The sequence below is a fragment of the Homo sapiens genome, chromosome 10, assembly GCF_000001405.40.
Source record: "Homo sapiens chromosome 10, GRCh38.p14 Primary Assembly".
Taxonomy (NCBI): domain Eukaryota; kingdom Metazoa; phylum Chordata; class Mammalia; order Primates; family Hominidae; genus Homo; species Homo sapiens.
This window is the reverse complement of record NC_000010.11, coordinates 33117044-33405401: the sequence shown is the minus strand read 5'-3', so window position 1 is coordinate 33405401 and position 288358 is coordinate 33117044. Positions and strand designations below refer to the sequence as shown.

Here is a 288358-nt window from a genome sequence, read left to right as displayed (position 1 = left end):
TTTACCTCCTGAGACTTTGATGCTGGGCACATATTCTATTTATCTGAATTTTAAAATGCTACCATCCTGTGTGAGAAAAGATAAGTTAGCGTTCTTTTTTTGTTCTATCTGTGGAGCTGTTCTTTGTTTTACTAGTAATGCGTATGCTAGAGAACAATTTGAATGAAATCTGTTCTGAGTATCTGAAGGACATATGCAGATTGGAATTCATTCTTTAAGTGAATTTTCCTAAGTCTGGGAAGATCTCGCCATCCTAGCTATACATATCCATGCTTTAGCCTTTGCGTGCTATAGTAGGCTGAATGTAAAGTCCCACAAAGATGTCCATGTCCTAATTCCTGAGACCTGTCAATGTCACCTTACATGGTAAAAGGGATTTGCAGATGTGATGAAGTCAAGGATCTTGAGATGGAGATATTATCCTGGATTATGTGGGTGGGCTTAATGCCATCACAAGAATCCTTCTAAAAGGCAGGCAAAGGGAGACCTGTCTACAGAGGAGGAGAAGGTGATATGATGCTGGAGCAACACACTATGAAGATGTGTGAAGGCACCACAAGCTAAGGAATACAGGTAGCCTCTAGAAACGGAAAAAGGCAAGGGCAAATTCTTCCCCCAGAGCCTACAGAAAGAAACAGCTCTGCAGACACCTTGATTTAGCCCAGTGAAAGTGGACTTCTGACTCCCAGAACTGTAAGAGCATAGATTGTGCTGTCTTAAGCCTCTGGATCTATGGCAATTTGTTACGGCAGCAATAAGAAGCTAATACACATGCCATGTAGTGTAAATATCCAGCTCACTTATAAAAGGACAGCAGATCTGAGAAGCTCTCCTTTAAACCGGGCCTTGAAGGCTGAGGGGTTCAACAGCCCAGGCAATGTTTGACTCCCCTTTACAATATTCATGGCAGTGATCTCCAGGTGGAGGGAGAATTATCCACCCAGCACACGGTCCATTTCACCTCTGAAAGCTCCATCAGGGGAAAACATATTACAGAATAGTTTTCCCCAAGTGAACCTGAATGCAATGGAAAGAGAGAGTCAGGCAGATAGGTTTGAAACCTAAAGGCACCTGAGGATGCGCATCTATACAATGAGGTTAAAAGCATGCACCTCTCAGGGTTGTTGAAAGGATTCGATTATCTCAGTATAATATGACAGCACGTATTAGTCACTCACCGAATGATAGGCACAATAATTTTTATTGTGAACCAAGTCAGTTTTTCCTATAGTTTCCCTCAATTGGACAATGCATACTTTACAACCATACAGAAAAAATCTAATCCTGTCTGTTACGTATAAAACCCTTCAAATATTTAGAAACAGCAGTGTCACCTGTGAGACTTCATCTGTTCCAGCTACATCTTCCCAGATACCTCAGCCAGCGCTCATAAGTCATGGTGTAAAGCTCTTGCATTATTTTCCAATCTCAAACTCTATCCCACCCCGAGTGTAGAAATCAGATGCATGGATGAGGATAGGATTCATCTGAGGGATTCGCGGCAGCTGTGAAAAGGAGGACAAGACATCAGCACTCATATTCTCCAACTTCCCCACCTCACTGCTGTGCTCCAGGTGCGAGGCATGGACCCATCGGTGGAAACATGCCCTGTGATAACATCTGTCCACTGGCATTTCAAAGATGGTCTGTCTGTAGCCCTGTACCCAGAAAATGGACTGGGCTCAGGAGGAGCAATTTGATAGTAAAAAAAAAATATATATATATATATATATATATTACACACACACACACACACACACACATACATATATATATAGGCCAGGCATAGTGGCTCATACGTGTAATCCCAGCACTTTGGGAGGTTTGAGACCAGCCTGAGCAACACAGCGAGACCCCATCCCTCCAAAAAATAGAGAAATTAGCTGAGTATGACTAATTAGCCTGTAGTCCCAGCTACTCAGGAGGCTGAGGCAGGAGGATTGCTTGAGCCCAGGAATTTGAGGCTGCAGTGAGCTATGATTGTGCCACTATACTCCAGCCTAGGTGATAGGGTGAGACAGGGTTAAGTAATTCAAGCCCCCTAAATAAATAAATAAATAAATAAACACACATACTTTTAATAAGCTCCCAAAATAAATAAATAAATAAACATACATACATTTACAAACAGTCTCTGAAATGCAATGCAGTGGCCTCCCCAGTCTTCCCTTCTAGGAAAGCAAGTGGATGGTGGAATGTGGCAAAAGTTGCCCCTCATTCTGCCTTTCTCATTATGTCATTGCCCTGCATCCAACCCATCAATAACATCTTCAGTTGGCTCAGGCCCACCTCTGCAGCCCTCACCTCCTGCCCCCTGCCACAAACCACTGTTAGCTTTGCAAGAGCCACTTGCACTCTCTCGCACCTGCACCTGTCTTGCATAATCTGCCCCCTCACTATGTCTGCTGAGCACATTCCTATTTCACCATCAAAACCCATCTCAGAATTCACCGCATTCAGAAGCGCTTCCTTCACCCCTCCCACCCCATTACCACCACCGGGATGAAGCAGACCTCCTCTGCACTGGAGTAATACCATGTACTTGCTGCCATCATAAGCCTTACTTGTGTCCTATTGTAGTTGATGGTTATTAATCTCTCTCCCATGTGAGTTTTTACGAGCAGGGATTTTTCATTCCTGTATTGCAGACGTAGTGCAGAGCTAGACTGTGGAAGACACTCAATGAATACATGCTGAATGAAAAGAGAGATACTCCCGAGTTTTTCAGCATTAGATGTGCCTTTACCTAGCCTCTCTCGAACAGAGCATCTGTCATTATGCCACCAAGAGGGCTTCTCACACATGCATCCCACATGGTGTTCATGAGTGCTCAGCGCAGGATGTTAGGAGACTAGCCTGCTCCAGGTGCTGGACCCATTCCAGGACAGCTTCACTAGTGAACAAATGCCCACATAGACCCAGCAACCCTAGAGCTTCCAAAGCCAGAAATGACTGACCTGGGAGAAACAACCCAGAAAAATCCTTTGAGCTCTCTATACCAGCTTGTAGCTCACAAGCTAGAATTCAGCCTCTGATTGATGCTGGGGGCTTGAATTACTTAACCCTGTCTCCCCTTTAATCAATTAATCACTTACAAAGAAGGTGAAATAATACAAATGATTATTTATTTATTGCTTTGATTCCCTTCTTCAAGCATTCTCTAGACTAGTCCATATTTCAGTGCGTGTCAGCTCTCTTAAATCATTTCTTTTGACACAAGCTGATTTCTGAATTTGGTATTTATTGCAACCCACTTCATGCATTGCTCTGTGGGGTATTTTTTACTATAGCATTTTAAAATATGTGTTTATTCTTCCACAAGACTTGTTACTAATTTGCAATGTATATAATGTATATTTATTTGATTATTTTTGTTTAAAAAAATAAGTAGGCAAAGCATGGTGGCTCACACCTGTAATCCCAGCACTTTGGGAGGCTGAGGCAGGTGGATTACTGGAGGTCAGGAGTTCGAGACCACCCTGGCCAGCATGGAGAAACCCCGTATCTACTAAAAATACAAAAATTAGCCAGGTGTGGTGGTGCATGCTGGTAATCTCAGCTACTTGGGAGGCTGAGGTGGGATGATTGCTTGAACCAGGGAGGCAGAAGTTGCAGTGAGCCAAGATCACACCACTGCACTCCTGCCTGGGCAACAGAGCGTGACCCCCCAAAAAAAGTAGCAAAGCCTTATACAATTCTTTAGGTTATAGGTTATATCCTGTGCTTGGAAGGAAACCAGTGCAAAGGGGGAAAGGGAGGTTACTATAAGTTAGCATGGAAAAGCAGAAAAAAAATTATCGTATAATTTCTAGCAAGAGTCCAGTAATTCTTCCTGTTTCCCTAAATTAACTAATTACTAAGGCTTGATTGTATTGTTGTTTAACATTTTGTAGAAATGCTGAATCAGCAGTTATGATTTATTAGCGAGGGATACAATAAATGCCTGCCTCTTGAACTCATTAAATAAAAAACACAATTAGCAAATCTAGGACATGTTTAACAGAAAACACCAGAGGAGATCAGCAGTACCAGGAGCTGAAAGCTGCTCTTTTTTTTTCTGAGTGAGAAGGTTTTGCTGGTTACAAATCAAACACAGACAACTGTACAACTATACTATTGTGGTCCCTACCTGCCATGCTACCTAAGCGCTTGGCCAACTGTTTCTTTTAGAGATGTACAAACAACAAACTTTAGTGGGGCTTAACACTAAGCTTTTTTGCATAAGCACAGGACGTGTAAGATCAGCTTAAGCAAATCATTCCTCTTTAGCCCCTGTAAGGTATCACAAGAGACTAGGAAATAATCAGTGACTTTGAGAAAAAAACTATTGGGCAGGACCAATTCTATTTGCTTTCCTGATAAAATGATTTATCACGCAGAGTATGAGTACGCTATCTAAAAATGTATTGGAGATTTAATAAGACTTTTCATTCTCTTCCATAGAAAAATCTCTTAAATACAAGGTAAGATTTAGGTTACTTTATAGGAAGATGAATAAACAAGAGACTAGGAATGAAAAACTGCTAGAATATAACAACCAAATTAGAAAATGGGCAAAAGACATACACAGGCACTTCACTCAAGAGGATATATAAATGGCAAATAAGTACATAAAAAGTACACCCCACATCTTTAGTCATTAAAGAAATGCAAATTAAAGCCACATTAGATATCACTACACACCTATTTGAATGGCAGAAATTAAAAATATCAAATGCTGACAAGGATGCTGAGAAACTGGATACCTCCTACATTGCCAATGGGAATATAAAATGGCACAGCCAATCTGGAAAAGTGTAGGCTGGTTTGTTATAAAACTAAACACATGCTCATCCCAAGATCCAGCAATTATGCTCCTGGATATTTATTCCAGAGAAATCAAGAGTTCTGTCCACAAAATAACCTGTGTATAAATGTTTGTTGCTGCTTTATTCCTAACAGCTAAAACCTGGGAATGGCCCAGATGTTTCTGAGTGGGTGAATGGTGAAATAGACTGTGGTACATCTATACTGTGAATTACCACTCAGCAAGAAAAAGGAGCTTTAAACCACAGATACACACAACTTGGTTGGATTTCAAGGGAGTTATTCAAAAAAAGGAGAGCCAATATCAAAAGGTTATAAGCTGCATGATTTTATTTATAAGACATTTTTGAAAAAAACAAATTATAGAAATGAAGAACATGTAGTAGTTAGTTGCCAGGGACTAGGGAGTGGGAAGGGAAGGGAAATGGCTGTGGCTATCAAAGGTAGCCTAATGTGTCCTTGTGATGGACCTGTTCTATATCTTGACTGTAGTGATGGTCACACAAGTCTACACATAAGAAAATATGGCACAGAATTAAATACACATATGCATAAATATGTGCATGTAAAAGTGGAGAAATCAGAATAAGATTGGCAGAGTGGGATGGGCATGAATCTATAATCCCAGTACTTTGGGAGGCCAGGACGGGAGGATCACTTGAACTCAGCAGTTTGAGACCATCCTGGGCAATGTGGTGAAACCCCGTTTCTAACAAGAAATACAAAAGTTAGCAGGCATGGTTGTGCATGTCTGTGGTCCCTACCTGGGAGACTGAGGCAGGAGGATAGCTTGAGCCTGGGAGGTTGAGGCTGCAGTAAGCTGACATTGCACTACTGCACTCTAGCCTTGGCAACAGAGCGAGACCCTGTCTCTCTCTCTCTCTCTCCTCTCTCTCTCTCTTTCTTTCTGTGTGTATATATATATTATATATACATATATCACAAGTAAGAAATTGATATTGATACACTCTGATTATATATATATCAAAAGTAAGAAATTGATATTGCTACACTCTGCATATATAAATATATAATATATAATATATAAATACATATGCAGAGTGTAGCAATATCAATTTCTCTTTCTATAAATATATCTATTTATATAGTATATATTTATTTATATATACATATGCTGAGTGTATCAATATCAATTTCTTACTTGTAATATTTTAGTATAGTTATATGAGATGTTAACATGAGGCAGAACCAAATAAAAGGTAAACAGGATCTCTCTGTATTATTTCTTACAACTACAATTATTTCAAAATAAAAAGTTTAAAAACTTTAACTTTACAACAACACTTGTAGGCTATTGATTTAAGGGACTGAGAAAAAAGTGGGGTAAGGGAGGATTCACTCTCTTTCTGTCAGACTGTTTTTGAGCTGTGTCGTTGGTCTCCTGCACTTAGACTGGAATTTACACCCTCAGCTTTTCTGGTTCTCAGGCCTTCAGAGTAGAACTGGAATTGTACCACCAGCTCTTCTGAGTCTCCAGCTGGCAGACAGCAGGTGACGGGACTTCTTAGCCTCCATGGTCATGTGAGTCAATTTCTTATAATAAATCTCTCTTTCTGTGTGTGTGTGCGTGTATGTGTGTGCATGCATGTGCTTGTGTATACTCAGCTGGCCTTGTGATTTGCTTTGGCAAATAGAATAGGGCAGAAGCGAGCATGTTGGTTCTGACTCTAGGCCTTGAGAGGCCTCATGTGCTTCCACTTCCTCTCTTGGGGCTCTGCGCAGCCACTACGTGAAGGAGCCAGGCTGGCCTATGGAGGCCAAGAGACCACATGAAGGAGAGCCCAGCTCTCCTTGTGAGGCCATGACAGATAAGCCCACAGTGAGTCAACACCCAAGAGAGGTCAGAATAATTCAATCTGATGTGAAGTTAACATCAGATACATAGTTGAGCCAATCACACCCAGAAGGACCACCCAACTGACCTGTAGGCTCATGAAAAAAAACTAAATGATTATTATTGCATGCCACTGAAGTTTGTTTTTTAATAAACAACATGATTTTGGTAATAAAGAATGATCCTGATCCTGAAATTGGTACCAGAAATGGAATGCTGACATAACCAAGATTGAAAATGTGCAGCATTGATTTTAGAACCAGTCAGAGGGTGGAGGATGGAGAGGCCATAAGCACATTATCAGCAAAGGCTGGAGAAATGGTGAGGAAATTGTTTTTAAAGCTAAAAAAATGGCAACCTGCTTTATGTAACGGCAAAAGGACTTGTAAAACTGTTGGCCCTGCACATTATGCTAACTGACAGAAGCTAGTCACAAAAGCCCATAGATTGTAAATCTTCATTTATATGAAATGGTCAGAATAGGCTAATCAATAGAAACAGAAATTAGATAAATATTTGTCAGAGGCCCAAGGAAGGGAGTAGTGTGGAGTGACTACCAATGGGTACAGAATTCGTTTTTGGAAAAACAAAAATTTTATGAAGTTAGATAGTGGTGATGGTTGGACAACCACTGAATTGTACAATTTAAACAGTGAATTTTATAGTATATGAAATATTTCTCAATAATGCTGTTATTTCAAAGATAATTCTCACCTGCAGCAAGATATATAGATATTTCAATACAGAGATAGAGATATAAGATAGGAAGATAAAAATATGCCTAACAAATGTTTGCATTTGGCTAAGGAGATTCCAGGCAAAATGTTGAAAGTGTTAGCTGGTTGCTTCTTGCTGCATATGACAACGAACACCAAGGAAAGATGAGATAAAGAAAGAACTGGCCAATTTGTAAATAGAATGACTTGCTGGATTAGAAAATATAACAGTTACTCATTTGTAGTCTCTTCAGCCAGCAGAAGATTCTCAAAGTAAAATATAGACTAAGACATAGATCAAATCAAGGGTGTGGCTGTATGATCTCTTGTTGAGGCCTCAAAAATAATTAAAGTAGACCATCTGGTCTGGACCAAAGACTTCTAGAATATTAATGTCATAATTTCACAAAAACCTAGTCTCAATGTAGCAGTAGGTAAATCTAGAGAGCCAGGTCAAGAAAACAATTGTGGTGTTGGCTTCTGCCCCATTGAAGTGGGTAAAATAATCAGATTAGTAAGAAACCCACTACATTGTTTAGGAAATTGTACAGGAAAAACATGTGGCCAGCTTGGACTAAAAGGGGCTGAAATTGTTCAAAATGTACAAAGGGCTTTGGGCTTCCCACTTTCAATAGGCATAAGTAAGTTAAGACAGACATTTATCTGCTAACATGGGCTATTTATTTAAATGTAGCCAAGAAGAGTGATGAGAAAAGAAAACCATCTCAGGGGGCACAACTAGGAAACCACAAGGTGGAAGAAGAAATTTGTAGAAAAATAGACCAAAGAACCACTTCCAAGGATCAGAAGCAAGGTTTAATTAGGGAACCAACACTCCCTTTTTCCCACTCCCACAGTTGGGGGATCTGGTGACATTTACCCAGTGGGATTTCAGAATTGCTATGGACCAGTTACTGCTAGTGTCTCCTATTCCTCCTCATTTTTAATGGGAGTATTTACCACACTTGTCCTGTGCCTTGTGTCATCATTATATGTTGGGTCTTTCTGAACAAGTACTAACTTGACTCTATATTTCACAGGCCCCAGATCAAGACGCATCACATCCAAGGAACCATGTGCAGAATTGATATGGAGTTTGATGCCATGATTGAATGAGAGTTTGAGGGTCTTGGGAGGGTGCGAGCATATTTTGCATGTAGAAGGGATGTGAATAATTAAGACCAGAGGACAGACTGAGACAAATTAATTACACCTGTTGAACCTGTGCCCACATCCTTTGCAATGTGACTTTGTTGCTCTTCCCTTGGATTTGGTTGAATTTGCTAATTGCTTTTACCAATATCATATGGAGGGAGTAATGCTATGCCAGTTCTGTGCTTAGGACTTGAGACCTTTCACACTTCTACTTTCTCTTGGAATCCTGCCTCCTCTATGAGAACAAAGTTGACAAGTATGCTAGAGTATGAGAGACAAATGACTTAGTTGTCACTGTCACCCCATAGCTATGACCGTAGAAATCCACTAACCCTGAAAGCAGAGCCACCTAGCCAACCTGTAGCTAACTGCAGACATATACTGGAGCACAACCAAGACCAGACGAACCACACAGCTAAGCCCAGGCTAAATTGCCAGCCTGAAGAATTGTGAACTAAATAAATGTTTGTTGTTTTAAGCTACCGAGTTAAGGGTGGTTTCTTATGTAGCAATAGTTATCTGATATAATAGCTAGCAGAAACTGAGCACTTAATATTAGGCATTGTTTTATGCATTTTGCAGGTATTAGCTCATATATTCCTTATAACAATCCTATAAAGTTGATGTTATTGTCATTGCTGTTTTACAGAGAATGAAACAAAGAGAAGTGAATTGATTTGCTAAGGTCACCAACTAGCTAGTAGTAGAGCCAAGATTCAAAAGCAGACATTCTGGATCTAGAGTCCAAGCTTTTAAACAATATAATGATTGCTTTGAGCAAGAAGCTTAAGGACAAAGACTGGTTTATTTACCTTTGTTTTCCCAATGCTTGGCATCAAATAGGAGCTCAAGAAATATTGAATTTTCCATTTGTATCAAAATGCATGGGCATGTCCTCAATTTCTGTATGTTACTAACCACCAGGAGCTACTACCTGCAGAATAAAATTCAAATCCTTTAACATCTATCTACAATGTAGCCAACAATGTAACTCCCACTACTATTTCTCATACATACCTTGGCAATTCTCTCAGCCGTGTCCTCTGGTCATAATGTTCATGTATTCAGAAAACATTGATTAAGTAATTACAATGAGGTAGGTAGTGGGTCTGGTGTTTTTTATGGATCAGAGAGGGCTCAGTTCTTACGATTGTATGAAGTAAGTATTATACCCCGATTTTTAAATGTGCACAAGTATATTATTACTTAGGATACAAGTGCAGTTATATAGAGGGAGCCAAAATGCCAGTGACTTAAATTTAAAAAAAAAAGTATTTCTCTCATTTAATAGTCCAAATACAGGCAAGGTTGGAAGCCCCACAAGGTAGCAGATTCAGGCAATTTCTGTCTTTTTTCTACATTAGCCTCAACCCACCACTTCTGTTGCCTGGTCCAAGATTGCTGAATCAGTTCCAGCCATCCATGTGGGTTCTGGCCATCAGGAAGGGGAAACATAAAGGAAGAACAGAAACTTGCCCATATCCCTTTATTTCATCTCCCATAAGCCAGAACTTTGTCACATGCCCACATCTATCATCAAGGGAGGCTGGGAATTATCATCTTAGCAGAGCAGTCATGTGCCTAGTTTAAAGAATGTGTGTTTCCAAGGTCAGGAGATAGAGACCATCCTGGCCAACATGGTAAAACCCCGTCTCTACTAAAAATACAAACATTAGCTCAGTGTGGTGGTGCGCACCAGTAATCCCAGCTACTTGGGAGGCTGAGGCAGGAGAATCACTTGAACCCCAGAGGCAGAGATTGCAGTGAGCTGAGATCATGTCACTGCACTCCAGCCTGGCAACAGAGCAAGACTCTGTCAAAAAAAAAAAAAAAAAAAAAAAGAATGTGTATTTGACTGATCATGGTGGCTCATACCTGTAATCCTAGCACTTTGGGAGGCTGAGGTGGGAAGATCACTTGAGCTCAGGCATTCAAGACCAGCCTGGGCAACATAGCAAGACTCCATCTCTACAAAAAATTAACCAGGTATGATAGCTCCCATATGAATATCCTACTTACCTACTCATTTCACAGCTCAGAAAAATGGCATTTAGCAAGATTAGGTAGCTTGCCCAACACCATGCAACTAGCAAGAGTCCAAATTGAGATTTGAATCTGGACCCTGCTTCTAAAGCCCTTCTGCTCTGTCCATCCTAGACAACTCAGCCACAGAGTCATGATTTGCATACAGCCCTCCCATGCACACAGTCAGCCACTTAATTATGCCACTGAAACAATACCTTTGGGAATTATAAATAAGAATTATTTTCTTGTCCTCATTCTCCAGGATTTTCTGGGCTATTTGACTCCATTGACATCCTTTTTAAGATTCACTCTTCTCTTAGCCTTATGCAAGAGTTTCCTCTCTGCAGATCCTCCTCTTCCCCCTGGAAGCCCCTTTCTCTCTGTCCTTTAAAGGCAGGTACCCTGTGAGCCTATTCTCTGATCTCTGCTCACCCCTCCTTGTTCCTTCTCTCTTAAAGACCTCATCTACTTCTTGGAAGCTCCTTTCTGGGCAAATTTCTGCAGCATCTTTGTCTTGGTCCCTACCTTTCCCTCAAGTTCCCTGGGGTGTATTCACCTGCCTATCAGACACTTCGTCCAAGTAACTTCTCCCAACGCAGACTTGTTATGTCCAAAATGAAACATCGTATCTTTGCCCCTCCTCCAACCCTACCTACAAAGCTAAAATTGTAACAGAAATAAAACGACTTCTGCTTCGTTTCGTTTTTATATTAGAGTGTCGTCTTTTTCTGTATCACCCAAGTCCCAAATGCAATAATTGTCTTTGCTTTATTTTTCTTTCCAGTCCACAGACTTCCCTTCCTTGCTTTTATGGTTCCGTTCTTTCCCACTCCATTGCTACCCCTGCGTCACACCCAGACGCCCGTGCCAGGGCATTGACATTTCCCAGGTCTCTCTGCTGCCCCAAAGGCCAGCTTGACAGCATGCAGCCACTACAGTCACAGGTGACCTCAAACTCAGGCATTTGGGGTTTAATGCTTTGTGATCACTGCCTTGGAATCCTGAACAATTTTACCTTGACCTTGTGCTTTGTGACTGAAGTCTGGTGGGACACTGGAGCATGCACTGGGACTTGGAGCCTCAGCTCACATGCAACCCTGCCTCCCTGCAGCTTTCTGTCTCCTCTCATGGGTTGCTGGACCCCTGTGCTTGGTTTTCTGCATTCCACTGACCTCCTCTTCCTTGCTTCTGCAGCAATAGCCACTGCCCTCCTCTCTCAGCGGGGGTAGGCACAGGCTTCGGGAAGGACACGTGCCCTACGGAGTCTCAGGGCTTCTGCCATCCCTGACCTGGGCTGCCTGTATCACAGAGCCCTGGACAGGCAACTTGGCAGGGGTAAGCCTTTTACTAGACCCAATCCAAGTACCCAGCACATCCAAGTGCAACACCCTTGAGGTCACTCATCTGCCATGGGTTGCAGCAGCACACCTTGGGGAGGGAAGATGCCTGGCTCAACTTCCCCATGGTCGGCCAGGACAAAGCACACTGGACTAGGGCAGGGTGGGGTCCCCAGGTACCCATGGGAGACTGCACTTTTCCTGCAAGCGTCTTGTGCCCAAGGAAATTGACATTAAATAGGGAAACAAAACAAAACCAACAACAAAGTGATAGGTGGAGAGAGACTGCAGAAGAAAAAAGATATTGACTTTCTATTTTAGGAACTTAATGGAAATTTTTTCCCTCCTTTTTGAAGAAGGGACCCTGTTTTTCATGTTTCACTGGGTCCTGTAAATTATTCCTAAAACACCCCTTCATTCTAGCAACTCCCTTTCACTTACTACGTAACCTAGCAAAATGTAAAAATGCTAGTCCATTAGCCCTGCAAGTAAGTTACTCACTGCTCCAGACACCTGAACCTCTCTAACGCCATCTCTCCCAATCTCTTTTCTTCATCCTTCCTGCCTACCTATGCTGCTTCGAGCTCCTGCGGGAAATGCCAGCCCACATCCCCAGCCCTATCTGATTCTACCTACCTGAATCCTGCTTTGCCTTCAGGGCTTAGTTCAATTCACCTCCATGAAGTCTCCTTGACTTCCCAGGTGATAATGTCTCTCTTCTGAATTTCTGTCTCACTCCCGCACATTTGGAGATTTTATGTGTCTGTTTCTAGTTATCTCTTATACATTTGGTTTTTTATCCTTTTAAGGGGATTTTCAACATCTTAAGGGAAGTGCCTGGGTCTTGGAGATCTCTGAATTCTCTAAATGTCAAGCAGAATGTCTTGCACAGAGCATATAGTGAATAGTTGTTGATTGTTAGAATTCATCCGAAGGCATGGGGAATAGATGGTCTAGGTGAGGCAAACAGTATTCAAAGGCATGGAGGTGAGAATGAGGATGAGGAAGAGGGGAGAGTCAAAGGGAGGAAATAGAAGCTCAGAGAGGTGATTTCTTGGCAAGAGCTGGGGGTTCTGGTGGAGAAATGGCAAATTTTTTTTTTTTTAAATCACATTTCAGCGTCTCTAACAGCCATGTCAGAACGGTTCTTGAATCCTCAGCACAATTTTGCATTTCCACTCCAGCAGCCTCAGGTGCTGTTTTCATACATTGATCTTCCTAATTGTATCTCCCTGCTCCTTTGAAAATGCAATTTGCAAATCCAGCCCATGCCTTCGGAGTCCAAGTCCTACCGACTGCCTGTTACTGACAGAGACAGGAGGCTATGAGGACCCTCTCCTTCCTCCTGCCTTGCTGATATTTGCTGCAAGATCTGTCTCTTGGGAAGGGCCTTTGTAGCACTGTTTTATAATAATATTTTGGATAAAATATTCAGTTTCCTCTTTGTGATTCTAGTCAGACAGAGAAGATCTGAGCTCAGTGTGCGAGAAACAGCAAAGGATCTGTCATTTTCCTTAAAACTGTTCTTGGCCAGAGCCCTTGTCTAATTTGTATAATGCATTGCTCCACGATGTTACAAAACACCATGCTGGTCTACAAGGCTAATTTATGGAAATTACAAGCATGGATGGATTGGATTCTTTTTTATATTACAAAATGGCTTGACGGTTTGAATTTTTGTCATCTTTTTAAGTCTCTGAGGGATGAGTGAGCCCAGAAACTTCCTAACATTCCTGTACATCAGAATCTTGCTAATCTTTTGGTGGTCTGTGAGTCCAAAGGCAGAAAGCCTTTGAAAATGCCTCCTGCATTCCGTTCCACATTGCATTTCAAAGCTCCTCTTTGATGATTTTATTTTGGTGAGACCTTCTGAATACTGCTTGCAAGTTGGCTATTTTGCTCACCTTGCTTGATATTTTCCTAACATCTCAATAGCACTTTCAGCCAAAAGTATCCTCAACTTGTACATCAATGAAATCCTTAATAAAAAAAGTACATTAAAATCAACCTTCGGGGTCCAACTTAAATCACTCAAAACACATTTACACTGTAAAAAATTTTAATTGAAAGGATTTTCTTTTTTCCTAAAATATATGTAGCCAACTGATCTTGAGGTTTAAATACATTCAACACCACCAAATCCAAGGTTACCTCTGTAACGAAACAAAGAGTTACTGATTTGCTTAGCTTTGATGATAAATTCCACTTTCTCTGGATACAATATAAATTACTAAGGATTTGTCTATTAGGAAGGAAGGATACTGCAGTGGGTTTGTTTTGATTTAATATCTAAGTAACTGATACTTGAGATAATGTTTAAATGCATCCTAGATACTCCTTTTATTTCAAGAAAGGTAGCCTCTCATCAGTTTTTGTCCAAATCAAGAAGATTACTAAATAATAAAAGTACATTTTTGTCCTTTTAATAAATTCCTTCTCCAATCTTAGAAATCATAAAAACAAGAAACAAAATCAAAAGTGTTTCTTAAAATCATCTATTACGGTCATCATCGTCTTAAAAACTTCAACCAAATCCTTTCCTGAAATCTTCCTGTAATTAATGTGTGGAATATCTCCTTTTTATTCATTCATTCATACAACAGATATTTTCTCTAAGAATTCTCATTTCTCCATTCCAATTTTGGCTTTGCAAGCAAGCCTGTTATTTATTTCTGGGACCGATCGATGTGTCTCAATTTAATCCTCAAATAATTATATTCAAACACCCAAAGAACATAAATGTAGCAGCCTAACTATTTAACTCAAATTTGAAATCACTAGTTATTCATGTTAATGGTTGTAATGAGTTTTTAAAGCATACATTATCATTATTTAACACGCCAGAAAGGGGGTTCAGCATTTCTCTTCATCACTAAATTTCAAAAATTGCTGAGATTAAAATCACACCAGACTTTTTTGGTTGACCTGTGGGTGTTACAGGGCAGTTTTCTGCCTGTTTACCACCTTTCTCTTTTAATAATATCTCATGTAGAGTAAACAGCACCAGAGAAGGAAATGAACTGTGCATTTTTTCCATTTTTCTCCTACCTTGCCCATGCATTTATGCAGGTTTAATTGGCAAGATAATAAACGTGATGATTTTCTGGGAGGAGAGCTCGTGACGGTGTAAATATGACTCTCCAGTGTCTTCACACACACTGGAGGCACCATTCTAGCTCCCCAATCTCACACCCTTGTGAAGTTGCCCCCAGCTGTTCATGCTGGAAAAACCAAGGCTATCCATGAGTTTACTCTGCAGTGAGTCAGCTCAATTCAGACAATGGAAGATTGGAAGGAAGGACTTCATATTTGGCTTTTGTGCTCCTCCCTCGAAAGAAAGCAAATAGTAGCCCTGTCTCCAGATTCTGTGCCTGTCCCACAATCCTGTCTCCCTTTTTCTGCCTCATCCAGGTCACTGCCAAGCCCAAGCTCTCAGAACGCAAAGTAGAGGTGCCATGAACACAGGGGGTTGGCTCAGACCAGCAGTGGAGCAGAGCACTCACTCCACAAGGGCTTGGAACCCTAACATTGCTTTTCCCACTGCCTCTTGGGTTCCCAGCCAGGGTTCCTGCATCCTGGCCTGGTAGGGCCAAATCGCTGATTTTCTTTTTTTGACTTTTCTTTATTTATTTTGAGACAGAGTCTGGCTCTGTCACCCAGGCTGGAGTGCAGTGATGCAATCTCGAACTCCTGGGCTCAAGTCATCCTCCTGCCTCAGCCTCCTGAGTAGCTGGGACTACAGATGCATGTCACCCCACACCTGGCCAATTTTTTTTTGTATAGATGGGGTCCCAAACTCCTGAGCTCAAGCAATCCTCCTGCCTCAGCCTCCAAAAGCCATAGGATTACAGGCGTGATCCATTGTGCAGGGCCTGATTTTCTTCTGTTGCCTGGCACCTGTCCCATCTCCTGCTTCAGGAAGCTCTCTCACTTCCTTTCCATGAAGAAGCCCAGAAGAGGCTACTGGAGGTTCACCCTAATTCAGCATCTTCTCCCAAACTGCTGCAGTGCAGTGTGGTAACTACACCCATGGCTCTGCAAAGAATTTCCTTGCCAGGTGTAGCAGTGTTAACTTTCATTTGCAGACAATCATAATGGAAGGCTGTTTGGTAAAGTGGCATTTGCGAGGACTATCTAGCTATGACATCTCAGCTTTCTGGCCATGTGGGTGTCCCCCTCTCTCTGACTCCAGCCCAACAAGCCAAAAAGAACAATCTTCCTATTACCAATTCTTCCATCAAAGCTGACTGGATTAACAGCCGACTGGACAAATATTCAGGCTTTGGCCATAATAGGCTTTCCCTCTGACTTAAGTTGTCTTCTAAAACATGTTACCTAGGTTGAACATTATAAATGAGATTTCTACTCATTCAGAATGAGCTGCCCTGCCTGCCTGGCCACCAAGGATTCAGTCAGAGGTTCTCTCCATCAACGTCAGAAGGTCTTGGAGATGTTCTTTGGCTGTTTCCAATGTCATTCCAAACAGCACTCCTTCGGCACTGTAATAGAGACCAGATTTGGTATTCAACGGCACAAAGACTTCCTTTTCTTTCTTGCCAACTTGAGGCATCTCTATAGCTGCAAAGGACAAGAAGATTCAGTAACTGCCAAGACTAAGTGAATGAATCCCCAAAAGCCGTAGTAAAAATTATGAAGGAAATAACAGGCCAAGAACATCCAGTGCAGAAACAATGGTCATTTTAAATCTAAATGTCACAGCTTTTATGTTACAAAAGAAACAAGCAAATTAATAGAGACATGAGCCCCAAAGAAATTAGTTTGGAATTTAGAAAGAAAGTGTGACAAATAAACTTAAAGATTTTAATGAAAATTGACATTTTTATCTAAAGCACAGTCTTGCATTTCATCAAACTTCTCCTTAGAAGATCATAAAATGCTCCATTATGAATATAGTGGAAACTTGATGAACTATTGTTCTTGGCTTGTTTGCAAGAAAGCAATAAAGTTGCCTTTTCTTGGCTGTTATCTAGATTGTTGTCATTATCCGTGACATTGCATGAACCTGTATTATCTTTAATTTTGTTTTTGCAAACTGATAGTCATAAAAAAATCTCCTCTTTTCCACTTAGTGAATTACTTTATTTTCAATCTTTCCTTGGATATGATCTAAGCTCTGGGGGAAAAGGCACTGAGAAACTCTTAGAAGCTTGACAAGGACCAGGGGTGGAAGTCAGTGAGAGAGGCATGAAAAAACCCTGGTCATAAATATACAGAAAGCATGTTTTGCAATTGTGTGATCACCTTTATCGCTCAAAATCTGCCGTAATATAAATGCTAGTTATGAATGATAGAATTCCAAATTGGTGGACAGTTGAGTGGGCACTTCTCTTTCTCTGGTCACCCAGCCATGCCTAGGAAACTGAAGAAGCCCACATACTCAACTATTGGATCCAACTGATGTTTGATGGCTGGGCTGTCATATGAAGAGAAGGGTTTCAGCCAGAGTGGCTAAATTGGCTCTCATTAAGACAGCAAAGCTGAGCATGATGGTTCATTCCCGGATTTCCAGCACTTTGGGAGGGCCAGGCAGGAGACTTGCTTGAGGCCAGGAGCTCGAGACCAGCCTGGGCAATGTAGTGAGACCCATCTCTACAAAACTAAATAAAATCAGCTGAGTGCGGTAGCACATGCCTGTAGTCCCAGCTACTCGGGAGGCTGAGGCGAGAGGATCACTTAAGCCTAAGAGATGGAGACTGTAGTGAGCTATGATCATGCCACTGCACTCCACCCTGGGTGACAGAGAGAGATCCTGTTTTAAATAATTTAAAATTTAGATTAGAAAAATAAATAAAAGAAAGCCAGGTGCGGTGGCTCACGCCTGTAATCCCAGCACTTTGTGAGGCTGAGGTGGGCGGATCACGAGGTCAGGAGATCGAGACCATCCTGGCTAACACGGTGAAACCTTGTCTCTACTAAAAATACAAAACATTAGCCAGGCTTGGTGGTGGGCACGTGTAGTCCCAGCTACTCGGGAGGCTGAGGCAGGAGAATGGTGTGAATTCGGGAGGTGGAGCTTGCAGTGAGCCGAGATCACGCCACTGCACTCCAGCCTGGGTGACAGAGCAAGACTCCGTCTCAAAAAAAAAAAAAAAGAAAAGAAAGAAAAAGAAAAAGAAATAAAAGAAAAAAGAAAAAGTTGGTAATGTAGGGAATGAAACCAACCACTCAGTGTTTTAATACTGGCCTCAGAGTGGCAAGGCCAGGCCAGCCACCCCAGAGCCTTGCCTCACTGCCTGCTGCTTGGGGGATGTCAGTCTCAGAATTAGGTGGAGCTCATAGTGGCAACAAAAGAAGTTAACAAAAACATGTCAAGAATTCTCATCTCTTGCAAGATTAGATGATAGCTGCAAAGCAAGCAAAAGGGGAAAGCTTCAAGTTTGTCAGCCAAAAGCATGCTGATGGAGTAGGAATGTGGAAAGCTTAACAAAGATAAGGCAAGAAAAAAAAAAAAAAAAAAAGACCAGGGTGGTGTTGCCTAACAAGGAAAGAGACAGGAACAAGAATGTGGGAAAATATACTAACGCACGTATTGAGTGGCCTGAGCCCTCCAGGCCCCTCCAGGTTGAAGAGCACTGTTCCCCCATCCCATCCCATCTTCCCTCTGCCTGTCAGGAACCTTAGTTGAGACTTTAAAACATCTACAATAAAACCGAGAGACCCACAGTGGAAAAGTTCCACCTGCAAACAAGACCCCCACCCCTTCATGCCAAGAAAGGGAGTGGTAGGAACCTAGAAATTAAGATGAGGCTGGGCACAGTGGATTACGCCTGTAATCCCAGCACTTTGGGAGGCCGAGACGGGAGGATCACCTGAGGTCAGGAGTTCGAGAGAACCCTGGCCAACATGGCGAAACCCCGTCTCTACTAAAAATACAAAAATTAGCTGGGTGTGGTGGCGGGCACTTGTAATCCCAGCTACTCAGGAGGCTGAGGCAGGAGAATCACTTAAACCAGGGAGGCGGAGGTTGCAGTGAGCTGAGATCGCACCACTGCGCTCCAGCCTGGGCAACAAGAGTGAAACTCCGTCTAAAAATAAAATAAAATAAAAATGAAAAAAGAAAGAAATTGAGATGAGAACTGAGAGTGGGGAGGGGATTTTATCTGAAATAGACCCTAGAGTGAAGATGGAAGTATCCCACAAATTATGCAATTTAGGTCTCATTTTACAAATCAAGAGAGAAGGGGTTTTGTTCAAGATCACAGAGTTACTGGTGGACTCCGAGTCTTCCGACTCCTTCTATGACATGGCATTAGCTCTCCGGGACTGAGATGCCTAAGGAATAATGAGGCTAATGGAATTAGATAACCCATAACCCGATTTCTCATTTCTCAATGAGATCAGGAAAGGAAATATGAAGTTAGGATGTGCGTGACAAGAAGACAGGGCAGTTTGGAGGAGACCAAAGGTAGACAGAGATTTGTGCTGATATCTGTCAGGGAAGTGACTTCTGTCCAGGCTCTGGAAGTCTGCGGAGGTGAGCAGGAAGAGCTGAGCATTCCAGGCAGGTGTGCAGGGGAGGACTCAAAGATCAACAACAGGAGGCAAGACCAACCTGTTTAAAAATGGGGCAAAGAAATGGGCTATGGACTCATCCTAGGTCAAAGACTCTTGCCTCTCCAGTTTTATAAGGTTCCTGCTGTGTAGAAACACAAAAGACTGCCTAAATTGCGGTTCACCCCAGAGAGAGACTGCCTCACAGGCACTGATAATGCTGTTCACAACAAATACTGGGTTTAGGCTTCTATGAATGAGGCTTTGAAAAGTCTAGGAGACTTCACCAGAATCACCAGTTAAACTAGGTTTAACTACTGAAAAGAATGGATGTATGTTATTAGTTGGGTTTCTGGATACAAAACAAAGCTAATTAGAGCTACTTTTCATCCAAAAAAAGGGCAAAAAGGAAATTCACTATGAGTATACAAGCTCCCTTATGGAACCCTCAGCTTTCAGCAAGGGATGGCAACTGCCAGAAGTCTCCACTTGCTCTGTCCGCTCTGGTCTGGAGACGGCTTTATTCCTCTCTCTCTGCCTTCTGGCTGTCTCTGCCCAGCCCTCCACACTGGGCAGGAGGCAGTCACTCCCAGGGTCCCCAAATCCGCAGGTCACAGAGCAGCTGTAAGCAGATTCCAAATGGCAGGTCCTCAGGCCTAGCACCAAATACCTGGAAAAAAGCAGGTGCTCCGTCCAGCTAGGATCTGGGGTCTAACTCTGGCCTAGATGACTATCTCCAGGGAATGTTGTGCTGCAGTGAGACGGAGATGCGGGTTGTGCAAACAGTTTTCAGAAGAGAGGCGGTGGTAGAGCCCTAGGGCATCTACTGTATATTCATTTATGGAATTGAAGGCTTCTGGAACTTAAGATGGACCTTGGAGAGCCTCCAAGCCAAATCAGCCATTTTGTAAAGAATGAATCTGAGGCTCCAAGAAGGGAAATGCTGGCCTGAGCTTATAAAACTTGTAAATTTCAGAGCAAGGATTATTTGGAAGTCTTCCTGTTCCACCATTCATTCGTTCACCTCAAAATGACCTATGACTTGTCACCTTGCTGAAAATATGACTGAGTTCCAACCAGACAGGATCTGCACCTTCTTGGAGTGTACAGATGTGGGGGAAAGATCCTACAAATACATATAAAATTATAACCTTGATTAATGCCAAGAAAGCCAATTCCCACTTTGTTGTTTAGTGTCATCAGGCAGGTCAAATGAGTAGGTCCCAGCACTGGGCACTAAGAAAAAAGAGAAATTGCATCTAAAATAAACATTGACATTTTCTAATTTTGTCCATCAACACAACTTATGTAGATACAGTATGCCATTTTAGTTTGAAAACATCCACAACTGTGGTACAGTCCTCAAAGTATGTGATTGTTCACTAGCTAACAGCATTTTATCAATACATATGATATGGTTTGGCTATGTCCTCACCCAAATCTCATCTTGAATTGTAGCTCCCATAATTCCCACGTGTTGTGGGAGGGACCCAGTGGGAGATAATTGAATCATGGGGGTGGTTTCCCCCATACTGTTTTCACAATGGTGAATAAGTCTCATGAGATCCGATAGTTTCATAAAGGGAAACCCCTTTCACTTGGCTCTCATTTCTCTCTCTTGCCTGCTGCCACGTAAATTGCATTTTGCCTTCTGCCATGATTGTGAGGCCTTTCTAGCCACATGGAACTGTGAGTCCATTAAACCTCTTTTTCCTTATAAATTACCCAGTCTTGGGTATGTCTTTATCAGCAGCATAAAAATGAACTAATACAACATACATCTTTATTTTGTTTAATTGGCATTGGCTGAACATTTGAAAACAGTGGAGATACAATGTCAATTCAAAACATACTGACTTTTTCAAAGATTTTCACAGTGCAACCATCCTTGCGACTTCTTTTTCAGACATTTGTGATTCCTCAACCAAGATGTTGTCATCAAAAATGTAAAAGCCTATGAAAAATTAAAATGACTTTGGTTTGGCTAAGGCCTTCAGCTGGAAAAATATCATCACATGTCTTCACTTCTCTTGCATGTATGGAATTGTATATTTTGGAGATCTTTCTTTTCTTCTTTTTGACTAAAACTATGTCAATTTCAAAGGCTCCAGCTGCCTTTCTTCTGAAGGAAGTACTCCTGATTTTTGTGTGTCATTGTTCTCTTCTGTTATAATGTGGCTCCTTCTCTAAACCAGAGGCATTCCTCATCTTTTCTTCCATTCCATGAAACACAAACTAAACTGGAAAAAAAAAGTCCAAAATAGCATCCTCCTATTTTGGCAGTTTTATATGATTATAACATGCTAGAAATGTCACTATAATTATAGCAACAAATTATTTCAACAATCCTCACAAGTGATGCTATTTATAGACAATCAGAAATGTATATAGAGGATGAATCCACCCTAGCAGAAAAACCTGCTAATGGTTGTCTTGAGCCTGGGGCTGGGGCCACCTGGCACTGCGTGATTAAATGCGAAAACAAGGGTTTCCATGAGTCTTCATTCAAACACAGAACATGAGAAATGAAATAAATAAAGAAGGACATTTAAATGATTATAGCTTGGCATTTACTCTGCATTCCTAATGTGTTAGATACTATGTATAAAAAATTACAATCACGGCTTAACTGTCTTTCAAGATTTACAAGTGATTGTCATATCAGAGAGAGCAGCAGGTTCAGAAGAGGTGACTGTTAGGAGAGCAATGTTTAGGTCAGGGGAATAAATTAGGATATGTACATATCCCTTATCTGTGATCATTTGTAGACTATTAAGGCTGGGAAAATTACCATTAGTTGTTACATACCATGCTCACTTTCTTCATTTCATCTTGAGCAGAGGAAAAAGAGTTGGCTGGAATTGCTTGTTTGTTATTGGTTTTTCCATTTTTATTTTTAGCCTCTTTCTTTTTATGGTTTTTATATAGTTTTGCCTAACAAAGCTGTAAATTCAGGGATGAAATAAATTTCACAGTGACTCTTTAACCTCCACTGCTAGGATGCATTTGCAGAAACTTCAATTTAGCTCAGAGAATTCGGCTTGGGATGGATAGGGCTCAGAAAGGAGGGAAAATCATTTAACCAAAAGTAATCCCTCAGTAAATCAATTTGCTCCAAATTTCATCTATATTTTTTGCATACTGGTTAATGCTGCTGTCTCCCTGGGTCACTGAGTAGAGCTGACATCACTGTCATTCTGAGGGTAATGGGTCAGTAGTTTACCATCTCTGCCCAGGAGCCTGACCATGCCACTCTGGGACGCCTCCCAAGGATGTGTGAGCACCAGCTGCAGTAGCTGATAATGACAACCCTATGTTTGACTTTTTTTCGCTTACAAAAAAATATGTCCTAATTTCTTAACCTCTTTGTGAATGTCTGCCTTTGTGTCATTAAATGTTTACCTGCCATATTTTAGATTCAATCAAAAATTGCTTTTTTCCCCATCTGTGTTTTTCTGGTGTGCACTATTGCCTTGAGTCTGTAAGGCTACATTTGTCACTACTTGGCTGTCATTACACTGTGGGAGCATGCATACAGAGTGACACTTAAAGCAGGGCACAAAACTGACCTTCTAGCGGCCATTGCCTGCCATCCAGAAAGTGATCTGGGGACACACCTCATGGAGAAACGGCAAGGGTACAAAGGTTCCTCAAAGGCAGTAAACAAAGATTTCAGGAGTTCATTGCTGGTTGCTTCTGATCCATGTGAAGAATCAACCTAGAGAGGAAAAATAATAACAACAATTTAAAAAATCCCCAATAACATGTGTGCAGCAGGGACTGCAGCCGTGGCTCCATTTGGAATGAATAAACATGTGTTAATCGTTAGACTTTGAAACTGATCCCAGAGTATGTTGCATTATAGCTACAGACTTGCAAAATGAAGCATTGCACAGACAATAGCTATGCATGCCTAGGATGGCAACAAAGCCACCCCTCAGTGCAGAGCTCAGGATGGGCTGGGGAGGACAATGTGATGTCATGGGTCACATTTAAGAAAAAAAAAGGAGATGAATTTTCTTCCGAGGCAGCAAGATGTTCTCTGGCACGCAACCTACCGGCTTTGTAAAAGAGCTCCAGATGGATGCTGAGAATAAGATACTAAACACAGCAACAACATGCGAGTTGGACAGCTACCTGACAGCATGGGAAGAAGCCTGCAGAAAGGGTCCCTTCATTAAGCTAATAATACACCTGCTTATGTGGTTAACTGAAGCCAAGGGCTGGGGATAATTCTACAAAAAGAAAAAAAAAATTAGCTGCCATGGTAACCTGGACAACGACAGATCTTCTGGATGTGACAAGATTCCAGTCTGAATTACACAAAGTCACCATAAGCCCAGAAAGCAAAGTGGATTTAATTAGTTGGTTAAGTCTGCGGCACAGGAAGGAAGGCAACACTTGTCCTTTATTCTCTCTCCAAACTAACAACGCGTCACTAGCATGAGCGATCCTCGAAAAGGAGAATTTTTAGCTAAGCACATGATTGCAAAGTGATGCTTCACATGGGAAATCCCCAAATTTAAATTCCCTCAAAATTCCCCATCCAAATTAGCTGGGACCACTTGAAGGATGCATAGAGAAGAGGCTTCATTATATGTCACATCTGAACATCGAGGCTTCAGATGTTCCTCCCCACAGCCACAGAGGTCAAAATTGACACTTTCTAATTTTAGCAGTCAAGAGAACTTTAGCACGAGAACCTTCTTCGTCTTATTAATAAAAACATATTTGGTAAGTACACACGGCATTGTATTGAGTATTAAATAAAGCAAATTTTAACAGAGCAAATTCCCATAGACCAGGAATTTACTACCCAAGATAATATCCATGTGATCATAGACAGATATGGGGAAGCATATTAAAGGCACTGAAAACTTCTGAAATGAAAGGATTTATAGGGCTGTTGAGCATTGATTTTTTTCTATAATCCTCATTTTCGTGGACTCGACTGTGTTTTTTACTATTATCAACAGCTACTTTTTTATATTTTTCTGTAACCCCCATCTTTGACCACTCTTGGTCTCATTCCTAACTCCCCTTCACTGAGTCCTCTTCCTTTTCCTCTCTAAGGTTAGTGCAGGCATCTAAGCTCATCTTTCTCTAATTTACCATTTGATGTTCACATGTTTCCCAAAGACTTCTCATGTATTTAAAAATTGAATTCTTCTCTATTCATTCATTTCCCTAGCTTTATATCAATATTACCACCTTTCTTCTGGGGCTTCCAAGCTTGCAACTTCAGATTTGCTTTATCTCTGTGTGCCATTTCTAATCAGTCACTAAGTCTTTTTGGTTCTTCCTTCAGCTTTTCCTCCAACCCCACCCACCTATTTCATACCTGTCAATAACAAGGGGATTATAGCTCTGTCAACAGATCACAGTCTCTCGGGTCTTTATGCCTTGGAATACATGCTTTATTCAACATCACTGGGTAATAAGCAATTGAAACACAAAATAGTTGACAATAAGGGATATTGATTATCAAGACTCAGATAAACTTCATGGACCTCAAGACGGGAAGCAAAATCCAGCTCGCAAGAGTAGAGCTGAGAAAAGTGTCAGAAAGCAAGATGGCGTTTCTCCTTACCCAGGGGAGCCTTTCTTCTCTCGCTTTGCTTGGAAGCCCACGCTTTGTTTATTCATTAGCATGCAGATGACCACCAGGCATCAAGATCTCCCAGCTCCACTTCCGGTCACCACTGCTATGGCAACATGCCTGGATCTTTTGGTTCAAATTCTCCAGGGAAACAGTAGACAGGACCAACTCACCTGTTTAACCAAGACTACACATGCGCATGGCTGCTGGAGCACTGATCAGGGATGGCTGTGTAGCAGGGACCAGAGGCCCTCCTCAAGACTATCAGCTCAGGAAGTAGGAGAGTAAACATGGCTGCTGTTTTAAGAGCCTGTGAGTGGACATGGACTTTAAGGGGCCCCAGAGAAGACAGGGAATGCAACAATTCTTGTCGAAAGTGCTGTTTCCCAGAACACCCTTTCCCCACCCATCCACTCAGGACGTTCCTCCTACACATTCTTTGAAACTCAGAAAAGGTCATTCTTTTTATTCCACGTTTCACTCATTTTGCCCAGTGCTCCCAATGAAAACAATCACACCCTGTCTGTGCTGTCCCTCTTTCTTGAGGTCGTACCCATGACTGCATATAAATCACTAAACTGTAATTATTTATTTCCATGATAGTGTCTCCTACTGGACTGACAGTCCCCTAAGTTTAGGTTTTAAACTTTACTCATTTCAGTATTCTCAACATTAAACACAGTGTCTGGTAGTAAGTGCTTAACAAATGTTTTGTTGACTGAATTGCTTTTAATATGTTAATTGATTAATTAATATTTATGAGTGATGTCTCCCGAGTCTGCCCCTTGCTTTAGGGAATTAATTGTATGTAATTGAAAGGGCAGAAGTTGGAGTTAGAAGCAATGGATTAGAAGCATCCATAGAAATATGTATGAGTCTTTAAAAAAATAGTCCTTCGTGAAAAAAAAGTAAAGGAGGAAGATACATAATTAATATCACTTACATAAATTAACAATATATGCACACAAAATAATAATACTCATTTTTCAAGAACACATATAAAATAACAAATACACATCAAACACACTGAATTTTTTGGCTGTGAAAAGAGAGGAATGAAAACAGGGCATAGGAATTTTTTTAAAAGGATAAAAATAAATAAATAAAACTTCCAAAGGGGCCCTGCACACATCAAAGATGATAATGTGTCTTGAACTGAGGAAAATAATTAACTCAACCATCTGCTTTTGACCTAAAAATAAAGAATAAAGAAGGGGATGTACTTTAACATTATAAAGGTTTAGTTTTATACCCCAGCTCTTACTTGCTAGTGAATTGAGACTGGGAAAGTTACTTAAATCTCATCGTGCCTTAGTTTGCGTGTTTATAAAATTGAGATATTATTATCAACCTAATTGGGTTGTCTTAAAATTAAATTGGAAATAATACATAGAGCACACATCACATAGGAACACAAGAAATGTTCATATAAATGGATTCTTTCCAGGCGGATCACCTGAGGTCAGGAGTCCAAGACCAGCCTGGCCAACATGTTGAAACCCTGTCTCTACTAAAAAATACAAAAATTAGCTGGGTGTGGTGGTGGGCACCTGTAATCCCAGCTACTCGGGAGGCTGCGGCCAGAGAATCACTTGAACCTGGGAGGTGGAGGTTGCAGTAAGCCTAGATCGTGACACTGCACTCCAGCCTGGGTGACAGAGTGAGACTCCATCTCAAAAAAATAATAATAAATAAAATAAATAAATGGATTCCTTCACAGACCCCTTGCCTACATTTACCTATAGATCCTTCCAGTTCAAATATACTCACTAAATCCATCTTTCAAAGACACTGTGCCTTGCTCAAAGCCTTTCTATTGTTTCCTGCTTCCTGTGTTATGTATATTCCAATTTATTGGGAATTGAGTAGAGGTGGTGGTGACAAAGTAGGAGTTTAAGAAATGATGTGTTAAATCTTGTTATCTGTGAATTTGATCCAGTGGGGGCAGAGAGATGGCATAGGACGGGGAAGGACAGCCCCATACTGTAGGGTTAGACGATGGAGCTGGCTCCTGGAACACATTTCCTGCTTCTGTAATATGAGGAACGGCCTCAGCTGTCACCTGATGATCCACTGTTCAATGCTTAGTGATTCCAGGCCTTACCAACTTCCTTTCATAAACCTTTAGCTCTAGATATACCAATTTTGTTTTCATCTTCTCAGTAGGAGCCTTGAGATTTCCAAGTCTATGAAGATATTCTACATTTGGAATCTCGTGTCTTCTTGTCTCCTATTTTAATATTATTCATTCTTCAGGGACCAGCTAAAACCTCAACTTCTGAATAAACTTCCCTAGAGCACCCTGAGTTTTGTGTAATTTCTCCTTTCAAGATGGTCACACTGGCTGGGCACGGTGGCTTATGCCTGTAATCCTAGCATAAGGCATGGAGGATTCCTTGAGGACAGGAGTTGGAGACCAGCCTGAGCAACACAGCAAGATCCTGTCTCTGCTAACAATTAAAAAAAAAAAAAGCCGGGCGTGGTGGTGCATAACTGTGGTAGCAGTTACTCAGGAGATTGAGGTAGGAGGATCACTTGAGCCCAGGAGGTCAAGGCTGCAGTGAGTGGAGATCGCACCACTGCACTCCAGCCTAGGTAACAGAGTGAGATCCTTTCAAAAAAAAAAAAAAAAAAAGATGGTCACACTTATTTGTCATTGTCATTATATACCACCTTCTCATAAGACTGAGTCATCTACGCAATCTGAATTCTATCCATATGGAGTGTAGAATGCTTTATCTTTATGGTATTTTTCATTGTACCTGGACAGTGACATATATAGTAAACTCTCAAAAAATACTATTTAATGAAGAAGGTGGTTCAATAGTTTAAAATAATGTCATGTTCCGATGAGTTAATTGAGGACAAAAACTGCAACTTATTCAATCAGTCAAGAAAGCGTGGGTAGAGGAAATAACTATCATAACTATGAGTCAGCAAATCTGTGAGTCAAATTTGTTCTTTTGAATTTTTAGTTTCCCTCTGTCTTTTTCCTCATCCATAGAGGTTTATGTGTATATTACTTTGGGATAAGTCACAACCACAATATCGGCTTCAGTTTTGCCATTTGCGAAATGAAAGTGCTTGACTACAACTTTCTTCCATTGGAATCTTACATGGAAATTCAATCAATAACACATAGAAATGTAGCTGCTGCAATTGAAGTTGGGGAGGAGATAGGATCCCCATCTTCTCATCTGTGCCTCATTCTCCAGTCCCTTTGAAGCTGAGCTTGAAACCCCAGGATGAAATAGCCCCAAAGGCTCTCAGATGTCAGTTGCTGACTCTGTTCATGCAGGAAACTGAACACCCTCTTGCTTCTTTTGCACTACCTGTCCATTAGGCTGGCTTTCAGGGTGGCACAAATTACCTAGCAGGCCATTCAAAAAAGTAGGCACATCACTATCCTCCCATGTTTCTATAAAGATCAAATAAAATAACATAGGTCAAAGTGTTTACCTACAGTGAGTCTTACCAGAAAGGCATAATGGCATTATTCATATTCAGCTGTTAATTATTATATTACTACTTTGTGACACCATTTAGAGACAGTATCTTAGTTTCATGAAAGATGAGGAAACAGAGGCTCAAAGAAGTTAAATAAGTATCTCAAATCAGGCCAATCCGTAGTAACAGAACACAACAAATTGCAGACATTTGTTTTTACTCCAAAGTCCACGATGTTTTCAAAATACTGTGTGGCCTCAAGCTGACTTGGAAAAGACTGCCTTTGATAGAAGATGACTCTTGAGAAATACTCTTAAAGTAAACTTATAGGCCCTGCATCATGCTAACCTTGACTGACATCCCTGAAGAGCTTAGGGTAAATCCTGTTTGATTCTCAGAACAACCCTGAAACACAGGTGATGTTGAGGGTGATGGGATGAGAGCCTGTCCATGAGCTTGGGCTGCAATAAAATATGTCAGAGAGGAGCAAAGACCAAGCAGTGGGATTTACTGGTAGCCAGGGGTTACTGCTCCTGGTGTGGGTAAGCTCTATTCTGGGGCTATTTCTCTGGTTCCTGATCATCTTTCACTCTTGGTGACGGTTTGACACATTTCCATGCTTGGTTTCTAGGCACTCCCTTTTTAGAGATCTCAGACTAACACCTCTCATGGTACAGATAAGACCCACTCACAACACACGTCCACATATTTACTGACTACTTTCTGGTATTAAAGATGTACACTTGTTTTTTATTGTCAGCTCAGGGGCCATCAGTCGTGATGGTGGGCCGATGATGCCACCTACACTACTGAGATAAAGTAACTTATCTAAGATCATGCAGACAGTGACAAATTCAGTGTCCAAACCCCAAATCCGTGGCATGGTTTTTGGATGAAGCATGAAGAACTGGGCTGCGTGTTACTATATTGCCATCTGATCCCATTAGTGGCATATGGGTTGTGTAAAATTCAGTATTTTCTTCCCCAGGAAGCTATTTGATTCTCATATAACCAAACACTGAAAACATTATGTTTCATGTCCTCACAATGTGTACTGTGATGGAAATGGAGCATGAGAGCTTGTTCTGTTTTAAGAAATTTCTCCATGAGGGGTGGAAGTGAGCAGGAGTTACCTTTTCCAGGTTGAGCATCCCAAATCCAAAACTCTGAAATCCACAATGCTTCTAAATTCAAAACTTTTTGAGCATAGACATGCTACTTAAAGGAAATGCTTATTGGAGCATTTTTTATTTCAAATTTTCAAATTTGGGGTGCTACATATATCCAAATATTCCAAAATCCCTAAAAATCCAAGACTGAAACACTTCTGGTCCCAAGATTTTGGATAAGGGATACTCAACCTGTATTCGTCTTTTTGACCCTTCTGTTTCTTTTCTTTTGCAAGTTCTTTTTAAACAATCATGACCAAGAAATTAGCTTTTTTTTTTTTAATTTTATTTTTCTTCTCTCCTCTGTGTCCATAGCTCCCTGTGGACTCCTAAGTACATCCATTCAAAGAAAAGAACGCCAGAGACTTAGAGAGGGCTGGCTTTGGGGAAGGCCTTCAAAACACGCCTTCTCATAGGTGCCCAGAGATTCATTAACCTTGCTTCTAAAAACTGCTGGGACTAGAATTTAAACCCAGAGCAGAAAGTCCAAAACCTTTGATTACAATTTCTGGCCTACTTCCAGTAAATCTGGGTCTTCCATCTAAGGTTTCATTCTTGGCCTCAACACTTCACAGAAAGATACGTTTTAATATAATTCACAAAAGCCAGCTATATTTGATAAATTATTAATAAAAATTAAATTAACTTCAACAAAATTTGAACCCAATATCATTAGGTGATTTCCATTTAGAATTTCTATTAATTACTCTGATTTAGTCTAAAATAAATACAAAATATACTTAACAATTCAACACATTTTAAATCTTGCATTTTAATTTCATAGGAGAAACAGGGAATGAAGAAAGAAATAAAATTATTACAATTCGAAATATACAAAACTGTTCAACCCTCGTTTGTTTTATTTGAAAAAAGAAAAGAAAAAAAACCTTGGTTTTCAATTTATTCAAATCAGTGTAGGCACTGCAAATAAAATTTTAGAATGTAGACAGAAGGTCTGTGAAGCATAAATTATAGGTGTTTTCCCAACTGGTTTGTGTGACGGATTTGCTAGATCATAAAAGTTTAATTCACTAGAACTTGGTTCTTCTGAAAAATAAACTAACTGGGCTTGAAAAATCGCATTCATTCATTTAAGGAATTTATATTGCTGTCCACAACACTTGGCAACATGGAAGACAGAGAGAGAGACAGAGAACAATTTCTGACATTAACAGGTACATAGCCTAGAAAGTTGGTTGCAATTACTTGAAGAAAAGGAAGAAAAGTACAGAAACATACATTTGCTATGCTGGAAATCTCAGGAAATCTCGTTTTGGTAAACATGGATTACATGTTGAATTCCCTTGCCCCATTTTGGTTGTCTGTAGCTTGCTTATAAAAAAAAAAAATTGTCCAGTGTTTAAGCATGAGTGAACATACAATGATGAATAACCCATAATCCTTGTCCTCAAGGAATTGCTGATCTTATAATCACTGATAACTAAGTGGTTTTTAATAAGAAGGGAAATCTCCTCTCCCCCAAAACAAGAATAGATAGTTTTGAATAAAATAATTAGAGAGACAAAAGAACCAAATAGTTGGAATTTGTAGAAAGGGGATTATGTTAAGATTGACAACTGACTTTTCAGTGACAAGCTCAACATAGAAGAAAAACAGACTTCAGGGAGCAAATTTGAATTTCTGGGCCAAAAACCGGTTGTGGTTTGGGAAGATAATGCAGACCCAAAGAAATCTGTGAGAATGGCCTCTCTATCTACACAAAGCTGGATACTTGTCTACACTGGATACTTAAATGTTTCTTTTTCCTTTTTGTTATTTATTTATTTATTTATTTATTTTTTGAGATGGAGTCTTGCTCTATTACCCAGGCTGGAGTGCAGTGGTACCATCTTAGCTCACTGCAGTGTTTGCCTCTCAGGTTCAAGTGATTCTCCTGGCTCAGCCTTCCAAGCAGCTGCGACTACAGGTGTGAACCACCACGCCCAGCTACTTTTTGTATTTTTAGTAGACATAGGGTTTCACCATGTAGGACAGGCTGGTCTTGAACTCCTGACCTCAAGTGATCTGCCCGCCTCAGCCTCCCAAAGTGCTGTGAGTCATTGCGCCCAGCCTGTTAGGGAGGAATTGGGACTGCCTTCTACCTATAGTAAGTGGTGACCCCTGGCCCAAAAAAGAGTTTCAAAGGTGGAAGATTGAATGTCAGAAGCAGAAACTGCAGGATGCACACCCTGCACACCCCGCACACCTCCTCCTGCCTCCCACTTCAAGTCCCATGACCTTCGCCCTACCTCTCAGCACCAAAAGCAGCAAAGCTAGGCCACCAGAAGGGCTACATCATCATCAACAGTAATTTAGACCCTTAGCAACAACCAATTTAGACCTTAATGACTCTCATTCTGCACTTTTTCACTCTGCAGAATATAGATAAAATAACAAGCACATCAGAAATGAGGTAAGTGAGAAACTGAAATTGTAAACTTGGACTTGAAGTCTGTACTTCAGTGCAACTTTTAAACTTCAGTCTTAGAGATTGTCTGTTCATAATATGAAACTAAGACTCAAGTAAACCTTTTAAAAATCTGGATCAGCCTGTAATCCCAGCACTTTGGGAGGCCAAGGCGGGCAGATCATGAGGTCAGGAAATCAAGACCATCCCGGCCAACATGGTGAAACCTCGTTTCCATTAAGATACAAAAATTAGCCAGGCATGGTGGTGTGTGCCTGTAATCCCAGCTACTTGGGAGGCTGAGGCAGAATTGCTTGAACACGGGAGACAGTGGTTGCAGTGAGCTGAGATCGTGCCACTACACTCCAGCCTGAGCAACAGAGCAAGACTCTGTCTCAAAAAAAAAAAAAGAAAAAAATCTGGATTAAAAAAAACCTTTTTTTGTGTTCAGTAGAATTGGCAGATTTGAAACAGAATCTATGACAGTATCTACCTGAAAACCCTTGAATTACTTGAAAAAAGAATCTCACAGAACCACGGAAACTCAAGTTGGCGAGAACTTGGAGAGTAATCTCCAAAACCAAGGAATAGATTTTCCGGGGAATTCTCTACTTGGAAGTACCTAAGGTATTGGCAATTCTGTACTGGAAGCTACTAGGGTTTGGATGTTTGTCTCCTCCAAAACTGATGTTGAAACTTAATCCCCAATGTGTCAGTATTGAGAGGTGGGGCCTTCAAGAGATGATTGGATCATGAGGGCTCTTCCCTCTTGAATGGATTAATCCAGTCGTGGATTCACGGTTATCATGGGAGGGGAACTGGTGGCTTTATAGGAAGAGGAAGAGAGACCTGAGCTAGCCCATCAACACGCTTAGCCCCCTTGCCATGCTATACCTTGAGCTGACGTGGACCCTACCATGAAGAAGGCTCTCACCAGATGCAGCTCCTCAACCCTGGACTCTTGGCCTCCATAACTGTAAGAAATACCTTCCTTTTCTTGTAAATTACCGACTTTCAGGTATTCTGTTATAAGCTACAGAAAATGGGCTAACACAGAGACTAAGGACTACTTATCCTTCAATATTCCTCCCACATCATCCTTGACAAAGTCTGCCTATGTGAGAAGCTATGCTACTCACATTTCTGAAACTAATTGGTAAATAAGACTATATGCTTGCCTCCAAAAACAGGACAAAGTAATTTTGACAACTACAACAAAATAATTTGAACTAGGAAACACATAAGGGAATCTTGCCATTCAAAGCAGTAAAACGAGGCCAGGTATGGTGGCTCATGCCTGTAATTCCAGCACTTTGGGAGGCTGAGGCGGGTGGATCACCTGAGGTCAGGAGTTTGAGACCAGCCTGGCCAACATGGCAAAACTCCATCTCTACTAGAAATACAAAAGTTAGCCAGGCATGGTGGCAGGTGTCTATAATCCCAGCTACTCAGGAGTCTGAGGCAAGAGAATCTCTTGAACCTGGGGGAGCAGAGGTTCCAGTAAGCCGAGATTGTGCCACTTCATTCCTGGCTGGGCAAAACAGTGAAACTCCATCTCAAAAATAAATAAATAAATAAAATCAGCAGTAAAAAGAGTTAGGGAAAGGAAGACTTCTCATTCCCGCAATTTTTTTCTCAAAAACTCGAACTTCTAGAAGGACCTGTTCATTTTTTCATTTTTCAAAGTCCTTTTCCATTGATGCCCTCATCTCCTTAGATAAAGCCAAACATGGAATTATTTTTAAGTCATAACTTTTAAAGAGAAATAAAATTTGAAGGGTAGTATACACAAAAATCCATCCTGCATTTCATAAATTATAAACCTGAGGCATAAGGAACTTAATGACTTGCTGAAGGTCGTATAGTGAATATATCAAAAAACCAGGGCCCTATCTTCTAGGAAGATTAGAGTCAGATAAGCGTTGACTCTAGGGACAAAACAATAATGAGGTAATGTTTATAAAGCACTTAGCTACAAACCTGGAATATAGTAAACACCTAATAAAGGTCATCATAATATGTTTCTGTCTTCAGCAATCTCTGGATGATAAGTATGATGAAGGAAATAGGTGGGGAAGGACGTGCTGAGTAATGAAGAACTGCTAATTTCATACAAGGGGAATCCTATTTAAATTCGTAGTAACCATACCTCCTGCCCCCTTGACATAGACTCCTTTTAGCCTGGCTCTTTGATTTAAGATAAATTTCAGCCTATTTCTTTTGCCTTCTCTACCTCTCTGAACACTAAATTTTGAGTGCCCATTAACATTAAAAATACCAGCCTGATACACATCAATTTGGATTGGAAAATAAAGAAAGCTTAAAAACAACAACCAAAAATACCAGCAGTGTACTCAATAAAGTGGGAAATGAATGACAGGACTACAAAAATTTACTTCAACAGACTTCAGAGAATGTAACTTAATTTTTGTCAAATGCAAAAGGCATATTTTCAAGCTTCAACAAGGAAACCTAAATATTCAAAATGCCTAAACTTTGTTGAAGATTCATTCAACAAATGCTCACAGATCTTTCATTTGTCTGGGTAGACCTCTTGATGGTAAAATCTATCCAAACTAGCTATGGTCCTTCTATGATTTGGATCTGGTTTGTATGACTCAGCCAAGTCTCAAGTTGAAATATGATCCCCAGTGTTGGAGGTAGGGCCTGGTGAGAGGTGTTTGGACCCTGGGGTAGATCTATTCATGGCCAAGGCTAAGGGGTGCCAGCATGTGCAGATCATATGGGCAACAGAGGAAACAAGAGAGGGGAGGGAGGTGCCCTGCTCTTTTTAACAACCAGTTCACATGCTGGTTCCCCTTCCCCTTCCGCCATGAGTGGAAGCAGCCTGAAACCCTTACCAGATGCACATGCTGGCTCCATGCTTCTTACACAGCTTGTAGAACGGTTAGCAAAATAAACCTCTATTCTTTATAAATTATGCAGCCTTAGGTATTCCTTTATAACAACACAAAAGGACTAAGACAGGTCCCTGCAACTGTATTTTCAAAGAAGCAATTCCACCAAACCTAAAATGGCTTGACTGTGTTCCCACCCAAATCTCATCTTGAATTGTAGTTCCCATAATTCCCAAATGTCGTCTTGAATTGTAGCTCCCATAATTCCCAAATGTCATGGGTGGGACCAGGTGGAGGTAACTGAATCATGAGGGCAGTTTCCCCCATGCTGTTTTCATGATAATGAGCAAGTCTCACAAGATCTGATGGTTTTATAAGCATCTGGCATTTCTCCTGCTGGCACTCATTTTCTCTCTATTCCCGCCCTGTGAAGGGGTGCCTTCACCGTAATTGTAAGTTCCCTGAGGCTCTCCAGCTATGTGGAACTGTGAGTAAATTAAACTCTTTTCTTTATAAACTACCCAGTCTCAGGTATTTATTCAAAACAGGGTGAGAACAGACTAATACAAAACCCTTCTGCCGGTGCCTCATTCCTCTATCTTATTCTCTTGAGTGTTTATCGAATGTGATCCTCCCTCCACAAAAAAATTAGAGTCAGAGTATCTAAATAACTTTCTCCGAAATCTTAAAGCATTTGACATTTATCAGCAAACTAATTTCACCTGTAGGATGAAACTAATAAAGTGCAGTACCTCCCCCCTCCCGGCCCCGCCCCTGCTTTCACCATGTGAACTGCCTGCCACCACTTCGCCTTCTGCCATGAATAAAAGTTTCTTGAGGCCTCCCCAGAAGCAGATGCTGGCACCATGCTTCCTGTACAGTCTGCAGAACCATAAGTCAATTAAGCCTGTTTTCTTATAAATTATCCAGTCCCAGTATTCCTTTAAAGCAATGCAAAAATGGCCTAATAAATGTCTTTTTTTTTTTTTTTTGAGATGGAGTCCCACTCTGTTGCCCAGACTGGAGTGCAATAGTGCTATCTCAGCTCACTGCAAGCTCCGCCTCCCAGGTTCATGCCATTCTCCTGCCTCAGCCTCCCGAGTGGCTGAGACTACAGGCGCCCACCACTGTGCCTGGCTAATTTTTTGTAATTTTAGTAGAGACGCGGTTTCACCGTGTTAGCCAGGATGGTCTCGATCTCCTGACCTCATGATCTGCCCACCTCAGCCTCCCAAAGTGCTGGGATTACAGAAAGTGTTTTTTAAAAAAAGAAATTCCTTCATTTTCCCAGATCCCAATTTCTTTGTCTATAAAATGATGGGATTATGTCAGTTGCTGGATTTTCAGCTTTAGAATTTTGTGAGGCAATGTCATTGATTTCATTTTCTAAATATGTCCGCTATCTTCTATGTTGCATTCTACCCTGACCCAGCCAATGCGATCTCTCTCGTAATAGAAACACCACTCACCAAGGTGGTCAGACAATAACCTAGAAGGCATCCTTCATGCCTTTCTCTCATAACCCACATTCAATCCATTTTAAGTACCGTGAGCCCTGATTTCAAAACATATGCTGAGTTTGTCTCTTTCTCACCATCTGCGCTGTTATAATTGCATTCCAAGCCACCTCACTCTCTCTTTTCTCCTAACTTCTTTTCCTGCTTCCACTTTTGCTCTTATAAGGTTTATTCTCTACACAGAAGCCAGAGTGATCCTTTTAAAACATAAATCAAATTCTTCCCTTTTCTACAACGAGCATGTGCAGGTTTCCTTCCATCTTAGAACACCTTGTGAAGTCCTTACCGTGGTCTGCAAGAGCCTACAAGGTTCCACCACTATGATAACATTCTCCCTTGGCTTACTGCCCTCCAGCCACACTGGCTCCCTGTTGTTCCCACTCAGGGCATTTGCACATGCTAACCCTCTGGCTGGAACACTCTCTTGGTACCTCCACTTGACCCCCTACCCTACTTCACAGGTCTCTGTTTCAATGTTCTCTCCTCAAAGAGAGTCATCTTGATCTCCTTATCTAAAATAACTGCCCCATCACTCTCCGTTGATTCCCTCATTCTTTAGTTTGCTTCCTGCCTCTTATTACCAATGTGTTAGATTGTTTCTCTACTGGTCGGTAATGAATCATGCATTCTCATATCCATGCCCCTAGCTTTGTGACTTTCTCTGGCCTGTGGGGCATTAGCAAACATGACACACACAGAAACTCAATAAGCACTTGCTCTTTGGTACTTGTTCCCATGGAACCCTAAGACCACCCAGAGACAAAACATGATGTGGTCAGAAGGGCCTGGCCACCCAGTGCGCCCAGCCAAGCCCAGCCAAGCCCAGCCACCAGCTGACCTTCCGGTTCAAAGGAGCCACAAGTGTGAGTCCAGGTGAGGGCAGCAAATGACCCACCCTCTTGCCCACAAAATAGTGGGAAATCATGAACAACTCTTGCTTTAAGATACTTAGTTTGAGGGGTTTTTTCAACAAACTAAAATATAACCAATGCAGCTCTCATGGCTTATTATGTTTTCTTATTGTTATATTATTATTCTTATTCCATTGAAATGTAAACTCCATGAGTAAAGGGGCTTGGTTTGTCATTATTGTTAATTCCACCACATAGAACAACTCATTGAGTATATATTCAATGGTGTTGAGGATACTCTTAATAAATATGTATCAACTTAATGACTGTATGGATGAATGAATGAGCAATTTCATAGTTTACAGACAAATATGCTACTTAGCCAAAGCAAACTTTCTCAGGACCATTCTGTATTTTTAGGTTATAAGAAGAGGCATAAAGGTGGCATTTCAGGTTGTTTCTCATAATTCACCCTGTTTGAAAATGGAAGTTTTCCTCCCAAAATCATTTGAAACCTGTAATTTAAACCTCCCAACCTCAGTCCTGATATTTGCACTACACTCTGCTGTCCATCAGTGACTCCTGTAGGAGAAGTCACTTCAAAGTGTGTGGCTGTCAATAGCTGGTTAACACCAAAGTGCAACAAGCACTTTGCCAGAAAACTCTTCACCATTCATCCTAAGTGATGGAGAAGTACCAGAGAGAATAGGAAAGGTATCTGACAAGATGAACCTAACCTGAACAAGTGCAGGGCAATTTGAAATGTCTTACAATGTTTCTGTTCCTTTACACAGTAGGTGCCCATGGCCCAAACCACTGCAGTGCCTACCCCATCTTTCTGTTAAATCTGAATCCCTGTGAGCTTGTGATGCATGAGCTGAATGTTTGGCTGACTACTTTATTGATTTTTAAATGTACCCATCGCTGAGCCTTCAGATCCATGTACAAAGAACGATACACCTTTTAAGTAACAGTTATTTTCTGGAGGGTATAATTATAGTTATAAAACTGCCATTCCTCCCACCATGTTAGAAAAAATGTCTCCCTGCTCACCAGCAGCCTCTGGCCCTGATGAATGAAGAAGGACCTGTACATGAGGAAGCTCAATAAATTCTATGGGTGACAGAGGAATGCAGAGCAAGAGGCCAGATCTAACATCCCGTCCCCTGCATGGTACACTGGCTCTGCTTCTTCCCAGTCAGACCAAGACTGGGAAACCAAATTGACAAATGAGGCACCAAAAAATAAAACCTTAAATGGAGCCACAAAGCCAGTTGAATATAAGCAGACATTAGACTGCAGAGATCAAGTTGTCTAGGGCCATTAGCCTTAGGGACAGCCTGGTGTCACAGAAGGCAGACAGACCTATGAACTGGGTGCTGGCCTGCTTGGGACTGTATCCCACTGGTTTCATAGCCTGGAGTCTCTTCAGCTGTCTGGAATGCAGTGTTTTTATCTGCAAAATGAGAAAATTGTACTAGATGAGCTCTAAGGCCCTTTTAGGCTTAGAATGTTATGGACCTAAATCAGCAATATCAAAAACATGCTGTTTTACCCTATCTCAAGAGGTGAGCCATGAAATCAGTATTTTTAGCAATTGCTAAGCGTAAATTAATAACCCTACAAAGCAAATTGTTTTTATAAAACTGCCTCCTTGATGTTGCATTATATTTGTCTCTAAAGCAAACAATATGAATTGATTTATTCTGCAAGTATGTATTGAATGCTACTGTTAGAGAAGCAGCAAGTTCATATGCCCACTGTGCAGTAAGAGACCAATACAATGAGACAGCAGGACTTGCAGCAGAGAAAGAGTTCAATGATCACAAGGCAGCAGAGTGAGGAGATGGGAGGAGCCCCTTCAAAACCATCTCCCCTAGGAATTCTGGGCTGGAGTTTTTAAGGGAGACATGGAGGGTGAGGGGCTGGAAAATTGGGGTTGTTCATTTTTCAGGGTAAGGGGGATGAAATCATCAGGATGTGGAAACTGTATTCTTTGGTGAATCACCTCCTGTGGGGTTCTTCAGACCAGCTGAGTCACTAGTAGTTTTATTGGTATGCAGGAACTGAGAGAATATCTCAAAGGGAAAACAATTCTTTGTAATGTTCAAGTTATCTGTAGATCAGTAAAGGGGAACTTTTATCTTGTAACAGGGTCTACATGATTCTGAGGCAACAGGCAGCAAACCACTATGAGGAAGCAGGCTGACCTCATGACTAATGCAGAGTGTGCTTCAAGCTTGGCTTATTTTTATTTCTCCCCCTTCCTTCTCCCCTGATTAACTCTACAGTTTATACACTTTATAGTTTTCATCAGGGGAGAAGGAAGGGGGATGGTTTCACTACTGTATGTTGGATTGTCTAGCACAGAGGACAAGATAGATGAGGACTCTGCCCCCAATACCCCATGGAAGGCTGTGGACATGTTATAAAGGATCTTCCATTCCAGGCCAAAGAGTCTGGATCTGAATCTATAGGGAATGAGTTCCTGAAGACTTTAAAGGAAGGAGTTACAGGTCACTGTGGTTCAAAGTGGGATTATTCTGGCAGCAGAGCTTCTGAAAGGGGAAGGAGCAGGAGTTAGAGAGGCCAACAAGAAGGCTGCTCTCATACTGTGAGTAAAAAATGATGGGGCCTCTCTGCTTCTGCTACTGACGTCTAACTGTTGTAACAAATAGACCCAACCATGTCATAGCTCAACACAAGAGGCATTGCTCTGGGCAGTCACTCAGGACTGTGGGGTAGCTGTCCTCTGGCATGTTCACTCAGAGACCCAGGCTCTGCCATGTGCAGTTCCACCTCCCACAGGGCCTTGTAACTGGCAACATTCAGCCAGTAGAAGATGAAATGGCAGGAAGAATGTGAATGGCAGGTTCCTAGGGGCCAAGCCTGCAAGGGGCATGTGCCATTTTATTTATCTTTCCATTGGCATGGCCAGGTAGATACCAGGGAGCCTTAGAAAACCATGTCCTCTCTCAAGTGCCCAGGATGACAAGGACAATGGATTGTGGATAACTTTTGGAAGTTTCTTCTATAAGACATGAGCAAAGAGAAACTGGCTGGAAGGATGAAGATGCGGGGATGAAATGAGGAGATCCTTTCTGCAGTATGATCACAGGATATGGTGACAATTTGGAAGGAAGCTAGAAAATGAAAGGGAGAGGCTTGGTGATGACCCAGAAGTTTCTAGCTTGGAAAATTGAAATGAAAAATATTGCAAATAAGATGTAATCTTTTTAGGAGGGCAATATGGTGTTATCCATCAAAATTTCAAATGGAGCATACCTTTCACACAAACATTCTACTTTAAGAACTTATCCTACGGAAAAATTAACACAATCTATATGCAAAGACATTCACTGAGTATTACTTGAATTAGCCAAAAAAAGGAAAATTATGTAAATGTCCACAAAGAGGATGAGTTAAAATAAATTATAGGCATATAAGTATGCAACTATTAAAAATAGCAAGATTAATCTATATGTATTGATATAAAAAGATGTCTGAATTGCACTGTCACATTTAAAAAGCAAGTTGCAGAATGACATATACAACTGTGTTTTGGGATAAAAATATATGTATGTATATTCATTGAAGAAAAACTCTAAGAATATACCAAAACCATTAGTGTTTATTTTGAGAGTGGTATATTGTTTAAATGTATTTTTTCTACAGACTGCCTGTTTACACTTGCATAATAAAAAACATATATAATTTTGGTTTTCAAAGTTATTATTATCATTTTATAGATTAGATAAAGCCATGCATGCATAGGCTTAAAGGAAGGAGCAGGAGGTGAGTTCCGGGTATGTATGTGTGCACGTGTGGATATGTGTGCTGTTGTTTTTGTTGTTCCTCCAAAGCACTTTGTAACATCAGCAGTTTTCTTATTTTAGAATAGAGAAAACAGAGGCTCAAAGAAACTAATGGCTTCCTGAAGATCACACACATCTGAAGGATCTTTACTCAGGCTTTATGTAAAAGATTGTCAAGCCCTTCTCTGCCGGGGCTCTATTCTACACAAGCCCCCAGCAGGCAGACATGAGTGGTGGCCTGATGGGCCCACAGGGGTGAGCAGAGAGAGCAGACAGACAAAGGCAATGAGCAAAATAACATGGGATATGCCTTTTATTGGAAGAACAAGTGAAATGCCAACTAAAATAACCCTTTTGTCTATTTTCACCTTGCCCAATTCCTCCTATTTCTCTTTCCTCTTCTTGCTCCTTCCCTCTTTTTGGATTCTGCCACTTTTCTTTTCTTTCCTCTCTCTACTAAAAAGAAAAAAAAACTGAGGTGAGGAGACAGGGGAGGAAAAAGGGAGATACAAATCTTTCCATTGTTTTCTGTATTGTCCAAATGTAGCCATAGGGCTTTTCGTTTGTTTGCATTGTATATGTTTTTATTTTAGTTTGTAATCATAGGCACTTGAAAGACACGGGCAGTGCAATTTGGGGTATTTGGTATTCTGCCTTCTACAGGGAAACAGTCCTATCCATAAACCTCTATTATTAACCTCTTGATCATAGGTACCATTGAAGAAATAAGTGGCAATTGTTGATTTGCTAAAATTATACTTTGATCTTAGCAATTAAGTTCTGTGTGTCTATCCTTTCTTAATCGATCTAGTCATCTTGGTCAAATGAGTTCCATGAAACAAATAACAAGGGCATACATTTAGTTTTAAATTCTTTGTGTTGTTTTTGATGAATCATAAATGAATGTATAGTAAAGATTATAAAAGAGATTTTATCTGTAAGGTATTTCATAGTGAACCTAACCATCACACATACTTGTATGAGCTCACAGAAGCCTATTTCCACATAATAAGACACTCCATAATCTACACTTGAAATCTGATGGTTAGCTTTACAGTCACTACATACAGAGAGACAGAGAAAGAGAGAGAGAGAAACTTGGCTTGGCAAATATCACTAATAGCCAATACTGTTGCAACTTCATCTCTATTGCTTTACTCTTAAAAATGATAAGCAGAAGAGGGGTTCTTGCATTTAATGTAACAATGCAATTGTTATTGTACAGATAATCCTAAAATGCAGATGGTGATATCTAAATAAAGTTAGTAACAGTTACTGAAAATAGTTTGTTATATTCTTTTTTAATAAATGAAAATAATAAGCTTCACCATGCAGATTTGCTTTGAATATAACAATTCAGACAACTTCAAAGTTATTGCAGTGTATTCAGATGACAACAAAAGGTGTAATATTTTTATTTGTAATAAAAATTCACATAAGACGCTTTTCAAAAAATACAATTGTGTGTGAATGTCTTAAATTGTTATCATTTCTAGAAATCTTCTTCAGCTTTCTCTGCTCTCAAGAAAACCAAATAAATTAGATGAGACTGAGCATTAATTGGTTGCCAAGATTCATTTTTGTCAAAATCATTTTGGAGTTGTAGATGTTCATAAGAAGACTAATTGCAAAGTGGTTTAAATTATTTTTATTACAATTTAATTGTTCCAAACAATTTTCCCTTAGGATTATTTTTTCGAAGTCATTTGTTTCACTTTATCAAATGACCTTTTAAGAAGTTCTATAATCTGCATACGTTGTCAAGACAAAATAGAAAATATGCAGATACACCGGCACTGCCAGTTTCTTTTCTTCTCTTCTTTCTTCTCTCTTCTCTCTTTCTTTCTGAAAGCCATGTATCTTCTTATTAAAATAATTCAAACAAGAAAGACACATATAAGTAAAAATCAAAAAGCCCTGCCTAAATTTAATCAGCCTAATTTAGCTTTTGTGAAAAGTGAAAATATTTTAAAATAGTATACTCAATATTTGATATGAAAAAGAATATGAAAACATTCAAACAGATGCTGTTTATAATATTGTATTAGTCCATTCTCACATCACTGTAAAGAAATACCCGAGATGGGGTAATTTATAAAGAAAAGAGGTTTAATTAGCTCATGGTTCTGCAGACTGTGCAAGAAGCACAGCAGCTTCTGCTTTTGGGGAGGCCTCAGGAAGCTTACAATCATGGCGGATGGTGAAGGGGAAGCAGGCATGTCTTACGTGGCTGGAGCAGGAAGCCTAGAGAAAAGGGAGGTGCTACACACATTTAAACAACCAGGTCACATGAAAACTCACTCATTATCATGAGAAGAGCACTGAGGGGATGGTGCTGACCCATTCATAATTAACCAGCACCATGATCCAATCACCCCCCACCAGGCCCCACCTCCAAAATTGGGGATTACAATTCAACATGAGATTTGGTAGGGACACAGATCCAAACCATATCAAATATTAATATATCATCTAGAATATATAATAAAAATATAATACGAATATATCTATATCTTTGTTTCTTTTTCACAAATCTGAATTTTCAATTAAGTGTTGCATTTTGTCTTTAAAGTTTTTTGTATGGGAATCTTTGAAAACCCTAAAAGTTGTTTCTTTCCAGGAGTACAATCTTGTACATTTTCCTTTCTGTGTGCTGACCGATACCAAAGTGTGTCAGTCATCAAAATACATACAGATACATACAACCTAGTATATTTGCATTTGCCTAATATGAAAGTTACATTATTTGACATCTGAGTCCACAAGATAGAGAGGAAGCTTGGAGACTGACAGTCTGACTGATGGTCCCCTTTCTATTCATACATTGAGCAAGTTTCCATGGGGTCGATATGAAGATTTGGACTGTCTGCCCTTCCAGTCTTGCGACGACACAAGAAAAGTAATAAAGGTGGAAAACAGAATGGGATTCATCTACAAATGATCAAACAAACACAACATTATTTAACGGCTAAAAGCTGGGTGTATTTAATATGTAATTTACTCTCAATAATAATGTCAGTCTCATCTATATGTACTTATCTATATGATGGTACTTGGAGATGGGGCATTTGGGAGGTAATCAGGTCACAGGGTGCAGGCTGCATGATGGGATTAGTGACCTTATAAGAAGAGATAAGAAAGAGCTTGCTTTCTCTCTCTTCTCCCTCTACCGGGTAAAGTACACAATGAGAAGATGGCAGTCTGCAAACCAGGAAGAGGGTCTTCAACAAGAACCCCAACCATGCTGCCACCCTGATCTCACAGTTCCAGCCTCCAGAACTGTGAAAAATAAGTATTTGTTGTTTAAGCTACCCTGCCTATGGAATTTATTGTATCAACACAAGCTGACTAAGACACATGCATTAATATGTGGCCATGGGGTGAATATGGAAAAAACCAAGAAGTGGAAACATACACAGATTAAAGAGTTTTGTTATGGATTGAATTGTGTACCCCTCAAATTCACATGTTGATGCTCTAACCCATGATGCGACTTTATTTGGAGACAGGGCCTTTAGGGAGATAATTAAGGTTAAATGATGCCGGGCCCAGTGGCTCACACCTGTTATCCCAGCACTTTGGGAGGCCAAGGCAAGCAGATCACCTAAGGTCAGGAGGTCCAGACCAGCCTGGCCAATATGATGAAACACCATCTCTACTAAAAACACAAAAATTAGCCAGGTATGGTGATGCACACCCACAATCCCAGCTACTAAGTAGGTTGAGGCAGGAGAATTGCTTGAACCTGGAAGGTGGAAGTGGCAGTGAGCCGAGATTGTGCCACTGCACTCCAGCCTGGGCGAGAGAGAGACTCCGACTCAAAAAAAAAAAAAGAAGATTAAATGAGGTCTTAAGGGTGGGGCCCTAACATATCCTTATAAGAAGAGGAAAGGACATTGGCTATCTCTCTCATCTGGACCCTCACATGTGAGGCCATGTGAGGACTCAGCAAGAAGGCTTCAGTCTACAAGACAGCAAGTGAGGCCTTGCTAGACACAAACCCTTAATCTTAGCCTTCTAGTCCTCAGAATGGAGAGAAAATAAATGTATGTTATTTCAGCCACCCAGCCTATGATATTTTGTTACAGTTGCCTGAGTAAACCCATTTTAATACGGGTTTAAAATGTGTGTTCATCCATTTGCTAATGAAAGGTGAATGGAAAAGGAAAGATGGAAGATATAGGAGAGGTGCAATAACTGGTGGAACAACGTACCAGAGGAGACTTGAGGTGATGGTATCCAGAACACAGGCAACTTTCACTGAATAGAGCAATTGTTCCAGAATTTTCTAGATAGGGACTTTGAGAACTTCATGAGCATTCTGACTTCTGGCACGTACAGTATTTTAAGAAACGTTTCAAAGTTGTACCCGTTCCCCTTTAGCTCAGAGGAAATGATCCCTCTTCCAAAAGTAAGCCCTACCTATGCCTAGGGTTTCAAAACTTCCCACAACCTGGAGATCTCTTGGACTGGTTTCTTCCTCACCTTTCTGCAGTAACTCTCCTTGACCTCTATCTCCTGATATGGTTTCACTGTGTCCCCACCCAAATCTCATCTTGAACTGTAGCTCCATAATTCCCACATGCTGTGGGAGGGACCTGGTAGAAGATAATTGAATCATGGGGGCAGGTCTTTCCCATGCTGTTCTCGTGATAGTGAATAAGTCTCAAGAGATCTGATGGTTTTATAAAGGGGAGTTCCCCTGCACAAGCTCTCTTCTCTTGTCTGCCACCATACAAGACATGCCTTTCACCTTCTGCCACGATTGAGAGGCCTCCCCAGCCATGTGGAACTGTGAGTCCATTAAACCTCTTTTTCCTTATAAATTACCCAGTCACAGGTATGTCTTTATCAGCAGCGTGAAAACAGACTGATACACTCCCCCATTACCCAGATCCAGGTACCCAGTGCACTAGTCCAGCATTTTCCTCTCTCTGTGACTCATGAACCCTTTTCATAATAATTCACCAACAATTTCCTTTAAAATTTTCCATGGTATGAAGCAAAGTAATTTTAAGTTGAAAAGGGTTTTAAATTTCTTTAGATCAGTGCATTATTTAAGACCATATTACAAAATTCATTTAATAAAAATTTCTATAATATCTGTTCCATGTGTTAAAAATCATAGCTTTTTCCCATTTATTATATGACACATACTGTTTGATTTACTTTAATTATGTAAGAAAAAAGGATGGTTGAGTTATAAATTTTAAAATGACACTGTATGTGATTTAATATACTATTGTATATTAAAAATGTAGATTAAAATTTAATTACATGTTACATCATCAAGATATGACTACTTTAGTAGCTGATATTTAGAATGTCTGCATTTTGTAATGTAAAAATCAATTGGCTCATTTTTATAATTGTTAAGTTCTAAAGATGATATGAAAGAAATTTTTAGGCTATTTACAAGCACTTTCCAAATAACACATTTTTATTAGACGAAAGCCAAACTAGATATGATTATTACTATATTTTTCTCTTTTTTCTGTTTATTTTTTAAGCATTTGAGACATCTTGATAAGCTTTATAAGAATTTTGCCATCTGACTTGTGGATCTGACTTGTGAAAATTATCTTGAGCTAAATTTGCAGAAATATTACTATCATTTGCTTCTCAACAGCTTATATTCTAACACTAGTTTTCCTTACATTGTGTTTTTAAAAATTCCACCTTTTCAGCCCCAATATGTAGCTGAAAAAAAATCAATTAAAAACTCCAGGAGTCTGAGACCAGCCTGGCTAACATGGTGAGATCCCGCCTCTATAGAATAAGGAAAAAAGTTAGCCAGGCATGGTGGCTCTCACCGGTAGTCCCAGCTATAGAGAAAGCTGAGGTGGGAGGATTGCTTGAGCCCAGGGGCCCATGGCTGCAGTGAGCCATGATCATGCCACTGCACTCCAACCTGAGTGACAGAGTGAAACCCTGTCTCAAAAAACCAAACCAAACCACAACAACAACAATAACAAAACAACAACAAAAAGCCACCCAAATTCTATGAAGGTTGAAACCAGTGGTATTCCACCAAGTCACAACAGCACTGACTCTGACCCCACACACGATTGCCCTTGCCTATTGGGTGAGGGGCGGTGGTGGGGGGGTTGACTCTTGACTTGCTCTGTCATTGTCACCACATGAATCCCTCTGCAACTCTCTGGAGGTTCGTGGGTCCCCAGTGAGAACACAGTGCCCTAGCCCAGTGGTTCTCAAACTTCGGTGAGCAACAGAATCAACCAGAGGATTGTTAAGACACAGATTACTAGGATTTTATGATTCAGTAAATCTGGTCAGGGGTCCAAAGATTTTCATCTCTAACAATCATCAGGCCAGATGCTGATGCTGCTGGGCCCATGACCATGCTTTGAGAACCACTGCTCCACCATCAGACGGTTCATGCTCTCCATTCATTTTCCTGGCTTCTTGCCTTTACTTGTGTCCTTCCTGGAATGCCTCCTACCTCTCCATTTCCTGAATTGTACCTGCTGAAATCTTACCGGCCCTTCAAGGCAAAATTCATTGCCACTTCCTCAGGCTGTTTTCTGTTCTCTCTAGAGTGCCCCTTCTTTCCTCTAGGAGACAGCTAGGCAGGTCACGGTTTGGTGTGTACACATTGTACACAAGCTATGGGGTAGGCTCTGTATTAGTCCATTTTCTCGCTGCTCATAGAGACATACCAAAGTCTGGATAATTTATAAAGAAAAAGAGGTTTAATGGACTCACAGTTCCATGTGGCTTGGGAGGCCTCACAATCATGGCAGAAGGCAAGGAAGAAAAAGTCACATCACTGGGCACGGTGGCTCATGCCTGTAATCCCAGCACTTTGGGAGCCTGAGGCAGGCGGATTGCCTGAGCTCAGGAGTTCGAGACCAGCCTGGGCAACATGGTGAAACCCTGGCTCTACTAAAAATACAAAAAAAAATTAGCCAGATGTGATGGTGCGCACCTATAATCCCAGCTACTCGGGAGGCTGAGGCATGAGAATCACTTGAACTGGGGATCAGTGAGCCGAGATTGTGCCACTGCACTTCAGCCTGGGTGACACAGTAAGACTCTGTCAAAAAAAAACAAACAAACCCTCACTTCTTACATGATGACAGGGAAGACAGAATGAGAACCAAGTGAAAGAGGTTTCCCCTTATAAAACCATCAGATCTCATGAGACTTATTCTCTACCATGAGAACAGTATGGAGGAAACTGCCCCGATGATTCAATTATATCCCACCAGGTCCCTCCCACAACACGTGGAAATTATGGGAGCTACAATTCAAGATGAGATTTGGGTGGGGACATAGCCAAACCGTATCAGGCTCCTAGGAAAATGCCCAGGGCACAAAGATGTGTAACTACACCATTTGAGCAGACCTCATTTATGTATCTCACTCTTATTCACTGAGTTAAAAACTCCTTGATTGTGAAAACGATGTTTTATTAATTTTGATATCCCCTAGCCTAGCGTACATCTAGGCATTTAATAATATTACTTCTAACTTTAATTGGCTCATGAAAAATATTATTTATGTATTCAACAAATACTTGTTGGATGTGCCATGATGAATGAGACAGATGCAATCCCAGAGCTCATAAGAGTAATGACAATCATGATGATTTATTGAGTGTTTATTATCTGCCAGGCACTATATTAGATGCTTTATGTTTATTAACTCATTTAAACCTCAAAACAAATCTACATGGTGGGTACCATAATTACCTTAATTTTACATCAAGAAAGCCTAAATAAGGTCATACAGCTATGTAAGAAAAAGGAATTAGGGTTTAGAACCTGGGCAATCTGGCCCCAGCGCCATTTACCATGACATTATAGCTGATGAAACATTCTAGCGAGGAAGATGGCATTAAAGGTGAATGAATTAAATACCATCCTGATATGTACTGTGAATGAGCAGTACAGGATGCTATGATGTTATGTGGCAGAAGGGGAAAATCCAGATGTTTTGAGGTGGTCAGGATGGGTTTTCTTGAGAAAATGATTCCTTAGCTCAGACTTGAAGGATGGGCATGAGTTAAGAAGACAAAAGGGAGCAGGTAAAGTGGTATTACCAGTCAAGGAAAAAGCATGTGCTTCGTTGAAATGGGCTGTGAATCATGTAAGGAACTGAACGAATGCTTACATATTCTGGTGCAGCTAAAGAGAAACGTCAGAGCCAGCCCATTCAGAGAATTAGACTCCTGTTAAGGATTCAAAAATTAACCCTCGGCCAGGTGCAGTGGCTCATGCCTGTAATCCCAGTACTTTGGGAGGCCAAGGCGGGTGGATCACGAGGTCAAGAAATCGAGACCATCCTGGCTAACATGGTGAAACCTGTCTCTACTAAAAATACAAAAATTAGCTGGGCTTGGTGGCACACGCCTGTAGAGCCAGCTACTCGGGAGGCTGAAGCAGAAGAATCACTTGACCCCAGGAGCAGGAGGCTGCAGTGAGCCAAGGTCACGCCACTGCACTCCAGCCTGGCGACAGAGTGAGACTCCGTCTCAGAAAATAAAAATAAAAATAAAAATTCACCTTAAGAGCAATGAGAAGTCACAGCAGTCATCTAAGTAAGGCAGCTGTGTTACCAAGTGTCAGGTTAGAAGGGAATAAGTACAAATGTGGGGAGATGGCTGAGGGGCTACTACTACTACAGTCCAGACAAGTGAGGAAGGTGGCTTCTATTAGGGTGTTGGCAGTAGGAAAAGAGAGGAATGGAGAAAAATAAAACTTGTTGACTAACTGAGTGAGCACTGAGGGAGAAGTGCCAACAAGAACTCTAATTGCTGTCACACAGAGGGATGTGACAGAGAGTGACTGCAGGGGTGACTTAATTTGAAACTTGAGTGCCAAAGGGGAATGAGTCTTGTAGAGATCTACGAGGGGGGAGGTAAGAGGAAGTTCCAAAGCCCTGAAGTGGCAATGCGCTTGGCTGGTATAAAGAAGAGGAAGAAGGCAGCATGGCTGGGAGGTAGTGGGAGAGAGGATGCCAAGGAGGGCAGGAAAGGGAGATGGGGAGATGGGGTTTGGATCATGAGAGCCCTGTGAGCCAACACAAAGAGTTCAAAATTATCCTAAGTTAAATGGGACATAGAAATACATGTGCAAGATTAAATACAGTATTTGTTGTTATGTAGAGTCAATTATAAAAAATCAAGAGAGTACAGAAGAAGACGTGCAGGAAGGTACCATAACAGTTCAGGTGGGAGATACTGGTGGCTTAAACTAGGAAAACAGAGAGAAAGGAATAAACTCAGGGTGTATTTTACACGTGGCAAAGGTGAGACCTGTTGCTGGATTACATGTGGCAGTTAAGGGAAGGAGGGAGTTAGATTCTGCCTTGAGTGACTTGATGGCTGTGCTCACTAAGATGGACGGTACTAGAGGGGGAACAGTTTAGGTGGTGAGTGTCAAGAGTTCTGTGTTTGGCGTGCTAAGTTTGAAGTGCCTACTAGTCTTTCAAGTGGAGAGTTACACTGGCAATTAGATAGATGAATCCACACTGGCAATTAGATATATGAATCCCGAGCTCAAGCCCAAGGCTGGGGGTGTACTTTTGGAACCTTACTTAAAAAGCCATGGAAAAGAATAAGATCACCTAGTGAAATAAGGAGTAGAAAGGGGTATAGCACTGAGCTTTGGGATACCCCAGCTAATAGAGGTTGGACAGGCAGCAAACGATGTGAGAAGAAGGTCAGGAAGAAAAAACATCAGGAGATTGTGTTGTCACAGAAGCCAAGAGAAGAAAATGGTTCTAAAAGACAGAGGTCAAATGCGGGACAAATGAAAGGCTTGGATGAGGCCAGAGAAGTGACCACTGCCAATGACCACCTGCAGGTCTCTGGGGACCTTAACAAGACTAACATCAGTGAAAAGATGGCAGTGATCACCTGATGGAACTGGGTAAGGAGAGAAAGTGGAGGGAGTGATGCTAACTTATGTCCTAAGTTGTATCGTGATAAAAACCAGAGAAGAGCACAAGAGCTGGAGGGGATACAGAGAATACTACAGCATGTTTATTTGTTTTAGAGACAGGGTCTCACTCTGTCACCCAGGCTGGAGTGCAGTGGAACCATCACAGCTCACGGCAGCCTTGAACTCCTGGGCTCAAGAAATCCTTTCTCCTCAGCCTTCTGTGTAGCTGAGACTACAGGTGTGCACCACTATGCCCAGCTAACGTTGTTTTATTTTGTTTTTAAAGATGAGCTATGTTGCCCAGGCTGGTCGCAAACTCCAGGCCTCCGGGAATCCTCCTGCCTCAGCCTTCTGAAGTGCTGAAATTACAGGTATGACTCACTGCACCTGGCCACTACTGCTTATTGGGTGCAGATAAAAAGGAGTCAGTGAATAAACTGATGATGTGGGAAGGAAAGAGAGAGAGAGAAAGAATAAATGTAGGACTGAAGTTCTTGAGAAAGGCAGAGGAGGTGCCAAAAGTGGAGGGGCTGGCTTAGCTAGGACCAGGGATATTTTGTCTATCAAAATAGGAGAGAAGGAATACTATATGGGTACAGATGCAATTAAGTTGGTTGATTTGGTGAAAGAAAGAGTAGTTAATTCATTTTCACTTTCTGCTTATATTTTTTCAATGACGTATGAGTTGAAAAAGCGGGGCAAGATAGAACAGTCAATAGAGACGTTTGAAAAGGTCATAAGAAGGTGTGACATTGTCACATAAGCATGCAACAACCTGGGAAATAAAGTAGGGCTGCACTACAACAGTGTCCAGTTCAGTTGTGGTTATGAATTTAAATGAGACCAGTCAGCACAATTATGTGATTCTTCCCCCTAACAATGTTCAGCTGCTTCGGCGACAGCACGGAATAGACGGATCATTGGTGGAAACAGGGATGGAGATACGCCAGGAGTGTGCAATGAAGAATAAGAGGGGTAAGCAAATGAAAGAAGCGATTGTAATGATGGGTGGAGAATAAGGAGGGAAGAAAGTGTGGACAATCAAGATCTTTAGATTTGAGATCTTGATAATGTACAAGAATTGCTGCTGTGGCATACTAGAGTATATGATTGGGGGAATATGATAGGGTATAAAGAGAGAGGGATGTTGAAAACCAAGATTCTGATTTTGATTTTGCTGGATTTTTGTTTCTCTTGCATTATAGGTCATAATCAGTTATTCAAAATCCCTTTGACCAGGCACTTTCACCATTCAGAAATTTTCCAATGTCACAAAAAAATAGGATATGCATGCCCTATGTTACATAACCCCTGTGAGATTCAAGGCAGCATCCTCTAATCAAACACATGAATATTTCTGTAGCAACACCATGGATTTTCACACTAACTGGGATAAGGAAAGACTATTCACAGGCTTGCAATAAGTAAGGTCAAGTCATCTTGCCAAGGAAGTTTAGATCTGGTCAGGTTTGGTCTCCAAATGAGTGGTCAATAAATAAATAAATGCAGATGTCAGTTCTATTTGAATTTTTCAGTTCTATTTGAATTTTAAGATCGCAGATAAGAGATTGTGAGCACAATAACCCTCTGTGCCCTGAGGCATTTGATTTTTTAAATATTTCTCTTCTTTCTCCTAGGAGAGTTCACACATTTCCATAGGAAGAGAGCCACACCGCACAAACAACAGGTGTAATTCTAAGGTGCTGTTTCTCCGAATGCCACACATGTTTACCACTGCTCATCTCAAGGAATCAAAACCCAGTTTCAACTTTTATACAAAACCCATGAAAGACTTAACCTTCTATAAAAATATGTGAACAAAAGTAGACTCCCTTCTGGGAGGATTGGGAGGGATGGAGGAAATTATCCCAGAGAGTGCCGGCTCGGGAGTCGCTCTGAGGTCAGCCCCAATCCTTTGGTTTACATTTGTAGGGAGGATCCACCCAACAGCTGTGCTTTAGTCATCTTTAGAGATACTCTCTCCCACCCCCTACCCTAAAAAACACAGAGTTGAATGTGCTGAGAAGTATACATTATGCTGCATTGTGTGACTGTGTAATTACTGTCCTATACATGCTGGACCAGAGATTGACTGAAGACTGGAGAATTAAACAAAGTTGTGACTAATTCTGGATCAAATCCAATAGGCAGATGAATAGGGCAATCCTGATATTTTGCCAAAGCCAGGGCTGTAGATAACTGCAGTGGGCAGGAGGTAAGTGAAAGAATTAGTTGAGTGAAAGTTTTGATTAGGAGGTTGATGAGTCTGACACATTTGTTTAGAATGGTGTCTTAGGCTAGATTCTTTTATTAAAAAAAAAAAGCAAAACAACAACAAACTTTCTCTGTTCTTAAGTTTTAGCATTGTTTCCAAGGAATTAATGAAAGGTACTATACTTAAATTTTTTTAAAAAAATTTACCAATATGAATATTTTTTCCTTTAAGAGAATTTTTTCTAGCCTGAGATTCCTGAACCACCAGAGAGCCATAGAGTTTGCAATGGTGGTCCACTTAGAATTTAATTTTTCCAAAAGCTTAAGAGAACCATGTATTTGATTATGATAAGGCTAAGTAAGCTAATTAATATTGCAAGTATATCCCTGACAAAGTGCATTCCAGGTGGGAGAAAGAGAGTGAGCAAAGGTAGAAAGGTAGAAATCTGCAGATATCCAGAGAGTTCAGTCCAACTGGACAGAGCATCAAGGTAGAAGCAATGGGATTGAAGAACAGAAACGAATATCAAGGCTCTTAAGTGCCAGGCTGAAAAATTGGAATGTAGTTAGTTGGTTTGCAAAAACAATGCTCTTGAAGGGTTTTTGAATGAGAAAATGGCATTATCATATTTATACAGCTTTTTTCCATAGAAGTCAAACCACTTCATGTACTTCGGTGTCATTAAATATGTCTATGGCTTTAGGGTAACATCAAGTAAATTTGAGTCCTCATTCTAGTTTTCATTGACTTCCAAGACCTGGAATTTATAAATTAGACTCTGCCTGTGCCTCAAACTATCTGAACTTAATTTTACTCATATATAAGTGGGGATAATAATACTAATCTTATAAAGTCCCTGCAAAGATCAAATGAGAGAATTTATAAACCACATTGAGTAGGATATGGCACCAAATGGATGTTCATTAGAAATCAGTTCTCCTCCCAGACCCTCCATGTCTTCTAATAATTAGGATGATAACATCAGAAAGAAAATACACCCCCATGTGAACCTTTTCATTATTTCTTTTTTTAAAATTATTTCTTTATTCAGCTGAACAAATTTTATATGGCCACTTGCTAGGCCCTAGGATACAAAGATGAATAAGATAAAGCTCTTCTTCTAGAGTGTTCTACAGTCCCATAAAGGAAGCAGAAGCTACATCAATAACCAAAATGCCAACTGAGAAGGAGAATTAACAAAATGCTGGGGAGCAGAGAGAGGATAGGGGACAAATCCTGGCCAGGGGATCTAGGAAGTCTTCACAGAAGAGAAGATATTTCAGCTGGGCTTTGAAAAATGAGGAGGTTGGTGTGTAAGCAACTTAGAAGGATAAATGTGAGAGTTCCTAAAGCAAGAGTGTGGCCAGGGTAGGCTGGAACAGTAAGACTCCAGGAGGAATATCAGACCAGGTTATTAAGGAATATATTTATCCCACTATGAGTGGAACAAAAGCATGATACTGTACACACGTGTACACATGTGCATGCATGCACACACATGCACACCCATGCACACTATCCCAGCAAAGAATTAAACTGAATATCTGCCAAAGAAATTAATATGAAACACTAGGACTTCACCAATATCCATGGATTTGAGAAAGAACAACACACAGGACAGAATGACGGTAACATAGTCTTGGGTCAATTCAAGCATTTCACACAATTGGAAGCTAAAGTCCAGAACAAACTCAAGCTTCTGAAAAACACAATCAGTAAAATAGACTTAAGGCCTCCATTGTCTAACTCAGGTGGCCTCCTGAAACCTGAAAAATTTTCCTGAAACATTTTTGCAAGCTTGGGATGCAGTGTTAGTAGTATACTATTTAGAACATAATAATTGGCCCACTTTTTTTTACTATTCATACCATATTTGTAGTAAGGGTGGCATTAAAAACCAACAAGGAGGACCTAGTCAGTTATAAATCATATTCTGTGACCGTAGTGGAATAGTTCTATCATTAATCACACAGATGAAGAGGTTTTACCTTTAAAAAAAAAAGCGGGTAGCTGGAGCAGGGAAAACAGAACATTAAAAGTTGAGTCAAATATTTGTATGACAGTTGTACAAATACCATTTAATGTGATGTGGACTTACCCTCTATCAGGGGCTATTCTGAAAATTCAACACCTAACTCTCCCAACCCTATGAGGAAGATACTAGTATTTTTCCCCACTTTATGATACGAAATTGAAAGGCAAAAACATTAAGTAACTTGCCTGAGGCCACACTATTAATGATTGGTAAAGCCAAAATTTCTATCCAGGCTGACAATTTCTACGGTCATTTAACTTCTATAGACCTGTCATGCATTAAAGCCTTTAGAATTTAGAAGTGGATAGAATTTATTTGCAATTAAAATTTCCCAGTGATGAACTGATAGGATCAAATGGCAGGATGTCAAGAGTGCATATTTACAACAGTCAGAAAGTTAGGTCTTCAAGACCTGTTCCAAATTCAGAAGTTTTGATGGTGGTTTTTGTGTACATATAGGTATCTATTCTTTCCAAATGAAGTGCAAGATTCTTGGGGGTATGAATAATGTCTAATAGTTTTCCATATTCTTTTTTCCATACTGTTCCATGTACACAGTAAGCAAAAATACTTGTTGGCTGATTTTGAAATCCTTTCCACTGGCTAGCCTTTTAGAAGAGGGTTGATTATCCCTCTTCTGTGATACTGAGCATGAAGGCAACAGAACAGATTTGTGACTTCTAAAGCTCCCTTCCAGGGCTGTGATTTGGTAGGGGACAAAAATAGACAGGAAAAAGCACCAACATCCTTATGTCCTTCTGTGGCACAGTTGGAGAGTGCTATGCCAGAGTTTCTGATTTTAAAGGTTGTTTGAGAAAAAAAAAAAAGATAAAATGAAGTTCTGAGCAATTCTCAAAATCACTTATTGATCATGTCACCCAGCTCTTCTAAATTCCAACCTGCATATATAAGAAATATCAAATTGGTGTTGGGAAAAAGAGCTAGGTTTTCTGACGGTCTCAAGGATATATCAGCAATAACAGCAAGCAGTCTAAATAGTTCCAGACTTACGACATTCAAAGACAAGAGGACCAATCATCAAGATTTTACAAAACAATTGTCAGCAATAGAAACACATCAGAAAAATTACACTAGAATTGTGGCTAATATTTGTAAATATTTCTCTAGATTGTTACAAAGATTTTGAAATGATCATTTTGCCTCTAGACAGTGGCAATTTGATATTATAAATAGCACAATATAATAGTTTTGAAGCAAAAACTACAGGGGTCACTTTGCAATTGACCTTATACTTGGATGCATTATTGTTCTATTTTTTAAGGCTAAATGAAAGTGCAAAAATTATTATTGAGTCACGAAAGGAAAAGTGTAGGATATTGATAATAACCTTCCAAATCTACTCTTGACAATTTAAAAATAGCACATTGTACATAGCCATTTTCACCTAATAGCTAAAACATTAAAACATGATTTGAGAAACAACAGATGCATGCACTTGTTGCAATTATTTTGTAAAATCTTTAAGATTGGTCCTCTTGCCTTATCTTTGAATGTTGTAGTCTGCAAATATTTAGACAGCTTGCTGTTATCTCTAACGTATCCTTGAGGCCAACGGGAAGGCTAGCTCTTTATACCAAAACCACTTTGATATTTCTTTCTTTTTTTCGAGACGGAGTCTTGCTCTATTGCCAGGCTGGAGTGCAGTGGCGCGATCTTGGCTTACTGTAATCTCCGCCTCCCGGGTTCAAGCAATTCCCCTGCCTCAGCCTCCCAAGTAGCTGGGACTACATGTGTGCACCACCACGCTTGGCTAATTTTTTGTATTTTCAGTAAAGATGGGGTTTCACCATATCAGCCAGGATGGTCTCAATCTCCTGACCTTGTGATCCGCCCACCTCGGCAATTTGATATTTCTTATGCATCCAGATTGGAATTTAGGAGAACTGGTGACAAGATCAATAAGGTGCAAGCACATGGAGACTTTGAAAGCATCAAATAATGATACTCTAGTAGTGAAATATGGTTGGTTTTCAAGTCATAATTTTACCTTCATTAATAAGATGAGCTCCAACTCCCAAATAAGCTGTGTACAAATAAGAAGCAATTGCTGTCCACCTTTACCCCTCAACGCCATCCTGGTCCCATGAAGGACACCCAACTCTCTATGAGCCTCTTCTTCAAATTGATGTGCTCAGCTCTTATGGCACCTCCTGACAGGAGCCTCATGCATGGTCAGGACCTGAATCCATTCACCACTTTCAATTCCTGCTACTTAGAATATGGCCCCTCATAATCCCGTGAGAGCAGCCCAGCTGCCAAAGCCTGGCTTTTTCTAGCCTGCTTCTATCACTACCCTCTTGATTTACCTTTCTTGCCCCTCTTAAAAATAACCAGGGCCAGTGTCACAAGAGACCTCACAACTCAGAGCTGCCAATGATGAAAGTTCAGCTATGTGGGAGTTTAAAATGGCTTGGTGGACTGTCTTGTGGCCCATCTTTTATGACATTTTTCCTGTGGGGAACCAGGCAGAATTCTAACTAATTTAAAAACTGGTATCTACAGCAGAATTCATTCCTAGGCTAGGGACCACATATAATAATAATCACCCCAAATAAGCAGCAGGAGCTGAAATTACATAACTGAAAATATTCCACCAGAGAAAGAAGAGGAGCTAAATTATTGGGGATGTATATTTAATACAGTTGCAGCTGTAGAAGGAGAAAGTCTACTGGCCAAAAAAATAAAAAAGACCTTTAAGTGAAACTGCTGACTAATAATCCTGTCATGGGAACCTCTATAAAATGCTTACATTGAAGTCTAACAGATCGCAGAATTCTCCAGTGCTTTAGGGAATCGAGTTGTTGAAAGCATCCTATCTTTTGTATTTAGAAGGTCCTCTCTCTGTTTTAGGCTAAAAAGTGTGTCAACACAACATGTTGACAATAAGCCAAAAAAAGAAAAGAAAAGTAAGCAAACAGATTAAAAAAATCACTCTCATAGTTCTTCTTTTAAAGGAATAGCACTAGAAAACAAAACAAAAAATATCAAGGCCAGAGCACAGGACTAATCTAGCTGGATCTGAAAGGGACATATTAAAGGTCACCATTGTGTAGGGCACACGAACTCAACACCAAGAGGATTTGGGAGGCATTCGGCTTTGACTTAATACTGTAAAAGTGTTTGTGCTTAATTATGGGAGTCCTTGGGGGCCCTTCCTTGCCCCCTTCCCATGTGGGGTGTCGTCAGTAATGGAAATCACCTGGTTGTGAGATTAACAAAGACAACACTCGAGATGCCAACCAGGCGCCACCGTTGTTCTAACAAATGACAACCGAGCCTCTATTTCAGGGCAGCAGGATGTCACTCTGGGGGATTTTTCCATCAGCCAAAGTGCACCTACCTGGACCTTTGTAGATGCGACCTTCAATTAAGGCAACGATTTCCTCATTACCCATTTTCCACAGGCTTATTTTACAGAGATGCTCCCAGGGAGCACGAAATGGGAAAACTCAGAAGGAATAAGAAAAGGGATTTTAAAACCAGGATAGTCATTATAGCCTCAGGGGGAAAGGAAGAATGTTTGGGAGCCTTTATGAAACTTTATTTTATTTATATTGTTTTTCAAGTACATCTTTTACTAAGGGATGTGATTGTCAAAACGGCAACAAATATACACTTTGTTTGATGGATGAAGAAGTTCCTCTCCAACTTCCCCCTCCTGCTTTGGGCCAGCGTGGAGCTGAAGAATATTTTTATGTTAGCAACAAAACCTACCTCCTGGACTTCATAATATTGAGCATGTTTGCTGGAGCCACAGCTTAATCAGTATGAGCCTATCCAATACCTCTATGAAAAACCAAAAACTGCCCAGAAACCTTCTCTATCAAAAGCATGGTACACTGTAGGTAGAGCTTCCAACCTCACAAGCAAGTCAGCAATTAAGCTCAGAATTGATCTGAAAAAGACTCTGAAAAATAATATACCGCTGGTCCAGAAGCTAGAGACGACATAAAAGAAAATCCACAGCAAAAATGTGGCATCATTTGTCTTCCACTTGACCTAGCACCAGTGGTGCTCCGCTCCTGCTCCTAGAACTGGGGGAATGATGGAGCAGGAACCCAGGCTAGGCGTATCTGTTCCCATTTGCAAGAGTATCCAGAGAGGCAGAAAATTTCCAGTAGCAAAATAGCACGAAATCGGAGAAACATAAAAAGGAACAGCCACATTTTGACTCATATTTTCTTGATAAGCCTTTTTCCTTAAATTTTTAATTTAGCTAACTCTCAAAGATCTTCCATGAAGTAAACACTCTTGTTCTCAGCTGAACAGGAATATTGACTTGCCTTGTGTTTTAGAGCAATCAGGCAGAGAAGAGTTTTGGTGAGGGGTGTCTGTGTTTGCGTTGTGCTGTTTCCTTGCTTTGTTTTCTTTGTGGTTTGATCATCCCCTGCCACTCCTCTGATAGAACTTCATTTTATTATCATATTTCTTATTGCAAGCTGACAATATGTACAGGTAGACATAGGACATGGTATCCATGTCCACTTCAGAGATTCATGGCCCATGTTAGGAACACAAACAATTCAGAAAGAAAATATACCAAGAGCGTTTCAAATATCAGCTGTGCAAAGGAGTCAATGTCAGCATAGGAGTCAATGTCAGCATAAGTCACGTCATGTGCCATCCTAGTACAGCACTCCACACTTTCAAGGCCTCCAGTAGTATTGGGTAATGACAAGCCTGCACTAATGTTTTATCAAAGCTGCTGAAAAAAACAGTAGAATGATTCAATTTGGCAACTGATAAGGTCCTGATACATCACTTAATTCAATACTTGTCTCTTACAGATGGAAACACTGGAAACCGAGCTGCATGAAGCATGTAGTGAGTTCTATAGTTTTATGTTGCTCTGGCATCGGTCCTGAATCTAGGCTTGACTTTCTCATACGGGGAGCAGGGCTTAGTCATCTTTGACATAGTCTTCTGCTCTCTGCTTCCTCCCAGTAACTCAAGGTGGTTGACAACCACTTGCTGGTGACCACCTCCCTAAGGGAGAGCTGGATACAACCTACTTGACTGGCCCCACTGACTGCCCCAACAACTCCCCCACCAACATAGAACACACAGATATGCTGCAGTGACCCCCTCTCAGTTGCAGTCTCCACAGAGCTCACCCACCGATTAGAACTTCCCATGGGAAGCCTACTTGGGTAATGCCCTAGACCCTAGTAAGGGCTTTGGCCCACAGGTCCCCCCTACAACTCTCTCTCTTGCTCCCCACTCCCTGGTTGCATGTGTGTGTCTCAGACAGTTCCCCACTTCCAGCTGGCCCTATGAGTCCTGCTCCCTTCCTCTCTGGGACCTGTGAGTAATACACATCCTCTGCTGTTTCATGTGCTTTGTTGAGTTGCCTCCTTTGTGTCTCCCCTGCCTGACATACCTGAACCCAACCTCCTTCTGGGGTCTCCTAGAGAGGAAACCGATCCAGGCTTTCCTAGAGAGTAGCTATCTTGGTAGGAATAAACTGAACACAGATCAAACAAGAGCCACAAGGGTGTCTGCTCGTAGAAACGGATCCCTGTGAGAGAAACACCTGCTCACAGGTGGTCACTTAGACATTAGGCCTTCCCCCAGGATGAAGAAGTATCCCAAGAAAGTCACACTGTAGACAACCTTGCCCACTTCCTCCACAGCCCCTTCAGGGCAGGGGTTGAGTTTGTAGACGCTCTCCGGAGAGAGACCTTGGGAACAAATTAGTGGAAAATATGACAAAGTGCTGTGTTCAGAATTTCTCTGAGAGTTGTGGAGAGCGGAGACTGGACTCCCAGTGCAGTGCTCTGAAATTAAGCTGTGCTTTTTGCTTTCATAGGTGAGACTCTCCCTGACAGTGCTCCCATCCCCATTTAAGTGTGTATTTAAAAATTTTTTTTAAAGGTAACATTTTGTAAAAGAATAAACTGGCACCACAGACGTGTGTGGGCCTGTTCCAGATACATCTCAATATAGTCAAGTAATTCTTTTGTTCCAAGACTCTTAACATACCTCGAAAAAAACACACCACACAAGATATGCTCTGCAGAAGAACAGTCTGTTCCAAGCTTTTCCATTTATGATGCTATTGCTGTTATACTGCACACTTTTCACACCTGTAGTCCACCAGTCGTAGCCCCTTAAAAATGTTGCATTTGTTGAGGAAAACTTCATATTTTAAAGGTGCTTCTCAAGCACTGTCTTCATGGCAATCTCCCCAGAGTAAATATAATCTCATTTCCTTTACAAAGGCAGCTTTAAATGTCTGAACACAGCAGTACACTCCAACTCCAAGTATGCATAGGTTCCTTACATCCTTATGAAGATATTTTGGAAGGTTCCTTGCCTCCAAAAACCTTCCTCACCTGGCTAACAGTGGTGCCTGCAATCTCACCATTCTATGAGTTAAGTATTGTGTTCTGCCACTGCTCTATTTCTTTGGAAGTCCTTGTGAGAGGACAGGGAAGAGCGAATTAAATTAGGGACATACACCCAAAAGGAGATGGAGTTAAAAATGAACTCCTCTTGGCCGTATACAGCGGTTCATGCCTGTAATCCTAGCACTCTGGGAGGCTGAGGCAGGCGGGTCACTTGAGGTCAGGAGTTCGAAACCAGCCTGGCCAACATGGTGAGACCCCCATCTCTACTAAAAATACAAAAATTAGCTGGGCATGGTGGTGGGAACCTGTAATCCCAGCTACTCGGGAGGCTGAGGCATGAGAATCACTTGAACTCGGGAGGTGGAGGTTGCAGTGACTTGAGATTGCACCACTCCACTCCAGCTTGGGGACAGACTGAGACTCTGTCTCAAAAAACAAACAAAAGCTCTTCCTGCTTTATAATTTTACTGACAGCTGGCCCTGCATACAGTACTGGCCTCAGATTTTGAAGTAAAATCTATAGATTCATGCTGTCTGCCACAGCTGGATATTCAAATAAAAAACTGAAAGCAAAGCAAAATAAAACAAACACGACACTAACACCAACCAAAACAAAAACTAAGAACATGTACAGCTGACCCTTGAACAACACAGGTTAGAACTCTGCAAGTTCACTTCTTTACAGATTTTCTTCTGCCTCTGCCACTCCTGAGACAGCAAGACCAACCCCTCCTCTTCCTCCTCCTTCCTCAATCTACTCCTTATGCAGATGATGAGGATGAAGACCTTTACGATAATCCACTTCCACTTCACGAATAGTAGACGTACTTTCTCCTCCTTCTGATTTTCTTAATAACATTTTCTTTTCTCTAGCTTACTTCATTGTAAGAACACAGCATATAATACATGTACACGATATGGGTTAGTTGACTATGTTATTGGGAAGGCTTCTGACCAACAGTGAGCTATTACTAGCTAAGTTTTAGGGGAGTCAAAAATTATATGTGAATTTTCAACTGTGCAGGGGAGGGGTCGGGACCCCTAGCCCCCATATTGTTCAAGAGTCAACTGTACTATCACTTGAAAACAACTAACTATAACCAAGAGAATGGGCTGCCGAGTGGTGGGCACCTGTTTCCGCTGACTGCCTGGCGTCCTTTTCCCTTTATTTGTATCACAGAATCCAGAGACTCCCTTTTCCTCTTGGAGATGGCCTGTCTGCATTCTGTCTACCATGTGTTCTCATGCCCACAGCCAGGGTGGGCTTAAGAGTAACCCGTCTCCCTTGACAACTAACTGGCCCAGGGATGGGTACATCATCCAACTGGAGTGAATCAGAATTTTATTAATGATAATTACATACTCTGAGGGAGAAAGCACCCTCTGCCTGAACACTTTCTCAGTGATCATGACCTTGAAGGGCCCCTTAACTACGGAGCTGTCATTACTATCTTTGACACTGCCTGGGGAGTTCTTGCTTGAGAAAGAAGCCAGCTCAGATGAAAACACAGAAGACACCCTGCTGATTGGCATCCACTGAACCGTTGGTTCCAGCTATGCCTGAAGCCAAGTTCACTCCAAAGTTTCCCTGTTATGACCACTAATCTCCTTTTTCATTAAGCTCATCTAGGTTGTGTTTCTTGATATGCAACTGAAAAACCAGGATCACCACTCACTCATGTACCCGGGACCTGAAGAGATGCTTCCTCTTTTACGTGACATGCAAGTTGTTGTCTTTTATCTACATAATAAAAGATATGCACTTGACATAATCAGAACTAGTGTCAAATATGTAGATGTCAGAGTTGATCTATCTAAGACAGATAACTGTTTTGAAACCCAAAGAACACATTTTCAAACCAAGGTCCAGAGAATTTTAAAAATCAATGAGACAGAAGTTTGCTTTGGCAGACAACTTTAAATTTGAATGTTTGAGTACATTTGAATGTGAGTCAAATCTGAGTATGTTTAGCTACATCCAGTCCACGCCCCAACATCCCAACATAATTACTAACTCTGTGAAATCACAAAGGGGTTTAAAAATTCAGAAAAAGAACTACAGTAAAGAAACATGCCAGGCTAGATACAATAGCACAGTATGAATTTAAAGAAGCCATTTGACCTTATAAAACACAAACTAATTTTCAAAAGGATACACTAATTGTGTATGATTTAGCCTTATTTTATTATAAAGTTTTACTTTCACTTTCTTTAAGATACAGACTCAATTTCAAAACATCCATTTCCCATGTTTTATTCTGTCACTGAATTGCTGCAGAGTTTTGCCAAATTTGAACTCTCAATGTGCCTCATTTCGGCTACCTGTGGCTTGTTAGGGAGAGAAGCAAGAGAATGGCAATACCCAAGTTCCACTTTGAACTTTGTGAATGCAAATTATACTAATTAGAGAGTCTCAATGTGTGCTTGCTTTATTGCTTTACATTTTGAGTACAAACTGATATGTTTTGTTGTATCACCTGTCACTTTATAATTTTGCTGTTTCAACTTTTACATTTCTATTTTTTCCAGTTTCTTCAACTAAAACTTACAAGGGAAACATCAAAAAGAGAAAGTGCAGGAGTATCTTTTAGCAAATATTTTCCCTTGCTGTCTACATTGCTATTTATCGTCCCTGCTGGGGTGTTTATAGCATTCGAGCAGGAGGAAAATGTGCCTGCCAAAAGGTAACCTGTTGTACTAACAGGCTGAAGACTTCTTAAAATATAAAAGTTCCAGAAAGGCCTGTTCTGTTCTGCATGACTTCCTCATGTCATATAAGCTTTAGTGTGGATTAAAGCAAGTCCATCAAGGCTGTGCATTCTGTAGCTGAAAATCAACCAAAAAGGTATTAATGTATCACCCCTTACATAGAAGTTAAGATTCTTTGGCAGTCTGATGCTTTAACAAAATAAATTGAAGGAAAAAGGCTTTTTTTGAAAACAACGCCCTCTGATAACCTACCCAATACATTTGACTGAAATATCAAGGCAGGAAATTGTATAACAATTCAAAAAACATCACATATATATCTGAAAAATGTGTGCAATATTGATGTTGAGTCTAGACTTCGCAAAACTAAAGAAACATCTTGGTTGTATTTCACTTGAATTATCCAAATAAGCCAGTCTGTGGAGGTCTGGTACAGGACATAAATGATAACTTTAAATTCTTCTTTGGCTATCTCTAGGAGGATAAAGCACAAAGGGCAGGGAGGAAGTGAAGACATTATTACAAAGAATTATTTGGTTGGGGGGAAACTTTTCCTACCCATCAATAGACACATTCCTTAATGTGCTGTAAATAATGGTTGGAAAATTTTCTTTTTAAAAAAGAACATTTATAGAACACCTACTTTGAGTCACTAAAGCTGAAAGAATACCATTCATATTATATTACTACTTCCTTGTGAGTTAAGCAGATTTTTTTGAGTTTCATGAAAAACTAGCCAATTTTTCTAGGAGAATGCCTTCCATAGAAAATGTGCTCCCAGCTCAAATTTTTAACTTACGAAATTATCAAAACAATAACATGATAACAACAGCTTCTCTGGTCAGCTTAGTCGTCCCCGTCAATTTTTTTCTGCTCTCCAGGCACTTTCGGCTCCTCTCCTCCACTGTCATTCTTACTCAAAGGTACGACTTACTTCACAGAGAAAACCAGAGTAGAGAGAAATTGCCCCCCACACCCACCCACTGAAATGACAAACCTTCTTGTAATCACACCCATCAGCTCCTCTTTCCCCACTGCTATAACAGAGGAGCTGTCCCTCTTCCAACTTACGGTAAATCTGTCCATCTGGGCTGTAGATTGTATCCCTTCCTGCCTTCCCAGGCAATCAACACCCGGATTATCTTTTCAGTAGTTTAATCTCAACATATCCCCCAATACTGGATTCTATCCATTGGCATTCAAGAATGTTCACAAGTACCCTATCTTAAAAGCAAACATAAAATAAAATAAAAAGTCAACCTCCCTCCACATCTCCTCCTTCCAGAGCTATCGTCTGTCTCCTCCCCTTTAGTAGAAACTTCCAGAGAGAATTTTATCTTTATGTGTTCTCTCTCTTTCTTTACCTTCTATTGACTCTTCAGCCCATTGCAATCTGACCTCTAGTCCTGTTCCTCCATCGCTCCACTGAATGACTCTTGGAAGAGTCAATTCTCAGTAACCATGATACCACTAAGTCCAATTGCATTCCAGTCCTCATCCGAGTGGAACTCTTGATGGTGTTCCACTCTTGTCCAGAGCTTCCTTTTAGAAATTCCCCCTCTCCTTGACTTTTATGACAATAGGCTCTCCTGGTTTTCCACCTACCACCCAGCTGCTCATTCTCAAGGTATTTTGTTAGCTCACTGTGACAATCCAGGCTTTAAAGGGTCCTTAACTTCCTATCCTGGGTCTCCTGAAATTTCCTCAGCAATTTTATCCATTCCTTCCACTTTGATTGCCATCATCTACATGTCAGTGACTCACAAACTTAAAATCTCCAATCCAAACATCTCCTCTGAATTCCTAACTCATTTGATTGCCTCAAAGACACCAGAAACTGTACCTAACCCCAATCAAATTCATGATCTTCCTTCCAAATTAGCCTTTTGCTAGTGTCCCTTTGCTTACATGAAGGCAATCGCACCCATCAGTGATGAGGGCCTGAATCTTTGGTAACACCCTCTCCTTCATTGGCTTATCCACCACCATCTGTCCAGTTGGACTTTCTCAATACATCTGGAAAGCATCCTTTTCCAATCTCCACCGCCAGATCCTTGTTGAAGTTCTCCTTTAGATTCTACTATGGTTACTTCAAAACTGGTCTCTTCATTTCTTCCCTTGCTCCGCCCATAACCCATTCTACAGGCAACTGCCAGAGTCATCTAATAAAAATGCAAAATGAAATTACATCCTTTGAGAATAAATTCAACAATTCTTAACTGTTGTGGCCATTGTTTGATATTTTTAAAAATTATTTTTTATTGATTTAAAATTTTAGCTATTTACATAAAACTATGATTAAATATTAAGAGGCAGCCAGTTTTCTATTCTGGTTGTTCAAATTATATTTTAAAGATTGCCCTATTTAAAACAGTCCTTTCAAATTTTGAATATGTTCTCTCTAATGATGTCTCTATTGATTTGAAGAGTGTTTCTGTTGGTTATAATTATTTTAATTTTCCCAATTTAAAAGTAATCCAATGAAGGCAAAATCATTTAATATTATTATCTCAGAAAAATAATACAGTTTTCAAATATGGCTGTAACCTCTACTCTAGCAAATGTTTTGAATCTAGTGTGATTCAAAATTTAGCATTATCTTTCTTCATCTTGTTGGTTAGTAAATATACTGTATCACAAAAACTTCACATTGTAACTTTGTGTTAACGTTTTAGTTGGTAGTCGTTTCTCCAATATTTGAGGAATTTTCAAGGTAACTTTTAAAAGGCTAAAAAGGTAGAATCAGAAAGTGAAGATTCATTTGTTTATTTCCTTCCTTCTCTGTCAGTACAAATCAAGGAGATGGCCAAAAATGAGGCCCAGATGACACCTCTTGCATGACACAGTCACTTGACAGAATAACCACTAATAGGCTTATTTTAAACATTAGTTAATTAAAATTCCAACTTTTAATGTTTTTCCAGTTTCACTTCATCTATTCATACATCTCAAAACTAGGTTAGCTCCTACTAAAAATATGGAGCTTGTATTGCTTTTCTGAAATTTATGGGTTTGATGTTTTCAAAAAACTTGACTAGATATGATGCAGTTTGAACTACCAACCCGAATCTCCATATTGCATGAATCTGAAGTACTTTGAGGGAGTTAGTGGCTCAAATGGCCTTCTGGGAGCAATCGATTTCATCTATTTCTGACAAAGGGATGAGAGCTTGATGAAAGGAATCGAGCAGTTACCATCCAGTCTACTCTTACTGATGGGCCACGGTTCCAATCCGACTCAGGGAGCCCCAGCTGAAGGCCTTATTTCTGCAGCACCTCCTAAGTGGGAGTCCAGGAAACTGGGCTTTGCCCACTCACAGCCTCTGCAGGGCGTTCTGGGGGTGCGGTAGAGGACTCTTCCCTTCCCTGGAACTGGGTCCTACCAAGTCCAGGGATTTGTTCTATCAGGAAGAATAATGTGTTCAAGAGACCAAAATAAAATCAACCCGGGAACACTGCCAAATTCTTCCTCTGCCTATCACTTATTCTCGTATAGAGCCGGCCTGTCTCCACGCTGGGGAATTGCAAAAATCTAAAACTGACCCCTCTCACCACTTAGTGGAATCCAACAGCAAAGGAAAAAGGTTGTTAGCAAGGACAATTTGCTCTGTACCAACCCACTGGCCGGCAATTCTCAATCAGTGCGGTAGGGCTCCATTACCCAGCACTGTGAGTGGAAACTAAGGAGTCTAGAAAAACCTTAGATCAGCTAAGAGCAGAGAAATCAGAGGCAGAACTTAAATATGACATTTCCTTCTGAGTCCATAGTGCATCCCTTATTCACTGGTTGGAGAAAGCTGGCAAAAGCGCTCAGCTGGAGGCAGGCGTTTTCTGTGCGTTGAGGCGCCGGAGGAGCCATTCCCTTCGGGAAAGACAAGGTCGGGGTGGGGGCAGTCGCTCCGGAGTGCACGATCCGGTGGCTTTATTTGCTGGCCTGGCGGGTCTAGGCTGGAAAATGCACACTCAGCAGGGAAAGGGGAAGAGAGATTGGCGGCAGTTTTCTAAAAACAACACAGCTCAAGTCTCCCTCGTGTGCCCCCTCGCTCACCCCGCCGAGGCTCAGAGCTATCCAAACGGGCGCTCCGGAGCGAGCGCGGAGGTCGGGTCCCCCCAGGACGCAGGCGGGCCTCCGAGACTCCAGGCCGCCCCGGCCGCCGCTCCCTCCCGGTTCCCCTTCCCTGTCAACCTGCCAGGTCCTGAGAGGCGCCTCTCCCTCCGAGCCTGGACCGAGGTCGCTCCGGGTCACCCTAAATCTGATGATGCCGCTCGCCCGGCGCAGCCGGGGGCTGGGACTGGCGGGGCTGCACCTGGGGAGGCGGCGACCGCGCGCGGGTAGTAGCCGAGAGCCCAGGCTGCCTCTGCGGCGCTCACTCCCCCGGGGTCTGCGCTGGGCGCGGTCGGCGCCCCCGCCTCGCCTCCCGCCTGCCCGCCTGCCCGGGCGCAGGGCTGCCCATGGCTTCGACAGTGCTCCTTCCGCTCAACTTAGGCATTTAACTCCCAGCCCTTCGGTGCCCACTTCCCACCCCGCGCCTCCCAGGGGTCCGACAGCTGAGAAGAAGGAGGAAACTGGCAGAGGAAAGAGGCGCTCGGGGGGGCCGAGTTTCCAACTTGGCGACTGGGAATCCCGAGGCGCGTGGGGAGGAGAAGACAGGCTTGACCCGGGGCAAGAGAGTGGCGAGTGCGGGCTCCGTGGGTGCACCTCCCACTGGCCCGGGAACGGCCTGCACCCCGAGGGGCGCACGTCACTGCTCCCAGCCCGAGTCGCGAGCGCGCAGTCCTGGCCTGGGGCCCGCGCGCCTTGGGCTTTCTCCCTGCCCGCCCCTTTTTCTTCCGCCAAAACCTTTGACCAGAGTCTCCTTGCCAGCATTCCTACCTCCCTTTGGCCAGCTATTTGTGCCAGGTAGGAATCAGGCTGTACTTTGGCTGTGTGTGTAGACGCCAATCCCCAGGAGGCGTGTGACCTTTTCACCTTACCCACAAACTCCCTGGGAGGTGCCCCGTGGGCACTGACCCTTCTCCGGGGCCTGATCGGTGACCGCAACCTGTTTCTTCCCAGAAATGTCCTTGCTTTTCGCATCTACAAACGCTTCCTGCAGCACTTCTCGGAAAACCCTCGGGGACGGGCCTGGGGGGCATCCAGCGGGCTGGGGGCACGAGCCGCTGTGGGAAGTGGGGGTGGCAGGAGCTCCAGGGCCGGCGTGCACGTTGTCTGTGGCCGGGAGCGGACACTGAGAGGGCGCAGCGAAGAGCACCCCTCCCCCGCCACTCTTTCCCTCCCTCGGGATGCACAGAGAAACGGGGGCCGCCCGACCCCTGATTTCCACACCCCTCCCTAGCACCTGGGCTCCCAGACAAGGTTGGGCGGGGTCGGGCGGCGATTGCCCCCCTGCTTGGAAGGCGCAGCACCTCCCACCCTCCGGTGTTCCCTCTGCCCCAGAGGAACGGGCACCAAATCTCGGGAAACAATGAAGCCTCCGCGGCGCGCAGAGGGCACCCAGCCGCGCGCCCTGATGCGGGCCAGGGAGGCCGCGTGGGGCTGCAGCCCGGCCTCGCCCGCCCAGGCGGTCTGTCTTCGCTTCACACCACAGCGACACTGCTGCCCCTCGCCCGGCTTCGCGGTGCGGCTCCCACTCCAGCCCGGCTTTCCCCTCCTCGCCCTCCAGCTCTGGGCAGGGGCGTCCAGGGGTGCCCCGCTGCTCCCCGCCACAGGTCTCAGGATGGCGCGATGAGGAGTGGCAGGGGGTGACCCTGCGTTCCTCGCCGCCGAGGGCGCGGGCCCCGGGATTTGAAGTTGCGAGAAGCAGCCGCCACCTCCCGGGCGCTCCGCACTGCGCGGCGGCGGGATCTGCGCCTGCAGGAGCTGCCCAGCTCTCCCTCTAGGGGTGCAGAGCGAGCACGCGAGGTGGGCTGGCCAGACCCTGCGGCTGGCACTGACCTCCGCGCCCCTTCCTCCGACGCCCGCACCCACGCGACCGGGGCGCAGACTCCCAGCGCCTTCCTTCCCGCGGAGATCCCTGCAGGGTCTCTGGGAAAGACAGACAGACGGACGGGGAGAGCACTCGGAGGGAAAGTTGTTCCTCCCAGTCTCCTGTCAGGCAATTACAGGCGAGCCCAAGCGGGGAGAGGGGCGGGAGGAAGCGAGGGAAGGGCTCCGGAGTGGGGGGAGGCCGCAGGAGGGGAGGCGGGGGTGCAGTTGGTGAAACTCCTCTGTCTCCCGCTCATCTTTTCATTGCTCGTTCCCCTCCTTCCCGCAGACACCCGGACCTCCCCTGGGCGCCAGCTCCGCGGCTCCAACGGGTCCAGAAACAAGCCGGATTTTTTTTTTTTCTTCCTGGAAATTGGCTTTGGTGTGTGTTGCCCTACCTCCCTCCTCCCCCTCCCACCCACAGCCCCCCCCCGGCCTTTTTTTTTTTTTTTTTTTTTTTTGAGACATGGCCCGGGCAGTGGCTCCTGGAAGAGGAACAAGTGTGGGAAAAGGGAGAGGAAGCCGGAGCTAAATGACAGGATGCAGGCGACTTGAGACACAAAAAGAGAAGCGTTCCTCTCGGATCCAGGCATTGCCTCGCTGCTTTCTTTTCTCCAAGACGGGCTGAGGATTGTACAGCTCTAGGCGGAGTTGGGGCTCTTCGGATCGCTTAGATTCTCCTCTTTGCTGCATTTCCCCCCACGTCCTCGTTCTCCCGCGTCTGCCTGCGGACCCGGAGAAGGGAGAATGGAGAGGGGGCTGCCGCTCCTCTGCGCCGTGCTCGCCCTCGTCCTCGCCCCGGCCGGCGCTTTTCGCAACGGTAAGTGACAGGCAGAGGCGCGGGTGACAGCGGCGCCCCGGCTCCCAGCTGCCCGCCCCGGACCGGGGCTCAGGCGGGGCTTCCCGGGATCAGCCGGGAACAACCGACTCCCGGGCGAAGGAAACTTTTATCTGGGAGGAGAGAAGAAGAAATGAGATCAGGCGGTTTAGAGCAGGAGGATTTCAGGTCTTTGGGCTCCCTCCTGACGTTGATCCTTGGGCTGTGGGGCTTTTCCTTACCTCTGTTACAAGACAGAGCTGTCTACCTTCCCAGATCAGCATGCCAATTATCTTAATAATGTTTCCTCCCAAAGGCAATTAGAAGAGACTCCCTTTCAAAAATCTGATGGCTGTTGAAAGTTAATGAACACTTTACCAGGAGATCTTACTTCCTGGTTCCTTTGCTGCTCCCCTAAGCCGTTTCCTCTGGTGGGTGACGGCCAGAGATATCGGTTTGTGGGTTGATGAAACTCCCTCCCCCGCCTTTGTACACCTTCCGTAATCTGTCTGGAGTATGACTGAAAGTTACATAGTATCAATACAGGAATCTGACATATACAGTGTAAGGCACCAGGATATCTGAAAATCCCTAAGCTAGTTGCAGCTTCCACTTAGCTTTTAAAATCACTCACTGTTAAGTAAATGAAAAACTATACTGGGGTCTAAACAGTACCATGTAACCTAAATAATGTGTTTTAAAATGGGATCTGGTTGTAGGCATGTTTGACTTCACACTGTAAAGTAAGTGCAGGCAAGGGTATGCAATTATCTTTACAGTAAGTCGTCAGCAATTGTTATTAACTAATGATCAAATATTTACTTTTGTCTGGCTTAGATTTCAATCACAGTAATTAGAAGAAAAGAACATCCACTACTTACTGTGGTATATTGTTTTAATAAGAGACCGCAAGTGGAGGGCCTCATACCAACAGGAATTTAAATCACATCTTTATGATGGAAGTTAATCTCTCTAATATGCTTTTTCAAGGTTTTGTGATTTTAGCAATGGATTTCCCTCAGCAGCTACCAAGCAGTATTTTAAGAGATGCTTAAAGCAAAACACATGCAAAAAAAAAAATTATGAACATGGAATTCAGCTTATTAATGAGCCCAAGTTGATGGCATTTTTCTATAATCTGGCAGGAAAGCAAGACACAAAAAATTATGAATGTAGAATTCAATTTATTAATGAACCTGAGCTGGTAGCATCTTTCTATACTCTGGCAGGGAATGAAATAGCATTCTCGTCCAACTGAAAGAGCTCAAATGGTTGGACTAGAAATTATAGTAACCCTGTCCTCCACAACTCTTGAGACTAAATCCATAGTGGGGGTGTTCACAAGATAGATTTGAAGCTCAATGCAAAGAGCTATCAGACTTTAGGTTGTGAACTACACAAATATATATGCAGTACACACACACACACACACACTTCTTAGTTTTCTTAGCAGAAATCTGGGGAATGCTGAAAATCTGGCTTTAGTTGTTGAGCTTTACCAGCAAAAGCCATGTCGCTATGCTTGAAGTGACCAGAGCCAGAAAATGCCTCTGTAACTCAGCAGACCTCTCAAAGCCATGTCCACCTCCTCTGAGTAACCAGTGTCTGCTAAATTAATTCATTAACCTTATTTAGGACTAATGGTCCAGAGTCATTAGAAACTGCTCTTTCTTAATCAACTGCTAGAGAGATTGAACAGAGCCAGGGAGTCTAGCAGTCCACATTATCTTATTACACTGTCACTTTCTCAGAAGTCACAGATTAAAGAGCTCTGGTGTGGTACCAAGTCCACCTAAATGTCTTCTGAAGTGACTCTGTCGAGTGACTAGAACCAGTGCTGTTTTATTTCACTCCTGTAACAGATGCCAGACACTACCATGATGTTTGTCCAGAGCTAGAGGAAACTTAATGAGACGAGGTCACTTTCCAAGTTTTCTGCACATTCAAAATAATGCAAGAGTCTCAGCAGAATCACATAACAGAGTCCAACATGATCATTAGCTGAGATTTTGAACTCCAGTTGCAACATCATTTCTTCCTGGCAAAGCTTACACTTTTACAAGCCAGTGCAAAGGAAACCAGCATAAGACTACCCCCAGTCTAAGGAACAAAGTCAGAAGCACCTAGCGATTGAGAAAAACAATATAACTTATATTGTCTTCTTTTTTTAATTTATGGGAAATGATTTCTGTAATGCATGTAGCTTTATGCATTTTTGATGTGCACTTCATCTTTCATTTCCATTTGACCTGGTTTTCCTGTAATAAAATTCTGTAGATTTATAAATTCATGCTGAGAGCAAAGAATGCCATTCTCTTTCCACAGGGAATCTATTAGATGCAGTGTTAAAATCTACATCTACCATTACTGAAAATTTGTGATTGATAGGCTTATATATTTCACTGTTTTCATACCGTTTCTCTTATATAGTTTATGCACCGAATTTTTATTGCTCAAAATTAAGCATCAATAAATGTGGCAGCATTTCAGGCTGAGGTGCTCCAGTATGAAATCCATCATAAAATGTGACAATGAGAATCTATGCTGAACAATATAGGCAGCCCAGAGACTGGTTTACTTGGTTTATTTGGCTTCACTTGAGCATTTTTGAAATGAAGGCTCAAAACTACTTAGCTCACCTTTCCCAGAATGTGAGAATGTGGGTTACCATATGTGATACCCAGACCTGTGTGGTGGGTTATTTTTCACCCAACATTTAGGTAATTAGAATTAATGCCATGTGGCTATTTACTTTTCCTTCTGCCCCGTTGCTTTGATCCGATCTCCAAGCTTGAACAACTTTACTTGGAGAAGTAAAGCAGAATTATTTCTGCTTCACCAAATATACTTTGTTCTCTGTTGATTTGGATCTCAAGAGCAGAGATAACTCAAAATCACTTAGATTTATGGGCAGATAAAACAACAACAACAAAAGGTTTGGCTTTAAGCCAATCAAAGACAATCCCCACTGATCAATGACATAGACCAGGCTTATCATCAAAAAACAACACAAGGGGTCGAACAGCATCTTTCAGTCACTTTCCACTTAGAACTTGCTACTTAATGTGATTACACTTCTTGGGGGATAATTAAGTCTAGCAGAAGCTCCCAGGGGACCATGTTAACATCAATTGAGGGGATTTAATGTTTTTAATGCTAGAAGACCTTTTCCTTAGGAAGAAACTTCGGGGCTGGGGGGAAGAGTCCTCTCAGATCTCAGTTGGCTTTCTGCCTGAGTCAACCTTCCTGAGATCAAAGAGTGTTTTTTCCTGGAGTGTTGCACTCAGAGCCACACGAAGGACTTACGGGGACCTTTTAGAGTTCCCCTTAAAAAGTTAAGGAATGTTTAATAACCAGTAATTTACATATAAAGCTAGATTACCTAACAGGTTGTCAGGAAAGATCTGCTAAAATCTTACTTTCATTGCAGATAAATGTGGCGATACTATAAAAATTGAAAGCCCCGGGTACCTTACATCTCCTGGTTATCCTCATTCTTATCACCCAAGTGAAAAATGCGAATGGCTGATTCAGGCTCCGGACCCATACCAGAGAATTATGATCAACTTCAACCCTCACTTCGATTTGGAGGACAGAGACTGCAAGTAAGTGGGAATGTTTTTGAACAGGGCACCACAGCACCATCTAGTGGTCACGCCTGTCTACGGGGGGGAAGTCGGTGTGTACAATGTAGATTATAAATGGATCCAGGAGGGATTCCAATCTCAGCCAGATTATATGTCAATGGTATGGAAATTGAAGTACGTTAAGTGATTTCTGAGTTCCCCAAACCAGGAAGATTATAGTTAAATGTGTAAGCTCTTATACTCCTTCCTGTTAGCACTTTTGGTTTGGGAACTCTTGTTAAGAAATGTATACAGTATGTATGTTTCTTTTTTCTTTCTTTTTTTTTTTTTCCTGGAGAGGGGAAGAACTAGAAACTCAAAAATCTCACTTGTATTTTTACGAAATACAGTGGATCACTAATATACATCGCATCCACAGATAGTGTGATTGGAGATCTCACTATTTGAGATATATTGAACTGTGGCACATCTTATGATTTAAGAACTGCATTCATCTTACTAAGTAAGTTTGACATGGAAAAAGCAAATTGAATAAAATAAGGCCTACAGGATAAGCCAGATGAGGGGTTTTGTAAATGGTGGATTACTGATTAAAATACTTTTATGGAAAATGCTAGAAAATAATTGTTAAGACACGATGAATACAATGGGAACTCAAATACACATCAGTGTTTCATCCACCTGCTTAGTCTTGCTATCTCTTTCTATTGTTAAGTTTCTAAACATCAACTTATGCCCAATTTCGTTATTATGAAGACATTCTCACTATAGAGACAGTCGAAATTATATTTCCTCACTTTATGTGAAAGAACTGGTATGTGGATATTGCTTTCCACAGTATCGAAAGTATGTTTTTACCTTGCACGTAGCAGTCCACTCAGATACATGTTTGCTCGTCTCTCTTAACACCCAACAGACCCCCTGTCTCTGTCTTGTCCACATTATCCCATTCTGACCCACTGAAAGTGGTGTAGTCTCCAGAGACTTGAACCTGAATATCCATCTTTTAAGTTTGTACATATATAAATAGTTTTATCAAAGAAAAATAATCGATTTAAATCTCAATTCTAAAGTGTTTCTCAGGGACTGAGAGGTTTTCACAAGTTTTAAAGTGGGTCAGTTTGGTGTAACCGTATATGATATCTACAGACTACTGCTACCGCTGGACCTAAATATTATTTTGCAAGTATATTCATTGTTAAAGACAGTCTATTTGAACACACATTTCTTTTGGGAAAGAACAGAGTAATATCAAAATCTTCCTACCTGTAGGAAGTGCTCGACAACCTGTTGAGTTGGTTTAGTAAACTAGCTTTTCATGGTCAGAGAGATGAGGTCATTTGGTTCATTCAACATTTTAGTATCTAGAGAATTAGCATAAATCCACAGGCTGATGACCAGTTTCCAAATAATCAGTGTATACTACAGTGCAACAAAATTACACCAATTCCAATTTATCTTTGCTTTGTGATTCAGAAGTGCCTCAGGGCATTATATTGACTTTTTAATTGTGTATGGAAGTTACCATTAATAGTGTTCCAGTGACTGCTTGGAAACAAAGAGTTCATTGTATTGATTTATTTATTTTTGCTAATATTCTTTATGGTGGTTTTTACAGTGTCAATCACCTAGACAATCTGGAGACTTGTTTTCTTTTATATTTGATTTACTTCATTAGTAGTAGCAGTAGTTATTAGTATTTGCTTTTTGACCATGTTTAAACTGCTATAGGAGAAACTCTGGTAAAACATACTCAAGTAATAACATTATTCCAAAAAATAAAGTGCTGTTAGAATTCAATAAACTGACGTTTACTAATTTCTAATCTGGAAATCATGACCATCAATACGTGTAATATAATACTTAAAGAATTCAGAATAATCACTAGTTATTGGCAGTGATGTGGTGGTAAATGTTTAACAGCTGGCTCTTTGGAGAAGACGAGTCAAGTCCTCATTTGTATGTAGCACATGCCAATTTCTGTGGTGTAAATACTCTCATCATAGCCAATTTCAAACTAACCATGTGATGTCACTGTGCCCAGACTAGCAAAGAAATGTGCACAGTTGGTTCTTATGAGCTGGTGGGCGCCAGATCCAGCACACAACTGGAGTAGAAATTTAAGAAGGGAAGCCAGTTGAATCACTTAATATATGTAAAGGGCTTACAATTCTATTTGCACATACATTTCTTCTGGGAAAGAACAGAGTAATATAAAAATCTTCCTACCTGTAGAAAGCGCTCAACAACCTGTTGAGTTGGTGTAGTAAACTAGCTTTTCATGGTCAGGGAAATAAGGTCATCTGGTTCATTCAACATTTTGGTGCCTAGAGAATTAGCATAAATCCATAGGCTGATGATCAGTTTCCAAATAATCAGCGTATACTAATTATTACAACAGCATCTCACAGTATTACAATGGTGTCTAGCTCACAGTAAACCTTAAATAATGATTTGTCATATCATGGTGTCAGGTGGGGTATAATGGGATTAAAGGAGCACCTTTTTGGTTAGTTTTCTTTTTAAAAAGTACATTAAAAGATGATTGTAATTCACAGAAAATGACAGTTTTAGTGATATCAGCAAAGTATTTGAGAAACTGACATGGCCAAGAAGATGTTACATAACAATCTTAATAATGGTGACTTTGTTTGTTTTTTTAATGCTACAGAGTAAGGTGATTTCTTAATTGTCCCAACTGAGGCTTTGCTCTCTGTGAAGGTGTCATCTCCTGGCCAAAGCTGAAAGGCTGTTATATTTAGCCTGATGAAGTCAATGGAGATTAGATCCATGGAAAATATCTTCCTGCTGTGTTTTGAAGTGTTGCATTGTGAGCTTTTTATCAATGAGAAACTCCAGAAAGATATAGGAAGACCAGCATAAGGCATTCCTTTCACTATCTTTCTAAGCTGATTCATATGAATGACTAGTGCTCAGTGTTGAAGGGTGCATTTGAGATTCTACAAATGTGGCAAAATACTTACCTCCTTTTGTGAAGGCTTTGAGAAGAATCCACAGATTTAAATTTTACAGGGGATTGGAATGCCCTAGGGGGAAAAAAAAAACCTGGGAACACCAGAAATTATTTGAAGAACAAATTCATAGACTTCAAAGTTTAGATTAGATTCCTACAAACATAGTTTTGTTATTAGGGTTTTTTTGTACTTTATATCAGGCTATTTACAAAAATGGATTGGAGGTGGCACAAAACTAGGCACAGTTAAAACCACATTCTGAAAGCTGGTGAGCTTTTAGTTATCACTCTTGTTAAGAACAAACTATTCATCTTATTTAAGACATTTAATATTTTTCCTTGTTCCAGCTTCATTATATGTCTGTTGGCAGTAAAAAACATTTGCTATGCTGATGTCATAGGGTTACTAGTAGGATCAAGTAGTAGATAGGAAAGCCTTTTTAAAAGGTAAAAGTGACCCTCAAAATAAGTTATCATTATTATGATATCTTTAACAAGTTGGTGATTTTTAGAACATTTGGAAATATGAAACTAAACATACGTCAAAACTAAATCTATTGACCCAGTAATGAGATGATTTGCACATGATACACCCTGCATTTTCTCTTGAAATGGTCAGTATTTGTATAGTCAACTTCCACCCTGAGAAAGCTTAAGAAATCGATGCCTTAGCACATTTGCTTATTGTGAAACATCTTTGAAACCCAAGTAAACAGTTTTCTTTTGTAGAGTATAGGGATGGTTAAGTCATTAGACCAGCTACATAGTCCTGGTAGAAAAAAAAAAATTTTTTATTTAGATTTTTATTGTTTTATGTATAATTAGGTAAAAAACATCATTTCATAATCTTAACAATACAGTATACAGTCACAACTTCTCATGTGAATAGCACCAAGACTGACCCAGTTCATGAGTTAATTCTGGATCATACTTTGCAAAATGGTGAAGTTTTTGCAGTGGCTGTCAAAGGTGGATACTTCGTTAGGAAAATTAAATGTGTAAGTTGTGCCTCCATAGTTTTAACATGCAACATTCTGTGTCTATGCCAGCACTGAATGAGGTTTCATTACAAATAAGCATCAGAACCATAATACTATAACCCCTTAATTCTTTTATTGAACAAGATGTGGTGTAAATCAGTCGATCAACAGACCAGTGGAGCGTCTGTCTGCAGGGCTAACACAGAACTAGGATTTTTTCCCAGCTATATATATGCATGATTTTATTATTAGATTGAGAGGATTCTAGAGAATGCTCTGACCGAAGAAGGTGTTGAGGGAGAGGAAGGAATGTTGATTTCTTTTTTGCCAGCAAAATCCTGCACACTTGTGAAGTGTCAAAGCATAATTAAAAATAGAAAAGAAATAAAGAAGTGACCAGTGGAGAGTTTTCGGAAACACATGTTCATTGCACATTGAAAATGGTTTTCAGTATGTACATCGAACTAGTTAGATCTTACTCCACTAAAGTTTTCTTCAGTGGTAAGGCAGACATCTTGAATCTCATAAAAGTTTATATCTGTATAATAAACAAGAATGTCATTGATATGGTAGTTAGAATTTATGAAACTTCTCCAGTTTCCCAGCAATGCACACAATCAGCATGATAATTTATAATGGTTTGTGACAAATACTGCTGAGCAAAGAGGTGTATGGTTACATTCAGATCAGATGTCACCATCCGGGGAGCAATAAAAATTTCACAGACATTGGGTTAAAAACATTAAGGAAATGAATGCAAAGCTCTAACAAAAGTCTAAAAAGGTGGTAGCATTGGGGGACTCAAACCCAGTAGTGCTTTTCCTACTGACAAGAAGAAAATCTTACTTACCGACTTCAGTGTCTGATTTGACAGTGCTGTTTCATATCATGGCACAGTTGCTTTTTTCAACTATGATTTAGATTTGTAATCTCTCCTCTGTGTAACCAACAATAGGCATGTTTTTCCTAACTCAGTGCGTTCAAAGGAAGATCGCATACTTGTAACTTCGTAAGAAGTTTAATCATAGTGAAATTATAAGCAAATAGAGATGATATTCGTTTCAGAATTTTGTTGGGATAATTCAGATATTGTTCCTTTAATGCTAGTTTTTAAATTACCTAAATTATTAAAAACTTTGAAACAGTGCTAATGTCTTTTATTTTCAGAGAATATAAACTTATGGAATGAAAAATAATCTGCCCTTGGTTTCTCAAATCTGATTATTCCCGCACATTTACATTTATTCCTGCACATTTACACTTATTGGCATTTTTTGGAGTGTAAGTTCCATTTTCTGTTTTCCTGAGTAATATGAGTAATATTTTCTGTTTTAATCTTTCTTTATTATTACTAGCATGGATTTTTTAGGATTAATTTGGATTTTTAAAAAATGTTACATTAAAATACTATTTATCTTAATCACTGAGTTTTTGGCTTTTTGTATCCAAGGGAAGTACCTCACTCTAGTCTTGTATTTTAGAGCATCACTTAGACTAAAACAAAATCCTTGTTTTATGGAAAACTGAGTTTTTTAAGCCAAACTACATCTCTATTTTCCATATGAAATAGAGAAGAATATATACCTTTAGTAAAGTATAATATATATTTAGAAAAATACACAACCCAAGTATAAGATTTGATAAAATTTTGCAAGGTGGATACATCCACAAAACCAATCTAGAGGCCAACATTTCCAGCTTCCTAGAAGCCCTCTGATGTCAGTTTTAGTCACCAACCTTTGCCCTCAAGGGCAACTGCTGTCCTAACTTCTGTGACTTCATTTTTATACATTTCAAAATCAGGTAAAACTCAACTAGAGTCTTAGAAGTCTGTATGTACAGGCCAGGCACGGTGGCTCACTCGCAAACATTGGGAGCCAGAGGCAGGCATCACTTGAAGTCAGGAGTTCGACTGAAACCAGCCTGGCCAACATGGTGAAACCCCGTCTCTACTAAAAATACAAAAATTAGCCAGGCAAGGTGGTGCACGCCTGTAGTCCCAGCTACTCGGGAGGCTGAGGCAAGAGAATGGCTTGAACCTGGGAAGCGGAGGTTGCAGTGAGCCAAGATCCGCACCATTGCACTCCAGCCTGGGCAACAGGAGCAAAACTCCGTCTCAAAAAAAAGAAGCCTGTGGGTACTATCCTTGAACATAGACAGTGAAAGTCTTTGGAGTGGATATAGAAAAAATAGGTACTATTTCTAATCAAAAAGCAGAATCCTACTGATGCATTTTCTAATTTTTTTCAGTGGCTACTGATGGAAATATCTTGTCTTTGTTTCAAACTTTTCAATCTGGAGCCTGCTTTATTATGCAGATTTTATGTGCAAGCAAATTCAGAAACATTCTCCTTTGCCGTATTTTTCTTCATCTTTTTATTTCTGGTTTTGATCTCTGGTGACTTCTCAATGTGAGAGGCACCACCACCAAGCTCAATTCAATTAAAAAACTATTGGTGGAAGAATGAACCCTCCTCAGAAGAACTGCTGGCCAAAGTTGTTACTACCACTTGCAGCATCCTTGGTTATTACTCAGGCAGATAATTATCTGCTTTCTTCCTTTTGATTTTTTTCCCCATTAGCACCAAATTTAATTTGAACAGAGCCTCGTGTGTTTAATAAAATTAATTTTCTTTATTATCCCTTAGTATAAGCAATCACATTTGATCATAATGAATTTTGAGTATTACGAGGTTGTTTTGTGTTAGGCATTTCTGTAATTTAAAGGAAGCAACTTTTGCGAGCTAAAGGAGAAGGTTGGTTGAAATCTTATCAGACTGAATCAACATGTGCATGGCATTTCCAACGAGATTTCACTTTAGGGAGCAGGCACTTAACTGATCCAAGTGAGACATATGCCTTCAGCGGGCATGCACATTCTCAGCTCCTTTCTTTCCAGCATAAAACTTGATACTTGCATGCCTGCTGACATGGCTCCACAGAAGCGCACACACAAACACATATGTGTGTGTAAAGGAAGCTAAAAAATAAACGTAACTAATTGCAGTGGTAGTATTCATCTAGACTGATCATTAAGCCTAAAGAACAACAAGAAACAAAAATTCATTTGGATCAGGTTCCAAATGCCTCTTGCCTGGGTGTTTGTCATCCATCCTGATTGTAAGAGTCAGTGGCTTGGCAGTTCGTTGCACCTTGAGAGGAGGGTTCTCCTGCTCTTCTCTGGTTGATTGGCCTGTATCTGGTATCTAGGGCAGTTAGTAGTGTCTTATGGTTGAAACAATTCATAGATAGCTTAGGAAGTGAAGCACATTCATTCAGAGCTCTACTAAGTTCTGCAGAGGAGCAGAGGAAGAAAAAAAAACAAACAGAATATTTTGGCTTCCGTCTACTCAATTCCTTTATAGAGTTCAAGTTCATGGAGAACTTTTGCCTTATAACGTGGTCTTCCTCCTCATCAAGCCCAGGTCTTTATTGCTAGATCTTCTTTGGTCAACATGTTGTTTTTTTCTTCTTTAACTTAAATAATCATAGAGTGTTTGGGAAGGAATAATTATGACTGGTTTTTTTTTGAAAAACATATTTATTTATTTATTTAAAACACAGAAGGATGGGGGGGCTTCTCACTATGTTGCCCAGGCTGGTCTCGAACTCCTGAGGTAAGCCATTCTCTGTCTCAGCTTCCCAAAGTAATGAGATTACAGGCCTGAGCCACCATGTCCAACCTATGCCGGGCTCTTGCTGTTGAGTCTTCAATATGTGCCCATTATGGGGATGAGCACTCACTTTTCTCTCATCCTCATTTGACAGCTGAGATCCCTGAAGCTGGGAAAAGTCATATGAACAGAACCCAAATAAATAGTTGCTGCGTCACAAATCTTTCTGTCTTTGTGATCAAAGTCACACATGGATGTGCTTTTTGAATGAGGAAATTCTCATGAAACGTTACCAGCTTATTTTTTCTTCAAGCAACTCTTTTATTAACAAGTTCTCAGGAAAGTTTAAGTATAAACCAACTAATTCTGAGGAAGGACTTAATTTTTGAACTTTAAGTTCAGATTAAATAAGCACTTGTGAAAACTGTGCATAGAAACTTTCAACCAATTGGTGGTTTTCCACTCAATTGAAACTTGGCCAGAGTGGTGGCTCAGGTCTGTAATCCCAGCACTTTGGGAGACGGAGGTGAGAGGATTGCTTGAGGCCAGGAGTTCAAGGCTAGCCTGAGCAACATAGCAAGACCCTCTCTCTACAAAAAATAAAAAATTAGTGAATTGTGGTGGTGCACACCTGTAATCCCAGTGCTTTTGGGGGCCAAGGCAGGAAGATCGCTTAGGCCAGGAGTTTGGAGTTTGAGGTGACAGTGAGCTATAATCTTGCCACTGCACTCCAGCTTCGGCAATAGAGCGAGACTCTATCCTTCAGTTTTTAAAAAAACAAATAAATAAATAAAAACTTGCCTTAACTTAGGAATGGAAATCCTGGGGAGTAAATATCTAAATTCTAGTGCTTTTTGTTGATGGAGTTTAAAAGCACAAAGCGCATATAAATACAATGTTTATTTAAAGCCTGACAACCAGGCCACACATGGGTTTGATCTGTTCAATTGGTAAAAGGGCATATTAGATACCACTGTGTCCAGTGCTTGTTCTCAGGCCCAGAGGTGAGAAGGCCACATTCCCTTCCAAGCGCTGGTCATCTACTTAATCTCAGGTAAATAGCAGGGAAGTGTTCTTCTCCCACAGCGCCCTCATTCATACAGTTTCGATCCTTGCATTTGCCACGGTGGCTCTGTAAGGGTTAAAGGGAGACTGCTCAGGCACTGGGTTCCTAGGAGAAATGGAAGAGTTTTCTGAGAAGAAACAGATGCTCCAGTGTATTTCGTTTTATCTGGGTGGATACTTTGTACAAGCAGCCAGCCAGGTTGGAGGTGATGGCCTGCTGCTTCTATGATAGACTGCTATGTCACGGAGAGAGCTTCCAGTCCCGGGCTGAAAGAGGATGCTAACTGTCTCTCAATTCAAGTTCTCATATTTCTCCAGAATAGCCGAAGATAGCAAAGGCCAGTCAATATAGTCACGATTCCAAGTCCTTGTCTGACTCTCTTAACTGTTGGACGCTACCAGCAGGGCAGCTATTATGCAAGATACAAGCAACCCAGGAAGTGGCATGGAAAGAATTAAGACGGGGTCAAAATCATAATCTTACATAGATCACTTCAAAATATTTAAAGGCATACATTCTTACATTTAAAGAAAAAAGGAACACACTCTTGACTTAAAGATTAAAAAACAGACACAAGTCTCTACAAACCTGGAGGAGCTAAGGCTGACTTGGTCTGATAAGAGATTAGGCTGTTTTAGATGTGGTAACCCCTGGCTAACTAAGATCACTGTTTTATCTTTTAAAAAAAATCTCAGTTCATAGTTGTCTGTCCTTTTTATTCTCCAATAAAGTGAAAAAGTGGGCATTTGTTTGTTAACACATTTGGTCACAGAAAAGATGGTAAAAATAAAATAAAATGTAAATTTCTAGCCAGGCGCGGTGGCTCACCTATAATCCCAGCATTTTGCGAGGCCAAGGCAAGCGGATCAGTGAGGTCAGGAGTTCGAGACCAGCCTGGCCAATATGGTGAAACCCGGTCTCTACTAAAAATGCAAAAATTAGCCAGATGTGGTGGCACGCACCTGTAATCCCAGCTACTCAGGAGGCTGAGGCAGGAGAATCGCTTGAACCCGGGAAGCAGAAATTGCAGTGAGCCAAGATCAGGCCATTGCACTCTAGCCGGGACATCACAGCGAGACTCTGTCTCAAAAATAAATAAATAAAATGTAAATTTCTAGATCAACTCTTTTGGAAAGATGGCAGCCAGTCAAGTTGACAAATTCCAGTTAATGTGACAGTCTGACTGCAGCACTCTATTTTGCCTTCCAGCACCCATCTCCGTAGAGTCCTCATTCTAACTGTACAGGTGTTCATCTCTCGTTTGGGTGGCAGACCCCAGCAAGACAAAAACCATGTCTTACTTACATTTCTACCTTTCGCTGTCCCACAGAATGCTTTGCACATGTAAACACTAGTTTAAACAGCTGACACTTGTATTGAACTCAAAATGAGGTATATGAAGAGTTGAGGTGAAAAACCGCAATGTGTCCCTGAGAAGCGTCTGTGACCCACAGTAGGTCATATGGAGAAGAGATCAGCAAAAATTCAGCAAAGAGAGAGTGAAAGGGGCAATTTCAATAACTGCTGAAGTGGGTGGTTTGTCTGGATGACAACCTTTCAGAAAGCACTTAAGACAGCCACTCCCTGGGTGTTGGAGTGGGTGCCTGCATGTCCACATTCAGAGAATCTGGCCACATCCGCTCCTCCTCACTCCCTCTAGCTTAATCAGAGGCACCTGATTTTGAATTTTGGGGCCTCTGGTTCCCAGCAGCACAGTTAAGGGCTACGGATTGTCTGGAGAGAGACTGGGTCCCGGTGCAGGCTTTTTTTTTTTTTTTTAAAGACGGAGTATTGCTCCATCGCCAGGCTGGAGTGCAGTGGCGCAAAGTCGGCTCACTGCAACCTCAGCCTCCTGGGTTCCAGCGATTTTCCTGCCTCAGCCTCCCAAGTAGCTGGGACTACAGGCACACGCCACCACGCCCAGCTAATTTTTTGTATTTTAGTAGAGATGGGGTTTCCCCATGTTGGTCAGGCTGGTCTCAAACTCCTGACCTCAGGTGATCCGCCCATCTCGGCCTCCCAAAGTGCTGGGATTACAGGCGTGAGCCACCACGCCCGGCCCCGGAGCAGGCTTTTACGCATGCCCCGCGCGCCCCCTTGTGTCCGGAATTTATTCCTTCCGGTGGGTTCGCGGTCTAGCTGACCAAGAACGGAACTGGGGACTTTCGCAGTGAGAGTTACAGCTCTTAAAGATGGCACCGACCCAGGCCGGGCGCGGTGGCTCAGGCCTGCAATCCCAGCACTTTGGGAGGCGGAGGCAGGTGAATCACGAGGTCAGGAAATCGAGACCATCCTGGCTAACATGGTGAAACCCCGTCTCCACTAAAAATACAAAAAATTAGCCAGGCATGGTGGCTGGCACCTGTAGTCCCAGCTACTTGGGAGGCTGAGCCAGGAAAGTGGCATGAACCCGCGAGGCAGAGCTTGCAATAAGCCGAGATCGTGCCAATGCACTCCAGCCTGGGCAACAGAAGGAGACACTGTCTCAAAAAAAAAAAAAAAAGAAAGAAAGAAAGAAAGAAAAAAAAAAGATGGCACCACCGCAAAGAGTGAGCACCAGCAAGATTTATTGTGAGGAGGGAAAGAACAAAGCTTCCACAGCCTGGAAGGGGACCTGAGCAGAGATTAGGGGGCCAGTTTTTATTCCCTTGTTTGTCCCCACCCATGTCCTGTTCATTGGTCCATTTTACAAACCTCTAGCTAGCTACAGAGCGCTGATTGGTGCATTTTTACAGAGCACTGATTGGTGCATTTTACAAACCTCTTGTAGAAAAGGTGTCTAAGTCCTCTGGGCGCGGTGACTCACACCTGTAATCCCAGCACTTTGGGAGGCTGAGGCGGGCGGATCACGAGGTCAGGAGATAAAGACCATCCTGACTAACACAGTGAAACCCCCGTCTCTACTAAAAATACAAAAAAATTAGCCTGGCATGGTGGCGGGCGCCTGTAGTCCCAGCTACTGGGGAGGCTGAGGCAGGAGAATGGCGTGAACCCGGGAAGCAGAGCTTGCAGTGAGCTGATATCGTGCCACTGCACTCCAGCCTGGGCGACAGAGCGAGACTCCGTCTCAAAAAAAAAAAAAAAAAAAAGAAAGAAAAGAAAAGTTCTCTAAGTCCCCACTCGACCCCGGAAGTCCAGTTGGCTTCACCTCTCACCCTCTTCCATGATCAGTTACACTGGGAACAGGCTGCCAAGCCTGACGCAGATGTTTGGAACATATTTCAGCCCTGGCTCTATTAGAGTTCCTTATATTACCAAAGCTGTGCTAGCACCTTCCTCAATGCTATTAGGTTGGCGCAAAAGTTATCGTGGTTTTGGCCACCAAAACCACGATAACTTTTGCGCCAACCTAATACAAAGGGCAGCCCATAATTTTATTTTTCAATGACGATTGGCACTAAGCTAAGGAAACAGTGAGGGATTTTGTTTGTTTGTGTGTTTACTACTGATTGGAATTGTCATTTCTTTTTTCCTTAGGAAACAGCTTTGCATTCTTCTTCCCGTTTCTCCCCATGCCAATTTCTTTGCTCGTGTCTGGGGACACTACTGAGTAACTATTAGAATACATAGGTTCAGTCCTTCCAGACATCACCATTTCCCTCTTCAGCTGTTCTAGCAAACTGATGTGTCTGTTAGTTCATTCACGCAAGCTGGGGATTTTGGATTGTCAGGGGATCCTGTTAGCAGCTCCCTGTGAAAAAGAGTTCTGGTGAATTAGGGATGTGCGTTATAATTGCACCTCTGCCATTCATTCTTGTCTGTGAGACAGGAGATGGGTCATATGGGCTGGGTCCCGATATGTGAATGGCTCATTATGGCACCATTAACATCGTGGATTTGACAGTGTTAACCAGTACAGCCCAGGAAGATGTGACAGTGACCAGGTTGCCTACATCAGAGTCTGCCTGAGTAATGCCACCTAGACACAGCTTTAATTCCGAAACAAAAGTGCTTTCCTTCCTCTACCTATCTCAGCAACACAGTGTTGATGAGCTAATGTAGATGGAAGTGTCTTATGAATACAAGAGACACATACATATTTATAAATAATAAGACCTAGGTATTACTATAACAGGAAGTGCATCCGCAGGTTTGGTTCCTTAAATAAGTTCAGACTGTAAACAGTAACGTCTGCATCCTTAGGAGGAGACACTTATAAATATTTCAAAAGCACCAAGGCACTGCACATACACACAACAGAGATAGTATCTATGCTCAGTGTGCATTCAGCCAATAAGAATTTCTGAGTGTTCTAGTAAGTTGACCAGTTAAGTTTGTTATAATGGCAGCCTTCTGAAGATCTAGATGGATGGAGTTTCTGGAAAACCTCATAGAAGATGCTATTTCAGTGTCACGAACTTGATGATAATAGCATCAATGACTTAAAAAAATTATTCTTTCATGTGTGCTTGAGGAATTGTAAATATGTTTAGTGCATTCAGACCATAAGCCAACCCATACATAAATAGCAGTATTCAAGCCAATAGCTTTGTGGTTATTACACAGGGTTGCCAGTCCTTGACAATCCATTCAACAAAATAGTGTCATTATGTTCCTTTCCAAGAAAGAGAAAATGATATGGATTTTGTAGCATAAATCCATAGCGAAAGGCAGCTGGGAAATAAATGTTTTTAAACTGATGGTCCATTCACATCATTTCCCCTCTATTTCTAGTATCCCCTGTCCTTTGACCTTGCCATCTCCTTCCTGCATTTCTGGTTATGACAGATTTTCCAGTAGTAGGGAGGGGAGTTGGTTCTTAGTGGCAACACCAAAGAGCATGTTTGCAGGAAAGAGCTTGGGATCATGGCAGAGAAGAGGTTACTATTCTAGCTCCTTATCCCCACCTCACCCTCATGAATGGCCTTATGTGATACACACTATATCTGCAACTCTTCAAAAGCACTCTCAACGCTTCTTCATTTCAAATGGCTACAGATGTGGCTGGGAGACCCAATAGAAGGGATTGGCTTTCTTTTTTGTGGGACTGTTATGGGCCTCTATGGGTCAAATGAATTCTGTAGGATCTACCTCTTTGTGAGTAGCAAAATCCTTCTTGGACCTTGTTACCTTGCAAGCAAACATTTCATATATCTCTGTCTCTCACACTCTGTCTCACACTCTCTCTCTCTTTCTTATTACTGTCAAGGTATTGAAAGTGGTGACTGCAGTTCAGAACTCCACTTTCTTACTTAGCTGTCTTCAGCATGACAGCATAACTTCAGCGTAACATTCCCTCCAGTGGACTGAAAATGTTTGCTCAAATCAAATACCCCAGTGGCTCTTCTAATGCTTCAAAACATTGGCCATTTCTTGGCCCTGATTTCTCCAACTTTTGTGCAATCTTATACATAATTGGCAACTCCCCAGTGTTGGGGCCTTCTTCTCTCCTGCATCTCATGGTGCTGTGCCATCTTGGTTTTCTCCCCACTTCTCTGACCTCTTCTCTTTTTTGCCTCTATTTCTCCTCCAACACTGAAATGTAGGCATTGGCCAAGGTTTTGCCTTTGCCCTGAATTTTTCCTCTGAATAAGCTTTTTGATCTTAGCCACTAGGCTCAGATAATACCTAGCTTCCTGAATCTGACGTGAGCGTTGGCCTCAAACTTACAAATTCTTTCTGGAGGATGTTGACCACCTGGAGAACTGACCATTTCCTAAAATTAAAAACAAAAACAAACTTTGCAGCTTCCTATGCAAATGACTTCTCTTCTGCCTTGTCTCTGTTTTACTGATTCCTTCATTTCCTACTTACCCAAATTTGAAACTCTGGAATGTCTCCTGATTCCTATTTGTCCCCCAAATCTAGTCAGTTTAAAGGCCTCTCAATTATCTATCTACGATGTCTCTCCTATCTCTTCTGTTACATTTCTGCAGCTATTTGCCAAATGCAAACACTGTTTAACCTATCCCTGGAGCGATTGCATCAGCCTCCAGAAGAGGTTTTCCTCCTTCTTGCCCTCTGCTCAGAAGCATTTAGAGTTCCCCGTTTCCTCCCTGCCTCGGTCTGTGCTTCTTGGCTTTCCCTAAGGAAGTAACCATTTTTAACTAGAATAAGTAGGGGAGCCACAGGAGGCCAAATAAGGAGATAAGGGCAGATAAGGCCTTCTCTCTGGCCTTATCCCCTGTGGCTCCCTTATCTATTCTAGCCAAAAATGGTCACTTTCTAGTTCTTGAAGCTCACTCCTCCTTTTCCCAGCCCCATGCCTGTGCATAGGATGTTTCCTTCACAGGTGTGGTGGGGGTAAATGCCCTTTACACACCTGAGACTCCATGTCAAAATGTTACTTATCATCCTAGTTCTACCTGAAATGATGCTTCCTTCATGAAGCCATTTTTGATAACCAGCCACCAAGTAAATGCGGTCTTTCTTTCTCCGTCCTCTGACACTTCTCAGAACCGTTTTTATACTTCATTCATGTTCCTTATGCTATTCTGTATTGTGTTGTAATCATTAATATTATTCCACTATTCTCCCAAGATCATACAGTAGTTACAGAGACTAGTATTGTTTTTCTACTGCTCAGAGCCGAGTTTAGTGTTTTGCATATAGTAGGTGCTGTATTTGCCAAATTGAATTGGCCAATGGACATCCAGTGAGTCTTCTCCAATTGGCCAATTGACAACCAATGAGTCTTCTCCAGTTAGCCAATGGACATCCAATTAGACTTCTCCAGTGTGTTCCTCCAGCACAGGAAGACCAAGTCAGCTCTCTGGACAAAGGCTTAACTTAATCATACTGTAAAATGCTCACTTATTCTTCTCATTTACATGGTAAACCCTTCATTTTCCTGGGTAGTGAGTCAGACTTACATATTCCCCCTAAAAACCTCTATTTTTAAAAGCTTGAATTTTTACATTTGAGTAGCTCTAGCTACATCTCAAAAAATCTGCAGAGATAGTGCTTGGCTGAAAGTTTTTCTTTCTGTCTTACAGTCGTCTCCATAATCTGTTTTGGAGTTGAACGCATAAAATGTATTAATGTTGTAGGCATACGTCCTGATTGCTGAGTGTTTTCTGACATCCCCACAACTCTTGGGACTTTGTGTCACAATTCTGTAAACTTGGTCTATTGTATATTCACATCTGGGCTCAGGTCCAAACCACCTTTACATAAATTAAACACAAATAATTTAGAGCCTGCTTCCGTTCCAGCTGGCAACCCCAGTAAATGCACATGTTAACTTCACAGCAGGCTTGCCAGGGAAGAGGCAGAAAGTGAATTTCTTCATTAGAGAAGTTAACATGGGATGCGTTCCTTGAAGAATGGTGTAAATATGTCAGTCCATACCACCAGAAAAATAACAAGCCTCCTGTCCTAGACAAAGATGCTACTTGGAGGAACTAGCCCAGGCCTGCTTGTTTCTGGAGGGGGCAATGAGAGGATTCCACTGCTGCCTGGGCTCTCCCCTCTCCCTCCATACCAGTGTTTCCTAAGTGTTTCTTAAGGCGTGTGGCACAATGTGTTCATGCCAGCCCAAGAGGAAGAGGCAAAGTAGTAGATGTATGATGACACCTACAACAGGCAAACCCAGCCTCCACAGCTGGTTTTATCTTTCTTACTAGCTCTTCAATGTTACTCTCTTACACTTAGTTTTCCGCAATATTTCCAAATGTTTCTGTTATCTGTCTATTTTAGAAACAAACAGAAAGCACTCCCTCCTTCTCACCTCTCTAGTTTGTCTGCAACCATAGAAAAGAATGATTTACATGACGCTGGACACAGTGGCTCATGCCTGTAATCCCAATACTTTGGGAGACCAAGATGGGAGGATGGCGTGAGGCCAGGAGTTTGAGAACAGCCTGGGCAATACCGTCTCTATAAAAACTTTTAAAAAATTAGCCAAGCATGGTGCCATGCGCCCGTAGTCTTAGTTACTCGGGAGGCTGTGGAGGAAGGATCACGGTAACCCCAGGAGTTCAAGGCTGCAGTGAGCCATGATCACACCACTGCACTCTAGCCTGGGCCACAGTGCAACAGTCTACCTCTGAAAATAGAGAGAGAGAGAGGAGGGAGGGAGGGAGGGAGGGAGGAATAGAAAGAAAGAAAGAGAGAGAGAAAGAGAGAGAGAGAAGGAAGGAAGGAAAACGAAAGGAGGGAGGGAGGGAAAGAGAGAAAGGAGGGAGAGAGGGAGGGAAGGAAGGAAGGAAGGAAGGAACTTACGTAATAAACTAATAAACGTTTGCATTTCCATTTCCATGGGATGAAAGACAAAAGACTGTCTGGGGCAGAGGCAGAAGCTTCTCTTGATTGTGCCCTCAGCTTTGTCTCCTTGGTGCCCGTCCTGTGTGGACCATGTCCGTAGCTCTCTCAAGAAATTTGCTCAGTTAACGGTGCGGTCTTCATGTGTGATGCCCGCAGGTACTCATTGTGATCCTGAGTTCTAGGAATCACTTGAGCTCTAATTAGCTGTGAGCTCAAGTATTGAGACTTTCTGGGCCTTTGTCTCTTCATCTGTGAAATGAGAGGAATGAAGCTCTTCTCTTTAAGCACTTTTGTCTCTAAAGTAACAGGATTCTAATTCTCCAGAAAAAATCCTCCTGCCATAGAGCATATTACAAAGATGTCTTTTTTTTTTAACTTTTAATTTTTGGGTATGTAGCAGATGTATACATTACTGGGGTACATGAGCTATTTTGATACAGGCCTACAATGTGTAATAATCAGAGATGTCTTTTCTGACAGCTGAGGCTGGTCCTGATCCCTGGGGCTTTCTTTGGTCTTTGCAAGACCCTCCCTACTTTTTGCTTTCTTCTTCCCTAGATCCAAGCTGCTGTTCCAGCCCAGCCCAGACCCTCCTTGACTTTTGCAACACAGCCTTCTCTTCCTTCCTACTCATATTTCACTGAGACACATGTTTTATGTCAGTTTTCAACCCCTAAGTGGTATCAGACGTTTTAGACCTTGTTTTGGCAAAATTTATTCTAAGGAATTGCCTACTTTTTCACCTAGACCTTAGTCTTACCCATGAACAGATGCATTTTATCTAATCAGTTATTTAGAAGAACTGAGAATGTGGTCTTCTGAAATACACATGTATTGTTCTGCTGTTGTTGAATATAACATTCACAGTCAGTAGAAATTCCATACATGAGTGATTGGTTTGGTCTTCAAACTACAGGAGCCGCAAACCAAGTTTGAGGTGTGCTTTAAGTGCAATTGATAACCTGAGTATTAACCCAAACTCGGATTTGATCACTAACACAAAAGTAGCTTTTACCTGATCTTTTTATTCAACATAGCTCATTAACATTAGCTTGTAAAGAAGAGAAATTACTTTGAAAAAAAAACCACAAAGGAATGACAACAGCGATTTTGTTAATGAATCCCACCTCACTCTTTGTGTCTCAAAGGCAGCGTAAGCAAAGTAATAAGCTATGTATCTATTTGGAAAACAGTCTCAAATTAAGGAGCTTATTCAGATGCCATTGTAAAAATAATTTTCTGAAATTGTGGTCTATCAACAGGAGATAAGATGGCACTTTGTTGTTGCCTGCAGAGGCCCATTAGAAATATTCTATTTCAGAAGCAAATCACACTGTAAATACCACGTTCAGATTCATTTATTCCTACAATAGCATTTTTGCAAAGGTGCAATTTCATAATTTGACTTAGCACTGATAGTCCATCATCATTTCGAAGCTCTTTGTAACCACTGGTTAATTCACACATCCTTGGGAAATGGTTTAGTTGTACCAGACCCATTTTTAAAGGAAATGCCCAAAATGTATAATGATAAAGTAGCTTTTCAAAGGCTAAACAAGGACACAGATGTGTTTTAAACTTGTTTTCTTTCTGAATGTGTCCTTAGCACATCTGACTAGAAAATTCTGAGCAATTTAAACATAGATGTGTTTGTCACCAATAAAGACTAAAGAGCCCTATTAATGATTCAATTACAGACAGGAAACTTGATTTAAAAAATAATTAAAATAATAAATGCAATTCCTTCAAGATGCAAATGTAAACAGGACCTAAAATGAGTGAATATATTAATTGCACTTTTCTCCTCCATTTGGTCCTCCTGAGCCATATTTTTGTTAAAGCAAGTGCTCAACAGAGGACTAACTTCTAAAGTTATTCAGCTAATTCCCAGCATTCATTGGAAAATGTCTAGTATTTCTAAACACTGTTATGAGAAAAAAAGGATTTGAACTGTCAACTCCCATTATTTTTGTCATTACACCTTTCCTGAGACTGGCCTTGCGACTTAAACTGTTCCTGTTTCTTATCAATGTTGTTTTAGGGTTTGGTTTATATGTGGAATATTATACAAGTCCTGAGATTGATGTTGAACATGAGGTCATGGTTAAACATTCATCACAACATGTGCTTAAAAATATATATAAGTGGTAATAAATTCAGAACTTACAAACTCAGAAATTGAGGGAGATTCAGGCACTTTCCCAAGCATTGTTTCTTGGGACACCAGAATTCTTCTTCTGAAAACTTCATTTGTTGCTTACTACCACATTCATTCATTCATTCAATAAATATTTATTGACCAACCAGTATGTGCCGATCACTGTGACAGCTGATAGCGATAGTGATAGAGACAGTGATAGATCAGTGAACAAAACAGGCATCATTCTCTGCCCTTGTGATATTTATTCTCTAGAAAGACACTGACAAGTAGAAGAGACCTGCTACTCAGGGGCTGTTCTCCGAGTGGCCTCCATGCCTTTCCAGCTTGCAGAACCTCATTATCTTCATCTGCAGCCCCCAAGGCAGGCCCACCTGGGACCTAGATCATGCTCTAAACAAGACGCATATAAAAAACATCTGGCAGAGGCAATTGTTGGCTGAGGATCAGGTTTGTTCCTGGTTGCTGGTGCTCTCTACTTGTAACCCTCTGCTGGGGTCCTAGACCCTCTGAGATTCAGCCATCAGCTGGAATACTCTTGTTTCCCAAGGTCACTCAATCCCCCGACCCTGGACACTTGACTAGCATATGCGTATTCTCCATGTTAGACACCCTCTGCTAGCTCTAACTTAGATGTTTGTCTTCTTTGCCTATAATTCTAGGTCCCAATCAACCCCTTTACACTCACCAGCCTGCTGTGCCTCATACTCTGGAATGACAGGCCTTATCTCTTCAAAGGGGACTGAACCAAGTCAGCTCTGACTTTTTGGAATTGGTTTATGGTCTTGGCGTCATTTTACTGACTCTTCAAGTGGCACAAATTGAACAGAAACAATAAATAGAAACTGTAGGTCGTCTTTTCTTCCCCACATCCCAAGCCGGGGTCTAAAAATAATAATTATCCAATAAATGTTAAAAACTAAATACATTAGTAGAATGCTTTGTCTTTCCATTTCACGCTTATTTCTTCCCACGAAAGAACCCCAGCCACTCTCTGAAGGTGACTGGCGGCAGTAAAATTAGAAAGAAAGGTACGTCCTGAAGGAAACATGGAAAGGACTCCACCAGTGATAGAATTTGAGAGGAGATGGAGGCCAGGATGTTAATGATGATACAAATGTTTCCATCTTTGGGTCCGAAAGAACAGTGGTACTAGTAACACTAAGAGTAAATAAAGCAGCTGGGCGCGGTGGCTCACTCCTGTAATCCTAGCACTTTGGGAGGCCAAGTCGAGTGAATCACTTGAGGTCAGGAGTTCAAAATCAGCCTGGCCATCATGGTAAAACCCCGTCTCTACTAAAAATGCAAAAATTAGCTAGGCGTGGTGGTGCACACCTGTAATCCCAGCTACTCGGGAGGCTGAGGCAGGAGAATCGCTTGAACCTGGGAGGCGGAGGTTGCAGTGAGCCGAGATGGTGCCATTGCACACTAGCCTGGGCGACAGAGCAAGACTCTGTCTCGAAAAAAAAAAAAAAAAAAAGGCCGGGCGCAGTGGCTCACGCCTGTAATCCCAGCACTTTCGGAGGCCGAGGCGGGCAGATCATGAGGTCAGGAGATCAAGACCATCCTGGTTAACACGGTGAAACCCCGTCTCTACTAAAAATACAAAAAAAATTAGCCGGGCGTGGTGGCGGGCGTCTGTAGTCCCAGATACTCAGGAGGCTGAGGCAGGAGAATGGCGTGAACCCGGGAGGCGGAGGTTGCAGTGAGCGGAGATCGCGCCACTGCACTCCAGCCTGGGCGACAGAGCGAGACTCCGTCTCAAAAAAAAAAAAAAAGGCAAATACAGCAAGAGAGTAGGTCCTATTTCGAACATTTTGAGAGGCTTTTAAACATTGCAGGTAGAGATGTGCAAAAAAGAACTTGAGAAACGGGAAACTGGGCAAAGCTGGACATAGAAATGTGGGAATCACTTGTTGGCTAAAGCTGTAGAAATTGACTTTTCGTAGAAGGGCAAGGAGAAAAAGAAAAGAAATAAATGTCTCGAGAAAAAGCCCCCTTGATGGGATGGATTAAGGTTAGAGGGTGTTCCAAGGACAATGGGAAGGCGTTATGAGAGAGGTACCAGTTACAACAGTGTCTTGCTACAGAAAGCTGCTGATGTGAGCATTTCAAAAACGGAAGCATTGTTCACAGTGTCAGGTGCTAGAAAGAAATACAGGAAATTGTGGACATGGGCGATACAGTAACTAGGCTCACCAGGACCCTTGAGGCAGCAGCTTCACCCAGCCCTTGGGGCAGTACATCCTAACACAGACATTCAGCATTGAATGCATATGAAGAGACACCGCGCATTTCTTTGGATTTGAAAGAAATACACGCAGAACATTCTAAGACATTCGAAGCAAGATGATCAAGATCTACGGTGATAAAAATGTATTTCACCATGTAGTCTTAAGAGGAAGGGTGGAATTAACTTGGAAAACTTATGTAGCCCTCTCACAGAGGGCAAATATGTTTGATATCACTTAATACTTCTGACTGATTAGTAGTGGCCATCTGTAGTACATTTGAGAAACTTCTTAGAAAGAAATGGCTTAATAGGTTGCAGTGTTCAGTGTGGGCAAGAGGAAAAAGTGGCAGCACAAGTGCCCCAAAACTGCCATCTCTGCTCCATCTATGAAAAGATAATGTGATTCATAAAAATAATATTTTAGAAAATATTTAATTTTTATTACATTAAAAAGTGGACTGTTTTGGAAATAGGTTAATACTCATTTTTAAATGGGTACTAACTTTATTTGGGGCTAACATTTCTATAAATTAAGAAGAACTTTATTTGGGACTAACATTTTCATAAATTAAACAAAAAGGCATGTATATTTATTTTTCTTGAGCACAAAATTATCTGAAATGAATTTTAAAATATATATTTTTGGCATATATTCTTTCTGCTTATTTTCTTTGCATTTAGAAATATGCATTTTTTAAAAAAATTGAGGCCAGGCATGGTGGCTCACACCTGTAATCCCAGCACTTTGGGAGGCCAAGTCAGGCAGATCATTTGAGGTCAGGAGTTCAAGACCAGCCAGGCCAACATAGTGACACCCCATCTCTACTAAAAGTACAAAAAAATTAGCTGGACATAGTGATGCATGCCCATAATCCCAGCTACTCCAGAGGCTGAGGCAGGAGACTCACTTGAACCCGGGAGGCAGAGGCTGCAGTGAGCCGAGATCGCGCCACTAAACTCCAGCGTGGGCGACAGAGTGAGACTCCATCTCAAAAAAAAAGAATAATGAGATTATTTTCTATAGACAGCTTTTATCCTACCATTTTCTCTTGAAATTACATGTAAAACATTATATTAGGCTCTTAAATATATATATTATATACATATATATGTATATATATAAAACTTTTGTTTTATATATAAACCTGTACGTGTACAGGTTTGTTATATTGGTAAATTGCATGTCACAAGGGTTTAGTGTACAGATTATTTTGTCACTCGGGTAATAAGCACAGTACACAATAGGTAGTTTTTTGATCCTTTCCCTCCTCCCACCCTCCATCCTCAAGTAGACCCTGCTATCTGTTGTTCTTTGCGCCCATATGTATTCAATGTTTAGCTCCCACTTATAAATGAGAACATGCACTATTTTATTTTCTGTTCGTGCACTAGTTCATTTAGGATGATGGCCTCCAGCTGCGTCCATGTTCCTGAAAAGGACATGATCTCATTCTTTTTTATGGCTGCGTAGTATTCCGTGGTGTACATGCACCACATTTTCTTTATTCAGTCTGCCATTGATGGGCTTGTAGATTGATTCCATGTATTTGCTATTGCTAATAGTGCTATAAAGAACATATGTGTGCATGTGTCTTTATGGTAGAATGATTTATATTCCTTTGGGTATATACCCAGTAATGAGATTACTGGGTCAAATGGTAATTCTTTAAATATTTTTAAAAACAAGCATTTGGTAAATCACATCTTTCTAAAATAATTTTTATCTAAATGGCCTAGAATATTTAGGACATTTTCAATTTTTCAAGATTATAAATAATTATAAATTATGATGGAATGAACATCTGTATGCATAAATCTTGATGTATGCTTAGGGATTTCTTTAGAAGAGATTTCTAGAAGTGTGGTTGCTGAACTAAAGAATAAAACCAGTATTAAGACTCTTGATATATACTCCAATTTGCTTTAGAAGATAATTCATGGAGGTAGGGGAGGTTGGGGAGGTTTACTTTAAAACTATATCTATGTTTTCAAAGAAATTGATTTTTTTTTATGGCACAAATTGATATTTTAAATCAGGAATTGGCACACTTTCTGAAAACGGCCAGATAGGAAATATTTTAGGCTTTGCATGCAAGACAGCCTCAATCTCAACTGTTCAGCTCGTCCGTCATACTGTGAAAGTAGCCATAGACAATAGGCAAATGAATGAGCATGGTTGTGTTCCAATAAAACTTTATTTACAAAAACAAGCAGTCAGATAGGTTTGATCTACAGGCCATAGTTTGCTGACCTCTGTCTTAATTGAGAGTCCTGTTGTTTTGTGAAAATATTTGAATTGTGACTGTCAAGAATTGGGAGGCATGCTTTGCAAAATTCCCTTTATGAAGATTTGAGCCTATGGGATCATGAATCCTAGTTATAGTCTTGGGAAGGGAGTAAATCTGCTTTTGTTGCAAAGCGATTTGGAAACTAAGCAAGGAAGCTATGAATCAGCCTGTCATTTCAACATATGCAGAGTATGGAAAAGTCCATAAAGTTAGGCTTCTGTTTGCCTCTGTCAGGCAGCTGTAGCTCTGCCCTGAGTCTTTTCTTTGTGTACTTTCTTGAGAAATTCAGTCCAACTCCCACAAAAGTAATCACAACCATGTTTGCAAGTTAATTTCACACAATATTGATTCAATCAAAGTCTCTATCACTCATTAATTCCAGCATTTCTACACAATTCCTAGGAAAACAAAGCTTGAAGCTGCAAGGAAAGAGTCATCTGAGAAATAACTTTGTTCTCATGAAACCTACCCCATTGGGAATATTTTTCCCAGATGTTAGGCATACAGTTGCTTTTCCTTAGGTGACCCTTTATTGAGCAGCTAAAAGACATCATTGACTACCTTTAACAAAAGTGTAAATAACAAAGGAAATCAACCATAATTTCTGAAATAATATGTCTTAATTAGCAGTTATCTGTCAAGGAAATTGTAAACTGACCACAGGGATAAGATATGTTTTACCATATTAAGTCGTTGCCTGGCCTGTCTTAATCTCTTGTTGCTTCTGAAGGTGCTTTGAATTCAGAATCTTTATGTCAAAATAGAGGATGAAGGAAGCTGCTTTCAGTGATTCTCAGATCTTACATAGATGCAGGAGCGTGCACACACACACACACACACACACACACACACCCTTCTGACCCGCAGAATGCAAAAGCAGCTGCCTTCGTAAACACTACATCAGAGTCCGGCAGTGGTTTAACACTCATTGTCCTGCCTCTTTTATTTAAGCCAGAGAAACAATGTCAGCTGGATGCAGACAGCTCTCTGCCATGAACAGAAGTGTTTTTGCAGGCTAGCCCAAGCAAGTCACAAAGAGTTGGGGGGAAAAATGGATTTAGCCTTTGCAAATTAATATAAACAATCACTTCCCTACATGTATGACAGCTGGAGTGAAAATTTTGGTTAGAAATATTTTTTACTGGCCTGGCACGGTGGCACGCCTGTAATCCCAGCACTTTGGGAGGCTGAGGCAGGCAGATCACGAGGTGAGGAGTTCGAGACCAGCCTGGCCAACATGGTGAAACCCCATCTCTACTAAAAATACAAAAATTAGCCGGGCGTGGTGGTATGTGCCTGTAGTCCCAGCTACTCGGGAGGCTGAGGCAGAAGAATCTCTTGAACCCAGGAGGCGGAAGTTGCAGTGAGCTGAGATCATGCCATTGCACTCCAGCCTGGGCAACACAGTGAGACTCTATCTCAAAGAAAAAAGAAAAAAAGAACAGATTTTTTTTTTTTTTTACAAAGAGATCCCAAAATTGTGTTCCCGTTATCATAGACTTTTAGTCATGGTATATGATTTTTTAAACCTATAGAATTTTACCCATGTACTGTTTGGCAGCTAACGGAGAATCTGACCTCTCTAGTTGATGGGTAGAGAAAGTGGAGTTTAGGCAGGAAGTGACTTGCCCAGTGAGTGGGTCCACAGTGAGAACTTGGTTCCCAGGATTCCCGAGACAACGATCCCCTCACTGAACACACTTGTCTTCAGCCATATTGCTTTCCCTACTTCTTACTTTTCCAGGTAATGCATAATCACGATCTGGTGTTTGGGAGTGCATGCACCCATTTTGCAGCTAGACCTTCAGGGGTTTATAACTTATGCTGTGTCATCCTTAAGGGCAGAACAGGGACCAATGGGTAGAAATTATAGCCCTAATATACCATGAAAAGGTTTCCAACATGCATCAATTATTATTTTCCTAGGATGTCCACATTATATCTTGAGCTATTTTGACTTGAAAGGTGCACAAAAATTTTTTAAATCATTTTTGTAGATTATATATGTTTGTAAAGTGCCATCCAGCACATTGGAATAGTTATTCACCTAAATATATGATAGCAGATCTTCAGCACTGAGTTACCAATGAGATCACACTAAATCATTGATTCACATTCTCCTCCCCATGTGCTATGGAGTAGTTTATTGTACTACCACAAAGTGCTCATGCCTAGGCTGGCAGAACACACCATCATGGAGCACAATGCTCTACAGCAAGTCATTCTTCAATTTCAAAGAATCGATTGGACTGTTTACATTACTTTAAGTCAATCTGGTTGCATGGATGCTTCTGCTTTTTGAATGTCATTGCTTAGACTCAAGACATATGGGTTTCTACGCTATTTCTACTCGTGTGACAGACTGCCTCGAAAAGCAGCGAGCTCCCCTTCCACCAGAAGCTTTCAAGGGGTGGCCAGATGCCATCTGTGAGGAGTGCCATGCATTTCTGTAAAGCCTCAGACCTAGACTGAATTGGATCCACAAATAAATGGGGAGGAGTCGACTGTTGAATGCCAACCATGTGGTCTTTTGTTTAGATGGGGTCATTCTCATTTCATCCCCCAGAGAACATAAGGAAAGACACAGCTTATTGCAAAGCTCTGTTTGAGTTGAATAATGTCATTGGAATGGCTGCTAGGGGACCATCATCATACACTGGGGTTCTGGTGCCCTAGTGCTAAAGAGTGGGAAGACCAGTGAGGTCATAATTGGTAATAAGTAAATAAATAGGCTTTCCTTTTTGAAAACCCTTGAAAGAGGGGTCTATGAGAAGGGTCTTATAGAACAGGACAGGGTTGACTGACAGAGAACTCACAGAAAGCAAAACTCTCCGAGGTTTCCTTTTGGTAGTATTGGTTTTCCTCCCCATTGTCTTCTTAGCTTTCTCAATTTTTTGCTGTGGTGAAATAGTCCATCTGGGGGAGGGAATTTCATTCAAAGAAAGAAAAGTCAATCAGTGAAAGAAGACGGAATGGAGACCAGAAATAGAAAGAATTTTAATGAGAACATGTCTTGGGTCAACTCCTAACCTAATTACCATGATGTCTTTCCGTTATTTTCAACTATTTGGCCTGGGTGTGTGTGTTAACCAAATGACATTGAGTTATTTCCCAGAACAGCTAAGTGCCACACAGGAAATACTTGCTGCTTCATGTGATTTGGTTGAATCCCCAATTTATAGCTTGAAGGAAAAACAGATTCTCAAGATTTGGGAAAAAATCAGAACCTACATTTCTTATTTCTCATTGTCATGACAATATTATTTGATGTTAATCAGAGAAAACACTGGAGCTTATATCAGTGTATATCATATGCCAGTATCATAGTGAGTACTACACGGGTATAGAAAGATGGACAATGACTTGTTTATTGTCCTTGAAGGGGTCACGGTCAAGTGGGGAGTCAGGACTTGCAAACAGATATGTTATATCTTAAGAAGGTGAATGCTATAACTAAAATGTAAATAAAATGTTTTCTAAGTTGGTTCTCAGTCTGTTTGCTAAATGTGCAAAAGCACATTTAACATTTACTTTCTTATCATTAACCACCAACCTCTGACTTCGAGACACTGAAACAGACAGAACAGCCATCTGCAAGTTCTGGCTTCATCATTTTGTTTCCTTATTACAATGAAGTAAGGCCCAGGTCATTGTCAATTAGAAATGAAATAAAGTAGAGTTTAAATACGAAACTGTTTACCGATGCTCGTACCTAAAAAGTATGGAAGGAAGGGGCGAAGAACTACGCTATAATCCCCTGGGATTGAAAAGTTTATAATCTATTTCAAAAGATGAAGTTTATCCAAATAATGAGATAGTAAATGGAAGAAGATAATTTATTAAGTGCCCTCTGAGTGGTGCAGAGAAATCTACGATAAGAATTCAAAGCATCCTTTCTTCTTGTCAGGTAATTAACAAAGAAGGATGTGTTCCAAGATAAGATGCATTCAGGAAAGAAGGTCTTTCGAAAATGTTTGTTTGTTTGTTTTGGTACACTTTGATCTACTCACCCAGTTTAGAAAGAAGGTAGAGGAAAAGCTTTGTTCTCTCCCTCACTTCACTCTTCCATGGCAAGGTTCAGAGACAGGTGTGATTAACTAGAAATAAATGCAAAATTCTTGAGTGACTCTTGAGGGACAGCTTTTTGCCTGAACTGGTTAGCTCATAATGAAATCACGGGGGAAAGATTCGCTGCCTTGGACAAAGATGTACCCAACTTTGAAATTATGAGCTGTGACTCTAAAGTTGACCCTAAAAACAGACCTAAGCAGTCCTTTTACATGGAATGATGTCTCCAACTAGGAAGTCATTGACTATCCTCCCATTTCTCAAAAACAGGCCACTTACCAACCATGGGGATAAAACTAAACTTTTTTGGTGGAAGTCATTATTCTTATTTCCAACCTCTGAGACCCTCAAGGTTGCTGGGGCTCTTCATGCAGTCCTTCTGTCCCTCTTTCATATTCTGAACTGATGTTTGCTTCGCTCACCCTCCCTGGCTGCTAACCAGGAGGGGACCCCTGCCAGGGCCATTGCTCAGAGGAATCTTTGTGTTTCTCCAAGCCCTACCTCCTCATTAACAGCAGAGCAGCTGCAACTTACTTCTCCTGCAACTTCATGGAGTCCTGGCAAATTGCCTGTCACCTCTGCCATAGATACCTAGTAATGTACCCTCCAACAGAGGATCTCATCTGGAAAATAAGAGTGGCTGGCAATTTAGGGGAAGTTCTTATCCAATAGCCATCTTTTGATCAAGGAGGAGCCCACAACCTCAGAGGAAATCTTTCCTGTTTACAGACTTCTGGGGCTTTGAAAGCCCTGGTAGGCTGTGGGCCAGCCATCCTTAGCTTTTACGCAAAGGGGCCAAACAGGATGAGACCAGGATGGAAACTGCATATCATAGGAACCCAGAAGGGCAGGAAGTAACAACATAAGAAGGAATTCTTGATTAAAAGCACAGTTAGAAGGTTGGTGTTGGGTGGGGTAGGGGATAATGACATTAAAATGCGTCTAGTTTGTATGTGTGTTTGTTATAATAAAGCCATTAGCCCATCTCCTTCAGTTGCGTTTCCGTTGTTACATTATTCTTCACTTTGGAGAAATTGGAAATTTTTTTTTATTATACAGAGACTCTGTACTAAGTAGTCTATTTGGAGGAAAATCAAAACTCCTTTCTCTCTCTCTCTGTCTCTTGCTCTCTTTTTCTTTCTTTTTATAAATTCTCTATGTGAAATAGAACCTAGGAAAGACCTTGTTATCCTTTGCAGAATTCATTATTCTAGAACTAATTATTGGGATATTGAAAATAAGCAATGTTTATAAAGGGTAAAGTTGCTATCCATATGTTCTTTCTACACTTATTCCCCAAGAATGACACAGATGTTTGTGAACTTTTTAAAAAACGAATCGCTCAAAAAGTGGCATTATTATGAAAGGAACAATTTTTCTCCAAAAACTTTTTTTTCTTGGTGTTGTTTGCTGTTGAAATCCTGCTTGTGGAGTAGGGATGTCCAAAAAACACCCCTTTAATTTTTTAATTCCTCTCCTGACACCACCACAGGGCATATGAGTGGCTGAGAGTCACGCGCACTGGCCCCATGTCCACACAACACAGTGGACCGTGATCGTCTTTTTCCAGACAGAAGTCAGTAGTAACATGTTTTATCATTGTACTCCTATGCCAACCAGAGAATAAATTGTCGTTACCAGATGGTTCAGTGTTGCAGAAAATGTGTTCCTACAGAATTCTGCATCAGCCTCCTTGACTTCCACCCTGCAGGTGATATTTATGGACTGTTTACAAGTTGCTCACATATGGCATTCTAAAGAGGTTTGTAACTTTTATACGCTGTCATCCAGTTTATTTATTTTATGAAAATTCCACTCCAAAGGTCACCCTTGTTCCACCTACCTCCCTAACTTCAGGCCAAAGAGAAAATCCTGAATGTAATCTCAGGACAGAGGAGCCAAGCGAACAGGCTGTCAAGCCCTCGACATTCAGTTCTCCCCATGCACCAAACTCTGCTCCTCTGGACTGCAGGCATAACCCAAATGAGGACAGCACCGAGCCTCTCTCCTATTTGAATAATACAACATTTGTGTTGTTTTGTGTGGCAACGTCCTGATTTGGACTTTGTTCGGCTCCCATGGAGGAGAGAATGGGGCAGCAACCCCATGGAAAGGGGTGCAGCCAGTATGAACCCCAAAAATCTGAGACAGGTCTCAGTTAATTTAGAAAGTTTATTTCGCCAATGTTGAGGATGCATGCCCATGACACAGGTCCTGATGACATGTGCCCAAGGTGGTCAGGGCACAGCTTGCTTTAATACATTTTAGGGAGACATGAGACATCAATCAACATATGTAAGATGAACATTGGTTCAGTCTGGAAAGGGCAGGAGAACTCGAAGTAAAGGCGGGACAACTCAAAGCAGGGGAGGGGCTTCCAGGTCAAAGGTAGATAAGAGACAAATGGTTGCATTCTTTTGAGTTTCTGACTAGCCTCTCCAAAGGAGGCAATCAAATAAGCATTTATCTCTGTGAGCAGAGGGGTGACTTTGAATACAATGGGAGGCAGGTTTGCCCTGAGCAGTTCCCAGCTTCACCTTTCCCTTTAGCTTAGTGATTTGGGCGCCCCAAGATTTATTTTCCTTTCCCACCAGCATTGGGGGTTGAGATGTGCACACACTCAGGAACCACTGCAGCATCCTCCTGTCAGATAATCCTGCCTGATTCTGTCCAGGCCGGGCGGGAGGAACTCGAACTCTTTGGAAATCCTCTCCTGGCCGCTGTCCAAAGTGGAGCCTTAGAGCTCCCACCTGATGCAGTGACAGATTTGTACCTGAGTTCTTTCTGACACAGATGCACTTTGTTGATGGACATTTGCATCCTTCACTATGTTTCTCCTTCCAGGTGGACACTCTTGAAGTGTGTAGAAATTTTATTGCTGTTAGAAGACCAATGAAAATAGGAGAGAAGGAACTTTCTTGTCCCCTTGAAAGCTCGTTGGTGATTGGAAACACTTTGACACCAAGGTTAGAAGAAAACTCTAGGCCTAAATGTACACAGGGTGTCCCCGTGATAGCAAAGAAAAGAGAAGGAGCAGGTTGTACAGGAATACAGGGGACTGTGAAGATGCTAGACATTGTGAAAGTCAAGCAAAGTGTTCATCTTGATTTGGTAGGAAATGGGAGTTAGCAGGCAGTTCAGAGTGTGAACTTTTTCGAGTGGCTTTCTAAGTCAATTTTTTACAGCCGTCTCTTTAGAGAAGTAGAGAGCAGTCAATAACCAAGAGTTCAGATGGAGTTCAGGGTCCCCCTAAAGTCCCCAGCTTCTATCAAGGCAGCGAGGATCTCTCCAGGATTCTCAAGCAAGCATCGTCATCAGAATCAATTACCTGTAGCAATTGGTTTATTTTTTTTAGAGACGGGGTCTCTCTCTGTCATGCAGTCTGGAGAGCAGTGATGCAATCATAGCTCACTGCAGCCTCAAACTCCTGGGCTCAAGGGAGCCTCCTGCTTCAGACTCTTCAGTAGCTGGGACCACAAGTGCGTGCCACTAAAACCAGCCGATTTTTAAATTTTATTTGTTTGTAGAGACTGGGGTCTCACTATGTTGCCCAGGCTGGTCTTGACCTCCTGGCCGCAAGCAATCCTCCCACCTCAGCCTCTCAAAGTGCTGGCATTACAGGTGTGAGCCACCACGCCCTGTCACCTGTAACAAATTTTTTCAAAAAATACCTAGAAGTGGGCCTGCCTCAGACATCTTGATCTGAAATCCTGGGATGGTTGTCAGGCAAGGATCAGAGGCAATTCTGGGGAGTACAACAGATTGAAGGGCCTGTTTCAGCAGCTGGTGTCTGACCCAAAAGCTGGTATGTTGTGCTCAGCCTGCAGTGCTGATGGACTCCTGCTTGGAAGAGCTATGAATACAAAGAAGATAGGTAGTTCTAAGGATTGGGGCAGGGTCAGGGGGGCAGGGACTGCTTTGTAGGGTGGGGTGCAGGTTTGGCTCATTTTCTAGAAAAGGCGTAGCATCGTTTTCAGATCAGTAACTTTGGGTCAGACAGAGCCAGGGTTAGACACTTCCTCTGTGACCTTGAGCAATGTAACCTCATCATGCCTCATTTATCTCAGTGACCAAGTGGGGCTAAAAATAGTGCCTACCTTGTGGGGTCCTTAAAGTATAAAACAAACCAAGCTTATGCAGCAAAGTACCTAGTGAAGTTCCCAGCACAAATAAGTGCTCAATGCATGGTAGGTAGAAGTAGTAATAGCAGTAGTGGTGGTGGTGAGAGTATTTTGATTAGTGGGAAGAATATGAAACTTTTATTCTGACAACATTCTAGCCTAGGCCTGGAATATGACAGCTAGAATTCGTGTGGTGTCTACGGTGTGCCTGGTGGTATGCGTGTAAATATAATCTTTAATCGCCACAAGTACACTGCAAGATACTATCTTTCTCATCTTACAAAGGAGGAAACTAAGTATAAAAAGATGAAAAGATCTGCCTAAGAATACATAACTTGAAATGGCAGAACAAGGGCTTAGAGGCAGCTGCCTCTGATGCCAAAACCAACATGCAGCCAAGGACGATGCCTGGCCAGATACAGAATTATGAGACCTCCTGCTCCCCAGCCAGCAAGGAGGAGATTTGCGGAGTTCTTGTCTTCATAACGGATGCTACTGGGGTTCTTTCCAGGGTAGTAAGTGAAAAGCAGTTGGAGATCTTGGGAATTCAGGCACTCTATATGGTTAGAACATTAAATGGGCCCATCGTCTTCCAGGCTGAAAATTCATGAGGTGTTTCTCAGTGTAAAGAGTGGCCGTGAAGAATAGCCCAGCGCCAGAACAGGAGGGTGAGAGCTGTCTGTGTGTACAGCCCATTCTTCCGATCCATGAGATGAGACTCTCTACGCCCTGGCAGTAAACCCCAGTGAAGCAGAGATGACAGAGGTCTACCTGATTACCCAGCAGGGAGTCACTAGTCACCCAGTGTAGAAATAAGTTTAATGTCACTTTCACACACTGTTCCTGGGACGAGTGTTGAAAATATATGCTTTCTTGCAAGTTCCTTTTCAACAACTGAAAAAATATTTCCAGAGGATCCCAAGATCTCAAAAACTTGCTTGGCTCCATACAAACATGTGTATTTTCGTGCCTGCCAAAATGAGCAAGATTAACAGGATAACTGAATTTTGACTGTGAACTGAAGTTGATGAGTATAGTATCAACAGGAAAATGTGGCACTAGTTTTCAGAAGATAATATGATTCCAGGGGATTTTTTTTTTCTTAGAATAGCATCCTAGAATCTGGTTTTCATAGGGCAGGAGACCATACCCCCATCTAACTGTAGGATCCCAGAAAATCATCAAGGGGTGACAGCCTCTGTTCCTTCCTCTCCTCCTTCTCCCTCTGCCGTCAGGACAGAGGGTAGTAAATCCTGCCTTTAAACCTCAAAGTGTTTGAAGGAAAAGTAGGTTTCTTGGAACAAGATGTACTTTTTTTTTTTTTTTTTTTTTGAGACAAAGTCTCGCTCTGTCTCCCAGACTGGAGTGCAGTGGCACAGTCTCAGCTCACTGCAACCTCTGCCTCCTGGGTTCAAGCAATTCTCCTGCCTCAGCCTTCCAAGTAGACTGGGACTACAGGCACATGCCACCAAACCCAGCTAATTTTTGTATTTTTAGTAGGGACAGGGTTTCACCATGTTGGCCAGGCTGGTCTTGGACTCCTGACTTCAGGTGATCCACCCACCTTGGCTTCCCAAATTGCTGGGATGAGAGGCGTGAGCCACCGCTCCCAGCCATGTACTTTAGCCACGTAAGATATAAGGTAGGAAATACAATTTTCAGAGGCCCCAGTAATGTTCCAGAATCGTTATATTCCATCCAAATCTAAAGAAACTGACAAATTCATTGCAAATGGCTTTTAAGAACATCCTTGGAGAAAAACTACCAACTCATAGGTTCCAAATGCAATATTTATCCCTCAGAAGTGTGCTGCTTCCTGCAATAAGGCACACAACCCCAACCCACAGCCTTGACTAAATTTACCATAACTTAAGTGGCATCAGGTAGAGAGATGTTCAGTGCTTGCTTTGCATTACAGCTTATGTTGGCTTCCAATTTGTGATTTATAATCAATTCTTAGGATATTTAAAGAGCTCAATGAAAGGTTTTTCTTTGTTTAAATTGGTTTTTTATTCTTTTTTTTTTCTTTTGGCACGATCTTGGCTGACTGCAAACTCCGCCTCCTGGGTTCAAGTGATTCTCCTGCTTAAGCCTCTCAAGTAGCTGGGACTACAGGCATGCACCACCATGCTCGGCTAATTTTTGTATTTTTAGTAGAGGCGGGGTTTCGCCATGTTGGCCATACTGGTCTTGAACTCCTGGCCTCAGATGATCCATCTGCCTCAGCCTCCCAAATTGCTGGGATTACAGGCATGAGCAACCACGCCCAGCCTAAATTGGATTATTAAGACTGAAATGCTAGCCTTGATGTCTGGGCTCTGCTGGCCCAGTGCCTTCCCAGGGACTCACTGACTCTTGCCTAAACCAATCTAGGGGTGAAGCCTTGGAACACAAAGCTGCCAAATTACCTTTTCCCATCCCCTCTGAAGCTTGGAGGTCAGAAGGGACCCCTCATGCCTCCAGCTGAGCAGTTACTGCTGGGGATCAACCCTCCCCAGGGCCCCGTCTGTATCCAGACCTCCTGCAAGGGTCCAAAAACATCTTGTCCTTCTTCTCTTCAAAGAATAGGTCTGTTCTGAGGATTCCAGATGGCTCTGGGCTGGCTTGGGTGTAAGGAGCAGGATTAAGATGAAAAGAGTACTTTTTCCTAAAACCACTTAAAGTAACTAAAAGAAAAGGAGACCAGAAGGCTCCAGAACAAACTTACTAGGGAGGCAACCTGGCTTCAAACAGGCCTTCCTGTCTGGCCGTGGGTTCCTGTCCTCACTGAAAGGCCCGAGGATGGAGCTGAAAGAAAACACAGTATTTCCCCAACTTAAGGAATGTATGACCCTCTTTTAAAGGGAAACATTTCCAAGGATCTTTGGTGTTGAAGATCACTCTTTTATTCTAATCTTATTATATACCTACAAAAAATTCACTCACACATTTTTTTACCCTTAGTATTCCCATACAACAAATGAGTCCAAGCAACTTTACACACTAATCCCAACATAACTACAAAACCCAAACACTCAGATGACAACATTAATTTGGTGTGATGACTGATGGCATTTTGTAGAAGCAAAATTCCTGTTATTGGGTAATATACTAGTAGAACGTACTTGCACTTTAGGCTTTGCTTGTTATTAACTTAATTTCCTTGAGTTTTAGCATAATAGGCAGCCCTTTTAGCCATCATTATTGCCTTTGCTGTTTATTTTTATGTATTTGCTTTTTATCTTTTAATTTGTTTTATCTACTAACAGGCCAAATGATCTAATGGTGTACCCCCAAAATATAATACAGGGAGAAAAATCTTTTGTTTTTTTGAGACTGGGTTTCACTTTATTGCCCACACTGAGTGCAGTGATATGATCATGGCTCACTGCAGCCTCAACCTCCTGGGCTCAAGTGATCCTCACACCTCAGCCTCCCAAGTAGCTGGGACTACAGGTGTGCACCACCATGCCTGACTAACTTAAAAATTGTTTTGTAGAGACAGGATCTGGCTCTTTTGCCCAGGCTGGTCTGGAACTCCTGTACTCAAGCAGTCCTCCCACCTCAGCCTCCCAAAATGCTGAGATTACAGGCGTGAGCCACTGCACCTGGTCTGGGAAGAAAATCTTCTAATGGAAAGTTCTTCACTGCCTATTTATGTCTAGACTGACCACGAATGAACTGTTGCTTATCAATTGTCCACAGACTTGAACATGCTGCCAAAGGCCAGGATGCGGGGTCTTTCGAGTTCAGATCCATGTTACTCCTGTGTTCCCAAGTGATGGCTCACCTCTCCCACCACTGTTTTATTTTTGAACAACTGGAAAACCTTGGCTATATAGGGATTCATGCTTTCCTATCACCGCACTTGGCAGTCATTCAATCATCAACACAAACATATGTGTTGCTACAAAAAGACATGGCAGTACTCCTTATATGGTACCTGTCTAGGTGCTCCACAATGGGTATAACTGCCATTTTTAGAAGATAATCACAAAAATGAAAATCTAAGATTTTTAAATTATTTGATAACTGTGGGGCACTTGAAGAATGCTTTGCTTGAGACCCATTGCCCAAAGTTGATGTAGTATATAGGTGGCATCAGGACAAGTCAGAGACCCTGGGCTATGATGAAACCCAAACACAGCATAACTGTTTTTGAATCATGATGTGTTTGTTGTTAATCAAAAGGGCCTTAGAGATCTTCTAGGGTAATCCCCTTAGGTTGCAGATGAGGAAACGAAGGCCCAGAGAGGTGAAGTTCTGTCCCAGGTTCCCTTACGCCTGGTGAACCCTTCAGGGTTTCACAAAAATGGCATTTTCCTTCTTATCTTCCTCATTAACTTTGAGATACTTACTCTTCTGGTCCCCTTGGCTCTCTTAGCACAGTTATTAGGACATAGATTTTTTTTTTTTTTTTTTGAGACGGAGTTTCACTCTTGTTGTCCAGGCTGAACTGCAGTGGCGGATGTCAACTCACCACAATCTCTGCCTCCCGGGTTCGAGTGATTCTCCTGCCTCAGCCTCCCGAGTAGCTGGGATTACAGGCGTGTGCCACCAATGACCGGCTAATTTTGTATTTTTAGTAGAGATGAGGTTTCTCCATGTTGGTCAGGCTGGTCTCGAACTCCCGACCTCAGGAGATCCGCCCTCTTCGGCCTCCCAAAGTGCTGGGATTACAGGCGTGAGCCACTGTGCCTGGCCAGGACATAGATTTTGATAAAGCATTGCTCTGCAAAGACATCAACTCCATGAAGAACAGTGATGCACATTTGCAGGAAGCTAAATGCCAGGTCACACTCTGGCTATATTCTCACATTCTAAGAACTCATCCCCAAATCCCACACTCACTGAAGCGTTTGAGATATGTAGGACCCCCACCATGACATAAAACTGCACATGCACTTGAAAATTACTAAGCGATCAGCATGTTATTTGGAAGGAATCACACTGATTTTGACTCGAGGTTGCAAAGCCCACAGATTCTACTTAGATCCATTTGCTCACACACCAGCATTGTTCAATAGTAATGTAAAATGAAGAGTGTATTTTAGTTGGTATTTGCGACCTCTTTGGGTTGTCCTGAGGTTAATTCTGAAGAAAGCACATTATCCGTGCTATGACTGTGACAGACAAAAGAATTCACGTTGAGTATGGATGAGTGAAATCCATTCATTCACATGGATATTCAGAAATTGATAAAATCCATCGTGTGGTAATAGTGCCACATCTTTCTTATGCAAATCAGCTAAGTTTTAAAGAATTTTATTGGGTTTTGAGCACGTGTGTGTGTGCATGCACGCGAGCACGTTTTTAGCAGATGGCAGGCATTCTTCCTTCAAAAATAACGAACATGTTTTCTGTTTTCTCTCCCCTCTTTGCTGAATGCTGAGTGAGTGTGTTTTAATAGAAAAAGCAGAGAATCCAGAATCCAGTGCTGACTTTGCTGTGGACGGTTGGTCGTGTGACCTTTAGCAGCCCACATAACTTACGGGGGGCTCTGTTTCCTTATCGGTAGCATTTAGGGGTCAGAGAAGATGCCCTCCAAATTCTCCTCTGTAATTCCGGTCCGTGACAGTTTTCCTTGTTTCTGGCACAATGAAATTAATTGTATGTGACTGAATTCATGAAAAGAGAGTTACCATCCCCATTATAAAGATGCAACAGTCCAAACAGGTTGTAAAATTCTAAGGAGGCCCCTGTTTCTGTTTTCCTCTGCACTGGCTGCCAAGATATGTACTAAAGAAGTTAAAGTTTGTCAGGCCAAAAATATTCCAGGGAAGGAAAAGCCTGGGAAAAAAGCTCCTGTCTGGACCATTGTGTTCAAGTTAATATTTTATAAATGTTTCTTACCTCATCTGAAAAAATAAGGAATTTAAGTATTCCAGATAAAAGTAGATTTTATTATTTTAGTATTCATGATCTCAAACTGAAACAAGACAAATCGGAAGCCTGTCTTCTAAAATTTTCTTGAAGGTAGGGGTTATGGACTACAGAAATGAGGTCATAGGGAAGCTGTGGAATTACTTTCATTGGCGGGCTTTTTTTTTTTTTGAGATGGAGTCTCACTCTGTTGCCCAGGCCAGAGTGCAATGGCACGATCTCGGCTCACTGCAACCTCTGCCTCCCGAGTTCAGGCAATTCTCCAGGCTCAGCCCTGAGTAGGTGAGATTACAGGTGTGTGCCACCACACCCAGCTAATTTTTGTATTTTTAGTAGAGACAGGGTTTCACCATGTTGGCCAGGCTGGTCTCGAACTTCTGACCTCAGGTAACCCACCCACCTCGGCCTCCCAAAGTGCTGGGATTACAGGCATGAGCCACCGTCGTTGGCAGGTTTTACAAACAGGACAGATACAAATCTGCTTATCTGCTGGAACTGGATTAGGTTGGACAAATGAACTCTTCAGGGCCTTTCAAGCCCTACGTTAAGATTGCCACCAAAATTCTCGGATGCCCTCTTTCACCTGCTGGGCTTCAGTGTCAAGGTCAGCATGTGGTCTATACATAGACAACTTACTTTCCTCTCTACTTATATTTGGAATTAAACATGAACCAAGACCATCAGAACACTTCAAAATGCATATATATTTTTTTGAATGAAGATTTTAAAAACCACTTTGTTTATGTAAAAAAATATGCTGGAAAGATAAGAGGGCCTACAATCAAGAGTTTGATATTGTAGAATTTTGCTTTCCAAGAACAATTGGGAAAGAAGTAAATTAGCAGAGAGGATTTGCATTCTTAATCGATACAAGTGGGAAAACCTGTTTGAGAAGTTTATGGAAAAGTTTAAGATGAGAGTCAGAAGACATGGGTTTTCTGACTTCACAACTAAATCTGTGGGCTGGGCACCGTGACTCATGCCTGTAATCCCAGCACTTTGAGAGGCTGAGGTGGGTGGATCACTTGAGCCAGAGAGTTCAAAACCAGTATGGACAACATGGCAAAACCCTGTCTCTACAAAATATTAGCCACGTGTGATGGCATGCACCTGTAGTCGTAGCTACTCTGGAGGCTAAGATGGGAGGATCACCTGAGCCCAGGATGTCGAGGCTACAGTGAGCCGAGATTGCACCACTGCACTCCAGCCTGGGTGACAGATTGAGGCCCTGCCTCAAAAAACAAAATGAAAAACAAAACAAAACAGACAAAAAAACCTAACTGTGATCTTGGCCAACCCAATCTCTTAGAGCCTTAGCTTCCATATTTGAAAATAAGGATATATTGAAACAGACAATTTTCTAGTTTATTTTCAGGTCTATGACTCTTCTAAATTTTCCTTCATTTAATTGATTCTCTGCTTCCAAAAAACACTTCGCAATCTGTGTTTTAAATGTTCATTTACAAACAAGTTTCCAATCCCTTTGAGTTTACGTCTAGAATTCATGCCAACACCATATCTATCAAAAATTGTATATTTGCATCTGTTTGATATGCTCCTACTAATTTCTTACTGAAGTCCAGGTTTCCACAACACATTTCTGTTTAGTACTGGTCTGTGGTTGCTGTTGTTCATAGTTGTCTGGAAAAGTCTTGTCTCCAAATTACAGTGGCTTTCTTTTTCTTGCCCTGAAGCAGCAAATGATGGGAGAAATATGTGTTTGTTTCTGTTCTTCAGAGTCAGAGCTGCTTCAGGCATAAAATTCTTAGCCCTCTAGTTTAATTCAAATGCAATGAGTCACAAAGTAAATGTGAACTCCGGGCTGTGTATTGTGGGGATTGGGCAAGTTAAATTAATTTTTAGAGCCAGATTGCGTTACTTAAACCTAGGATCCTAATTTGCGCTGACAAAAACCATCAAATCAGCCTGCAGAGGTGCCTGAAACTTACTGCCCAGATAATAGCTGACAATTTGAACTTGGTAGTTTTATGGATTGGTTTGTATCTAAAAAGCAGGCAGCTTTTAAAAGCCCTGAATAAAGGTTGCTTTCTGTGGACACCTACGGCGTGACTATTTATAAAAGCACCCAATGATTTTTCCCCTCCTAAAAGTGCTATTGGCAGAATGAGGCTTGGTATTTAATCCACAACCCGCTATGCACTGCCCCCTACAGTGGCAAAGAACACGCAGGGCTGGAAGAAAGAGATCAAGGAAGCATTAAAAATGTCAGGCCACGAGACCATGTTTAAATTATTAGGTGAGATGCCGTCTTGCATTTAACAATGGCCCCACGCACCTTGAGGCCCAACTTCCTCTCTCCTTGGATGTTTTGACGGGTTATTGCAATCTTTTCTGAAATTGAATTTCAGTTTGCTTCAATAGCATTTCCCAGTAAATAGGAGTGACTCTGGTATCTCGTTTGTGAATCTTGATGTAATAATCGGAGGTAATTGAAGCGTGCACAAACCACAGAGACTTATGACATGTTTTTAAACAAGGATTGACTGATACGAAACTAATTGAACAAAAGCTGGAAATCAGATTCCTCCAAGAAACCTTGCACAGAATACAGGGTCTTTCATAATGGCACTGAGTTTGACTTTAAAAGTGGCGTGTTCAAGTTTCCTTATTTTCCTGAAGGAGTTTAGGAGTAAGTTACTGACAGGCAAGGTTGTGACCCAATGACCAGAGTTAATCATCTGGCGACTGGAATTAATCTTTTGTCTGTCCTGTGGTTTGGATTAACCAGGGTCGGTCATCCCCTCATGCCTTGGTGGCCCCTATGAATTAAAAAAAAAAAAAAAAAAACCTCTTGGTAACAAAGACACACAAAATGAGCTTCAAAGGACAGCATTTTGTCCTCTGAAGGACAAACTAAACTAGCACAGATTTGGAAACTTTTTATTTTGTAAATTAATCTTCTGTAGACAGATAAGATTGTAATATTTTATATTTATGCTCAAGCATACACAAATATATGCACATATAGACGTATCACATATAGGCATTCTATACATCCTCAGGTTGCAAAGTGGCTGCAGGACTTATATTCCATTTCAATGGAAGTTAGATACTAAAAGGGAGAAATAAAAGAACAAAACCTGTAATTTACATATCCAAGCTATGCAAGAGACCAAGATTATTAAAGCAGGGCGCACAATGCTCCTCAGCCCCTGGATTTAAAGTGGGGGTGAAAAGCATTTATAGATAAGAATTTGAAATTCAAATGAAGGAACAAGTAGTCTGTCTAAAATGCTGGCCTCCGCAGATACTGACCTTCCGTACAAAAGGTAGCGGATTTTTATTTTCAGGCACTAAAGAAAAGAGAATGAATTGTGTGTCGTGCACTCAGATTAGTGATAACGATAAAACGTAGCAAACCTTTTGATGCTTGGTGCCTAATTGAAGGAAATAGAGGAGAGTGGTAAAGTAAGGAGTGAACATAGCCAGGAGAATAATTAACAGCTTCATCAGGCAAAACTTACCATTCGTATGTGTATCTAACACACGCTAATGTCAGTTGGATTGAGACTTGATGTGGAGCAAATTTCTTTAAAAGATAATGAATTGCCGCTCTTCGAGGAACAATTTGAAATGCGTCAATGTCACCCTTATTTATAACACCACTAGGGAATGGCAGGAAAGTTGAGATCTAAACATTTTATTTCTCTAAACAGGAGTCATGATGACGTGGACCTCATTAGAGTTATCACTCCACCTGTGGAAACTAAAACAGATAAGATTGATATAAGCACCTAGGGATTTATAGACGTAATACCTATTATCACTAATAGGCGTTAGGTAACGAAATCCCAGAAGGTCTTGGTGAGACTAAGCCCCCTAAGTATTTGGCATGCCCTTCTGAAGAGATGTTGTTGTCATTATGGCTATTTTTATAAGGTTTAATGTAATTGGAACAAAAGCAGTACACCCCGCCATGCTTTGAGTTTTCCCAGAAGTGATTTATGTGATTTGTAGAAAAAAATGTCTGAAAGTTTAAGGTGTTCTCTTCCAGAGCTAGTTCCTAAACGATTTAGAAGATTCTGTTTAAGTGTTGTTAAAAGTATGAATATAAAATAGTTTGACTACCTGGGCTATGCGGTGGTTGTTTTAGTTTCTCTTGCAGGTTCATTTTCTCAGTAGCATGAACTTAATCCCAGGGAAACAATACTGTTTTTGATTCTCAGAAAAATTTAGGGTAAGTAGGAAGATATTTCCTACCTAAAAGTATACATTTTATCAGGGAAGTAAATAAGGCACACAAGACCCCCCTAAAAACAGTTGTAGTGCAACATTTGGCAAACTTTTATTCCTTGGCTCCTACTCCCTAATTAAGGGTTTTATACATTCAAGGAGAGGAACATTTACAGGTTATTGAGTAAAAGAAAAGCTTCACAGAATAAATGAACCTTGGGTGGGCTTTGAAAGAGTGAGATTTGAATCAGCAGCAATAAGAAAAAAGAAACATCTAGAAAGGGATGCCAGAAAAATTCTCTAGTTATCTTTAGATAAGCGACATCAGGCTCTTGCCTTTGTCCTTCAAAAGAACTAACATGCCAGGTGAGGTGGTGTGCCTGTAGTCCCAGCTACTCAGGAGGCTGAGGTGAGAGGATCACTTGAGCCTAGGCGTTCTGGGCTGTAGTGCACTGTGCTGATGAGATGTCCACATTAAGTTCAGCATCGATAATGGTGACCTCCTTGGAACAGGGGACCAACAGCTTGCCTAACGAGGGGTGAACCAGCCCAGGTTGGAAACAAAGCAGCTCAAAACTCCCATGGTGATCAGTAGTGGGATTGTGCCTATGAATAGCCACTGCACTCCAGCCAAGGCAACACAGTGAGACTCCATCTCTAAGAAATGAAAAAAGAACTAACACTATCCCAAGAATAGTAACTGGTAGGGACTTGGGGCAGAAACATACCCACAGGATTAGCCAAGGCATGCCTCTTTCTATTTGAGCTTTAAAAATGAAAATCATGTGGCCAATACCTGGACATACATTTGACCTCCAAATCAACCGTTCTAATTTTCATTTTACCCTGACATTTATCTACTAGGATATATATTTTATTTTTTAGGACTGTCATCAAAGTTCACTTTAACCAAATTTAGATACCATTCTTTACCAAGTTTGGGTTAGGGTTAGAAGGAAAGGCACCGTGTTGTTTGCAACCCAGAAAAGCTCGGGCTCACACTCTATCTTGAGACAGCTCTGACGTTGTGAATGGGCTAAGCATGCTCGAGAGACCATGGCAGACAAGCTGCTATGGAAATGTCCTCAAATGATCTTCAGCAGACACAGCTTCCATTTCTCTTACCTTCTCCACAGCACCCATGCTATTGATTGATATCCTAGTCACAGGCAGCAAGGTCCGGACCCAAGGATGAGGCATTGACTCTGTCTATGCCATTCCTTCCACTCCAGACACCTCTATGGGCCTCTGGGTGAAGAATGCAGGAGTTAATTCAGTAGACTCACTAGTCAGGCTAAAGAATTGCCTGTGAAACCCATGGTCTTATCAAGTCAACTAGCTATCTCAATAGTGATGGGGATATAGCTGCAGTAAAGATATTCTCATGTGTAACAGGACACCACCTGTTCATTCTTTCTCTCCAAGCTTCTAAAATAATGACAAGCATAAAACCTCTTTCAGCTTTTCAGAAAAATGGGCTATGTAAATATAAGCTATTACTACTTTTTCCACCAAAAATTATGTATGTCGTACATGCTAAGAATCCTTTCCTGTTTAATTGCAGAGCATCATGAGAGTAGAAATCAGAGCTTCTGCTAGTAGTCTTCTACCATTTGTATGGAAAATTGCCATGGAAGAAATCAATATTATTACTGTTCAAATATTTGCACAGCCTGTGTTTAACGTGCCTGTCACACATTAATGAGAAAGTATTTTTGAAGACATTGTATTTAAAGAAGAAAACTTAGAAAAACATCAAGTTGAAGTTATTATTTTTAATGACTGCCAAATTCAATGTTACTTCTGCTCCAGTAGTATTTGAGCTGTTAACCTGTGTTTTTGAGTGTATGTTCGTTGGTGAATAATTAGGGAGGAATTCCTTAGTAAGTAATTGATATAAAGACCATTTGACTTTGAAATTTACAAAAGCCTATTTTAAATTTAAAATTTATGAAAGTTATGTGTGTGTTTAATTAGTGAAAATGGGTATTTTGCCTATGTCTGGGAAGGGGGATTATTGCAATCTCAGTCATTAAGAAAGGTCTCCTGAATCAATGACATTTTTACAGTGCAGCAATAATCTTATTATATTACACACACGCAAAAATGTTAAATGGACTATAAGATTTGGCATGAAATTGCCTAGTTGCTTGGGTGGGGGGGCGGAGAGAAAATTCAGCATAGCAACTAAACAGCTATAAAAATAGTCATGTTCTCTGTCCAGAATTTGGAGTTCTTGGCTGGCATGCCCAGTTTGTAAAAGAAAAGTCAGCAGAATAAGTTAAGTTTGTTCTGTGGCATCAGAAAGCCAACCCTCAAAATAGATGTGGAAAATGCTTGTGTTAAATGGTCATCCAGGCATTTCTTTGGCTCTCTGGTGCTTGGGGCCATCTATGGGAGACCTGGATCAGCCCTTCATTCTGCCCTGGACCTCTCTCCATTTCCTGGATCCTTGCTCCAAAGAATGATGGGATTATCTTCATTCTCATCACAAGACTCTACCTCTAGATTGCATGGTCCCAGATTAGCAGGAAGGGCAGATGTAGGAGGAGGATGTAGGAATGGAGGGAAAAGCAAGGCATTCAAGGGATAAGAACACAGAGGGGAAGTCTAGTCATCCATCCTTCCCTCTGTGACACAGGCTTCCCACACGTTTTGCAGAGCCTGTGAAATACTTACATGCATACTTGCCATCCCTGTCTTGCTAAAGTAATAACATCTCAACAACCTTTATGCAATTAGAGAAGCCGTTTCTTTGCTTATCTGTGTTTGGGCCTGTTTCTTAGGTGTCAGTCTAATAAATGAGTTCTTTAAATTTTTGTCTTCTCATAATACCATAAAATTAGAAACTCATCATAGGGAAGTGAAATCACGGTGCAGATAACTGTAAGGCTGTCATGCAGAAGAGGAATTAAATGCAGTCTTAGGATCAATGGGTGGGAATGACATTAAATACTGAAGAAACAATAGTTGACGGAACAGATTGGAGGCAAAGTAAGGAAGACTTGGAATACTCACCCGGGGGTCAAAGATGGGATGAGCTTCCTGTCTGGATTCGGAATTTCCCCTTCTTGTAGGTTTTCTTTGTTGTTGTTGTTTGTTTTGTTTTGTTTTGTTTTGTTTTGTTTTTGAGATGGAGTCTCGCTCCCTCCCCCAGGCTGGAGTGCAGTGGCTCAATCTTGGCTCCCTGCAGCCTCAGCCTCCCGGGTTCAAGCAGTTCTCCTGCCTCAGCCTCCAGAGTAGAGTAGCTGGGATTTCAGGCATGCACCACCATGGCTGGTAATTTTGTATTTTTAGTAGATACGCGGTTTCACCATGTTGGCCAGTCTGGTCTCAAACTCCTGACCTCAGGTGATCCTCTCACCTCAGCTCCCAAAGTGCTGGGATTACAACACTGCACCCAGCCCCCTTCCTGTAGGGTTTTGAGCAAGGATGAGAAATCCTGTGGTAGGAATCTTAAATTAGAAGTGGATCCTAATGATCACGAAAAAATTTCTCATCATCACCTAGAAAATGAGATGTCATGATTTGTCTTTCATCAGAATATTGTGGTAAGTTCTAATTCTTCTATTATAACTGGATCTGAAATATTGTTCCACTCCATTGAGTGTTCTGGGCTCCAGTTTTTCCATCTATAAAATGCAACCTTGGTCTATTATATCTTCCCACTGTAAAATATTGCTTAGTTCTATTCATGGCGGTCACCTTAACTCTAAGTAGTAAAACCAGGGCATTCTTGATTCCTGCTCTCAGGGAGACAAACTAGAGGAAAACAAGCTAAGTGCATTTGTCAGCCTTGGTTGAGCTCTTTTTACTAAGTATAGGCACAGTCTTAGGTATCAGCATCGTACTTGTTTAGCCAGAAACAGTTGCTAAAACAGTCTTTCAAAGCACTGAGTCAAATTAAATCCTTAATGTTGAAGGCAGAATAGGAGAAAGAACTAGATTGCCAAATTTATCTCTGTCTTCTCAAATGTATGTTTTCATCTACAAAGTTGATTCTCTCCCTGAATTTTTTTATTGCTTCTGATCTGTGCTTGTGCAAAGTAAATGACTTTTCAAAATAGCACATAGCAAGCCCTTCATGACGGCACTGATTCCATAGGTATTATGTCATAAAAGGGTCATGTGATCAATGAGATTGGCGTATGTTGGGTTTAACCAAGTTAATTCAGGGTTTCATAACTCTCAGAGCCTTTAATTTACTGATATAAATTGTGAATATTCATGAAAAGAACATTATTTGCAGCATTTCCCTAATTACTATCAAAAAAAATTTCTCTTGAAGCATTTTATAAGACTAATAAGAAAAAGGGAGTAAACACAATAGATTAGAAAGTGATGAAAACAATAATATGATCTAGGGAATTTGCCGTAAAGGGAAAAAAAAGAATTAATGAAATATCTGAAATATGGGGTATTTTTAAACATGACAATTTCAGGAACCTGTAATGTTTTTAATAAGTTTCAACTGGAAGGATTTCCAAAAGGCCTGTTTTATTGTACATTTTTAAATGAGCACTTATATGCCCCCAAATAATTCAAGAACTAAAATGCTGAAAAGTAAGCTTGTTCCTATCTCTTCCTGTGACTTTATCTACACTATCAATCCTCTTAATAAATTTTATGCATAAAGGGCAGTCAACTGCAGCTGTCTACATTAAATGTATTCAAAGACATTAAGCTGCTTAAATATAATAAAAAGCTAAGTTATTTTACATATTCTGGTTTTTAGTAAAAACAAATCCCCTTTTTGCTGGAATAATAATCTGTCAAAGAAGGTAAAGAACAACATTCTCTCTCCCTTTGCCTACCTGTCTTGTTGTCACAGCTGAGACTTAAGTATTATCAGGGGGAATTTTTTATACCTTTCTCTAGCTTCTATTGTGTTAAGAGAAGAGTACATTTGGACATGTTTGCTTTATGCCACGTTTTACTTTAGTGAACTTGACCCTATTCCATTTTTTCCTGTTAGGATTGCCATAAGGTTATCTTGGGATTGAGGAGCACTTTAGATGGTAGGATGGGGGTTGTATGTTCCCCTTGTTTAGTTTGAAATGTGTTCAACCACAGAGCCCATTTCAGCAAGCTGCACCTTTGTGTGGTCATATGGTTAAACTTAGCTGAGATGGTGCTCCTGCTCTTAGGTAATGTTTATGGCCATTGCTTTCCTTTCTTCTAAACACACAATTACTCCTTAAGGTCCATATAAATCATGAGGTTACCTAGATCATTACAATCCTTTCTTCTCTCCATGAGTTTGTTCCTAATATAGAGATAGTTAAAGGTTTGCTGTACACCAATTCATTAGTCTATAAGGCAAATCAGTGAAAAGAAACAAAATCATGTAAAACTACTGGCTAGACAATAAACAATGATTCTCTGAATCTTTTATTTTCACATGTTGTCAGATACAAAAAAGCTCTAGTTGATATCTGAAGTATTATTGTACATCCAGAGATATATTTCTCATTATATAAATTATTCACTGCATTACAGATTGATTTTGGGCATATAGAGGATATTTGGCAGAATAGTAAGACTACTAGAAGTTCAGTAGTATGGAGCTGATACACCCACCTTCTGACTTAATAGAATTTCAAAAAATGAAAAAAAGAAAACGGACAAGTACTCTAAGCATGAATGTATCAGAATCTAAAAATGATTTATAGCAAACAGTATGCTACTTTCAATAAACACTAGAGATTACAGAAGAGGAAACTCTCTAATACATGATCTGTTTTTCTCATGTACATTTCATTCTAGCATCATAAATATTATTAGGTACATCTCTAAAAGATTCATATTTCTTGGTTGCGGTTATCTTAGCAGTTTGTACTTCAAGGAAACTGGAAGGGTCTGTTGAACAAAATTGTGCAATTTTTACTTAGGTTAGTGCCCACTGCCCATCTTCTTCAAGTTCAGGTGCGGTGGCTCACGCCTGTAATCCCAGCACTTTGGGAGGCTGAGACAGGTGGATCATGAGGTCAGGAGTTCAAGATCAGCCTGGCCAACATAGTGAAACCCTGTCTCTACTGAAAATACAAAACTCAGCTGGGTGTGGTGGTGGGCACCTGTGGTCCCAGCTACTCAGGAGGCTGAGGCAGGAGAATTGCTTTAACCCAAGAGATAGAGGTCGCAGTGAGCCAAGATCGTGCCACTGCATTCCACCCTGGGTGACAGAGCAAGACTCTGCCTTCAAAAAAAAAAAAGAAAAGTTCAGCTCAACCTTTCTTTTAATGTTAGTGCCACTAAAAGGAAGAAGCATTTAACTGGTGTCAGTAGACCCATTTTTCTTCAACTATTTTTTGCTTTTTTTAGGAAAAGATGACGGTCATTTTAAGGTAAAGGACTTCCCTGCTCCAGAATAAATAATCTCCCTTAGTTGATGCTGAAAAGGTTCTATGGTAGTTACTGGGGGGTGAAAAAACTTTAAAAAATAAGAATTTGCCAACTTTAATTCCTGTAGCTTTGATTAGCAAACTACCTAGATCCCCACTGAATAATTACTAATTAATCAGGAGGATTTTAAAAATATCTTTAAATTAGCACATTAGGTCCTATAATATAAAACAGAATTATTGCTTCATTTCTTGTTTCCAAAGAATTAAAAAGAAAATTTGAGGATCATGATTTTGTGATGCAGTAAGCCGGACGCACTGCCTTTCCAGAACTGGAAATTGCACCCTAGTGCCTCCACCATACCAATTAAGGGGGCTTTTTGAGCAAATTCAGTGCTGCACGCTAATAGCACTAATCCAACTGCACTTCATTAAATCGGTTGGGTACATCAATGGAAACACTTAACGGATTTCATGATTTAAAAAAAAAAAACATACTATGGTATATATAAATTGCTTTATTTAACTCCATTACTGACAATGGTTTTAATTGATTGAGCTTTGAGAGCAATGCTAGAGCAAAACTGACTGTCATTCCAAACAGTATTTTTCAGAATATCAGGCTATGGTCATATTCTGAGAGTTGGTTATCTTCTAAGTGATACAGAGTCCCCTGGGAGATAACAATAGCTAAATTTCCTGGACTACCTACACTATAGCCTGTTTTGACCCAATAGTATACACTGTGGAAAACAAAGCTCTTCTCCATTTGGTTCTCTATGTATTTGTCTCTCTCCTTCTCTCCATATCCCAACCTCACTTGGAAAGGGACCATCGAACACCTACAAGCGTCATGACATGTATGATTTCGTTTATTTCTCCCTGGGATTCTGCAAGGTAATCATCATTTTATCCATTTTACAGACGAGCCACTGAGACTCACAGAAGTCAGTTAGTGACCTATCCAGGGCACAAGTCAGTGGCAGTGTGAGGACAGATTGACTGAGATCACAGTCATCCAGTTTTGGCTGACTTCACTGCCAGATGTCAGGTAGATGTCACCTCCTTTCCTCATTGTCCCCTGTGACACTTTGTGAGGTGTCAAAGATGGTGATCCTTCTTAATGGAGGAGCCGCCTTTTGGATCAAAGGTGCAGGAGTGGCTCCTGAGCCTGGGAACAAAGAACAGAATCCATTTCTTATGGCCTCAACCTTCTCTCTGCATGACTGTGATAAAAAAAAAGTCAGTTCACTTAAAAAAAATTACTTTGGAGGCTGGGAGTGGTGGCTCACGCCTGTAATCTCAGCACTTTGGGAGGCCGAGATGGGTGGATTGCTTGAAGCCAAGAGTACAAGACCAGCCTGGCCAATGTGGTGAAGCCCTGTCTCTACTAAAAGTACAAAAATTAGCTGGGTGTGGTGGTGCTTGCCTGTAATCCCAGCTACTTGGGAGGCTGAGGCAGGAGAATCGCTTGAACCTTGTAGGCAGAGGTTGCAGTAAGCCAAGATTGTGCCACTGCACTCCAGCCTGGGTGACAAAGTGAGACTTGGTCTCAAAAAAAAAAAAATTTGGAAGGCTGCAGGGAGTGGAGCAGAGAGAGGAGAATATTCTTTATTTCTTTTTCTTTTCTTGTCTTTTTTTTTTTTCTTTTGAGACAAGGTCTCACTTTGTCACCCAGGCTGAAGTTCAGTGGTGCCATCTCGGTTCAACCTCCCAGGTTCAAGTGATCCTCCTGCCTCAGCCCCGCAAGTAGCTAGGACTACAGGCGTGTGCCACCATGCCCAACTAATTTTTGTATTTTTGGTAGAGACGGGCTTTCACCACATTGCTCAGGCTGGTCTCAAACTCCTGAACTCAAGCAGTCTGCCCACCTCGACATCCCAAAGTGCTGGGATTACAGGTGTGAGCCACAGCGCCTGTTGGAGAATATTCTTTATAGGGAAAAAACCTTCAAAGTAAGGATATAAGGACTTAAAGCAATAAGAAGGAAGTAAATATGTACAAAATGCCTCCTTTATCACTTCTTGATGGCTGGACTTGCTATATAAACTCTTCTAGAGACAATCCATGAAAGTAATTGTATTTTTTTTTCCCTGAAGAACAGTGGAAAGTTGGCAAGGAGTAAAAATTTTCTATGAAATAGGGAGGTGAACAAGTTATAAATGATGTTAATATCTTCCAGATGGCACAGTTTTACATGGGAATTGAGTTTATTGTAATTAAAGGCATGTGAATTTTCTACAAATACTGAACTTTGCAAGTCTGACACTAGAAGATTCCATCACTTCTGGAACACAGTTGTTTTAAGGGAGGCGTTCCTTCCCTTCCGTTTAAAATGAATCCTTGGGTTTTATAATCTGAGCTAAATCAGAGAAATATTTTCCCATGTGAAGGGTGGTTTTTTAAAAAACAAAATCTTCCTGGACAATAAATCTTAATTATGAAATGAAACTCCTCAGAAACAAGAAATTTAGATTCCAAATATTTTTCCATTAACATTGTATATTTTGATCAATATTTAACACCATATGTCTTGAATTCTTAGATACATTTATTTTTGAGTTAAGCTGTTATCACTTTTCTGTCTCTAGACGTGTGTTGGGCAATCTTGGAGCTTCTGGTTTTGCTTCAATCAGGAGAGTGTGGCTCAATCCATTATCCTGCTTTCCTATTCATTGTGAACAATGCCTATAGGCTCAGAGCTCCCAAACCGACAGTCACTATGATGAGAGGACATTGAAATAGCCTCTGCCATCACTTGCTTCCCAGTCCTGCCCTTGGCTTTACCCTGGACCCGACTACCCTTTGCTGTATCAGAAGATGGAGCAGATGATCCCTCCTCCCTTCAGTACCTATCACAGCTTTCAATCTCCACGTGTCCTAGCAGAGCGTGGTCTTAGTGGTAGGCAGAATTCCAAGAGGGTCCCCAAGATCCGCAGCCCCTCATATCCACACACTGTCTCCCAGTTATTCAATCAAACACGAATCTAGGAGCCGCTGCAAAAGGCTTTGGCAGATTTAATTAAGGTACCAAATCATGAGTCAACCTCAAGAAAGGGAGATTATCCTGGGTGAGATGACTTCATCTGGTGAAGGGACTGAGCTTTTCCAGAAGCCTGTGGAAATGTGGGAAGAATGTGATGCTAGGGAGATTATCAATTGCTGGCTCTGAAGATGGAGAGGATCTGGGAGCACCCCCAGCTGGCAGCCAGAAAGAGGGCAGAGGCTTCAGCCCTGCAGCTGCAAGAACCTGAACTCTGCCAGTGGTGTGAGCTTCCAGGAGGATCCCCAGCTTCGGATGAGACTGCAGCCCAGCCAACACCTCGATTTCTGCCCCGTGATGCCCTGAGCAGAGAATCCAGCAAGGTCATCCCAGACTTCTGACCTGTAGACCTGTGAGCTAAGAACTGTGTGTTGTTTCAAGTCACTAAGTTGGTGATAATTTGTTACTTTGCAATAGGAAACCAGCAGTACACTATCTGCTAGACATACATTGCCTTGGTTTCTCCCCTTCCAAGTCGGCCTTGACTAACCATCACCCATGACAGCTCTCATATTCCCATGCACAATCAATTATTATTCCTTTGCATTACTACAGTGAAAGCCATTTTGGATCTCTTTTAATGTTTCTTACAAATTTTTTCTTTGATATTTTGTTTTTTCTTCATTTTCATAATACCTTGTTTCCTGGGACTATAAACTCTCGTACCTGACCTGATTACCTATCTCATCAATTAATCATCAGTTTTCTTAGTGACAATAAAATTATTGATAGTCTTTATTATGACCCCTGAGACATTACAAAAGCTTAAAGGTTACATTTTTAATGTGTGAGATTAGCTTTGTGAGCTCTACTGTACTTTGATTATTCGAGAACTGGTCATCTCAGTATGATATATATAGAAAACTTTCCTAAACTGAATCAGAGTAAGATGTTAGGTGGACTATATGCGATTATAATTTCTTGCAGGAGAATGTCCTAGAAGCCTTTAGACAAGCTCAAGGGTAACACTATGTGGGATTTTGAGGAAGACAACGACATAAGAAAAGACAAATGTTTCTGAAAACATTTTTATTTTTTTTTCTGCAAGAGAGGTGAGGACTTGGTGTCCCATTTACAGTCAGTGAAGTTGGTTGCAGGAGAGAGGGTTTAGCTTAAGTACATCCAGCAGCCACTGATGGATGTCACATTGCTGCTCTGGTCTCCTTAGCACCACGTTCTTCCCAGCTCTGTGGCTTGTGTCCAAGCAGTCCAGGAGATAATCCCTGAAATTTGGAACTTGTGCTTATTTTGGAGCTATGCAGACAGCAAAAACCTTGAGTCCTCCCATGTAGTAATACATGGAATCTGAGTTTGGGTGATAAGATTGGCGAAGGAGTTCAATGGTGGGGAAATGGAAAGGCTACCAAATAATCACTCTCCTACCCAAATGAATGGGATTACTAATAAGTCGTAAGTGCTTGCCCCAACAGAAAAAAAAAATCACCTTACACCCTGACAGTGTCGACAACGTATTACTTGATGCAAATATGCATAAACACATCGCAAAGTATAGAAGTAGTAATGCTATGGTTTAGAAGTTAGATTTGTGGGGTGTATTGAAAGGACTACAAGAAGTAAGAAAAACGGAGTTTTAGGAAGTGTCACAAAAAGTAAAAATAAGCCCTGGATCAAAGACATATGTCTCACAATCCTGCTTATAATACACAGAGAGCAAATTGGAAGACAGATACATAAATGAATGAATGAATGAGTGAATAAATAAATATGTGTGAAAAATATATATAGGAAAAATATTTTTAAAAAAGAAAGAATACTTTATAAACTTAAAAACAAACTTCAAAGGAAACTAGGACAATATAATAAAGCAATATTCTTTATTATTATTCTTTATTTAATATTCCATAGCATGCAATTTTATATTTTATACACATTTAGAATGACTTTCATAGAAATTTGGCATTTGACCACATACTAAGAGCTGGGAGGACAGCAGCCAGGTTGTGGCCCAGCCTCTCTATTTCTTATAGAAAGGTCTAGGGATTCTCTGGCAACGCCCTGAGGCTCAGGCCCCATAGCTCCTCGGAAGCTGGGCATTGCCACTCAGGCTGGTGGCAGCGCTGGTGGCAGCGCTGGTGGTGGTCAGGCCTTCCTTGGGGCTGCCCGTGATCAGGCCCACAGTGCTGGTGTGAGAAAGGAAACAAAATTAGAGCTACCGTGCAGCCCCCTCCAGGAGCCAACCTTGTTTCATCTCAGTCTTGCAGGCTGGGCTTTGTTTCCAGTAGTCATGAGGTCCCCGAGCAGGAGGACCAGGACAGCTCTGGCAGGAAGCCCATTCAGTGGGACTCACCAGACACCAAGACGGCTGTCTGTGTCTGTCTCTCTCTGTCACATACACTCACACATGCACTGATTATATCATAAGCATTTTTCACTGATTATATCATAAGCATTTTTCCTGTTATTTAAAAACTTTTATTGAGCAATTTTTTTTCTTTTTTTTTTTTTTAATTTTAGAGACAGGGTCTTGATCTGTTACCCAGGCTGGAGTGCAGTGGCACAATCACAGCTCACTGCAGCCTCAAACTCCTGGGCTTAAGTGATCCTCCCACCTCAGCATCCCAAGTAGCTGGGACTACAGCACAAGCCACCATACCCTGCTAATGTTTTTAAAAAAATTTTGTAGAGAGGGGGTTAGGGGTTCTTGCTTTGTGGTCCAAGCTGGTCTTGAATTATGGGACATATGTCTTTGATCCAGGGCTTATTTTGTCTTATTTCTTGTAGTCCTTTCAATAAATCTTTGTCCACACCAAGATGCTCTAAGCACACAGAAAAATCAGTGAGGTATTAGTTGATGAGATGATTGTCTAGCAACAATAACCAGTGGAAAAATGAATCACCGATAGTTAATGGCTAATCCTAAAGTAAGGACACACCCATCCCCCCACAAAAAATATGAAAGGGAGTAACAAGTGCAGATATCAGAATCAAGCTTGCCCCGAAGTAGGCAATATTAAAAGCATAAAAAGTGTCTCATTCCTGGGTCTCTTATGCTGTGCTCTCCCAGCTCAGGGCTCTTTCTAGGATATCGCCTGCTACCTGCCTTCCTGGGATCATTGTAAAGACTAAATTAGATCATACATGTGAGAACATGCTGACATGGAAATTCCTGTGCAATGTCAAGAATTCTTGCCAGCCTTTCAGAAAATGGATCAAATCCAATTCACTTTAACTTTCTGGTCCTAAAAATAAATATCACACAGAGCATCTCATTGATCCAGTGGGTGGGGGAAGAAAAAAAAAGCAAAGCCCGTCTTTGATTCACTTCCAAGATAGTGTTGTTGTTGTTGTTGTTTTATCAACAAATGGAAAATAAGGCAAACAGGTATTGATTTGTTTATTTATATATAGGTAGTTAGTGCTTTTCAAAATAACTTTTACCTGATTATAAAGGACTACTTGTCCATTGTAAAAATTTTGAAAAATACAGAAATGAATAAGGAACATAATGTCACTACCCAGAGATAACCAATTAATGGCTTGGCCTAGTTAGTTCCGTCTAGATTTTTTCTGCATATGAATAAGAGTTGAGAATACACTGTATATAGGGTTTTATATTCTGATTTTTCACTGATTATATCATAAGCATTTTTCCTGTTATTTAAGAAACTTTTGTTGAGTTTTTTTTGTTTTGTTTTGTTTTTAATTTTAGAGACAGAGTCTTGCCCTGTTGACCAGGCTGGAGTGCAGTAACACAATCACAGCTCACTGCAGTCTCAGACTCCTGGGCTCAAGTGATCCTCCCACCTCAGCCTCCCAAGTAGGTGGGACTACAGCCATGAGCCACCATACCTTGCTAATTAAAAAAAAAAAAAATTGTAGAGAAGGTGTTGGGGGTTCTTGCTTTGTTGCTCAGGCTCGTCTCAAACTCCTGGCCTCAGGCAATCCTTTTGCCTCAGCCTCCCAAAGCACTGGAATTACAGGTGTGAGCCTCCACGCCTGGCCTGAACATGGTTTTTTTTTTTGGTTGGTGTTGTTTTCGTTTGTTTGTTTGAGACAAAGTCTCGCTCTGTTGCCCAGGCTAGTGTGCAGTGGCGCCATCTCGGCTCACTGCAGCCTCCACCTCCCAGGTTCAAGTGATTCTCCTGCCTCAGCCTCCCGAGTAGCTGGCACTACAAGTGCATGCCACCATGCCCGGCTAATTTTTTGTATTTTTAGTAGAGACGGGGTTTTACCATGTTAGCCAGGATGGTCTCGATCTCCTGACCTCGTGATCCACCCACCTCCGCCTTCTAAAGTGCTGGGATTACAGGCATGAGCTGAACACACTTTTTAGTGGCTGAATAATATTCCATGGTATTTGACATTATTTTGGGTTGTTCGCTTAGAACAGATTTCTAAAAAATGCTTTTGTTAAATAAGAGGCTATGACTCTTTTAAGACTTTTCATACATCATGATTAGAACATTGCAAGCCAGAACTATTAGGGGACGACTCTAGTGTAAAAACACTCAGAAACATAGATGCAGACTAATTGGCTCCTCCTAGCTCCACCATTGTATATTTTTATTTCCAAATCCTGTTTCTAATACTCTGGAAGAAAAATCTGTTCTCTTTTGTGGGATACGTAAGTTAATTCTTGGACGGCAGCACAGCGATCGTTTACAGGTTGTTCAGTTTGAATAGCTATTAATGCTCGTGCAAAATAAACCAAAGAGCCACAGAAACACATTTTTGCTGGTGAAAATTGTGTTCGCCAACATCATTTCTCACTCCAGCTTATGATGTCAGGCATCATATTTCTCCATTATTAATGTACTATGCCAGTGGGGGGAGGTCCTCTTGGAAGGAGATTAAAAAGACACCACCACCTCAAATCCCCCTTCCTAATAATGTGAGAATGTCCGGAAGCCTGGGGGGTTGGTGCAGTAGCTCACAGTGTCAGACAACACCCTGTGGAGGATTAGCTTCCTTTCCATTAACCATCTCCACTGTAGAGAGTCAGGGGTCACTTGTACTCACCAGAGAAAACCTGACTTAGGCAAAGTCACTATTCATCTGTTCAGCACCACATACCTATAAAGCCTCAGAAACCGCTATTCAGTGACTGAATACATTTCTCACCTTCCCATCACTTTCCCCTTACTTGGCCATTTTCCTAAACCCATAATTCAAACTTTCCCAAAGAAAAAAAATAATCTCTAGGTAATGCTCTTAAGAATTCTTAGAAAGAAATCTTTATTCTTTGAGCACTCTTCTGGGAAACCTAACCTGTGATTACTGTTAGGACTCAAAATGTTTCACCACCTGCATCTACGTAGATAGGATGAGGAGTCTGGGGAAATAATGGAGCCAATAGGCTTTTAGCTTGAGGAGCGTGGATTCTAAAGCCAGGGACACTCATGAAAACAACCACCTGGCGGATTACACCCTAACGTTGAAACTGTGGCAAAGTACCTTTTAATTGCAAAAGGGTTTAGGCAGAGATTTATCTTTGAGTTCCTTGGCAATAAATGTTTACCCACTTTACCACTGTTACTATAGAATGGGGAAGGTTTAAGGTAGAAAATTTAAGAAAAATAATGGGAAGATGCCTAAATGAGGAGGGAGGGGTTGGTCCTTCTCTGAATATTTAAAAAATCCACAACATGTTTACATTCCGAGGGTGGTAAGTGGGGAGGGTGAGGTCTGGGGAGGGACCTTCCCCAGATGGGAGCCCCGTCTGTATGTGAGCAGAGAGAAAAAGACCCTGCATAGAACGGTGGTGCCCTTTGGACCCATTCATAGCCTCCTTGTGAACTGGAGCTTTCTTTTTCCAGAGCAGGGACCCAGACAGACAGAGGGGTCAACTCTCTGACCCCTCCTCTAGCTTTTATGAATTAAATTCCTCAGACGTAATTCCCAGCTCTCATCCAGCGGCTGGAACACAGGGAGTGAATGAGAGCCAAACAGGTGCCTTCATTCTCACCTTTGCCGGGCTGCTGTGCTGTCGTGACTGGGGATCTCGACATCCCGAGCAATGCCGTGTTTGCCACACTGGCAACAGTAACAGAGCAATCTGCAGCCGGCTTCGGGATCGAAATTTGCAAACTCAGGATCCTGGGCTTCAGGCCAATGCAGGCTGGGTGCGTTGCAGTGGTGACACGTTTAGTCTCTAGGGAGGGATGCTGGCACACCAGCTGCATTCCTGGCAGCACGCTTGCCAGTGCGAAACTTAACGAGTGGAGCTGGTATCAACTCCAGAGGGAGACTCAAGCTGCTTCCTTAACTTCTTTGGCAATACTCCCCTCTGCAACTTGTGCGCAGTACACCCTCCTGAATATTTACAGGAGCTGCTATTTGCGATACTATTTGGGGCCCTGTTGGATAGTACTTTGAAGGGAAGTGCTAAAACGATAGCAGCCTTCCAGTTTACAAATGTAACTATAGTATTCCTGAATAATTCAATTTCCTAAAATTGGCACTTAACTGTGCAATGACTTATTTCTTGCTGGGAAGGGATTCTAATCCCACCCCCCACCCCCCACTCACCACCCCACACATACTTTTAAAAATAGCTTCTACTTTTGCCAAGAGGAGCGCCTAGTATTTACTATTGGAGGATATGTGAATTAAAATACCAGCTTCTTTCCCTGTTGCAATCCACCGGCACTATATTAGCTGAGTTCTCTGCTACCTGAGAGGAACGTATCCTCAACAGAAATGCCTTAGTTTTTCAGAATGCCTCACCCACCTCTCTTATTTGTGCTTGGAAGGCAACGTGAGCTAGAATTTGGCCACTTAGTATTCAGACCATGTCAGGATTCAAGTAAAAAGCCTATATTGCAGAGCTGGATGCACCGTCGCCAGGCCAAACACAGTCAACAGTTCAAATCACAGTTAAATTATAAGAAAGCGTGGGGCGAAACATGCAAACCTGCCTTGTCAATGAAGCAGTAGAGATAAAAGGAATTACTCCATAAATGCTAGCTTGTGGGGCTTTAATGAATACAGAGATGGTGTTCTTTCCAGCTACATCCCATTGATTATAAAGGCTAGTTAGGATTTTAAACATAATGCTTTCTTCTTCCTCCTCCTCCTCCTCCTTTTCCTCCTTGCCTCCCCTCCTCCTCCTCTTTCTCCTCCTCCTCCTTCACTTTTGTCTTCTTTTAACATGCAAAGCATTTCCCAAAGTATGGAGAAATGAACAATACCTCTGTGTATTTCCACAGTTTTGCAAAGGGACGGTGGTGTTAGCAGGCCAAGTATCTACTACTGGAAGCATCATATGTAGCAGAGGAAATGCAGTTAATACAATAATTCACATATGTTAATGCTTAGTTCCATCAATGTCAGCTTTATTTTCTTCTTGATATACACAAAGCTGGCACACAGTTTTAACTGATGAGGTAATGTCATTTTTAATTTAGAGAGCCTTAAGCTGTCCACTTTTACTAGTGATAGCATCGTTGCAGTTGTCTCCTGAGACTTTATGTAAACATAAGTCATGCGTCCCGGGCAGTTTGAGAAGAGATTGTTAAAGATGACATTGGGCATCATGAAGATTTCCCCCACTTTGATCTCTTTTAAATTGCCAGATACAGTTTATGTTACTGCCATATTTTAGCCATTCCTGAAATTAATATATCCCAGGACTTTTGAACCAAGTTAAGTACAGAAATAAAACAAAGGTTGGAAATGAATGCCTTGTAATGTTTTCATGTCATTTCAAGAAGAAAAATGGAAGATGAATCAGATTCTCTTGCTCCTAGGTGACTTGGTAAATAAAAAGAGAAGAAAGAGCAAGCTCCTAAGAAATACATAACACCAAATAGACAAAAGCTTTCTTATTTTCCTAGGGGACACTAGTGTATTGGTGATGGCTTTGTACATTTTAAAGATAAATAAGATCCAACTATCTCTTATCTTTGTGTTAACTTTTTAGTAATATTTTATTGTCACTTTCCTTACGATTTGTATCCTTAGTGTCATTATTAAGCCTGAATTTTAAATCTCATCACTTTTGTGGTATCAAGCGTTTCTTTCTCAAACAACGAGATTTCTTTAAAGACTCAAACAATGATATTCCTTTAAATATTCAGACTAGTGGGTATAAACAAAGTTATTTTCCATTTTTAACTAAACTTTTTCTTGGGAGAAATTATGCTCTAGAATCCAAGTGTCATTTGGGGGAAGATAATCTGTGTTTTAACTATTGGATGTGGCTACTGAGAGACTATTTTCAAAGAAGTCTGGAGTTTGGTGGAATGCAGTTAAATAGTAAAGAATCTGTTTATTATTCTGTGGCCATATGTTTAGAGGGTCGCTCACAGAAATCAAAGTATTGTTCATAGAGAGCTCCAGCCAAGGAGACATTTTGAATTCATAAAAGAACTTCACAGTTTGAAAAGAATGCATAGCATTATGTATTGACACCCCACCACCATAGACAAAGGAACACAATTTAATAATAGAGGATTGTGCTCATGAGATTTTTCTTTTTCTTTTTAATTGGTTACTTTAACTGACATTGTCTGCAAGTATAATGGACACCATTATTCTTAATAGTTGTGTGTTGCCAGATGTATACAGACATGATGTAGTCCATTTTAATTATTTCATTTTGCTAGACTTTTTTTTCCCTCCATTTAATGCAGTGATGAATGCAGATAGAACTTTTTTTTCTTCCTGGCACACTATGCTGGATGATGCTGGTGTCTAAATTATTGAAATTAAAAGGGCATTTCTCACCAACCTAATGTTTTCTTCCATGTTTGTGTATTAGGTATGACTACGTGGAAGTCTTCGATGGAGAAAATGAAAATGGACATTTTAGGGGAAAGTTCTGTGGAAAGATAGCCCCTCCTCCTGTTGTGTCTTCAGGGCCATTTCTTTTTATCAAATTTGTCTCTGACTACGAAACACATGGTGCAGGATTTTCCATACGTTATGAAATTTTCAAGAGAGGTGAGTGAACAGCTTACGGTAGAACAAGAATGACTAAGAGTTCATTTAGGCCGAGTGTGGTGGCTCACCCCTGTAATCTCAGCACTTTGGGAGGCCGAGGCAGGTGGATCACTTGAGCTCAGGAATTCAAGACCAGCCTGGCCAACATGGTGAAACCCAGTCTCCACTAAAAATACAAAAATTAGCCAGGCATGATGGCATATGCCAGTAATCCCAGCTACTCAGGAGGCTAAGGCGGGAGAATCACTTGAACCTGGGAGGTGGAGGTTGCAGTGAGCCGAGCACAGGCCATTGCACTCTGGCCTGGGCAACAGAGCGAGACTCTGTCTCAAAAAAAAAAAAAAAATTTATTTAACATTGTTTGATTTCACGAAAGACAAAGTGAAAAGGAAGTCAGAAGTAATGCTTTTATCCTTTTGTAAAACATATATCCTCATTATAAAAATGTAGGGAAGTACTTTAAATAAAGGTAAATTACCCATTGTATGGAGGAAGTGTATTTAAAATTGAAAAAAAAAATGTATTTCAGCAATCAAAATTGTACCCATCTGAAGTGTTGGCCAGTGTTATAAGGCAGCAGTCTCCAACCTTTTTGGCATCAGGGACCAGCTTCATGGAAGAAAATTTTTCTACTGACAGGGTTTGGGGGATGGTTTCAGAATAATTCAAGTGCATTACATTTATTGTGCACTTTATTCCTATCATCATTACTTTGTAATATATAATGAAATAATTATACAACTCACCATAAGGTAGAATCAGTGGGAGCCCTTAGCTTGTTTTTCTGCAACCAGACGGTCCCATATACAGGTGATGGGAGACAGTGACAGATCCTCAGGCATTAGATTCTCGTATAAGGAGTGCGCAACCTGGATTTCTTGCACACACAGTTCACAATAGGGTTTGCGCTCCTATGAGAATCTAGTGCTGCTGCTGATCTGACAGGAGGAGGAGTTCAGGTGGTAGTGCCAGTGATGGGGAGTGGCTGTAAATACAGACAACACTTTGCTCGCCTGCCACTCGCCTCCTGCTGTGTGGCTAAGTTCCTAACAGACCACAAACTGGTACCAGTCTGCAGTCCGAGGGTTGGGGACCTCAGTTATAAGGTATACACTCCATTAGCTTTTTAAAAAGCATTTATTCTTATCTGTCTTCTTCAAAAATAAGTTTGATCTATCCTTGAAGTCTGATTTCTTTCATTAAAAATGCATTAGCCAGCCATGGTGGCGCATGCATGTGATCAGTTCCAGCTACTTAGGAGGTTGAGGTGGGAGGGCTGCCTGAGCCCAGGAGTTGGAGGCTGCAGTTGAGCCTTGATCGTGCCGCTGCACTCCAGTCTGGGTGACAGAGCAAGACCCTGTCTCTAAATATAAATGTAAAAATAATTTAAAAGTAATAAACAAATTAACAAACATGTAACTTTATCTGGTTGCCACTGTTTTTAGCAACTGCCTATAAATTCCTTTTGTGTGTGAAATTCAGCCTTCCTATTATTTACATTTTTAAGTTGGCATTAATGTATAGAAAACCAATCCAGGGAAAGAGGATCAAGATTTGAATGTATTGTCTTGGAATACAGAAGAAAAAGCTTGTTTCGATAGAAAAAAAACTAACTACATCAATTTCAAAAGCCTTCGGTCTTCTGGGTTCATGATAACTGAGAAAAATGTAAAGGGGAGTTGTTGGGGATCCAGGAAACGTTGCGACAACTTCTTTACATTTCAAAGATATTTGGCTCTGACACCACATAAATAGGGAATAGATGGAGAGAACTTTCAGAAATTCATCTAAGCACATAAGTACTTAGAACACCTTTCGTATAGATAATAGTATACATATGATATCAGCATAAACAGAGGATGGATGTACATATTTTTAGTGATGAAAACTGTTTGACTTGTTATAGAAGTCATATTATACGTGTCTGTATATGTACACACACATATGTACACCTGCTTGCTTACCTGTATGTGGCACTATCAAAGACAAAGGTGTCAGAAAAGGGGCTAGGAATAGCCTTTTATTTTCAGTTTTCTTAGAGATCTGAAGACAGTTGAAGGAGAAAAGAGAGATTTGTCACTAACTCATGAAGAATTCTTTGTGTTCCTTCCAAAGGAACTCAGCTCCCTACGTATCTGTTAGTCTCAGATGTAGCAAAGCTTCCTATCCTGCTCTCCAAGCCCATTCTTCAGACTTGAAGTCTTCTTTTGTTCTTTGTCTTCTTGACTTCCCACATCCAATACGGCATCCACTGCTTTTTAATTTTCATCCAAAGGTCTCAAAGACTCTCAGCTTCTTTTCCATGTCACTGCCATTAACCAAATAGGCCCAGTTGTGGCCCTCCCATGTGACTCTATCCTGCTCACAGCTTCTCAAACAGGCAGGAAGCCACTGTCCTCAAAATGTCCACACTGGGTCTCTGTCACCCCACTGGGCAAGATTGAGGTCCTGCTCAAAACAGCATCAACTGCATAAAAATCATTAATATAATTCATTTATGAAAACATATATATATGTATACACACACACACAAAAGCACAGGTCATGAATGTTTTTCCCTCAAAAGCCCTTTAATGATATTATAGAATTCATGGATCATTATTCTTTTGAAGATACAGTACTTCTTTCAGGATGCAGCAATTTCAAGTTTCCTGAAAACACATAAATTACACTAATCATAGTTTAATGCAACCAGAATGGCCTTGAGGTTTCCGGTGTGAGGTCACAGTTCTAAGAGACATTTAGGCCATTCCAGAGTCCCCGGGTTGCATTGCTCCAGGGTCATCTTTGCCTGACAGTCAACAAGGCCAGCCCCGCTTCTTCCTGCCTTCCTGGAGCCATGTTGGACCGCCCTAATTCTCCTCCTAAGAGCCCCTCTTTTCCTTCTACATGTCTCTTCCCAGATGCTGAAACTTTGGGCCACCAGCCCTACATTTATTTCCAATCGCCTAAAGAGATTTCTCTAGGAAACTCAAGCCTCCCCACTGATCTCTGTTCCCATCCTTCCCTTGGTCTTCAGGCCCAGATGCTGGAAGAAGCTGCTGCTGTTTCCTATGGGTCTCAGTGCAAGGGGGACGGGGGACGGGGGTGGGTGCCATTTACTGAGGGCAGACTTGGTCACTTGATATATGTTATGTGATTGAGAGTTTGTGCATTTAATAATAATTCCAAAGAGAGTATCTTGACTGTTATTATTCTCTGTCCTTATTGTCCTTGGCAACTAAATGGTGGCATTCCTTATAGCTATACAAGTTACTCCTGTTCTTACAAGTAAAGAGGAGAGCTCATGTTCACTAACTCCAAATGCCTGTGTGAGTGCCACTTACTCCTAGGCACCCAGGGCTGTTGGCCTCACTCCTGCTCATCTCCTGTGTTGTATTCTCATCTCCTGTGTTCTCAAACTGCTGTAAAGAAATACCTGAGACTGGGTAATTTATAAAGGAAAGAGGTTTAATTGGCTCACAGTTCTGCAAGCTGTATAGGAAGCTGATGTTCACACCTGCTCAGCTTCTGGGTAGGCCTCAGGAAACTGACAATCATGGCAGAAGGCAAAGGGGAAGCACATGTCACAATGGCCGGAGCAGGAGCAAGAGAGAGGGGAGGGGAGGTGCTACACGTTTTTTTGTTTTTTGTGTTTTGTTTTGAGACAGAGTCTCACTCTGTTGCTCAGGCTGGAGTGCAGTGGCACGATCTTGGCTCACTGCAATCTCCGCCTCCCGGGTTCACGCCATTCTCCTGCCTCAGCCTCCCAAGTAGCTGGGACTACAGGCGCCCGCCACTATGCCCGGCTAATTTTTTGTATTTTTAGTAGAGACGGGGTTTCACCGTGTTAGCCAGGATGGTACACGTTTTTAAACAACCAGTTCTCATGAGAACTCACTTACTATTGCAAGGACAAGGCCAAGAGGGGATAGTGCTAAACTATTCATGAGAAATCCACCCCCATGATTCAATCACCTCCCACCAGACCCCACCTCCACCATTGGGGATTACAATTCGACATGAGATTTGGTGGGGACACAGATCCAAACACTATCACGTGTATTCACCATGGACTTTCTTAACCCCTTTTCTGCCATTGTCCTTTTGCGAGAAAGTGCTTCTTCAACTATGGTAAACTGAAACAACAGTGAATAAGGAAAATATTAAAACAAATTTTGGTGTATAGTGGACAAAATATGAAGTTACAGAATCTTTAAATTGGAAGAGATTTTAGTTTTCAAATTCTAAAGTCCAACTCACATTTGTCATGCGCAGAATTTGAGAACCAGAAATGTTGAGAGGCCACCCAAGTTTACACAGCGGGTGAGTGAATCTCAGGACTGGGATTCAGGTCTCCTGGGGCTCCATCCAGTTCTTGTCCATCGCCCCATGGAATGTCCCCATGTTTTGTCGAAATACACAAGAAAACCTGGGATCACTTCCATAGCATGACAAGGGCAAAGTGAAAGCACCAAAATTCACTTGCTTTTGAAAGTATGACCTTAATTCCTGTCATTTTTTTCTCAATAAATCTTAATCTGAACTGAAACATTTTATCTTTTTAAGAAGGAGAAAATATTAGTATCTGCATGAAACCTTGCTGTTTCATGCAGATACTAATAAACCATGGCTTACAAGAATGTAGCCAAAGCGGTTTTTTCCCCAGGGAAGAGTTTGGAGGTCTCCAGGGTAACTGTTTCTACACTGTGGATATAAAATCCTAAAGGGTCCCCAATATCATGTATGTATATATATATTTTTTCTTTGTGGATAAATGACTCAAATTAGCATAGTCGCTGTCATCTCAGAAGCCACCAGAGTAATTTAGAAACTAAGATTATAAACCATACAGCACATGTCATAATCTCTACCTGGAACTGACCTGGCGAATTGCCACGTTACCAACTTTTGAACCAGAATCAAATAGATAAGCATTTGCAGCTCTCATGGTGAAGGGTGAGCCACGTCCAAGAAGGTTTGAGAGGTATTTCAAATAAGTCAGACCTCTGCAGACCAGGTTTACTGGGCCCATCTAAGAATTCTTCTGCATCTGCAATGCCATGGATCCATGGATAGCCGATATGTGCATGAGGAGGAAAGGATTGATTTGTTTTCTCAACAGGCTGCCAGATGCACTCTGTTGGTATTCAGCCTCCTGACCTGAATCACTAAAACTAGAGACCTGCTAGTTAGTTAACTTTAATCTCTATTGATGTCTAATAAGTCGCCTCTAGTTGCCTGGCACTTTGGGAGAATGTTTAGTTAAGAACAATCTCAACAAAGCACCTTATTTAGAATTGAATCCTTGCATGTCATTGCCGGGGCCCCATCACGTCTGCCTTCAAGCCACTGTGAGAAAATGATGCAGGAAAAGAGTTGTTGAACTGAACACCCCCAGATTTGATCCTGAAATTCAAAAGGATAAAGACTTCTCTGATTCACAAGTGTCTTAAGTGTAGCTATTTGAAGATCATAGCAGCAGGTGGTATTCAGGGACTGAGCTGATGTGCTCATGTTGGTAGAGAAGGCAGTTTTGGGTTTTTTTGGTTGTTGTTTGTTTGTTTGTTTGTTTGTTTTTTGAGGCGGAGTCTGGCTGGCTCTGTCACCCAGGCTGGAGTGCAGTGGTGTGATCTCGGCTCACTGCAACCTCTGCCTCCCGGGTTCAAGCAATTCTCCTGTCTCAGCCTCTTGGGTAGCTGGGATTACAGGTGCCCACGACCACGCCCAGCTAATTTTTCTATTTTTAGTAGAGACTGGGGTTTCCCTATGTTGGCCAGGCTGGTCTCGAACTCCTGACCTCAGGTGATCCGCCCACCTCAGCCTCCCAAAGTGCTGGCATTACAGGCATGAGCCATTGTGCACACCCGGCCAAGAAGGGCAGTTTTTGAATTGTGTAGTGAATACCACCCTATGCTGGTTACCATGAATTGAAATTGGAGTCATTCATACAGGCATAAGGTCAACCTGCACTATATGCATGGATGCTCTTGACCAATTTCAATGACAAATCACCATAATTTGTAAAGTCCTGGTGGTACTGAACAGTCATTAAAATTACACATTATAAATATATGCATTACACACACACACACATCTATTAACATGCAATTTTAGAATGGCGTACTATACTGTGTCTGATACTTCGGGGAAGGTTAGGATGTCAGCATTGATATCAGGTGACTTCCGGCATCATGGCCTGTAATCACAGTTTATCGTGCCCTCACTAACAGCCACACTTTACCGGCCCACCTGTGTCAACACCACTCAGAATGAGTCACTCACCCTTGGTACATGTACGAATTACCTTTCACATTTCGTTTGTCAAAGAGGCATAGGTCACATCTGGCAGAGTTACTGAGTCACTGGTGTAGGAATCTGAAACCCAAACTGCCTCCACTGAATTCTCTCCCTCGCCTTTATAAATGTTCTATTTCACCAATAAAGGGCTGTCAGCCTCAAGATTTAAAGGTTTAAGCTTGAAGGGGCCATAATTATTTCTCTAGGGCTCTGTTGAGATTTCTGCAGCTTACTCATTCATTGTTCCCACATGATTTTATATTTGTCATATTTTTCCCTGCAACAGCAGAAGTCTTTAAATTGCTCCATACAAATGGAAAGCTAAGGTTAACACAATAAATCTGAACTTGACTTTCCATACCCATTTTACTAATATGAAAAGGCTGACTAATACATGATTAGAACAGTGGTTATACTGGCGGGCTTTTATTAGAAAGATGTTCTGTCTTTACCCAGGTTATTTCTTGGGGAAGTTGTTTAAGTGGGATTTTCACTTTACTCCTTTTTCTCTTCTACTCATAGGTCCTGAATGTTCCCAGAACTACACAACACCTAGTGGAGTGATAAAGTCCCCCGGATTCCCTGAAAAATATCCCAACAGCCTTGAATGCACTTATATTGTCTTTGTGCCAAAGATGTCAGAGATTATCCTGGAATTTGAAAGCTTTGACCTGGAGCCTGACTCAAATCCTCCAGGGGGGATGTTCTGTCGCTACGACCGGCTAGAAATCTGGGATGGATTCCCTGATGGTAAGAATGACAGGAAGCACCCCAAAAAGGGAAGGTTCTGGAGGAAGGGCACCAGTATTCTTTTACAAGTCTCATGATACATGAATCATTAAAAAAAACCTCAAAAGGACACTGGAAAACAAAGCAAAACTCTCTATATTCAGAGCAGTGATGAAATATTTGAGCTCAAGAAGACCTTAGTAATTATCTAGTCCAATTCCTTCATTTTATAGATAAGAAGCTGAGGCCATGAAAGATTACAAAAGGTTCTTTTAGCTATTTTTGTGATATAATTGAGACAAACACATAGTTTTTCTCTCTAAACTATTTTGCTCATCCACTGACCTGGCTACTCATCATTAATTCACAGATTGTAAGAGGATGGGCTCTTAGTAATTCCATTACATCAAACCACTCATTTTATAAATGCAGAGACCAAGGACCTGAGAGGTTGAGTACTTAATAAAATTTTAAGGCTAAACTATGCATCCGTTATGCTACAAAACAAAAATTTGGAAAAGGAACGAGAATGTTTGGGCATTCCTAATTTAGACAGGTTCCCTGTACATTCTCTACAGATTTTTCATCTTAGGGAATTTGAGTCACCTCAATACATCATTTATAGTCATTGACCTATGCATTCATATACCTAAAAAATATTTCCTGAGCATCTGTCATGTACCAGGCACCATCCTAGCCACAGGGTAAGCAAAACAATGAAAGATGCTGCCCTTTGGAGTTTCTCTTCTGCCAGGTAGAAGGAAACAATAAACAATGCACGTTACAAATAAATGAATTATGTGCATGAAATGTTAGAAGGTGAGAAGTGCTATAAACAAATCTCCCCAAATGAAAGCAAGAAAAAGTACAGCAGAGTCAAGGGATGAGAAGTTGGGAGTGGGGAGGTATAGGTTGAAATTTTAAATAGGGTGGTGAGGTTAGACTTTTTTTTTTTTTTTTTTTGAGACAGAGTTTTGCTCTTGTCACCCAGGCTGGAGTTCAGTGGAGCAATCTCGGCTCACTGCAACCTCCGCCTCCCAGGTTCAAGCAATTCTTCTGCCTCAGCCTCCCGAGTAGCTGGGATTACAGGTGCACACCACCACACTCAGCTAATTTTTGCATTTTTGGTAGAGACGGGTTTTCACCATGTTGGCCAGGCTGGTCTCGAACTCCTGACCTCAAGAGATCCTCCTGCCTCAGCCTCCCAAAGTGCTGAGATTACAGGCATGAGCCTCCATGCCTGGCCGAGGTTAGACCTTATTAAAGAAAATGACATTTGAGCGAAGATTTGAAGGAGGTGGAGGAAATAGCCATATGGACATCTAAATGAAAGTTTTCCATTCCACTCTTGTGAATTAGAAGGTAAATGGCAAAAATACACAGTGAAATTCTGAACAGAGGGGGATAATATCCAATAATTTGTTAACAGCTGCATTGCTTGTCTTGTGTTTAGTCTGGTTTAATATTAAGATTTCTCTAGAGAACACACACTACACAGATCAGAGAGGATGGCTTGGAAGTTCTTCACCATCATGGAGTTAGGAGATGTATAACTATCTGTAAAACAGAGTCAGATACTATTCTCAAAAGAATATTTAAATACATTGTACATGAAGAATAAGTAAAATGTAGACCGGGTGCTGTGGCTCCTACCTGTAATCCCAACACTTTGGGAGGCCAAGGCAGGTGGATCACCTGAGGTCATGAGTTCGAGACCAGACTGGCCAACAGAGTGAAACCCTGTCTCTACGAAAAATACAAAAATTAGCTGGGCATGGTGGTGCAGGCCTATAATTCAGCTACTCAGGAGGCTGAGACAGGAGAATCACTTGAACCTGGGAGGCAGAGGTTGCAGTGAGCCGAGATCATGGCCACTGCACTCCAGCCTGGGGAACAGAGCAAGAATCTGTTTTAAAAAAAAGAATAAGTAAAATGTAAAGGAGATTGCCTTAGTCTTTGAAATGACATTATTATTAGTGTGATTCAATTTAGCTATGTTCCTCAGTAGTAAACAGCATTAGAAAAAAACCAGGTTTAGAGAAGCCTTATATTGCCATTGGAATAAATGGGTGAGTTAACATTAGTTTAATATCTTCTTTGCTCTTTTACCATATAAACAGGGTTATGATAATCTTATCAAAACTCCTTTATTAAATAATGAGATTTGCCCAGAGTTCTGATTGATTTCCAAGTATTCAATCTGATAATTAGGAAAATAGTATTATAATAATATTGTAACAATAGTTGGAACATTTTACAATGGATTTATTTGTTCACAACCCAAATTTGCAGCTTTCCTTTCTAGAACTTTCATTTAAATTGACATCTGAAGAAGAGGTCCAATCAATCAACTTATTTAGAAGACTTTCAGAAAGAAGGCACATTGTTATTAGTGTCAAGGGTTTTTCAAAGTAGTAATTTTCTGGCTCTAGAAAATCACTGAGTTGAATCGAGGAACAATTAACAATAAGAGTTATCAGCCTTGCAATTTACGCATGTTTTAAACTATGGTGCCTTTCACTTGTTCCCAGAGAAAACTGGCTTTGGAATATGAAGATGTGTTTGTATATTTGTTAATATTTACCTGGCCTCATTCAGCCTGCACCTGCATAACAGCTTTCTTTTTTAGGCAAAATAAAACTGCATCTTCCTGGATTTTTTTTTTTTTTTTTTTTTTTTTTGGTCAATGGCACTAGAAACATTTGTGTCATAGTAGTTCAACATACACAGTTCCTCTGCCAACAAGATTGCTTTTAGTCTTTGATATCCTTTCCAAAAACAACAACCAGAAGGCGTGGAAGGCTTTTAACCATCAAGTGATTTTATGTTGCATTTTATCATAAACACTGAATTAAATGACTAGGTAATTGAAAGCTACCCATTGATTCAAATTGACTTTGAAGAAAAGCAGTTTACTCCAGAACTCAAAATTCAAGGCATGCGTGTTGTGAATCACACATCTCCATCTATCACTGTGTTTGAAGCTGTATGGATTCACAAGTAGCAACTCTGAAAAAATTGGTGGAGGTTTACATATGGGCTAAGACCAAAAGTGCAGCATCATTGCCCGGGTACATGCTGGAAGTGTTGGTGCTGGATGATGGGGCCTGAAGTGAATGCTTAGCTCACGTCACATCGGTGCTGATGATGTCAGCTCTCTGCCTCAGCTGGCAAAAGGGGCTGGAACTGCAATTTTACCAACATTCCAAAAATTATCAACCATTTCAGGAATACATTTCATAAAAGCTAGATTGAGTTCTGCTTGTTTTTTATTTACTTTTACATTTAATTAATCTTCTAAAGATTAATTTAGAAGAGATAGATATAAAATGCCAGATTTTTTCTGGGGAAAAGCTACAAAATGTATTTTTGGTATTCCAGATATTCTACACCAAAAAGTGTATTAATTTCAGAAAAATATAGATGGCCTATTTTGTACGTTTGAAATGAATCCCTTTTTCGTTTATTATTCAAAATACTTCATTTTAAAAAGGATACCTTTAGGCCAGGTGTGGTGGCTTACTCCTGTAATCCCATCACTTTGGGAGGCCTAGGTGGGAGGGACTGCTTGAGGCCAGGAGTTCAAGACCATCTTGGGCAACATCGAGAGATGAGACCCTGTCTCTACAAAAAAAAATTTAAAAATTAGCTGGTGGTAGTGGCATGAGCCTAGAGTCCCAGCCCTTCAGGAGACTGAAGTGGGAGGATCACTTGGGCCCAAGAGTTCTAGGTTACAGTGAGCCATGATTGCGCCACCGCACTGCAGCCTGGGCAACAGAGTGAGACACCCATCTCTAAAAAAGAAAAAAAAAAATTTAAGTACCTCTTTATAGTAGATCAGCACTTTTATTTTTTCACATAAAAAGTGGCAAAAAGCCAAATCATCTGATTCTGAGATAAGGTTACAATTATTGGAGAGATTAATGGGAAAATGCAAAGGATGTGGGATCACCATTGCCCGTTGTAGGCATATCTTTAAACAGCACAAATACTATATTCCTTTCACATCTGATACGATATGATCATTATAGCTCTCCTCTCCCTGAAGCTTGGCACATGTTGCTTGCTGAAATTCTGCAATAATTCAATTTTTGAATTATACTTCTGTTTTTGTGACCATTTTCATTCATCTCCTCGGCGCTTCGGTCCACAATAACAGAAATAGGAAATCCAATAGCTGTGTTCATGTAAATACACAAATGAGCACACACACGAGACGGATAAGAGTACTTCATCCACTCTCGCTCAGATCAATATTGCATTAGCTTGCTAGGCTAAGGTCTCGCTGTTGTTCAGGAAAATTCAATACTTCTTTGTATTATAGTCGAAAAAGCCTTTCACTCTCGTATCTTGAGGGCTCCTAAAGAGAGTGGCACGCTGTTGTCCGGGGGCAGTGTTCTAGGGACAGAAGGCAGATTTACCCAGCATGTCTTAAACATTATAAACCAGTGAGTCATGGAGACTCTCTAAATTGCAAGTCTGCATCAGACAAGTTCTCTTCTGTTTTCTCTTTCAAAGAGATTCCCCTTCCGCCCTCCCCAAAGGAATTGGGTGATAGTGGCAGGGAGGATCAGCCGCCTGAGCTTCCACAGGGCAATCACAGCTTTGCTTGCAAGCTTGTATTCTGGGGGAGGTCAGCGGCTGTGGCGATCAGAGGACGACCCCAAGGATTAGGGCTGTAAACATTTGCCCACAAACTAAAGAAAAAACATCATGAAGCCACACTAATGTAATTTAAATGAGGGAAAAAATAGTGAGGAAGTCTGAGTGGACTCTAAGGCTTTTCTTTTAATATTGCAGATCAGAAATGAGATTCCTTTTTAGGAAAGCAAAGACTTAAGTGTATGGTTCTAGCAAGGTATTTTCATGTGTATGTTATGGACAACTTCGTGCTCCAGAGATAAGAAAAAAAAAGTGTTGCATTACTACTAGGGCCACATCCAGAATGAAGAAAATCTATTAAATAGCAAAGAACCACTACCTGTAGAAGAATCAGAAGCCAGGAATAAAGCTGAAGAGAGACAAAAAACAGCAAGAGTTTCATCTTCTGAGATGCTTTCTTCTGCCAACTGAGAAGTCGAATATAACAAAATTTGCTTCCATAATGCAAAGCTATTGTCCGTGACAGCGTGATGCCCTGTAGATAATCTGTATCAGTCCTCCTCACTGGGTCATCCTCCTCATTTTCTTCATGATAAAGCAGTCTATGCACACAAACTGTGTGGTGCCTGGAGGGAGAGTGAGGGGTTGCAACAGAGAGAAAACTCTGAATTCAGTCAACTCCATTATTTTCAACACATCGAAAAATTATCAGGTATTATTCAAAGCAACCCATTGTTGCGCTAACTCAAATAGGTGAACCATTTTGGTTTACTTTAGTTATTTTATTTTGTTTGGGTTTGGGGTTTTTTCTTTTTTCTTTTTTAAAGAGAATTGGCCAAGAGCTGAAAACCTGTCGGCCAAGGATCTGTGCAATCCACGAAACAGTGGCTCCGATTTGCTGCCTACTAGGAACACAGCTGGTACTTGGGCTTCAGGGAGACCAGTTCTTGTGGGGTTCACTTTGGCAACCACACTTGAAGTCTCTCCTGGCCTTCATCAGCCGCATCCTGCATCCAAACTGCACACACTGGCCTTGAAACACCACGTCCCTGTTAAAGGCCCCTCCCTCCAGGGACATGTCTACCTAATGTGCTTCTTTAAACAAAGCAATCATTCTTAGTTGAAACGCACAGAACCATGGATTTCTTGGAGGGGAAAACAGTCCACACCATATTGTCCTTCTAAACCCAAACCATCTGGTATGTTTTTGCCATATGTGCAATGAAAAAACCTAGAGAAAAAAAAAAGGGACTTTTTTATGTGTGGCTTGTCGATGATCAGGACAGGGAAATGGAGAGATTTGCCATCCACGGGGGTTCTGCACTCTTCCCAAGGCAATTTCCAGTTTACTCATTGCCAGGGTTTGCTTAAAGCACTTCAACAAAGGTGTGGCCAGTTTAAGTCAAACAGCAAATTGTTGTTTTTTTTGTGTGTTTTTCTGAGACAGAGTCTCGCTCCGTCATCCAGGCTGGAGTGCAGTGGTGCAATCCTGGCTCACTGCAACCTCCACCTCCTGGGTCTTGCCTCAGCCTCCCCAGTAGCTGGGATTACAGGCACTGCCCACCACGCCTGGCTAATCTTTGTAGTTTTAGTAGAAACGGGGTTTCACCATGTTGGCCAGGCTGGTCTCAAACTCCTGACCTCAAGTGATCCACCCACCTCAGCTTCCCAAAGTGCTGGGATTACAAGAGTGAGCCACCGCACTCAGCCATCAAATAATTTGACTTTAACATAAATTAGTGGGTGTTCCCAATCATTCGCCTCCTCAAGTCCACTTTTTTTCCTGGTGTGCACAATCAAATGGTTGCTTTTGGTGATGTCTTGGCCACTGGAAACAAGTCACCTCTCAGATTTAGGAGAGAAGAAACTAGGACAGAAGTCAGACAGATGCATTTTTATTTCATTTAGATTATAAGTTGCCATTATGTATAAATTATTGGTATATGTAGTCTCCAACTTTTTACATGGTTACAATGATTTGTCTTCACATAAAGCCCTGAGTAGGACATAATCCATTGTCCTTTGTCCAAGCCTGTTATGTTTATCATAATAAGAATCCAGGGCTAAAAGATAGCATGAGGAAGCCAATTGCAGGTCAATCGTGGATCAGACCCCTGGGACTGATCAGACCAGAGGGTTCCCTGGACATCAGCATCCCCAGAATCTCCCCCTAGGGCAAGAGAGGCGAGGACGGGTAACTCAGAAACCTCAGTGACCACAGCTTAGCAGGAATCTTTTGGCGCTGAGCTGTGTATACAGATTTGCCCTGCCAGTGGGTACCAAGGTGCCACTTCAATAGCCTAAATCTCATTCTTTGCAATTGAAGCAAGCATTTTGATTCTGTTCCTGAAAACAATTCTGCTCACTGGGGAATGCGGTTATGCCTGTTACTGCCCTTCTGAGTACACTTTAAAATCTTCTCCGCAAACCCAATCCAATATGTTCACAGCAAACCAATTAACTTAGGGAAGCCTTGCTTTGGGTTAGAAAACACTTCTGGGTTCTACTGGGGCCCATCTTTGTAAATGCTAATTCTTGCATCTGCTGCAGGAGAAAAGACATTTTGACATCGTCTGTATTCCTCCCTTTCCAGTTGGCCCTCACATTGGGCGTTACTGTGGACAGAAAACACCAGGTCGAATCCGATCCTCATCGGGCATTCTCTCCATGGTTTTTTACACCGACAGCGCGATAGCAAAAGAAGGTTTCTCAGCAAACTACAGTGTCTTGCAGAGCAGTGTCTCAGAAGGTCAGTGTTTATTCATTTTGCAAAGCCCTGTGGTAAATACTCAATGTTATTCCTGCTCACACACCTGCGGCCACATGAAGCACTAAAGAAATGTTTTGTGAACTGGGGTGCCAGCTGTCTGTTTTTCTCTTCTAAATGTTTTTTTATGAGTATCAATAGGAAGAACTGTTTGGTGTGCTTTCTTCATAAAATTGTGGGTGAGAAGCCTGCTTGGGAGCCTCTGAAATTATGGGAGAAAGTAGGAAATGGCAAAATAGTGCCTTGAAACAATGAAATGTGACTAGAGCATCTACCTGGCACCCTCAAATGCATACAAGGCTGAGCATCATAAGAGGACAGGCATCTATCCCAGATGATAAGAACAAATCTAAAGTAGTTCACCGACAGAGCAGTCACGAAGTATGGGAAATGCACAGTGGTTTGGTTGTGGAAGATGCTGGGGGAAGCCAGTATGTTTTTTGTATTCTATGAAAAAACTCAGCTAACTCAACCCTTCCTCAAAGTTTTTGTGGTCTCTAGCTCTTTTAAAGGCCCAAGAAAAAAAATCTGAAAGAACAAAGAATAAGGCCAGGACTGGTGGCTCACTCTGTAATCCCAGTGCTTTGGGAGGGCGAGGCAGGAGGATTGCTTGAGGCCAGGAGTTGGAGCCCAGCCTTGGCAATATAATGCGAACCTGACTCTACTAAAAATTGAAAAGTTAGCTGGGCATGGGGGATTGTGCCTGTAGTCCCAGTTACTTGGGAAGCTATGGGAAGATTGCTTGAGCCTCAAAGTTTAAGGCTGCAGTGAGCTATAATCATGCCACTGCACTCCAGCCTGGTTGACAGAGTGAGACCCAGTCTCAAGAACAACAACAAAAAAGAACAAAGAAAAAATTGTTTGTGCAATTATCAGCTCTAGCTGCCAGGCTGTAAAGTAGCACAGGGAGAGGACAGGGGGTGTTTGGAGAGGTATTCTACAGATATGCTCATATCTTCTACACCAGATCTCACTGGAAAATAAAGAGGCCAGTGAAATTTCAAAATCTGATTTGTATTTTATTTAATTGATTTATGTATTTTTGTGCCTGTAAATAATTGTTATATTACAAATAACAAACCTAAGCTTAAAAATATGAAGCCATTGCAAGAAAACCTTGTATGCCCTAAAACCTTATCTGTTATTGATAGAAAATTCAGAAAATGGGGAATTTTGGTTAGTTGAGATTTTCTGGATGGTTGAGAATCTTCCCTTTAATCTCTAAAGCTTTTTTTCACTTGTGTACTTTGGATAAACATTTTCCTAAAACTGAAAGCTCATATTCCCAGTATCATCAAACTGAGGATGTTAGGCCTAAGAGAATATAGATTTTGATGTTTCACTGGCCTTGAAACACCACGTCCCTGCTGAAGGCCCCTCCCTCCAGGGACATGTCCACCTAATGTGCTTCTTTAAACAAAGCAATCATTCTTATGCTCACTGTTGTGAGCATTATGATTTTATGCTCTAAAACTGTGGTGCTTTGGGGCCGTGTGACAGTGCAGTTTACCCCCAATGCATAACTGTGTTTTGATAAACTAATTATGTTAATAGTCATGCAGGCCAGAGGTGGGGCATAAGAACAATGGAAGTCAGGAAGAGGTGGTCTGGGTGCCAATAGTAGAATCTGAAAGACAGGGAGTTAAGTTCTACCATCCATTGAGTATGAATTGTAACTAGACATAGAGTCTTTTTTCAATTCTCTTCGATATTAAAAGAAATAATTTAATACAAAAATTTTATTTTAAATGCAACTTTTTGTGTGTACCCATATGACAGGTAGAGTCACAGATAGTTACAAACACACACACTCAACTGTGAAAATAAATCAGAATTTTCATCATTTCCTGGTAAATTTCAAATAGTCTTTTTGTCAACCTAGGTCCACTTGGGAAAATTATTAATCACTGTATGATCTTCATAATATTTTTAAATATTGCCATGAAAATCCAAGTATCAGTGCTATATTCCAATAAGTCCCTTACTACCATCTTTTTAAAGAATTTTGAATGAAAGAACTCTTTGGTGTATCAAGTTAAAAAAGAAAAATGCATCTTAAATCCCCTATATTTTGATGACTGTGGGCCCTGTTTTTCCCTTCAGATTTCAAATGTATGGAAGCTCTGGGCATGGAATCAGGAGAAATTCATTCTGACCAGATCACAGCTTCTTCCCAGTATAGCACCAACTGGTCTGCAGAGCGCTCCCGCCTGAACTACCCTGAGAATGGGTGGACTCCCGGAGAGGATTCCTACCGAGAGTGGATACAGGTATGCAGCATAAGATCAAGCCTATCTAGGATTGAATAAGTTTTTGACCATCTAGAGAGGTTGTTGAAAGAAAGTGGTACTGTGCCAAATGGCCTCCAATGAGAAGATAGGTTCACGGCCATCAGGTATAAATCACTGCAAGAGAAGATAGGTTCACGGCCATCAGGTATAAATCACTGCAAAATGAGCCCATCGCTACACGATCAGAGAAAAGCAGGCCCAAGATGACATCCCTGAAAACGCATTTATCTTCTCAGATACTTATATACTACTCTTCCGAGAATGTGACTACAAGTGTCTCACTTTGATAACAGCTCCAAGATCTGATTTTTCCCAACTACACACTGTCTGTTAATGGGCTTCCTATTTTGACATGTTTTTATTTCCTGGATGAAATATATGAATCCTGTTTATAGACGTGTATGAAATAATTGTTTCCAATAATAGGTTTCTGTTTGTTCAGGGTAGGAGAAGGGAAGGAAAGGTTGGAGTGTGTTTTTCCATGTAGGTCTATATAGCACACATCCAAGAAGGGGGTTTGGTTGAAGGCACTCTCCATTGACGAGATATCCATGTTTAGGCATGAAATGTACATATTTGTGTCTTCATTAGTGATGCTACCTCTGCTTTCCTCGCTTTGTTCTGGCATTCCCTTCCTGCTGTCACTTACATATCCCCACAGACACCTCGTCTGCCCCACATCCCCACCGCTGACCCCATTTTCCAGCCGTCTAATCTACCCCCTCTCATCGCCGGCACCACTCCTAATGCCCACTTGCCCAACCTTGATATCTGGGTATTCCCACCCAAAGGCCTGATGCTGACAGTCCTGAGTTTTTCACTCACTGTTAAATGAAACATCCATAGCTGGATCTGTGGGTTAAACTGTGGGCAAATTATACAAAAGATTATTTGCTGAAGGATCCAGGCTTCCTTTTCAGGAGAATAGTCAGATCCTGTCTTACGTTTATTGCTAGATATAAAATGACTAATTCCCAGAGAGAGTTTCTAAGCAAGAAAAAAAAAAAAAACCACAAGATGATTAATCCTCTACTTTCCACATCTATTGCTGCTTCAGTCTTTTGAGCACAAATAGCAGATTTTGTTTTACTTTGGAAAGGTCAATATTAGTTTAACATACACTTAAAGTGAAATGGCCTATTACAGGAGACTGAACTCACGCTAACCTCCAACACTGAGAAATATGTAGAGAGTGAGAAAAGATGAGACGTCTACCTTGGGATTGCTGAATCCATCTCTAGATTAAGACAGAAATGAAATGAGTTTGCCAGTGTCAAAATAGTTCTTGGTAACTTGTTTTCCCACATCCCCAAACCAACAGGCAGTTCAGTATGATTGACAGATGTGCCTCTCGGGGGAAGCTTACATTTTGCAGCACTAAGCATGTTTGCATGGTAATGAAACAGGAAAGGTCTCCTTGTGTCCCTCACAGGGCGTGCGATAGGGGTGTGGCTCGCTTCTTCAGTGCCCCGCTGCTGAAACCTCTAGGGGAGCATACAGATGGGCAGGCAGTGGGGCTTCGACCCCACGGCAGTGTCTAAGGCTGAATGTTTACAGCCGCAGCCCCAGTGGGCGCGTGTTACAGGTGCTCTTTTGCTTTGCCGTCTATAGGCGGCTTGTGTTCACCAGCTCAATTAGACCCCCTTCCTTATCACAAGGACAGAGGGATTTCTGTATCCCAGGGTTTCTTGCCTTGGTGTACGGGAAGATTCGGATCACACGTGGTCTTGGAGAATGCGTGCAAGGTTTTATTGCTGGGGGAGCCGGAAGGGAGATGGTTTTCTCCTGGACTCTTCTCCAACAGCTCCGGTCAAACTCCACGTCGTTGTGCTTGTGCCTGTTGGTGTGCTCTTCTACCGGTGGGCTCTCGACGATCAGCCACTTGTGCCTTCTTCCCCCAATGTGTTCCTCACGATATCCAGCCGCTTGTATATCTGCCCGCTAGGGTCTCGGGTTATTAAAGGCCCAGGATGGGGGCGTGGTGGGCCATGGTGGTCTTGGAAAATGCAACATTTAGGCGGGAAAGCAGGAGTACCTGTCTTCACTTTGGTCCGTGGGGGTGGAGCCCTAGCCAGGGACTCTCCTTTCTCTACCCTGCACTTCCCTTCCCCCTTCTGTACCATTTAAAGGGACCGCGCTCTTGCCTTCCCAGCACTCCCGTATCAGTAATGTAGTCCCATTCTTGGTAATGTGGGGAGCTCTCACTAAGGTAGAAATGGTGGTCTTCCAGGAGCTCTGAAACTGCAACTGTAGCAATTCTTCTGCGCAAGGCAATTCTCTTGTCAGTAAAAACACTAAGACTACATGGCCTCTCACAAAGCATTTGTGAACAGAACAGATTTACATCATTCTTTGGAGTTAGACACAATCTGAGATTGCCCCAGAAGAAAAAAAAATCTCAAATCATCCATCTCTTTTTGCCAATGAGAAAACATGATCAGGAGAAGCAAGGTAACTCAAACCCCAAAAACTAGAGGGTTTTCTTCTTGCTTATGCCATGTTCTATGGCTGGGCCAGCTGGGGTCTGCTCTGTATCTTCTCATGCCAGGACCCAGACTTGGGGGACAGCGTCCTCTGAAATGTTGCCTGCCCCAAGGCAGAGTGTATTAGTCTGTTCTCACACCGCTATAAAGAACTACCCAAGACTGGGTTAATTTATAAAGGAAAGAGGTTTAATTGACTCAGTTCTGCATGACTGGGGAGGAAACTTAGAATCATGGCAGAGGGGAAGCAGGAAAGTTAAGATCATGGCAGAAGGGGAAGCAGGCACGTCTTACATGGCGGCAGGTGAAAGAGGCGAGTGAAGGAGGAACTTCCAAACCATCTTATAAAACCATCAGATCTCATGAGAACTCACCCACTATCATGAGAAGAGCACGGGGAAAACCGCCCCCATGATCAAATCACCTCCCACCAGGCCCCTCCCTCAATGCTGGGGATTACAAATCAAGATGAGATTTGGGTGGGGACACAAAGCCTGACCATATCACAGAGGGAGGAAGATTGCAGCTCATCATGATGGTTCTTGGGTCTCCCTGCTGGATAACTTCCACCCACCTTCACTGCCAAAGCATATCACAGAGCCACACTTAACTTCTGAGGGGCAACAGGAAGCTGTGGCCCCACCTGGCTAGAGGGAGGAGAGCTTAAATGATAATTGTCCTACTCATACGACACTAATCCTTTATCAAGTCCAAAGAATGTGGCCCGATCTGTCCTAAGTACTTGAATATTTTTTATCTGATCCTCACTGCAATCCTGGGAAGGAGGTATAATCATCCCCATTTTAAAAACGAGATTGCTGAAGTTCAGAGAAACGAGTAAACACTCAAGGTCACAGTTAGTGACCAGGCTTGGAAACAAGGTCTATCAGACTCTAACACCCACTTGTTTATATTACAGTATGCAGGATTTTAACCATTTATTCCCATTCATATACTTTCAAGCCTATTTTATGAAATGTCCATCACCTCCCTGCTGAATCACGTTGAGATGGGTTGGGTGCTTCCTATTTCTAAGCCTACAATGCAGGGACTTTGCTGCTCCATCCCTCTGAAAGGTGAAAGTCACAAAAGCTTAGCTTCAGGTTCACCTTGAGGTAAAATTACCGTTTTTCGCCTTCCGAGCTCAGCAGGCTCATTTACATGCTTCTTGTGTCTGTGTACAGGGTGGGTGCTGTTATCATCCACTGATCACCTAATTATGAATAATTTCATGTGTTTCCAGCTTTTCTGAAACTCCTTGGAAGTGGTTGGCTTGTTGTTTTCATTAGATAGATGTTTTGTAAATTAACCAACAAGTACAGCATAATTTATACTGAGGGCAAGAGGCACGTACCTCTAATCACAAGAACCTTAGCACACATACATTTCTATTTATATGCACATAAGTATGCAGATGACATTTGTTTTCTTTTTCAGCTTTTTCACATTTTGCATGAAATATGCCCTCACAAAACAAGTTGCTGTAGCAACAACAAGTACACAAATACTTGCATGTGTTAAATTAATAAGGCGATATTGGAAGCTGACTTTCCATCAAGACAGGAACAAGCTTCGGTTCCCATTGTTTTCCCTAGGAAATTACTGAGTGGCATTAAAAAAAAAAACAATGCATCATTAACTGTCGATATGAACGTCCACATTGGAGCTTCCTGTGAGATCCGTTGTCTGCCAGAAAGCTTAAAAACAAGTCAAGGAGCCTGTTAGTGAGAAGGAGCGTGAAGGAAGTCCCAATGTGAAGGTTTGCACACAGCCATATCCTGCTCAAAAAGCCACTTCATATCCTGAGCTACTAAAATTTCCTCATTGTCAGTGGCAGAGTTAATCACACTATGAAATTTGCCTGCCCTGCCTTTTTTTCCAGATTATTCCATTCTTTATTCTGTGTCCCAGAGCTGCTGATCTTATTATTAATTTTACCTTTTTCCTTTCTTTGTTTCTGGTTAATCATTCTAGGATGCAAAATACAGACTCCGTGTATCAGTGGTGCGATCAAAATCTTCCTCTTCAAGCACATCATTAGAACCCAGGCCATTAAGCTCATTGAAACTGAGTTTCTTTTCCTATAAAATAAAAATAACGTAGCCTTCACTCCATTCAGGCTCTCTCAATCTGTGATCTATGAATCTCAGAGAAATGCAGTTTCAGTTTTTCCTTTTCATTTCCGCAAACTAAGTACACAGTGTACTGCATCTTCTAGGGAGACGTTCTCAAAGATCCTGAACGTAGCCATTGACACGCAAAGCAGAATTTAATTCGTTAATTATTTCAATGTTTTATTAATGATAGTGTTCACCACACTGTAAACAGATTTATCCTTCCAGCTTTAATTAAAGCTCTTGGGAGTGCTTTCCTCAAAATAACTGTGACTTTTCTCTGATTAAAATGCCAGGAGACAAAAAAAAAAAAAAAAAAAAAAAACAAGAGACATAATACCTGGGTGGGATATGAACTTTGTTGTTCAAAGAAACAAAAATAGCACCAGGATTACCACACTCCCTAGTGACTTTTGAAATTAAATTACTTGACAAACCAACTCGGGCTGAAACTACTCTTCTCCAAATTTGGGGACTTTTTCTCTTGTGGAAAAAAATTGTGGTACTAGAGTATTTATGCCTTCACTTATTCTGGAGGAGCAGAGAATGGTTGACTTCTAAACCACATCCTGTTTGGGTTGGTAAATCAGCCCTCTTGTGGATTAGTCACACAGAAGGAAACCTAAAGGAAGACAGTCTGTACCTATAAGACCACATCAGCAAACCCTTGAGGCAAGAGCCTCTTCTTTCTCCACTCCATTTTCTAGTGCAGATATTAATTCTCAGGTATGAGAAGAAGGAAAGTTCCAGAAGAGAAGGACTGGAGCCAACCTGCTGAAGAAGCTTGTTTTCATGTTTTCCTTTTGCCTTATATGTATTTCTCAAATAATATTAACGTCTTCCCCATTTTCTCTCTGAAGGACCATTAATGAAAGCCCTTAGTGTGGTAGGGAGATGGGCTGAATGGAATTGAAACACACACAGTCATGTTTAGTCCTTTGAGACAATAGTGTCAAAAGAAAGTAAATGCCCTTCTTCTAAGTTCAACATGAGAAACTGGTCCAATCTAAATGGCCTTTAGGGTTGCTTGAAAGATTTTTAAATTAATTGTGACACATACTCTAACAACGAAATCTTATGTTTCCATAGCGCTCTTCCCTTATAAAAGCACTTTTTTCTTGAGACAGAGTCTCGCTCTGTTGCCCAGGCTGGAGTGCAGTGGCACGATCTTGGCTCGCTGCAACCTCCACCTCCTGGGTTCAAGCGATTCTCCTGCCTCAGCCTCCTGAGTAGCTGGGATTACAGGCGTGTGCCACCAAGCCCAGGTAATTTTTGTATTTTTAGTAGAGATGGCGTGTCATCCCATGTTGGCCAGGCTGGTCTTGAACTCATGGCCTCAAGTGATCTGCTTGCCTCAGCCTCCCAAAGTGCTGGGATTACAGACATGAGCCACCACGCCTGGCCAAAAGCACTTTTTATATACGTCCTATTTTAGTCTTACAAAGTGAGGTCAGTTGACCAGAGATTTTTACCCCCATCTTCACATGAGAAAACTGAGGCCCAGTGGGGTTAAATGGTTCACCAAAGTCCTGACTCCGGAGAAAGATATAACTTGTGAGAAATCACGGTCTTACACAATGGACGTGGATATCCTTCCTCAGACTCAGGAAGCAAGACAGCAGGCACAGAAGGAGAAGTCAAACCGTGGCCAGCGCGTGCATTGCCACTTGCCTCTGGATGTGACACCCAGCCAGGGTGCAGGTGAGGCTTGCAAAGCTCTCTGGCCACTCTGATTATGTTTTTCACTGCATGCTCTTGCGACTGAGGTATGCTGGAGAGATACTCTCATGCCAGCTATTCGGAGAAACATAACTAATCCTGGCATCAGGCCTAATGGGCCACAGACGAGGCTGTCAGACACAGTCAGGTTTGCCACCCTCGGCCCCAGGGTCCTTCCTTCAGTCCTCCAAGGTTTCCCATCCATACACTTCACCAACATCCCATCCAGAGTGGTGAGTTGTTGCTTCTGGCAACTTCCAAAATGGCTCTGTCATGATTCAAAATTTGAATTGCCTGTTACAACTTGCAGAGAATGGACATGAAAAATAACACAATGGCGTAGACCTGATTTCAGGAGCTGTGAAGGGCCTGGACTTCCTTTAAGACCAAATGGAGTGAAATAACTTATGAGCCCTTGGAAATATTTCCTCTGAAAAATGGTAGTATGATATTTATTTATCACATTTCAGGTGGGATGAGTGAGTGCTGACATATTCAATTTGAAGAATTTGTTACTTGAAACCCTTGTTTTATCTTTAAAGTTAGAATCTCCCCACATTGAAAGTAGAAACTGAAGTAATTTACCTTAAAGCTTTAGAATGTCATTTGTTTTAACAAGTTTCATATACAATTTTCTTTTCTCTTAAACTTTCTGGACAGATCTTTTTATTCTCCAGTATTAATGGGTTGAGCGTGGAAGAGGTATCGCCTGTGAAATCATTTTTGATTTTTTTCACCAAATTGCTGGTTTCTCACAGGTTTTGTCCATAGTGTTGTATTCAGAATTGGTTCCATCTGCTAAATTGACTGATCCAGAGCATACATAGGACCAGGTTATCCTGATTGTAAACACTCTGTGCCTATAAACCAGACACTTTAGGGGGTGTATTAACTCATTCAGATCATTAGTAAATTGCCAAAATTACATTAAAATGATACTTTATAAATCTGTAAGTAGAGAACTGACAAAAATAGCTCACTGGGTTACCCAAATGTGGAATGATGCATGTAAAATACAGTGTTGGCAAAACTAGGGAAAATACAGCTGTTCAAATGGATGTGGATTCCCCAGGTGTGCTCTGTGTGTGTGTGTGTGTGTGTGTGTGTTTATTGCAACTAATACTAATATGCTGTTTCAACCAAAACATTCATCTGGAAGGAAGACAATTTGCTTTAAAAAAAATTCCCCAAGGTGAGCTTTTGGTGCTTACCCTGATTCTGCATTGACTTCTATTTCCTCCATAAAATAAATGCTTTACATACTACCCATTAATGAAGCAGAGGTCTGTTACCTATGACTGAGTTTCCACCCAGGAAGTCTGTTCCATAATCTACAGTGTCCTGAGGAACTTTTCCTAATGTTGTCCTGGGACCATGGCTTTTCACATCACAGGGAGTCATTTGAAGGGAATATGTAGGTAGAGATGGATTAAATTCTAAGGTGTTTTTTTTTTTAAGGAGGGTATGATTTGGGGAAAACAGGTGCACACATTAGAGATGATTATTTGGATATTTTTAACTGATTGTTTTGTTTTGTAGAAATTACCAAAAAAAAAAAAAGAAAGAAATTACCAATATGATTTTGACCATTTTGGTCAAGTTGACTAATTAATTCAGCTTAAAAAATCAGTGCAATGATTATACTAATTTCATGTCAACACACCTTAAAGAAAATGTATGATATTTGAAAAAGCCTCTTAGATTTTGATGATGAAGCATCACCAAAAAGACAATTCTTCGAGAACCACCACTGTTCAGGTAGAATTACGCTTACAAATAAATTACCTGTGTAGCATCAACTTTCCATTTTACTTACAGTTTTGGTTTCTTACTGTTTGATGCCAGTGTCTATTTGAAACAAACACTCATAGTTATGGTCTAGAGAAGAATTATTTTTCTTTCAGGGATATCTCAACTTTAAGACTAAAAGGGATACAGGCATCCTTTTGTCTAAATCCCTTATTTTGCATAAATTCAGAGGTTAAGTGATTTGAAAGACCACAGAGGAAGTTAATGACAGAACCTGGACTAGAATCTTAGCATCCCTGCTCCTACTCCATTGTAACAAGATGAAAATGGATTTGAGTCTCTGTTGAGGCTGGTGTCCTGAAGACCAAGCAAGCATGTTTAAACCCCAGCCTATCCCTACTTATTTGCTGACTGGCAAATGACGCCTATGAAATTGAACAATCACTGCAGAAGCTTTAACTTACATGGTTGGACTACATCTAGAGCAGGGTTTCTTGGTCTGAGCAATACTGACATTTTGATTTGCATAATCTTTTTCTTTTGGAGGGATTGACCTGTGCAAGATAGGATGTTGAACAGTGTCCCAGGCCTCTGCTCACTAGAAGCACATAGCATACATACACATGTAAGTCATAAAACCCAAATACTGTCTCCAGACATTGCTAGATATCCTACTTAGGGAACAATCACCCCCACTTGAAAACCGCTGGCGTAAAAGATCCTAAAATTCATTTTTTTCATATAATCAGCCTTTTGAAAGAAAAAAATTCATTGTTGTTTGGCTGGCTTTTATCACTTCTTGACTGCTTGTAGATATTATTTGAACAGAACCGTAGTTCTTTTGTTTTCCAAAAATACAGATGTGTTTGTTTGCCTTATGCAGGAAAATAGCTTCATAAACCTTCCTGCTTATTTATCTTAGGCTTCCCTATTTTTAGCTTTTAAAAGTGAACTGTTTTTAGCTAAATAAATACAGATGTTATTTTAGAAGCCTGTACAATTGGGTCTCAAAATGCACTAATAAGGATGGGATTAAGAAAAGGAAGCACAGGATAAAATTGCAAATTATCATTGACAAGATTTAGGCAAAATAAGACTGAAATTAGCTCTTTGACACATGAACGTTGTATGTCACTGACCTTTGCCTACCTAGTTTTGTTTTTATGTGGTATGTAAATCAGAGAGTTCTTGGGTTATTTTTTTTAATTCAAATATAATCAAGAGTAAAGAATTGTGGTTGAAAAGGCTGTCTATTGGTTAATAACTTATCTTTTCATGGGAAAGATAATATTAAGTTTCCACTTCTGTAACCTAAATAGCAACACATTAAAAGCTATCAATTACCAACCAGTTTCATATCTGTGGACCAATAAGGAGGCAAAGTTGATGGTTTCACATCTGTTTTGGGTGAAAGGCTGTTCCTGTCTGTGGTATTTAAAATTTAAAGAACTTCTGTTATTATACAATTGGGAATCCTCAGGGAGTAAAATGTTAATGAAATCCATAACATGCACAGATTTTATGATAGCAGTTTTAAGAAATTCCTTTGGTGGAGTTTGTTGATTTCTGTCCCAGCGGTAATAATTGCACCTTTTACAGAGTGCATTAATGTTCACATTTAGGAGCAATGGCTACATTTATGTCGCGTGTGAGGTAACACACCAACTCCTAAGCTTTAAATACTTTCATATCGTAATTTGAAAGCACCAGAGCAAAAAAATATGTGTTCTTCAGAACTGGCAGAACCCACACTTTAAAACTCCTCTAGCACATCCACAGCCACCTTCTCCAAAGGTGAGAGAGAGCTGAACCCTGTAAATTCCAAAGCCCTGGTGTGGATGAGGATTTTGTACCCTTGTATAGTTCTCATTTTATGCACCATTTGAAAGCACCACATCAAAATGGCAATTTTGATCCACGTCAGAATAGCAATTTTGGATGCTGATCTGAAACATAGGCAGACGCAAGCATGCATGCACACACACACACACACACACACACACACACAAACCTCTACCCTCCTTCTCCACTCTCCTTCTCCTTCCCTCCCTCCCTCCCTTAGCCATCTAATCTCATTCAATTCTGGATTCAAATAAAGAGAGGAAAGTAGATTAAATTTTAAAATGCTCTATAAATCCCAATAGTAATAAAATACATTATGCTTTTATATTTCCAACTATTGAACAGAGTAAGTGTTTGAGACTAATTGCACATGTTAGGATTGAGGATGATGACATATGCACTTGTGCATGTGACTTGGGCACTTTTTTCCCAGCTCTGTTTACCCCAAGGGGTGAAAAATGCACTTATGTATGGCATTATTCTAATTGCCTTCTTTCAGGAGAATGAGATGTCTCAATTCTACCAAAGTTTTATTCTTCCTACAATTCCAATGCTTTAAACTTCTAACTACATATTTTGGATCTAGAAAAATAAATAAATAAGCTCCTTTATTCTTTTAGCTAGCCTGAGAAGGCTATCAGTGAAATTCTCCAGGGGATGGGTGATCGGACCAGACAGGTGCTTGGGTTGTTTCAAGCATTTAAAATTCTGTGATTCTATTAAAAATAAATTTACTCAATCAGCTAGTGCCCTGAGCTTGCCTAAGATGAACATATAAATATATGGAGTATGGCTGGAATTTGTCTTAAACACTATGATAATTATGTGAGGCAGCACATAGCAAATTTTTTAATTAACAAGATTTTTTTTCTTAGATCAAATAATCGTTCAGGTTGGCTTCATCGGGAAGCTTCTCTGGGGATTTCACATAGAAACTTCACTCGCGGGGCCTTTTTCCTTGGTGCTTTTGTGCTATCTTGTAAGAAAGTGCAGCCCACAGGGGGAGATAAGATGAAGCCCAAACGGTTCATCTTTCATGTCCCTCCAGTCTTTGAAGGAAATATCTGTAAGGCATGGGCTTACCCACCATTACAGACTGTTCACACCTTAAAGTCTTGCCAAAATCTGCTATTTTCTTCCTTCCTTAAGAAGACAAATACCATGTTCCATTCTGAGTAGTTTGTAGGCCATAATACTAACCCAGAAAGAAGAAAAGAAAAGGCAGCACCAGGGATCCAGCTGTATGAAGAAACTCATTATACTTGTCTTATCTGTCTAGCCTTGGTGTGTTTACCTAGGGCTAAAGCTGATGCAGGTAGATCCCATCTCAGAATAAAAGACCAAGACCCAGGTAGACCCAAAGGCAAATGGCTACAGGTGCAAGAAATTTCACAGAGCCTTAAGTTTGAGGATCTGGAAATAAAATACACATTTCCAGTGGGAAACACTCATGATAATGAAAAGAAGTTAGAAAATCATATGAAATGTGAAATACTGAAGAAAAATTTTTTGATATTTCTGGAGGTACACAGAGTTTAGGGGGAGAAGAGAAAAGAATTTTTTGAAGTTTTCCACCTTAAAAAATGGGGTGTAACATGCAGAATTTTACTGGCCAGGTTATTTAAACATACCTTTAAAAATCAAAACTAATCATTGCCAGTCTCAATCAGCAACATTTTATAGCACGTACATTATATTACTTCTTTAGTTTTAATGTAGTTTCTAAATATTGTATATATTTATAAGGATGCTGTTATTTATTTGGAAAGCTCCAATATAAAATGGCAAGAATTCATTTATTTAACAATCATTTACCACGTAAAGAAAAATCAGACAATACTTTTGTTCATTTAACATGATATTTCCTCTAAAATCAACCACTTGTAAATAGGTGAATTCATTTATTGAGCATCTTACATGACCTTCATCTGGACAGCCCTGTGTCTTCTGGGGGGAGTAAAAGGAGGCAGGAAGAGGTGATTTGGGATTCAACCTCTATATGCTGAAATTCAGCTCCGACTATCAACTTCTGTAATACAGTAGTCCAGTTTCCTTAGTGGAAGAATGTTGCTGTTCTTCCAGAAGGGTTTAATACAAACATCTATTTATCTAGTTATCTTTCTTTAAAGTGTCTAGATTTCGAATATTTATGTTTCTCATATAAAATTCATCTGAATTAAAATCTTTGTATCAAAAATAATTCAAACAGATTAAGAATCAATTCATTTCTTTTTCAATACTGGAATGTATTAAAATCATTCAAAGTGATATGTTTTAATCCTTAACTTTGCATCTAAAACTATAATGGCAACGTGAGAGGATTTCCATTGCTCTGAAAACCTCTAAGATTGTATGAAAGGAATGTCTTTTTTTTTTTTAGCCTTTCCAAACATGTGCCTTAGCCCTATTTTTTCTGTCAAAGATGCACCCCACACACACCACCACCACCACCACCACACACATACAACAGCACAGTCCTGTTCACCAAAAAGGCATTTCACCTCTTGTCACCTCCAAGTGTGTGGTTGAAATAGAGGTATCCAACCGTGTTTTAAGAACGGTTCCAGTGAATAGATGAGCCACAGCTGCCACTATGTTAAGGACTTCAGGCAGTGCTAGGGAGGAATAACACGATGTAGTTAGTGTGACATCTGTGTTTGTCCTCCTATGGTTTAAAGTTGTTGTACAGATGCATTTTTTCCATTGGGTGACCCTGGCTGAAATGCATGAGATTAGTATCGATAGATTTTTTTTTCCTGGAACATGAAAAGAATTTGAGTTCTGTCCACTGACTGCATTTGGATAGCAAAGGGAGCACATGTCTTCAGAGCACGGAATAATGCTATGCCTTGCCCCTTTCTCCCAAGAGGAGCACAGAAACCACAGATAACTGGGTAACATTTTTTCCTTCCTCATTTTCATTTTCTACCTCCACACATGGCGTTTCTATTTTGACTGCCTTTCTCCTGCCCTAGGCTGGCCTTTGCTCAGTTCCAAACATCTGCTGTGAATTCTAATTACACAAGATTTTCTTGGAGAGTCATTCTTTGAAAATTCATTTTTGCAAGGCTTTCCCCATCCCCTTAATGTGAGCTTCAAAAACAAATCAGCATATACAGCTCCTGGCTGAATGATAAGCTTCCAACAGGGAAATGCAGTTGACCAAATATTAAATTGAGAAGTTCACTTCATCTGTTCTCAGGAATGATTGGCATTCCTTCAGAGACTAACTGTTTACCCACAATTTCTGACAACCAGCTGTACCTAGGCAGCCTGTTCTTTCTCTTCGTTCTTGTCTCCAGGGTAGCATTCGTTATAACCTTAGGCTGGCAGCCGACTTTAATCTCAGTAATCCCATCAGCTCCTTGCAGGATTTTTAATGCCAAGGAGAGTTTTTTGGACACCTGCACTTCCAAGTTCTCCATCAGCACAGGAAACTCTCATTACCAGGAGAGGCCCACCTAGATCACTGGGAAATACATGGAAAATTGGTGTAAAAAGATGCTGTCAAACTTTATAGGCCAAGAGACTGATTTAGACCATCACCCTCATCTGCAAGTCTTTAGTTTCCAGAAATTCATCCTTGTGTTTGTTTTTGAAACCAAGCTTAAAGGGGAAGGTAGACAAATTAAAGCCATGATTAACTGCAAAACCAATAATCAGCAACGCATTTGTTTGTGCTGGAATAGACAGATGCTGTTTGAGTAAAAGTGTGTGTTTATCTTGAGCCACTTAGAAATCACCCAATCGTGCAGATAAAACTTTATGGGTAGCATAGAATAACAGCTTTTAAAAGAAAAATACACCTTACCTGTACATGCTATTTAATACTTTCCTAGTCTTTTAGGCATGAAAATTTCTTTAAACTGCTGAAAACCTGGAGAGGTGTGTGTGTGTCTGTGTGTGTGTGAATAACTTCACCTTGGAAAGGTGTCAGACATCCTTGCCTCACTGCACAGCCACCTCCAAGACTTCTTCCATGAGGCTTTTTTTGTGAGGCTGCTTCTCAGAGACCATGAGACAAAGAAACGCACAGATTGCAAAAGGCCTGAAGTCTATATTCATTTCCTATCCACAGAAAGCTCCAATTCCAACAACTTATAAAAGATCATATGTTAATTTGGTAAAACCATTTTGATGCGGTCACTCTAGTGATGCAGTCAAATTCTGATGTTGTTCTATTTTCAAAAATACAGGAAGGGTATGGGAGAAGTCTGAGATACCAGGTAGGTAAACATCTGATACATAAACATCCTGTGGACGTCATGCTTGCAAATAACCTTAGCTCTAAAATAAGAAGGTTGAGACGAGGTTTGAGTGAGGTATTTGAGAGCATAATAGATATAGCGAAAAATGTATTTAATCTCTGATGCCTTTGGGGGTAACTCCAGGAAGAGAACCACTATTAAGTTAGGGAGAGGTCATTTGAGAAATAAATAAAAAGGAATACTTCACACAGTGTGGACCTAGCCAGTGAAATTCATCAGTTAGCAGACTCTAGTTTTAAGTGGTGAACTTTTCAAAGGACTAGAAAGTTTATGATTTATTGTAATATTTGCAGTTAGAAATGCTAAGATAAGAGTAGTCACATTCCTAGCTTAAGGGTATAAGTCAGTTGCTCAAACACCTTAACATTGACTTTAATGACAGGCAGTTTGGAGGAAAGGAGTTTCAGATCTTGCCGGCAATGCCAGACTTACATAACATCGAATTTAAATTCAACAAACATTTATTGAGCATCTGTTAAGAATTAGGCACTATATGTGAAAATAGGTGAATCTGAAGTGAAGAAGACCCCCATTTTTTTTTTTTGAGACAGGGTCTTCCTCTGTTGCCCAGGCTGGAGTGCAGTGGCACGATTGCAGCTCACTGCAGCATCGACCTCCTGGGCTCAAGTGATCCTCTCCTCAGCCTCCCAAGTAGCTGGACTACAGGAGCATGCCACTACACCTGGCTAATTTTCTTATATTTTGTAGAGACAGGGTCTCACCAGGTTGCCCAGGCTGATCTTGAACTCCTGAGCTCAAGTGATCCACCTGTTTCAGCCTCCCAAAGTGCTGGGATTATAGGCATGAGCCACCGTGCCTGGCCTAAAGTGAAGGAGACTCTCTCTCTCCTTCAAAGGAATTATAATCTAGGTACTACTGGCAAAACTATGCGCACACATACACACACACACACACACACACACACAGAGGCACCCACTCCAATTACCCAAAAGACTAAGTAAAAAAATATTAGGTCACATTCTCATGGTTAATATGTGTACATATGCATCATCGTGATCTTCATAGTAGCCATGCAGAATGACTAAATGAGGTAAGCATTGGCATTTCTGTTTGAGAGTAGAGGAAACTAAGACTTGAATGGACTAAGTAACTTGCTTAACATTATCCAGGTCACTCCTGCAGGTCAAAGCTACAAAGCTACTTCTGGGGTCTGTGCTTTTTTCCACCATATGCTGCCTGCATCACCCCAGTTTTCTCTCTGTTGTACCAGAATGCATTGATTCATTTTAATGCAATCTGTTCACTCTGTATTGTGATTTACTATTTACTTGACTCTTTCCCTCACTGTCTAGAGGGCAGGAATCTTATCACCTTCACTCCCTTTCACCCAAGCACCTAGCACTTATTTGTGTTATGAATGAATAATAGCCACCCATGAAGTTCTCTCCACACTGGACTGGATATTAGAAACACAACTGCTCATCATTAGAAGATCATGCTCTGAACTCATGAACTTCTCCTTAAATGTTTGAGGCGAGAACAGTGTGATTTCAACAGAAGCGTGAATCTTTAAAGAAAGCATCCACAGTTTCTGTGCCATTTCATTGACAGGTTTTATTTTAAATGTAGACATCCACAGAGGATAGGAGCTGCAGCGTGTGCTGCTAGACTCAAGAGAGAAGTCTCGCTGACTCATGCAGGTTGAGGTTTTGTCTCATTCCCAGGAATGCTTGGACTCCCAGAGGCAGTGAAGCCACACATTTTAGCAGAATTACCTCAGCAGTGTGGTGCATGATCATGAACTTCAAGTTTACCTACAAGGAAGATTTCATTGTCCTTCTGTCACTAGCCAAACACTTCACAGCCTAGACTCCTGGACTACATAAAGGCCCATACAAAAGTGTTTGTGTGCATTTGTGTATGTGTGAGTGTGTGTGTTTGCAGTGGGAGAGGACACTTATCTTTGCTCTCCGAAGGAATTTTGCCATGAGATACCAGATAGAAGGAAAATATTCATCGGGCCGGGCCTGGTGGCTCACACTTGTAATCCCAGCGGGGAGGCCAAGGTGGGCAGATCACTTGAGGTCAGGAGAACTGCCTGGCCAACAGGACACAACCCCATCTCCATTAAAAATACAAAAATTAGCTGGGCATGGTGACACACCCCTGTAGTCCCAGCGACTATAATCACTTGAACTCAAGAGGTGGAGGTTGCAGTGAGCTGAGATCCACCGTTGCACTCCAGCCTGGGCAACAGAGCCAGACTCCATCTCAAAAAAAAAAAAAAAAAAAAAGAAGAAGGAAAATATTCATCATAGCAAATATTTTCAAATGTAAGCAATTGGGTGGGATTTGTGTGTGTGTGTGTGTGTGTGTGTGTGTGCGCGCGCATGTGTGTTTCTTCTGCCGTTAGTTCATCAAAGCTGGCCGCTTCTGCTTCCCCAGCCAAAGTCCAACCCCCTGTCCTATGAGGTCCACTTTGAATGGTTCAAATGACCTGTTTTCCATCAAGCCCTTTCTAGACCCTTCCAGAAGTAATTTTCCCTTCTTCTGAATCCCATAATGCCCCACTTATCACTAGGCTGACACTTTTTACTTTCAGTCTCATAACATCATTACCTCCACATAGGCTTGTGTGCTTCCAGATCCTGGCATACAGTAAATGTGTGTTGGATTTAATGGACGAAATGCTTTTATCTGGATACTTGGCATTCTTCAGTTTCGTGTAATTTCACACTTTTAGTTTGAGTGGCTACGATGTGTGAAGCTCCATGATTGGGCTTTGGGATGCAGCTGTGTGAGCAGACACTCTGGGCTCCATAGTTTATCAGTTGCTAGGCTCCAAGCAGAGGTAATAATTGCTCAGAAAGACCAGGAGTGTGAAAAAAAAAGAAGAAAAAAAAGGTCTTAATTGCGCTACGTCTCAGCTTCATTATCTATAAAACCTGTCTGCGGGACAGTTAAGAAAATGGAAGATGAGGTACAGGAAGTTAGCACTTAGTACAATACCTGACACATAATGGTTGCCCCAGAGAAGTTTTTAATAGTAACAAAAACAATAATCGTCAGCAATACTTTATCAACACAATACAGTCCTACTGAATTATGTGCAGAGATCACCAATTCTGCTACCATGTCTTAAAGTGGCTGAAATCCAAACCAGCCGTTAACTCATTCTTCTATTACTGTTACCCTCTTTGTTTTAGGGCTGACAAATATTAGGAACGGGTGACCTGTATACACACTCTATTTAATCTTACAGGGTATCTAGAGCTGTACCCTTGCAGTCAACCAGATCAGCAGCACTGAACCCAAACGTTTCTCTTGCCTACCTAACCCATGCAATTCCTACCCTCTCGGTCTTCTACTAGACGAATACTTTCCTAGCTTTCATGGATATTACACATAAACAATCAGATGGAATCAAGAGTTATATTAGAAGAGCACAATACCCACCCATGCCCTCTATGTAGTACGTGCTTGCTAACTCTTTATTAAGTAAACCCATCTAGCAAGAGCACATGCGCTGATTCTCCTATGAGGTTCTTGACCGGAAGATTTTCATCCCATGTATACATATTTGAGACTGATTACCATTGTTTTAAAACTGTAGCATACTTATTTTTTCTCTGTTAAGAAATTTCAGTTAGGCAATTTCTATCAGACAGTTTTTAAGTTAAAATCTTAGCCAAATTCCTAGGGATTACATTTGGTCTGTTCTGACAGCGTGTCCTCTTTCCAAATCAAAGGACTAGGCTCAGGTTTTAAATTAAATGTAACTTACAAATAAGCATTCAAAAAATGTTAATTAAAAGTATTAAGTCCCTGAATCTTTTACTGCCTGGAAAGAACTCCTAAGTCTCTTTGCAGGAAGGGGAGGAGGGGACATTAAAATGTCATCTTTTTGACCAAGCTGTTAAAGGTTTCCAAGGTATTCATCTGCAAGTTAACATGCAATTGAAGGAAAATATTTTAAAGGAGAAAAGATTTCACAGGTCGGCGTATGTCTTAAAAATGTAAAACAATCTTTTCTAAAGCATAGAGATGTAATCAGCCATTCTCTTTGACTCTACATAAGAGTTTCAAATTGCATTAGATGTTGATTACTTGTATTTCAGAGTGTATAGAAACCCCAGCACCATTTCATTTTCTCCCTCTTTGTTATCAGAATGTAGTGTGTCCTGGTGTCCAGATTTTTACGGGTTTATCAAGTAAGAGAGGAATGTAAATGGAATATTTGTCTGGTTTTGGTGAATACAATTGTATCTGCTCTAGATAATATGGAAAAGGAAAAAAGCCCTCAGGTTTTGCGTCCAATGCATGAAGACTGTCTTCTCATATTTGTCTTAAATGTGTTTCATAAAATAAGCTGAGCGTTTTCTGGTGGCTTGCCACAGTTCCGTGCGTTGCTCTCAAACAAAGGCCTTTCAGAGCCTGATGCTGTTTCCATCACACTAAGAAAATGCAGAGCAATGGTAGTGACTCCACCTGAAAATGGCATTCTTCACCTTCACATTTGATCTTTATGGTTTCCAGATTGGAGTGATTTGGGTAGCTGGATTCTGGAAAAGTCTCTAGCTGAAATGCTGGAGTGTTAACCTGCTGCATCGAGTCCCTTTTGTTTCTTTTGGACAATGCTACTTGCCAGTTTTAACAACTACAGCAGATTTTACTATTCAAACAGAACCAGATGGGACTCCAGTTCAAAGAACATGTCAGAATTAAATATTTCTTTTTTAATTAGTTGCTCCTGATTTATGCAAAAAGAAAAATTCACATGAGAGTGGGAGAATGTGTTATAAATCCAGATGTGACAGAGCCCATGTAAGCACTATCTCCTTTCATCTGCCAAAAAAGACGGAGGTCAGCCCTTGTGTGGGGCCTTCATTTTTCTTACTCATTTTCTTGTTGTTCTTTTGCTGTGACTGCAGTGGCAGTCAGGGAAGCCAGCCCTTCCACTGCCCCTGTGCTGTTGCAGCCTTATCTCATGTTATTCTAACTGGCTGGATCAAGTCTTCTGGTAGGAAAATTCATCTGTTCATTCACTTGGGACTGTTTTACTATGAGCAAAGGTTTTATTTGTTTCCACCCAGGAAAATGCTCTCCTTTAATTTAACTATGGAAAAAGGCATTAATTCAGGCAATTAAGACTAAAAGAAAATTCGTGAGATTTTTCCTGCCTTGCGCTGTTCTTCTACTTGGGTATTTTTATTCTTTACCCTAATTTTAAAGTGTTCAATTGTTATCCTTTGCTCAAAATGTTTCGTTGCTACCATTTTGTTTTTCGACAGCATGAATAAATTATTTGCAAAGTTTTGTTTTTCAGTGGCCAGTGCTAACTTTAAACTAATAGTCAACACAATCAGAAATCATTTCATATTCCTTATAATTATATAAAATAATGAATCTCCAAAAAGAAAAGCTATTGGATTTAATTATTATTACTGAGAAATTATAAACTATCTTTCTAATCATTATGGTTATAAAATATGAATTGGGGAATAGCATAGGTGTAGCAGCTCATACACGGGCCACCAGTCTTCTCTGGGGTATAAGTCCTGGGTCAAACACTGGTAAGTTATGTGACTCTGAGAAAGGTACATATCACTTTGTTCCTCTGTTTCTTTGTCCATAAAATGTCCCTTGTATGATTGTTGTGAGAATTGAAAGAGACACTGTACATAAATTTAACCCTTCATAAAATGCCTAACACGTAGAGGTTGCACTATGAATTTCCGGTTATTAATGGTAATTTTAGCCTTAGCCATCAGCATTTTTTCTAGGTAATACCACCATAGGGACACAACACAGAAAGAGATAGGGAGCTATGTCACTAACTCTAAAGCGACTGCATTCAGATTCATAACAGTAAGAAGTCCAGGATCCTAAGTTAATGAGCACAATGGTCAGGTACTGTGAGTTAAGCCCACAGAGCCTAGAATAGCATTGATGTTCACAGGCCCAGGCTCTGTAAAAAACATGTGTTTTATCTAAGGAAATGAGACAATTGCTTAAAAATATTTTCTTTAGCTTGTAGTGTCAAGTGATGAATTAAACAGCTCTTTGAGTCATCAGAGATGCCCCAAAGAAAATCCGACAGTCTCCCCCTCAAAAAATATTTTCCTGTTTTTAATCAGACCTCAGCTCTTTGTCCTCTATTTTTTCAGGCCATTGTATTGACCTGCCTTGGGAGTGTTAAAAGCTGGTAAACGCTCCCTTGCCAATGCTAGCTCAATGGGCAGTAATTTATTGAGTAAGACAGATTTTCATTTTAGAAATGAGGCTTTCCACGTTATGACATTACCAATATTGGTTGGTTATGTATTATTATAGAAAGCAGTGATATTCATTTCATGGCTGGAAGGCTGCGTGCTGGTGTTTAACCAGCAGTTTGCAAAGATTTGCTACATGATTTACTACACATGCTGCTTTGTCCTCAAGTGATTCCTGGTAAAATGTGTGCTTCTCCTTGCTTCTCTTTGTCTGGGGAATGTGTTTCCTGTCATTACTAAGACAATACCATGGCCATATGGTGCATGTGGATGGTTCCTGTAGATATCTTACAACAAAGAGTAAGTTGGGAGCATGGTAGAACCCAGTGCCGTGGGGAGGTGGGAGTTCGCCACCCAGGAACTGCAAACATCGCCCCTTCACCCCTAGAAGTGGTGAGGAAAACTGTTTTCCTCTACTCACACAATTTTCCCCACCCAGAAGGAAAGGCTTGGGGTTTCCTCTTCTGTATCTGCTAACAAGATCTTCTCATTGTGAGTGGAGCACAGTGTGAAAGTAAGTTGTGGGTAGACTTTCCACCACCAGTGTTAGAATTTCATATCCATATTGGAAACAGGGTATTGTGTTGGGTCACATTTCTAATCATTATAGTGCCAACGGCGCTATGTATTATAACTTAGAAAGTGGTCACCAGCTGGGCACGGTGGCTCATGCCTGTAATCCCAGCATTTTGGGAGGCCAAGGCGGGCAGATCACTTGAGGTCAGGAGTTCAAGACCAGCCTGGCCAACATGGTGAAACCCCATCTCTACTAAAAAAAAAATACAAAAATTAGCTGGGCGTGAGAGCGGGGGCCTACAATCCCAACTACTCTGAAGGCTGAGGCAGGAGAATTGCTTGAACCTGGGAGGTGGAGGTTGCAGTTAGCTGAGATCTCGCCATTGCACTCTAGCCAGGGGACAGACTGAGACTCTGTCTCAAAAAAAAAAAAAAAAAAAAAAAGGAAAAGAAAAAGAAAGCGGCCACTAGAACTCAAAAGGAGTTTGATAAAGTTCTGTAAAATAGCCTACATGCCATCGATAAATACCAGATGTTTATGTTTGTCACACACACAGAGGGAAATGTTCAACAATTTCAGTGAATGCATTTGATGTTCCATTCCATCCCTGCCCACCGCCATCATCACACCCCCTCACCATCACCCTTAATGTTAAACAGAAGTATATCCAACTCAGATGTGAAATCACATCCATCTTCTAATTAAAAATAAAGCAGCTGTGAAATAATGATATTCTTTCAAAATAAGAAAATGGTGATTAGAGCAGAGCTGATTGGGTTGAGGGAAAGCAGGTTACTTAATTATGGTTATTGTGTGTCTGAATTTTTATGGAAAGAAAGGAAGTATTGTTTAGGACGATGAACCCTCCAAAACATAGAGGGGTGGCATTGTGTAGAAGTACTCTGGGTTGTGTCTTTGTCTTTTCAGCTGCTTGTCTTGGGTCACCAGTCTTGCCTATTAGCATGTGACGTTGATGAGAACTTAGCATGATTCAAAAAGCTAAGCCACCAAGACGATGGGTAGTGTTTGATTTGGAGTGGGTTTTATGACTACTGATCATTTCAACTTCAAAACAACCAGAGCTCATATTCTTTAGAGAGCAATACATTTTTTTTGACAAGTAATGTCAATAGTGGTGAGGGAAACATAATAGGTTGTTTAGTGTCCATGATTTCATTCATTTATTTTTTCCTGCTTATCTCTGCAATTCCTGCTCCTCCTCGTCCCTGGAACAGTCTTTTCCTTTGTGTCCACTCACAAGCTCCTACTGTTTATCCCCCATAGCCATCTTGAGCATAGAAATCAGCTCCCCTCACCTCCAGTTCTCTGTTAAATTGTTTACCTTTTCCTTGATGCTGCATGATACCTGTCTGTACGGTAGTCATGGGTTCGCGTTTTGCACACTCTTACTGCTCTTTATATCCTAACAACTTAATATAGAACTTAGCAGATAAGCAGTATTAAATGCCCGCTGATAATGTTAATCCAGTTGAGTAAGATCCAATACCTAAATATTCACAGCCACTAAAAATTATGATGTAGAAAAAATAGTGGCACTAGAACGTCTATAAAACTCCATTATAAAGCCAGTTATCAGGCATAGAGGTAATATGACCTTATTTTTCAAAGTAAAAACATGCATACAAATATTCACAGGTACTTTGCATGGGAAAAGAAACTCTGCAAGGCTATGATTGGTAATTATTTCCTAATGATGGTCTTAGGGAGACTTAATTTTCTTCTATCATCTTTACTGCATTTTATGAATTTTCAGTAGGCATTTATTAGTTTTTCTGCAGGGAAAAACAGATGCTTTTCAAAGGAAATCCACACAACAATCTAGAAGGAGGTACAGCAAAAACAGAATGATGAATTCAGTGATGGGGACATGAGCTATAAAGGGGTTTAGCCTACTAGGCCAAAAAGAGGAAAAAGTCATTTCCAGTCAAAAAACAGACAGAGGTTGTTTTAGGGCAAAGGAACTTTGTATGTCAAGACATGCAGCTAGAAAAGGCTTATATTCTGTTACAAGCAACGAATATTATAATATGGCTGGGTGATACAGTTGGAAAGAGAGAGGTGTAGCAGGAGGCTAAAAAGGTAGATTGAAGCCAATGTCATGACTAGCAGAGACATCTACACCAGTGAGAAAGGCTTGTAAGGGAAGGAGAAAACTTTTCATCTACTCTTTAAGGTGTTGCAACTGGGGCCTGCAAATTAAACTGACAAAAGACAGATTAACAGGAAAAAAGGCATTAATATTTTAAATTTTACATGCACAGAAGCCTTACAGAAAAGAAATGAAAAACCAAAGAAATAGATTCAGATGCTTATACACCATTTTCACAATGGGTGATAAGTTGTGGATAAGTGACTTGAGAAAAGAAAGAGGGTTTGGGCTTCTAGGGCGGATAAGTTGTAGGAAAGTGACTAGGAGATACATACACACACACACACACACACACACACACACACACACACACATATATGAGAAACTAATGGAAAATAGGAGTTATTTTAGTAAGATGTGTTTATGCAAATTTTATCTCAGTCTCCACTGATAAATGTTGCTGTCTTCATCGTGGTAGAGTAGAGGGGGAGAATTTATGCCCCCTTCCCAAAAGGAAATGTATCTCCTGCTTTTAGGCAGAGAAGGGGAGGGCATAGAATTCTTCTTGCATCTGTTGATTCTCGATTGCCTTCAACTCGAAATAATCTTCATGCCAAAGTGGCAAATTTTGGGGGTGGTGTCTTCCAGAACTCTTCAGATATGAACACCAAGGCATGAAGTCTTTCTAGGTCTCCTGACACAGACACCAGCAGTGTGAGCAGTGATGCTTATTGAGCAGGACTTTATCTGTCTCCCCTCAAACTCTCTCAGGCACTTGAGAGTGGAGGGCAGATCCTTGTTGAGAATTCCCCTAAGGCATTAAGAGAAAGGACTCGTGGAAAGAACTTCCCTGGTCTTAGCAGTGAGGGTTGCACACTAAGTGCTGGAGAGGCTGTATGTTGTTAGAGTTCTGGGTACTATCCGGTTTTAGTTGCAGTGGTTCAAGCCCCAGTCCTAATCACTTTGTGAGGTTGTCATCCATCCTTACTAAACCCACTGGCAATAATCTTAGGGAGAAAAATGAAATGAAATTTCAAGTATCCCTGTGTGGTAAATAAGAGAATCTGCAGAGTTTTAAAGCACAGCAGGAAACTATGCAATTACAAGAGGAGGTTGCCAATGCATTTCATTGCTGTTGAGAAAAAAAAAATCTTTCTTTTTTAATGAGTGATTCATGCATATGCTTTGGGTGCCTTTGTATCTTCCTGTGTTGGATACTAGTTAATTCCAGTCAATTGCTCCTTCCTCTGATGTCAGCTGTTCCTAATACCTAGGAATCTTCTGTTTGATCACCAGTTAACTTCTTTCCTACTTAGTAATTAAATCTTACTCCAAAAACCAAAATTTAAAAAATAGAAAAAGGACAACCAGGGAATGAAGTTCTAGGGTTGTTTCAAATCAGCCCAAGCTGAATACACACTCTTGGGAATTTAATCATTTCCAAACTAAAGAGCCATCTGTAAGTTTGACAGGAAGAGTTTATTTAAATAGCTCTGCTTCATGCTTCCTCGGACTTCAAGATTTTAAGGACCCTTCAGCTTGAAAGTAGCTGTGGCATTGGGCATGACTTTAATGGACAGTCAGAAAAGCACTAAGTGATCTGCGAGCATTTGAAAACAGTTAACATTGTTCAGAGCAACCATTTTTAGAGTCCCCATTAACTTTTAGATTGCGGCATTGTGAAATCAGAGAGTTTCTGCAGCAACTTAAAATCACCTATTTGTCTGGAATATAGTGAGATTTAGGGTTGTCAGATAACATAGATACAGAAAATCCATTTAAATTTGAATTTTATGTAAGCAATGAATCAGTTGTTAGTGTAACTACAGCCCAAATGTTGTATGGAACACACTTATACTAAAAAAAATTTGGTTTTGCCTGACATTCAAATTTAACTGATGTTTTGTACTTTTATTTGCTAAATCTGACAACCTTCAATCACCTCCCCTTTTTGAAATGTGTACATGAGGGAGATAGGAAGTTTAAAACATTCATCAAAGTACCATGGTTCACTTTTGAAAAACAAATGCAAATTTTGGTAAACAAGTGTAGGCACTTGATAAGAATATGTTGGTAAAATACTTATTCATTAAATTAAAATTATAAAATCTATTGTTAGTATTCTAAAATATTAAATTCTATTAAATTCTTGTTCCTTTTTCTCTTAAATCTGGTGAAAGCACACAGAGCCTAGAGTTTATATCTTTAAAACCAGGGAAATGAAATAAAGATTATTTTGCGTTGAATGATAGTCCCATTCTTTCCAGATGAAATCTACCACTACTGCTTTCTGTAACTTCAAATTGGCTTCTATGTGCTGTTTTTCCTGGATGTAGACAACATGTTGATTTAACTACTCCAAGCGCCTTCAGGAAAAAAGCAATTCATGAAAGACAATATGCCTCCATGAGGCAGGCTGTGCATAGAATGGAAATTCTTTAAGTGTTCGTGGCCCATGGGCACTGGAGAATTAATTGAAATATTATATTCTGAAAATTGAGTTGTAATATGGCAACTGGAAAGCAAAATTCAAAAGTTGGGAGGGGGTTGGCTTTTTTTATTTGTTTTGTTTTATTTTATTTTTATTTTATTTTTCGAGTCAGAGTTTCTCTCTGTCAGTCACCCAGGCTGGAGTGCGGTGGCGAGATCTCAGCTCACTGCGGCGTCTGCCTCCAGGGTTCAGGAGATTCTACTGCCTCAGCCTCCCGAGTAGTTGGGATTACAGGCATGTGCCACTATGCCAGGCTTGTCAATGCTAGTAGTTGTAATGTGTAACTATTTTCTGTGTCCTTTAAAAAAATATTTGCCATATATTTGTGGACTTTTTTTTAAGCTTGTGTTTAAAGCTGGGCATACAATTGATGGAGCAAATAATTTTATAGGAATAATCAAATTTATTAAAATAAATTGAAAATATCACTATTATATACAAACTAGTAATGAGTTTTCTTTCAAGATTATTCTTAGTTATTAATGCTGGTAATAAGGAGAGTTAAAGAAAAAAAAACCTACTCTACTGGAAACATCTAACACATTATGAAAGAAGGAATTATAGGAGGTCAGAGTGGAAAAGAGTCTTCCAAGTTATCTAATCCCACTCCTTCATTTTACAAATGAGGGCCCAGAAGCCTAAAGATGATGGCAGAGTCTGGACTAGAACATGGAGTGCTTGCTGCTTAAATCCATTCCTTCCCACTCACATCACAGGGCCCTGGGATGAAAACACAGACCCTCGAGATTTCAGTCACCCTCTGGTCATCACTACTCTGATGCCTTCCAAGAGCCCCACCCCTCAGGATATGAGACAGGCTAGTGAGAGATGAAGGCAAGGCTGTCGTGTTGAGGAGTTTTTCCACTGGAAACTTACCAGGAGAAGGTTGCAAGCCCAAGCAGTTGTTTCCTAGAGACATCAGTCTCCCCCACCTGATGACTTGGAATCCACCTGCCTCTCAAACTGAGCTGCAAGGAGAGAGGCCACAGGAAGATGTGGGGAGGGAAGAAATCTAAAGCTGAAACAGAAATCTTTACCCTCTTCCTCTTTACTCCATCCCAAGTTATAAATCTATGGCCCCTCTCCCAAACCACAACACCCTTAGAGCTTTCAAGTCAGTATCGTTTCAGTCTGCATTTAATGTGGAAGGAGGTAGGATGCCAAAGACAGAGGGGAAATGGGATTATGTTAGACAGGAATTCAAGTCCAGGCCTCTCCATTATCCATTGTGTGAGTTTATCTTGTTTGTCTTGATTCTGTCTTTGCAAGATGACATATATGAATGTGCAGTTTGGAAAGTATGATATTGAATCCAGTTTTCTCTTTTGCACCAGGGATCAAGCAATCCTGGTTGCAACAGTGAGAAAGGTCTTTTCCTGGCCTTCCTAACAATGGGAACCAACTTAGGGCCATGCTGTCTTTTGTGGACAAAAAGAGTCAAACTCTATAAAATATTTGAAGAGATTTATTCTGAGACAAATATGAGTGAGCAGTGGCTTGTGACACAGAACCTCAGGAGGTCCTGAGGACATAAACCCAAGGTGGTCTGGGTACAGCTTGGTTTTATATATTTCAGGGAGACATGAGACATCAATCAGATACATAGAAGATGTACATTGGTTTGGTCCAGAAAGGTGGGACATCTGAAAACAGGGGCTCCCAAGTCATAGGTGGATTCAAAGATTTTCTGATTGGCAATGGTTGAAAGAGTTAAGTTACTGTCTAAAGACTTAGGAATGTCTGGGTTAAGATAACGTACAGGTAAAGACCAGGTAGCAGGCTTCAGAGAGAATATGTTGTAGATGTTTCTTATCAGACTTAAAGAGCTGTTCTATCATTAATTCCAACAGAGATGAGGGTATAATAATGAGGCTTGTCTGACCCTCACACTGTCCTATCATAGCCTGAACTAGTTTTTCAGGTTAGCTTTGGAATGCCCTTGCTGGGACAAGGTGTCCATTTAGATGGTCAGGGGACTTAGAATTTTATTTTTGGTTTACATTGATCATGCCTTTGCCTTTTTTTAAGAAGGAATGGAAGGGAGGAGTCAGGGACTGTGGACACCCGATGGAATGAGGCCCTGTTGATCCCAGGTGGATGAAAACCACAACGTGGAGCCCACAGGAAAAGATGCTTTGGGTTACTGTGCTGCAGGGATGGTGCACTGACCACGCTTGTACTTGTCTTGCAGGTAGACTTGGGCCTTCTGCGCTTTGTCACGGCTGTCGGGACACAGGGCGCCATTTCAAAAGAAACCAAGAAGAAATATTATGTCAAGACTTACAAGATCGACGTTAGCTCCAACGGGGAAGACTGGATCACCATAAAAGAAGGAAACAAACCTGTTGTAAGTTAGGCTGCCACCGTGGCAACCAATTTGGTCTTTTAAATGGATGATCAATTTTTACTTGTTTGTTTGGTAGCTTTCTGTCTGGCCTGGTTTATTTTTGAATTGATTTGAAATGAAAAGTGCAATTAGAGGTTTAAATCTAACCAAGGGGTCTCATGTTCCCAGATCCAGAAGCCGGGAGGAAATTATGTGAATGTTTCCAAAAAAAGTCAATACAGGCCAAATTAAGTGTCAGACTCAAGAATTGCTGTAAGCCCCCCATGGGGACACAGATTCTGCGTGGGATAAACACTGTCCTCTTAGAACCTTAGGAATTTGGGGTTTTGTTGTTTTTCCCCCCTCGATTTCTTCATCCTTTCATAGATTCTTTCTGTCTGTAATCAGCTAGTTTTAGAAAACATCTTTTCATCTATCTACTGTGGCTCACAAACTAATTTACAAGTGCATTTGACTGCTTCTTGTAAGAACGCGTGGAACCAAAGGTATTTCATTGTGTTCCCTCAGATCACACAAATAACACACTACCTCCGTACTGCTTTCAACCAAGGAGGCAGCACAGACCATACCGTGTCCCTCGGCGCTCTGCCCTAGCTCATTTGGAACAGAGATGTTTTTCTCAGCCTGCCTGTTTATTTGAAGTTACACTTGCTCTGATTTTCTAATCAAAAGATTTCGGAGAATTCATACTCACCATCTCCCAGAAATTAAAAGCTTGCCCTGGAGGCTGAGCAAAACACAGGAAATTGATGAGGATAGGAGCAAAGATCCAGGTAGCTTGCAATGATGGGCTTGGGAAGAGGCCAATTAACCTGTCTCTCTTTTGAGCATTCACGTACTTGATTTTCTCCTTGTGGATCTGGAACTGAGAAAAGCCCCCTGGGTGTGAAGTGAGAAAATCTATTAATTCCCTTTGATTAGCAGTGAAACCCCCACTCTCGGACAGGGCAGGCAAGATGGAAGCAGCTACAGATAGACAGCTGTTCTGTAGGAGGAAAATGCTATGGGCAGGCAAGTTCAAGGCCATTGTCTAGTCCTGGAGGACATGGAACCAGTTTGTCTGGGGTACAAGAACCTTCCTAGTCAACGCTCATGGAGATGAAGTGAGTAAATTTTGACCCCAAGTTTCATGACTGATTCTTGTTTGGGAATAAATTTCTGAAGACATACTTTAGGTTCAAGGAAATAAAAAATCACTAACTCTAATGAGGCACCTACCAGCCAAAGAACCCAGAGAGAGCCGGGAGAGCTGACCTTAGACTGTCAGGCCATTTCTTTTTAAAATAAGCGCTACTTCAGGAGGAGAAAACCAAACAACACATGTTCTTACTTATAACTGGGAGCTGAATGATGAGAACACATGGATGCATTGCAGGGAACAACACACACTGGGACTTGTCGGTAGCGGGGTATGTGGGAGGACGGAGAGCATCAGGAAAAATAGCTAATGGATGCTGGGCTTAATACCAAGGTGATGGGATGATCTGTGCAGTAAACCACCTTGGCACACAGTTACCTGTGTAACAAACCTATACATCCTGCACAGGTACCCTGAAACTTAAAGGTTGAAGAAAAAAAAAAAAAAGAACAAAATGGAACCATGAGGTGAAAGGTCTAAGATAATGTTAAGTGATAAACTTAACTGGTATTTCATTATCTTTATACTGGAATGCATGCAGATAAGAGGGATGAAAGAAAATAGCAACATGACCATTTTTTGTTAAGGAAAAAAAAACCATACGGGCTATTTCACCAACATGTTTTCTTCAACTGTTGTCCACTGGTTGTTTGCATGGCCCAGAAGAGGGGGGCTGTCGGAGAGCACCCACAGATTACAGGGGTGTTTGACAGTGCCCCCAGCTTGCCCTGGGAACCCCTGGCACACAGAAGGGCTTCAAGGGGAGAGGCAGAAGGAATAAGGAAGGAGTCGGCAGAGAGCTTGGCATCTGTTCTGAGCACTTTAGCTGAATCTAATGAAATCAGAATCTAATGAAACCAGAACATCCACCTAGAGCCTCATGATTGTTGCCCACCCCACCTTTCTCTGTACTTTAGGGGCTTTCAGCCACTCCCCTCTACCTTCATTCCCACTTTGCTCCAGGAGTGCAGCTTTCGACCACCAACAACTCCAGCAACCCTCTTCATGTTGGAGAGAATGTGTATAAAACATGATTTTCAGCAAACAGAAAACTCCCTCAGTGGGAGGAAAATGCACCTCCCCTCTGCCTGCACCAGGGCACACAACTCTCCTGCCAGACTTCTGGTCTCCCTCGGACAAGGACTCATTGCCCCCATAAGGAGAGCACCATCATTGGCGGCCCTCCTTCCCTGGCAGCTGCCCATTACTCTTTGTCACACAAAAATGCTCCCACACAGATTGATTTCCAGGGAGAGATGCTGATTTAGGGCAGAAATCAAAAGGCCATCACAGGCTGGGATAAATTAGGATATCAGATCGTCTCAAGAGAGAGATCAGGCTAAAAACTGACTTATTTAAACAAAAATAGAGACCAAGTCTTGCTCTGTCACCCATGCTGGAGTGCAGTGGTGCAATCATAACTCACTGCAGCCTTAAATTCCTGGGCTCAAGCCATCCTCCCAGCTAAATCTCCCAAGTAGCTGAGACCACAGGCATGCACCACCACCATACCTGGCTAATTTTTTTTTTTTTTTAATGGAGAGATGGAGTCTCACTATGTTGCCCAGGCTGGTCTCAAACTCCTGGCCTCAAGCAATCCTCCTGCCTTGGCCTCCTAAAGTTTTGGAATTACTGGCATGAGCCACCACACCCAGCCACAACCAACTCTGTAAAGCATTTGACCACCTTTAGTTGTGCAGGCCACTTAAATTCAATAAAGTGAAAACACAAGCCCGACTTTCACAAGCCCTTTCTCCCAGGTGGAAGAGCAGGACTTGGGAAACCATAGACCTTCATGTCCTCACCTGGAAAGATGGGGAGGAAGCTGCATGCCTCGAGTGAGCCCCGTGATGCTCCAGTTATGCAGCCTAAAAGGAGGTGTCTGACCCAGCTGTGCTGAGAAGCATAGTGCTGAATGCACGAGGCACAGGACTGAGAAACATCACCATCCCACGGGCTGTTCCCAACCCAAGGCAGAATTAAAATCCAGGAAAGGGAGGCAGAGTATTCTGTAATGGTAAACTCTCTAGTCCTCAGAGATCTTACTGGAGAATGCTGCTGCAGCCCCCCGCCCAGGCAGAGTGGCCCCCACGAGTCCTTGTGGGAAACATCCATTCATGCCTGGCATGCATTACATTTGCAGTCACATGCCTCATCTTTCTTAGAATAAAATGACTCAATTTAAAACTAAAAGCAGAATCCCAGCACTTTGGGAGACGGAGGCAGGAGGATGACTTGAAGTAAGGAATTCAACACCAGCCTGGCCAACCAACATGGTGAAACCCCATCTCTACCAAAAATACAAAAATTAGCTGGGTGTGGCTGTGGGCACCTGTAATCCTAGCTACTCAGGAGGCTGAGGCAGGAGAATTGCTTGAACCCGGGAGGCGGAGGCCGCAGTGAGCCGAGATCGCATCACTGCACTCCAGCCTGGCTAACAGAGCGAGACTCCATCTTAAATAAATAAATAAATAAATAAATAAATAAATAAATAAATCTTGACGCACAAGCCCTGGAAAAACTGATTTTTAGTTAAAAATAATTTATAACTCAGTTTTGACTTTGACCACTAAAACATAATTTTACCAATAATCAAAAAAGGATTAAAGTCACGCATTAGTGTGAGGGACAAGATCTTCCATCAAGGAATGAAGTCAAAGGGGAGAACGCTATTTGACCTAGTACTGTAGCTGCAAACACGACCTAGAATTTCAAAAAGCCAGGCCCTATAGTTTACTTAAAAAGCATCCCTTCTGGGGATTCTTGGGAAAGTCAAACAGTGAGAGTTCCCATGACACGTCTACAGTATTATTTTGGTCCTCTGGTAAAGTTAATAGTTTCACACTTTTTAGATAATAGCATGCGTTCTTTAATCAATATTATCCATATAATAGTGCTTTTAAAGACTCTAGCCTCTCAGAAAATTGAATCGATGATTAGGACAGTATTCTATATTAGACATCATTCTGATTGCTAATTGAAAAAATTAACATGGCGAGTTATTAACGCCATCTCATCCTTGATCGACAACACTGAAATTGTAAATAATTTTTACAACCATTTGTGAAAACACATTTATGGATTTAAATCCAAAACCTCTGCTAAAGAAAGGCACTTTTTTTCCCCATACAGCTCTTTCAGGGAAACACCAACCCCACAGATGTTGTGGTTGCAGTATTCCCCAAACCACTGATAACTCGATTTGTCCGAATCAAGCCTGCAACTTGGGAAACTGGCATATCTATGAGATTTGAAGTATACGGTTGCAAGATAACAGGTAAGCTGTGGAAGATTGAAGACTGAATCTTCCAAGTCGAAGATTGTCTTGTTTTGATTTATGCAAACCTTTAAATACAGGGTAAATAAGTTTGTAAATGCAATCATTTTTATTTGACAATTAAAAGCATCTACTTTGGATTTAGACAAATCCGAGTTCAAATCCTGCCTTACTACTCACTAGCAGATTTTTTTGGTCAATATACTTACCTTTTAAAGCCTTAGTTATCTCACCTGGGAAATAGTCATAATAATTTATGCCATACAGCCTAGTTGTGATGATGCATTATTAATAGATAATGGATATAAGCACGTAGCACAGCCTGGCATGTGGTAGGTGCTTGTTTACTGGTACCTTTTCCACTAGACTGTAAGCTCCATGAAGGCAAGTATCATGCCGTTCATCTCTGCTTCCTGGATACTGACTACTACTTAGTAGATTTACAATAAGTAACTGTTGCATGAAAGATTCTCCAGCAGTTTTATTTATTTCTTTGTTTCTTTATTTTGAGACAGGGTCTTGCTCTGTCACTCAGGCTGCAGTGCAGTGGCATGATCATAGCTCACTGCACCCTCAACCTTCCAGGTTCAAGTGATCCTCCTACTTCAGCCTCTTGAATACATGTGGGACAACATGAGGGCACCAGTGTAGACAACTAATTGTAACCCCTATGTTGCTTGGGCTGGTCTCGAACTCCTGGACTCAAGCTATCCTCCCACCTCGGCCTCCCAAAGTACTGGGATTACAGGTGTGAGCTACTGCCCCTGGCCAGCTTTATCTTTTTATTTGTTTTTCTTTTTTTTTTTTTTTTTTTTTTTGAGACTGAGCCTTGCTCTGTCACCCAGGTTGGAGTGCAGTGACATGATTTTGGCTCATGGCAACCTCCACCTCCCAGGTTCCAGCGATTCTCCTGCTTCAGCCTCCTGAGTAGCTGGTACTACTACAGGAGTGCACCACCACACCTGGCTAATTTTTTGTATTTTTAGTAGAGATAGGTTTTCACCATGTTGGCCAGGCTGGTCTTGAACTCCTGACCTCAGGTGATCCACATGCCTCAGCCTCCCCAAAGTGCTGGGATTACAGGCGTGAGCCACCGCGCCCAGCCTGTCCATTTGTTTTCTTGCATGACTATGCTATATTCTGCAGTATATAGCAGTCATATTAGAATTCCTTTCCATTTTAGTAAATACATTGCCAAACTTTCATTGAAACAACCACCACCAACAAAAAACCTGTACAATGTGATCTTTATAGTAAGCTTGGAAGTTCAAAGACAGAATCAGTTGACCCACTCACTAAAAAGTAATTAAAAGCAAGCAATGTCTAAAAGTCTTTGAACTACCTTTAATATTATGTTATATATGTATTTGGGGTATTTAATTTTTTATTCCATTTTTCTGTTTATCCTCTTTAGTTTAATTATTTTTAGAGGAGAATGATACCGACTTTGGAAGGAAAAAAAATCACTTTGGCAATATTCCATGAAATTACAAGCAATTTTGAGAAGAGCTAATGAACAGGAAAAACTATACTTGTTTATAGTAGAGTTCAGCTTGGAAAGTAAAAACCAACATCTGATTTTTTAATGAAAAGTTTATTTATTTCCATCCCACAGACAGACTTGTTTATTATTTTAGGACCTAAGATTTAGAAAGTTCAAGGCCTTAGAGGCAGGAATTGGGTGGAGAAGGGTTTGAAAGAAGAAAGGACATTGAAAAGTTAGATATAACCTTGGCTTTATTTTTGATCAGCAGTTAGATGACAGAAAGTTCTAGGTCATTTTCAGAGCATTACAGATTTGTGCTGTTATTCATAAATTTGTAGAAACAAGGCCATTTGAGGTTTGGGTGGAAATTTCTGGCCCATTTCTTCAACCTTATCTCATGTCATTGTATTTAAAAAAAATGAGGTAAACTTCATAAAGACTCCAAACATGTTAGTCAAAATTCTGAATTTCCAGGCTCTTAGAGATTTATGTCACATCCTTTTAGTTGAATACAATTTTTTTTATACCTAAACTGTCCTTTTTAATTTTCACAAGGATTTCCCTGAGAGGTGATGCTAGGAATGTGAGCAAAGAAGGTAAATAATTTGTTCAATTTTTAAAAATAGTTAAATGATCTAGTTATGTAAACTTAGATGTCTAAAATAGCATATCCTAATATTTTCATACATAATTAAGTAGCTATTTTTCAAATAAGGTGCTTCCTTTCAGTTCCTAGTGCTAGTCTCTTAATCATGGTCTCCACTATACTTTTAAATATTTTCTCTCTAGTAAAATGTCTCTAGTCTCCAAATAATTGCCAGAAGCAGGTTTTTGGAGAGGCTAACACGTTACGATAGTCACATGGACAGAAGGCAGGCAGACATATCCAGGCTTGACTGTGGACTGTCCACTTAGTGTATGCATGACGGACCATGGATAAGACATTGAGACTCACTCTGATCTCCGTTTTCTGGTCTGTGAGGATCACCTTAATGCAACTATAATGAGGAGTCAATGAGAGGAAATTTGGAACACCCCTGGCTTAAACTAAGTGCTCACTAAATGGTACCCGTTAGACTAAAATAGTACATGGCACTCAATATATTGAACCTAGCATATGCCCCAGCAAGCAGAGCCTCTAATAAGACAGTAATTTCAAGTTTTTCTTCTTGATTATCAGAAGCAGATAATTTTCATTTTCTTGAAATGAAAATCAAAGGTCCCCTTGAGTAGAGATTAATGAAAGGAGGACTACAGTATTCCTGCTGGACTAGATGGTCCAGGAGAGCAGGGGACCTGTTTGCCTCATTTTCTGTTGTGTCCTGTATGCCTGGAACATAACAAATGCTTGGTGGTTACTTTTGAATGAAGGAAGTGCAGTTTTATGCACGCCTTCTGAGAAACAAGCGGCTGGACCTCAAATTTTCACCCTGCTGAGTAGTCACAATTCAATCTGGATTTTGTTTAAGCCTACCTAATGAAAGGTTACTGCTTGAACACATCACTTGGCTTCCAAAGCCACTAAAGCCCCAAGTTTTACCCTAATTTTTTGATTCAGAAATTATTTTTTAGAAATATAGTAATCCTGGACTGGGCGCAGTGGCTCACTCCTGTAATCCCAGCACTTTGGGAGGCCGAGGCAGGTGGATCACGAGGTCAGGAGATTGAGACCATCCTGGCTAACACAGTGAAACCCCATCTCTACTAAAAATACAAAAAATTACCCAGGTGTGGTGGCATGCACTTGTAGTCCCAGCTACTCAGAAGGCTGAGGCAGGAGAATGGCGTGAACCCAGGAGGCAGAGCTTGCAGTGAGCCGAGATTGTGCCACTGGCCACTGCACTCCAGCCTGGGCAACAGAGCAAGATTCCATCTCAAAAAAAAAAAAAAGAAAGAAAAAAGAAATATAGTAATCCTGGAAAATTCAGAGTTTGTCACCATATAGAGATATAAAGAAAATAAGATTGGAACAAACCATTCTGCTTTATAGGTGATTGATGAAGGGCATTTTCATTATTTTGACAAAGTAGGCTTCATCATTTTGGCAGAGATGGAAATCACGTTGGGCAATGGCTGCTTAACACACTCTGAACTCTGCTATCTTCTGTTATTAACCAGAAGTCTGTTACCCAGCGCTTCAACACATATTCATGTGCTCCTAAGTCAATCAGAATTCACAGTGATGATCTCAGACACCATAATATCCAGAGGTACTTTCTGAGTCATCAAGGAGAGATTAAATTATGCTCATTCAGGGTCTCCCATCGAATGCAGTTATTACTTTCTCATTCGTTGGAAATTGGTTAACTGGATATTTGATTTACCAGTATACCTCAGTTTTTCCATTAAAGCTGAGTACAGAGATTTACTGTAAAATAATATCACTGAAAATAACGACCTCAATCCTCCATTACAAAACTCATTTCTCCCTTCCATCCTGAAGTGGTCTTAAGCTTTCCAAACAAGGCTGCCAAGTGAAATACAAAATGTCCAGTTAAATTTGACGCAGACAAACAAGACATAATTTTTCAGAATAAGTATGTCCCATGCAATATTTGAGACATATGTGTACTAAAAAATTATTCATTATTTCTCTGAATTCTAATTTCACTGGGCATCTTGTTTCTTGTTTTGTTGTTTATTTGCTAAATCTGGCAACACTATTTCCAAAGGGTTTGACCTGCACCGGGCTGACCTGTACCAGCCTGCTATGAAGGGACAGAGTTAAACGCTAGCATCTCATTCAAACCTTGAATTAATTGTTAATGTAATTTTTCTGCAAATTATTGTTAAAAGTGAGTCACATAGTTTTCAGTCAAAGGTAAATCAAGTTGCCTCTTCATTTTTTTTTTTTTAATGAGGCAGCTATATGGAAGGAATAACAGTCTCACTTTGCACCATGGATATGTTGGCTAAATGGGGACAGGGCATCACTAAGTCTATGAATACAGAAACTGTGCCCCAGCCGAGTCTGCATTAGAGAAAGGGCATTAATCTGGTGACGGTTCTGCTCTCCTTACAGTATTCAAGTTAATTATGTTTGCCTCCAAATGGTAACATCTGGTCCCCATTACCAGCTAAACATTGCCTTTCTAAAAGCTTGTTTGGAATCAGGCAGGTATGAACACCGTGGCCAAAAAATGGCACTCTATTTTTAACACTACAGTTTCATAGTCCCTTAGTAAAATTGTTTTTGTAAATCTTTTTTTAATCCCGACTGAGTATATTCTTGGTTTCCAGATCCCAGCCTGGAGCAAATACTGTGGTTAAGTTACAGGAAAGGGCAATTGAGAAAATGACAGCTGCCTTTCATTGTATTAAGTTGATTCATTCAACAAATATTTGTTGAGCAAATACTATGTATAAAACAGGGCATGAAGAGTCATATAAAACAGAAAAATATGACTTAGTTCGTGTCCTCAAAGAAGTTAAAATCTGGGGAGGCAGAAAGCAGCATTCCAAAGAACTAAATGTGCTCATCAGCATTTGAGGGCTGGATATGGTGGCTCAAGCCTGTGACCCCAGCACTTTGGGAGGCCAAAATGGTAAGATCTCTTGACCCCAGTAGTTTGAGAGCAGCCTGGGCAACATAGCGAGACCAAAAAAAAAAAAATTGCCAATCATGGTAGCATCCACATGTAGTCCTAGCTACTCAGGAGACTGAGGTGGGAGGATTGCTTGAGGCCAAGAGTTCAAGGCTGCAGTGAGCCATGATCACACCACTCCACTCCAGCCTGGGTGACAGAGTGAGACCCTGTCTCTAAAAATAAAAATTAAAAAAAAGGCCGGGGTGTAGAGGGGCCAGGCGCCGTGGCTCACACCTGTAATCCCAGCACTTTGGGAGGCCGAGGCAGGCATCACGAGGTCAGGAGATCGAGACCATCCTGGCTAACACTGTGAAACCCCTCTCTACTAAAAATACAAAAAATAAGCCGGGCGTGGTGGCAGGCGCCTGGAGTCCTAGCTACTCGGGAGGCTGAGGCAGGAGAATGGCGTGAACCCGGGAGGTGGAGCTTGCAGTGAGCCAAGATCGCCCCACTGCACTCCAGCCTGGGAGACAGAGCGAGACTCCTTCTCAAAAAAAAAAAAAAAGAAAGAAAGAAAGAAGGGAAATGCAGATAAAATGGTGTGAAGAGGCCCAGAAATGGAAAACTGTGTCCAGTTGCAGAGAACAGAAAAACTGAGTAAACGATGTGGCATTTGAAAACAGGTCAGGATTTTAAGCAGTTCAGATAATGGAAAAGGGTAACATGACAGGGAATTCCTTGTGGAGGGAACAGAAAGAAAGCTCCCAAACTCCCAGAAGTAAGGAAGTTCTTCATGCCAATTGGCACTGGTTAAAGGAGTGAATGGGGAGAGGCCTTGCAAGGACATGACATGGAAGGCCTGCATGCCTGACTGAAAATGACGTGCGTAATTTCTAGACAAGAAGGCACTGAATGTCTGAGTAAAGAAACGACATGATCTGGACCATAGAACTCATGTGGAAAGTATCTGAGTAATGAATTCTTAAGGTTCAGCTGATAATGTGGACTTAGTTTAATTGCATTAGATGTTTGCCTCTCACTTAGGGGTAGTTATATTTTTAGGCTAAATTTTTATTATATAACGCAGAATTGAGTTGCTTCAAAGAAAAATAGGTTATCATTCTTGCACATGTTCTTGATTAGGATGTACAGTTTCTAAAGGAAAATACTTGAAGTGTTGGACATTTTGTCATTAAGCCAGCGTTGAATTCATCAACAACTGATACTCTCCTTGTGCTCAGAAGCTCCTTGGGCTGCTTTAGAAGACATAAAAAGGTCTATGATGCTGTTCATTGCCTTTGAAGATCTTATAATCTAGCTGTGGGTACATGACTAACAATCTTAAAGCCTTAGAGAGCAGTGGAATGCTGAGCTCTGTGCTACTTACATCATATTTCTGAGAAGGGAGAGCTCAGAATAAAAGCTAGAGTAGCTTGAAAAGTTCTCTTCATGAGTCTTAAGCTGGGTTTTGAGCAAAGGCAATGATGAGGATGACGTCTAGACTGTATGAGAAGAGAATTGCTTAACTGAGATGTATTGTCAGTAATAGAAAATCAAATTAGGCAAATGGGATGAAGTCAAAATGAGGGTCTTGAATGCCAGATCGAGTTTTGATATCTTCCTATCAATAATGGAAAACCATGGTACATTTTCAAAAGATATCTCTTTTCTATTGTCGGGGTAAAATATACATAACATAAAATTTACCGCTTTAACAATTTTCAACCACTTTTAACCATTTTAATTTTATCATTGTACATTTTTAAGTGTACAATTCTGTCGCATTAAGTACAGTCACATTGCTGTGCAAGCATCACCACTATTTCCAGAATTTTATAATTGTCTCAGACTGAAACTCTGCACCCATGAAACACTAACTCTCCCAATCTCCATTTCCCCCAAGCCCTGGCAACCACCATTTTGCTTTCTGTCTCTACGAATCTGACTGATCTAGTGATAGGCTACTCCTATCCATGGAATCAGACCATATTTGTCCTTTTTTTGTTGGGCTTCTTTCACTTAGCAGTGGAGATTTTTGAGGATGAGAATGACATGCTTAAAACAACATTTTCTGAAAATTTAAGTAGCAGTTGGTGTAGTGGAGATTCAAAGTGGGGTCTGGGAGGCCAACCAAGAGCTGATGTAGCACCCTGGCCAGAGCGCTCGGATCAGGATAAATCCAGAAGAAAGGAAGGTAGCAACAAGAGTTCTGTTGCTTTCTTGTACTTAATAAAAACAACAGGATTTGGCAGCAAAACGGAAATGACGAGATGACTAGGCAGGAAGTGGATGATTGGTGATGCCACCAATTAAAAGACAGGGTTCAGTGAAAAGATGCAGTATCCAGGGGAAAGGACTGTCTTAGTCTGCTTGTGGTACATTTGAGATGACAGTGAGACATTCATGTGGAAAGTCCCCAATGCAATTAGAAATAGGGGTGGGGAGAACAGTTGTGGGGGATCATGGTCACTATTCTCCCACACTCAATTCAAATGCCACCTCCCCTGGGAGGTCCTCTATTACCTCTGCAGGCTGAGTATGCATTCGTTCTCTTTACCTCTGCATCACTGTCTCTTTACCTTTGTTTTAGCAACCTTCCTGCTATCGGATTGACTTCTATGCATATCTCCAATCCATCATAAACTATGAACTTCTCTTAAGCAGGGCCAGTACTTGATCCAGGGATGAATTCTGGATACCAAAGAGACTGAAATATGAATGTTAAACTTAGAAGATGTCAAAGCGGGGGAAATGTATGTTCTTATTGAAGATTTGCCTTACTGGGATGTGAGTTTAGAGACGGGAATTCTGACAGAGCAGGAGGAAGGTTTGAGGGAGGAAAGATTTACTGTAAAATAATCCAGAGACTGAAAATTGTATATGATTGGGTACAAAATCATGTCTTTATTCCATATGTTGTATTTTATTTCTTAGCATGGAGTCGCCCAGGAAATCATTTTACATTATCTGTTTCATTTCACTTCCCAGATTATCCTTGCTCTGGAATGTTGGGTATGGTGTCTGGACTTATTTCTGACTCCCAGATCACATCATCCAACCAAGGGGACAGAAACTGGATGCCTGAAAACATCCGCCTGGTAACCAGTCGCTCTGGCTGGGCACTTCCACCCGCACCTCATTCCTACATCAATGAGTGGCTCCAAATAGACCTGGGGGAGGAGAAGATCGTGAGGGGCATCATCATTCAGGGTGGGAAGCACCGAGAGAACAAGGTGTTCATGAGGAAGTTCAAGATCGGGTACAGCAACAACGGCTCGGACTGGAAGATGATCATGGATGACAGCAAACGCAAGGCGAAGGTGAGGGCTGGGGACTGGGAGGAGGTCATCCCTTATGTCCTTGACTTCAATCAAGGGCCTCTGGCATTCTCCCGAGGAAGGGCTTCTTATTTCCTTCCAGCCATGACATTAGAGGAGGTGTGTGATGGGGTCAGTAAGACCCTTGATTCTAGGAAGACAGGAATATGGCATGAAAAGTGATGTCTGAGATAACATGCAAAAGAATTGCATTGCTGGTCCCATTCCCTGGCTGTAGGGATGGACAGACAGCTCAACATGCAGACAGGAGACGGGGAAGCCCAAGGCTGACAGCAGCCATCCAGCCAGCGCTCAGAACCCCTTGCAGATACCACTCAGTCGTTTGGGTCTGCCCTCCCCCCATCTCAAACCTACCCCTAGTTTAAGTGCTTTGTTTCTTTTATAAATTTTTATTGTGGGCCAGGCTCAGTGGCTCATGCCTGTAATCCCAGCACTTTGGGATGCCGAGTCGGGCGGATTGTCTGAGCTCAGGAGTTCGAGACCAGACTGGACAGCACGGTGAAACCCCATCTCTACTAAAATACAAAAAATTAACAGGGTGTGGCAGCGTGTGCCTGTAGTCCTAGCTATTCTGGAGGCTGAAGCAGGAGAATTGCTTAAACCCGGGAGGCAGAGGTTGCAGTGAGCTGAGATTGCACCACTGCTCTCTAGCCTGGGTGACAGAGTGAGATTCCGTCTCAAAAAAAAAAAATTAATTGTGATAAAATACATATAATATACAATTTCCCATCTTAACCTTTTTAGTGTGCAGTTCAACAGTGTTAAGTATGTGTATATTGTGCAACCAATCTCTAGAACTTTCTCATCTTGCAAAACTGAAACTCTACACCCATTAAGCAACAACTCCCAGTCCCCCTGCCCCCAGCCTCTGGTGACCACCTCCACTTTCTGTCTGTGTGAATTCAACCATTTTAGGGACCTCATACTGTATTTGTCTTTTTGTGATTGGCTTATGTCACTTAGGATAATGTTTTCAAGGGCCATCAGTGTTATAGCATTGTGTCAGAATTTCCATCCTTCGAAAGGCTGGATAATATTCATTGTGTGTTTATACCACACTTTGTTTATCCATTCAGCCACTGATGGACACTTGAATTGCTGTCACCTTTAGCTATTGTGAATAATGCTTAAGTATATTTCTTTATGCGTTGAAACCTTTTAAGATGCAGTAGGCTCTTGATAATCCAGTGAAAAGAAAAGGAAATCTCAACACAAAAACATTCCATTCCAACATCCACCAAAACCCGTGGTATAATTTTTTTCAACCAACAAATCAACCTCAGTCATTATGTTTTACTTAGAGTGATGGCTAAATTTATTTGCGAACATGCAACAGCAACTTGGAAAGGATACCCTGGAGTGTGCTGGGTGGCCCAGAAGCTGGTTTAGGATTCAAATATGGACCAACCTACAGACAACTAGCAGTTTAAGTTCTGTGTTCAGTGTGGGAATTATATTCAGCGATGGTATTTCTCACACCAATACAATTGGCCTTTTGGTCTTAGCCTTTCCATCCCTGCTTTGGCCAGGACCTACTCCTCTTGTGAAAAACAGATTTTAGCTTATTGAAGGGAATATTACCCTCACTCCCACTCTAAGCAAGTGTGGGAACATGGCTTAATATAGTGACTCAAGCCAGAGGCATTGCAGGCAGCAAAGAAGCCAGGCTGTGCTGCCAGCTCCCACTCCCTCCAGATGTGAAGGCTCCAAGGAAACCTCCGTGTCCCCGACAGGCCACCGGCTACCACTAGAGCAGCGGGCCACTGGCAGGGCTGGGTGCCATCAGAAATATCTGAATCTCTCTCCCATCTCTCCCTTCCTTAACTTGTGGTTTCTAAAATATTTTCAGTGTTATATTTATCTCTCTGTGCAGCTACCTTTTTTCTTGTGTCCCTTTCATTTTCCCCTTTTGTGCCTTGTTTGGGGGGAAGAAAAAGTAAAATAAACATCAGAAACTGGAGTTCCTTCTGAGTGGATCTGTTCTGAGAAGCAGTGAGCTCTGACTGCATCAGAAAGTGTGAATATGCTGCAAATCAACAACTTCCTGCTGCTGGCGACGGCGGCGTGTGCTGGTGTGACATGTTCTTCAACACTAGGGCTCTGAGAGAGAAAGAAAACAAGTCACCATATGCTTTTGATAGGATGCATCACATGCTTCCCCGTCTCTATATAATTCATGCGTCTGCAACCAGATCTAAAGCTATCACTCTTCTGTAGTAAATCCAGCACTGAATTCCATGAGAAGCCAATATACATCTTTCAACTTTCACAAAATACTCAATTCAAGATTGGATGAACGTGTTAGGGTTTATTTCTAAAATATGGTTCTATCCATCATTATCATCTTCCTATGATACTGAAAACTGTAAAAGCTTCTTCGTTGTTTACATACAGCCTAATCTATGATTCCTTAACACACCCTTCCACTGAAATAAAATCTCTAAGACGAAAAAAGAAATGGGTAAAAATCTTCCATTTTAGAGCGGCACATGGTTTTTAATCATATCAAGATTTTAAAAACATGCTATATTTAATTTTACAAGTGAAGGCTACCTCTTAAGATGCCAAGTACCTTTTATGTAAAAGTAAAATGAGCACTCTGTTTTGTGAAATCCACAGCACTTGGATGGATTTAAATTTTCAATGCCCTTTCCTCACTCTCTACCCCAAAAATAGTGGGTAATGGGCAAGCTATATCAGAATCTTTGAATTAACTAGACTTTTTAGCAACAGAGAGAAGGTCGAAACACTCAAAGTCCTCATCTTCTAAAACATAATTAGCAACAGAACACAAAGAATTCATAAGTAAGTTTATTATATCAGTTAGCCTAGTTCCATATGGGTTTTCATTGCTAATATTCTTCCCAGCTCTGCACTGACAGCTTTTATAATGTATTTACATTGTGTTAATTCTTTGCTCAAGTTAAAATGAAGAGATGAGCCTGGGATTCCATAGATATAAATGCTTTTCTCCTATGATCTTTGGAGGTATGTTAACATAGACAGAACTTGCATATGTAGTAATGGTATTTTCATTATAATTAGTATCCTACTGACAATAACTTAATTGGGCCTCACAATAATATGTGTCAGAGTCTCAATTACTGGCAGCAATTGCAGTTCTATAAAAGTGCAGAACCCCGATAGTGAATTTACTCTTGATAAAAAAAAAAAAAGAAATTTTAATTGGAAGAGGCAGGCCTATATTAGCAATGCATTTTTAAACTCCTAGAGGCTTTTCTGAGTTGGAAAAGGCCAATTAATTTACTTCTAGAACTCAGAAACCTGCTGATTCTGTTGCAACCTACCCAATCTGTCTTCACTGACATGCTTCCACTGTTTTGTTTTGACATTTCCACCACCGAACAAGCACATATTAGGCTGGTTTATGATGTCTTGACACAGCTACTGGGCATGGCTCCCACTCCTGACTGGCATGGCCTGGGGCCGGCCAGCCACTCCATCTGATCTACCAGGTCTACTAGCCCAATTTGCATCATATTAAAGACAAATTAATGAAACTAAATGTGTGGCCTTGGGCATAGATGTTTCTTGGACCGTGGTGTTTTCACCTATTAAAATCAGGAGACTGGGCTGTCTCGAAGGCTCACGCCTATAATCCCAGCACTTCAGGAGGCCAAGGCGGGCATATCACCTGAGGTCAGGAGTTTGAGACCAGCCTGGCCAACATGGTGAAACCCCGTTTCTACTGAAAATGCAAAAATCAGCCAGGCATGTTGGTGGGCACCTGCAGGCCCAGCTAGTCTGGAGGCTGAGGCAAGAGAATCGCTTGAACCTAGGAGGTGGAGGTTGCAGTGAGCTGAGATCGCACCACTGCACTCCAGCCTTGGTGACAGAGCAAGACTCCATCTCTAAAAAAATAAATAAATAAATGAGGAGACTGGACTAGATGGTTTGTAAGGGCAGAGGCAGCATCGTGGTGTGGTTAAGGGCGCCAGTTAAGGCCAGCTAGGTTTGAGTCTTGGCCCTGCCACTTGCTGTGTGTATGGCCATGGGGCAAGTGATTTGACTACTCTGTGCCTCAGTTTCCTTGTCTGTAAAAGGACCATAATACAGAATTTACCTCATGGAGAATTTACCTTCATTTGTAAAATTAAATGTAACATGTTTTTAAAATCTCTGAATAGTTAAAAAATATGTGGCCAGGCATGGGGGTTCACGCCTATAATCCCAGCACTTTGGGAGGCCAAGGCAGGCAGATCACTTGAGGTCAGGAGTTCAAGACCAGCCTGGCCAACGTGGTGAAACCCCATCTCTACTAAAAATACAAAAATTAGCCGGACATATTGGTGTGCACCTGCAATCCCAGCTACTCAGGAGGCTGAGACAGGAGAATCACTTGAGCCCAAGAGGCACAGGTTGCAGTGAGTCAAGATCATGCCACTGCACTCCAGCCTGGGTGACAGAGCAAGGCTCTGTCTCAAAAAAAAAAAAAAAAAAAAAAAAAGGCTGCTCTAAAATGGACCATTTTATCAGTTTTCTTTTTCACCTTAGAGATTTTTTTCAGTGGAAAGGTGTGTTAGGAATCATAGATTAGGTTCTATATAAACAATTGAGGAACTTTTATGGTTTTTCAATATCATAGGAAGATGACAAAATGAGTTGTTCTGAGGATTAAATGAGTTAATAGATTTTAAGCAGTTAGAACAATGCCTTACTCTATCAAACATCATGCAATGTTTGATATTTAAAAGGACATTCCTTATGATGAGACAATTTTCTTTTCCTCCTCCCCCTCCGCCTTCTCCCATTTGGAATGGGATTAAGAATGATGCTGGAGAAGAGGATATAAGGAGGCTCATCCATTTCTTGAAAAGGAAAACTGGCCTAGTCATTGCTCCATCTTCTCAGAATTCCACCAAGGATTTTGATCTTCCCGTGCATGTGAAAAGGAAACAAAGCCAGCAGCAGCACTGGCAGTGGGTGGCCAAGCTCCTGAAAACTGTCACAGGGACTTCAAGCTAGGAACACACTTCAAAAGAGGTGCCAACTCATGCCAGGTGCAGTGGCTCACACCTGTAATCCCAGCACTTGGAGAGGCCAATGCAGGAGGATCATTTGCAGCCAGGTGCTTGAGACCAGCCTGGGCAACATCATGAGACCCTGTCTCCACAAAAAATTAGCTCGGCGTGGTGGCGCATGCCTGTAATCCCAGCACTTTGGGAGGCAGAGGCAAGCAGATCACTTGAGACCCTAAGTTCGAGACAAGCCTGGGCAACATGGTGAAACCCCAACTCTGCAAAAAATACAAAAGTTAGCTAGGCATGGTGGCGGGTGCCTGTAGTCCAAGCTACTCAGGAGGCTGAGGTGGGAGGATCACTGAGCCCAGGGAGGGTAAGACTGAAGTGAGGTGCAATCACATCATTGCACTCCACCCTGGGCGACAGAGTGAGACCCCATCTCAAAAAATAATAATAATGAATAAATAAATAAATGCCATCTGTCACTTCTTAGAGAAGCTTTAATTGTTTTTTTCCTTTCTCGTTTATGAAAGAGATGTACCACAAAGTGGTAGAATGAAGCCAATTTCTCTGCCTTATTCAGAGTCCTGAAGGAGGGAAGAAACAGTTGCTAAAAGGGAGCTCTGTTTTTTTTTTTCCTTAATGCCCTGTGTTTTCCATGCTTCACAGTCTTTTGAGGGCAACAACAACTATGATACACCTGAGCTGCGGACTTTTCCAGCTCTCTCCACGCGATTCATCAGGATCTACCCCGAGAGAGCCACTCATGGCGGACTGGGGCTCAGAATGGAGCTGCTGGGCTGTGAAGTGGAAGGTAATTATGATCTCCAGAGTTACTTCTCATGCGTTTTTAAATTTCCTCTTCCATGCATTTATGCCCCTGATGGTGCCTTTGCAAATTGCCTACCCTTTTCCCTTGGGAGGCCCCTTATCTCGGTGCCTGCCCATCAGTGAGACTCAAAGCTCTGACACAGGTCACAAGGCAGCACCTTCACAGTCCTACTTTTGTCTTGGGTTGTTTGCATGACTCTCCTCGGATTATATGAGATTGTCTCTCTTTACTTAAAAAAAAAGATAATTTATAGAGTTGAAATTCATAGAACATAAATTTCACCTCTTGAAGGGGAACAACTCAGTGGCAGTTAGCACATTTACAATTCAGTTGTACCAACTACCCTCTTTCTAGTTCCAAAATATTTCCATCACTCCAAAGTAAAACCCCTTACCCAGAAAGCAGGCAACTTCCCTCAACCCCTGGCAACCACTTTTGCCTTTTAAATATTATTTAGAGGTCTGTGTCTGATCCAGTTTCGGTCCGCAGTGTCGATTATCAGCACATAGAAACAGAAAGCAGCGTTTGACAGACTAAGACATCAAGACATTATTCTGGATGAATATCTTAGGCTGCTGCAGAGAAACAGAACTTTACATGAGACAACGTGTCTGAAAGTAGACTGACATTACTGCCTACACTTAGATTATTATATGACGGTCATATCAAGTACAAATTCAGTCCACGCACTGACCCCATGGCTGCACTCTCTTTGAACATATGATGAATGAAATGAATGTTTTGAGTGGGTTATTGTACCGTTTAATATATTTATGCACTAGAATCCCCATCTGCCTTAGATTTGGGCATAACTGAGTAACCTACACCAGTTTTTCTATCCCCATAGAGGTCTTGCTCCAGCCTAGCTTCAAGAATGACTATTGTAGGCATCCAGATGTTAATCAACCGAGCATATATGCTCACAGTTGTTTTGAAGAATGCTTTTTAATGTCACCTTCCTGCAATTTTAAAATTATTTGTGTCTTGAGCTACCAAATATAATTACATTCCTGAGCACATTAAATACCATAAAACTTTTCTTATGAATGACAGAATCTTGAGCTATCAATCACCATACCCCTGAATAATTCATAGCTACTTTTCAATGTGTTTATTTAAAAGCAGGCCATTTTCTCCTATTCTTCACCGTGTGGTTGTTTCCATATCTGTAGTCATGTCCCAAACCCCTAAATTATCCAGGCACTATCAACACAGACCAAGAATGTCCATGTGCCAGGGCTTTGGCAAAGGATGCCAAGAAAAAGAAGAGATGGGCAGACTCCACTCACTGCAGATGCGTTCGTTCAATTCACGGAGAAATGTGGTCATCTGGAAAAGGAGTCTGCTCCCTGGATGCGAATCTGTAGCCTGGATTCTGGAAGGCGATGCTGATTTAGGAGGTGGAGTGAATGGAGAATTGAAAAGACAGCCTGGTGGCAGTTTTGAAAGCACGCTTGCAAAAATTGTAATGAGAACATGATGACAGTGAAAGAGATCTGACCTAACTGACTCCATCTTGCTTCTAACCTCCAAGCTGTCCTTGTTCATTCCTGGGCATAGGCCAAACTAACTTTAGGAGGAACTTATAGTTTAACTTTGAAACAAAGACAATGACAGCTCTTTCCCAAAACAAACCCCCTTCCTGCCTGGGGACTAGATTGCCTTCGCAAGACTAACAAATTAGCCACAAAATTGGAAATTATGGTTTAGGGGGAAAAAAATGAAATTATGGTTTAGGGGTCATGCAGCTGGAGGCTGCAAGACTCTGAACCTCCCCAAATTGCTTCTGGGAATAATGTCACTGTTGTAAAACCTGAGATCAGTGCTTCAGATATTTTCCAGACCCTGTACTTGATGGATCAGCTGGCACCACCCAGATCGATAAACTGGCTCATCCTGTCTTGTGTCCCTCACCAGAAACTGACTCAGCACAAGAGGACACCTTTGACTCCCTGTGATTTCACCTCAGACCTGACCAATGAGCACCTGCCCCTTTTCAACCCCTGCTCAACAAATTACCCTTCAAAACCTAAACCCCAAGTAATAATAGAACCCCCATCTCCCATACAGTTGTCTCTGCATGAATTAAACTCTTTCTCTATTGCAATTCCCCTGTCTTGATAAATCGGCCTTGTCTAGGCAGCAGGCAATGAGGACTCATTGGGAAGTTAGAGTTTCCACTCTCTAGTGTCATCTCTGTAGTGAGGTAGAAATGATCGGTGAAGGGATTTGCCTACAGATGTTTCCAAGCACTCACAAAAGTGAGGACATTGCCCTGGGCCGTATGTGAAACAAACATCTGGGGAAAGTAATGTCAAAGCTTTTTGATATGATTGGTGAAAAGGAATGCTTTTCTTCTCCCTTCAATCAGTTAACAGGCCCTTATTAAGTATCTACTGTGTGCCTTGTTCTAGGGGAGACACCTAAGGGAATGCAGGAGAAAGATGCAGTCCACTCCAGCCTCCCAGGAGTGTCTGTCCTATTTTGTGCTAGCACTTACATTTAAGAAATAAACAACCACAGGCCGGGTGTGGTGGCTCATGCCTGTAATCCCAGCACTTTGGGAGGCCAAGGCGGGCAGATCACTTGAGCTCAGGAGCTTGAGACCAGCCTGGCCAACATGGTGAAATCCTGTCTCTACTAAAAATACAAAAATTAGCTGGGTGTGTTGGTGGGCGCCTGTAATCCCAGCTACTCGTGAGGCTGAGGCAGGAGAATCTCTTGAATCAGGGAGGCGGAGGTTGCAGTGAGCTGAGATCATGCCATTGTACTCCAGCCTGGGTGACAAGAGTGAAACTCCATCTCAAAAAAAGAAAAAAGAAATAAAGAACCATAGAAGATAATATATTTTCAAATAGTAAAACTGGAACATACATATCATTTGCTTCCTCCTTTTTTTTTCCGTTGAATCTAGTGAATCTAGGGACTACCTCGGGCCATTTACAATGCGGAACTCCCCTTTAGAAACAGCTTGATGAATGCAGAAAAATCAGCAAAATGAATAGAGTTTTAAATACTTAAAGGTAGCACATTATCTGGAGCAAGGAGAGCTTAGGGAAGAAAGACAACTATCTGGCTTGCCAGAGGAGATACTACTGTTTCAGCAAGAGCAATAAATACAGGCCAGAATTCGGGTGTATGTGTTTTGTAAAAAAGTCTGGATTGCAGGCCTGAGTGGCATGTATGTTATTTGCACTTGGTGACTTCTTAGTTATTACTGGTGTGTATCTTTGGGCCGTTGAAGAAGTTGAAACTTGGCTCTGTTTCTCCATGTGCCGTAACTCTGCTTGGTGTTTCAGCACCATTCAGTGTCAAATTTTTACTAAGAAAGCAGCAGTTACTGACACATTCCTACTGGCGAGAAGAGAACAGGCCCCAGCCACCAACATCTTGTATGGTTCTCAGCCATCACGAGAACTATCCATTATCTCAAGTCTTGTAAAGTGAAACGTAATGCCAAAAACTGTAAAATATTAAACAGATTGCAAAAATGAGTAACAGGCTAAAAAAAATATCTGAACGAAATTTAAAGGACTTCAAAAGCAGTCTTTGTTGGGAGGCCGAGGCGGGTGGATCATGAGGTCAGGAGATCGAGACCATCCTGGCTAACAAGGTGAAACCCCGTCTCTACTAAAAATACAAAAAATTAGCCGGGCGCGGTGGCGGGCGCCTGTAGTCCCAGCTACTCGGGAGGCTGAGGCAGGAGAATGGCGTGAACCCGGGAAGCAGAGCTTGCAGTGAGCCGAGATTGCGCCACTGCAGTCCGCAGTCCGGCCTGGGCGACAGAGCGAGACTCCGTCTCAAAAAAAAAAAAAAAAAAAAAAAAAAAAAGCAGTCTTTGATTAATATTGGATACCTTTCAACTGCAAATTCAAAGATATGGGAATACCTGTGAACAGTGGAATGCAGTCCTATGAGAGTTCATGTAAAATGACCCCGGGACATCTGAGACAACTTCTCTCACACACCTGCCCTGGAGAGAGGGCTCACAGTTTGAGAAGCTACTTACAGAGAAATGGAATCACTGTTTTTTTAGTTTTTTTGTTTTTTTTTAAAAAAACACTATTGCACTAAATGTGAACGTTGACTCCCTTTGGGGAAGAATTATAATATAAACTTAGCAAACATAGTCAATACTAAGAATATAAAAGAATTTATGACAAGTGAGTGCTCTAACACCTTGAAAATGAAAGGGAAAACGTTTCAAGCAAAATCTCTGTCTTCAAAGTTCTCAACTCCAGGGTCCTGAATAAATAACCAGTGAGAATTCAAGAGCTTTTCAGAAGAAGGATGTTTATGTAGATAACAATGTATAAAATGCTAAGGCAGACAACTCTACTCGGCAGATACGAATCAAATACCAAAACAAAGCAGCCTCTGCTATTATATATTCTGCAGAATCCAAGTATATCTAGCTCCTGAAAGAGAGGCAAACCATGCCCCTGGTCTTCTTACCGCAGATTAAAGTTTTCTGCATAAGCGTTAGCAGATCCAACAGCCAGAGGCTTGAGAATACATTTCCAAGGTGTGAGATAATAATCCTTGGATCTTGTTTCAGCCCCTACAGCTGGACCGACCACTCCCAACGGGAACTTGGTGGATGAATGTGATGACGACCAGGCCAACTGCCACAGTGGAACAGGTGATGACTTCCAGCTCACAGGTGCAGAAACCATCTTCATCCCATTGCTGTACCATTTCAGTTCATGTCTTAGTTGGGACCAGCTAACGCCTGTGTGTGTGCTTGTAACTCCGCATGGCAGAGAGCTGCCCAGGAATAGAAGCTGCCTTGCCAGAACACGTGCATCTTCATTTCCTCATGTCATCTGGATAGATGAGTTGTTCTTAATAGCCACAACCATTTGTAACAATAATTTGAGCCATTTCGAGAGCCAAAGGCTAGGATTATCTTAATTGAATAAGAATTTCCCCATGGCTAAATGTACTAAACCGATCCTTATTTTCATTATTTTCAGACCCCCCCCCAATAACACGTGCACCACCCCTACGTAACCACACACTTCAGAATGTTTATTTTCATTTTCTAATGAGGACAAGTTTTTTTGAGTGGATCCTTTATCCAACAAATGGATAAAGTTAGGCTTATATTTGAAGTGCGGCTTTTAAGTTGGGATTTGGTAAATCATTGTACATTAACATTTACAAAGGCAGAATTAGCTGCTATTTCACATCACCACCGACCAGCAAATGCATCAGAGATGTTGTGTGCCAAATGTCTCACTAATTAATCTAGAGTATTACTCTCTAATCTCCTAAAACCCTAAAAGCTAGGAAATGACCTTCTCTTCCACTTGGAATGGCAGAGGAAATATTAGGCAAGTGGAGAAATGGGATTATACCATTTGGAAATTGGCCAAGGCACTAGGGTTTTCACCCTGTGGTTGCAAAAGGTATCGTGGGACTTTTACTGCTCCCTGGGTCAAAACGCAGTTTCAATAGCATCTGACTCTCATTTGAGATTAAACATGAGCTTTTGAATGCAGGTCTGCATTTTTACCCAGAAGGGACTCGGAGAGCCCACATAATTAATTTCCATGGGCAAAACTGAAGGCGTTACCATGTAACTTCATAATAAAGCCATGTTATTGGCTAATGCATTCGTACAAAATCTGGAAGGAAGTGTCCTAGAGTACATTTCCAATTATTTCAAAAGCTCTCCTCTGAAGGAGTGAGAGGGCTCTGCACTCTAAGATGGAATAAAGAGTAAAAGAAAGAAAAAAAAATTGAAAATCTGTCCCAGAAATTTAGTACTGTGAACTGAGTTTACATTTAAATCCCACCTCCTAAAGCTGTCTCTCTCCAAATTTCCAGGATAATCATTTACATTCATATGGCCAATAAATGTCACATTGCTATGAGCTTTTGAATGCAAATCTTGTATACAAGCAGCCACAAGCCACAAAACTTAGATTAATTAATGCAGAGACATTTTCTGTGTAACATGTCAAGTTCAAGTTGAAAACTCAACCACTGATATAAAAAACAGAGTACTATTCCATGAACCAAGTCCTCTGGAAGCTTCCCGGGGTTGCCTGTAAACACTCTGCCACAAACCTCAGGCTTTTTACAGACCCCGTCACACATCCATAGTGAAATTTCTCATAAAAAAGGAATGATTGCAGGATCCCAGTGTGCCCTTTCAATTGCCCTCTTGTGGAAGGGGTTCTTTTCTTCATAAACCCTAAAGTGGTCAGTTAATATTGATTAGAAACAAAGCCTCAGATTTACTCCTCATATCAGAACAACCAGCCTTCTCATTTTTGCATTAGTTCATGACTGAATCAATTGAAACTGAAGGCTTTGAATGAAATAGGGCGAGTATGTTAGCCTGGAGCAAATTGTGTATGGCAGCGAGTTACAAACCACAGAAAATGGGTCATTTATAGTGGAAACACTGACAACCTTTCAAAACTATAAGGTTTTGCTTTACCTACAGTGTTTCAATTATTTCTTTGGTAGATAGAAGAAAGTTCATTCTGATTTTTTCTTTTTACATATTAGCATGGTGAAAAAAAGAGTTATTCCCAGATCAGCACGTTTGTCTCAATAATTCTATAAATACTCTCATATACTAAGAACCGCTGAGGATGTTGATAAGGCCTGCCCCACACCTCCATCAAGAAGAAGCCATTTTGGAAGACATTCTCCTGCTTCATATTCATTATTGCAAGAAGGCAGTCTTTTTCTTTTTAAAACATATTTTACTTTACAAAACCATTTGCTATTCTTTTCTGAAAATGGATGTGCTCACATGCCATTGTTTGCAAGAGGCAAAAACCTCACCTAACCCAGACACCTTTTTATATGGAAACTACACATCTCCTATGCTCACAAGCAATTTTGCATCCTTTTTGCTAATTCTGGCATAGGTTTTGCTGTCAGGACTACAAACGTGGATGTTTAGTGTGATGAAACCAAACCAAGAGCGTTATTGCTTTAACCCTAATAGGTAGAACATGGAAATTGGGATCAATGCTGTCTTTAGGGGTTGTCTGTTCCTTAGCACAGGTGGTGTGGATTTAATTTCTTCTCCTGGGGTGACCTACTTGTATCTAGAGGGGAGAAATATTGTAATGAAATGCTCGTTACTTACAAACCACACCAAATTCCAGGTGTACTGTACCAAATGCATGGAAATGAGTAGAATGTGCTCTCCCAGACCTGCTAGCCAAGGTGAAAATGCTTCCCTGAAATTACTCATTTGCAAATGCCTTTGAAGTCATTAGATAATACACTTGGCCTCAAAGGCACCAGGCAGCCAAATTTTACGTTGGAGCTGTGTGTACCCAACCGTGGAATTTGCCTCCCAAACTATAGCAAAACTGATAATGCATATCGGTTTTAAAAAGCGAATTTTCACCTTGAATCTTTCTCCTATAAGACCACTGGGAACAGAACGCTAATGTATCCTGGCCTCCCTCCAATTCTGCCATTATAGATTCACCTTCTTAACCCATAATACATATAATTCCTTCTTCCTAGTGCCTGCCTTATTGAGGCCATGCACACATGTGACCACTCATCCAGCATATTTGCTGGGAGAACTGAGGTACCATGACTTGGTGCTGCAGTTGATTAGCCTAGAAATCTTAAGACCATTCCAAGAGCACGATTTTATGGCCCTCTGATTCATGCTATGGATATGTAACATGATTTCTGATCTGTGGGAGCTGCCAGATAGGCCTGTCCCAAATAAAGATCGTCACAAATCTTTACTGAATGATATTATTGGGAAGTGCACAATTATGGCACCCTGTAACCACCTCCAGAACTTTCCATGGTAGGCATGGGCCCACCCCATTCCCTTACCCTGAATTGGTTCAATACTGTATCTGGACATAACAGGTTACTTCCAACCATAATCTGCATCGTGGATAGACATAAGGAAAAACAGCTTTCTCAACCACCTACGTAATAACAGCAAACCACTGTTTCCCAAACTCAGTGGGTTAAAAGACTCACCTGAAAAGCTTTCAAAAATACAGATTTTGGCTGGGCATGGTGGCTCACACCTGTAACACCAGCACTTTGGGAGGCCAAAGCGAGAAGATCACTTGAGGTCAGAAGTTTGAGACCAGCCTGGGCCAGACAGTGAGATCCCTGTCTCCGCCAAAAAAAAAAAAAAAAAAAAAAAAAAAAAAAATATATATATATATATATATATAGAAAACAGCCAGGCATGGTGGCGCACACCTGTAGTCCTGGCTACTCAGGAGGCTGAAGTGGAAGGATCCCTTGAGCCCAGAAGTTTGAGGCCACAGTGAGCCATGATGGCGCCACTGCACTCCAGCCTGGGTGACAGCAAGACTCTGTCTCAAAAAAATACAGATTTCAAAGCCTCACACCTAGAGACTCCAATTCTCATTTAGGTCTGGAGAGGACAGGTGGATGGGAGACTGCAATTTCAACAAGCATTCTGGTGATTCTTATGGTTGGGCAAGTTTAAGAACACTACTTTAAAACAGAAGTATAATGATGAACAGTGGGAAATGGGTGAGTAAAGAGGTGGAAGAGAGGGTAAAGCTAAGTCTTAATAGATAAGGTTACAGCCTGTCCCCTGACCAGTGAGATGCAGTAGGCCTGCACTAATTGGAAGTTCACAGCACTCAGGGTGTTATTTGTTCAGTCTTCCAATTCCTTGGGACTATGAAATATTTCTCCTGTTCCCCTTTTCCTGCTGCTTCCTGCAGCTTCTCCAAACCACATACAGGGCAGGGTATTTGTCCTTGAGAAAAGTAAACAGCTCCAGTAGCCAAACAGAGGAGGAACCATAGCATCTTACTTTAAACCCTCAGTTTTCTAGTTTTTAAAATAGATTGTGGGGACTAGCCTTGCAACTTCCCTAAAGGCACACACCTGAAACCTTGGAAAACGATTTGAAGCTTAGAGGTTGAGGTCAAGTTTAATACCCAAGTCACCGAGAAGGTGGCTTTGCTTTTTCAGAGGCCTTTGCTTTTCACTGTTGCAATTGTGTGCCATGCGTCGTCTGGGAATCAGTGAGTGCCCGTGGAGTGAAGTCCCAATTTCTGGGTGCCTTCTGGATGCTTTGTAAAGAAAGGTGTTAGGATACGTTGTCTACTTGAAAATTGCAGGCTGGGCACAGTGGCTCATACCTGTAATCCTAGCACTTTGGGAGGCTGAGGTGGATGGATCACTTGGGGTCAGGAGTTTGAGACCAGCCTGGCCAATATGGTGAAACCCTGTCTCTACTAAAAATACAAAAATTACCTGGGCATGGTAGTGCACGCCTGTAATCCCAGCTACTCGGGAGTCTGAGGCAGGAGAATCGCTTGAACCTGGGAGGCGGAGGTTGTAGTGAGCCGAGATTGTGCCACTGCATTCCAGCCTGGGCAACAGAGTGAGACTCCATCTCAAAAAAAAAAAAAAATTTAAAAATTTAAAAAAAAGAAAATTGCTAAGAGATTAGATTTTAAGTGTTCTCACCAAAAAAAAAAAAAAGCCTAAAATAGGTTTATGAAGTAATGCATATGTGAATTAGCTTGATTTAGCCATTCCACTAAGTGTACCAAAACATCACGTTGTATGCCATAAATATATACAACTTCCATTTGTTAATTTAGACAATTATTTTATTTATAAATTTTTAAAAGAAATGCGTTAGGTAAAAAAAAAAAATAATGGTTTATTTGAATTTGATATTGTGGTGAGCAAAATTGAAGGGAAACAATTGCTATCATTGAAATTAAAAGGATTTTTCTATGGAAAATATTTGCCTCTGATAGACATTTGTAAGCATACATTTTTCTCCTGCATATTCGCTACTGTTTTCTTATTTTTGCATGTTCCTGTTTTTGTTTTTCAGGTGGCACCACTGTGCTGGCCACAGAAAAGCCCACGGTCATAGACAGCACCATACAATCAGGTATCAAATAAAATACGAAATGTGACAGATTCCATGTACCTCTCTTCTCTCCGCGGCTGCGCTCCTCGCTTTCAGTTTCTCTGAAAGTCCTAGAAGGAGAGATGCCACACAGCATCTGGTCTCCAAGCATGAGCCATAAATATTGCTTTCCTTTCATCCACATGTATATGCAGCAGGGAGTGAGATTTCCTTCTCCATCAGTAATTGCCAAATGGTGACAATCCCAGCTCTCCACTGAAGGAACGGAGTAACATACTTTGTTTAAACGCAGCACATCTAGGACATGGATTGTGTTTGCAAACTACAGGAGAAGGAAATCTCACAGGCAGCACAGCCCGACTATTTATTTTCATCCCAATCCTGCAAAACCCAGGCAGGCAAAGTTTGTCAGTTTTGCCTGCCATGGAGTTGGCAGTTTTACAACAGTGTTTCCAGTGGGCGTGCCACAAAACGGGGTTCAGGAAACCAGAGTTTATAATTGTGCACAGAGAGAAGCACACCCTTGGGAACAGCACCTCCTCATCCTTTTATTAATAGAAAAGCGTAACGACTTTTAAAGCCCTCGGTTTGCTGTCGATCAGGGGCCAGTCACGGTTAAACGGTGGCCTTCCTCTCACTGGCCTTTGTGTTTTGTTAGTATCCTGTGAAATTCTTCCCGGCAGACGTACATGAAGGGAAACAGTCAGTATAAGCAATCAGAGGTTTTAAATACTTTAAAGTTAATCATTAGACTAAGGTGAACAGGTCAGTTTTCCAGCTTTCTCCCATTTCCTCTATTGAAGCTCACTCAGTCTTGGCTTCTGCAGTCATTTATTAATGGGGCGTGTGGTGTATATCAATGTTTCCTCTATGGTATGACACTACCCAGCTAGGCAGAAAGTAGAAAGGGCCGCCCTAATTAGTATGCTTCCTTAAAGGACGCTGTCACTGTTGACCTGATTAAACTGCAAAACAAACTTCTCTTTGGTCAAACTTAACCCCCAGCTGCCCTGTAGCATGTTCAGGTTGACAAAATTCCTGCTACCACACAGCCCAGACACCCTCTACAAAACCAAGAGATGAAACAGAAGAGTCACTGCCTAAATTCAGAAAATGGTGTCGTCCTACACACATCTTAAGTTGTAAAATGTGGCTTTCAAAGACTGCGCAGGCACCTCCCATAGCTGAAGGTATCTCATGAAAAAAGCCGTGCCTTTCCTTTTCTTTGTACCTTTCCTGAAAGTTCTCAGCCCTCAGGAAGATTTTCTGTGGATGAAGGGTAGTGACCACCAGTTGGTTCTCTATGTCCTTTCTGGGATAGGGAAGAGGGGTGAGGTGAACAAATGAAGTTCTGATCATATAACAAACATTTTAGCTGTTGTTGCAGTTTCTTCTCTTACCAGAGAGGTAATTAAAGCCACTATGAAGTCGCCAGCTAATTTGTTTCATCTCATCTCTCTTCTCCTTGACTATGAAAGGGGGTAGGGATCGTTAAAAAAAATAAAAGTGAACAACAGCTGTGTAGAAAATGGAAAGTTCTATCAGATTCCAAATCTAGGTAATCTTCCCTGAATGTTGAAGGTCAATATTGTCAGAGCAGGAGCGGTTTTGTTAACACATTTGATTTGTGCACAATCTCAAGGTCACTCAAGGGATGGCTTCTCAGAGGGGCCAGTCGGTCCTGTCACAGAGTCTACTGTGGTCAGAGGGCAGGTATGCAAATTGCAAACAGTAGGACCCGTTGCTATCACCATCTGAACAAGTTCAATCCAAACCACGCGGGTCTACTGATCAGGGGTGGTCAGGTCCGGTTTGCATTTCACAGTCAGTGCAGAGTTCTTTTCAAATTGACTTGCTTTCCTGTTTCTCCATTGTCTGAGTCATGAATCTGGACTCCAAGTGCTCTGTTTGTGGGTAATGGGCTGTCTGACCTTCCTGGAAGGACTTCTGTTGATTGTCACCTTCTGGCTAAGTCAATGCCCAGAATATTGCATGGGGACTTGAGCATGCTTCAAGCCAGGGGTCAGGTCTAACTCTGAAGAGTTGACCCAGTGGCCTGAGTCACCTGATACTTTGATCCACACTGTTCTGCAGGCTCCAGATTCTTCAAGCATCATCACAAGCAGCAGTCAATGAGACCTCAAAACCTTCATCATAATTCCATTTTGCTATTATAGACTCAACTCAGAGTCTTACTATTTCATCTTGCTGATTCTCATCAATATAATAAACTCCATGGGCATATAATATTTATATACTTTTATGTAATCAGATGCATAAAAGCTGGTTAATGCTCTGCCAGCAAGTGATGGGATCCTTACATTTTTAATCTAGCTCTCTCTGGCGAGAGCTCTAACCCTCTGAGGCTCCTCCAGCATTCCTGCAGCAGTTCGGAGTATATTCATCACCTACGATTGTATGGGCCTGAGCACCTCTGCTTGTTTAGACTGAAAGACTAGTCTATGAACAAGTGAGTTAAACTGCTCTATAGAAGTTTGGAATACCAGATATAAAAATTAAATCCTTATGCATACATATGGTGCTAATGATCCAACTTCAGGCAAGATGGGTTGGGCAAGCACAGCTGGTACTTGCTCTCAGAGGCTGTAAATTTGTTTTAAGTTCAGAATATTGTTTCCTGCTATTTTTAAGAGTCAAGAAGGGATTTAGCTGGATTACCCCCATTGAATTTAATGAGAGTTGTGTGCCCCGCCAGGGCTTGGGTAATATTTTGAAAACGTAAACGTCAGTAGTCCTATATGTTTGTTTCATTCATTAATTTGCTTTTTTCTCTCCTTTTCTCTCTCCCTTTCTCCTTTCCTCTGTCCTTCTCTCTTTCTTTTCCCTTTCTATAAATGTTTATGGGTGGTTTGTGTGTTTGTCTTTCTAGCCAGGCTGGAAGTTTCCACATTGAACCTCTCACTCCATAACCCTCCCCAACAAAAGGCATTGATCTAAAAACATATCCTTTAAATAACCAAATTGCCACAAGTTACATGATCAAGACAAGAAGATAAAAGAGCAGTAAAATACAAAAACTTAGAGCGGTTCACCTGGTTAAATGTACAGGATGGGGAAGGACATTGGAAGGTAAAGGCAGACTGTCATTCTCTGAAGCGAGAAGTGCCTGAAACATTTTTTCAGGCAAAGCGGTTCCATGTCCTGGTCATTTCAAAAATATCCAAGTTCCTACATTTTATGGTATCATCAGAATATGAAGAGCCAAAAGAATGGATGATGTCATTTTCTGTTCTATAAACAATAAATGTAATGTATTAACAAAGTAAATACAGGCAGAACTGTGTGTGCTGGGGTGGCTTTCTTTATCCTGAATGTGCATGTTTTATAAAGTACATTTAAGGAGAAAAATCAAAACCACACACACATTAACATGTTCCAATATTAACATTTTCTAACATGAGATTATGCAACAGTACATTTCAGGGTCATGGGCGTTGGCATCCAAGGTTGCTCAATCATTCAGTCACCGTTCAGTTGACTGTACTTCATCTACATAATTCAATCTTGCTGCGGAAAAGAGTGGTAAATTTTGGAGAGGGTTTCCCATGCCTTAAGAAGTCCTATTTCATGGCTATGATAGACTAGACATGAAATATATCTCTCCGATGACACTACAGCTGTGAAATATAGCCTGTTTGCACTAAATGAAAGTACTCACATTTTACACATCACATAGCTTACTAGTTTACTTTCCCAAACTGGCTCTGTCTACCCTTTGGGAGGTCACATTATCATTGGGAGAATCCAAACTGCTCCATTTGGACAGTTTTTATGGTGGATTCCTTCCAAAATTTGACATTAGCTCTAGAAAAGGGTTCCTTATAAACTAAAAATGCAAAGTAAATCATTCTTATCTATTCAATAAATCTTCCCATTAAAATTCCTCCTGCCATTGGGGGAGGGGCCATGGAGACAAGGCTCAGAGCAGAAGGCGAGATACTTTGTTAATAAACACAAGCAAGTTAAAGAAGCTCAAAATGAGATAAGGTCTTGGCCTGACCCTAATACAGCATCTAATACCAGACTTCCCTTATTGTTCATAGGGATTCTTTTGAGGCTTATTTTTAAGTTCAACGGTCCAGATGCCCCAGGCGCCTTCCTGTTTGTTTCAATGCTGCCACCTCGTGGACTGCCTAAAGTCAGTGACAAGCCTAAAGGCCCTTCGTCACTGGAGAAAACAGCTGCATCTGCGGGCTTCGTTCTTTATAGGAGGACGAAAGGAGGGGGCAGAAGCCCGAGAATTTCATCTTTAGAATTTTTTTTATTGTTAGCTTATGTTTACCAAAACAACAGTCATACTTGGAATAAGTAGCAATGATTTCATTTTTCCCATACTTAAAAGTTAAGCTCCTTTCAAAAAGAGGCTGTGTAAAATGTCAGGCTGTGGGTTTTAAAAACACCATAGTCCAACAGCACCTTGTAGGGCACACACAAGGCAAGTCATTCCCGTGAATTCATTCACGCTGTCTTTTCAGATTCCTAAGGAAGCCTTTTGAACATTAAAAAAAAGAAAAGAGAAGTAAAAACGGGTAGCTATTGAAATGGGCTTTGGATTTAGATGACCTTACATTGAGGTTTTAAGCCGGGTGAACAATTTATATGTAAATTTAGAAATTAAAAAAGCAGAAATTTATACTTAAATTAATCGACCTTATAGAAGGCATGGAAGAAAAAAAAATAATCCTAAAATGCTTAAGAGATTCTAACCCTGACATTAAAGACCTGAAGCATGAACTGGTGAGGTGGAAATAGAGAAAACCTCCTGGGTGAGGCATTTCGCCAAGTTACTTTCCACTTTTGAGGCTTCATGGGTCAATCTCTAATTAAGATTCTTTTCATTGGTGGGTATCAACTTATATGATTTATCCTCAAGAACAGAATGGCTTTCATATTAAATACTGTGGAAATGGGGAGAGTGCAGCAAATGTAATACACGTGCTTTAGAAAATAGCCTTCCTGGAGATTTTATGTAAACCCAATTTGACAGGCAGTCCATAATCCTTTTAAAGCTGGATTTTTAAAGAAATTACTAAATGTGGTTTTGCAAACATTTTGACATCTCCATGCATCTTTTGGTTTCTTGGTAATCCTGGCTTTCCTGGAATTTTCAAACAGACATAAAGTTGTATAAATCGTGCTTTCCATGAGTGAACCAAGGGCCTTTGTGACCCTAAATGATCAAATTTGCCTTTCTTTGCTTGTCTCTTATTTTTACTTCCCACCCACTGAAGAGTTTCCAACATATGGTTTTAACTGTGAATTTGGCTGGGGCTCTCACAAGACCTTCTGCCACTGGGAACATGACAATCACGTGCAGCTCAAGTGGAGTGTGTTGACCAGCAAGACGGGACCCATTCAGGATCACACAGGTATCACAGAGTTCACTTCGGCTGCATGGCTTTGCAGATTCTCTTTGATTCCGAGGCTGTGTTACTGGGAGGGTTTCTAATGTCTGTGAATTTAGGGCGGGTAGGAATTACTACAGGCGTTCACATGTGCTATTATTTTCTAGAATTAACAATGTCTCTTTCCCTAGTAGCGAGAAGCATAGGGCAAATCATAGTAATGCCCCTTGAAGTTGGCCACTGATTGGCCTCCTTGAAAACAGCAAATTGGGCAAGGATCTATGAATTAGCATTCATCTTATCCTTTTTTTTTTTTTTTTTTTTTTTGAAATGGAGTCTCACACTGTTGCCCGGGCTGGAATGCAGTGGCACTAGCTCCACTCACTGCAACCTCCGCCTCCTGGCTTCACACGATTCTCTTGCCTCAGCCTCCCAAGTACCTGGGATTACAGGCATACACCACCACACCCAGCTAATTTTTTGTATTTTTAGTAGAGACGGGATTTCACCACATTGGCCGGGCTGGTCTCGAACTCCTGACCTTGTGATCCACCCACCTCAGCTTCCCAAAGTGCTGGGATTATAGGTGTGAGGCACCGCAACTAGCCTCATCTTATACTTTTTCTGAACTTCTTATTTTGGGCAATTTCAAACATATTCACAAATGGAAAAGAAATAGTAGAATGAATTCTCTATGTGCACGACCCTGCTTCAACAATTATCAGATCATAGGAAACTTAATTTATGTCTGTCATCCCTGACTCTGAATTATTTTCAAACAAGTCCAAGCATATATTATGTCCCCTCGTTTATTTTACAACTAAAGAAACAATTCACAATGCTTGCTCTCTCCCGACCCTTGAAGGGGAGGTGGGGAAAGACGGTGTGGAATTCTTATTCACTGGGGAAAGATTGAAAGTGTAGTGTATTTCCTTTGAGCAGGTAGAAACCTCACCATGCCCTAGATCACAACCCTCCCACCACCTCCTGCCTTACTTTCTTCCTAAGATTAATTGGTGGGGGAGGAATGGGTTGGGGGACAGAAAAAGCTGGCAGCTTCTCCAGTGAACTCTATTATCTGCCCCCTTCCTGCTACCCACCTAGTCATTTCACTGCCCAACTTGAAGTACAGTATAAAGGACCAGCAGACTGGACGTGGTGGCTCACACCTGTAATCCCAGCACTTTGGGAGGCCAGAACAGGAGAATCAGTTGAGTTAGAGAGTTAGAGACCAGCCTGGGCAACATAGCAAGATACTGACACTACAAAATAAATTTTTTTTTTAAAATCAGCCAGGCATAAGGGCGCACACTTGTAGTCCCAGCTACTCAGAGTCTGTTTTAGGATCCTTTGAGCCTAGGAGTTCAAGGCTGCAGTGACCTATGATCACACCATTGCACTCCAGCCTGGGTGACAGAATTAGAACCTGTCTCTAAAGAGAAAAAAATAAAAATTAAAAATAAAGAAATAACCAGCCATGTCTGGCCCAACACACATGCACACACACACACATACACACACACACATATACACACTCACAACAAACGCCCAATCCATGAACTTCTGCACCCACTCAGAAATACTTACAGAGCACTGCTTGCTCAAGTAGTGGCTTCCCAAAAGGTACCCCAGGGGGGCATTTGCTGATGCTAGGAAATCTCATTAAATTCTCCCCATCTTGGCTCTTTGGGTGAGTGAGTCAGTGGACTGAAGGCTGGGCCAAGGGTACTTCATGCCTTTCCCATTTTGTGGTTCACTTTTCTCCCAGTGAATATAACCATTAAATAGGTTGAATAGGCCTCCTTCCACCACAGCCACCTCCTTGCCTAATGAGAATGACAAGGAAATTGGATAAAATTGGACTCCTTCAAATCTGAGACACTTTCAATTGAATCTTAAGACAGGCAGTTTTAGAAAACTTAAAATACTTTGACTGTAAATGGCACTGTACATATAAATGGCATCAAATTAACTAAATGCAATTAGCCAAAATGAAGGCAGTAATGGTGGAAAAATTGATGCAAAGTGAAGCAAAATGGCTCAGTAGGATCTGACATTCAAAGGAGGTTAAAAGCTATGTTAGCCAGAGACAAAAGCTAAAAGGCTTGCAGAAGTAAAGTGCTAATTGAGAAAATGAAGACAGAGTTCCTGACCCAGAACTGTGATAAAACCCTTGAAAGGGAAAATATCAGTGCTTTATGTGTTAGAGTATCAGAGAAGGAGAGCTTGTCGTAGATTAACAGCTGAGAAGTGCGATTCCTTCAGAAGGGTTTGACTCTTTTGTTCTCTCAGCCACCCAGATTTACTTGGCAGTTGTGCCAGGTCAGCTCCGACTAGAAAGAGCCCCTGCAGTTCTAGAAACACAATCATTTGTGTAGAGAGATGGGTGAGCCCGACATCTGAAAGGCAGGAACTACTTGTTAACGGGAAAAAGATCCAGATGAAAAGAGCCCTTCACGAAGCTCCCGCGCATAGACTGACATTAGAGAGTAGATGGTGCTTTTTTTATAATATTATTTGGTGAAACTTTGCAAGCCAGACATTGGGTTGTTTAAAAAGAAAATGAACACTAGCTAGGTAAAATATCCTGCTGCTTATCGAAAGGCATCCCATTTGCTTGGTTTTCTGCATTTGACCTCAAAGAATGGAACTAGGTACCTCCTTTCAGAGGATTCCTGAAGTCTGGCATCTCTCCCTGGTTCAGTGAACAAGTGGTATTTGAGAAGCTCTGTTACAGGGCAGATGCTGACTTGGGCACTGGAAATACACGTGTAAAGGAAGAGGTCCCTACGCTTGAGGAACTCGCAGTCTGATCATGGTTGGGAAGCAACCACAGTGCAGTTCAGTGAGGGCTTCCAATGGCAGAGGCCAGTGACAATGGACCATGTAAAAGATGACGGAAGAGGGGTCAAGGAAAGCAGCCCTGTCTCAGACACCGGCTGAGCTAGGCTTATTTTACTGGCTCATGTTTGGTGTGCTTTGCACAGGTTTTTGTATGGGAAGCAGTTAGATAGAGGCAGAGTGTGCATGACTTTGGGAACTACCTCCTTGCCTAATGAGATTGACAAGGAAATTGATGAAATTGGATTCCTTCCATTTTCACTGAGTAGAGCAGAAGTTTGTGGATCGGGTGTTTATTGTGAGTGAGTGTGTGTGTGTGTGTGTTTGGCAGGACACTGCTGGTTCTTTATACTATACCTTAAGTTGGTGATGCAGTGACCAGGAGGAAAACAGGATGGGGGTGGATAAAAGGTCCATTGGAGGGGCTGCCAGCGCTCCCTCTTTGTGAAGAAGTGTGGATAGGCTGCAGGCAGTGAGCAGCCTCTGAAGAATTCTAAGCAGAGGAGCAACACGAGCAGTTTTAATTTATATATATATATATATATATATATATTTAAGACAGGGTCTCTGTTGCCTAGGTTGGAGTGCAGTGGTGTGATCTTGGCTCACTGCATCCTCCACCTCCCAGGTTCAAGCGATTCTCCTGTCTCAGCCTCCTAAGTAGCTGTAGTCCCAGCTACTTAGGACTACAGCTATGTAGGAGCTACTACAGATGCCCGCCACCACGCCCGGCTAATTTTTGTATTTTTGGTAGAGACATGGTTTTGTCATGTTGGCCAGGCTGGTCTCGGACTCCTGACCTCAGGTGATTCAGCCACCTCGGCTTCCCAAAGTGCTGGGATTACAGGCGTGGACCACCGCGCCCGGCCACACGAGCATATTTAAAGACCACAGTGTGAGAAGGCAGGGACCATAAGAACTTCCTCAGGCAGAGGATTCTTGAAATCTGGCATCTCTCCTACTGCACTGAACAGGCATCATTTGAGAAGCCCTGTTACATGGCAGGTGCTGTGTTGGGCACTGGAAATACAGGTATGAAGGAGGGGGTCTCTGTGCTTGAGGAACTTACTGTCTAGTTGTGGATGGGAAGTGATTATGGTGCAGTTGAGTGAGGATGTCCTATGGGAGAGCATCCCTCTACCTACGTCCACTTCTCTCCTTCTTTCTAACACCCATTCTCTGACTAGCCTCAATAAACTTTGAGCAATGAGCTCAATAAGTGGGATTAAGACATGGCAGCAGCATTGCCAATTTCAGTCTTTTTTCCGTAAGATTGAGGGGACAGAGGCACGATGGGTGTATTTTTTTCCCATCGTGGTGGATTCATCACAGTGAAATGGCACCATCCCACAGACAAGTAATCACATCTTGATAAATTAGTGGGCAAAACAAATCCTAAGTGTGAATGGATCAGCTCAGTCACAGAGGACACCTGCAAGGTCAGAGAGCGAGAGGGACATTCATCCTGCAGTATCAAACCTACTGCTAGAGCTGCCATTTGTGAACACCCTTCCTTTATGATTCCACCCGTTGGTTTGAAGAAGGGCGGGCTCTCACATAAGCAACCAGGTAAGGAAAGGAAGCTGCCCATGAACACGTCCACATCCACCTGGACACTGTTGACACAGGCAAGCGGAAAGGAGTATGTGCCCACGTGTGCACAGTGAGAAAGCACCTTGCAAACACACAAGTCTCTTGGGCAACAAACACAACCTCTTGCTGCCCACTGAGGCCCGAGCAGCAGATTCACACTTAATCAGGTGAGGTGTTAGAGAAGATGATTTCTATTTGCAGAGCCAACAGTGAAACATGAGCTGTGTTGACCAGGTGGTGGCAGGAGGAAATGTTCCCAGTGGGGGTCATTAAAAGCGAAGCCAAGAGAAAGTCCTCGCAGTTCAGCAAGTGTCTAAGTTGCCAAAATGGCACGTTCTAATGAACCTCAACAAGGCAACCTTGCCTCTCCTTGAGCCAGAAGCCCACATCAAATAGAAGCAGGGCTCACAGTAGAGATTCAAGCTCTCAGGTGTGTTTAAGGAATTCGAAAACCATGAAAACAAACTACGGGAAAAATAATCTGAACTTGAAAAGTATAAAAAAAAAGATTACTACATTATTAGGAAAAACTACAGGTTTATGATTATCAAGCAGTCATAGTGACAGAAATTTCATTAATCAGAAGTCCTGCTGCTCAAATGATAAATAAAAATACATCTCAATGATTTCATTTAATGCATGTGTTCACATGGGTGCCGCAGTGTGATCTTAAAGTTGCATAAAAACAGGGTTTCTTGGGCCCAGCGTGGTGGATCATGCCTGTAATCCCAGCATTTTGGGAGGCCAAGGTGGGAGGATTGCTTGAGGCCAGGAGTTTGAGACTAGCCTGGGCAACATAGCAAGATTCTATCTCTACTTAAAAAAAAAAATTAATCTTTTTAAGAACTAGCTGAGCATGGTGGCATGGGCCCGTAGTCATAGCTACTCAGAATGCTGAGGCAGGATGATCACTTGAACCAAGGAGTTTGAGGCTGCAATGAGCTATGATCACACCACTGCATCCCAACCTGGGCAACAGGAGTGTCTAACATAATAAATAAATAAATAAATAAGGTTTCTCTAAGAGCCAGGAGTTTTCAGTCCAGTCTATGCACAGACTTTGCTTTCAGTTTGCTTGTGATGGTGCAAATGCCAGCTTGAGGCATAGCATGTGTCCATATGAAAATGCATTCCATTATAAGTAGTATCCTAATTAGTGCCACTCAGCCTTCCCCTAATCAAATGTCCATTTTGCAAGAGCTGAGAGCAGGGCCTTAGGTGCCCATGAGGTCCCCAAGTGTGCACACTTATCCCTTTCCACTACGTATTTGGGTTCTTGGTGCTCAGCGCAGGAAGCTTTTGATTAGTGAGACTTGAAAGAAGAGAGATAAAAGTGTGGTAATCCTGGCCACTCTCCCTAACACAGTTCTTTGTCACAGCAGGAGATGGCAACTTCATCTATTCCCAAGCTGACGAAAATCAGAAGGGCAAAGTGGCTCGCCTGGTGAGCCCTGTGGTTTATTCCCAGAACTCTGCCCACTGCATGACCTTCTGGTATCACATGTCTGGGTCCCACGTCGGCACACTCAGGGTCAAACTGCGCTACCAGAAGCCAGAGGAGTACGATCAGCTGGTCTGGATGGCCATTGGACACCAAGGTGACCACTGGAAGGAAGGGCGTGTCTTGCTCCACAAGTCTCTGAAACTTTATCAGGTATGACCTCTTCCCAAGGCTGGGGAGGGCAGTGGCTGCAGGAATGCTGAGATGATATGTTGGAGGCTGTGCAAATGAGACATGGGAATTATTCCGAAATTATTTCCAGTGTTTCCCAACCCTGAGATATTGCTGCAATGATAACCACCTTAATAGCAGATTTCACAGTCTCCTAGATTGCAGGAATAGAACCAATTTGCTGAGAAGGAACACAAAGGGCTTCCGTGTCATCTATTTCTGGGCTTTCACAATGTATCATTCCTTTTGTTTGCTGCTTTCTCCCGTTTTAAAGTTTGTATTATAAGAAGAGAGTGTAAGGAGAAGGTGCATACCATCACCAGGCAGCTAATGTGGATTGATGAGTGAAGTCTGTGTTACGCTGAATCTGATGAATTTAATTTATGTGCCGTAGCTGGAGCTGAACAAGCATTTGTAAACACTGCCATGTGAGATGAGCATTTCAATACTGTGAAAATGATCTTATTTTGTTAGGTGATTTTCGAGGGCGAAATCGGAAAAGGAAACCTTGGTGGGATTGCTGTGGATGACATTAGTATTAATAACCACATTTCACAAGAAGATTGTGCAAGTAAGTATGAGCTGCTGTAGAAACCAATGGAGTGCTTGCCCAGGGCAAGACTCTTGCCAATATGATGGTCTTTGTTTTGCTCATTTCTACCTAGAATTTCGGTGTGGCCTCTCGGCACATCATAGGAAATGCGTATTCTGGTGCAACAGGGCATACAATCAGCCCAATTTACCTGTGTCTGCCCCGTCACCTACCCTAGGTCCTTCATAATGGCTGCTTGATACCTATAAAACTCCACAAATAATGCAGAATCCAAAGATGATAGCTAAGAAGACCCAGCTTACAAGCTATAGATGCCATACCGAAACATTTTGATGAACAGTGGAAAGTCAGACATCTGGATAATTCCAAATATCTGGGTGTATAAACAAAACAGCAGGCCTCTGAAAACTTTGATCAGAATAAGTTTAATTAAGAATGCATTGTTAATGAACCATAGAAGCCATAATTCTTTGCTTTATCACAAGTAGATGTTTCTGACTTTTAAAATATCTGAAATGACTTAAAGGACTTCAATGAGATTCAGAGACTTGGCCTAGTATTTCAGAGTTGGTCTTTATGGGTCTTGTACTAGGTGGATGTAAGACATAGAAAACCAATTCATATTCCCTAGTTCTTGATATATAATTACAAATAGCATTACTAATGGCAGTGTAATAGCACAGTAATTAGTCTTCAGCTCCATTTGCTACATTGAAACTTTTGTTATACATCATTATATAATAGGATGTTAATTATAACAAAATGGGATAAGCCTATTGGGCCAATTTAAGACAAAGGAGGTCTGTTGGCTGTAATGGGGGTTTTGGTCACTTCAGCAACTTACAAAGCTTTTATTATATAATATATTGAATATATATAATCCCTAAAGCGGCAATAATTTGATAGGATCCATCGAAGAAATTGGGCAAAAAGAAAGGAGCAATGAATAAAGGCTTGCTTCTTCATACTATTAAAGGGAATCTGCTTAGTGCTGCACTATTTAGCAAATCTTCACAAGAATGATAAGGCTTAATAGTTTAGTTGCAACTCCTTTACAAATTACCCACATCCATATCTACACTGCTGTAAAAATGTGTATTTCATGTAGTAACACAGTGTCTGTGATTTCTTCACTTCTCCATTCCAAAGTGAGAGTGATGATGGTGATGTTTTGGGATGTGAGAACAAACTCCACAGACTAAAACAAAGAAACGAAATTAAATTCAGTTCAACAAGTTCTAACGAAATTCAATTCGGTTCAACAAGTTCTAACTGACTACATACCATATGCAAAGCAGCATGCGGATGCTCCAGTGAAAGTACATGGCTGAGCCGGGTGCAGTGGCTCACGTCTGTCATCCCAGCACTTTGGGAGGCCGAGGCAGGAGGATCATTTGAGATCAGGAGTTTAGGACCAGCCTGGCCAACATGGCAAAACCCCATCTCTACTAAAAAATACAAAAATTAGCTGGGCGTGGTGGCACGCAGCTGTAGTAATCCCAGCTACTCGGAAGGCTGAGGCAGGAGAATTGCTTGAACCCAGGAGGCGGAAGTTGCAGTGAGCCAAGGTCATACCATTGCACTCCAGCCTAGGCCACAGAGCAAGACCCCATTTCAAAAAAAAGAAAAAAGAAGGAAGGAAGGAAGGGAGAAAAGAAAAGAAAGCACATAGTTGAGACAATTCTATGGGACTTTTTCTTTTCTTGTGATTTGTCCATTTAGCTGTAGTTGCTGCCAGACATTGTAGTGGGAAATTCACAACTACGGCTCCATTAAACCACTTTGTTTATTTGTTTATGCTGCTACCAATAAAAATATGTGTAAGACAATTGTACAATGATTCATCAAATATGCATCCTTGAACATCTGGGTGTGGATGCTATGAGATTATCAACTATTTATTAATCTTTCATTCATTCATACATAGAACAAATATCTATTAAAGCACCTATGATGTGCTAGACACTGTTGTAAATGCTGGAATACAGCAGTGGACAAAGCACTCAAAAATTCCTGCTCTGTACTTAGTACCACAGGAATACTGGAACTCTACTTCTTCAATAGCTATTTTATGTATTTATCTATTTTTGTAATACACAGGGCACAGTCTCTTGCCTCAAAGAGTTGGCATACTATTCGAGAAGCCAAACTAACGCACACTAAATTTAGGAAGCAGTTATCTACAAACTATAGGATGGTCACCATATGTACGAATCTACTTCAGTAGAACCTATATTCACCAGATTTTTTTCCACATTTCAGATGCCAAAACCATGTCTCTTCCCCCTTCTCTTCTTTTTTTTTTTTTTTAAATTTGTTGTTGTTGTTTTTGCTTTTTTGAGACAGGCTCTTGCTTCCGTCACCCAGGGTGGAGTGCAGTGGCACCATCATGGCTCACTGTAAACTCCATCTCCTGGGCACAAGCTCTCCTTCCGCCTCAGCCTCCTAAGCAGCTGGAAAGCTAATTTTTTTATTTTTGTAGAGATGGGATCTCACTATGTTGCCCAGGCTGGTCCTAAACTCCTAGCCTAATGTGGTTCTCCTGCCTTGCCCTCTCAAAGTGCTGGAATTATAGGCACGAGCCAGCATACCCAGCCCACCCTTGTCTCCTAAAACAACAGATTCTGCTAGCAGCAGTGCTACCTGGATTTAGATATGGCACCTTAAAGGCAGTGTTGTGATGTCACATTACCAATTTCCCGGTCATTTAACATTGCCTCTTTATTGATCTGTTTGGTGATTTCTGATTGAACTAAAAAATCCAAAAGGAGCCCAGTAGACACGTGTGTGTGTGTGTGTGTGTGTGTGTGTGCATGTACCTAAAGGTTTGTGTAGTTTGGTGCATTATATTTTGATGGCAGTTCAAATATCTCTTTCAATTTTGTTTGACTTGTCAGAACCAGCAGACCTGGATAAAAAGAACCCAGAAATTAAAATTGATGAAACAGGTAAATTTGTCTTGCTGACCAATTTTTAAAAAATTTTACTATGGCTTTCATTGTGTTTATGAAGAAACTTTGTGGAACTCTAATACACTGGTATGTCAAAAAGTTCAAATAAAAAACATCTATGCCCATGGCCCTGGGTTGGTGCTGTGGATCGGATTGTGCTCACAGAGTACCCACTTCCGAGCTGCCCATAAGACTTGGGGAGCCTCGGTGACGGGTCCTGCTTGTACACCTGGTTGAGCCTGGGAAGTGTGCTCACCCTGGCCCTTCCCTGCCCAGTCTAGAGGTGGAACATAAAGGATAATCAGCTCAAACACACTCAGTTTATCACTACAAAGACAGAAAATTAGTGAAGACTATTTCCATACACAGTTATTTGAAACCAACCGAAATTCTTCTGTTTGTTGATATCCAGCTAGGATCTTTAAGAGACCAGAGCCCAATTTCTGAGATAATCCATTGTGTTTGATTCATCTTTTCCCATCTTCCTCTACTAGAACCTTGGTTTTGTGATGATGATGATGATGATAAGAAGGATTTATTGAAGAGTTAGTATGTTCTGAGCACTTTACTTACCTGATCTTTTTCTTTTCTTTTTTTCTTGAGACAGAGTCTGTCTCTGTCACCCAGGCTTGGAGTGCAGTGGCGTGATCTCAGCTCACTGCAGCCTCCACCTGCCAGGTTCAAGCGATTTTCCTGCCTCAACCTTCCGAGCAGACTACAGGCCCACACCACCACACTCAACTTATTTTTTTGTCTTTTGTAAGGTGGAGTTTCACCATGTTGCCCAGGCTGGTCTTGAATTCCTTAGCTTAAGCAATTCCCTGGCCTCAGCCTCCTAAAGTGCTGGGATTACAGGCGTGAGCCACTGCACCCGTCCTACATACCTTATCTTATTTAATCCTCACAGCAGCTCTAGGGGTTGTATTTGTCCCCATTTTACAGATAGTGAGACTGAAACTTAAGTAGCATAGCTAATTAGGTGGTAGCCTCACACTTTAGCCTGATGAACTATAAATGTGTGTTTTTGCTGAACGCTGCTTTGTGATCAAATGCAAGACCTTTGATCAGAGTTAGGCCTTGCCTGGTATTAGTCTATTCCCAGAAGTTTCCAGATCTCCCAGCCAGCATTGTGGGCTGTTGGACACTTGCTCCACCATCACTCACAGCTGCTGTGTGGATGGTGCTGCACCCTTATCATCAATGCATGTCAGCATCTGTTGCCCTTAGAAATGGGATCCTACTCTATGGCCAGCCGTGGACTTCATAGAGACAAATAAATATTGCACCTTGCTGTTAGTAATATGAACACATTACCAAGTCCACACAGAGATGTAAACTTTATTAGAGGTTGTTTCAAAACAATATTTCATCAAGGGAGAGAGTATTAATATGCCCCAAGGCTTGTTTTCTCTTGGTTAGGGATTTGCATCTCATATTTTTAGTTTTCTTTGATTGGAATCTTTGTTGATCAGAACACCATTAAGTAAACCCCAGGCATATTGTGCGTTAACATTTTCATCCCGTTTCTAGTACCAGGTAATTAGGCTCAAAGCTCCCATGTTAACAATTTCTCCTGTTCCACTCCAAAGAAAACAAGTCCCCAGTGACTGAGCTGCAGAGCAGTGCAACTGTCTCCAGTTAAACTACCAGGGCTGCAAAGATGCTGATTATTAGTAAATGTCTTCTATTTGGCATGACAGACATGGTTTCTCGATTTGAGCCACACTCTGTTTACATGTCAGCAGCAAGCATTCTCTTGTTCTAAAAAATCACTCCTTCTTTACTGAAACTACTGTAGACTTTGGGCAAAATTCGTTTCACTTGAAGATTTTCCATATGGGAGAACAAACACATGCATAAACCATGCCAGATCCTGGAAACAGCACCACGTAGAAGGGCAGCCATGAAGGTTTTTCTTGTGCCTGTTTTGGGGTTAGGTACATGCACTGGGAATGGTAAAATCCCCTTGCTAGACTAATGTGTGACTAAGCATTTTGCAAAACTTAATGATCACCTATCTAGCCAAGGACTGTAAACACAGATTACAATCTAGGACAGATGGGGCTGCATGAAATCTGAGTTAGATGAGCAAGGAACCTCCCAGTTGATCCAGAATGGGTTGTTTCCACGTGCTAAGCAGTCTGTCAGAAGCCCCAGCGCCCACTCCCCTCTACCACCTCCCACACTTCTGTTCCCAACAATGAGTCAGATATGACAGGCAAAACTGGGGTGTGTGATTTGCTCCTGTTTCGTTCCTTTCTATTTTTCTGTCTGCTTTCATCTGGTCTGTTGGCGGTGCTCACGGAGACAATATTGTTTTTTTCCATAGGGAGCACGCCAGGATACGAAGGTGAAGGAGAAGGTGACAAGAACATCTCCAGGAAGCCAGGCAATGTGTTGAAGACCTTAGACCCCATCCTCATCACCATCATAGCCATGAGTGCCCTGGGGGTCCTCCTGGGGGCTGTCTGTGGGGTCGTGCTGTACTGTGCCTGTTGGCATAATGGGATGTCAGAAAGAAACTTGTCTGCCCTGGAGAACTATAACTTTGAACTTGTGGATGGTGTGAAGTTGAAAAAAGACAAACTGAATACACAGAGTACTTATTCGGAGGCATGAAGGCAGACAGAGATGAAAAGACAGTCAAAGGACGGAAGTGGAAGGACGGGAGTGAGCTGGGGAGCTGTTGATCTTTCACTATACAGGCTGGGAAGTGTGTTGATGACCACTGAGCCAGGCTTTTCTCAGGAGCTTCAATGAGTATGGCCGACAGACATGGACAAGGAGCTGTGTTCACCATCGGACTCATGTGCAGTCAGCTTTTTTCCTGTTGGTTTCATTTGAATAATCAGATGCTGGTGTTGAGACCAAGTATGATTGACATAATCATTCATTTCGACCCCTCCTGCCCCTCTCTCTCTCTCTCCTCTCCCCTTTGTGGATTCTTTTTGGAAACTGAGCGAAATCCAAGATGCTGGCACCAAGCGTATTCCGTGTGGCCCTTTGGATGGACATGCTACCTGAAACCCAGTGCCCAGAATATACTAGAATCACCGCATTTCAGTGGACTCCTGAAGTTGTACTTGTGTATAATTGCCCGCGTCGTGCATAGGCAAAGAAGGATTAGGCTGTTTTCTTTTTAAAGTACTGTAGCCTCAGTACTGGTGTAGTGTGTCAGCTCTGTTTACGAAGCAATACTGTCCAGTTTTCTTGCTGTTTTTCCGGTGTTGTACTAAACCTCGTGCTTGTGAACTCCATACAGAAAACGGTGCCATCCCTGAACACGGCTGGCCACTGGGTATACTGCTGACAACCGCAACAACAAAAACACAAATCCTTGGCACTGGCTAGTCTATGTCCTCTCAAGTGCCTTTTTGTTTGTACTGGTTCATTGTGTTACATTAACGACCCACTCTGCTTCTTGCTGGTGAAAGCCCTGCTCTTTAATCAAACTCTGGTGGCCCACTGACTAAGAAGAAAGTTTATTTTCGTGTGAGATGCCAGCCCCTCCGGGCAGGCAAGGGCTCTGAAGATTTGGCAACGTGGCTTAATTGTTCTGCTTTTTCTGTAGTTCAATTTCATGTTTCTTGACCCTTTTGTATAAAGCTACAATATTCTCTCTTATTGTTCTTTCATATGGAATGTATTTTCAAATGTAAACTCTCTTCTCTTTCTCTCTCCTATCTCTCTGTCTTTTTTCTCTCTTAGAATTGGAGGATTTGCCATTGTCCAGGAAAGAAACTTGCAGCTTTAACCTGCTGGGAATGGCAAACGATTTTACTAGACTTTATGTTTAAAAATAAATAAATAAGGGAAATTCCTAACTTTGCCCTCCAAAGTCTAACTTTGGTTTTCTTGTTAACTGGTTAAAGTGACAGTATCTTTTTTCCTTATCTATTCTATTCAAAATGACCTTTGATAGAAATGTTGGCATTTAGTAGAAATAGTGATAAGTTGAGGAAAGAAATAATACAAATTGGCTTTCAAGTGAGACCCAAAGGAAGAACTGGATAAAATCTTCCAAATCCAAAAGCATGAGATTTTTCTATCCAAATATGCAAAAATGACCCAAGAGAACTTTCTTATTTTGCTACTGAGTCACACAAGGGAAGTGGAAGGAAGAACAGTTAATTTAAGAATGAAACTATAAATCCTGATGCCTGGGGGTCAAGTATTTTAAGATAAGAGGGGGAAAAACACATAAAGTCAAACAAATGTTTTAAAAATTCATAACAGCAACCTTGAAAAAATAGACTTAAATGAATGCTTCTAGAAACTTCCAGCGGCTCACAAAGAATAAGCCTGCCTTAGGGCTGGCAACATCTAAGCCTCTAACAGCACAGGGAAGCAAATATCTTACCAGGCAGCCTATGAATTAACCCAAAGAAGCTTTGGTTGGTTTTGGTGGATTTTTATCATGCCATGTTGGACATGAGATTTTTTAGATCTTCCTTCCCACATTGCTAGACGTCTCACTCAAAGACATTTGTTGGGAGTCACATTTGCATCATAGACGAGACAGTCCATTCATCTTAGTTAAATTGGATTGAGAATGCCTTTTGTTTCCAGGAAAATATTGATCACCATGAAAGAAGAATAGTTTTTTGTCCCCAGAGACATTCATTTAGTTGATATAATCCTACCAGAAGGAAAGCACTAAGAAACACTCGTTTGTTGTTTTTAAAGGCAACAGACTTAAAGTTGTCCTCAGCCAAGGAAAAATGATACTGCAACTTTAAAATTTAAAGTATCTTGCACTGATAAATATATTTAAAAATTATATGTTTATAAAGTTATTAATTTGTAAAGGCAGTGTTACAAAATGTTCAGTTTATATTGTTTTAGATTGTTTTGTAATTTTTAAAGGTGTAAAATAACATATTTTTTCTTTATGGAAATCTATAAAACTTTCTGTAGTAAAATGTTTTCATTTTACTGGTATATTATTGCTTCATGTTTTGTACCATCATAAGATTTTGTGCAGATTTTTTTTACAGAAATTATTATTTTCTATGACAATATGACACTTGTAAATTGTTGTTTCAAAATGAACAGCGAAGCCTTAACTTTAAATGACATTTGTATTCTCAGACACTGAGTAGCATAAAAACCACATAGAACTGAACTGTAACTTAAATTCCAAACTATGACTACTACATTCCAAAGAAACAGTTGAATTAAACATTTTCATAAAATATCCCACACCTGATGGCTTTTATTATATTAGCACTGTTCTAGTTAAAGAAGTTGGTGACATGCCACTATCCAATAACTTCCAAGATTTTTAAAAATTCTCTTTTTTAAAATATCCTGATAAGGAGAGAAGATTAAGAAGACATTTTCTGAAAGTAGAATCTCAACTCACATTGGACCCTGTCATGATAAGGAATACGGAATTTGACGTTAGGAATGGGAATGATCCTAAATTGTGTGTCAAATGTTCTATATTTCATTTGGTAAAGTTTCTTTTATCATATTCACTCATAACTTGGTAAGTTTTGTTCTTGCAGAAAATAGTAATGAACCTGACAGTATTTATTCATGCACCCACGCTGCATTTAGGTAATGGGAAAAGTTGGGTATGACATTACAACTGGCTGTTTGGTAATTCTTAGGAGAGTTTTATTCCATCTAGGACCAGAATAATAGGAAAAATAATAACAATAACAAAGACAACAGAAGTGTCAAGTCAAAGGGGCCCTTTTTACAACAAAACTGGCCTAGCTTAATTTCTATTACTCACAGACCAATAAGTCTTTCTCTACCACCGTCCTCTGACTGTAGGAAAACGTATTCCTGGAAGCACAGGAACTCCCTGAGGAGTGGGCTGCTTTGGACAGCCAGGCTCCATTAATCAATATTTCTTCCACTTCCTGCTTTTCTCTGGACACTTATGCCTTTTTGCATTTTCCAAGATTAACCAAGAATAGAAAATTTTCCCTAATGCATGGGTTTTTAGGTCTCTCTACTCACAGAAAAGAGTCAGAGATAGAGAATCACTTTACTAAAGTTACATTTTACCTAAATTCATGGATGTTTCCAGAAAAATATGATGACTTCCAAGGAGTCTATTAGAATGAATCCACACATACTTTCGGAAAAATGCTAAGGGCCATGCACTAATACTATCTCTGTTTCATTGTTTGAGAAGAACTTCAACATGAATGCTGTTCACTCTTTTCCCTAGTTAGAGACTAAGCTAGGCTTTTCGTACTAGGTTTAAGAAGCTAAATCGCTGTATAATACTTCCCAGATTCAGGACTGAAACATTTAACTTAAAACATAAAAATGATTTATTGTTGTGTCTCCTGTCTTCCCTGATAACTTATTAATTGCCACTTGGGCTGAACTGCACTGTATTTTTATGCAAATCAAATCGGCATTCCATAATGTTCCTGCTTCCCAATGGTAATTATAACAGTTTGTGTTGCATTAAAAAACAGTTTTGCCAAGAATTAGCTCTATTTCCCTAATCTATATCCACTAAGGGATCTTAAGCAGAATTTCAACTTGGGGATTGAGAAACCTAGATGAAGGGACTATCACGTTGAGTAGAACTTAGCAGCAAGAAGCATGGAAGACAACAATGAGAACTGACTTTTTCCCCGCAATGTTCCAAAGAAACATTGAAAGATGATTCAGAGGAGAACATCACATTATCATATGCATGTAAGAAAGGTCCTAGGAGCTGATCCTATCATTTTAGGAGAGAAAGAGTATAGGGATTTCTATGGATGGCATTGCACTGCTATTTGTTGAAACACTAGCTGTTTTCACAGCAGCTCTGTGAAAGGTAAGTAAGTTAAGTTTTGTAATTATTCATTCCACTTTATAAATGAGGAATCCAAAGTTCAGAGAGGTTGAGTGATGAGTCCAGGATGTATCTGGTCTCATCTCTCCTCCATTCCACCCACCGTTCCATAGTTCTGCATTAACTTGGGAGAGGTTCACATGGGGCCCGGCTGCCCAAAATGTGTCCCAAGAGGCAGCAATAGCAGCAGCATCACTGGAATCCTGTTAGAAATGCAGAGTCTGGGGCTGTGTCCCAGACCTGCTGAGTCATTTTAATAAGATCCCCAGACCACCTGTCATCACATTCGGATTTAAGAAGTCCCCACGTGGTCTGCTGCCACCTGAGCCAGGTGTGCAAAAGTTTGCATGCTTCAGATGGTGGTGTCTGAACACAAAGCACTTTTCAGAAGCGTCTAAATACAATGCAGCCTGGAATAACAATGGTAAATTTAAAATCTCACTTAACCCAGAAGTGCGCTTTGTGGTCATTCTACCTGATTACTTGTGGGGGGCCTAAAAGTGGGCTTTTCTGATAGAGAAGAGAGCCTGCTGATGTGGTAATTTGCTGGGTTAAAAACTTTAAAAGTGTAGCAGAAGCATAGCAAGTGCTCTTTTCCTTTTCACAGTGCAGTCAGTGGAGAAAGGGGAATGCACACCAATATGTGAATATCCAATTCCTTCTATTCAAAACATGTTGCCTTACATAGCACACACAGCTTAATACCTTCCAAAGATATTAAATTCCTGAATGGTAAAACTAGATGGAACTCTATTTAATCTTTCTTATTAAAGAAAGTATCAGATAATAGAGCTTTGTTGTCAATAGTGGCTCCCAAGAGAGGGTTTTTCTATGCAGAAAAATTGTCTCATCTCCACATCTAAATGGAATTGTCCTGTAATGATGCAGGCGTTCACAAGTGTATAATATTCATAGCCAATAATCTAATTTTATCACTGCCCTGTAAATGGATTTGGAAAGTCGCTTGCTCTGGCAGAATGTTGGACTGGAAATGGACTCACTGTCCTGGAAGGGGCTTCTGAGTCTTGCCTTTGTGAAGCTTGGACAAGACAATGACTCACCCGGATGAGGAGCAGTTCTCTGTTCCTCATAATGCTCCTTTCAGTGATCTGGGCATCTCTGCCCCATCATTTCTGACATGAGCCAATTCCACACCCTTTTCTTAAGGCCCCGTTATCATTTTTTCAGATAGATGATGTTGGCAGTGCTCATGATCTTGATGTCATCCTGCCAGGGAGCCATTCCATCACCTATCAGGATTATCATTGCTCTAATTTTGTCCAACTTCTGAAATTTTTCAATGTTGATTAAATTGCTCCTTGACTATGGATACGTGATATATTCAAAGCAGACTCAATTATTATGCTCTGATCTTTTGCAATTCTGCTGGAATTCAAGCCCTCCAACTATAAGAAACTCATTTTTAGAGTCTTAAACATGATTTCTGTTAGGTCAACTTTTAATTTTATTTATATTTAAGTCACCCAAATTCTCTTTACTTGTAAGAAGAAATACTGTTTCTGTTATGCAAATAACAAATTATCCCTTCTATTTAATTTTACCAACACATTAGAAAGTTAGGTGGCTGGAGAGGTCCATGCAGTGGCAACAGTGTGATCTCTCCCTTGTACCCTAACACGCAGAGTCACTACAGTAGATATTTATGTTCCAACTACTCAGGAAGCACATTGTCAAATCCACTCTGCATAAATTTCTTAACTCCTTAATATCATAACCACTACAATTTCCTAAAGGTTTGCTTTGTACCAGACTTTGCTAGATACCTCAATTAATCCTTCAAGCTACCTTGTGATTTGGGCATATAAAAATAAGTTCAGAGAGGCTAAGAAAAGTAACTAATGTCACACAGCTAGTTGGTAAGGTGCATTTGCAAGATTCAAACCCAGGTCTGTCTAACACAAAGCTTACAATCCTAATAGCTACCCTATGCTGCTTTCTCAGTGTAAAGACATGGTCTTTCAGTTGCTACAGAAATGCTTTGCAGTGTGTTAAACTACGATCTCACTTTACTATTAGGCCTGGTATTAGTCAAGTTAGGTTAGGCTATAAGGTAAGAAATAAACTCCCAAATATTAGTGGATTAATCTATAAAGGTGTATTTGTTGCTCACACAATTTCTACTATGGGTCTGGTGGCTCTGCAGGGCAGCTCTGTTCCATGCAGCGATTCAAGGATCCAGGCTGGTTACCTCTTGCTGCCATACTAACCAGAATATGTGACTTCTAGTCTCTGTGCAAGAGAGAACTAGAAAGATGCTTACTGTCTCAGATGCTTTAGCCTGGAGTTGGCACAGACCCTACCACATTTCAAGGGCTCTGAGAAAAGAGGTGGAGCACTTGTATATTCAGTGAGCTGTTGGCATCTCTGCCACAGCTTTCTTTTTTTTTTAATGAGACAGGGTCTTGCTATGTTGCCCAGCTTGGTCTCAAACTCCTGGGCTTAAGCAATCCCCCCTCCTTGGCCTCCCAAAGTGCTGGGATCGGAGGTATGACCCACTGCACCCAGCCTCTGCCACAACTTTCAAGGGCAAAGCCACACTTCTGCCATAGAAGGGTAGATGAGATAATTCGCTATGCTTGTCACGTAGGGAAGTGAGGTTCTTCTCCGACTGGAAACCAACCATAATTTAGATGGAGCAGTCAAACAAGATGTCAAATGAGATGAGATGGCTCATGTCAAAGATGAGCCTCCTGAGTGTGGGACTGTGAGGGGCATCCTCCATGTGGAAGCAGGTCAGGAGACAGGAAGTGAGGAATCGGCACTAAGAGCCTTTAGAATTACTTAAGCCCTTTGGGTTCAAAGAAAAAGGCTCTTAGGAGGCACCATGTGAAATGAGACAGGCTCTGAGTCCTGGGAACCAATGTTTACATTTCTCATGTGTGCTCGTGTATTTCCACTTGAGTTTCCCTTCATATTTAGTCATTTAGTATTCAGTAACTTCAGTAATATGCAGTGATTTTAAAGTCGCCATGCATCTCAGCTTTCCAAATGAGAGGGGAAAGATTTGTGTTTATATTTGGGCCAAAACCTAAGGAAGGAAGTCAAACAATATGTGGAACCCAATATCCACAATATTTGTGAATATTCCCATCCACAAGACTTCCTGTCTCCACTACCTATTTTATTTCTTTCCCTAGAATTTATCACCTGTTAGTACAATATATACTTTACTGACTTATTTTATTATCTATCTACAGTATTAAAATACAGATTCCATGAGTGCACTGATTGTCATCCATTTAGTTTAGTGCAGTATCTACAACACATGGAATAAACAGTACCTGGTACATGAGAGATGTTAAATCAGTATTTGTTGAATACCGGAACCATGGTTTGAAACCAGCCTAGGTAATATAGCAAGACGCCACTCTACAAAAAATTTTTTTAAGTTAGCCAGGTGTGGTAGTGTGTACCTGTAGTCTTAGCTAATTGGAAGACTGAGGTGGGAGGATCACTTGAGCCCAGGAGTTCAAGGCTGCGTGAGCCATGATTACCCTACAGCACTCCAACCTGGTGACAGAGCAAAACGCTGTCTTAAGGGGAAAAAAAAAGAAAGAAAGAAATGAGACATCAGGAGACTTTTAAAGTTGGGTGCAGGTTTAACCTACCTGGAGATCCTTCTTTTTCAGCAAGATCTTGGAGGATTACAGTCTCCATGTTTTTGGTTTTTGTTTTGTTTTGTTTTGTTTTCTTAAAAGAAATTTCTTGGCCGGGCGCGGTGGCTCACGCCTGTAATCCCAGCACTTTGGGAGGCCGAGGCGGGCGGATCACGAGGTCAGGAGATCGAGACCATCCCGGCTAAAACGGTGAAACCCCGTCTCTACTAAAAATACAAAAAATTAGCCGGGCGTAGTGGCGGGCGCCTGTAGTCCCAGCTACTTGGGAGGCTGAGGCAGGAGAATGGCGTGAACCCGGGAGGCGGAGCTTGCAGTGAGCCGAGATCCCGCCACTGCACTCCAGCCTGGGCGACAGAGCGAGACTCCGTCTCAAAAAAAAAAAAAAAAAAAGAAATTTCTTTCACACCCTGCTTGTTCTGGAATTACTCTGTACCAGGATGACACCTCCTCTACTACTTATCTCTTCTACAGAGACAAGCAGTCCTCCTGCCTAAATTTCTTCTTTTCTTATCTCTATCCATCCTCACCACACAAAACTTATTGAGTGCAAAATCACTCATGGCTTCATGGCAGCTCCTCTCCCAGCAGCTGGGTGAAGACCAACCTTTTGGATATTGTGTTGAACATGGCATGAAAGGTTAGCTCTGTGAGATGCCAGCATTAAGGATAGGTTTTAGAAACACAACCAGGCCACCTGCAGGATCAGTTAGGGAGGCAGACAGCTTCCTGAGTGGCATTATTTCAGGATTACTGAAAGGTCTCCAAACACCTAGCTCTGAGCCCGCCTCTCATTCAAAGACAGATTAAGCATACACTACTACTTTCCCTATTCCCTAGATTTTATTTTATATATAAAAACAATACCTTAAACATAATAAAAGTGTAATGAAGCTTAAAAAATAAATAAGTACAATAGCAGAATGGAAATGAAAAAATACAGGCAGAAAACGAGTAAGATAGACTATGAAACTTTTGAGTTAGTAGCTCAAATAGTAAACTAAAACTATATCCTATACAAGCAAGGAAGAAAATTAAGCAGACAGATCTGAGTGCAGTGGCTTACGCCTGTAATCCCAGCACTTTGGGAGGCCCGGGTGGGCGGATTGCTTGAGTCTAGGAGTTAGAGACCAGCCTAGGCAACATGGTGAGACCCTGTCTTTATTAAAAAAAAAAAAAAAAAAAAAAAAAAAAGCCAGGTGTGGTGGTGTGCACCTCTGCTCCCAGCTACTCGGGAGGCTGAGGCAGAAGAATTGCTTGAACCTGGGAGGCTGAGTTTGCAGTGAGCTGAGACAGAGCGAGACTCCATCTCAATAATAATAATAAGAAGAAAATTAAACAGACAGGGAGATAGAGAATGCTTAAAGATGGGTTACAAATGGTAAAAGAGAAAATATTGAAAAACAGAAATTGGGGGAAAAAAGCCCTGCATCACAAAATTTTCCTCTACTAACTGTGAAAATGAGACTAAAATAGCAAAACCCAGCAAAAATCATCACCTAAAGCAATTGAAACAGGTAATGGCTACAATCAATTTCAATGTACTTTCAAGCCTGAAATCCAAGAAACACAAAACTCTTGAGCCGGCAGGGAAGTGCCACACGGCCTGGCTTCTCACCTGATTCTGTCCCTCTGAGGGACACGTACAGCTGGATCAAAGAAATCCCGAGTCCTCACTGACAGTCAGCACGAAATCTTGAGTTACTCTGACTGAAAGGATGTCCTCATCCTCTTCCTTTCCTGACTGAGGAGAGCTGGAAGACCACTGGGAAAAACTGGTAGGACCTAGGGGGAGGCGGACACCATAAAGCTCTCTCTGAATTAGGGAAGGCTTCTGAAGCCCAGGGGTTTCCTCACCCTGAGAATGAGCTACACCCCACCATTAGGTGAAGGGTAACATGGTGATGCAGAGCTGTCTGGTTCACTGATTTCTTCCTTTAATAATTGTATCCCATGGCCGGGCACGGTGGCTCACGCCTGTAAATCCCAGCACTTTAGGAAGCCAAGGTGAGAGCTCAAGGTTGGGCGAGGAGTTCAAGGCTGCAAGGAGCTATGATCACACCACTGCACTCCAGCCTGGGCGACAGAGTGAGACCTTGTCTCTACAAACAAACAAACAAATAAAATTATATGTATATATATATATATACACACATATATATATGTGTGTATATATATATACACATATATATGTGTGTATATATATATACACATATATATGTGTGTGTGTATATATATACACACATATATGTGTATGTGTACACATACACATATATGTATATATATATACACACACACATATATATGTATATATACACACACATATATGTATATATATACATATAGGATGTGTATATATACACACACATATAGGATGTGTATATATATATATACATCCTAAACTTTCACCTGCACAAATGGCTGCCTAGAACAAAGACAACATTTCCCAACCCCCTAGGTGCTATGTGGCCATGTGATTATATTTTAACCAATCATGTGGGAGAAATGATGCTTGAACTCCCATTCCTGTCTCTAAAAAGTGAGATCATTCCCTTTCCTTCCCCTTTTTCCTTCTGCACTGAATAACTGTGGATATGTCAGTAGGAGCTGAGCGTCATTGTAATGTATAGAAAGTTTAACAGACAACCAGGTAGAGGCATTTGAGATTCCTGACACCACAGAACTGCCTGGTACCACATCTGTGCTGCCAACCTGGGCTGTTTTATGTTCAGTTACAGAGGAGAAATATAAACTTCTCTGTCATTTAAATCATTGTTTTGTCCTTTGTAGCTAAACCAGTATCACATCTAAGAACTGATTAGATATCAAATTTGGGACACTTAACAAAATCTTAGAAGAGAAAACTGAGCCCAGATAGTCTAACAAAGACTGAGCACCAACCACGATGATCTTGTCTCCTTCCTTTCTTGTGTTCTCACACAATAAGTCAGATATGGTGGGATGAGAGTCGAGAATTACCCACTCCCAATCAGAGCAAAGAGAAAGTCCAGGCAGAGTTATTTAAGAGTAAATAAGATTATTAAAAAAGCATCTTGGCACCAGGCAAACAAATAACAGCAAACACAAAAACATCATGAAGAAAACAAATAGCACAATCTAGTAGAAAACATAAATCAAGAAACAGGAATTTACTGATAATTGCTTGATGCTACATATAGAACATGAATATAATAAAAACTTATAATCAGATAATAAAATAACAGGATATGACAAAAATAGGGCTCGCAAACAAGACAAATATGAGGACCAAAATAGCATTATTAGGCCGGGCGCAGTGGCTCATGCCTGTAATCCCAGCACTTTGGGAAGCCGAGGCAGGTAGATCACCTGAGGTCAGGAGTTCAAGACCAGCCTGGCCAACATGGTGAAACCCCGTCTCTACTAAAAATTAAAAAAAAATAAAAAATAAAAAAATTAGCCTGGCATGGTGGTGCACACCTGTAATCCCCGCTACTTGGGAGGCTGAGGCAAGAGAATCGCTTGAACCCAGGAGGCGGAGGTTGCAGTGAGCTGAGATCATGCCATTGCACTCCAGCCTGGGCAACAAGAGTAAAAATCTGTCTCAAAAAAATAAAAAATAGCATTATTATAGATTTAATAAATAACAATCAAAATACTGCTTAAAATAGAATTACTGACTTAAGAGGAGGGATTTTGAGATAATTATGATAATTTCAGATAAAAATATATTACAGCAATTTGATTAACACTATTACAAAGGGAAGGAAAAAAAGCAATCTAACATAAAGATACTTTGTGTCCCTAAGTTAAAGAACTTACCTGAGGAGAGACAATATATTAAGAGTTGTGACACAAGTAAATTGTCTTGAAATAAAGGTGATAGTTAACCTGCTGATTGAAAAGAATATTATGTTTCAGTAAAATGTGACATAGAGTATTCAGCTCTGAGCTATATGCCAGTTAGGCTATTAAGCTCTAAGAACATTGAACCAAAGAATGTTTCAGACATCCAAGCAATAAAAACAAATTACTAAGAAAGAAGGGAAAAAAAAAATCAGTCCATCCTCAGTCTTGCCTAGAGTAACATACAAGACTCCATCCAAAACAGTGGAGTAAAATCTACAAAATTCCAAAGAAAAGAAAGTATGATACCAAGAAAACTCTGCTAATCTAGGATGTTATTCAACAATAAAGGTAATAGGCAGACATTCTTTTTTAAAAATGTCAAGGAGTACAGAATTCTTTAGATGCTATTGAAAGAGCTATTGTCAAATTCAGACGATCCAGATATAAATTGAAAACAAGGAAGGCTGACGATGCAGAAAGGGGCAAAAGGATGACTACTAAGCTATCTATGTGAGAATCAAATTTACACTACAGAATGTGAATGCTATAAATCTGAATAATGTAAAAATACTAGCGTATTTCAAATAAACATGTATTGGTCAGGATGTGAGAAGAATGAGGCCAAGGGAGGTGAGATTGCTGGCATTCTCTTTCCAATGTCCTCTTCTTTAAGAGCAAGAATTCAGTCTATATTATCTTAAAGTGAAACAATTGTTTGTTTTTCTAATAACTCTAAGGTCTGAAAATTTATCCTAATTCCTTTGCTGAGCATGAAGTGGTCTTTTAGTAAGTAATATTACTAACAGTAAAGAAACATTTTTTCAGTTCAACATTTCTTTCATTTTAATTTAGTGTTTTGCTATGAACTTTCAGTAAAATTAAATTGGATAATTTTCATTAAAATTGCGTCTATAAGCCAGGCGCAGTGGTGCTTGCCTGTAATCCCTTCACTTTGGGAGGTGAGGCAGGCAGGTTGCTTGAGCCCAGGAGTTCGAGACCAGCCCGGGCAACATGGCAAAACCCCCAACTCTATAAAACATACAAAAAAGAAAATAGCTAGGCATGGTGGCATGTGCCTGTAGTCCTGACTACCCAGGAGGCTGAGGTGGGAGAATCACCTAAGCCCAGGAGTTCCAGGCTGCAGGGAGCCGCGATCACATCACTGCATTGCAGCCTGGGTGACAGAGTGACATCCTGTCTCAAAAAAATTAAAAAAAGGTATCTATAATAAAATCCCATTGATGTAAATGAAATTATCAAGCCAGGCGTGGTAGCTCATGCCTGTAATCCCAGCACTTTGGGAGACCGAGGCGGGCAGATCACAAGGTCAGGAGTTCAAGACCAGCCTGGCCAACACAGTGAAACCCTGTCTCTAATAAAAATGCAAAAAATTAGCTGGGTGAGGTGGCGAGCCCCTGTAATCCCAGCTACTCAAGAGGCTGAGGCAGGAGAATGGCTTGAACCCAGGAGGCGGAGGTTGCAGTGAGACAAGGTTGTGCCACTGCACTCCAGCCTGGGTGACAGAGCGAGACTCTGTCTCAAAAAATAAATGAGTAAATAACTATCCATCCACTCATCCATTTATCAATATAAATTATACCTTTAAATTACTGCTTTAATAGTAGGAATGTTGATGAATGTTGATTTTTACCTGTCTTTTTCTGTACTTTTAAAAATTTACAGTAACATAAGAAAGAAACTGGTATCAGACTGACAAAAAAAAAAAACAGAAGTGCCAATGCAATTTATTGAAGAGTATTGTGTGCCTGCTTTATTATATATTTTTCCTTTTCCCCTCATTTTAAGCGGGCAGCCAGCTTTGTAATTCCTTGCCTCCAGCATTTTTGCTAGATGACAAGCAGCTGAAGTCAACTTTGTAAAAACATAAATCCATTGAAAAATTAATGTTAAGTATCTCACAGCAAGTGAGGAGAGAAGAATGATTTGGGAGGCAAAGAACGACGGGACTGAAATTCACTGAGAATGAAAATGGAAGGAAGGTCTCTGGGTTCCGTACGTCCCCATGGCAGCACCTAAGAACAGGAGTGAGCTCCACTGATGTACGCCTCCCCATCTGCCTAAAACTCCTCATGCCCTGGGAGTGGAAAAATAAGAGAATTTTAAAACAAAATTCAAAATTATATTTATTACTTTCTAAATAAATCAACTTTATCTTAAAAATAACTAAAATCACTTTCCTACGTTTCATTTCCATGTGTCAGCTATCCTGTTAAGGCATTTGCATTACAAAGAAGGAACTGCATTTGCTGAGCAAAACATTGGCAGGAACAGGTTTATCTCATTATCCTTGTCCCACTCATTACCACTGAAAGAGAGTGTGGCTATTAGAGGACGAAATATCATGCCAGGAAGACACACCGGAAAGGGAGGAGCCCAGGAGCAGGCTGTGATATGTTATCCCAGCCAGAAATCAACTCTGGAGTTAAGGAAACCTGGGTACCTGGAGAAAGTATCAAGAAAAGAAGGAGACTCCACAAAGGGAAAGGAGACATGAAAACCAAAAACAAATTGCCTGTTTACTCACTCCTGAAACAGGTCCCACTAGGAAGATGAGTTTTTTTTTAACCAATAAGTTGTCAATCCACAATCAGATTACACAGCGAGGCAAATGTCGGAATGACCTGGCCGAAAGTAGAGGCTGGGTGAGTTGAGGAATGAATGAGGAGTGAGTGATTGGAAAATGGCACACTCTAGAGAGTATAAGGCACCAGGAAGTGGGGTCTAGATGGTTATATTTGGCTGACCAACACTATGGATCTGTGTCTGTCACAAGAAAGCAACAACTGCTCATAAAACCCAAATGTGAGGAGCACTTGAGGATAGGAGTTTGAGACTAGCCAGGGCAACATGGTGAGACCCTATCTCTGCAAAAAGTTTTTTAATTAGCCAGAGCCAGTTGCAGAGGCTCCCATCTGTAATCCCAGCATTTTGGGAAGCTGAGGCGAGAGAGTCACTTGAGCCTAGGATTGCAAGACTAGTCTGGGCAACATGGCAAAACTGATTCTCTACAAAAAATATGAAAATTAGCTGGGTGTGGTGGCACACACCCATAGTCCCAGCTACTTGGGAGGCTGAGGCAGGAGGATGGCTTGAGCCCAGGAATTCCAGGCTGCAATAAGCTATGATCTCACCACTGCACTCCAGCCTGAGTAACAGAACAAAACCCCATCTCAAAAAAAGGAAAAAGAAAAACAAAAAAACAACACCCAAATGCTAAGAGCCTCAATAACATCTCTGTTTTAGAAACTACCCTCAAAGCAACTCACTCTAGAAAATAAATATTTGCATCAGTAAGTCAGGCTCAAGCCTATCTTTCTCTATTGAGGGTCCAGAAATGTCACACTTACTCTCTCTTGGTATATACCTGACAGCCTCTGGCTGGCTGACCCTTTAGGTTCTCTTGCAAGTCGAAAGAAGGCACCACTCAGTCAACCTCACTCCATGATCTCAGCACCATTGTCAAATCCCTGGCAGCATTTTGGGCTTTCAAGTTCATCTTGATAGTGGCATTATTTGTACCATCACCTGACAATGGTACCCCAGGAAGTCATTCTAGTCTGTAACCCCTGCTTGTAAGCTCCTGCATTTACATGCATTTTGGCTTAAGGGAATATATAACAGGCAAAGCACTTTTCAGTGAAGCACCTTAGAAAAGGAGTTTTCAAAAAGAAATATTCTTATTAGGTCCAATTTTCCCATCATGCTCTGAGTTCCCTTTGAAGTCAGCGGAAGCCCTCCTTGGTGGTGGCACAGCCCGAGCACAGTGATGCATCAATGTGGAATTTGTCTGCTTGTCTCCAGAGCCATTCCTCGGTCCCCGGGGTACAGGAAGATGCAGCAAACATTTTAAAAACACGGATCCACAAATTGACATCTGCAAATGCAAAGTATTCTTGTTACGAAATTGCAAGGTAAAGTGCACCTCCTAATGCACAACAGCCAATTTTTCAGGCTGTGTTACAGTCACTTGAGGCTGTTACTCTGAGCTCCAGGGAACACACTCCACAAAGCACATGTCACGCATTACCATTAAGCCTCTCTAACCCAATCTTGGCAGGAAGCTGAACGGAAACTGTAAGTGAAAAAAAGCTCCAAACACAAAGATCTATTATTTAAATGAACTAGAGTGCTATAGATCATGAAAGACAAGCTATTCCATTTCCCTTCTGAATTAAATGATCTCTAAATGAAGTAAAACAATGCAAAATGTTAATATTTGTATAGTGACACTTCAGCCAATTCAGCCACTTCTCACATCTAGTTAGTCACGGGGCTCTTGAATGATCTGCATTGTACAAACCTTATTTCTAAGTCCATTCACTTCTATTTGAGCAGTGGAGATAAACGTCTTTATTAAACTTTGCATTAACTCTTCATAACTTATGCTAACTTGCAAGCCAACCCACACTATTCTTAATCAGTATATTCATATTCGTATTTCCTCATACAAAAGGAGGATGGAAACCAGAAATATATCAAGATAATTTACTGTGGGCCCATTCTTTGCATTTGTTCTGATCAATAATATTCAAGATATCATTTGTTAGAGCGGAAAGGACAATGGCTTTGGCCTCCGGAGGCCTTGGTATTTATCTAAATCCTCCCTTCTCTCCTTTCTTTCTTCCTTCTTTCCTTCTTTCTTTGTTTCCTTCTATTATTCTTCCATTTCCCTAAATATATTCATTAAGTACCTGTCTGCACAAGGTGTTACGTGATATAAAAAGGGATGTGAGATCTAGATTAGGCCCTCAAGTGATTTGTAGATTTGTGTGGGAAAGATGAGTGACAGGAAGAAGAAGCTATAACATGGGCTTTGAAACTTAGCAGCACTTTGTGTAAATAACCAATTTAATTGTTCATTCTTCATGCAATTTTTTTCAAGTTACTTAATTTTGCTGAGTTTTGGTTAATGCATTGATAAAAATGAAGACAATACCATGGGAACCAAAAACTGGTTGTGAAAACTAAATTGACAAAATGTCTAAAACACTCAGAAAGTTACACAATAATTTCTTTCTTAAAAAATTCTAGACGTGGCTGGGTGCAGCAGGTCATGCCTGTAATCCCAGTGCTTTGGGAGGCCAAGGCAGGCGGGTCACCTGAGGTCAGGAGTTCGAGACCAGCCTGGCCAACATAGTGAAACCCCGTCTCTACTAAAAATACAAAAATTTGCTGGTCGTGGTGGCACATGCCTGTAATCCCAGCTACTCAGGAGGCTGAGGCAAGAGAATCTCTTGAACCCAGGAGGCGGAGGTTGCGGTGAGCCAAGACTGCGCCATTGCCCTCCAGCCTGGGAGACAGAGTGACACTCCGTCTCAAAAAAAAAAAAAAAAAAAAGTCTAGACTTGAAGTCAGAAGAGCTGGGTTCCAGTCATGCACAGTGGCTCACACCTGTAGTCTCAATGATTTAGGATGCCAAAGAAGAAGGATCTCTTGAGGCCAAGAGTTCAAGACCAGCCTGGGGAACATAGTGAGACCTTGTCTCACAAAAATGTAAAAAGATTAGCCAGGTGTGATGGTGTGTGCCTATGGTCCCAGCTACTCAGGAGGAGTTCACGGCTGCAGTGAGCTATGATGGTGCCACTGCACTCAAGCCTGGGCAACAGAGCAAGACCCTGTCTCAAAAAAAAAAAAAACTGGGTACAAATTCTGACTCTGCTACAGGTGCAACATTGGAGCAGTCCTGTAACTTCTGCGGGTCCTAAAACCTCCCTCAAATAAAGGCAGAATTGAATTAGCCTATCATGAACACCTCCTTCTTGCCTAAAAAGTACTGTCATTTATTCCAATGGAGATACAGTGGAGATGTTGGCAGAGGAATTACTTGGGTTGATTAGAAAGATTACATTGGTAGTAGTCTGATAGGGGTGCACGTAGAGTTAGGAGAAAAAGACAAGGATGTCTATTAGGAAAAAGTTTGGAAACTCTGATTGGTGACCATGAGAAATAAAAGAGTAGATGCAGGGACATCTGCAAGTGCAAAGTATTCTTGTTACGAAATCACAAGGTAAAGTCCACCTCCTAACGCACAACAGCCAATTTGTCTGTCTTACAATCACTTGAGGCTGTTATTCTGAGCTCCAGGGAGTACACATGGAGGTAAAACATGAAGACATTAAAAGACAATGGAGGCAAGAAGACTTCAAGAAGATGCTTACTTCTCAGTTTGGTTGGCCAGAAGTATAGCAGCATCAGCCATTCTAAAAAGAACAACAAAAGCAGTAGCTAACTGGGTGCAGTGGCTCACTTCTGTAATTCCAGCCACTCAGGAGGCTGAGGTGGGAGGATCACTTGAGGCCAGGAGTTCGAGGTTAACCTGGCCAACATAGTGAGACTCCGTCTCTAAAAAAATTTTTAAAACAGAAAAGCTAATTTGGGGAAAAAGTAAACGAGGGCAATTTTAGGCATACTGAATGTGGGATAGCAATAAAATATTCTTTCATTTCACTTTTTACTTTTCAAAATGTGAATTGAATCGTCATCCCTCTGCTTTAAAATATTCAGATTTCCCATTGCTTTTAGAATAAAACCTGGTCACCGTACCCTGGTCTAGTGGTCCCCAGTGAGCCACACCTCCTGGTCTCTGTGCCTTGTGTGTTCTCTTTAAACATTGACTCTGGGCTTGGCTAACTGACACTAAGTGGCTGCTTAATAAGCATTTTACACATGGGCACTGTCCTCTGGACAGCAGTCACCATGCTGTAAAGAAGCTCCAGCAAGGCCAGGCGTGGTGGTTCACACCTGTAATCTTAGCACTTTGGAAGGCCAAGGCAGGTGGATCACTTGAGCTCAGGAGTTCAAGAGCAGCCTGGCCAACATAGTGAAACCCTATCTCCACTAAAAATACAAAAATGTGTCAAGTGTGATGGCGCACCCTTGTAATCCCAGCTACTTAGGAGGCTGAGGCAGGAGAATCACTTGAATCTGGGAGGCAGAGGTTGCAGTGAGCTGAGATCGCACCACTGCCCTCCAGCCTGGGCAACAGAGTGAGATTCTGTCTCAAAAAAAAAAGAAGCTCCAGCAAGATGAATGGGCAGTGAGAGGTCATGCAGCCAGGGACCCTAGAAGACAAGAGACCAGCTTGAGCCTTATAGCCCCAAGGGAGATCTCAGATAAAGGAAGCCACATGAGTGATGTCAGCTACCCTACATGGAGCAGAACTAGCCCGTGGGTGCAGTCAACCTATTCAACTGCTAGAAATAATACATCATTCTTGTGTTAATCCACTAAGTTTGGGGATAGTTTGTTACACAGCCATAGGTAACTGAAACCTGTGGTCTATAAGTTCTGCATGATCTGAGGACTTACAGATACTACAGTATACCTACATTAATAAATAATAACAGGGCTCCCTATCTGTTTCATTTCACCTCATGCCGTTTTACGCCGTGCTTGCTGAGGTCCAGATACACTGGTCTTTCAATGCCTTAAAAATGTCAAAAGCGCTGCCTATGCTTTCCTTTCTTAGTTAGCTCTCCCATGTGTCCCATTCACCCAGTTGTCCCTTATTAATTGTCCAGGTTGCAATTTAAATATCCTTTCCTCTTAGAGGTCTTCACTGACCCCTCAACTTAAACTTTGTCCCCTGTTACTCTCTTTAAAAGGCCCTGTTCTTGAGGCTGGGTGCAGTGGCTTACGCCTGTAATCCCAGCACTTTGGGAGGCCGAGGCAGATGGATCACTTGAGGTCAGGAGCTCAAGACCAGCCTGGCCAACATGGTGAAACCCCATCTCTACTAAAAATTCAAAAATTAACTGAGCGTGGTAGTGGGTGCCTGTAATCCCAGCTACTCAGGAGGCTGAGGCAGGAGAATCTCTTGAACCCAGGAGGTGGAGGCTGCAGTAAGTTGAGATCACACCACTGCTCTCCAGCCTGGGCGACAGAGCGAGGAGACTCCATCTCAAAAAAAAAAAAAAAAAAAAGAGGCCCTGTTCTTTTGCCACACTGTACTGATTAAGATATTAATGATATGCTGGTTTAAGTAACTGTTTGCATCTGTCTCCTGCTGAGCTGTGAGAGCGGGGCAGGCAGTGAGAATGTAGGGAATGTGGGTCTCGAGCTCCAGGGGAGGTTGATGTGGAGAAACAGGTCAAGCACGGAGGCATTTCCGGGTGGAACTGACAGACAGGTGTAGTGCTGGTAGCAGATGGGCCAAGAGGCTGGGGTCCGAGAACAGTCAGGAGCAACAGTCAACTTTGAAGGAGCAAGTTGACTAAGAGGCAGGAATGTCCATGAAGTATGACAGCCGCCAGTGAGAAGACCTAGCCTCACAGCTGGGCTAAGAACTAGGAACGCAGTTCCCAGGAAGAAGCTAGAACCGGTGTCAGCCAAATCCCCACTTTTAAAGAATCTCCCCTCCTTGAGGCTCTCATTAGAAGTTCCAAGAGCCCCCCAACACACATACAGTGAAATTCTCTGCATCCTCCACGCCCAAGTCTCTCCTGAGTTTCTCTGGGATGCCTCTCTTTGTGATGTTGCTTCCTCTGAATTCTCCATCTCTCTGGAGCCTCACATCCAGTACCTCATCTCTTCTTACCCCATCACAACTAAACAGGCAACACCGCCCGGATAAAGAACACAACACCTTTTGTTTAATCCCCCTAAGTAGCCATGCACACAGGTCATTGTTTAAAGCAGAGTTTTACTTAAAGTCTTTAAGTAAAAATGGGTGTGCTGTGGAATAGGGCAGTAGGGAGTTGACAGAGGAGTTATTAAAAGCCACATCATTATCAAATAACTGAAAGCAGAACTGCATGATCCATCCCCTCACCTTATGCAGCTATTTCCAACATGGGGGACACCTCCATGGGCTTCTCAAGAAAGCCCCGGCACCACAAGGCACTCCAAGCTACTCCTCTGCTAAGGTGCTTAGAACATTTTCTCTTCTTTCTTGCATTTTCCACCCTTCACTCCTTCCCACTCCAACCCCTGGAGTCCGAGAGCAGGCAGGATATTTATTTAGTATTGATAATATAATTGCTATTTAAGACCTTGCCATGTGCCTGGTACTATTTTAAGCACTTCACATGCATGTATTATTTCATCCTTACAACAAGCCCACTGGCTAGATATAATCATCATTATCACCACTTGCAAAGTATGAAACGGCGGCACAAGGAGGTTAAGGAATATGAAGGAGATGGCCCAGCCAGCATGTGGCGGAGGCAGGATTGAGGAATTGGCAGTATGACTCCAGGTTCATGCTCTCTGCCTCCCCTAACCAGCTATACCAGGGACTCTTACTCTCTCTTTTTCTGACATTCCAGGCCCCAAACTAAAAACTCCTCCCATTTTTTGGTACCCAGCAATTCACCTTTTTTTTAAATGAGTATTTTTATGTATTCATTTATTTGCTTGTTTGTTTCTTTAATTTCTATTGGTTTTGGGGGGAACAGGTGTTTGGTTACATGCGTAAGTTCTTTAGTGGTGATTTCTCATTTTGGTGCACCCGTCACCTGAGCAGTGTACACTGTACCCAATGTGTAGTCTTTTACCCCTCACTCCCCTCCCACCCTCTCCCCCCGAGTCCCCAAAGTCCATTGTATCATTCTTTTTTTTTTTTTTTTGAGGCGGAGTCTCACTCTTTCGCCCAGGCTGGAGTGCAGTGGCGCGATCTCGGCTCACTGCAAGCTCCGCCTCCCGGGTTCACACCATTCTCCTGCCTCAGCCTTCCGAGTAGCTGGGACTACAGGCGCCCGCCACCGCGTCCGGCTAATTTTTTGTATTTTTAGTAGAGACGGGGTTTCACCGTGTTAGCTAGGATGGTCTCGATCTCCTGACTTCGTGATCCACGCGCCTCGGCCTCCCAAAGTGCTGGGATTACAGGCGTGATCACGCCACCGCGCCCGGCCAGTCCATTGTATCATTCTTATGCCTTTGCGTCCTCATAGCTTAGCTCCCACTTACGAGTGAGAACATACTATGCTTGGTTTTCCATTCCTGAGTTACCTCACTCAGAATAATAGTCTCCAATCCCATCCAGTTGCTGCAAATGCCATCATTTCATTCCTCTTTACGGCTGAGTAGTATTCTATGGTATATCTGTTTATATATCTATATCTATCTATCTACCACATTTTCTGTATCCACTCATTGATTGATGGGCATTAATGACTTCTTTTCCTCTGGGTAGATACCCAGTAGTGGGATCAGCTTCTTTTTTTTTTTTTTTTAGTCTTGTCCTAAGGCAAACCCATAGGCTTATTTAAGGCAAAGCAAGATTACAGATCTTTAATATTCTTCATTGATCTCTTCTCTGTGGCTCTTCCTTGGAAGAATCGTTTTGAGCTAATTCTTACTGTCCTACGGCAGGGCAGGCTCCTTCCTAAGCCAAGGTCAAGCAAACACTTACCAAGACGCAAGGAAGAGGTAAAGGTGCCTTGGTGCCCCCTCTCTCCGTAAGTGCAATTAGACAGTTGCCCATTTCAATCTGAATATATACAGCTTGACTAACTGACTCGCAGCCATGCCGTCCATTCATTTCCACTTGAATATGTACCATCCCCTGAAGTTTATTATAAAAAAATTGACCCGTACCAGGTTTTTCACTATCAGAGAAAGAATCAATGCAGTAACCTTGAAATAAAATTTTAAAAAATTATGAATGTCTGTGGCAGTCATTTTTCACCATTTTGTGGCCTTACATTTTTGTGGCTTTTGCTCATTTTAATATGCTGCTTGGGTGCCATGATCCCTTTTTGACAGAGAAAAAACAAAGGTGGTAACCACCTGACCAAGTTCACCCAAATAAACACATAATGGCCAAGGCAGAAATGAAACCTGGCTCCTTGCAGAGAAACCTGACTCCTGAAATTCACTGTCACTTGTTTCAACTCTTTTTTGTACTCAGCCTTGTCTCAAAGACTAATGGTCTCTATTTCTGTGCAGCTCCAGGAGGAGTTGTTAGTGAGACACAGAGTGGAGGGAAGAATAGGATTTCAGAGGGGACAAGAAGGAAAATGCCGGAATCTTGCAATATTAAATCATGGAAATGGAGATGGGAACATATAAGGTCCCGTAATCTTAGAGGTTCACATAGCATTAGCTCTTCAAGAAATAGTATCGGAATATGATGCAATCCCAGTGGGACTGAAAATGTGTCATTTCCTGTTGAGGAGCAATGACTTTTAGGTATTTGGTGCCAATGTGTCTGCATGCTGTTCTAATAGGAAAGAGAACAAGACATTGGTGGGGATCATTGCTGTCAGAGAAGACTCAGGAGTATATGGTCCTTCCTAGCACACTCGAGGGTAGGGTCTCTGGATGATACTACAGAGCATTTTCACCTCCTCTGGTATGAAGATTTTCAGAAAACCAGCTGGTGACCATCTCACTCCATACATAAAGGAAGTGTGGGCAAGATGGTGTAGAGGAAACCCAGCAATGGACTGGACTGATTGAAGAAAAGAATCAGGAAAGAAAAGCCGTTCCTCAAGAGCCTCCTAAGGAATCTTGGTTATTTAAGATATTTCTATAGAGACGATGGTATAGACTAATGTTTATGGGAAGTGCCATATACAACTACATCCCTCTTGAAGAATCTCAGTGTATCTCACCACACTAAAGCCATTTTGATATGCTAAAGTACACTTTAATCCAGAATTCCCCAAATTTACTTACTCATGGAAAAATTTGCATATTCAATACTTTGATAATGTCCCCATTCTAAGAAATGGTTGAATAGCAATAGACTAAGAAACATATTTGTTTGTACAAATGAATATCAGGGCACATTATGGTTAGAAACTTTACCCCAAGATGTAAAGAAGTGATTCTTGAGACATTTGGTCTCATTGAGCAAATAAAGGACCAAAAAAAAAAAAAAAAGCCTTAGAACAGTCTCGATATGCAAGACTGCGATGTGCGATGTACAGGAATCTCTTAGGGAGAAATTCTTGGCCAGAATTTACAACTTGTTCCCTATCCGTTTCTATCAACAAATGCTTCATGCTAATGAGTCTGGCGTTATCACTCATCATCATCTCCATGTTAATCACCGTGATTGCCTCAGTTGTGCGTTTATAACACTAAGTTAAACAATGCAGACAACACTTTCTTCTTCCCTGACTGTGACAGTGTATCATAATTGAGTCATTTCTGCCCCCCTGGTCACCTTGGTATTCTCGGAAGTGCATTCTCTGTATATTAATCCTCTAGTTAAATATTGATAGCAAGCCTCTGCCTTCATATTTACTTTGTTGCTCCATTATTGCTACATACGTGGTGATTATTTGTTTCTGTCTTTTCAGCCTGTTTAATCAGGACTGAGTCAACGTTCTCTATGTTTAACCTTCTTGTCCAATCATTGTTGGAGAGTGTTTTGGAGAATATTCTGAAATCAGCTTGGAAAGAATTCTCTGCACTTGGTGTATGCCCCATCATAACCAGTAGGGGTCAGAAGGGCATTTCTCTCTGGGGTCAGGTGGTTGGTGGTGAGAAAGCAAAGTCCTGGAGGCATTGTCTTGGGTTGAACATCTCTCCTTAAACATTGTCTCCAAAAAGTAGATGAGAGAGAGAGACAGAGAGAGAGAGAGAGAGAGAGAGAGAGAGAAATGTCACAGGGCCAACCTGACAGCTCTTGTGTTTTTAATGGAGTGTTGGCCCTGGAGCTCTCACAGGATATGAATTTGCAACAAAAGTGGCTATCCCAAAAAGGGCTATGGAGTGGCAGAAAATGTGCCTGCCAAAAATAGAGACCTGGGTGCGATCCCTGGTCTTGATGAGTGTCTATTGGAGATTTCTGGGCAAGTAACTGAACTCTTTCCATTTGTGCCAGCTGATCACGGTCTTGTGAGAGCATTAAGTGATACATGAACAGGGAGCATATTTGAAAATACACCATTCTCTGCTACTACAGAAAGATGCACTAAAGCATAGAAATGGAAATATCATCCTTGAAGGCAAGCAAGTCATTCTGCTTTAATGAGAATGGTGTGTGTGGTGGCAGTCTTCAGCTCCAAACTGAAAGCTGTGAACCACCCCCAGAGCAGAAAGACCACCATTGCTTCCCATATGTGTGTATTTTAGGAAGGGGTGATGATTAAGTCTTAGACACCATTTTTGTCACTACCAAAAGAAAAAGACTAAACAGATGTTCTCTGGGCCCTTTCCAAGCCCTGGTTTATTTTGTTCATCAGTGACTTCGGAAGTCTCTTCCCGACCCTTCACTCTTGCAGAAGAGAGGCAAGTAAGAAGTGAATCTTTCAGAAGATGACAATCTGATTTCCAACAATAGTGTCTTGCAGTTTAAAGATTTTAAATAAGTATCATTTGCAAATACATTGTTTAAAGTTTCCCCAGAGATTGCTAGTAAGGCGAATAGCCCTTTGCATTGGTAGAGAAGGAGGACAGAGTCCTAAGTTTTCCAGCGATTTTCAGGTGATCCCTTCCATTCTCCAAGTCCAGGGGAATTTGAGGCTTCTGTGGCATTAGTGATGCCGACAGGCATAAAAACTGAAATCTGAATATCTAAGCTCTGAGTAGTCTGCTTGTTTTGTGTTTGACCCATTATTCAATGGTTGGTGAGTATTTGCCATTCCTCTAAAACTTCGTATTTTGTCACGTTGCCATACTTCTGGAAAATGCCTGGAATACTCCCTCCCCATTCCCTTGGGATTTTCTACTCATTCTTGGAGCTGCAGCTCAAATTTTCCATTCAATGAGATTCTTCTTTGTCCCCGCAAGTGAGAGAGAGAGAGACAGCCACCATCTGTGTCTCCAGAGGGCCTTGTACAGGCGCTATTTATAGCAGCATCATATTATAATTAAATTATGTATTTGTTTTCTGTATTTGTCAGGCTATGGTCAATAAAATAAAGCCCTTTCCAGGTAGTTCAACAGGAGGAATTTAATGCAATAAGCCAGTTACAAAGATGTTGAGAGAGTGAATAAACCAAAGAAGACGTAAGGGGGCATCTCAGATTTTAGTTACACTAGGAAGCTGCTAGCAGTCACAGGGCTAAAAGAACAAAGGTAAAGCATAAGCTGTTACCAGAGCCCAGCAGTCAAGGCTCCCTGGCTAGATCTGGTCCAGTGGAACTAGGATCACTGGAACACCACCTGAAGCAAAGAGAGATGGGGATGATTCTCCCACCATCTACCCAATACCCATCCTCCAATCTCAAGCCAGTGTCCCCACGGCCTTAAACAGAGACCAACGCCTGTTGCTAAGGCTATCTGGGAAATGCAGATTTCAGAGAATGGCCAAGGACTGGATGTGACAGCAAAGAAGCAAGTAACTGCCTCCCATACCCATCTCTCTCAGTAGACACAGAGTTTCATTCTGATTTCTCCAGCACAAGAAAGATACTACACGAGTTTGCTGAGTAAAGTGCTGAACTGAAAGTAAGATCCATTTCCTTTGTATTCTTGTCAAAGGAGCTTATGCCTCTTTAGAAAAATAATACCAACCTTCTTAGCCTAGCCTAAACCATTTTCTTTTTTCCTCCCTTCAGTTACGGTGTTTCCATCTTTGTCTGTTGGCTTTGTACAGTCTACACATTCTCAAACTTCCAGGAGGATGAGAAGCCACTGGTAATCTTGTTTGAAATTTGCATTGAATTTAGTTCTCTGCTCCCAAGGGCCCTGCTCTGTAGGCCAGTCAGGCTAAGAAAGGAGCTGCTTTGCTCTCAGAAACTTTTTAAGTCTTTTCGTTACCAATTTGCCAGCGTGAGCACATAATGAGGTCTTGGAGTAGCAGATAGGGAATTCGTTTCTCAGCCAAGTGGCTGAACTTGTAGCCATCAGATCGTGGACCATTATCTATAATCACTTCACAGATATTCCACAAAGATAATTTTCTTTGTATGATTAAAAAAAAAAAGCCAGGTCTTTCTCAAGGCTTTCATTAAGCCTGGGCCAAAGCAAGATGAGCTCATGTTGATACCTAAGAGGGTGTGTATCTCTTCTCTAAGATGAAACCATGGGGCTTCAGTCCTAGCTGTGAAGCTACCTTCCAAGAAGCAACCAACGGTAACTATATGAATGGGCGTTTACTAGTCTCTGAATCTCTGGGCTGTTTCCCATTCGTCAATTTTTACATGCAGGATCTGTGTTGGTGATGTCTATTTGTCATGACATTCCTCAGAACCTGCTTATACATCAGCTTAGCACCAGATTCCTTGCTCAAGTTCAGGGGGATACAAGATCATAAGCTACTCTGTGGAGAAACAAATCTGGAAAACTCCATGAGAAAAAAAAGTTCTTGTTTGAGAAAGATGGGTAAGTTGGGGACAGTGGTTTGCTGAAGCCAACTTGTGAAGACCCCCAAAAGCTGATTGAGTGCATCTCTTCCCAACTCTGTGTTCAAAATGGCATCATGCTGGTAGCTTGAAATTGACCAGAATGTTGAGTAGTTACACCACAAAGGCTGGCAAACACTGCAACTCGGGGCTTGTTACTATTAAGTCTTCTCAGAAATCTGGTTGCAAAACATGTACCTCTTGAAGGAGAAGAATCCCATCTTTGCCAACCTCTACCCTTTGATAAAGTCCATCAAATAAGGATTACTAAGAACATACTTGTGGCCAAAAAAAAAAAAAAAATAGGTTTGTTAACCAGCTACGACAAGGTTGATGGAACACCACGGGAATTGTGGAGCATCTCATTAAGATGGGGTTGCAGCGGGGCTTGTTATGGGTTTTGGGCTTGTGCAGAATGATTTTTAAGAGGGGCTAGGGAAGATGGAAAGCTCTATATTGGACGCTGCCATGAAGAACAGGCGTTTAGAAACTAGGTATGCAGCAATCATTATTCAGGAGGAAGAAGAGTGAAGTGGGGCTGAGGGAGTCACTGGGAAAGAAGTCGCCATTAGGTAGGAAAGCAATAATTGCTCAAAAGGACAGAGGTTGCCCATCCCTCTGCAGCTGTGGGATGGCCTGGGAGGCACGCTGTAAATTTATGTGGTCTTGGCCAAGTCCCATCACGAACTTTTTTTTTCTTTGTAGATTCTATTGGGAACATCATAGTCTGATAACCAGCAGGTCTAAGACTTGGACTCAGGGTCCTGTTTCCTTGGAAACAGCAAAGTTAAGATAACTGTGGAATGTTGTGTTCAAACTTCTTATCGTCTGGTTTGGAAACCGAGGCTGCTTCCCTATGTCAAAGTGACCCATGAGGCTTGGCCCCTCCACAAGAACGGGCTGCCCTTTCCCATCAAAGCGAACCAAACAGCAAACTTTCTCAGAGCGTGGGATCTTAGAAAACATGGGTTCTCCACAGTTTCACTGAGGTTGGTTAACAAAATCAGTTTTTTCTGGTTCACACCTTCTACTACCCTTCATCCACTCACCATTGCTGACTTCATGCTCACTCGTCTTGCTACTAGATTCACAGGGAACGTGGTTGCATTCTTGCCCAAAGAAAGTACAAATATGATAAAAGATTTCAAAAACCTTTATATCTTTTTCTTATTTTTTATTTTTTAGAGACAGGATCTCATTATGTTGCCCAGGCTGGCCTCGAACTCCTGGGCTCAAGTGATCCTCCAGGCTTAGCTTCCCAAGTAGCTGGAACTAGAGGTGTGCACCACGCTGCCTGGCTCAAGACTTATATTTCTGAAACACCTGTTGTCTCCAGAACTGAACACAGTGCCTGGCACAAAGTAAGTACCTAATAAATGCCTATGGGATAAAATGCCATAGGATGAGAGATATTTGGGAGTGATATAGGACTTCGGCATGTCTCAGCCCACACTGTGTGGATAGCTCACACTGTGTATTTACAGGTCATTTGTTGCAATAATGGTCAAGTTCCTTTTTCAGTAGCAAGTTCTCTCCAATGTCAGGTGGATAGGAAGGCAAATGTGGTATCTGCAGCTGTGTCCTGTAGGTGTGGCCCTTGCTGGGAGTAAACATAAAACATGGTCTTTTTCTACCATTCACATCCCTAAGGCAACATGCCACAAATGACCAGCACTTTCAGCATTGCTTCTCTTAATGTGGTCTCCACACCACCTGCACCAGACTCACCTGAGATGTTTGTTTTTAAAAATGCAAATTCTCCTCTCCACCCCAGATCGACGGAATTGGAAACTTTAACACTGGAAACCAAGGCCTGCAGTTTTCACAATCTTCCCCACGCAATGCTTGTGCATGCTCAAGTTTGAGAACAACTGATCCACATGATGTGACTTTTTTTTTTCCTTATGGTCTCCTCATCTAACAAATCAACAGGAATGTATTGATGCTGGACAGTCATTCACTTGTCCACTCAAGCAACATTGACTGAGTGTCAGGTACAGAGGTAACCGCACTGAAGAAAATACTCAAGGTGCCTACAGTTGCCCAGGAAACCCATCTGTCAAGGTTGTTTGCCCTGAAGAGAGAGAGGTTTTGTTTGACTTTGTTTAGATGAAAAAGATAAAAATGGCATCATGCTTCCTGACCAACAATCAGAGATGTTAATATTTCCAAGCTAAGCTGTTGAACAGGGTTACTTCTCAGAGGATGGGTTTGGTTGGGAGGGGGTAGTGTAATAAACTTGATTGCACCACCCCAATTTTTGTTGTGCCCTCTCTCCCATCCACTCTCCACCTCCGAGGCTCTCAGCGGAGAGCTCAGTGCACAGCCTAGTACCCTAGCCATTGCTTCCTCTCCAGTGGACTCAGCTTCTCTCCTGGCACCTGCCGTGGTGGGAGCTGAAGCACGAAGAACTATAGATCCCATGCCCTGGCCCCACATGACCAGATCCCTTGGAGGGTCTGCTTCTCCCATCCCTCCCAGACTTCAGTGATGTTCAAGGATCTCGCTTGCTCAAAGCCTACAGGCCCTGGGATGCCCGCATGGGGCAAACTGGCCAATAAAGAACAAGACAGGCATCGCTGTCGTTCTTGGGCTCCTCTGCTTTGGGATCCTATGTTTCTTAATGTACTGTCAAATTTAATTATAGACTAAAGACATTTGCTGATGTGTAGGTACTCATATTTTCCATATCTCTGCAGCTGTTGGAGGATATGATCTTGCCAAATGAGAGATTAAACCAAGAAACAAGAAGTCACAGGATCTAGAACACACAGGCTCAAAAATAAAACGATGGCAAAAGGAAGTTGAGCCAGTTCTCTGAATTCCTTCTCTGCTACTACATGACCTCTCTAAGGGCTGAACGAAAGAACAGATGAACTAAAAATGCTTTGAAAAAGTGTTTGATAGCAAACATCCTCACATTGACTGGCCTGCAGAACAGAGCCTTAAAGAACAAATAATCTTACATGAATTTAGTGCCAACTGCAAGAGGATGACCAGCATTTTCTTATCAATCTTTCAGCTAAGCATAGAATTTTAGGCTGGGGCCAGGCACGGTGGCTCACGCCTATAATCCCAGCACTTTGGGAGGCCCAGGTGGGCAGATCACCTGAGGTCACGAGTTCGAGACCAGACTGACCAACATGGAGAAACCCTGTCTCTATTAAAAATACAAAATCAGTCCCAGGCGTGGTATCACGTGCCTGTAATCCCAGCTACTCGGGAGGCTAGGCAGAAGAATCACTTGAACCCAGGAGGTGGAGGTTGTGGTGAGCCGAGATCACACCATTGCTCTCCAACCTGGGCAACAAGAGTGAAACTCCATCTCAAAAATAATAATAATAATAATTTTAGGTTGGAAATCATTTTCCCTTTGCATGTGGAAGGCTTTGGTCCATTGCCTTGTGGCTCATGGTGTTGCTGTTGGAAAATCCAGTACTATTCTTTTTCCTAATCCTTCTTTTAAGGCTGATTTCTGGAATCTTTTAGGTCATTCCATGACCACAGGTTCCATGATGCTACGTCTCTATGTAGGCGTATTTTCAGTCTTTGATATGTTCTCAGCATATTATGGGCTATTTCAATCTAGAAACTTGTGTCCATCAGCTCTGGGAAGTTTTCTTGTATTAATATTTTAATAATTCTGTGCACTCTATTTTCTTATTTCCTGTTTCTGGAATTCCTGTCCATCAGATCTTGGATTTCCTCATTCAATTCTGATTTTCCAGTTTTTCATTTTCTATTTTCCATGTCTGTTTTTTTAAAAAAATCCATTTCCCTCTTCTAACCTTTGTAATAAAATGCTGTAAGAGGAGATATTCTAGTTTTGGGTTTTTTGTTTGTTTGTTTGTCTATGACAGAGTCTCACTCTGTCGCCCAGGCTGGAGTGGAGTGACGCAATCTTGGCTCACTGCAACCTCCATCTCCTGGGTTCAAGGGATTCTCTTGCCTCAGCCTCCCAAGTAGCTGGGATTACAGGTACACACCACCACACCCAGCTAATTTTTTTGTATTTTTAGTAAGACGGGGTTTCACCATGTTGGCCAGGCTGGTCTCAAACTCTTGATCTCAAGTGATCTGCCTGCCTTGGCCTCCCAAAGTGCTGGGATTACAGGAGTGAGCCACCATGCTAGTTTTAATCTCCATAGCTTCATTCGTATTCTCTAATTATTCCTTTTTCTTTTCTTTTTTTAAATTATGGAAAAACACATATCACACAAACTTTGCCGCTTTAAACATTTTTTAAGTGCACGACTTAATGGCATTAAGTACATTCACAATGTTGTACAACCACTTCACAAGCCAGTTCCATAACTTTTTCATCCAATATGAAAACTCTACCCATTAAACAACTTTCCATTCCTCCCTCGCCCCAGTGCCTGTAAATCACCATTCTACTTTCTGTCTCTATGAATTTGACTACTGTAGGTACCTCATATAAGTGGAATCACATGGTATTTATCCTTTTGTGTCTGGTATATTTAGATAAGCATGTTTTTGAGGTTCACCCATGTTGCAACATGTATCAGAATTTCATTCCTTTGTAAGACTGAAAAATATTCCACTGTATGTATATACCATCTTCTATTTATTCATTCATTCATCAATGAACATTTGAGTTGTTTCTAACTTTTGACTATTGTGTATAATGTAGCTATAAACATGGGTGTACAATATCTGCTTAAGTCCCTGCTTTTAATTCTTTTCTTTGTGATTGCTGTGGTTCAGCATTTCCCAAATGATGTTTTGAGGAATTGTGTTTACAAGGGTGTTAATCAAAATATATAAAGAAAGGATTCCATGGCCAAATAAAACAAGGGAATTGTTAGGTCACAAGCAATGTCCGGCAATGGCAATATCTTTTCAACAAGTTGGGTAGCACTCTTCAATAAATGCCTTCCGAGCCAACTTAAAATCCACATAAACTTATTGACATTAATGATATAATTCATCTCATTGTGGCACGTCTCTTATTATTACGAACACACACATATGGGAAACACATACACAGTGTTGGTCCATTTCACATTGCTATAAAAGAATACCTGAAACTGGGCAGTTTATAAGGAAAAGAGGTTTATTTGGCTCACGGTTCTGCAGGCTGTATAAGCATGGCACCAGCATCTGCTCAGCTTCTGGTGAGGCCTCAAGAAGCTTTTACTCATGGCAGAAGGTGAAGGGGGAGCAGGCATGTCACATGGGAAGAAAGGAAGTAAGAGAGAGGGGAGGAGATGCCAGGATCTTTTAAACAACCAGCTCTCGAGTGAACTAACAGAGCCAGGACTCACTCATTAGTTCGGGGAAGGCACCAGGCCATTCATGAGGGATCTGCCCCCACAACAAAGACACCTCCCACCAGGCCCCACCTCCAGCTCTGGGGATCTCATTCCAACACAAGGTTTGGAGGGGACAAACATCCAAACGATCACACACCTATATTAGATTCAGCTTGCATATCTATCCTATTCCTCAGATGTGGTTCTAAATTATTTTAGAGCTAAAATACTAAAAAAAAAAAAAAAAAAAGCCTTCATGTCTATGGAGGAATTCCAAACAACGCTTTGAGAAATGAAAGTCAAGGTAAGCCTAGAACCATCCAAGATAAGTCCTTCAAAAGCGACAGCATACAGTTGAACACAGAAGCCCTGTGTATGAATAATTTTTTAGTCTTTTATTTCTACGGCCCCAACTTATACACTTAAATGAGGCACGTCCTATAGGGTGGCTTCCAACTTCCTGAAAAACAAGGATTCATCATGGCCAAAATGGCCAATGAAGTCTTCTCCCTTGGCAGGCATCAAAACCATCAAGGGTTTGGGCTTCTGTTTTCTTTATTCTTTCTGTTAAGCTCTTCCTATGAAGTTGTCCCACATTTGATGTGTCCTTTGTTCAAATACCACTCATTCCCTGCCAATTTAGAAAAACATGCTTTCGTTCTACTGCTACAGCTGAAAGGAAGGATAAAAGAGGGTCTGGGATTTTTTTTCAAGGGTAGGTGGGGAGAAGTATTTTCCAAAAGCACCCAGCAATTTTCTCCATTCCCAATTTTGACATTTCTTTCATGGTTCATCTCTTTTTTGAAGAAAGACGATTCTTGTATGCCAAAATGCCACTTGTTACAAATGCAGTCGGCATCCCTGAAACACTCATAGGGTAACTTTGTGATCTGCTGAAGTGTCTGGGTGACACAGTGTGCAGCTCAGCTGCCAGGACCCTAAATGAATGCCGATTACAATTAAATGCAAATTAGTTGCAGCAGTACATACATAATTTCTTCAGCTGCCTCCGTATTGCAAGGCACAAATGCCATTCCAGACTGTTATAATTAATTGCCCCCAGATAAGTGTATGAAGAATATCTCCATCATTTCATCTTTCATCGTTGATGATTTATCCATCTGACACAAGGAGCATGAGTTTACCAGTTAGGCAGTTTAATTAGGTTAATTGCTGCACCGCCAGTATACTGTGGAAGTCACTAGACTGTCTGCTGCCTAGCCACCTTGTCTTTATGCATTACAGCATACCCCACGCTGAACTGCAGGTGAAACCAGGCACAGCACCTGCGGCATGGTAACACTGTCCTTCTGGTCGAATTCGCAGTGTCTCTCTAGTGCCCAGCACTGTGCCTGGCACATAGTAAGTGCTCATTAAATTTGTTAACTAAATGGATGAATGAATGTTCTAGAGTGTTACTTTTATCACTGAAATGTTTTACTGCCACAGGAAGTCAGAGAAGCTCTATAAATGAGAGGATCAGAGGACAAGAAAATGGCTGGTGAGGACAGAGCCCATGACAGAGTATCTGTCTGCCTTGCTACATTTCTGCAGCTGTCAAGCTGAGCCTAAGGTCGGCCTGGCCTGGTCCACTTCCATTGGGATGTGTTAAAAGTGGAGAGTGTCGGAACATCAGAACACTGTCTGGGAACCATGTGGTCACACTTTCCCTTCAAACAGAGACTCAAGAGCTCACAGCGTGGTGCTGGTATCTCTGCCAGCACCCTACAAAGTGTCTTTGCAGATGTCTCCATTTGACCAGTGAGCGTTACAATGGACCCATTCATGAAGTGAAAAAGCTCCTTATTGCATGAGTCAGAGGTCACTCGCTACAACCAAAATAGGCTTTCCTGCCATCATTGCCACTCTGAAGTGGCTGCCCAGCTACGGCTATACGGTCTAACTCATCTTGCATCTGGGTGGCCTCATATGACTAGTTCTCACCAAAGGAATTGTGACAGATTCCCTATAGTCGACCACACCAGTAACTCCCACTTCATATTGTTTCATAATATGATGTTGCACTCCTGTAATAAGCCATGGTCTCTATGTTCTCTCCCTTTCAATCTGGGTAAGCTTGTGAGGCTTATCAGGCCAAGTCACAAAAGGTGATACAGCTTCCGTCCAGGCCTGTTGGGACACTCTTGGAACCCAGCCACCAAGGTGTGAGGCAGCCCAGCAGCCACATGAAAAGTCCAAGTGTGGGTGTCCTGGCTATGGCCACAGTTGACGTACACAGAGACACCAGCCTTTGAGGTGAAGGGGAGGGGCTGGTGAGTTGTCCAATACCTCCACCCCTGCCTTTGAGCAATCCTGGGAGACACCAAGTGGAAGAGAAGCAAGCAGTCCCCACCAAGCCCTGCCCAAATTGCAAATTCATGGGGAAAACAGATGTTGTCACTGCTGTAATGCACCAAGTTTGGGGTGATTTGTTACACATCAATAAAGAACTGGAATGGGAATGTGGGTGGAAATGATCTTTGTCACTTCCAGTCCAGGCATTCAGGAACTGGGGATGCCTTCTCCACACCTTCTCCTTCTCCAAGGCCGTCGGACCACAAGATGAAAAGAACCAAGTATCCCAGCCAGGTGCAGTGGCTCACACCTATAACCCCAGCACTTTGGGAGGCCAAGGCAGGCAGATCACGAGGTCAGGAGATGGAGACCATCCTGGCTAACACAGTGAAACCACATCTCTACTAAAAATAAAAAAAATTAGCTGGGCGTGGTGTCACACGCCTGTAGTCCCAGCTATTCAGGAGGCTGAAGCAGGAGAATCACTTGAACCTGGGAGGAGGAGGCCAAGATCACGCCACTGCACTCCAGCCTGGACAACAGAACAAGACTCCATCTCAAAAAAAAAAAAAAAGAGAGAGAGAGAGAGAACCAGGTATCCTGATTGCTACACTGTGGCAAGTCTTGGCTCAACCAAAAATACCTGCATCAAACTGCTCAACAGCTAGAAATAAATTTCTTTTTTTTTTTTTTTGAGACGGAGTCTCGCTCTTTCGCCCAAGCCGGAGCACAGTGGCGCGATCTCAGCTCACTGCAAGCTCCGCCTCCCGGGTTCACACCATTCTCCTGCTTCAGCCTCCTGAGTAGCTAGGACTACAGGCACCCGCCACCGCGCCTGGCTAATTTTTTTTTGTATTTTTATTAGAGACGGGGTTTCACCGTGTTAGCCAGAATGGTCTCGATCTCCTGACCTCGTGATCCGCCTGCCTCAGCCTCCCAAAGTGCTGGGATTACAGGTGTGAGCCACAGCGCCCGGCCTAGAAATAAATTTCTAGTGTGTGAAGCCATTAAAATTTAACAGTTTATATTTTTATAGCATCTAAAATTACCCTAACTAATTCAATTCATTTTTTCTACTCTGTCCCAAACCTTCCACTTTCACCAGTATTTTCTTCTCTGTTCGTTTCCCAATTTTCTGATTAATATTAACCATTGTGTTTCTGTTCAATTAGCCTCACACCAAGAGATGAACAGTGTGTATTCTCAGAAGGACAACACTCACAAACTTTGAACCCCATTGGGTGGTGGTTAGTCTGAGGGTGAAGGAAGAGTAGGAACTCCCCCCAGCCTTTTTTTTTTTGAGACGGAGTTTCACTCTTGTCGCCTAGGCTGGAGTGCAGTGGTGCAGTCTCGGCTCACTGCAACCTCCACCTCCCAAGTTTAAGCAATTCTCCTATCTCAGCCACTCCCCCCAGTAGCTGGGATTACAGGTGCCCACCACAACGCCTGGCTATTTTTTGCACCTTTTAGTAGAGACGGGGTTTACCATGTTGGCCAGGCTGGTCTCGAACTCCTGACCCCAAGTGATCCGCCTGCCTCGGCCTCCCAAAGTGCTGGGATTACAGGCATGAGCCACCGCGCCCGGCCAGAAACTCCGCCTTCTTATCCCTCCTCCTCAACACCTCAGTGACAAGGGCAGCACTCATGAAAGACAAGAGGGAAGGAAGAAACATAAGTCAGCAGCCTGGATCTCTGCGCTTCACTCCAGAGGGGATCTCGTATAGTGAAGCTGGAGCATCATCAAGTGGACTTCTTGGGGTAGATCACGTTGATGTCCTGGCCATTTCGTAACCAATTTAGAGGGAGCAGACAGATATCTGACCCCCAGGGGCTCCAGTACCAGATGAAGGGCTAAGAAAATGAGAGTTTCAGGGGAGCACCTGCTCTTGGCCTCCTGTTTCCCAGTGCCCAGTCCCTTCCCCACAGCCCTGAGGGATCTGGGTCCAGAACTTGTCTCTTGAGCTCTCCATTGATAAGAATCTTCCCATCTCCCTGGTTCTGACGGGCCCCATGCCACCAAACCCTCCCGGCTAATAATGCCACATCTTATAGAGTCATTTCTGACTCCTGAGAACATGAAAGCAGAGCACACGAGCTCATGTTAACACATAAGTATGAGTCACTGCTGCAGGGGGTGGATGATGAACTTCTGTGGGTGGCTTTTCAGCATTTCAGGATTCTGAGAGATCCCTAAAAGGCCTTGCCCTCTGCCTAGTATTAAAATTCACTTTCTAACTGAAAACATACTTGGAAAAAATTGAGACAGTCTTCTGGGGAGCTCAGATTATGTTCATAATGCGCTGGCTGGGGAACCTTGGTGTGAACCGTGGTGTTCCAGGTAGTGATTTTTTGAATGTTCAGCATAAAGTATGAGTGCCCCCAACCCAGTCCTTGACCCATGCATCCCCTAACAGCAAGGAACCTGCCCCATGTCCACCCACAACTTCCTTTCTGATGGTATTACTTATACTCCACTACTTATAGTTGCCTCAAGCTTTCTTTGCTTAATTTTTAATTTTTTTTTTTTTTCCTGCAAGGCTGGATGGCAGCTTCCCAGTGAAAAATTGGGATCCAATTCAAGATGAAAAGACTTTACCAGTAAAGGGAAAAGTACAATAAAAATACCCCCTGGTTCATGTTTAATTTCTGAATTCCAATAAGAACTCATTTTATCAGTGGATTTAAAAATCTCCTGAACTCACAACTCGGGTGCAATCACAAACAAATGCAGGGCTGTGGGGTCTGCTGTGTAGCCAGCCCTGGAGCAGTAGAGAGTGAGTTCATGTGCCATTTCCCCCAAATGGGTTGTGGAAGAATTTTTTGGCTTTTTATGCTTCATCAGAGACCCCAGAGTAGAATTCAGCATTTCACAGTTCATTCCTGAGTTGAACAAGCCCATTTTCTATGGGGAACTCAAGAATGTTAGCAAGTTCCTCATCTTCACATGGTTTTGAGCGTGGTCTAATCCCTTATCTCTTCATGAGCTGTTTGGCTCATGCTGTTTTGATTTCACCGGAACGGCTGAGCCTTCAAGATCCCTGGCTCTGGCCTTGTCTCTTCAATGGGTCCCTTTGGGCCTCTGGGCTTAATGTCTTCAATGGAGATCTTGTGGGATATGGGATAATGTTTCCAAATTTGTTTTCCAGAGCCTCAGCCCCTGGGAGCAGCCTAGCCGGGGTTTTGTCAGTGTCCCCCAGCCCCTCCTTCCTTTCCTCTTTCTCCCCCTCCCATCCCTCTCCCTCCTCCATCAGCAGCTCCCTCCCTGTTGGCTTCATCACTCAAGGCTGATCTGGGAGAAGCCATAAGGGTGTTTGGTGGCTGGGCTCAGCTGGAGAGACTCAGAGGTGCCAAAAGCCAATTTCTAGTTTCCAACCTCTCCATCTTTCACTAGTTCTGAACAGATTTGGGGATTTTAAAGGCTTTCATCAATGCATAAAACCTCTTTTCACTCATCCGTGTCCCTGGAGATCTCCATTAAAGGGACAGCCACTCTCCACCCCATGAAAAGATTCTTTTTTTTTTTTTTTTTTTTTTGAGACAGAGTCTCGCTCTGTCGTCCAGGCTAGAGTGCAATGGCGCTATCTCGGCTCACTGCAACCTCTGCCTCCTGGGTTCAAGCAATCCTCTCACCTCAGCCTCCCGAGTAATTGGAATTACAGGAGGTTGCCACCATGCCTGGCTAATTTTTGTATTTTTTTAGTAGAGATGGGGTTTCACCAGGTTGGCCAGGCTGGTCTCGAACTCCTGACCTCAAGTGATCCGCCTGCCTCAGCATCCCAGATTGCTGGGATTACAGGCGTGAGCCACCATGCCTGGCCAAGACTTTTTTTCTTCTTATTAAGGGAGTCAGGACTGATGGTGCTACTGAGTGCACAGTGGCCTCAAGAAACCCCCAGGACTAGGTGAAACCATTACCCCCGTTGACTTGAAAAATCAGTGGGGATGGGAGGAGCTGTCTTCCAAGGTAGCCCCCCCTCCAGTGCTGGGCCCCTCATCTCCTACAGACCCAGGCTCTGTAACCACTGCTGGATTGCTGAGAAACTAAGAGCATCTGCCTGAGGAAAATAAGCTGAGATCCTTAACAAATCCAGATTCTCCGGCAAATCAGATGAAGAGGAATGTAAATGCAGGGTGAATTGCATTATGCTTTAGGCCAATACCACTCAGGGCCCAGGCACACAAGCTGTGTGATTAGATGAGGCCTTCAAGTTGCAATCAGGCTTCAAATCTGATGTTCCACTCTTCACATATAGGAGCTGATGGAGTCCTAGGGTCACAAAGGAAACAAAAGACAGAGCGTTCTAACGGCATATTTCACAGATGCAAACACTTACACCCAGAGTATAAGACATGCCCAAAGCCACGCTGGACTCATTATGCCCTCGATCCAGGAAGCATTTCTGGAATAGGTGCTGAGAGCCAGGAGGTGAGACCTCCCATAGGCACAGTCCCTGTCTTCAAGGAATTCCCAGTCCAATCAGGGACACGAGCTTGTAAACCTGGCATCTCCTATACCTGGCCCTCAGCCCAGATCTGAGTGAGAACCTCTGGGGCTGGACCTCAGGGCACACTTATTTAGACACTGCAGATGGTCCTGATGTGGGCTCCAGGCTGGGGACTCCTGTAGACACACAGAATGGGATAAGAGAACCAGAAGAAGCAGCTCACCGTACAGAGGGAAGAAGAGAAGAGTGGCGAGAACCCAGGGAGGGAAGTAATGAATGTATGCCTTCATTCCACACTTTTGTTTTGTTTTGTTTGAGACAGAGTCCAGGCCAGGCTAGAGTGCAGTGGTGCAATCTCGGCTCACTGCAATCTCCGCCTCCCTGGTTCAAGGGATTCTCCTGCCTTAGCCTCCCAAATAGCTGGGATTATAGGCACGCACCACCACACCTGGCTAATTTTTGTATTTTTAGTAGAGACGAGGTTTCACCATATTGGCCAGGCTGGTCTCAAACACCCAACCACAGGTGATCCACCCACCTCAGTCTCCCAAAGTGCTGGGATTACAAGCGTGAGCCACCGTTCCCACAGATGCTTATTGAGAGCCTGGAATGCCTCCTGGGTGCTGGGACTATGGCAGTGAGCAAAACAGATTTTAAAATCCCCATTCCTGTGGAGATGATGGGTCTTGATCTCTCCGTATATCTTCACGATTGGTGGAGAAGTAAAGGAAGAGAAGTGCTATGATTCGAATGTCTGTCCTGTCTGAACCCCATGTTGAAATTTGATCCCCAATGTGGCAGAGTTGAGAGGAGGGGCCTTTAAGAGGTAACTGGGTCATGAGGACTCTGCCCTCATCAGTGGATTAATCCATTCATGGATTAATAGGTTGACAGATTAGTAAATTATCATTGGAATGGAGCTGCTGGCTTTACAAGAAGAGGAAAAGGCCGGGGGCAGTGGCTCACACCTGTAATCCCAGCACTTTGGGAGGCTGAGGTGGGCAGATCATGAGGTCAGGAGATCGAGATCTTCCTGGCCAACATGGTGAAACCCCTTCTCTACTAAAATGGAAAAAAAAATTAGCCAGGCATGGTGGCGGGCGCCTATAGTCCCAGCTACTTGGGAGGCTGAGGCAGGGGAATCTCTTGAACCCAGGAGGCGGAGGTTGCAGTGAGCCGAGATTGCACCACTGCACTCCAGCCTGGCGATAGAGCGAGACTCCATCTAAAAAAACAAAAAAAAAGGAAAAGAGACCTGAGTCAGGACACTCAGACTCTCACCATGTGACACCCTGTGCCACCTCAGTCCCCACCAGCTATGACCCATCAATCTTGGACTTCTCAGACTCCCTAAGTGTAAAAAATACTTTTCCTTTCTTTACATATTACCCAGTTTCAGGTATTCTGTTACAAGCAACAGAAAATGGACTAAGACAGGAAAGGGTAACTAAAGGCAAGGAACAGCAGTGGAGTAAAATGAGAGAGGCAGAAGAGGTGGATGGAGAACGGCTTCACCGAGCACGGATGGAGGGGAGATGATGCATGAGGGGGGCATGACGAAGCTGGAGACGGGGGCTTGTGCTGAAGGTGCTGGAGAGAATATTGCCAAGAAGAGGAGGAAGAGCTGAAGGGACAGGGAGTTTAAGATGTGGGCTCCAAAACACGGTGTAGATGATGACAAGTTCCAGGTTGTGACCCTGGGATGCTGCGTTGGAGTGGAGGTCAAGCTCTGGGGGGGGCGGCAGCAGCTTTCAGACTGCGAAAGTCCATGACTTGCCCATCCACTGAAAAGGAAGTAACCGCCCCCTGCACAGCCTTGTTTTTGTGCCTTCTACCTACGTTACCAGCTGTGAAATAAAACTAACCGTTGTTACCACTTCAAGCACTTGGGGTTTGTTTTGTTTCTTTTTGAACTGAAGTAACCATGGGTACCTGGTAACCTTGGATAGATAAGTGTGTATCTGAGTTTCCCTCTGAAAACCAAGCTGTTGATGGATTTCCTTGACAGTGTATTCTTTCCTGTAACTAATATTAAATCTAAAAAAAAATGAAATTGCTGGAAAAGTACCCATTTATGTTATGCTTTATTCCTCTAGTTAACTGATAGGGTGATTTTTTTTTTTTGAAACAGAGTTTCGCTCTTGTTGCCCAGGCTGGAGTACAATGGCGCCATCTCAGCTCATCGCAACCTCTGCCTCACGGGTTCAAGCAATTCTCCTGACTCAGTGTCCTGAATAGCTGGGATTACAGGCATGCGCCACCATGCCCAGCTAATTTTGTATTTTTACTAGAGACTGGGTTTCTCCAGGTTGGTCAGGCTGGTCTCGAACTCCCAACCTCAGATGATTTGCCCATCTCGGCCTCCCAAAGTGCCGGGATTACAGGTGTGAGCCACCACGCCTGGCGGTGATTTTTTTTAATACAGGAATTTCAGGCTTGGTCTGGGGAAAATGTATAAACAAAAATTCCCTGAAATATGCAAGTTTACTATTATGATTTGCCCTGAAAATAATATGCTGATCAACTCTATGCTTTTTTTCATGTATATTTGTTAAATTCTGGTTCTTAATTACAGCTTTGCATCACAAACAATGGTTACGTAAGTGTTTTGTTGTGTTTTGCTTTGCTTTGCCTTATTTTACAAATTTGATTGTGGTTTCTGAAAAGCCTTGAATTATTTCAAGGAGTTATTTATTCGTGTAGATGAATATCTCTATCCAATAGACCTGGAAGCTGATACTAAAACGGCTGACCAAAAGATAGATGCATTTGTGACCCTTGTCTCCCCAGAAACTACTGGAAGGACCAAATTTATGATCACAACAACCTTTGGTGCTGGCCTTTGTGCAATTTCCTTGCTAGGGCTCTGTGGCCTCTCTCATAGCAACCTAGCTAAGGGGAGGGTCCCTATGTGTGTGGGCACCAGCACATAGCGGAATTGAGAGACTTGTGTTTGCATCTTGGGGCTGCCACTTTGTAAGTAGAAAGGCTTTGGTTTCCTCAATTTCACAATGAGATTAGAATATCCTTTTCCTCCCTCACTTCTCCAATAATCTGGATGCTATGCAAAGAGATCAAGTCCCATCACCTCCATCATAACAGGGACTTTTTATTTAAATTTGTGTTGTTCTCTACCATAGTCGCAGCACCCAGGAGAGTGATGGACACGGGAAAGGCTCTCCTAAACAGCTGCTGAATGAATGCATGCATTCATTACTTCACTCTTCTCTCCTTCCCTCTGCATGAGTGAGCGGCTCCTCCTCTTCTCCCACCCATACTGTGGACTTCCAGGACCTCCAATCCTGAGTGAGCATCAGGATGACTCAGGGTTGGGCTGAGGGCCGGGTCGGGGAGGAGCCAGGTTTACAAGCTCATGTCCCTGATTAGACTGGGAATTCCTTGAGGGCAGGGACTGAGTCTCTGGGAGTTCTCACCTCCTGGCTCCCAGCACCTGTTCCGTAAATGCAAAGTGTCGCCCAGAGAAAGTATGCACTCGGCATCTATGGGTCTACTCCTCAGACTGTCTGACTCTGAGACTTGTTAGATCTTGCAGTCCACAGAAGCACTTTACCCAGGTTCCTTCAAAACATCTCCTATCAAGGAGTTTCATCCGGGCTTCTGAGGACCTGGCTTGAGGGAAGGAAGGGGGAATTCCTGACTTCAACATTCCTCACTGCTCTGGACATAAGGGTTCACTTCTGGGGGCACAGGCACGCCCAGCCTCCCCTCTGCTGATGCAGAAAGTGGAGCCGTATTTCACGTTTTGTTCAGGCCCCTCACCCCCAGGGGCCCACAGCCTGGCAATCGATCCCAAAGCCTCTTGCACCGCTCCTCCTAGATGGCCCTAGGACCTCAAGTTTTGAGGGAACAAACATTCTGGTCCAGTACCCTAGAGAACCCGAGTCAATATGGTAGCATGTACGTGAGCCCAACTAATCCTGGGAAACAAAGTTCGTCCCTATGATGAGCATAATTTTCAGAAGGAAGATAGTATATTTTGTAGGAAAGAGCATGGGGTTTGGAGGCCTGGGACTTTGGTTTATGATCTTACAATCTGTCTCCTCTTGCTAGCTTTGTGACCTGTGGTGACTCACTTAGCTTCTCTCACTTATAGATCTGACATCTGCAAAGGAGCATATTAAGCATAGCCACCTCCAGAGTTTTTGTTAGATGAATCAGAGCACAGATCCGTCTCCCTGACTGGTTGCTAATTAATCTGTGTTGCTAATTAACCTTCCCTCCCCTGCAATCCACACCCCAAGCCCTTGGTCATATCACTGCATTGTCCAACAGAAAGGAAGTGTAAGAAATATGGATTCTTCTTTTAAAACCCTGATAAATTACTTAATGGAAGGTGGAGGAGGTTAGGTCTGTTTTGGGTTGAAATGGGTTTTCATGAGTGAGTTGCAGATCACTTAGTCCCCCATCCCTCCCTCAGTTTCCCCTGGAGAGGCTGCACTCCAAGCATATACCTGTCTCCTATCATGTGGAATCCAAGTCAGCTCTTCGTTTCACATCAGCAGGCTTTCTCTTCAAAACAACCCCACTTTGCTACTACATGACCCCCTCTTATACAGAGGAGTTTGCCACAAATTACTCATCAACATGGGTCTGGGCACATAATTGCTTCATCTCCCAGGCTTGGCACATCTGTGTAAATAGTTTTGATTAGTTTCAGTCTCACTTAATAGTAACAGTTGTGTGGGCCAAGGGAGGTTAGGCTTGATCTTAGACTAAACCAATTAGCAGCAAGGCTCCCACTCCCCCGTCTTTCTGCCCCACCCCTGCATCAATGCCTGCATTTGTAGCAGTGAACAATCTCTAAGGTGATTGTGCCAAGTTCTAAGCCGGGACTTTCAAAGACTTGCCTGGGTACTGCCGCCTCTGCACATAAACTTTGAGAGCACTGTCCAGTCTGGACTGAGCCTAGCTACCTCTGCTATAAGTCACCTTTAACGTAAGTTGCTCTTTTGGGGGCTTCCATAGTTTAAATATGTTGAAAGTTGGCCTCTAACGTGAGCTTCACCCAGTAGAGCCAAGTTGCATGGTTTATAAAAAATGTTATTTCAGTTATGTGATATCCTTTAAACACAGAAATGCACTGAAAATGGGCCAGGCATGGTGGCTTATGCCAGTAATCCCAGCACTTTGGGAGGTCAAGGCAGATGGATCACTTGAGATCAGGAGTTTGAGACCAGCCTGACCAACATGATAAAACCCCACCTCTACTAAAAATACAAAAATTAGCTGGGCGTGGTGGCAGGTGCCTGTAATCCCAGCTACTTGAGAGGCTGAGGCAGGAGAATCACTTGAACCTGGGAGGTGGAGGTTGTGGTGAGCCAAGATCATGTCACTGCACTTCAGCCTGGGTGACAGAGTGAGACTCCATATCAAAAAAAAAAAAAAAAAAAAGAAAAGAAAAGAAAAAAGAAACATACCGAATATGTAAAAGCTCCCAATTTTAGCTCAGTGGTTACTTGGCAGATATCAACCCAATGACCACAACCAAGGAGGATTGATTGATTGATTGATTATTTTAGATTCAGGAGGTACATATATTTGTTTGTTACATGGGTATATTACATACCAGTGGGGATTGGGCTTCCAGTGTCCCCAATATACCAGTAGTGAACATTGTACCCAACAGGTAAGTGCTCAACCCTTGTCCTTCTTCCATCCTCTCTGCTTTTGGAGCCCCCAGTGTCTATTATTTCCATCTTTATGATCATTCGTACCCATTGTTTAGTTCCCACTTATAAGTGAGAACACGCGGTATTTGGTTTTCTGTTTTTCAGTTAGTTCACTCAGGATGATGGCCTCCAGCTCCATCCACATTGCCGCAAGAATGGTATATATAAACCATGGAATACTACACAACCATAAAAAGAATGAAATCATTATTTTCATTAGTATTCCATGGTGTATATAGACCACATTTTCTTTATCCAGTCAACCACTGATGGGCACTCAGCTTGGTTCCGTGACTTTGCTATTGTGAATAGTGCTGCAATAAATAGGTATATTATTTATATGGTCTCTTTTCCTTTGGGTAGATACCCACTCATGCACTCATAGGATTGCTGGGTTGAGTAGAAGTTCTATTTTTAGTTCTTTGAAAACTCTCCATACTGTTTATCACAGAGTTGAGCTAATTTACATCCTCACCAACAAAGCGTAAGTGTTCCCTTCTCTCCACATCCATGCCAACATCTGCACAACCAAGGAGGATTTAGCAAGAGGATTTTATTCCTTGCAACTAGTAACAAGAACACCTGGGATAACTCCCAAAGCAGTGCCTCCTCGAGCTGGGGGCTAGGTCCGGTTTTATAAGGATAGGGTAATAAGGTGTGATCTGATTGGATTTCACAATGAAGTGATGTCAAAAGCCACGATCTGACTAGATCCTGCCATGAGGTGATGCCAGGGCTCGATCTGATTGGATCCTGATCCTGCCCTGCAGTGTCCGCTTCTTATTTCAGTCCCCACTCCTCAGTCCAAGCACTTAGGTTCCCCTGTGGTTGCATGCCTTGGCTCATCAGGGCATGCTCATGATCTTCAACCTGGGAGTCCCGGGCAACTGAAAAACAAATCACAACTTTGTTACATAAAAGTTGAACCAGATTGGTCTGGTGCAGCTACAGCACTGGCAATAGTGGAGCCATGGGCTGTGTGTCAGCTGGCAGATGAGCTGGCAGATGATCTGGAAATTAAGGTGGCTGTTTTGCCATCCCGTCTCTTTGAGCTGGTGGAGCCTCTAAGCTGGGACTCTGAGCAGAATCTAGAAATGACTGGTTATCTCCTGTTCACTGATACTCGTCGACTGGAAAATATTACTGGGTACTGAACTGGCACAACTCTGCCTTGAAATGACTCAACCTGCATGAGTGGGGTGAGTCATCGCCCTCTGCCACCTTACAGCACAGGCCCCACGTGTTGGTTTTTATTACCCTGCATAAGGTCCAGGCCTCATTCAAGTAGGACTCCAAGGCTGCCTGTCCTCACTTCCTCCATTAGGAAAGAGGTGACGAAGGTGGATAACAATTTTACCACCTGGGGATGTGGATTTCTGCCTTCTATTCGTCATTCCTGACATAGGTTTGGCAAGTCTGTGGGTGCCTTTGCTCCTTGCTCGCAGCTAGAACTGAGAATCCTAACAGCCAGAGAGGTTATTATTTTTCTTATGTTGTCACTAGATTCCAGCTCTGAAATTGCAGGTAATTATCTCTCAATGACCAGCATGCCATCTTTCTCCTCTCTATTTTACACCCAAGCAGGCAGGATGGTTGCTGTATGGTGCATTTTTATTTAATTAGCTAAAAGGCTTGGATCTGCTTCTGTTACCCATAAATTAATGCCCATTGCAGCATGCCATGTTTATTAGTCATGGTGTGGGATTAGATGTCAAGAACAAGAGCTTCATCTTCATCACTGGGCATTGTCCTGTCCAAAGAAAGCAAATGGTTGAAGAGACCAAAAACAATCTGGAAATCCTGTAAGTAGCATCACATAAGCAAAGCAAAGTAGGCTTTGGCAAAGGGAACACATTCAGTCCCCTGCTAAGAAGAGCCACTGCTGAGCTGAAAGCCCCCATAGCTCTGTTAAAAGTGAGTTAAGGATCTAGAACCAGAAATACCATTTGACCCAGAAATCCTATCACTGGGTATATACCCAAAGGATTATAAATCATTCTACTGTAAAGATACATGCACACTTATGTTTACTGCAGCACTGTTCACAATAACAAAGACTTGGAACCAACCTAAATGTCCATCAATCATAGACTGGATAAATAAAATGTGGCACACATACACCATGGAATAATGGACAGCCATAAAAAAGAATGAGTTCATGTCCTTTGCAGGGACATGGATGAAGCTGGAAAGCATCATTCTCAGCAAACTAACACAGGAACAGAAAACCAAACACCGCATGTTCTCACTCATAAGTGGAAGCTGAACAACGAGAACACATGGACACAGGAAGGGGAACATCACACACTGGGGCCTGTTGGGGGGTGGGAGGCTAGGGGAGGGACAGCATTAGGAGAAATGCCTAATGTAGATGACATTGATGGCTTCAGCAAACCACCATGGCAAGTGTATACCTATGTAACAAACCTGCATGTTCTGCACATGTACCCCAGAACTTAAAGTATTTTTTTAAAAAAGTGAGTTAGGGCACTATAGGAACTGGGCAGGACACACAGCCCAGCCTGGTGGAGTGAACCATGAAGGTGATCCTTGAGTTGAAGCCCAAGATTTAGTAAGAGTTGGCCAGGTGGAGGGTGTGAGCCTACCATTCAGAGGGAGTAGACACATGAACACAGGAGAGAGAAACTGCAGGTGGCGCAGTAGAACTGCAGAGGGGAGAAAGGCACCCTGGGTTCTAGAGGGCAAGGCAGCACTGGATCAGGAAGGTCTTACATGATCTGCATGAAGGATTTTAAGCAGCAGAGCAGCATGATCAGAAGTGCAGTTTCTAAAACTTATGCTGGTGGAAGAGAGGAAGAAGGCAAGAGTGAAAGTAGAGAACCCAGTAAGGAAGCCAGGAAAGAAATGCGGACAGTGGCTGGGCTCTGTGTCTCATGCCTATAATCTCAGCGCTTTGGGAGGTGGAGGCAGGAGGATTGCTTGAGCCCAGGAGTTTGAGACCATCCTGGGCAACATACCAAGACCTCATCTCTACAAAAAATAAAATAAAGAAATAGCTGAACTGGTGGCACATGCCTGTGGTCCTAGCTACTAGGGAGGCTGAGGTGGGAGGATTGCTTTGAGGCTGCAGTAAGCTGTGATTGTGCCACTGCACTTCATCCTAGGCAACAGAGTGAGATGCTTGCTTAAATAAAAAAAAAAAAAGAAGAAATGTGGATAATTAGAAACCTAGGCAGTGGTGGTAACAATGGAAAGAGACAGAGCAGACAGATGTGGGGGACAGTGTGGGGCAGGGGATGTACTGGTCTTTGAGGTTGGTCATCTGGGAGAACATCAGAGCCACTCACTGCAACCAGACACCCAGGAAGGGGAGCAGGTCGGCAGAAGAGGGCACGGGAAAGAAAGATGGAATGATGGCATGTTTCATTTAACCCAGGTTGAACTTGAAGCCTTCCTGTCATATACAGTGTGCACCCATGTGGACTAGTCGCACATGTTCAGGTAACTGTAACATCCTCTGTGCCCCATTGTGACCCTTTCTGCCACCCCTACTGGGGACACAGAAGGAGAAACTGTAGTTAAGTGCAGTGTGAGACTGGGGAAACTGATCAGCTGTGATCTAAAGCAGGGATCCTCAACCCCCCGGGCCATGACAGGTACCAGTCTGTAGCCTGTTAGGAACTAGACCAAACAGAAGAAGATGAGGGGTGGGCAAGCAAGGGAAGCTGAGCTCTGCCTCCTGTCAGATCAGTGATGGCATTAGATTCTCACAGGAGTGCGAACCCTATTGTGAACCGTGCACACGATGGATCTAGGTTGCATGGCCCCTTACGAAAATGTAATGATAGACCAGGCACGGTGGCTCATGCCTGTAATCCCAGCACTTTGGGAGGCCGAGGCAGGTGGATCACAAGGTAAAGAGATCGAGACCATCCTGGCCAACATGGTGAGACCCCATCTCTACTAAAAATACAAAAATTAGCTGGGCTTGGTGGCGTGCGCCTGTAGTCCCAGCTACTTGGGAGGCTGAGGCAGGAGAATCGCTTGAACCCAGGAAACGAAGGTTGCAGTGAGCCGAGATCACGCTACTGCACTCCAGCCTGGTGACAAAGCGAGACTCCGTCTCAAAAAAAAAAAAAGAAAGAAAGTATAATGATAAATGAAATGTGCTTGAATCATCCCAATACCATTTCCTGTCCCTCTCTGTGGAAAAATTGTCTTCCACAAAACTGGTCCCTGGTGCCCAAAAGTTTGGGGACTGCTGATCTAAAGCATTCTCTGAATTCACATCAACACTCACAAAACGCATTTGTGCTCATAGAAATGTTATATGGTTCATGAGAAGAAAAAGATAACAATCTTTTAACTCCAATTTAAAGGACTGTAATCAATTTTTTAAAGGTCTATGAAGGAAAAGCTATAGCCCCATTATAAATTCTGAAAAGAGCCAACTGGTCATGATCCGTTTTGCTACTGAGTAAAAGTATCAAGATTCAGGTAGTTAAGCAATAACAATGAAGAATGCCTACTCTGTGAAAAGGCACCGGGAGATACAGAGATATCCATGACGGCTCACATCCTCAAAGTATTTGTCATTTTAAAGGGCATTCAGGAACAGCAATAGCTATAACTAAAGGTATCTATTTCATAAATAGTGTTAGCTAACTATCGTCAATACGCCAGGGTGAGGAAGACTAATTCTTATTTATTTATAGAAAGATAGGATCTCGCTATGTTGCCCAGACTGGTCTTGAAAGCCTGGCCTCAAGCAATCCTCCTGCCTCGGCCTCCCAAAATGCTGAGAGTAAAGGAGTGAGCTGCCACATCTGGCCTGGGGAGATTAGTTTTGATTGGGTTGTGAGAAACCATGAGTGGCTTCACGGGCCTAAAGTCATGTTAGCCTAGGATGCTCTATGAATCCCCCAAGACCTGGCCTTGGAGGACAAGTAGGATTTCACCTAAATTCCACATGGGGTTTTCTTGCCATCATGAGATAAGAAGGTCACAGTCAAGTCTCAAGCATACACAGCATGTCAAACCATATGAAACAGCCATTTTTATAGGTAAAAGATGGTTGAATATTGAACAATTTCATAGAGTTCAATCTAATAATCCAGCTTTATCTGAATTTAGAATTCCTAATATGAGCTGGGGCTCCTATAACCTCCTGCAGAGGCTTGGCTTGTGGTCACCATAAGCATCTTCACATCAGCTGCTGAAGGAGCAACATTCCACAGAGCCCACTCTTTTCCCAGACCAAGTTTACATGGTTTGAAAACTAGACATTTTGCGCAATGCATTGGTGCTGTCTGCCTCCCTCCCGGGGCTCCCAGTCTGTGAACATTAAAAGAAAATCAATAGGATTAGGTCATGTTTTTGATGGCACGTGCACCTGACAGGCCTCGCATCTTAAATTCTCGCTAAAATAAAAGCTCTTAACCCTCTGCAGCTTCTGGGGGATCCACATTAACTTCTCATTCAACCTTTCCTGGAGTAGATTAATCACAAGAGCCGCACCATTATCCCAGCCCTACTTTGCTGAAACTCGCCCAGTGTTGGAAAACTCAGTTTGAACCCAGTCCTGCACCCCAAAGGAGAATCCTCTAAGGCTGGGCTGAGTCAGTCTTTTTGAAGTACACATGCTCTTTGGAGCTGACTGATTGCTGGCACTGTCAAGTGATGAGGATGTCATGATTCCCCGAAGCTGGGGTCATGAACCCAGAGCATATTTTAAAAATGAATTAGAAAACCATTTCAACATCCATGTGGACGTGAGGAGAAAAATTTGTTGATAAATAATTTAAGTGGTCACATGTTGGCCCTGCCCCAGGACTGTGGACACAACCACAGCATGAGGATGGGATTATTGTGCACAGTATATTAAAATTCACCCCACAGATGGCTTTCTATTTTTAAGGAAGAGCCTTATTCCAGAGTTAGAAAGAAGAATGCTTTGGAAACCCAAAGATCCCACAAGCATTTTCAGACGTTACTTCATTGACCTCTGCAGCCATTCAGGGGAATGGCTGTAGTTGGAGACGTTTGAATGCTCCGGCAGAGGGTGGAGGTGGCCGAGGCCTCACCCCTGCATTGGCAGATACATGCCTTGCAGAGGATGACACACACTCCATGACCACTTTAGAGAAAAGACTGCCTCAGCAGCTTGGCATGGGATCGCCAGCTTCTTTCCTTCTGTCCCCACACTGCCAAGTGTGGGCAGAAGAGAAAAAGAAAAATACTTACTAGAGCCGACTCAGCAATCAGAGAGTTTGGTGGTGTGGAAGTGCTGAGAAGTCCCTGGGACCCCATCAAAAAGAAAGCACCCTGGGTGGGCTGGCTAGAGCATTTGGAGGGAATTCCAAGCCCTCGGTCATCATTTCAACTAGATCAGCCCCAATCACATCTTCCTAAACTGTAATCCAACTTCCTCCCTCTCCTCAAGAGGAGAGAGCCCCAAGGGGGTGAAGGGACCTTTCTAAGGGCACAAAGTGAAACAGTAGAAAGCCAGATCTCTGGGTTCCAAAAACCTGGGGAGGGAAAATTGAGCTAGCAGGAGAAAGGAGAGAACCAGAGAAAAAAGAGAAGATGAAAGAAAAAAGTGCAGAAAGTGAAAATAAAGAGTTGCAAGTGTAGGATACTTTTGTGTCCCCACCCTCATGCACTTCCATGTGGCCTGACTGGCCACCAGGTGGGGACTTGCATCTTGGAAGGTGCCTTAAGGAGAGGCCTAAAATTTGGTCACTGCTCTTGTAGAAAGGGAAATCTCGGGAACTGAGGACCACACGTGCCCCAGGCACTGTGCACACGTGGTCTTTTTCAATGAAACTCAGGCCACGCGGTGGCTCACGCCTGTAATCCCAGCACTTTGGGAGGCCTAGGCAGGTGGATCACTTGAGGTCAGGAGTTCCAGACCGTCCTGGCTAACATGGTGAAACCCTGTGTCTACTAAAAATACAAAAAAATTAGCCGGGCGTGGTGGTGGGCACCTGTAGTCGCAGCTACCTGGGAGGCTGAGGTAGGAGAATGGCGTGAACCTGGGAGGCGGAGCTTGCAGTGAGCTCAGATCGCGCCACTGCACTCGAGCCTGGGCGACAGAGAGAGACTCCATCTCAAAAAAAAAAAAAATATATATATATATATATACAAAAATTAGCTGGGCTTGGTGGTACATGCCTGAATCCCAGCTACTTGGGAGGCTGAGGCACCAGAATCATTTGAACCTGGGAGGCGGAAGCTGCAGTGAACGGAGATCATGTGATTGCACTCCAGCCTGGGCAACAGCACGAGAATCTGTCAGAAGGAAGGGGAAGGAAGGGAAAGGAGAGGAAAGAAAGGGAAAGGGAGGAAAGGGAGGGGAAGAGGGTGGAGGGGAGAGGAGTGGGAAAGGAGGGGAGGGGAGGATGGGAGGGGAGGGGAGGGGAGAGGGAGGGGGGAAGGGAAGTGGGTGGGTGAGGAGAGGGAAGGGAAGAAGGGGGAAGGAAAGAAGGGGAAGGGGAGGGGAGGGGAGGGGGGAAGGGAGGGGAGGGGGCGGGGGGGAGGGGAGGGGCGGGGAGAGAACGCAAGGGAAGGGAAGGGAAGGGAAGGGAAGGGAAGGGAAGGGAAGGGAAGGGAAGGGAAGGGAATCAGTCCCTATTTTGTAAACAACTGAACTGCTGCTGCCATGTACTGGGTTTTTGAGGCAGAGACCCCCTCCCCTCCCAACGCTCATGCTCCCCTGCATTGTAAGCGCCCAGGATTCCTGCCCGCCAGTGCAGGGAGCACAGTGGAAGGGTTGTGGAGCAAAGCGGAGGATGTCTGCGTCCAGGTCCACGTGGTGTTATTATTTCTTTTTGTGATTCTAAACAAGAATCTTCCATTTAGCTTAAAACAACCAAATAAGGCAGCTGAGAGGAAGGTAACATTATCTTTTTCAGTATCTTAACCCTAAATGTCCATTTATTTCCCTGGAATAGAGTGTGGATTTTTGGATTTGTTTTTAGCAGGGAAGGGGAAAACATGGGGGTAATGTTGTTTTGTTTTCTTTCTCTCTCTCTCTCTTTTTTTTTTTTTCAGACGGAGTCTCACTCTTTCATCCAGGCTGGAGTGGTGCAGTGGCGTGATCTCAGCTCCACCTCCCAGGTTCAAGTGATCCTTCCACCTCGGCCTCCTGAGTAGCTGGATTTACAGGCACCATGTCCTGCTAATATTTTTTGTATTTTTAGCAGAGATGAGGTTTCACCATGTTGGTCAGGCTGGTCTCGAACTCCTTACCTCAAGTGATCTGCCCACCCCAGCCTCCCAAAGTGCTGGGATTACAGGCATGAGCCACCACACCTGGCCACGTTGTTTTGTTTTCAATTGAGCTGTGGATGGTAAAGATTTCCTGGACTTACTGAACTTGAGGGAATGCGCAGCACTGTCTAAAAGCCTGTGCCTGATTCAGAGGCACTAAAAGAGGCTGTGGGTGATGGGGTGGCATCAGCTAGTGGGGTGGGGTGGCAGAGGGCACGTGGCACCAGTCCCCAGCAGAACCTCCCATATCCTGCTGCTGCCCGCCTCCTCTGGGGCCACAGACGGTATTTCTCCTGCGGGTAGGTGAGTAAAATGTATGGTTTAGAAATGAGGATGAATAGCAAAGAGAAAGTCCTTGAGCATCTAGCTGAGGGTGGCTGCCAGGGGTGAGGGTGTGGGAGATGGGCATCATGGTTAAGAGGAACCCTGAAATAAAACATGCCGTCTTGCTTTGCTTGCTAATTATTTCTCCTCTGTGACTCCCAAACTAGTATGTTGTCCCTGAGGTCAAGAGTCATCCGACTGATGCTTGAGCCCAGGAGTTTGAGGCTGCAGTGAGCTATGATTGCACCACTACCACCACACTGCAGCCTGGATAACAGAGCTGAGACCTCATCTCTAATAAATAAGTAAATATTTTTTTAAAAAATTATTTTAAAGAGTCATCTGATTGACAGTCCTCTTTTCTGGAGCTGCAAAGGGCAGGCCCAGGCAGCCCATCTTCCCCCAGAGTGAGCATAAGTTTACAGAGATCTGGGTGTAGCTTAAGAGCCCAGAGAACAAGAGACAACTTGAAAGTCTTTAAGTCCCTGGCAGGCAGGAAATGTGAGCTTATCTTCTATTCCTCATGCGGCCTGGGCAGAACAGACACACACACAGGATGTGACCAACACAGATCTATGCACTCGTTTTTGGGAACGGCTGAGCAGAAGAGCCATGTTTCCCGGAAGCCTGCTTTCAGCCCAGAGAAAACTCCAGAAGGGTCAGCTACACCCTACTCTCCTCTGGCTTGAGAAGGACTGGCTGACCCACCTCTTGCCCCGACTATGAATTCTGAACCGACTTCCTAAGAATATCTCAGATCTCAAGAGAGAAGTAGGGCACGGGCGAAGTCGGAAGCATGACCACATTCTCCTTTCATAGAAATGAGCAGGAAATGGAGGCAGGGACACAGCTTTTGGAAATAGGTCAAGCAGAGGGAATGGCTTGGAAAATCACCTTCCATTTGCCTTCAGAGGCTATTAAACATGAAAGGAAATTCCCAAAGCAAGAAGTGAGATATCCGCGCCTGTCAATCTCAACAAATACCCTAGATACTCAGCACTCTGTAGTGATTCCAGGGGTGATGGGCCCTGGCCAAGGGCAGGGGAAGAGAGAAACCACCCCTCACAATTCCTCTGTTCGTAGCATTACAGGCTTAAGGTCTGATTTCATTGTTAAATCCACACTCACAAGGTGACACACTCTATTTGAGCATTATTATTCATATCATACAAGTAACTTAGTAGGCATTCCCTGAATCTTCCTGGTGCTTTAAAAACAATGCCCACTAGTTTACACACTTTCTAGGAATGTATAAAAGAAGACATGTCTGCTGATCAGCCGACCTCATGGCCTGTGGCGTTTAGCACGAAGCACCCCTCTCTGGCCCTGGAGAGGGCTTTCATTTTTGTGCCTCCCAAACTTGGCCATTCCTTTTTGGCATTGTCTTCTGCTCTGGTTACCGGGCAGTGTGACTATTAATCTTGAATGAAATGAAGTCTCCACCACTTCCATTTGAAAAAGAAATAGCTTTGCCTTTTCCATTTGATTCAACAGTATAAAATATTTATGATTCCTCTGGCACCTCCAACGCCCCCTCTCTCCCATCGATTCTCTCAGTCGGCACTAAGTGCTCACTTGGTGGCAAGTACTTCCTATCCATCAGGGACAGCCAGGGGATGACAACAGCCAGGAAGCCCAGCTGCTCCAGGACCGTCAGGTCACCAGAAAATCTTCTGCTGCTCCCTTGGGGAGCTCTTGTGAGTTTCCAAGCCCCCACAGCCACCCTGCAGAGGATTTTGCTGCTGTAGGCTCTGAGGTCCAGCTTTCCCACCTTACTTTCTTCCACTTGTGTGTTCCTTCTATAATCACACACAAGCACAACTGATACCTTTGGATCTTCTGTGACATGTAGGGCCAAGCCAGGGTAATTGGGAGCAGGGTTGGGCTGTAGGGGCTATAGCCGAACCCCAGAGGGCTCTGACCTCAAGGCTGCTTGATTAACCCACATGCAGCAGTTAGATTTCCCAGAGGGGAAAGCACCCAACTGGTGTTCCTGAGGCTAACGAGAGGTTTTCCTCTTGCCTCTCAAAAGTGACTCCTAGTCTGGCTGAGGTGGCTCATGCCTGTAATCTCAACGTTTTGGGAGGCCGAGGCAGGAGAATCACTTGAGACCAGGAGTTTAAGACCAGCCAGGGCAACAGAGCGAGATGCCATCTCTACAAAAAAACTTTTTAAATCAGCTGGACATGGTGGCAAACACCGATAGTCCCAGCTACTTGGGAGGCTGAGGCTGGAAAATCACTTGAGCCCAAGAGTTTGAGGCTGCAACGAGCTATGATTTCATTAGCTTACTCCAGTCTGTGCAACAGAGCAAAACCTCATCTCTTTAAAAAAAAAATGACTTTTGTTCACTCCTTGCTGGTCCCCATACGATATCCCTGACCTCCTGATAGCAGTAATTCCTCTAGACTCACTCCCTGTTGTAGAAGTAGAAAATAGTGATGGGAATAATGGAAAACAGAATGATCTCAATTGAACAAAAGAAAGATACAGAGCTCCGTACATCTCTAAAACCTTCCATTCCTCAGTTCCTGGCTGTATAATGAGGATAGGGATGATAGCCACCATCCTGAGTTATTAGGAAGGTTATATGTTACAAAGCCTAAAACAGTGCCTGGCACTTAGAAAGTGCTAGTGAAGTGCTAGTGAAGGCCGGGCGTGGGGCTCATGCACTTTGGGATGCCGAGGTGGGCCAAGGTGGTCAGGAATTCGAGACCAGCCTGACCAACATGGTGAAACCTCGTCTCTACTAAAGATACAAAAATTAGCTGGGCGTGGTGGCAGGCGCCTGTAATCCCAACTACTCAGGAGGCTGAGGCAGGAGAATTGCTTGAACCCAGGAGGTGGAGGTTGCAGTGAGCCAAGATCGGGCCACTGCACTCCAGCCTGGACGACAGAGGGAGACTCCATCTAAAAAAAAAAAAAATTGCTTAGTAAATATGAGCTAGCATTGTTGGTGTAATAGTTGTTAGTTTTATTTGGCCAGGCAATATCAGTTCCAGCCATCAGTAGCAGGGCTGGCTCTGGCCAGTGGCAGGAAAATGCAGTGAGCTGAAAGCCAGGAAACAAGGCAACTTCAATATGAAGGTAACTGCTGCCTCAGCCTGGAAGCTCCCTCTAGACTTCTTGCCATTAACCCAAAGACTAACCCTATGCTCCTAGACTTTGTATAATTCTCTACACACAGTAGGTGTTCAGTAAATGCTGAATGTATAGATTTATATCTCTCATTCCCTAAAACCTTATTTTCACATCTTCTCAGTGTCCTGAGTGTTCTTCATAAGAAAGACCTCTTTCTCTCTGCCCACAGAACCTGCCATCAAAACATAATTGTCAGGGCTGGGCATGCTGGCTCACGACTGTAATCCTAACACTTTGGGAGGCCGAGGTGGGTGGATCATTTAAGATCAGGAATTCAAGACCAGTCTGTGCAACATGGTAAAACTCCATCTTTACTAAGAATACAGAAATTAGCCAGACATGGTGGCAAGAACCTGTAGTCGCAGCTACTCAGGAGGCTGAGGCAGGAGAATCACTTGAACGCCAGAGGTGGAGGTTGCAGTGAGCTGAGATCACGCCACTGCACTCCAGCATGGGCGACAGAGCAAGACTTCATCTAAGAAAGAGAGAAAGAGAGAGAGAGAGAGAAAAGAAAGAAAAAGAAAGGAAATTAATTGTTAGGTATCCCAAATTCCCAGAGTCCTGCAATTTGCCAACTGTATAACTGTACAGTGTTTTAACATAAGAGTTTTGGAGTAAGATAGACTTGGGTTCAAATTCTGGCTCTGATCCATCCTTGCTGTGTACCTGGGGCAAGCTATTTAGCCTCCAGAAGTCTCAGTTTCCCTATGTATGAAACGAGGATAATAATAGTGACTGACTTGTAAAGTTGTAAGTCATAAAGTAGGGCTTTTAGAAGACATTGCAAGAAAAGAGATCAGCAAAGTGGGTGGCACACACTAATTAATTGCCCAATAAATGTTGATTATTATGGTCATTATTATTCATGAGTTAAGACACTAAAGCAGAGAACATTCGAGTTTTACTGAACCTTCTAGAGATAATCAAAATGGCAATTGGTGCTGAGCATTCTGTTCAGGCCACAGGGGGAGATATGGTTGGAGAAGTGATTTTCTGGGCACCTTCTCCAGTGCTCATGATGGGGTGCTACCTCCTCTAGCCCTGACCAAGAAAAGCAAAGGAAAGAAAACTTTGCTACTGGGCTGGAGGGTAGATCGAGCTCATTTGGCCCTTCATGGTGCCAAGGGAGGCAGGATGGGAGAGGCAGAACAAATAGAAGACTGGTTCTGAGTGAAATGTGGTTACCCTGGCAGTGGGGACTGTTTCACTCATGAAGTTATTTTAGGTGGTAGCAGCAGGAGGTTGGTTTAAAGTAGCTTAATTGTATTGTCTGCCCTGAGAAAAATTCAAAAGCTGGAGAATATAAAAGAAATGATTAAAAGTCACTGTTAGTCACTGCTAACCTGGTACATCCCCCCTGAAATCTCATAAACAAACAGGCTGCTCTTCCAACGTCTACGGAACTGAAATGGTACCGCCCAGCCTCTCCGGGGTGGACCCTGAGAGAGGCATTCGCTGTGCATCTCCCTGATGTGAAACTTCTGGGCCCTCCTGGAAAGGGTTGAGCAAACACAGTTGTTTAATGCGGCTGCATTTGCCCACAGTGTCAGCATGCTTCTGCATTAGAATGTATTACACTCGGCCACGCTGGCGCTTTCTCCATCTGTTTACATTTAGAATGGGACTCGCTGCCAAAGATTAGGAATCCCAGTGCCCACAATCCAGAAAGCGCAAGCCAAGGGGTAGAAATAAAAACAAATTGAAAAACCACTTGTTGCTAACTGGTTTTGTTGAATTCAGAAGGAGTAGGAATTTTTCCCTGGTGTGTTCAGTTCCAGAGAGGAGGACCTCAGTGGCGGAAAATCTGAACGGGCTTCACAGGGTCTCTCTCCAGGTATATGACCGTGACTCTGGGCTACATTCTCTGCAACACCAGACCATGAACTCTTCAAGGCAGGCAGGAGTATGCTGAATTCTTCTTGGTTTTCCCAGCATAGAGCCTGGTACTCGTGTTTAATAAATGCTGCTTGGTGGAATGAATAAATGAGTTATACTCAGTAATTTGTGGGGTTTTTTTTTAATGTGGCTGCAAATTCTTTTGATTTGCACTGAGAAGTAAGATCAGCATCCCTTCCCTTTGAATCTGGAAACGGCTGTGGCTGCTTCCATCATCTTAGCTGAGCAGAAGTGGCTCCATGTAATTCCAAAGCAAAGCAATCAAAACCCACACAGCCAACACCTGTTATCTTTTGCTTTTTGATGCTAGCCATCCTAACAGGGATGAGGTGATAACTCATGGTAGTTTCGATTTGCATTTCTCTAATAATTAATGATATTGAACATCTTTTCATATGCCTGTTGGCCGTTTGTATGTATGTGGAAAAATTGGAGCTGGTACACTGTTGGTGGGAATGTAAAATGGCATAGCCACTGTGGAAAACAGTACGAAGCTTCCTCAAAACATTAAAAATAGAACTGCCAAATGATCCAGCATTTCCACTGCTTGGTATATACCCCAAAGAATGGAAATCAGTAAATCAAAGAGATAGCTACACTTCTATGTTGATTGTAGCATTATTCAAAGTAGCCAGGATAATAGAAACAGCCCAAGGGCCCAATGACAGAGAAATGGATACAGAAAACATGGTATATATGTACAGTGGAATAGCATTGAGTCTTTGAAAAGGAAGGAATTCTGCCATTTGTGAAAATATGGTTGAACCCAGAGGACAATGGGTATTCTAAGTGAAATAGGTCAGTCACAGAAGGATGAATACTGCATGATTCCACTTACATGAGGTATCTAAAATAGTGAAACCCATAGAAACAGAGAATACAATTGTAGTTGCCAGAAGATAGAGGGTAGGGAAATGGGGAGTTGTTCAATGAGTATAAAGTTTCAGTTATGCTAAATGAATAAGTTCTAGAGATCTGCTGTACAACATAGTATCTGTAGTTCACGGTACGGTATTACACATTTCAAGATTCATCAAAAAGCTAATCTCATGTTAAGTGTTCTTACCACAAAAAAAAAAAAAAAAAACAAAGTGGTGGAACAAAAGAAAACTTTGGAAAGTGTTAAACATACCTGTTTCCTTGCTTGTGGTGATGGTACCAAGGGTATTTGCATATGTTCAAACTCCTCAAATTGTACACATTTAACATACACAGTTCTTTGTATATCAATGATACCTCAATAAAACTCTTTAAAAAAATAAGGTAAAACAAAAGTAGCCTTATGTTTTTTTTTGAAAATGATTTCTTTTTTAAGAAAAAGGCCATGTGGCTTTCACATTTGCTCTTGAGGCCTGAACCACCACGTACCATGTCTAGCTACTCTGAGCTGCCCTGTTTAAGAAACCATGTGCAGTGAGGTCTTGACACTCCATAGAGAGAGGTGCCCAATATGACCCCAGGTGTTTGACATGTGAGCAAAGAAACCTACAGATGACTCTGGCCCCGTTGTGTAAGTTACCCCTAGATTTTTTAGTCTTCCCAGCTGGGGTCTCGCAGTCATTGTACAGCAGAGACAATCCATTCCTGCTGTATCCTGTCTGAACTCCTGACCCACAGAATCCAAGAACAGAAGAAAACGGTGCTTGTTTTACACCATGAAGTTCTGGGGTGGTCTGTACATGACAATAGGCAAATGTAACTTTCTTCAAGACTCCAGGCAGGAGAGCCATTGCAATGCTAGCCCCTTGTAGTTGGTAATAATTCCCACAGTCAGGAATTTGATCTTAAAAAAAACTTAAATTCCCTCTGCAATTGAAGCCCATTACATCTTAATTTATATCTGGAGAGTTGGTAACAGCTGATTCCCACTCTATGTTTTTCACTGGCCTTCACATATTTGAAGATGTCGAGTAAGTAGGTTTTCAGCTTCTTCTTCTTTGGGTCATATACTCTGAAATCTTTGTAGATCCTTTTATCTTCCTTTTACTTTGTATTTGTCACCCTCTAAAAACAGATGTCAACAGCTTGTGGAGAGACAGAAGATATAGTCATGAAATGAGAGTCTTAGATCAAAATAACAATTATTTTGACATCTAGGGCACTTTATAGTATGCAAAACATTTTCACCTGCCTTATTTCTGAATCCCCACAACTACCCAATGGCATCAATAAGACAAACGTTTATTCCTATTTATTAAAGTTAAGCTCCTTTCTCAGGATCATACTTATTAATGGCTGAGCTGAAACTAGAAAACAAACCTCCTTGAATTGCAAGTATATGGACAAGGACAAAAAGAAAATTGAAAAGAATAAAATCAGCTGATGTGTCTGAATAGCAGATTATTTTCTCTCCAATGTTCCTTGATTGTAATTTTGCCTTTTCAGTAAACAAAATCAGAACTTTTTTTTTAAAGCTGAGTCTTTATAAAGTGTTTGGGCAGGGTTGGAATATTTTGAAGTATGTAATTTTAAAATAAATAACTCAGATTGTAGGCACAACAGAAAACTACACAGTGAATGTTCTTCTCGCTACTTTCATTGACTTTGATTTTTCTGGTTCTAGAAAAATGGTAGAAAATTGGTTGTAGTCAGAATTAGAAATAAAAATATATTTAGTACCATTGTGTTTGAGGTAAAATATTTGCATGCATGTATACTTAAATGCCAAATACAAGTGCGTCACATTGCATGAATAATGGAAGTGTTAGACCCTAAAGATGCCCCAAGATTTTTTGAATACCACAGAATATCTCCATGGACCAGCCACTAGAATGAAAGTTCCATCTTTGTCCAGTTCTATGGTAGCAACAGAACATAGCAAGTTAAGGCATAATGGCCTCTGCTCTCTATAATAGGTATGGGCTCACGTTTATTTTCTATGTCAGGCCTTCTAGTGGGTATAATAAAGGTAGACACAATCTTTATTTCTATATGCTGACTAGACGCAAGGGAGAAGTAGTGACCCAGAAAAGACGAGTGGTGGGGGTGGAGTAGATGGTGAATAAGGTTTACAGTGATTCCTACTTAGTAAAGTTCAGTCACATTCTCAGGAGTGCATCTGTCTACAGCTGAGCTGAAACTAGAAGGCGAACAGTGAATAGAACAAGGATCAGAGGCTGTGCCACTGACACAGCAAACACTCCCATTTGTCCCTACAGTGTTCCACAAAAAACAAACCTGAAAAACTGTATCCAAGTCTCTGGTGGGGGCCAGGGGTCCAAAAATCTGCATATTTAACCAGTATCCCAGGCAATTGGGGGCACACTAAAATATCTGTGTTCCTGCATGTCACCTGCTCAACAACTCAGAAGGTTACAAAAAGTAATCCAAGACTCAGGGAGGTTCTGTCAAACAGTGCCTGGGAGAACCAAACTTGAGCCCTTCTGATGCCAGAAATAGACTGTGTTCTTCACTGCACATTGCCACAACCTGGTGGCAAGTCTTTACAATTCTCTGAGCCTTGGCCTCCTCTTGTGTAAAGTGAGAGGTTAGGATTTCTTTTGTGTTTGGCATTTGATGATGACCCGAGGTGAAAGAGTTGTCTGCATCCAAGACAGCTGGATACCAAGGTGCCATTTTGGATCAGAGAAACTTGCACAAACTCTGGGCCAAATGGTTTTACAGTGGTCTCTGACTCTCTCAGACTAATTTAAGATGTATCCCAGAACGATTAGCCTATGGCCCATTTATATCAAGATCCAGCTGAGTTCTAATTGGCACGAGCAACCGCTGGCATGGTACACACAAGTGCTTGCAAAGGTGATTGCCAACAGCCACCCAGCTGCAGCGGAGAGGATGTGGGCACAAACCCTTCAGATTAGGGTGTGTCACTTGAGACCAGGCCAGAGCCATCAAAGCACCCTGTTTTCCTCCACCCTTTCCGACTGCCCCAAGACTGGCACAGGGTTTAGTAATAGCGAAAGTAACACTTGCCCATGTAGGGACCAACAGTCTTTTCTAGGTTGAGTTTTCTAACTTGAGTGAGGTGCCAGACAGAAAGATGCCACCAGAGAGATTTGGCTCCCCAATGTGCCATGCAGTAAAGCCTGGCCCTTATGGCCTGCCGGACAGCATTACAACAAGTGACAAGCGCACATTTACTGTCATGGCCTGACTGAAAATCCTTGTCGTCTTAATTTGTCATTCCGAAATATATGAAAACACCTACTTAGGCCACAAAGCCTTCTTTTTTGCCTAATGGTGTTCTAGAAATAAACTGGCAGTGAAGGATACTGCATTGTTACGGGGATGTTGTCAGTTGGTTTCGTTTATCCATTTATCAATGCCATTTTGCAAGAAATAGTCTCTGCTTTAGAGATGACACTTCATACATAACAGGGAGGGCGTGAGTTTTCCTTAACTGCCAGAACATTACATAATATAACATGTCACCAGGCCTCAAATGCAGCAGCAAAGACTCTGTATATAGGCGACTCCAGAGCCAACATGTGCTTAGCCAAAAAAAATGATTCAATGCCTTCAGAATGTGGGATGCAAAATGAGATTCTGTAGGAGTCAGGGGTCAATGGTGGGAGAGTGCAAGAAACAGATCTGACAGCTCCCAAGTTCGGGGCAATCTGTTCTCAGTTAACTAATAGTTGAGAGGGATCGCTGAAGGATACAACATTGATACCCCAAAGCGCTCCAATCAGTTTCACTATTTGGCCTGATTTTATGTGTCTGTTTTCCATTCCTCCCTAACTCCTTCTTGGGCTGCAGAATGGGCCTCATTTGCAGGTTTGGTTACCAGTTATCAACTTCCACTGTGATAAAGGACAATTAGGATACAACATTGATACCCCAAAGCACTCCAATCAG

The 288358-nt window shown here is 41.8% G+C and overlaps 1 protein-coding gene, 1 long non-coding RNA gene and 1 pseudogene across 19 annotated transcripts, besides 5 other annotated features; 2 read left to right on the top strand and 1 right to left on the bottom strand.

Annotated features, from left to right (window-relative positions):
* Nucleotides 11800–12300: an enhancer, noted in NCBI's record as "H3K4me1 hESC enhancer chr10:33682030-33682530 (GRCh37/hg19 assembly coordinates)". NCBI's record gives its function as "activates a minimal SCP1, AML or CMV promoter by ChIP-STARR-seq in primed H9 embryonic stem cells {active_cell/tissue: H9 hESC(primed)}" and the evidence as "EXISTENCE:reporter gene assay evidence [ECO:0000049][PMID:30033119]".
* NRP1 (neuropilin 1) lies at nucleotides 70735–227909 on the top strand. 18 transcript variants are annotated; one of them, NM_001244973.2, is made up of 17 exons: nucleotides 70735–71092; nucleotides 74520–74694; nucleotides 134546–134727; nucleotides 141529–141756; nucleotides 148931–149086; nucleotides 151208–151374; nucleotides 179113–179268; nucleotides 183539–183683; nucleotides 191685–192016; nucleotides 197686–197830; nucleotides 202407–202490; nucleotides 207693–207752; nucleotides 212984–213121; nucleotides 218914–219185; nucleotides 219678–219774; nucleotides 222654–222704; nucleotides 225037–227909. In NM_001244973.2, the coding sequence occupies exons 1-17, from the start codon at nucleotides 71020–71022 to the stop codon at nucleotides 225324–225326; spliced, it is 2751 nt and encodes a 916-aa protein (NP_001231902.2). In that variant the 5' UTR covers nucleotides 70735–71019; the 3' UTR covers nucleotides 225327–227909. The 18 variants fall into 18 exon arrangements, 17 of the variants coding, with proteins under 17 accessions (NP_001231902.2, NP_001231901.2, NP_003864.5 ...); NM_001244972.2 differs by having other exon boundaries at nucleotides 218911–219185; NM_003873.7 differs by having other exon boundaries at nucleotides 202407–202511.
* Nucleotides 77427–77721: a silencer, noted in NCBI's record as "tiled region #15712; HepG2 Repressive non-DNase unmatched - State 8:EnhW". NCBI's record gives its function as "represses a minimal TATA promoter and a strong SV40 promoter by Sharpr-MPRA in HepG2 cells {active_cell/tissue: HepG2}" and the evidence as "EXISTENCE:reporter gene assay evidence [ECO:0000049][PMID:27701403]".
* Nucleotides 116801–117098, top strand: RN7SL398P (RNA, 7SL, cytoplasmic 398, pseudogene; annotated as a pseudogene).
* Nucleotides 140477–141676: an enhancer, noted in NCBI's record as "P300/CBP strongly-dependent group 1 enhancer chr10:33552654-33553853 (GRCh37/hg19 assembly coordinates)". NCBI's record gives its function as "activates an origin of replication core promoter dependent on BRD2, BRD4, P300/CBP, MED14 and CDK7 cofactors, with strong dependence on P300/CBP, by STARR-seq in HCT116 cells {active_cell/tissue: HCT116}" and the evidence as "EXISTENCE:reporter gene assay evidence [ECO:0000049][PMID:35650434]".
* Nucleotides 191581–196496, bottom strand: LOC124902407 (uncharacterized). The gene is made up of 2 exons (XR_007062107.1): nucleotides 193912–196496; nucleotides 191581–192164 (listed from the first exon to the last, which is right to left on the bottom strand). It is a non-coding gene; the product is annotated as an uncharacterized LOC124902407 (long non-coding RNA).
* Nucleotides 233484–234070: an enhancer, noted in NCBI's record as "NANOG-H3K4me1 hESC enhancer chr10:33460260-33460846 (GRCh37/hg19 assembly coordinates)". NCBI's record gives its function as "activates a minimal SCP1, AML or CMV promoter by ChIP-STARR-seq in naive H9 embryonic stem cells {active_cell/tissue: H9 hESC(naive)}" and the evidence as "EXISTENCE:reporter gene assay evidence [ECO:0000049][PMID:30033119]".
* Nucleotides 270436–271635: an enhancer, noted in NCBI's record as "P300/CBP strongly-dependent group 1 enhancer chr10:33422695-33423894 (GRCh37/hg19 assembly coordinates)". NCBI's record gives its function as "activates an origin of replication core promoter dependent on BRD2, BRD4, P300/CBP, MED14 and CDK7 cofactors, with strong dependence on P300/CBP, by STARR-seq in HCT116 cells {active_cell/tissue: HCT116}" and the evidence as "EXISTENCE:reporter gene assay evidence [ECO:0000049][PMID:35650434]".

What these genes read in the sequence shown, in the direction of transcription:
- NRP1 (XM_006717521.3), top strand. Translation starts at nt 71,020, where the DNA reads ATGGAGAGGGGGCTGCCGCTCCTCTGCGCCGTGCTCGCCCTCGTCCTC. An exon ending in TTATGAAATTTTCAAGAGAG is followed by an intron (nt 134,728 to 141,528) that starts GTGAGTGAACAG and finishes TTCTACTCATAG; the next exon opens with GTCCTGAATGTTCCCAGAAC. An exon ending in TGATGACTTCCAGCTCACAG is followed by an intron (nt 202,512 to 207,692) that starts GTGCAGAAACCA and finishes TTTGTTTTTCAG; the next exon opens with GTGGCACCACTGTGCTGGCC.